The sequence below is a fragment of the Misgurnus anguillicaudatus genome, chromosome 20 (assembly GCF_027580225.2).
Source record: "Misgurnus anguillicaudatus chromosome 20, ASM2758022v2, whole genome shotgun sequence".
NCBI classification, from domain to species: domain Eukaryota; kingdom Metazoa; phylum Chordata; class Actinopteri; order Cypriniformes; family Cobitidae; genus Misgurnus; species Misgurnus anguillicaudatus.
Genome location: NC_073356.2, coordinates 14389292 through 14652930, shown reverse-complemented (window position 1 = coordinate 14652930; position 263639 = coordinate 14389292). Strand labels below are relative to the sequence as shown.

At 37.3% G+C, this 263639-nt stretch overlaps 8 protein-coding genes, 2 long non-coding RNA genes and 1 other non-coding gene across 14 annotated transcripts; 6 read left to right on the top strand and 5 right to left on the bottom strand.

The window, feature by feature from the left end:
- Positions 1–28700: 28700 nt before the first annotated feature.
- Positions 28701–31756, bottom strand: txnipa (thioredoxin interacting protein a). The gene is made up of 6 exons (XM_055219826.2): positions 31293–31756; positions 30971–31046; positions 30737–30884; positions 30267–30626; positions 29873–30187; positions 28701–29783 (listed from the first exon to the last, which is right to left on the bottom strand). The coding sequence occupies exons 1-6, from the start codon at positions 31546–31548 to the stop codon at positions 29733–29735; spliced, it is 1206 nt and encodes a 401-aa protein (XP_055075801.1). The 5' UTR covers positions 31549–31756; the 3' UTR covers positions 28701–29732.
- Positions 31757–33092: 1336 nt separating this feature from the next.
- On the top strand, positions 33093–45630 carry mtx1b (metaxin 1b). Its single transcript, XM_055219825.2, has 8 exons — positions 33093–33247; positions 38164–38233; positions 38635–38714; positions 41823–41915; positions 42867–43049; positions 44768–44844; positions 44929–45086; positions 45277–45630. Exons 1-8 carry the CDS (start codon positions 33143–33145, stop codon positions 45492–45494), a joined length of 984 nt encoding a protein of 327 aa, XP_055075800.2. The 5' UTR covers positions 33093–33142; the 3' UTR covers positions 45495–45630.
- Positions 45631–48031: 2401 nt separating this feature from the next.
- On the top strand, positions 48032–64344 carry thbs3b (thrombospondin 3b). Of its 2 annotated transcripts, none has more exons than XM_055220535.2 (23): positions 48032–48273; positions 51741–51947; positions 52048–52301; positions 52474–52576; positions 53459–53485; positions 53592–53674; positions 53808–53859; positions 53998–54146; positions 56171–56308; positions 56397–56471; positions 56551–56703; positions 56840–56950; positions 58284–58391; positions 58520–58679; positions 58766–58884; positions 59769–59821; positions 60014–60207; positions 60492–60670; positions 60776–60824; positions 62451–62647; positions 63211–63383; positions 63508–63647; positions 64042–64344. In XM_055220535.2, the coding sequence occupies exons 1-23, from the start codon at positions 48198–48200 to the stop codon at positions 64095–64097; spliced, it is 2856 nt and encodes a 951-aa protein (XP_055076510.2). In that variant the 5' UTR covers positions 48032–48197; the 3' UTR covers positions 64098–64344. The 2 variants fall into 2 exon arrangements, with proteins under 2 accessions (XP_055076510.2, XP_055076511.2); XM_055220536.2 differs by lacking the exon at positions 48032–48273 and adding an exon at positions 51145–51224.
- A 1752-nt stretch (positions 64345–66096) lies between these two features.
- On the top strand, positions 66097–70382 carry LOC129455999 (cyclin-dependent kinase 5 activator 1). Its single transcript, XM_055220793.2, has 2 exons — positions 66097–66569; positions 68234–70382. The coding sequence occupies exon 2, from the start codon at positions 68359–68361 to the stop codon at positions 69316–69318; it is 960 nt and encodes a 319-aa protein (XP_055076768.1). The 5' UTR covers positions 66097–66569; positions 68234–68358; the 3' UTR covers positions 69319–70382.
- Positions 70383–86592: 16210 nt separating this feature from the next.
- On the bottom strand, positions 86593–148231 carry myo1g (myosin IG). The gene is made up of 22 exons (XM_055220072.2): positions 148002–148231; positions 144674–144882; positions 144243–144336; positions 143572–143737; positions 141082–141135; positions 140879–140977; positions 140623–140739; positions 140329–140535; positions 139658–139803; positions 139405–139519; positions 139162–139332; positions 138581–138651; positions 133844–133918; positions 132963–133095; positions 128042–128208; positions 123725–123932; positions 122784–123007; positions 122565–122709; positions 116318–116422; positions 112656–112769; positions 103944–104101; positions 86593–87256 (listed from the first exon to the last, which is right to left on the bottom strand). The coding sequence occupies exons 1-22, from the start codon at positions 148094–148096 to the stop codon at positions 87094–87096; spliced, it is 3036 nt and encodes a 1011-aa protein (XP_055076047.2). The 5' UTR covers positions 148097–148231; the 3' UTR covers positions 86593–87093.
- Positions 148232–151662: 3431 nt separating this feature from the next.
- On the bottom strand, positions 151663–163163 carry rbm43 (RNA binding motif protein 43). 2 transcript variants are annotated; one of them, XM_055219756.2, is made up of 4 exons: positions 163033–163163; positions 159565–159748; positions 159397–159485; positions 151663–156909 (listed from the first exon to the last, which is right to left on the bottom strand). In XM_055219756.2, exons 2-4 carry the CDS (start codon positions 159740–159742, stop codon positions 155566–155568), a joined length of 1611 nt encoding a protein of 536 aa, XP_055075731.2. In that variant the 5' UTR covers positions 159743–159748; positions 163033–163163; the 3' UTR covers positions 151663–155565. The 2 variants fall into 2 exon arrangements, with proteins under 2 accessions (XP_055075731.2, XP_055075730.2); XM_055219755.2 differs by lacking the exon at positions 163033–163163 and adding an exon at positions 160530–160733 and having other exon boundaries at positions 151665–156909.
- LOC129455091 (uncharacterized) lies at positions 160897–210394 on the top strand. Its single transcript, XM_073858717.1, is given in 21 exon segments — positions 160897–161084; positions 161309–161416; positions 162001–162070; positions 162407–162620; positions 162784–164539; positions 164767–164940; positions 169196–169369; positions 170785–170958; positions 171114–171287; positions 172215–172388; positions 174523–174601; positions 186215–187923; positions 196633–196683; positions 196685–196801; positions 204284–204457; positions 205446–205619; positions 206261–206434; positions 207381–207554; positions 207870–208043; positions 208362–208526; positions 208688–210394. Coding segments are annotated over 21 exon segments (6087 nt in total). The 5' UTR covers positions 160897–161037; the 3' UTR covers positions 208719–210394.
- Positions 172370–182253, top strand: LOC141351441 (cation channel sperm-associated protein 4-like). Of its 2 annotated transcripts, none has more exons than XM_073858163.1 (10): positions 172370–172388; positions 177763–177885; positions 177991–178092; positions 179149–179237; positions 179322–179451; positions 179552–179688; positions 179764–179911; positions 180292–180443; positions 180545–180680; positions 181349–182253. In XM_073858163.1, the coding sequence occupies exons 2-10, from the start codon at positions 177808–177810 to the stop codon at positions 181391–181393; spliced, it is 1017 nt and encodes a 338-aa protein (XP_073714264.1). In that variant the 5' UTR covers positions 172370–172388; positions 177763–177807; the 3' UTR covers positions 181394–182253. The 2 variants fall into 2 exon arrangements, with proteins under 2 accessions (XP_073714264.1, XP_073714263.1); XM_073858162.1 differs by lacking the exon at positions 172370–172388 and adding an exon at positions 177405–177536.
- Positions 173939–175701, bottom strand: LOC129455096 (uncharacterized). The gene is made up of 3 exons (XR_012359698.1): positions 175465–175701; positions 174708–174921; positions 173939–174312 (listed from the first exon to the last, which is right to left on the bottom strand). It is a non-coding gene; the product is annotated as an uncharacterized lncRNA (long non-coding RNA).
- LOC129412718 (small nucleolar RNA SNORA9) lies at positions 174852–174984 on the bottom strand. Its single transcript, XR_008633821.1, has one exon. It is a non-coding gene; the product is annotated as a small nucleolar RNA SNORA9 (small nucleolar RNA).
- LOC129425909 (uncharacterized) lies at positions 198985–201931 on the top strand. Its single transcript, XR_012359694.1, has 5 exons — positions 198985–199458; positions 200051–200110; positions 200207–200297; positions 200394–200473; positions 200653–201931. It is a non-coding gene; the product is annotated as an uncharacterized lncRNA (long non-coding RNA).
- Positions 210395–263639: the final 53245 nt, after the last annotated feature.

Here is a 263639-nt window from a genome sequence, read left to right as displayed (position 1 = left end):
TAACATATGTGATTTAAACGTACTTATTTCTTAATTGAAAGAAGGATGTTTCTCTTAAAAGTTGTACAACATAATTTGCTGGATGTTAATACATGCCGTTACCTTTTCATTTCTCTTAATGGCCTCATTGTTCATTTCAGTTGACGCCAAAAACGTGCACATATTTTTCTGACTATTCAAAATTTTTCAAAGACTGCATGCCTTAGGCTGCTTTATGTAAACGTCTGCTCATGACATTCAGTTGTCACAATGAGAAACTATTTTTACCTGATCTAACCCCTAAAAGTTTTGCTAGTGTAACTTAATGTTGATCCAAACACGTTCAATATTTTTGAATCAGTTAATCTGGATACAAACAGTTACAATTTATTAAACATAGTATTCTTTATCAAAGGGTCAGGGCTAAAATTCATGGGCCTGGGTGAGTACAAAAAGGTACAAAAGTTGTTACTGAGGCGATACCTTTACAAAAAGTACCTAAAACAGACATATTGGTACCTCAAAGGTACATATCTGTATCAAAATGCTACATATTAGGACCTTTTGGTACATAACCATCCCAGTGACATCACCTTATTTCTGAGAGTGTGAGTCTGTGTTGTTGTTGATAAAAGACAACGCTTCAAGGATGCCCCTTACATATGCTAAAATCACTGTAACACTTTTCTGTTTTGCTTTATTTTTAAAGCACAATAGTGATTAGGAAGTTTTGTGCAATGTTTAGTGCTATACACTCACCTAAAGGATTATTAGGAACACCTGTTCAATTTCTCATTAATGCAATTATCTAATCAACCAATCAAACCAAGTGGAGTAATGATGTGGGGGATGTTTTCTTGGCACACTTTAGGCCCCTTAGTGTCAATTGTGCATTGTTTAAATGCCACAGCCTACCTGAGCATTGTTTCTGACCATGTCCATCCTTTAAAGACCACCATGTACCCATCCTCTGATGGCTAGTACTTACAGCAGTATAATGCACCATGTCACAAAGCTCAAATCATTTCAAATTGGTTTCTTAAACATGACAATGAGTTCACAGTACTAAAATAGCCCCCACAGTCACCAGATCTCAACCCAATAGAGCATCTTTGGGATGTGGTGGGACGGGAGCTTCGTGCCCTGGATGTGCATCCCACAAATCTCCATCAACTGCAAGATGCTATCCTATCAATATGGGCCAACATTTCTAAAGAATGCTTTCAGCACCTTGTTGAATCAATGCCACGTAGAATTAAGGCAGTTCTGAAGGCGAAAGGGGGTCAAACACAGTATTAGTATGGTGTTCCTAATAATCCTTTAGGCGAGTGTAGATAGGTCATGGGTTTGATCCAGGGAACACATATACTGACAAACAATTCACCTTGGTAGGTCTCTTTGGATAAAGCACTGACAAATGTGTAAATGTAAGGGAGTGATTGTTCCCCATATTCATTATCCTAGTTCTGAATTATCCTAAATCATAACATATGGGTATTTTATTTAGTTTAGTTTACTCTGGTAGTTTATTCCCATCTTATCTTTCATCAGTCTCTTTCACTTTCTCTATTGATAAGGCTGGTGAGAAAAGCACATTAGGTGTCTGCCTTGTCACTTTTTGTCATCACACGACATTTTTACCTCAAGATAACCTCTATAGGGGAGTTGAATGCATTACATTCTGGGCTGCAGGCCAAAATCAGGTCGCTAAGAGCAGATTTACCACACCATGCTGTCCTCCTTCGATCCTGTTAACAAAACCGTAAGTGTGAAAGAGGATTTTGCAATAGCAGGACAGCAAAAGGAATGTGACTTCAGCCGTCCCACGCGTAGCAGAGCCGACACAAGGGTCAGGACATATTGTGCAAATATGCATTTTTTACTGAAATCTTTTCCTGTGCTGACTTGATCACATGTCAGTCATGTGCTGTATCATCACATTGTGTCTAATAATAGAGGCTCAATTCAGTTTTCATTTCAATGGCCAGATGCAACATGCAAACCTTGAACACTTGGTTACATCTTATAAACATTAACGAAAAATCTATCAAAAATTTACAGTAACCCATATCTCTATCTCCATTTATCTTATATGATGCATCGCTTATCTACATTGTAAGTGTTGAATCTGTGAAAAGCCTCCTTTCTTGACTCTCTTGCGGGAGCTGACTCGGCATCCGCCCTCTTCCTGTTTCGACAGAGCAGAGGAACATTGACTCCCAGTTTCCTGCTCAGGATGATCTCAGGTCCAGCTGTCTATATTGTGCTTTTAGGAAGATGAAGTATTGCAGGGTGCTTCCTCTGTTTGATTTTTTAACAGCCTCTGTTTCTTCCATGCTTGTGATCTGATATCGATATTATTGACTGAAACAATAATCTTATTGTTTTAAATAATAAACAGTCCAGTTTATTAGCCATGCTAATATTCAGCTCAGTGAATAAACTTACACAGCATGAGCAAAGCTTTGCCAGCATTGCTTGTAAAATCATGGCCATGATTAACCAAAGTTATATAGGCAAAAAATATCAAATACATTGTTTGTTATGCACTGCAAAAAATGACTTTATACTTAGTGTTTTTGTCTAGCTTTCAGTAAAAATATCTAAAAATTCTTAAATTAAGATGTATTTTCTTAATGAGCAAAATGACCTAAGAAAATAAGTCTAGTTTTTAGACATATAATATAAACTTTAAGTAAATTAGTGCTTAAAACAAGCAAAAAATCTGCCAATGGAATAAGAACATCCTTCTTGAAATAAGTTTACTTTTTTCATAAATATTAATTCAAGAAAAAATGTCTTATTTCATTGGCAGATTTTTTGCTTGTTTTAAGCACAAATTCACTTAATTTTTATATTTTTTGTCTAAAAACAAAAGTAAAGTTTAGTTTAGTTTCGCGTGCTCACGTGAAACTATCGCGTGCTCACGTGAAACTATTGTGTGCGCATGTGAAACTACCGCGCTTACTTTCGCGTGCACACTTTCGTCACGTGCGCACGCGATGGTTTCATGCGTAAGCAATGTCACCTTATGACCTAAGAAAATAAGTCTAGTTTTTAGACAAAGAAATACAATTTAAGTGAATTTATACGGAGCCCCTAAGGGGACATGGTGCAGAAATTGAATAAAGTTTAGCTTCGCGCGTGCACGTGAAACTTTTGTGTGCGCACGTGAAACTTTCGCATGCGCGCGCAAAACTTTCATGTGAGCATGCGAAACTAAACTTTATTTTAATTAATTTATTAAAAAAATGGTAGCACTTTATTTTACAGTACGTGTACTTACCTTGTACATATATGGTAAATAAGTTGTACTTTCTGACAAATGTGTGGTATTTAGTTTTAGGTATCTACATGGTAATTAATTGGTATCATTACTGTACTTACCAGTGGTACATACTTGGTAGTTATTATGTAACTCTAGTTAATTACTGGGTAATAACAGATACATACTTACTATCTTAGTATAGTAGGTATACTGTAACTAATGAGAAACATTACTGTACTTACAAGTAAATGTACAATATAAGTATTGAGTATTTACAGGCAAGTTAGGGTTAATGACAGGTATTTATAGTGTACATATATGATAACTAATATATAACAACACCTGTACTTACAAATTGTATATACACAATAAGTGTGTACTAGTAAATGTACCCAGTAGTTAATGCATATGATAGTCAATGGATGGGTTTGCCTCAAAGTGACATGTATATGATGCTATATCTTAGGTGGTAGGTCCTATGTAATAACTGTGTAAAAAGCAACACTTTATTTTACAGTCCAGTTTCCATGCAGTTACCATAAACGTACTAGTGAATATACCCAGTAGATAAGGCATACGGTTATTTAATTCTTGGTTTAAAGGACAAAGATACTGAGTCTGAGTACCAAAATGGCACATCAGTAATGTTTGTTCTTAGTTATCATATACGTATGGTATAAGTATAACTTACACTTGCTTGCAGGTACCACACACTTATCGTGTATATACAATTTGTAAGTACACTAGTGTTTCTCGTTAGTTACAGTATACATACACCATATGTGCCGGTCATTAATTTACACTGGCCTACAGGTACCACACACTTATCATTTATATACAATTTGTAAGTACAGTAGTGTTTCTTGTTAGTTACAGTATACATACACCATATGTGCCAGTCTTTAATTTATGGCCTACAGGTACCACACACTTATCATTTATATACAATTTGTAAGTACAGTAGTGTTTGATATTAGTTATCATATATGTACACTATAAATACCTGTTGTTTACCCTAACTTGCCTGTAAATACTAAATACTTATATTGTACATTTATTTGTAAGTACAGTAATGTTTCTCATTAGTTACAGTATACCTACACTATAATTATGGATCTGTTATTACCCAGTACTTATCTAGAGTTACATAATAACTACCAAGTATATACCACTTGTAAGTACAGTAATGATACCACTTTATTACCATGTAGATACCTAAAAGTAAGTACCACACATTTGTCGGTAAGTACAACTTATTTGCCATATATGTACAAGGTAAGTACACGTACTGTAAAATAAAGTGCTACCAAAAAAATTCTGCACATAAAGGTTTCACATGAGCACATGAAACTAAACTTTAGATTTTTTTACTCCAATGTCACCTTAGGGGCTCGGTAAATTTGTGCTTAAAACAAGCACAAATATAATCTGCCAATGGGGTAAAAAAGTTTTTCTTGAATTAAGTGTTTAAGAAAAAACCCACTGGCATATTGTTTTGCTTGTTTTAAGCATACATTTATTTAAAATGTATGTTTTTTGTCTAAAAAAGTATTTTTTTGTAGTGTGGCTGTTTATTGCAGGACCTTGAGGTGATACGTTTGAAGCACGATCATTTTATCTCAAAATTCTCATGTTCACAAAACACAACAATAACAAATATCAGCCATGGTAGACCACGTGATAGCCGGTTATTGTTTGCTGTGAGCTCTGTGATTAGAGCGCTGAAGAGAAATCGGCAGATTTTAGACTAAACAACAGGCTGGACAGGCGTATTCAAGGATAAAACACAGGATATTATCTCTACTGTTTTCTCTTACGTCTTTGTCCTTCCACAATCTTAATTAAAGCCGCATTGCGAAACTGTTTACATAATGTAAAGCTTGACTTCAGCAGAAAATGACCCACAGTCCATAATAACACACCAATTACCAAAACATCTGATGTGCAGTTGTGCATTTTTCTTCTGCATAGTGATTCGCTGCTTCAGCGTATCTGATTGGTTAGACTGGCGGTGCAGGCTGATCTTACTGGCACTAGAGTCGAGATATATCATGACACTGTCTGTACTCCAGGACTTGTCAGCAACTTATTGAGTTTCACGATGTCAAAACTGAATGAAGTAAAACGTTTTGGCACTTGCTCTTATTGCATCTAATATTACATTGCTCATTCAGAAGTTGAGGTGACTGTAAGAACATGTAGTGTATCAGATGTTGATCTAGAAAAACTGATATGGTTAAGAGTCATGTGTACAAATGTGATAACTTTTTGAAGTTACTTAAAGCAACACTATGTAGTTTTTCAACCTTTAAATAATGTAACTAAAATTATTTTAGTGATAGAACAACTGTTAACTGGATAAAATTCTACTGCTGCTGCAACCTGATCAGCCTCCTAGCTGCTACAAGCACACTCTGAATGTCGAGGTGGAGGGTAGAGCACACAGCCCCACCCCTCCCCCTGCCTGCAGAAGTGTGTCTGATACCAGGCACTGTTGCACTTTTCAACCACATGGGGGAGCCGTAAGTCAATTTTACAAGGAAACTACATAGTGTTGCTTTAAACCCGTGCATATTGGGACACACAAACATAATTTGATTGTTTTAACTAAACCTCCACTGTCCACTGTTTTTCTTAAAACAAAATAAAACGTGGCGATTTTTTGAGCAGATAAAAATGAGAACTATATTGTATGGCAGAAGAGCACTTAGTTTGCAGCACTTCGACCTCGATGCGTAGTAACATCATCACTCCTGACTACTCCACCTCTCGCACAAACTTCTGTCAATATTACTGTGCCCGAGGTCAAAATCTCCATGTTTTATTTTGTGCCACCATACTTACTCATGTAACTATGTAACAGTCTTTAAATAGGGAAAACATGGAAGTGTTTGGTGGCTTGTAAATTCATCCCTGTTTGGATCCTAAGGAATGAATGGGGCTAGGCTAAATGCTAACACATTCACAACGCACTGTACAAAGATTAAGTGCACACATTGAAAAAGATAGGTATGTATTAATTAATCTAAGTTGAAAATTAGATTATATTGAAAATATTGAAAAACGGTGGTATTTTCCTTTAACGTTGTCCAATAGTTCTTAGCAACAAATATTACATCTGATAAATAAATTTTTATATATATTTACTGTAGGACATGTAAAAAACATTTTCATGGAACATGATCTTTACTTAATATCCTAATGAATTATGGCATTTATTTTTTTTGTAATTTTGACCATACAATGTATTTTTGGCTATTGCTATAAATATGCCTGTGACAATTATGACCGGTTTTGTGGTCCAGGGTCACACAGACTTTTTAATCGTGCTAAAACGCTTAAAATTTGTAGTCAACTGTGTGGCTGTTGTTATGCATGTGTTGTGCCAAAGCACAAAATTAAACCAACATCATTTTGAATCCATGTTCCTGTGTAGCTCAGTGGTACGGCATTGCATTTGCAATGGAGAAGGCCATGGATTTAAAACCCTGGGAACACAAATACTGATGAAAATAAACATGTATAGCTTGTAATGCACTGTAAGTCGCTTTGGATAAAAGCATCTGCCAAATGCATGAATAAATATAAATAATCCATGAGTTGCCATCAAGTGTCCAGTGTATATAAGAACTTAAAAAAAAAACATCCCAGAATGCATCTCATGAAGTTGTTTGAGAAGATGACAAGATCGATTTAGGTGTTGCTGGAAGGTTATTTTGTGTCATTGCTCCTAAATCATGAAATTCACTATACACTTCAAAAATAGCTGGGTTATTTTTAGGCCTTGTTGGGTAAATATTGGACACCGTTGGGTTATAATTTGCCAATTTTTAAGACTCAGTTAAAACATATCTGTTTAATATGTACTTCAGCTAGTGCTGGATATGTGTGATTCTGTGTGTGTGTTGTGCATTAATGTTACATTTTACTATGTTAAAGTTTATAAAGCCACCTTGAGCTGTGAAAAGGCACTATATAAATAAAACTTCTTCTTACTAAAAATCTAACATAATTGTAATCTATTAAACATATTTTATGCCTGCAAAACAGCTGTGCATTTAAAAACCTACGTCCTCTCACAAACCGCTGCAGTTCCATTATAAACCACTAGAGGCAGACAAGTCCGCAAGCTGAGTCTTTCTAAATACTTTTGGACAACAAAATTCCTCTAACAAAACAGTCTTCTTAATGACCTTTACTATAATAACCCAATTTGTGCTTTTTTAACAACAACAAAAAATCCTAATATAATTAATTTGTATAAAGTTTGTGACCAGTGCCTCCTAAGCATTGCAATTCAAATATCCTATACGTGTCTGGTCATCATCAAACATTATCTCAGTGTGCAGGTAACATAACAGAGGCCAGGTCAAGGTTAACAGAAAGGATATTTCCCCTTTCTCAAAGTGTTTTTCTCTCAGCTCACTGCAAACAGAACATTCTGATCTTATTCACACGTCAGCGTGGGAGGAGTTTGTGGGTTGCTTTCACTTTACAGACCAATAGAGGCTCTTGTTATCACACGTGAAACCATAAAACATGTTTGTGTACATTTATGCAGGTTTTGCCATGCCTTAGGGTTGTTTTGAACACACATGTGAATACTAAAATGCGAAAACAATGATGCAATACTGCGGCTCAAGTTTGTCTGTTGATGTACTTTTGCAACTAAATGTTATGTTGTCACAGAGTATAATACAAATGTAGCACATAACCTCTATGTTTTTTAATGGAAAGTCAGATGCCAGAATTTCTAGATAGTCTTCTGTCAACAAAGCAATGTTTTGGGAAAAACAACATCAGGCGAAATGTGCTGACAAATCCTGTTTCACATCAGTTTTCTCTTCCTAATTCCCATTTTCTGTGTCTGAATGTGTTAAGTCAGTTTTACTGAATAAATAGCACATGCTAACATCAGTTTTACTTCCTCGTTTAAGAAATGTAACAAAAACAGTTCTAGATTATTTTATTTTTATTTTTTTGATCAAGGTTCTTATGCGATCTCCTGTAGGTTTACAGGTAATGCAAAAGTTTATTTTAAACTCCAAAACATTAAAATGACTTCTTATTTCCATCTTTCTCTTATTGTGTCCTTGCATTGTTCATCACTTTTAAGACTTTTTGTAGTTTAATTCACAACACACATGTCCCTTTATTCAGTTAAACCACTTGGTTACATGTTTGTGGTCTCGAGGTGTTTGGAGTTTACCAAGGTCAGTAACATTCCTTTGTCATCATGTGATAATGGCTGTTTTTATTTAGAAAGGGAACCAAAGAGTTTAGTGCATCAATGCTGGCTTAATAAATCAAATCAGCATCAAGCTGAATGTTTCCAGGTTTAGACTTTATGTTTGATGTTTAGGTCCAATGCAATGTTCATAGTGCTGAAGAATGAACTAAAGAATGAGGAGCATTTGGCATAGCAGTAAGAGTGATGCTAACATGCGTTCACAGCATGATCACAACATGCTCAAACCATCCAGCCAATGGGGTGAGGCGTGATCAAATTCAACCACCAATCAGAATTCAAAGACATGTGTTCTGTTGAGACTTGGTGTACAATGATCTAAAGGAAGTCGTGTTCCCTTTCTCAAACCACATAGCGATGACGTGGGAGGTATAAACTGCTGTTTGGCAGAACAGAGGAAGAATAAGTGAAGAAAAGGAACATTTTGCGGTATCGTGGGTTTAAAAAAACAGGTCACGGGTCAAAGATGTGATCTTTGTTCTCAAAGCTCTACATTTTTGAGATTTGATTACATGTTTTTCTTCTGATATTTTATAGTCAGATGAATTAAATGTTTTAAAATGACGATTTGTAAACCTATCAACCATCTATTGTCATGTTATTATTTCAGAAAATAACAAACATTTAGAATTCCAATTTGAAAACATAACTTGTACTATCAGCTTAAGGACATTAAGATAAAACCAGAAGAAATTAGGAAAAATAGGGAGCATGCATGAGGTGAATGAACACTGCCTGAGCACTGGTCTCAACCAATGAAAACACGCGTGATGCTGAGTCTTAGCCAATCAGAACTATTCAAGGTAGTCGGCCAATGTAGTAATGCCATGCGCGCCTCGTGTTGTGTATTGCGATGAGGGAATTTCTTTCACATGTTATACTGAGGGACTTTTTGGCTTGTGATAAATATCATGAAGTAAATAGAAATGAACAGGTTTTAAAGAGTACACAGAATTCCCACACAGCATTAGTCATCTGGCGACTTAAGTGATGTACCTTAACGGCATTATTGCGAAAGTGAAACTGTGGTTTTGATGGTTTATTTTATCTTTCAGTCCAAAAATAACCCATTAAACTTGGGGGGGTTGGTGTCAGTGTAATATTGCCCTTTTTCCTCAAATCATTCAGAATATCTGAACAGTGTTGCTACTGTATGTGCCTGAAACAATGCCAATGAAGAACAAAGTTCAAGCACACCAAAGCCATTTTCAGTTACATGTAGGTGGTTGGAAAAATTGCCGTATTTGGAGACAAGCTGGCGGGAACAACCGAAACAGACAGATAGACATCAATACTACAATGATACAATGTTAGTTTGTCTACAGGAATGTATTTAAATCATACTAGGTATCAAATTGATTTTATTTTGTAAAAATTCAATCTGTCTAGTGTAAGCTGGTTCATTTGTGTACCTTTATGGGTATATACAACACATTGAAATGTTCTACCTTTTGGGGTACAATATTATACCCTAAGGACCTATTGTTTCCGTTTTTCAATATTTTATTTATTTATAAAATATTTTAAAAAATGTTACTATGTTCTTACCTCAACTTAGACTAATTAATACATACCTATCTTTATTCCAACAGGATCTCACGGAAAGGCGTGTTATATTCACGCAAAATCGTCTCAATTTATTTGTGTCCATGGCACGAAATTCAGCTTTTTTTGTGCCTTGAGCATGAATGTCTTTTTCGTAAAAATAGTTTCTCGTGTCCGTGGCTCGATTTTCTTTTTTGTTTGATTTTATGTATTGTTTTCGCATTTCCCCCCCTATTTTTAAATCCTTGTTGCTTGGGGTTTGGGTAGATTTGGGGTTTGGATGTACTTTTATGTAGGGGAGAGTGGGGTAAAGTGAGACATTTTTTACATTTGCTCCCCTCTAAGCGAACTAAAATTATATATCAGTCAAATTTACACATTTCCCATTAATTCAGGATGTTTCCTAGCTTTGGAAATAACCAGAATGTATTCAGGACGAAGAGCAGTGAAAATATGATTGTTTTAAAAAAAGTGGTCTTGTGTCTCACTTTACCCCAGCTTAGGGGTAAACTGAGACAAACCAGAAAAATCAAGGGGGTAAAGTGAACCAGCTCAGGGTAAACTGATCCACTTACTTTTTCCACTCTGAAACTACCATAACAGCACATATTGTAACAGATAAAATCCTGACGGCTAGCTTGACAACCACACATTCCAGAACTATGGACTAGTAAAAGAATCAAGGGGATTGGTCAATTAAGAACATTATTTTTCTAAACACTTGAAAGTACAGTAACTCTGAACCAATATCAAATACAACGTAATATAATTCAAAAGTTATATTGTTTTGCCAGTTTTTGCCTTTATTTAACAGTGAGTTTTGGAGAGGACAGGAAAGGACAGGGAGGAGAGAAGGGTATTGGATCGGCAAATGACCACGAGCCGGGAATCGAACTCGGGTCCCAGAAAGTGTGAAAGCACCACATGTCAGAGCGCTGCCCACTATACACCATTGGCTCCGACAATTCAAATTATTTTAATTAACATTCAAATGACATATAGAACCAGTTAGATTAGAACGCAGTCTGGGGGTCAGAACAGAGGACCCTTAGAGCCAGCTAGTGTCTGCGGGTCAGCGCAAAAGACAATCAGAACTATCTATCAATATTTCTATCCCTTGCAGCTGCTCTTACTGTGGGTTCACACCAGACGTGAGTTTAACGATTTGTGCAAGTAGATTACATTCAAAGTTAATGCAAAGACACGACCAGACGCATCCCCGCATGGGGCGACGCGAACGACACCACATGAGCGGAGCACCCGCCGCGAAAACACGCACTATTCACCTCAAACATGTCTTCGCCCAAGTTGGAAATATTTATCTCGAGCGAAAAGTTTGCATGACACAATGTTAAATCCCGTGAGTAATCTAGAGTGAGTAATGCTACGTACACACCAAATGCGGGGCATCGCGTTACTTGATCTAGATTACTCGCAGGATTTAACATTGTGTAATGTGAATTTTTAGCTCGAGTTGAATTTTTTTCAAATTGGGCGAAGACGTGTTTGCGGCGAATAGCGCGTGTTTTCATGGCAAACGCGCCACCCATATCATTCGCATTGCCACACGCAAGGACGTGTCTGATCGCATCTTTGCATTGACTTTGTATGTAATCTACTTGCGCAAATTGTTGAACTTGTGTCTGGTGTGAACCCACAGTTCCATGATGCCTTGCGTTTGGTGTGTACGTAGCATTAGAGACTTCTTTCCTTCCTTGACCTAAGCAGCTGCACTCTCCATCTCCTCAAGGGGTGTTTTTCCCCAGGCTGCCTTCCTGGTGTATTGACTAGGCATAATGTTTTTTCTGCAATGTTTATAACATTAAAAATAAAACATATGTAATGTAATATTACATTAAAATATATTTTAGACTAAACTGAACTTGTGCCTCATGTCTCACTTTACCCCACAGCATTTGTCTCACTTTACCCCACCGCCACATTTTGGAAAAAAACTCTCTCTCTTGGAAATTCAGGCTTATCTTCAGCTAGCATCAACACAAGGTTTTATATGTTGGTAGTTCATAAACATGTGTGATATAAGTTTTTCTACCTGAATCAATTTGCTTTGGCACAACAGTTGATTAAGTTGACAGCAAGAAAATTTACTTTTACAAGCAAAAAATATATTTTTGTGAAAAAAAACATGCTAAACACAGCAGCATGAGGCCCTGTCCTTCATGGCCAAGGGGAAATTTGAGGGGCTTAAAAACATAATAGTCATAGGACCACAAATGTGTTCCGTTGCCTAGATACAGGGGGTGTCTCACTTTACCCCATTCTCCCCTATTGGTTTCTACATGTTTTTCTTCCTCTTTTAAAACCATTCCGGCCTGGAGTTGGGGTTAGAGTTGGGGTTTGGGTTAGGACAACCGTGCCCATCCTCACCCCATGTCGTCAATATTTGACGACACTTGACCATTCGTCAATATGTGACGGGGAGGGTATACCTTTCGCGTCATTTTTTTGACGAGCTGGGGACTTCAATGCTGTTGCGTCTGTTGCATTCTGTGTCCTATTTTCTTGCCATTTTCGCGTCGGTTTAGGGTTAGATTTACATAATGACATCCCTACCCAAACCTAACTCTAACCCCAACGCCAGGTGACAACTGTCGTACCTAACTCTAACCCCAACGCCAGGTGACAACTGTTTAATTTCGCGTACACTGTTTAATTTTGCGTAATCTAACCCTAAACCGACGCGAAAATGGTAAGAAAATAGGAAAGAGGATGCAACGGACGTAATAGTATTGAAGTCCCCAGTTCGTCAAAAAATGACGCGAAAGGTATACCCTCCCCGTCACATATTGACGAATGGTCAAGGGGTGAGGATGTGTTGGGAAAAGTGAAGCCAAAACGTCTTGATCGCCCCCCAGTGACTGGTCCCAGTATAGGTCATAAACCCCGCCTCCCCATGTTATTCAATGGGACTTGAGACCAACTAAAAAATGTAATTACACTTCAATTATATCTTTTTTCCGAAGCTGGCTTCTGTCATTTACTGTAGTTTTTATCGCGCGGATGTAAATTCAAGTGTTTGTTTTTAAAATAAGTTTGTGTTTAGTAAGTTATTTAATATTTAACGGTGGTGTGATGTCATGATTGACAGCTGTGATATGCGCATTCTACGAGAGCGATGGCGGGGTCTTGATTTCGCGGCTTTACTTCCTCCTTACTACTGCGCAGGACTGGTCCCAAAATCGCTACTGCGCAGACTCAAGACCCAAGATGTCAGCGCCATATCGGGACACTGGTGGCTTCACTTTTCACCAATAAAAGAGAGCGAACAGGCATCGTCCATCTTTTTTTTACAGTCTATGAGGTTAGGATGTCTAAAAATGTAACAGAAAGTGATTCTAACTCCCAACCCCAAGCAAAAATGGTAAGAAAATAAGAAAAAACTATGAGAAAACAATACATAAAATGACACGAAAAAGAAATGACACAAAAAACTAAAATAAAATTGTAACTATAAAACGACTTTCTGTGAGATCAGTCTGACCTTTATAGGTTCACAATAGATCCGTGTAGTACAGTTATATGTACCCAAAAAGTTACATCATTTTATATGCTTAGTATACCTAAAAAGGTACAAAACTGAATCTTGAGTACCACCCCAGTGACAGATAAGGGACATTTTTGTACCTTTTTTCTGACAGTGAACAGTAACATATTAACTTACAACATCCAACGTTCTTGAATCAATCATTATCTCTAGTTTATTGGATCAGTACATCAGAGAAATGCTCTGTATGTTTTATTCATAAAGAATAATGTAACATTAACAACATTCAATGCACTTAAACGCACTAGAGATATGCATAATGTTTTATTCATTTATTATCAAATCACCTTTAAGCTTTTAAGCAGTTTAATTGTGTCTGGTGAACTCACAACTTAAACAAACGAAATAGTTTCTACCTCAGATCTGACTCATCTCTTCCTGATTTGGGCTGGTGAGCACACATAATAGCATGTTCTTATAGATCATAAAATTACACAACAGTATTAAGTTTAGACTGAAACTCGATAATGCCCTCTCAGGTGATGATACATGAATGACACAACACTACAAACTAAAGCAACACTGACTACAGCAGTCACCGAAAAGTTTGAGAAACACTGGGCTACAGGGTATCGCTATAAATGTACCTTAAGGATAGTTCACCCAAAAATGAAAAAAATGTCATCATTTATTCACCCTCATGTTATTTTAAACCTGTATAAGTTTATAATGTTAAACACAAAATATTTGTGTATTGTGTAAGATGTGTATTAGTTTGTCCTACTAGAAGTCAATAGGTATCAAAATAAAACTGCACCTTTGCACATTCATAGAGAGTTCGTATTAAAGGTGCAGTGTGTAATTTTTAGAAGAATCTCTTGAAATTAATGCAAAATATTATACAAAACGATATGATCAGGGGTGTATAAAGACCTTTCATATAATGCACTGTTATGTTTTTATTACCTTAAAATGAGATGTTTTTATCTACATACACCGAGGGTCCCCTTACATGGAAGTCGCCATTTTGTGCTGCAGAAGCCCTTAACGGACAAACTTTTTTTACTAAGTTGTCTCCGACGATGACATGTTTGTCCGGTAGCAGCTAACGTAGCTCCTCTATGCATTTCAAAAGCGAGGGGTGAGCAGTGGACTACGCCTTGGTTGCAATGCACAACCTCACCACTAGATGCCGCAAAAATTGACACACTGCATCTTTAATACTTCAGATGTATATATTGGTACCAAATGTATTCATATCTGTAAATGGTACATAGTAGGACATTTATAGGTACTGCCCCAGTGACAGCTTGGGACCATTTTTGCCGAAAGTGTAAATAATAGCAGAATCGTCACACTTTCTTGTATCCCAGACATTATAAATAGTCTATATGTAGAATGACTTCCATTTTACATGTTTCCCTTTTAAAAGATTGATTTTCTAAAACAATTCAACAGCTCAACTAATGCTTTGAAATAAGGGCGGGGCTATTCTTGTCTAACCAATAGCCAATGAACCAATAGCCAAGAAGTGATGCAACTGTCATGACTTGTGCTGAAATGTCCTACTTTACTCATTATGTTTTTTTATTAAACATTATGTCCCAATGTTGTTTTGCATTTCATATTTTTGGAGGCCTTGAACCCAGTACAAGTTTCTTCACGCTTTCCTCAAATGCGGTATTCTAAGTATCACATTTTAAATTACTGTCTATGCAGCTCACTATAAGTTTCGCACAAAGATAATACAGTAATTTAGCATACTTTAAAATGATTCAAGGTTAGTATTCATCCACAGATGTTTATGTCAAGACATCATATTGCACAAAAACACGAGGACACCTTTGCATCACATGCTTGTATACAAAAGTTCCACAACAAAATAAAGCCCACAATGAAAGTCCAGACAAACAAGTAGTGGAAAACGACAGCTGATGTTCCTTAATGCAATATGAGAGGAGTTTCCATTACTGCAGGACAATGACGTACACCTCCTGAACTCACTTTTGCACCACATGGCTTTAATCCAAGCCTGCATTATGTGCCAACAAGATGCCAACCCAGCACTGCACTGCAGTCCACCTGTGTGCCAATATTACTTAGAAATAAGTTACCCCATTTAAATCACAAAATTCCTACGCTCTAAAAAATGCTGGGTTATTTATAAACCCAACGTTGGGTCAAAAAGGGATTAACCCAACCCGCTGAGTTGCATTTTAAAGGGGCCATGGCACAAGACTTTTTTATGATGTCAAATAAATCTTTGTTGTCCCCAGAACACACATGTAAAGTTTTAGCTCAAAATACCATAAATAATTTATTGTAGCGTGTTAAAATTGCCACTTTGTAGGTGTGTGCAAAAAAAAAGGTGTGTCCTTTAAAATACAAATGAGCTAATGAAATTCAAACACTGATCACAATGATGGTGGTTTGCTGCAATTAAAACTCATTTGTGCTTTTCTCTGCACTAAATGGCAGTGCTGTGATTGGATAGTGCAGATTAAGGTGTGGTATTATTATAATAAGAGCTCCTTGTGACATCATAAGGAGAGCCAAATTTCAACGACCTATTTTTTCATGTGCTTGTAGAGAATGGTTTACCAAAAGTTACTGGGTTGATCTTTTTCATATTTTCTAGGTTGATAGAAGCACTGGGGACCCAATCATAGCACTTAAATGTGGAAAATGTCAGATATTCATGCCATGGCCCCTTTAAGCTGGGTTGTTTTAAGCCATTGGTTGAGTCAAATCAAACATTTTCTGGGTTAATTTGGCTTTTTTTGAGGTTGAAAATAACCCAGCATTTTTAGAGTGTATATATATACTGTATACCTATAAGTCTTAAACCACTTCTTAGACAGCAGACGACTCTGGGCCAAGTCCAGCTAAGATCCAGCTAGGAGTTGTCTGCTGTCTCGGTTGATAGAGATACAGAGAGAGAGAGAGAGAGAGAGAGAGAGAGCAGCGTTCTCAGACAACAAATTTGGAGACTCATTATGAGGAACAATCATTACAAAGTTTTCGCTTTTGCATCAGCAAGAGCAAGACGTTGCAACAGTTACAGTCCTACTGTGTTGTTTACCGCACAATTTCCTATCGAGATCTCTTTGAAACATTTATGTATTCAAACAACAGGTGCACAGGTGTAAGATGCAACATTAAATATTTGTGCTTCTTTAGAAACACCACCAATTCATTATTAACTCAAAACTAGAGGAAGTTCCTATTACAATGACAGTTAAGTTGTGTCATTGTGATACTTCCTCTAGTTTTAGTTCATGCAACTAATGATACATTGGTTATGTTTCCATAGGGCACGCTGTTTATGGTTAGGTATTAAGCTTCGTTCCATTATTGTGATAAAGTCAGTGACTTGGCATCATCTTGGTTTTTCCGCTCATCTCTTGTGTCTATGAGAGGCAGCTAGAGAATGAGGTGAAAGGTGAACGGATGAGAACCTTTTTTGAGTTTTTCAAATGTGGTTTTCTGGTTTTCACATAGAAGCAGCTGCTCGCCATTTAAAGAGCAAACCCGTGATTTACATGTGATTGACAGAACGGGCTTTGAGAAACATTGAGCAAAATATGATTGTGTTGCTATATGCAATTACATAAGCAAATAAAATGAGCCCACCAAAAGCCATATTTTGTTTTCTGTAAAAATAAATCTGATTATACTTTTATATAATTTTGAGGTTTCATGTTTGTAGTGCAAATGAATCCAACATTTAAACAATCTAAACCAAATCTGGACCGCAAATTAAATCATTGACTGGTATATGTAGGTGCGTATATGTTAGCCCTGGATTTTAAAGAAAGTTTCCATGTTCAGTTTGGCTTAATGACTCCATGAATAGCATTTCCTTGAAGGGAAGTGGATGGGTGCCGCTAATGTGAAAGATAAGAAATGGGAGCGAAACCAAAAGTGTGTGAACTGAACGTTCAGTTTATGATATTCCCCTAAAACCCCTTAATCCCATATCAGTCATAAAGTCAATGATAAGACTACACTAATATAGCCATAAAATATACATAGACAGTGAGTAAATTGTTTTCCTTGTACAGGTCCTTGCATGGTCAAGCACTCATAATTCCTGGAACTCACAGCAACATAACAGAAGCTCTTGGCGTGTGGATGTCTATGTAACTTGAGTTACTACATTCAGTGTTTACCCCTGACCACAGATGGCTTGACTACATATAAGCAAACCAATGAAATGAGAGATAGGTGCACTGCACTAGAAAGAAAGGCTATGCAAGGTCAGCTTTGTTGTCAAGTGATGACTTTTTTGAAAAATCTTTAAGAAAGGTTCTGAAATGTATTTAACAAAAATTATTTAACACAAAATTAACTTTTATAATTATTTTTTAATAATGTATGTGCACTGTAAAAAGTGAAAAGTTGTATCAATTAAAAAATACTTCAATTTGTAACTTTTTTTACTAACATTTTTAATTTAAAGAGCATCTATTATCTGATTCGCATTTTTAAATTTCCTTTGGTGTGTAAAGTACTATTCGGACGGGATTAGTTTTACATATGAATGTGGGGTAAAGCAATTTTTATCAGAGCTTCTCAGTGATTTTAGTCCTGGCCGAATGCTTTATGTCAGTAATCATTATGGACAATGTCAGTAAAGATTACGGCGACTTTTACCTTCTGTAAAAAAGTCCGGAGAAATTACCTCAGGTAATACTAATCCAGTGTGAATAGACCAGCTGTAAATATACATGTAAATTGCATAATTTCCTTTTAATTTGTGTGTTTCTTTTAAATATAAAAGCGCTTAAAGAAGCATTTACTCGTGTTCTAGGCAGAAAAACAAGTCAGCAATGCAAAAATGATTTTCAAGAAAAAAAAATCTTAGTATTTTTGTCTTGTTTTCAGTAAAAATATCTACAAATTCTTAAATTAAGATGCAAGAAAATAAGTCAGGTTCTAGACAAAAAATATCACATTTAAGTGATTTTGTGCATAAAACAAGCAAAAAATCTGCCAATGGAGTAAGCTAATTTTCCTTGAATTTAGTTTTTTAAGAAAAATGTTCAAGATTTCTTTGCTTACCCCACTGGCAGATTTTTTTTGCTTGTTTTATGCACAAAATCACATAAATTTTATATTTTTCGTCTGAACACTAGACTTATTTTCTTGGGTTTGACGTTCTCCCCAAAGTGAAATTAAACACAGTGTTTCACGTTTTCCTCATCTGATGTTTGCACATGTGATATCAGGAAGCAAGGTAATGTGCACGTGAAGACGAGAGAGGTAGTTACCCCTCCCACTTCTGAATGTTTTACTGAGATTTCTAATCCTGTCCGAATTGATCATTAATATTACAGATGTCCTGTGGTAAAATTGCATTACGCCATCTACCCCTGTAAAGCTAATCCCGTCCGAATAGGGCTTAAGTGTGTATTAGTACATGTTAATGATATGCAAAAGGCACAAACCCCAAAGTAAACAATTACGCGAGTTATCGTCTTCAACATAAATCTCTTTTCTTGGACTACAACAAACACACGGATTGTAGGCAACAGTTTACTTCCTGGGATTTATGATGTAGACAAGACCGACATTATCATAAATCCTCCTGCTTCGGACTCACAGCCTGTAAATGAACTCCTGTTAGCATTGCATTGTGAGCGAATCTTTCAAACATGGTAATGAGCTTCACATTTCCAGCTGACGTTAGAGGTATTCAGGCCAATCACAACGTACAGATTAGCTGGCCAATCAGTGCGTTTCAGGAAGAGAGTGAAATCTGGAGGTACAAAAATGTACGCTATATGGAAAATAATGTGTTTTTAACCATAAACCATAAAAAAACATTGTATTATACCAAATATACAAAATATCGTTGTTTTTTAGCAATGAAATATTAAAAGTTTTTTTTCACTTTAACATATAAGTTACCAAGGTGTTACCAATGGAAGTAATTTTTAAGTTGATCCAACTTTTTACTTTGCAGTGTGTTATGACTTTTGCTTTAGTTACACATGACAGTTTTCCAATAGTGATCTTATCTGCGACCCATTAAAGTTATCCATACAATGTAAGCGAGCGAGTCTTAACAATTGCCTTTAAAGGTGGCACTGCTTGTTGTAGGCATCTCTCCAACAGAACCAGTTATTATTATGACTGTTTTAACCGACTAAAATAACCAGAAATGTTAGTTCATTCATTGATTGATGATCAACAGATTGCTGATATGTCGTTGCCAAAGTCTTGTTCTGTTTATCGTCTTCTATTTAAATGGCAGGGAAAGGATTGGTTCACACTCAGAGATAATAAAAACATTTGGTTACAGAGATGTATAGTAACGAAGTAGAACTACTTCACTACTGTACTTAAGTACTAAAAGACAGTATCTGTACTCTACTGAAGTATTATTTTTTTCTCCTACTTCCACTTTTACTTCAGTACATATTTTCGATGAGTTTAATACTTTTACTCCGATACATTTTTTATGTGCTGCATAGTTACTCGTTACACCCAAATGTTACGAATCATTCCAAACCCACATTATTACTGCCGGAGCGGTGATACACATTAAACACACACACACATGGTGGTCTAAACCAATCGGAGATAGTGAAGGGCGACCTCTCCCTCCCTCTCACTCACAAATATGAGCCGGGGTTGTGGACAAATGTGAAGCGAAGAGAGAACCAAAGTGTGCAAGAAAGACCGAGAAAGAGAGAGAATGCGCGAGAAAGGGCGAGTGTGCACGAAAGAAGGAAACCTAAATTCATTGAAACACCTTTACCTTTACCTATTACCATTATATCGACTAATATTTCATTAATTCTGAATTCTCTATCGCCAGATCAGTTAAATTAATCTGAATTATCTGAACAATCATGTCCTTGTACTCCTGCTACAGCCAAAGAAATTGTGAGTGTCCTTTAGCTTAAACATTTGAAATAATATAAACAATATTATATTCAAACTTTTGACTGTTTTCTTTAATAACTACATTACACAATACTTGTACTTTTACTTTCAGTACGTGAGTAGTATATTTTAAAATAAACTACTTGCAATACTTAAGTACAAAACATGTTTAATACTTTAGTACTTCCACTTAAGTGCTGTGCTTAAAGAGCACTTCAACTTCTACTCAAGTCACTTTTTTGATAGAGCACTTGTACTTTTACTCAAGTCTAGGTCCCTAGTACTTTATACATCTCTGTTTGGTTAAAGTCAAAGGTCAAGTCTAAATTCCCATTAGGCTAATAATGTATCACACAAAAAACACTTTACAATATTGTATCAGTTATAAGGTTGTATTTGTTAATATTAGTTAAAGGGATAGTTCGGCCAAAAATGATATTAAACCCATGATTTACTCACAGCGAAGCCGTCCGAGATGCATATGTCCATCATTTTTCAGACAAACACATTTTCAGTTATTTTAGAAAATGTCTTATATCTTTCCGCTGCTAAACAGTAAAGTTAAGGGGTCCACGTCCTTCAAGTAAAAAATGTGCATATATCCTTCCCCAAAGAAATCCAAACAGCTCCAGGATGATAAACAAAGGGGTAATCTGCACGGTGCTGTTGTTGAAATATCCATATTTAAAACTTTACAAACGAAAATAACTACTTTCCGGTAGCGCCGCCATCTTAGACTCCTCTGTATTCAGGAGAGAGTATTAGCGTAGTGTATGCACTTGTCTTAGTGACGTATGACAAATTCGGAGGGCGGGGGCACAGAGCAGCAGCAGAGAAACCTCCGTATGCTGCGTAAAGCTCTGATCTTGAATGCTGACGCTAGTAAGATGGCGGCGTTACCGGAAGCGAGTTATTTTTGTTGATAAAGTTTTAAATGTGGATATTTCTACAACAAAACGGCGCGGATTACCCTCAGAAGGACTTTGTTTATCATCGTGAAGCCGTTTGGATTTATTTTGTGAAGGATAGATGCACACTTTTTGGACTTGAAGGACGTGGACCCCATAACTTCATATTTGATTAACTTAAAGATCTAAAACATTTTCTTAAATAACTGAAAACGTGTTCGTCCGAAAAATGATGGACATGCATCACGGCGAGCTTTGGGGTGAGTAAATCATGGGTTTAATATAATTTTTGGCCGAACCATCCCTTTAATGTATTAGCTAACATAAACTAACAATGAACAACACTTCTACAGCATTTATTAGTTTACCATTTACTAATGCATGTTCAAAATTAAAAGTTGTAACTGTAAAATAAGTTACAATGAACTAGCATGAACAACTGGGTTGGCATTAACTAACATCAACAAACAAGATTAATCAATGCTGAAAAACTAGATTGTTTATTGTACAGTATACGTATGTTAGCGAATACATTCACAGATAGCAATAGACTCTGAGGCGGATACGTGCCGGATCTGTTTTATTAAGTTGACTCACGATGTATGTAAAAATGTCTCAAGGTAATAAAAACAATACAGTAATAAAATAAAAATTGTCTGGCATTTGAAAGGGGAAGACAGTAACACGGTTTCTTGTAACTGTACTGTATCATGTAAGTCTAAATTTAGAGGATAGTGTAAGTCTATACATGTGCACTAGCACTAACAATCTTCAGTGTCAGTAAATCAGCTCTTGAAAGTAAATGTGGGCTGCTGCAGGCCTGTGAGCACGTAACACATGCACCTCTATGTTTCTGTGACTGTTTTAGACTGTAGTTTTGAGATATATCCCAAGCATTTCCCAAAGCATGAAAGAGGGCATCCCGGGTATCACAGACCACAAGAAGAGAGAGAGAGACACCCTGCCTGTATCCTGATACCTACCTACCCGACTCATTTAACAGCTTTTACGTCTGTTTTGAGAGATCCAATACTACAGCTATAAAACTGAGCAGCTGGTTGGATGGCATCCATGCTCATCTTGCAGGCATATTTAAACCCTGGTTTCATCTTGCAAATTAAATCAACTATGACAGAGCCAAATATATGTTTCCAGTGCAATGGATGTGTTTTGCATGCTGCTTGCCAGATACTTTATATAGTGGTTTGAGTGGACCGTCATGGTGCATATTTAGCTACATAAGACCCTAAATAGGATGTCATAACACAGAGAATGCAGTTACAACCCCCATCCACATATCCACGTAGCCTCTTTGCAAACAGCTTCCTTCACGTCCGGAAAAACAGGCTTCAAGCGATTGTTTTTTAAGCATCCATGTAGTTTAACTGGAAGAGTGTGATGTTAGGTCATGGGTTCAGTTGACAATAAAATGCACGTAGTTTGAGTTAGAAAATATACATGCAAACTTTATAATGTTTTACAATACTAATTTACAGGGCCATGATATGAAAACTCACCAAAAAAATCACCAAAAGCTTAAAGTGCATACACATCTCCATTATCATGCAGAAGCAACAAGGAGCGTCACTTCCAAATGAAGCTCAAGAGAGCTGGCTGGCAAGCTTTATCCTCTTCAGTAAATTTGTCATAGAGAGAGTTTTGACACTTCATCATCACTGTCTGGAATAAGAGCTGCACATGAGCTGTCACCCCGTAAACCTCCAAATATATAAGTGGGCCTCACTTTCCTGTCATTAAAGACATTAGGAAGGACTTCACTTCTGTACATCTGGCAGATCGAGGCAACCTTTTACTAATTCCAAACCAAATTCATCTTAATTGATGTTGTATATAATCATTTATAAGTAATATATTATTGTTATTGATGGCTGGAGGAAAAAACACATTATATTCAGGTGTGCAGAATTATTAATCACATTTTCTTAAAACGGAAATGGTTTAACACACACTGAAAAATTTATTATTAAATGTCCATGAGAAAGACGCCATACTATAGAAATTGCCAAATTGAGGTGTGAGCATTAGACAAGAAATCCTGATTGGGGCAGCAGGGTCACAAAAAATACGACAAAAGGAAAAGATACAAAATGAATAGTAGTGATTAAGACTGGTGTGGTTTGGAATTGGTAAATGGTGTTGAAAAAAATTGTGATGAAAATAATAAATGTAATTGCGCTCGTGGCTCTGCCACAAGACTGCGACTATATAACATTTAACTTTAAAGAGTTCATATTAGTACCTCAGAGGTACATACTGTTAATAGTGCATATAAGGTACACTGTAAAAAAATCCTTGACAAGTTTAAGTGATTATAACAACTTTATTTTTATAATTTATATCCACTTCTAACTAGTTAAAAAGTTATAATGACTTATTAAGTTGTTTAAACTTAAACATTGAAGTGCAGCAATGAACTTTTACAGTGTATATATTGATACCAAATGTATATATGAAGAGTTTCGTTGCAAAACAAGATAAATCCATTTTTTTTACATTTTTCTCAAAACATGTTTATTATTACGTTATCATGTTATTATTTTGTTTTATGGTGCTTCTTAGCTGTATTTTTTAAGTTATGAAGGTTTAAATCAAAACAAACCAACTGCAGTTGCATTGAAATGAATTGGAATGCACAACCAAAAAAAGAGATTTCTGAACAATTAAAAAAACGGTGGTTATCTTGTTTTGCAACGTAACTCTTCATATCTAATGGTACATATTAGGAAAATAATTATAAGGGGTACTGCCCTGGCAACTGTTGGGGTACATTTTTGATCACTTTTTCTAACAGTGCATTAGCTTCTAAACAGTACCAGTGATGCCACCCATACCGCAAAAATTTCTCTGGCCAGAAATATATTTTAAATATATGCTGAATACAATTTGGAGAAAGTAAAGCTCAATTAAATATTATTTTTGGAAATATATTTAGTTTTAGCTTTCAGATATCAACATTTCAAAATGTATTTTAAGGGCAAGCAAATACATTTCTAATTTTACATCTCATATGGCAAAAAAATGTATTCTTTGCCAAAATATATTTTAAATATATGCTAATACAAGTTAATTTTATAAAGTATATTTTTGAAGTTGAAAATATATTTAATTTTAACCTTTTTAAAACTGTTATGTATACAGGTTCGTAACATACACAAAGTTTTTTTCCAACGTGATGTGAAAATATTTTGTTGGATTGGAATATATAAAGGGCTATATTTTTAATGCTTTAAAATATATTTCAAAATATACAAAAATGGCCAAAAAATATATCTGTGAAAAATATAATTTTGTAAACATATTGCAAAATATACTTCAGTAAATACATTTTTTGGAATATTTTGAAATATATTTAAAAATATCTTTTTTGTCATATGGGCACTTCCTAGATGTATCAAATACATATAGTAAAAATGATTGGCCGTTGTACCATAAATTATTTATTACATGGCGCAGTGATTGATTCTGATTGGTCAGTGGCAACATTCCGAGATTACATTCTTTATGCCCAGATAACAATTACTTCAAACACTGAAAACACAGCGTCATCTGGGTAATGGAAGTCATTTTTACCTACACATAATACTACACATACTACACATAAATTAAATATAAATAAAGTAAATTATTAACATATATGAGATACATTGGTTATAAAATGGTATAAATCAGAGGTTTATAATCTTATAGGATAAGAAAACAGATTCAAATCCTGAATGATTAACCTTAAGGAGCAGAAGCACATTTGACTGTCTAATTGTGATATTGTGAGACCTTATTTACAACATGAAATATTATAAAATAACAATTATAAACTGCTTGTTGTCAAAGACACAATTAGGAAAATCATACTTCTTTATTAACTGCAAGAAGATAGTTTAACCATGGAAGTGTAATCATTATCAGACCGGAGGTTTCCCTTAGCCTGCACAATACAATACATGTGATCAAACAGATAAATTGGGGGAGGATTTAGATCTGGAATGATAAAGTAATGCTGGCTATGGATTTGGGCTGGTGCTTAAACATCAGCGGATTTCCTGAGACAGGAAAAGAGAGATAAAGAGAGAAGAGTGAAAGAGAGCGACCCACCAAACATGCTCTGCGCAAGATAAACTATTTTGTCCTTATCATTTTCTGCATGACCAGAGTGAGGCACGTCTCAACAAATGCTGGATGAAACTGAACAGCACATAAATGACGCAGATGGTTTGCATGAATCTACCTAAGCCAAGAAAAACATACGCAATGAAGAATAAAACTCATGTGATAAATGAATGCAAAATTCTGGATGTTTCTAAACTGCCTGATCATGTTCATGCAAATAAACATACAAATGTCAAGTGTTTTTCAGCTTTTTGTTATAAGACAACTCACTGTATCAACACAACTGATCAGACAAAATCATTATTATAGGTCACTTGTTTTATTGAAAGAGGCCTGTTTTCTGCTATTATGCTTGCCTTTAGCACTTTTCAAATATGATATTAAGTCTGTTTACTATTAATTGATTCTCAATTTACTTTTCAGCTTCCACATTTGAATCTTTTCAGAAAAAGGTACAAAAGCTGTCACCCTTTTAAAAAGTACACCTTTGTATCTAGAGTGCATATTAGTACATCAAATATTGCTACCAAACGTGTACATACCTTCACTTAAATGGTACATATTAGGACCTTTTCAAGAGATGAAAATTTTGAATCATTAGGATAATTTCAGAAGTAAATCTTTGCATATCTACATATGTTGGAGACACTAACCACGTTTTTGGAAAATGCACCTGATCAAACAGGAATCCAATCAATGTAATGTCAAATAACTACCGACAATGACAGAACTTGTTTGTTAATCCTGGTTTAACTGTCCTGGGTTATCATGTTTAAAGAGCACCAATTATCCGATTCACATTTTTACATTTCCTTTGGTGTGTAAGTGTGTGTTAGTAGGCTACATGTTAACGATATGCAAAAGGTACAAACTCCAAAGTAAACAATGACGCAAGTTATCGTCTCCAACATAAATCTCTTTTCTCTACAACAAACCCACGGATTGTAGGCACCAGTTTACTTCCTGGGATTGATGATGTAGACAAGACCGACATTATCATAATTCCTCTCACTTTGACTCACAGCCTGTAAGTTAACTTCTGTTAGCATTGCATTGTGTGCAAATCTTTCAAACGTGGTAAGGAGCATACAGATTAGCTGGCCAATCAGTTTTGTACAAAATCAATGCTTTTCAAGAAGAGAGGGAAATCTGGAGGCACAAAAATGTACGTTGTGTGGATAATAATGTGTTTTTTGAACCATAAACCACGTGAACACATTGTATTATACTAAATACACACAAAAAACTTTGTTTTAAGCAATGAAATATGAGCACTTTAAGGATTTACACTCACCTAAAGGATTATTAGGAACATCTGTTCAATTTCTCATTAATGCAATTATCTAATCAACCAATCACATGGCAGTTGCTTCAATGCATTTAGGGTCTCCTGAACTCCAAACTGAATGTTAGAATGGGAAAGAAAGGTGATTTAAGCAATTTTGAGCGTGGCATGGTTGTTGGTGCCAGATGGGCCGATCTGAGTATTTCTCAGTTATCTGCTCAGTTACTGGGATTTTCATGCACAACCATTTCTAGGGTTTACAAGGAATGGTGTGAAAAGGGAAAAACATCCAGTACGCGGCAGTCCTGTGGGTGAAAATGCCTTGTTGATGCTAGAGGTCAGAGGAGAATGTGCCGACTGATTCAAGCTGATAGAAGAGCAACTTTGACTGAAATAACCACTCGTTACAACCGAGGTATGCAGCAAAGCATTTATGAAGCCACAACACGCACAACCTTGAGTAGGATGGGCTACAACAGCAGAACACCCCACTGGGTACCACTCATCTCCACTACAAATAGGAAAAAGAGGCTACAATTTGCACAAGATCACCAAAATGGGACAGTTGAAGACTGGGAAAATGTTGCCTGGTCTGATGAGTCTCGATTTCTGTTGAGACATTCAGATGGTAGAGTCAGAATTTTGCGTAAACAGAATGAGAACATGGATCCATCATGCCTTGTTACCACTGTGCAGGCTTGTGGTGGTGTAATGGTGTGGGGGAGATTTTCTTGGCACACTTTAGGCCCCTTAGTGCCAATTGAGCATCGCTTAAATGCCACAGCCTACCTGAGCATTGTTTCTGATCATGTCCATCCCTTTATGACCACCATGTACCCATGATGTCTACTTCCTACAGGATAATGCACCATGTCACAAAGCTTGAATCATTTCAAATTGGTTTCTTGAAAATGACAATGAGTTCACTGTACAAAAATGGCCCCCACAGTCACCAGATCTCAACCCAATAGAGCATCTTTGGGATGTGGTGGAACGGGAGCTTCGAGCACTGGATGTGTATCCCACAAATCTCCATCAACTGCAAGATGCTATCCTATCAATATAGACCAACATTTCTAAAGAATGCTTTCAGCACCTTGTTGAATCAATGCCACGGCAGTTCTGAAGGCGAAAGGGGGTCAAACACAGTATTAGTATGGGGTTCCTAATAATCCTCTAGATGAGTGTATACTGTGCACACACTCCACTTCTGTAAACCTTGTGTTAACGCATACATTTTTATTATTTGTTGAGGCAAGTTCTGTTTAGTGAATGTGTGATCGTTGCTAAATACCTCACTGTATCTAATGCAGCGGTTCTCAAGCTTTTCGGTGTGACCCCACCTTTTGTGTAATGTGCATCCGTTTGCAGCACCCTCAAAGAAAATGAATGCCATAAAACAATCTCAAACTTAAAATTGGAAATAAACAAAACATTACCCCCTGGTTTAATAGACAAGGCTTAAGCCTAGTCCTACTGTCTAAACTGAAAATAACATGAACTGACAGATCTTAAAATAGGCCAGTGCCATTGATTTGTCTCAAGATAGACACCAGTAAGGCATGTTTACTAAAGATGCTTAAACATCTTAATTTAACTAACGCCTAGTCATGGCTTTAGCTAAGCCCTGTCTGTCAAACCTGGGCTGTTGATTAGTAGCTATAGTTTATCTGAGTTTTGATTGCACAAAATCTATGATAAATTAATGTATTTTAAAAGATGTCACAAAACTGGGCCCCCCTTGGCACCATCTCTGAGCCCACCCAAACTTTGCGAACCACCGAGCTAATCTATCTAGTACCATACTGTAATCCTTGGCATGATTCCTTCAAAATTAAAACTATTTTTAAAATTAAAATGATTTTTAGTGTTAAAATAAATGTCATTCTCTCTCTGTTAAGATTTATAGGTAGTACTTAAAATGATCAAAAGGACACAGAAAATCATTTTAAACTTTTATTGGAAACAACCTCATTCAAGAGATCTCATAAAAAAACATTTAACTTAATATACAAAAGGGAAACTTTGAACAAGTGCACTACCACATTGTTTACAATATCTTCTGAAATCAACAAGAAACAAAACAATACACACAAAAAGTTTAGGAAGATCTCCAATGAAATGCTGATCAGAATGTCTACACACAGTGCAGTATCTGGTCTCACAAATAAATGTGATCAGCACTTGAAGCCCATTTGGCACTTGTTGAGTTATATTTTGGCCTAATGTCCAAGTCCACAGTAGACATCAACTGAGCTCTTTCTTGATACGAGGTTTTGCAAAACAAGATGCGATGCCTGATCCCTTGGTGTTGATTCAACATAAGAGCAAGTTTGGAAGACAAGAAAAATAAAACATAGGGCATCTCCCTGGAAGTACTTTTATAGCAACTCGCCCTTAAAAAGTGCATCAAAATAGAAAAAAAAAGTGTCACAACACTGGTCACACCTGTACACAATTTTCCCTCAGAAACCTTGCACATTTCCACATATAATCATTTCTCCTCACAAAAACATGGAATGGTCATGAGAAATGAACACAATCGAGTATCTACATGCTAATGAATGTGTGTTGGGAAGTAATGGAAAGTACATGACCACCATTTGGGAAATTAAAGTTGTGTCTACATGGCTAAAAGGCAGTACAATCATTTTACACCTCAGCAGTATTCTCAGGAAAGAGCAGCTTAATCAGTAACATACAGCATGCCAAACGGCCCACGTCCCCTTAGTCCGGCCTAAAACAGCATCAGTCTGTCAGAAGAACATTTAATTTGGTGATGCATCATAGTATGTTGCTGTCAGGGGTGCAGGTATGATAGGAGCTCAGACTTCTCTTCATCCTCTGAACTTCGACTAAATCATCCTGCGGGGCCAAATTCGTAGCCAGCATCCATCCTACACGTCTCAGGTGCAGTGGAAAAGAAGCCCACTTATATTGAGCAACAGTTCAGTTTAAGGCACTGCTGGGTCGGTTCAGCAGACAGGAAGCATGCGAGCACCACAGTTGTTGTAATCTTCATCCACCTTAAAGACAGAAGAACGAAGAATTAGACGGATGTATAAAATGAATTCAACAAATCGAATGTATGCATTCGATAATGCAAGAAACTCACCTCAGAATAGGTGGGCAGCGGGGGGAACTGGAACTGGCTTGCGTTCATAAAGATAGGACTGTCTCCGCCATCATAATCATCTAGCAGGGGTGTGAGAGGCTGTTCCAGGCTGTTGTCGCGTCTGATATCGCAGTAACTGGGCGGGGCAGACGAGGGCATCCTTAAGGACACCCAGCTAGCCGAAGACGTGCCCACGGAACCATCCTGGCTACTCATGCTATTGGTACGGCTACCAAAACCATTGTAAGGGACGGTGCCAATGACCAGTGGAAGCTCCAGAACCAACTTATCGCTGCCTGGGATGTGCATGTAAATCTGTGAATAAAAGTAAAGAAAATTAAATATTGGTCGGTATACGTATGCAAATTATTAAACTTATTTTAATGTAACTCACCATAAGTGCATATTCCACCCGGATAATGTCGCAGCCCAAAATGGAAGGCTTGATCTTGGGCACCCGGATGCTCTTGGACTGCCAAGCATCACACATGCCAGAGATGATGTGGTTGCCACGCACCGAGGACAGTTTCTGCCTGAAGACTTTGGTGCGCCCGTTGGCCTGGTAGATTTGCTTGGCGATAATGGCCGCTTTGGGTACCACGATGCGAGAGCAGGTGTTCTCAAATTTGGCATCGATGCAGATCTCTTCTCCTTCGCAGAAGCCACGCCTATCGATCTTGGCATTTAGGGACACCTGGCCATCGGGGATGAACATGCAGGTGACTTTCTTCTCCTTCATGCCTCCAGTAGGGGACTGTGAAGAGATGAAGGATAAATGATCAACTTTCATACTTCATGAAAACAATGAATTAGATTTGACACGATATCGTATAAAACTAGTTATAAAAGTGAGTTATAACTCACCAGCAGATCAGGGGTGTTCACATCCAGGGGTTCCTCGACTTCAAAGTGTCTCTTGCACTCTAGGACAGGGTGTGAGGGTCTTTCCATTATAGCCTTCACAAAGTACTGAACATACCCGAACTTGCCTTTGTAGGAAGACACCAGTTGCCTATTGGGAAATAATATGATTAATTTACTTGGAAAAGATGGACAATATATGTTTGAGAAAAGTTGAATGGCAAAGGGGAAACTCACCCTTGTTGAGGGAGCTCAAATCCAAATGAGTATTCGTACTTGTTGCCTGGACGGAGAATGACTGAACCATCTGTATCTGTGAGAAGCAAAGATAACCATATTGAATATGTATAACACATTAAAGCATAAAGAAAACATAACTTGAGAATTGAACCCTGGTCATTTGGATTTAACAGAGATGCTTAAACAGTATTAAGGTGTTCAGTCATAGATATATAGCAAACTTTTGGTCTGGTGTCTTTTTAAGAAATGATTCATATTTACTATATACAAATACAGTCCAACATCAGCATCATCAAGTTCATAAGCAAAGATAACTAACCTGCAGGATGATCATCCAAGTGAACAACATCTTCATACTTCAGATAGTCAATTTCTTCACGGCATCTCTGTTTGCCTTTCGCGTACTCCACTTTTGCGCATCCGACTCCCAGGACCTTCATGGCCGTGACCCTGGTCATCTCCAACACCTCCACCAGGATCTTCCCGGCCACTTTATCTCCACTGCAGTAAAATGTCTTGGTCGGATCGTTGAAGACGATCTCGAAGATCTTCATTCTTTTTGCCATAGCAACCATGATTGATCTGGTATGGATTTCCAATAAAAAAAACACTCGAATACGACCAAAAAGTTTATTCAATCAACCAGATACGCCGTAACGTTAGTCCTTCACAAGTGCATCTAGTCTTCAGCCGTTGAAAATGCTGCGAGGTTGTGTTTCATGCAAATTCACACACATCCAGTTCGCGTGGCTTGTTTAGGTGCTTTGTGCTTACAGCGCTAGGCTAGGGCTTTATACCCCAATGTGACTCACTGGGCTTGTTTACAGCTTCAGCTGTTCATGTGCGAGCAGTATGCACAGCGTGGCTCAGCGCATGCACATAGCTCCCATTGGTCAAAAATCGATGTTTGTGTCGTCACCGACCAATCGGGGTTTAGAAGCGGCGCGTGGACACCTCGTGGCTGAGAGCGCTGAGCGAGTGCACAGCAGCTGCAGAAAAAGAGGAGGCGTTTGGGGAGGTGTGGCTGAGACGTCTGGACAAAGACGCGGGGTGTTGTGGCATGCCCAACAACATTGTGGAGGTCCAATGAGATTTCTCCTAGAAACCGTAATGTGCGCTACGTGCGACGTCTGAATTTTAACACAGTACGATCAGTACGTACCCAAACCAGTACGAAGCGGAAAGGGGAGCTAATTCAATGTCTTGTGGGTTGAAGGAAAATAGTGCCTCTGATGGTTAAACAGGTTAAACACTGATGACTAATAAGAAAGCACTTTGTTTACAAGATTCGATTTAGTTGATGTGTGATTCATTGGACGTTATAAATTTAATACACTTTGTGAAAGTGTGCTCTGAATAATCATTTCCATGAACTGTTTTCCTTAATAAACTTTTAACTAAGTCATGTCTATATATATATTTATATTATTATTTACATTTGTTTGCATAATGATTTATTTAATATTTACTTCCTAGTATTTTTTTCCTTTTTTAATTCAATGCCATAATAACATCACATTAATAACATTAGCTGCCAAATGGAAAATAAAAGCTTTACATATACATTTAGGGGATTTTTAAGCATTGCATGTTTGCAGCGCTTTATTTAAACTTCGTAATATCTAGGTAAATAAACAATATACATAAAGGCTTTCTGGATTTCCAGGAACATTTTCTTTACACGTGGTAGTACCTTTTTTAAAGGCTAAAGTAGTACTAGTATTTAAGGTTCTGACTCCATCTAGTGTTAAACTCTAACATGACAACATCAGCACAACATTCTTGATGCTTGTAAAAATGATCTCATTGAAGCACTCGTTTTTAAGTACTGACAAAATTATAAATTCTGGGATTGAATGAGTCGAGACAAGTCACCGGACAAGACCATCACAAACATTTTATTTCAAGTTGATATGTTAACAGTTAAACATCCTACAGCGAAGTCGATTTTTTTAAAATCTGATTATTATTATTTTTTATTATTATTACCAATAAATCTAGCAATTTATTAAGCACTTGTGTCTTATATCGTATTGTATTTGTTACTATTTTATTAAAACAAAGAAAGGAAACAAGGTACATTAAAAAAATCCCATGGCGTCACACACACACTACTGTTTACAGTTGCCAATAGCAACGACAGAGCTAGGATACGTACTTCCGGGTGAAATGTCACTTAAAAGTCTTTCCAATATGGCTGCCCCCTTGGAGTTGTACTGTTGGAAAGGCGACTATGGATTACCTTCAATAGATGTCGACTGTTTAATTGTGCTGGTAAGATATAAACCAGTCGTTTCGATTACCGATTAGCCTGTTTTATTTTTGATATGTCGTAGTAATTGTGTATGTTTGTGTTGTCAGTTGTCGGTAAAGGTGGGAGGTGACTGGTGTGAATGACACATGTGTGTGCATATTGAAGGACTCTTCCGCTTAACGTGACTGAACTACCTACAGCTCGCGTTATAACGTTATATCGCGTTTCAATGTATAGTTTTCAGTCATGAATGTCAGACTCAGTACTATTATTAATGAAATAACACTAGATGATCAGGAAATGTATTTGTTCTGTTAACGGTACGGTACAGTACAGTACAGTACAGTATTAAAAAAAGGATCAGTCTTGCTACTACCGATTCTATTGTAAAAACACAAATAATTAAGGAAATTACAATTATAAATATGTATTTGTTCTGTTAAAATAGTACAGTATAATACATTATGAAAAACTGTCAGCCTTGCTACAACTGTAAATTAAAAAAAATATGTTTACATTATTATGGTTATTTTTTGTAAATTAATATGGTATCTTCAAACAGCATAATAAGCTTTTAAAACACATTTATTCAAAAGCGTTCTATTGTAAAAACACCATTATAAAATATATTTTTATAAGAATACATAAAATAATTTTGAATACACTTTGTCACAACAAATGTTGTAAATAAAGAGCCACAATAATTTTTTTTAACTTCTAAAGTGTGTCCCTCTTTCTCATGCTTCTCCAAAACCAAAGACGCTTAGTGTCCACGTCTACTATAAAACACCCTCTGTATTTTAGACAACTTAACAAACAATAATATTTTGCAGTGGCCATGTGTGGCAGATTATCTGCCTGTCATGTGCAGCTGTATAAACAGCCAGCAAGGTGTGCATGCAAAAGAGTGTAGGGGGTTTCTTTACAAAGATCCAAACTCCCTAAACACAAAAAACAAACAGTGTCCGAGAGGGTCTCGCATTTCCCGACAATGACAGGAGGACAAATTCAACTTATGGACAAGGATAATACCTAAATTTACACTTACAGCATTGTTGCCCTGTCACTTAATTATTATTCAATCATTCAGTAAGTCTTTTATAGAGGATTTATTTAAACGTGTAAACGTACACTGTAATTTTATTTATTTATTTATTTTTGATCTGCTGAGTTTTATTGGCATCGAATGACAATGAATAACATGCCATTTAATGGTCTCACGCCTGTGGTGAGGAGAAAATTTTTCTTATGTTTTTTTGTTCAATTATGAAAGAGTTTCTCAGAAACATGAAGAATGTTCCAGCTCTGTTGTTGAAATGATGTGGGCAACGGAGGGTTTTACTATGCTGATGGCTTTCCTCTCTCGTCTAGCCTAAACATTCTGGAGTATGAGCGGTTTATGGTTTCGTGTTTGCAGAACATAGCAGTGAGTCTTCAGTTACCATTGCTGTAGTATATAGAGTAACTAAAGATCATGATGCAGGCGCCAGGAAAAGGAGAACCTGCAAATTCACATTTAAAATTGCTTTGCTAGGGAAAATATTTGAACAAGTAAAATGTTTAGGATTTAGACTAAAAGGTGGTGGAGGTGAGCATGGTAATTTTTTCCTAATGTTATCAGGTTAGTTTTGGACACGCATGGTTGCTTAGATAAGAATATGAGTTAAAGATTCTAACTGGAGCCTTTGATTTATGATGCGATTTGTGTGGCCTATTTTAGTGATCTCTGTTAGAAAGTATGGCTGTTTTCTGTGTGGAATTAAAAATTGTGTAGCAACTTTGATTGATTCATGTTTTTCTGACATGTTAGCACATTTCAGACCAGTAGCAGATGGATAGGTGGGACGCCTGCCTGGTTTATGTATCAAAGCGAAAGATGTAAACGTAAACTGCAGCCAGACTCGTTCAGAGCAAACTTCTCAGATTACCAACAACAGTGCATACAGCAACACTACTTATGGTGCATGATATGACATGCATATTTTTGTGTTTATTATATTATAGTACATATTATTATGTACTATAAAAATCTAACTTGATACTTTTATTCTATAAAACCTATTTAGTTTAAATACATTTTTAGTCTTTAGTTTAAAAAAAATAAATACAAAATTTTGTTTAATATCTCAAACCTGTTAAATGGCAGATTAAGGCAAATGTTTTTTTATGTTCAAAACCTTTCCTATAAGCAAATGTCACGAATAACAGTAGTCATTGGGATGTTAGGATAATTGAAAAACTTTTGTCCAACAATTTGGATGTTCTTAAATGTCAAGGTAGTACAACTGTCTTTAATTAAAAAGTTAGCAAGTATAACATAAACGTAAACATGATATCACATCATCCAGTGAACCCCAGGTAATCTTTATTGCTAAATGAAAAGTTTGTAGATTTCTGTCAAATACTGAAATAATAGCTACTTTAATCAGTAATGGGTAGGCTGGTACAACCAATGTAAAACTAGAAAAATTATCATATTTTATTATTATGTCCATTTTATCATAAACAATTTAATTAGTATTTGAAAAGTATACTGATTTCACAGGCAAAAGCGTATACCAGCATCATAGAAATCTGTTAAATGTAAATTCATGGCAAAGGTCAGGTGGTGCAACCAGAGAATCAAAGGGTGCAACTGCTATGATTGCCCCTAGGAAATAAAAAATTAAGCTAAATAAATTTAGTCAGCTAATAATTTTAGTTTTAATAAATGCAAGCTAAGGTTGTCTACAATTGTTATGATACATTTTTAAATTGCTGTTCTTAAATTTATAGTTCTCAAATATTTTATATAGTTAAGTTTACACGTTCAAAATATTTTCACATTTATAGTTTTTAAATGCCACTATCAAATAAACAAAAAATCATTATGACATAGTGAGCGCATTAAAATGGCAAATAGACAATGATTGGTTGTACCACCTGACATTTTCTAAAATGGGAATATAAAAAATTGTGAAGAAGATCTTTTAAAATGTACTGAAATGTTGTTCAATAAACAAAATGAAAAGTTTGAAGATTTCTGTCAAATACTGAAAAAATAGCTACTTTAATCATGTAATGGGTAGGCTGGTACATTTTCTGTGTCAGGTGGTACAACAAATGTAAAACTGTTATTTTATCATACACCATTTAATTAGTATTTGAGAAGTATACTTATGAATTTGATATCACAGGCAAAAGCTTATACCAGCATCATCATAGAAATCTGTTCAATTTAAATTCATTGCAGAGGTCAGGTGGTGCAACCAGAGAATCAAAGAGTGCAACTGCTATGAATGATTGCCCCTAGGAAATAAAAACATTTTTAGTTCTCAAATCTTTTATAGTTAAGTTTACACTTTCAAAATATTTTCAGGTTTATAATTTTAAAATGCCACTATCAAATAAACAAAGAATCAGCATGACATAGTGAGCTCATTAAAATGGCAAATAGACAATAATTGGTTGTACCACCTGACATTTTTTAAAATGGGGATTTAAAAAAATTGTGAAGAAAATCTTTAAAATGTCTTGAAATATTGTTCAATAAACTAAACTTTTTAAACACATTGTTTCTGACTCAAAAATATGCATTATGTCCATGTTTAAAAGTTTTTGTTTTGTCATTGACACTTTTACCAAATATATGGAATATAACAAGATTTTGCACTGTTATTATGATAAATAGGCGACAATGCAATGCTCCCGCTTTCTATTTTTTTCTATTTTTTCTAATTTTTCCTTTCAAGTAGATAGGACTTTAGTCATGCAAGATTGAAATAACTGCCCAGAGGCATTGCAAACATGGTCGCCTAGTGGGGCGACTTCCTTAAAAGGAATTTTCTTATACATAATCTTTCTTATCTATATATCTTATGTTTATAGAGTTCTGTTTATAGTATCACTTGTTCTGTATTGTCTTGTTTCATTTTATATTGTGGAGTACGTGATTTATTTTAGGGCATGCTAATGCTCTTGTAGTTTTCCATAACAAACCTAGCATTAAAAATTGTATTGCTGCTAAATGCCAGCCCAGCACAGCTTAACAGTCAGGAACCCAAAACCACACTGGAATGCTGAGAGGGGAAGCAAAGCGTTTGATGTTCTTTAATAGCGGTTTTATCACTGGTTTGAAAACAAAATGTTAATGCTTTACTGAGACAACATCAGCTCTCATCCGATCTTTCCTTCCTCTCCATCTTTGCTTAGGGATGTAACTTTCATAAATTCCAGTAAAGCCATGAATACATAAACTATGATATGAATAATTTTTTAAATAATGCAGCTAAATGCTTGTTAGATGTTTAATAACAGGACCTCCCAAAACTGAACCAACAACTAACACAAGTCAGCACATTTTTGGATGGCACGATTAGGTCCTCCAGAAATGTTTAAATAGCAATGCTCAGATAATCTAACCCTACTGTTACTCACCTTTATGTAATGTCTTTTGAGGCGGTGACAGACTTTTAATACGTTTTAATCTAGCTTGGCATGAACTAGGAACTATGATTGCTCATAGTCAAACCCCAATCTCAAATTAAATTTCTCACACCTCGACACATAACACAAACTAGATGCAATGTGACAAAGTGGCAAAAGAAATTTTTTCTTTGCTTATATGAGATATTGCTTTAACCAGTCAGGACTAGGTAATAAGTAACTGGACATTTATTGGTTTTTTATTTTGATGATGTCACACGGTAATTCCACCCACTGCAAAATGTAATTGCTCCAAAGTATTTTACATAAGGTGATGTACAACCTCAGCGCATTCTTACAGGCATTTTGCTTGTTGAGTACAGGTGTGCTATTTTAAGGGATCTGACTTGATCAACTGATGGTCAATTGGTCAAAAATATCCTATGGATGTGTATATGAAGCAAGGATCTAAGCCATAGCAAGGGGCTAGTCAATTACTTAAAATTTAATTCCCTTTTGTTTTCTCACATAGGCCTACGCCAAGTTTGCAGGTGCACCGCTTAAAGTCCACAAAATCACCAACCCATGGAGAAGCCCAACAGGTGAGTTTGGAAGGTAAAACCTAAAGTTTGCTATGCCAGAATCACAGGTCAGAAATCTGTTGTTTGCCTGACAGTGCTTTTAGAAAGCTGTTAAAATTAGCTGCCGTAAAAGGGGACCGAATGACAGTTTAATGTGCTGTAAGAGGAATGCAAACCTGTCCTTACACCCTCTTATGTTAAGCAGGTTGTAGATTAGTGGGTCAAGCACCCATTACTTAGCACAACTGCAGTTATTGAATCTACAGATACTGGAAGCTGGTTTAAAGTTCAACTTTTAGCACAATTGTAATTTTGCTATACATGTATTGAATCCATTTATATTGTAAGCTGGTTTAAAGTTTATTAGATTTTATCAAGTAGAGTTTAAACTGGCTTAAACTGTTTTTTTTCCACTCTGAAAGGTACTTTGCCTGCTCTGAAGACCAGGGACGAAGGAAGCCTCTCTCAACCCAGTAAGATCATCATTCATCTCAGGAAACAGGTGAATGATTCCCCTAAAATCCTCAGCAACCTTTGACTGGTTAATGGCCTTAAGGGGCCAAATGAGCTTAGGCACACACAAATGCTTACACTAACAGGTGACGATTAGAAGCTTAAGCTTTCCAGCATCTAAATCAAGATTCGTAAAGCGTGTGAAGGTTCATAAAGCGCGTGAAGATTTGGATAGCACGTGAAGATTTGGTAAAGCACGTGAAGATTTGTAAAAATCTTCGTAAAGCGTGTGAAGATTCGTAAAGATCGTGAAGATTCGTAAAGTTCGTAAAAATCTTTGTAAAGTGCGTGAAGATTCGTAAAGAGCTTGAAGATTTGTAAAGCACGTGAAGATTCGTAAAGCGTGTGAAGATTCGTAAAGTGCGTAAAGATTCATAAAGTGCGTGAAGATTCATAAAGCGCGCAAAGGTTTTCCCTGTGTGTTGTGAGTGGTAGTAGTGTTATTCATTTTTTTTGGTGATTTACTGTTTTCGATAAAATCATCCTACATTATGTAAAAAACATTCTGTAAAAGTAACCTTGATATCTATAATATTTACTGGGATATTTCAAATATTGAAATTAAATTAAAGTCAGTGAGTGAGAATCAAAAAACTTTGATGCTCCTAATCTCAGATTATGAGACCATATCCTGGATTGCACAGTAACACATGTAATTGCATAAATAACGAAAAATAATTTTAACTGGTCTCAATTACTTAGATCAACATGTGTATGGGCTACATTTGTGCAGTAGCTGAAAGTGGCCTAAATCAGATTTTCTGTTCTTATTACAAAGTGTTAAATGCCACGTTTAACACATTTATCATAGATTCAATTTACTTTAGTTTTATTTATAGGTCTTTTCCAATGCACATGTTTCAAAGCAACTTTTTTACATTTCTGGAGGACATCAGCAAACACTCTGTAACAGACAGGCAAGATGATGTCAATGTTAGCATTCCCTTCCATTTATGTTTTAACTGTGTGAGTGAGATAAAAGCACTGCTGGATAAATCTGACTCTTTCCAGTGTCCTTAAATGCACATAAAACCTATTCAATCAGTTTAATGCAGTTAAAGTTAACTTACTATTTTGTTTTGTTTACCTGATTCATAAAAGGGATAGTTCACTCCGAAATGAAAATTCTATTATAAATCACTTGTCGTTCCAAACCCGTGAAACAATGAGAACACTTGTGCGCAAGAAAACAAAAATAATGACTTCATTCAATATTTTGTCGGTGCGTTTTCTGATTGAACCACTGATATCACATCATGAACTTTTTAGCAGTGTCTTTTATTTATTTTTGGGTTTGAATAGCAGTCTACGTGACCGTCACAAGCATCTTGGTTTTCATAAAAAATATCTTAAAAATTTATTTAGAAGACGATCGAAGGACTTACTAGTTTGGAATGACACGGGGGTAAGTGATTTATAATCAAAATTTATTTTGGAATGAACTTGGACTAAGTCAACACATTAGCAGTGAACACGTTTTACTGAGCTTTAACAACCAGAAAGTATCCAAATACACCTTTTCTTTATTTTGAAAATAATGTGTATTTTCTTACAATTTGAAGCCCGGAAGAGTTTTTTGTACTTTTTATCTTTAAAGTAAATGTCCGGGTGATACTCACGAAAACTTGGTTTTAAAAATGTCAAGCATGAAAATGTAAAAATTGCTTAAATTTACTTTTTTTCCCACCAGACATTGAAAAACAAAGTCTGGAGTAAATGGGAACATTAATTTAAAAACTTTTACTTATCATTTAACACTTTTTGTAACATAATTTAAAAAATTAGTCCTAAAAAATCTCATTACCGCAACAGTCAGAAAACATCAACACTGACATATTTTCAGAATGACATGACAAACCTGAAAGAACATAATTTGGAGATTCTGCACATTCATTTAAAATCAAAGTATTATGCTTCTATTAATTAAATTAACATTTAATAAGCATCTGTTGTGGTAATGATAATCAAAATGTCGTGTAAGCATTCTGACAAGACAATATTTCAAATTAACTGTAAAAAAAATGATCTTACCTGGTAGCCTTCTTGAAGTAACTGGTCCATGTGCTTGGTCACTCAAAATCAAACTTTATTAAAATTCTGTATGTGTGCTTAAACTGTTCTCAAAAAGTGTTGCGGAGGATGAGAACATCAGGCATGGACACATCATTTTCCTAATTTTTCTTTATTATTATTATACATGAATATTCAGTAAATATTTTTTCTGTCATCTAAAGTAGTCTAGCAAAACATCCATTTATTTATTTCTCAATATTTTTGTGTTAATTTGATTAAATTACAACATAACGCATGTTCAAACACAGCCGGACACATTGCGGTAATGAGAATTTCAGCAGAAAATGAGATAAAATTTACAATTATAAATTCTTATGTTGAAATCACACATTGTGCAAGGTAGAACACAGTATTGTGTTAATTCTGATGCTTTTTAATGTTACTATATTACACATTTTAAAGCTAAAATCATTAGTGCCGTGGTGTTTCAATGGTTTCGTGAGAATCACCCGCCCATTGGTTTAATATTTTTCCTAACACAATGACTTAGGACACTGTAATCCTAAGATTACAGTAAGGGGCTAAAGCGACAATATTTAAAGAATATTTTAAAAGAAAGGAAACTAACACTTGGTTTATTTTGTGTTGAGGTTGTTTTTTATGGGTATTCTTGGCATACCTTCTCATGTTGTAAGCAGAGTGGTTTCCAAATAATTGCTTCTGGTTTGAGTTTAATAGGCAATGAGTACAACTTTGCTTTTAAAGCTTGTTAGTGGTATGCCAAGAAAATGGAAGAAAACGGAAAATTAGAAATGTCTCCTTATTGAAAAAGTAGAGAGGTTTTTTGGCATTGTTGTAGACATTCAGAGGTGTTTTCAGGAGGGGGGATCTCTGTCGAGTCTAAACACATCATTCGTTTGCTACAGTATATTCTTTGTTGTCATAATGCAGCTGTTTTTTCGTGGTCAAATTACTGATTTTATTGCATATGTCACAATACATAAGTATAGTTATATTTATAAATGTATAAATGTTGGCTTTTCATAATGACAGTTGAATGATTGTCTGTCTCTTGTGTTTTTAGATGTACAATGCAGACTACGACCTATCGGCAAAGGAGGGCGCAGATACGCTTGCTTTTGTGTCTCTACTGGAGGAGAAGTTGCTGCCAGCACTGGTGAGGAGAAAGAAATATTTAAATGATTATAAAACAAAGTTTCGATTCTGAATTCAGATTAAAAAAGACATGAGCAATGTATAAGTCCTGCGTATAATATAAAGATGTTTGGCTTCCTGTATAACAACCTTTTAATCGTTTTTGTCCTAAAATTATGGAAAGCCTACTGGGACAAGGATCTCTCTCTCAGCCTTTGAGTTAGAGGCACCCTGTTGTTGTACTAGTATTTTATGTCTCTAGGGAAAGTTAAATTCAACCAACCGAGTAAATAGACGTCCCATTTCTTAAAGGTCATACCAAAAACGTCCTCCCCCAATGACATCTGTTTCAAAGCAGTTTGAAAAGAAAAGCTGTGAATGTTATCTGTATCAAATGTCAAAAATACAGATCCACTAATTCATCTAAAAACGTGTTAATGCATGCCAGGCCTGTAGATGGCGATGTTACTGCTTAAAGAAACACTAGGCACATATGCATTTTTCTTCAGAGCGATAAATACAAACAATCAAGACGACAAAAGCATCGAGTGACCCTGGACTATAAAGTGGCAAAAAATGCCAGTACCCCAAAACGCGGTCATGCGGTCATGTAAACGGACCCCTAGATTCACAGCGTATGAGTCAAATAAATTATACTTTGCAAGGCTGTGCATTCGACCGTGCGCATATGTTTGCGTACATGTAAAAAACAGACTATACTCCAGGATTAAGCCTTTGAAAGCTGTTGAATGTGTTTGAACAGTGCTTGTAAAGTTTGTGTATATGTTCAAATACTTTCTGCTGATTGATCGTTTATTGTCCCCCTGGGAACATCATTTCATGTTTACACATCCTGTTTCCCCCGTTTAAAACTCCATATTAAAGATGTTAACAGATTTTTTGCAGCTTAATTTAGTAAAATTTACGAGACAAGTAATCCTTCATATGGTTCTTAAACCTTATTTTTGATCAGGTCTACACATTGTGGATAGACTCTAAAAATTATGTGGACGTTACACGGTGCTGGTATGCGGAAAACATCCCCTTTCCTCTCAACTTCCTGCTGCCCAACCGCATGCACAGCCAACAGCTGGAGAGACTGAGACTTGTGAGGGGCGACCCAGTCCTCGAACCTGGTGAACAGCTGGAGAAAGAGGTTAGAAAACCAGCCACCAGTAACAGAATGTGATGTATTATGACATAAAGTTGTTGATATTTAGCTAACTAATACGCATTCCTGGCTTTGTTGTGTATGGTTTATTTGTTAAGTATTTTTTATTTGTCTTTTGAAATAACAACATTTATGCGAACTGATATAGCAAATAAAGCCAATGATCTAATCAGTCATTGTAGGTACTGTTGGGGATAAAGCACCCTTAAAAATGGCATAATAGTATAACATCTCTACTGAAAAGACCAGTTCAAACCAGCTAAAAATGCTTAGGCTGGTTTTAACTGCTCTTTTCAGTAGGGATGACTATAGCCCTGTACACACTGCAGTTAAATTCGTTTGTCACTTCTTCACTTTTAAATACTTGCGCAGTCCAGAAAATCACAGAGGAAAAAGCGTTTGCTCACTAGTGTTGCCAGATCTTGCAGAAAAATCTGCATACATGACACAAGAACAACATAATAAATCAAAATAAATCCAAATGCTTTATCTTAAAAAATGAAATGTTGTTACAGACATTTTTCCACTATAAACAATAATGCCACAATAATGCCAAAAACTTTATGGGCCAAGGCCAGAAGTGGTTAAGCGCTAAAACGATATGGTGGTTTAGCCCAAAAAGATGTGGACATGGCAACACTGCAAGACACAAAGGCCAAGATGGTGGTTTAATAAAATTGTAAAACATAACTATGTAATATTCTTTTGGTCAAAATGGCAAATGCTAAACACGCCAGACAGTAAACATTGCTATGGTTTGCTCTGTATAAATCATCGCATTTTTAGGAGTGAGTCACACATGAAATAATCATTTAAAGGTGCAGTGTGTACATCTAGTGGTGAGGTTGCGAATTGCAACCAACGGCTCAGTCCACTGCTCACCCCTTGCTTTTGAAACGCATGGAGAAGCTACGGTAGCCGCCACCGTAAAAACATGTCATTGTCGGAGACAACTTGGTACAAACGTTTGTCCGTTTAGGGCTTCTGTAAAAACATGGTGTCACAAAATGGCGACTTCCACGTAAGGGGACCCTCTGTTTATGTAGATAAAAACGTCTCATTCTAAGGTAATAAAAACATAACTGTTCATTATAAAAAGGTCTTAATACACCCCTGATAATATAGTTTTGTATATTATTTGCCATTTCTGTCAAGAGATCCTTCTAAAAATTACACACTGCAACTTTAAAAGTAATTTATTTTTTGCATTTTTTCAACTTTAATGAAATGAAACTTACACATTGTAGTAAAAGTATTGAAATAATGAAAGGTTTGAAAGTGGGTGCTGTTTTAGAATAAAGTAGTTCCCTTACAATGCACAGAAAACTTGAATTGTTTTTTGGCTCTAGTTGGTTTGAAAATATGGTTTGCTTATCCAAAATTAATCTTTTAGTGCAAAATGAAGCTTTATATATGTATATACATATACAGTCATCTCTGTGTACGCTGTGTTTTGTCTCTTGGTGGTCTACCTTTGTTTCAAAAAACCCACTGACCCTGCTGTTGAATCTTCATTGTGTTTACACAACATAGCAAGAATTAGGTCAGATGGCTTATTGCCATAGCTACTCCTTTGTGCCATCATTACTTTAATATATTTTGAAGAAAGTTACAGAAAAGATGATTATTTTAGGGTATGATCCATTTTCTAAAGCAGATGTACTTGGATGTTAAGAAAATGTTTCTTTTCTTTCCGCTCTTAGCTTTATCGTGATGCATTTGAATGTATGACTCTCCTATCGCAGAGATTGGCCTCACAAAAATTCTTCTTCGGAGATTCGTAAGCCACATCAGTTGATTATATTTGCACCATTTGTGTATGTGTCTGTTTGTGTATGAAAATTACTTTTTTTTTTCATCCTAGTCCATCATCGCTGGATGCGTATGTGTTTGCACACTTGGCCCCTCTTTTGAAGATTAAACTGCCTAATGGAAAGCTCCAGCAACACCTTAACTCTCTGAGCAACCTACAGCAGTTCTGCACCAACATCCTAACGCTCTACTTCCCTTCTGATATACAAGGTTACTTTATAAGCATACATTTTTCAAATTGGTTCAGTCTAAGAATGATGATTTTGGATTGTGTCTGATTTTGGTGAAATTCCGATCTGACTCCAGTTTAGGGTCAGGGACAGTGTGCATGCAAAGAGAACCATTTTTTCACATTGTGTCTTTTGAAACTCACTAACTTAACTATAACTTTACATTTCAGATACTCCGGGTCGCAAGATGCATGTTCAGCCTGACGGTGGAGATTTTGACAATGAGCCCAACAAGCGTCGTAACCAGATCCTTTCTGTACTGTTTGCTGTGGGAGCCATGCTGGGTTATGCCGTCCTTACTGGCATTGTTACCATTAAACGTGAGCTGCCACAGTTGAGGAACTCTAGCCATGATGATGATGAGGGTGATGAAGAAGATGAGGACTAAACGAAAGTGGCATGAGGAGACGTACAAACTATGACCTCATTTACTTTTAATCTGTGTACCTTCAGGCAAGCCCCATATTGGTGCTTTTTAAATTATAATTATTGTTAATACTAATATTAAAAATATTATCCTCCAGTGTCATGATTTCTAATTTTGTCAGGTTTTGCATGCAGCTGGGATTTTGATTTGCCGATTAATGTTAAGCTCTTCGTCTGTTACTGCAGAAAAAGATAAGCTTTTAGTTATACTTACAAATTTTTTTCCTACTAATGTGATAAATAGATCATCATGGAAATAAACTAAGAGTACTCAAAACGCAGAAACGCAAAACAAGCTTTTTAACTTTAACAGCTGCACTGTTATGCTTCATTGCTCTCACACTTTTGAGCATACTGTAAATATTACATTTTGCTGCATCGACCAGATAAAGTGGCTTGCAGACTAAACACACTGACATGCTATTAACATTTTCCAAAACAGAAAACTTGCCTAAAGTCATCATAGACTGCTTATCTAAAACCATCCATCTGGGAGCTTTCTGAAAGCTACTCAAGACCCAAACCTTTATAAATCAGGCAGATTTTAGAGGTCTCCAGAGGACTTCTAAGAAGAGCTTTATTGTTTCATGTCAAACCTTGAGGTTAAATTGGAGCCTGTGGCTATTATACAGCCGGCCTGCTCCATCGATGTCTCTTACCGGAAACCCAAGGCATGATGGGGTCGTCTGTTTTGCTGCTCTGAGGTCGGACCTCTACTTCACCTCAGTGGGCTTTTCCCCAAAATCCTAAAATGCAAGTTTACTGTAGGTCACCAACACAATCGTATAATTAAGACAGAAATCGTAAATATTTTTGTGTGTGTGTGTGTATTTTGCTGATTAATAATAAATAAAGGTAAGCATGAGTATGTTCAAAGTAGTATTTTTATAATTGTAACAATAAACTGCATAGTTTAAAGGTTGTATGGTGATGATTTACAATGGGGTTACATTTACTAATACATTTTTAAAATGCACAATGAACTAAGATGAACAATTGTATTAACATTAACAAAGAATAATAAATGCTGATAATCAATATTGTTCATTGTTAGATAATGCATTGACTAATGTATCAAATGCAACCTTATTGTAGCATTAGGAGCAATTGTCAGTTTTTCTGGTACAGTATATACTGGTACTTGTGTGTGGTGGGATGTTCACACAGGTTGCATGTGTATTACTAATAAACTTTATATTTATTTTGCATTGCAAACTTCGGATAAAGCCTTAGCATAATTTGTGATCTTTTTCCAATTACAGCATTCAAGTATCAAGTTCAGCATTTAGATTAAAATTGCTGCCATCCACATCCCCTGGGTTTAGTGCTGTCTGTGTTTTCTTTGTAATGTGAGAGTGTTTTTTCAAATATCAGTAGGAAAACTCAACACTGGCTGTATTGGGTCAACCAAGGCCATTCTCAGTTTAATGAAAATGGCTCAATGGCAAAGAGAAGTATAAATTACTATTTCTGTCATTGTTTTGAACTGCTTTATCATGAGGCCTCGATTTCATGGTTCCATCTGCCTTAAGTGCCCCCCAAAAGTATGTGGACACTTGTATGAATGTAACTATATTACATTTACATTGTAAGCAAACAAATGATGCCAGACCTCAGTCATTTATTTTATTGAGTATTATGTTTTCTGTTGGTCAAACATTAGTTAAACACATCTGGTGCTTATGTGATAAACTACACCTGTGGTTATGTGTTAATAGGACACATTTGTGAACTTAAAGGGAATATATCAAAAATCTTGTTGGTCTAATGATTATGAAGTGATTGCAGTCTTTTTTTAAATTAACCATGGTTTTATTATAGTAAAAGTGTAGTAATCATGTTTTGGTGTATTGATTATCATTTGTAAAAATAAAACAATGGTGTCACTGCAGGAAATTGTGTTAACCATTATTAACTATAGTAACCATGATTTTATTTTGTTTTATTTAAATATTTTTTTTCGTAAGTGATCGCTTAAAAGTATTGAAAAAAGTCATAGATTGTGATGCCATGCAATTGATTTTTCCCCATGTAACGTTAGTGACATTTATACGTTTCAATGTGTGCATAGTCCTTCTTTCAAAGAAAGTCTAAAACAAGAATTGGTATTAATAAAAAATAGGCACACAAAAAATGTGAATCTTGCGTAGCTTGGGTGGGTAACCATAGCAACTGTAACGCCCGCTTTTATTTAGCGATCAAAGCTACAGCGACACGAGTATTTTCATTATTTAACATTTTAAAATAGATTTTTGTATGACAAATAATTTATAAAAACACACAAAACCTTTAAAAAATTGCGCTCAAAGTTAGGGACTCTTAAAAGTCGTAGAAATAATTCGCACTTTTTATATCTTACCCTGTTTTCGTATGAACTCGACCATCTATTTTTAGGTCTCAGTAATTTAAAAAAAGGTTTCCAAAATATTTTTATTTGCTTTGTGAAATTCAATAGTCCACGAGGAGCTCGTGCTGTACGCAGCGGGAGAGAGCCATTTGGGATAAACCGTGCTGGAGTGTTGAGTTCTGCAGTCTCAAGGAACAGTGAACCCCGGTCTGATCTCAGGTCAGAATCAATCGGATTTATGTTCAGGAGCTGGATTTATTCCGGTCGGTTTTATGATAATAGGCTAATATCAACTGGAACCGGGATAACTTTTTGAAGATGGAGCTGAGGGCAAATCTGCTTGTCCTGTGTGTTGCGTTTTTTGGCCACTTCGCCGCATCATCTGAATTCAAAGGTGGGTTGATTATTTAATTCTCATAAATCTTAATATATTACTTATTACTTTTACGTCTAAATGTTACTTTCAATGCTACAATTAAATCGTATTTCAATATCAATTTCACAATTTTGGATTGTTGCAAAGCAGCTTTACACTACAGAAACAGTAGACAAAACTCTGTAGAAATGAGGAAAAAGAAATGGTAGAGAAACTGAGAAAATACACATGCTAACAGTAAAAAGAATTGTATGTCATGTTGACAACAGTTGGTGGTGGGTGGTGTGACGTTTATTGAAACTTAGTGTTAAATACTCACTGATGGGGTCAATAGGTTACTTGCACTCTTCACTCCTCACTTTAATTCACCTCCATTGTCTCTCCGATGCCCATAAAACTCAGTGAGATAATGTAGGCTGATGCAAATCAATGAAAGTCGTAAAAATAATGCCTCTACATCTTGTTAATGTTACAGAAGTAATGCAGTAACGTTAGTGATGTTGGCTTATAAAGCAAATCAACTGTTTTCATTCTTTAAGTCAATTGAACAACCACAGAGATGCATAAAATTAGTGACATTGAAAAATTGCAGAACACTTAATTTTTTCTTTATACCATAAATACTTTTCTTGTAACTCCAAACATAAAAAACACATTAAAGTATTGGAAAAGTTGTTGTCTACTCTGTGTTTATTGGCGTGTAAAACATCAGCGTTATGACATAAGCTTGCTTGGGGTCAAATATTAATGACAATATAGTTTAACATTCACTAAAGTGTAAAATCCTTTAAGTTTTCAAAGATGCCTGAGTCCACAAAGGATACTGTAATCTACGGAGAAAATGGAAGACAGTTCCTTTCCCCATTTGGATTTGGAATCAGATATCAGATGAGGAATGACCCTTTGAGGAGTCATACAGAAAGGAACAAGGCAGATTTAAAAAAAATATATAATTACTTTTTAGAATTAAGTTATGAACAAGTATTTCATTTCTTTTTCTTTTTATAAACACATTTAGCTTAAACAGTTGCATGAATTATCTTTGTAGGCACAGCATTAGCCTATATATCTCTTGGGACTTGAACCTATGACCTTAGGGTTGTTGGTACCAATTGGGCTTATTATGAGTATTTTATGCCATTGGATACAAAGTTGGAGCAATGCTCCCTCTGTACAACATGCATTTGCACTTTCACAAGCCCTGAAGGCACCTTTATTCACCTTTCAATTATATATAGCGATAGAGTTACATTGTGCCTTCCCATCACATAATGTGATCATCTAAACTACTACCTATTCTTCACCTCATCATCATTGTTGTGAGAACAATGGTCGGATCCCATGAACGATCGGGATCATATCGAGTCCCAGAAAAAGCAGATTAGACATTAATACATAAAGTAGATATAAAGTAGACTTTGTCTTTCACTGCTGGTACTGGATTCTCCCATAATGACTTGGATCTGGAGCAAATTCCACGCTTATCTTCTATTAACGGGATGTTGTAGAAGGGCACAGGATGATGTGTAAAACTCGTTCATGAGCAATACTGCACGGCAACCAATAAGTTGTCAGTTTTATGATTTGAGTTTTAGTTTAATGTCAAATTTTAGTTTTTGTTGCAGAGAAGAGTGACAAACTTTTCTCCCATTTCATTATAACACGGCTCTTTTGAATGCTTAATTGGCCAACATTTGCAGGTTTGTTATTCCCAGATAACAACCGCTCAAAACTAATAAAACACGGTAACACGAATGCAACAAATCATTTTGCCAGGTAAAGTTTAATATTACACAAAAATTACACTGTAAAAAATACTTTGCTGCCCCAAATTTCCTTGTTGAATAAACTCGGATTTACAAGTAATTTCAACTTACTATTATTTATCTTGACTAGAGATGAGTTGTTATAACTACAGGTGAGTTGTTATAACTTATAAAATTAAGTTGACTTTTCTCAACTTTATTTTATAAGTTGTGACAACTCATCTCTGTTGACATGACTTATAAATCTGAGTTGATTTAACAAAAAAAATTTAAGGCAGTAAATATTTTTACAGTGTAATAAATATGTATTTTAATAACATATATGACATTATTTTTACAAATGATTAACCCAAGTAGTGTTTTTTTTACATTTTAACTTCTTGTCTTCTCCTAAAATCGAAAGTAAACAGGTTTTCCTCGCAAAAGGTCTGCATTCGTTATCGTTAGTAGGTAAATAACTGTGTAATAAGCGGGATAATGTACAGGCAGCAAACAGCCGGTTGTTATCGCAGAAATAAGCCTAAACAGTGTGATCAGGATATATATATGAAGAGTTTCGTTGCAAAACGAGATAAATCCATTTTTTAACATTTTTGTCAAAACATGTTTATTATTATGTTATCATGTTATTCTTTTGTTTTATGGTGCTACTTAGCTGAATTTTTTAATTTATTAAGTTTTAAAAAAAAACAAACCAACTGCATTTGCATTCAAATTAATTGGAATGAACAACCAAAAAACTAGATTTCTGAACAATTAAAAAAACGGTGATTATCTCGTTTTGCAACGAAACTCTTCATATACAGTCTTGTATCACACTGCTTATTTCTGTGAAAACAACTGGCTGCCCATACCAGTGTTTCACAATCCTTGTCTTCGAGGACCCCCTCCCAGAAAGTTTTAGATGTCTCCTTATTCAAAACACCTGAACAACTCATCAGCCTCCTTCCAAAATGTCTCCCTAACAAGCTAATGAGTTAAATCATGTGTGTTAATAAAAGAGACATCTAAAACATTCTGGAAGGGGGTACTCGAAGATCCAAAATTGAGATACACTGGCCTATACATTCTCCCTTACATACATAACAAAGTTTGTATACTCTTGCCTTCTATATGATGCTTGGTTTTTAGAAACTTGGCTGTGTAGACTTGACAGCAGAATCCTTGTTTGCCGCATTTCCATCAGCTGCAGAAAACAGTGAGGTTGCAAACACTTTTATTCTCCTTTTAAATCATTTTTCACTTTTTGACTCAATCCAGCACAGTTTGTATGAGGTTGATTTGCTGTTTAACATTAATTACCTTTTCACAGATAGTTTAGAGAACTTTGCTCAGCATACCAAACTCATCCCTTCATGCTTTTCAAGCACACTGCAAAGACACAAATAAACAGCTGGAATCCTAGGATGGCGTGCTGTGCAGCGGTGCTATGGCAGACAGCTAAACCACTTCACAGACCCTGCTTGCTGTTGCCTCCCCCCAAAAGTCAACATTAGCTATCTAAAGGAAATGTGTGTTGTGTTGGTCTTTGGTTGTCCGCCCAGAACAGAGACAGCCTATCAGACAGCAGGATTCAGGGGGGAGAAAGAGTAACCAGAACTAAAATAAAGATGCCATAAAAGAACCATTTTTGGTTCCCCAAATAACAATTTATACAGAGAGTCTTCAATAAAGCATTTTTTCAAACCTATTATTAAAAAAATTATTTCTCTCTCTTAGTGATAAATTTGTTGGCGTTAAATGACGCTCATCAGACGGCTGCAGCTATAGAGAATTTATCTGGAGCGCTGCAGACAGTGGGAGATCTGTACATCACCTCCACTTTCATGCTGCCACCCAAACTCGGCGGGGTTTTGTTTGGCCTCTACGACAAGGAGGACAACAAGAAGTACCTGGAGATTGCTGCCATAGGCAAGATCAACAAAAGTAGGAGCATGTTTTAGTCACTATATCATTTACGTACATTTTGTGAAATGAATCGTTTATGGCTGTACCAGGGCTAAATGTTTGCTTTCGCCTATTTCAGTACTTGTTCGATACTTGCGGTCTGATGGAAAAGCCCATTCTGTCAATTTACAAAATCCTCTCCTTGCTGAGGGACGCGCACAGTCACTCATTCTCAGAGTGGGTGGCCTGAGAAAAAATCACATAAACCTTGAACTTTACGTGAACTGCCGATTGGTCGACTCTGCTCAGGGTCTTCCTTCATTTGTCGGCCTTCCGTCGAAAGCTGAATCGGTGGATGTTCGCACCGGACAGAAGTCTTACGCCAGGATACAGGTGATTTGTTCAAATAAAGAGTAGATATGACTTCTCCCAGTCTTAAAAACCTGACTGTACCGTATTGTTCTGGTTATCCCATGAGACACTTATTTTGATGAAGCTGTAGATTTGACTGTGGGAAGATGTACAAAATGTTTAAAAAAGTGTAAATTCCTTTTTAATATTTCAGGGCTCAGTGGAGTCTGTTAAACTGGCGCTGGGGGGATCTCTGGCTACAGCTGGTCTTCTTATTGACTGTCCAATCCAAGGAGATTCAGCTATAAACAATGCAGGTATGATTGACTCTTCTGACTGCCGCTCATAGACCTTAAATGTATTAAAATGCATACTGTATATCATAAACATACTGTACATCTGACTGATTTACAATGTAATGTCATCTGTAATGTCACACTGCCCTCTTGTGGTAATGAAAACGCCTTTGTGGAGGGACATATCTTGCTCCATTGAAGATTTTGTTCCCCATTTTCAGAAATAATTAGTATATTGTGCAGTGGCGGCTCGGGACTGCTCATCAGAGGGGCACAAATTCAAAATAAGAGTTCGGAGTGACATGTGTGTTGCTCGTGTTTTCAAAATATGTGTTTGTTGCGTCATGTGAACCATGTGCATCACGTGTTTTGTCAAAATAAGTGCCTGCTGCACACGCGTTAAAACCGTTTATGATAAAAGAGACGCTCACGTTCACAAAATACATGCAAGACACTCACTTAACACTAAACTCTAATTACGCGTGAGATTATGCGAGTGTCTGGCAAACGCGAGTGTCTCTTTTATCATAAACCCTTATTTTGACAAAACATGTGATGCACATAGGATATCTCAATGCGCAGAACACATATTTTGACATAATGAACCACACACATGACGGACTACATACATGTTGTGATGAACTTTGCATCGAGCGCCCTCGAAAAAAGCCGCCACTGATATTGTGTAAGAGTTTCGGCCACCATGCATAGGAAAAAATTTGCCAACCAGAAAACAATGACTTTAATAGCAAGCTACCAACTTCAGTAAAGTACAATTTACTTAAAACAATCATGAACTGTTGAAAATGCAAAAAATAGGTGACTTACTTTAAAATTATTTGATTGAAGTGTATTAAATTCTTTGTGAATACTCATTAAACATAATTATTTGTGACTTTACAGTAACCAGTGATATAAACGCCATCCTTGGTAAATATCAGAAACATTACAAAGATTGTTAAATTCATATGAGAATTAAATTATCTTCATGTCTGTAATGCTGCACTGTTCTAATAAAAACATCTTATTTGGTCAGGTGATCAAACCAAAGCTTTGATTGGACAGTTAGTCATCTTTAATCAGATCATGGGAGAACTTAGAGAAGATATCAGAGAGCAGGTAAGACAGAGACATAGAGGAATTCATGAATGAATAAATAATTTACAAACACAGGAGTGAGTGAATCAAATCAATCATATTCTTTCAAAGTTTATCTTATTATTATCTCTAATTAGTCCATTATGTCTTCCAGACTAAAGAGATGTCTCTCATCAGGAACACAATCCTGGAATGCCAAGCGTGTGGTTAGTAATAAAGAACATTGCTTGAATGAAATGATTTTCATAAGCATCTCTAAAGCTTATTTAATAATAAACTTCAGCATGTTAGATAACATCTTAGCTCATTATGTATCTTTCTCTCTTTCTCTCTCTGTCTGTCAGGGTTTCATGAACCTCAGTCACGCTGTCAGCCGAACCCTTGCTACAGTGGCGTGACCTGCTTAGAGGTCATGATGTATCCAGGGTATCAGTGTGGTCCCTGTCCAGAGGGAATGACTGGCAATGGAACACACTGTCAAGACATTGATGAGGTTAACTAAACTTTATATTTTGTTTTGTGGGTTGAATCAGTGTGCATTATTAAAGGGGACATATCATGAAAATCTGACTTTTTTCATGTTTAAGTGCTATAATTGGGTCCCCAGTGCTTTTATCAACCTAGAAAATGTGAAAAAGATCAACCCAGTAACTTAGTTTTAGTAAACCATTTTCTGCAAGCATGTGAAAAAATAGGTCATTGAAATTTGGCTCCCCCTATGAGGTCAGAAGGGGATAATACCGCCCCTTACTCTCCACTATCCAACCACGGCACTGGCATTTAGTGCAGAGATCAGCTCATTTGCATATTAAAGGACACACCCAAAATGGCACATTTTTGCTCACACCTACAAAGTGGCAATTTTAACATGTTATAATAAATGATCTATATGGTATTTTGAGTTAAAACTTCACATACGTATTCTGGAGACACCAAAGATTTATTTTACATCTTAAAAAAGTCTTGTGAAATGTCCCCTTAAATGAAGTTAACATTAAATTAAAACTCATATTCTAGAAGTGTTGTTGCAAATGCTGTATAAACTTTAACTATAAGCTTATTCAAATATTTATATAATTTTTTATAGGCTAAATGAGATAAAAAATAAGAGACCACTTCAAAATTATTTTCAGATTTTAAGTTTACTATTTATAGGTGCAAGTAAAATTATCATTTTTGTTTCATTTTGTCAACAACATTTTTGAAAAATAATGTTTTTATTTGCATGAACCGGACAAACTAACAAAAAGATGCAATGTTTTCAGATTTTGAATACTGCAAAAAAGTTTATATTAATAAAAAAAACACAATGCTAAATGTTTTAACATGTAGTTTAGGAACTTGATGGAATGACATCTTTCATCTGTCTTAGCATGCGCTCTTGTCTTTTACATTGTCTTTATTGTCACTCCCGATGTTTCCTTTTGGAATTTAACGGGTACTGGACTGAAATTGTCACAATACATGATGATATGATGATAAAGGCAAAACAGTTTTTTCGTGGCTGTATATACGGGTGATTCTCACGAAAACTTGGTTTTAAAAATGTCAAGCATGAAAATGTAAAAATTGCTTAAATTTACTTTTTTTCCCACCAGACATTGAAAAACAAAGTCTGGAGTAAATGGGAACATTCATTTAAAAACTTTTACTTATCATTTAACACTTTTTGTAACATAATTAAAAAAATTAGTCCTAAAAAATCTCATTACCGCAACAGTCAGAAAACATCAACACTGACATATTTTCAAAATGACATGACAAACCTGAAAGAACATAATTTTGAGATTCTGCACATGCATTTAAAATCAAAGTATTATGCTTCTATTAATTAAATTAACATTTAATAAGCATCTGTTGCGGTAATGATAATCAAAATGTTGTGTAAGCATTCTGACAAGACAATATTTCAAATTAACTGTAAAAAATGATCTTACCTGGTTGCCATCTTGAAGTAACTGGTCCATGTGCTTGGTCACTCAAAATCAAACTTTATTAAAATTCTGTATGTGTGATTAAACTGTTCTCAAAAAGTGTTGCGGAGGATGAGAACATCAGGCATGGACACATTATTTTCCTAATTTTTCTTCATTATTATTATACATGAATATTCAGTAAATATTTTTTCTGTCATCTAAAGTAGTCTAGCAAAACATCCATTTATTTTTTTTCTTAATATTTTTGTGTTAATTTGATTAAATTACAACATAACGCATGTTCAAACACAGCCGGACACATTGCGGTAATGAGAATTTCAGCAGAAAATGAGATAAAATTTACAGTTATAAATTCTTATGTTGAAATCACACATTGTGCAAGGTAGAACACAGTATTGTGTTAATTCTGATGCTTTTTAATGTTACTATATTACACATTTTAAAGCTAAAATCATTAGTGCCGTGGTGTTTCAATAGTTTCGTGAGAATCACCCATACACTGTATGTAGGTATCTATGATATATATGTTAAACTACATAACTATGTTCCGTTTTCTCTTTCTACAAACTCTTTCTCACAGTGCATCGCTCAGCCCTGTTTCTCTGCAGATTTGTGTGTGAACACAGCTAAAGGTTTCACCTGTGAGAGATGTCCAAAAGGATTCACTGGTCCAACACTCAAGGGAGTGGGTTTGGAGTTTGCCAAGAGCCACAAGCAGGTAAAAATCCCCAATGTCTTGATATTTCATTAGTGATTTTAGCTGTGGTTTTAACACGGTGGCTTCTTTGTTTAACTGTGACTTTCAGGAGTGTGTTGACATCGATGAGTGCGTTGATCACTCGGGTGATTGTGTGCCCAATTCAGACTGTATCAATACAGTGGTGAGTAAATCAAAGTTTTGAAAAGGCAGAATGATGATTACCAACTTCACCAATCACTACTAATGCACCATTTTTATAGGGATCGTTCATGTGTGGTCAGTGTAAAGCAGGATTTGTGGGTAATCAAACCGCAGGATGTTTTGCGAGAAGGACGTGTGCTACCCTGGGCTTTGACCCCTGTGATGTGAACGCACACTGTGTGATGGGCCGCAACGGTGACATTTCATGTGTGGTGAGATCAATTTATTAATTCAGTATTAATGATGTTTGCTTTTACTACTAAAGATTCGTTAATAGTTTGCTTCTTTTGAAATCTCGCCATTGTGAGTTCACATGCCTGATCTTTCTGTCCTCTTTAAATCTTACAGTGTAATGTTGGATGGGCAGGTAATGGAAATACCTGTGGTCCAGACTCTGACATTGATGGTTACCCTGATGAGCCTCTACCATGTATTGACAATGACAAACACTGCAGAGTGGTAAATATTCAACATAACTTTTGCATGACATTTTGTCTTCTTTTTAATATTTTACAGCTCTGAAAAATTGGATGGTTTGATGTAAAGTAGCTTAAGGACAGGACAGACTATTACACAGTATACAGTACACATAACACAAAAGAAGGAAGTTTTAACAATTTAAAGACTTTATATATATAACAACAGCATATAGTGAACAGGGTCTTGTCAAGCTCCATAAAGAACATGTCAAAGGATCATGTGATGTGTGTAATCACCAAATTTTCACTGGGTTTTAATGGCAGGACAAAAGATTGGTTTACATTTCTTTGGTGATCTAATCCTTAAAGGATTAGTCCATTTTCTTAAAAGAAAAATCCAGATAATTTACTCACCACCATGTCATCCAAAATGTTGATGTCTTTCTTTGTTCAGTTGAGAAGAAATTATGTTTTTTGAGGAAAACATTGCAGGATTTTTCTCATTTTAATGGACTTTAATAGAGCCCAACATTTAATACTTAACTCAACACTTAACAGTTTTTTTCAACGGAGTTTCAAAGGACTATAAACGATCCCAAAACGAGGCATAAGGGTCTTATCTAGCGAAACGATTGTCATTTTTGACAAGAAAAATAAAAAATATGCCCTTTTAAAGCACAACTTTTCGTTTAGGTCCGGTCCAGCGCGACCTAACGTAAATGCGTAGTGACGTAGAGAGGTCACGTGTTACATATATAAAACGCACATTTGCGGACCATTTTAAACAATAAACTGACACAAAGACATTAATTAGTATCAGTTAACACACAACAACGTAGGAACGGTCCTCTTTCAACACACTTGTAAACACTGGGGCGGAGTTTCGCGTTCGTCCTCTATGACCTCTTGACGTGATGACGTATTGCGTCGGGTCACGCTGACGCATCACGACCGGATCTAGAATAGAAGCTGCGGTTCAAAAGTGTATATCTGTTATTTTTCTTGTCATAAATGACAATTGTTTTGCTAGATAAGACCCTTATGCCTCGTCTGGGATTGTTTATAGTCCTTTGAAACTCCGTTGAAAAAAACTGTTAAGTGTTGAGTTAAGTGTTAAATGTTGGGCTCTATTAAAGTCCATTAAAATTAGAAAAATCCTGCATTGTTTTCCTCAAAAAACATAATTTCTTCTCGACTGAACAAAGAAAGACATCAACATTTTGGATGACATGGTGGTGAGTACATTATCTGGATTTTTCTTTTAAGAAAATGGACTAATCCTTTAACAGGAAGACAAAACATATTGTATATAGGTTCAGTTGTGCATTTTGTCTATATAATATGCATATTAAAAATGTAAAATCACTGTGTAGGACAACTGTGTGAATACACCGAACTCTGGGCAGGAGGACACAGATGGAGATGGCATTGGCGATCAGTGTGATGACGATGCAGATGGAGATGGAATTAAGAACGTTGAGGTTTTTGTTGAAAAGAGTTATTAAACAACAAAATATTTGATTGATCATGATTGAGCATATTTACTGTTTATTAGAAACATAAAGTCCATAGGACAGATTCTAATCAATGGCTACTATAATATATTCAGGACAACTGTCGTCTGGTGCCTAATAAAGACCAGCAAAACTCGGACACAGACTCCTATGGTGATGCTTGTGATAACTGTCCCAGTGTTCCCAACGGAGATCAGCTTGATAGTGACGGGAACGGCAAAGGAGACATCTGTGACAATGACATTGATGGAGATGGTGCAGTTACCCCATCTTTACGTCTGTGTGTGCATTACATAGTGTTTTCCATTTCCTTTAGTGTACTGTACTATATTTCTTCATAGGAATTCCTAATGTGTTGGATAACTGTCCAAAGATGCCCAACCCCATGCAGACAGACCGAGATGGAGATGGTGTGGGTGATGCATGTGACAGCTGTCCTGAGGTCAATGACCCATTGCAGGTAAGACGAACAGAACAATCGAACAGCAAATGTAAAATCTATTGGAGACATATTAAAGGGCCCATATTATGCAAAATCCACTTTTACAAGGTGTTTGGACATAAATTTGGGTTAGCAGTGTGTGAACAACCCTACAATTATAAAAATCCACCCACTCCTCCTTTGTTAATCCACATTATACCAGAGCATTCTTATTAGACATGCCGTTTTGATTCTCTTGTTAATGTGACATCACACTGATGAAGCCCCACCCACGGCCACTGACTAACTGGTTAACTTTACTCAAAAGCTTTTCTAAATGTGTTTGTTAGCATGTTGTAGTACTAATGCGGCTTATTGTCCCAGACTGTATTCACAGGAATCCGATCTGTTTTTAACCAAAAGCTGTAGCTCATTTGCATTTAAAGGTACGCCCATGAAAACAGGGGCATTTTTGACATGCTATAACAAATGTGGGGTATTTTGAGCTGAAACTTCACAGACACATTCTAGGCACACCTGAGACTTATATTACATCTTGTAAAAATGGGAATAATATTGGCAAATATATTACTGGCCAGCAAGTTTGAAATTACATTTTATATTAGATTATAGCTTTATAAGGAATTCTAGTGTCAGAGATGTGCAGAGACACCCTTACGTGGTGATTTGGGAGACGTTTGAGGAACCCGCAGAATTGACTGGAATTGACTGGACAGAAACATCTAATAATAAAGACTTCCCTTAACATAAACATCTTATAAATAACCAAAAGGCAAGCATTATTAGGCCTTATTAGCCATTTCAGCCATTGAGTGGGCCATTATATACAGTACTGTGTATACCAATCAAAACACCCGGCATGTTTGAATACAATTTTTTTTGTTATGGCTTGCCGTTTGCAGTCAGATATGGACAATGACTTAGTGGGAGACGTGTGTGATACAAACAAGGATAGGTAAGTAATCATGTCACTTATTTTACTTATTTAAGAAATGACAAACAAGGAAATACGATAATGTGTATTTTATTAATATTTGAATTCAGTTAGTTAGTTGCTAGTGTAAGTTTAATGCAATTTCATGACATATTTCTCTGAAGTGCATTCAGCATGTAAAGTACAGGTGTGATTTATACTGTATGTGTGTAGGGATGGTGATGGATATCAAGACACAAGAGATAACTGCCCTGAAGTGCCCAACAGCTCTCAGCTGGACTCAGATAATGACGGCATCGGGGACGAATGTGACGATGATGATGATAATGATGGAATTCCAGATATCCTCCCCCCTGGCCCGGATAACTGCAGACTTGTTCCCAACCCCAGCCAAAAAGACTCTGATGGTTTCACCTTAATCTCAGGCTATGTTCAGAATAGCAAACCACCATAAAATGCATATAACTGATTGTTAATTTCTAAAATGATAACTAGATTTTATTGAATTAAACATGAAAACAACGTGTTCATGAGAAAGTAACTCTGTAAATCACTGCATACTATATAAAAATCCTATATGCAGTATTAAGAGTGTAATGTGCAGTAATCTCTAAACATAACCTGTCATGCATTTATTCTCTTACTGAACCCAAATGTAATTTAGAAAAGTAACTTCCTCCTCTCCCATCAGCCAATGGAGTTGGTGATGCATGCGAGACCGACTTTGACAACGATAAGGTGAAAGACTTGTTGGATGTGTGTCCTGAAAGTGCAGAGGTCACTATGACAGATTTCAGGGCGTTTCAGACGGTCGTTCTCGACCCGGAAGGAGATGCTCAGATTGACCCCAACTGGGTGGTACTCAACCAGGTAATCATTATTATTTTTCATGTGAAGTATTTTTTAATTCTGTTTTTAGACTTATTTAGACTGTCAAGTAGTGTAAAGAAAAACAGCTCTGTGTTTTTTGTATAGGGAATGGAGATTGTGCAGACCATGAACAGTGACCCCGGTTTGGCTGTTGGTATGTACATAAAGTCCCACAGACTTTAAAAGCATTTTTAGGTTTTTACTCCATAACCAATTCAAGGGCTGCGACCTTCTAAGGACGTATTTTAAGACCGATTGCTTCACAGCAGCGCGACTTGAGGCTGGTAAGGACGTCCCGATTCAAAGGATGCTTAGAATGAAGCCTCAAAATGCGTCCTCATTTCTCCGCGATGTTAAGGATAGAACGAATGGATCCTTAACAGCCGAGGATATCCCAAGATTCATTGCGCGCCTGCAACGGCTGCATATAACGGCTGAATATTCTATAATAAACAATTAAAACCTTCATTAAATAAAAGTGTGTATTTATCAAAAAAAAGTTTGTCACTGTTTTAGTATTATAAGTTATGCGTTGTGTTAATATTATTATTTTTATGATGCATATATTTCTAAGGTTGATTAATTTAATTTAATATACTGTTGAATAGTTTAATCTACATCAACGTGTCATATTTTCTAAACTAAATTAATATTTTTCTGATTTCATATTTATTTTAATAAGTCAAAAACTTTTCCGCTATGTCCTGCTGAGAGGCGCGTGCAGCAGGTGACGCCAATTATGGGTTGTCCGAAGGTTAGACCGTCTCATTTCAGTTCTCTTCGCGAACTTCTGAGGCTGCCACCTTGAAAGACCGAGTGCTCATCTTTAAGGTCCCATGCTTATAAGGTCGCAGCTCTTGAATTGGGACACAGCTCATGTCTATTAGCTGTGAGGCCATTTACAGTATATGCTAGTGTACTTCCTAAATTAATGTTTAGCAGATGTACAAAATTATAGTCTGTTTCAATATACTAAGTAGCAAATCAGGCTTTTGCTAGGCCGAAATAAAATTATTGGCTATATTCAATACATCCAACTTTTTTCAAACGACAACAAAGGAAATTGTTGTTGTCGAACCATTTCATGGAGTTGTAAAGGTACTAATATAATTCATTCAACTTAGTATTGACATCAATTTATTTACTTGACTTACAACGTGTTAAAGGGACACTCCACTTTTTTGAAAATATGCCTATTTTCCAGCTCCCTTAGATTTTTACTGTTTTGGAATCCATTCAGCTGATCTCCGGGTCTGTCGGTACCTCTTTTAGCGTAGTTTAGCATAATCCATTAAATCTGATTAGACCATTAGCATTGCGCTAAAAAATAACCAAGGACTTTGCTGCTGTAACATGGCTGCAGCAGGCGTAGTGATATTATACACTGCCCGAAAATAGCCCCCTTGGTTACTTTCAATAGCAGGGGACTATTTTCAGGTGCTGCGTAATATCATTGCGCCTTCTGCGGTCATGGTACGGTAGCAAAGTCCTTGATTATTACACCATAATGAGAGTATAGTTTCTAGCCAAGTTTTAAATAGGAAAAATATTGAAACTCTTTGGTTATTTTTGAGCGTGATACTAATGGTCTAATCAGATTCAATGGATTGTGCTAAGCAATGCAAAAAGTGCTAGCGCCAGACCCGGACATCTGCTGAATGGATTCCAAAACGGTAAAAATCAAATGTTTAACTCTAGGGGAGCTGGAAAATTAGCATATTTTCAGTGGTGTGTCCCTTCTTAGACATCTGTTTCTGTATTAACCTCATTTTTTATTTAGGCTACACAGCATTTAACGGAGTTGATTTTGAGGGCACGATCCACGTCAACACCGCCACAGATGATGACTATGTGGGCTTCATCTTTGGATATCAGGACTCTTCCAGCTTCTATGTTGTCATGTGGAAACAGACAGAACAGACATACTGGCAGAATTTACCATTCAAAGCCTCGGCACAGCCTGGACTACAGCTTAAGGTGAGGAAAGACATGTGAAATCAATTTTAAAAAATAAAGGCTTACAAAGTTTGCGAGTTTGCCATCTGTGTTGGAGGGTAGGTACAGCAAGTCCAAATGCCCTCCTTAAGAAAACAGTCCACAAATAAATGATGCATCCGGTTCAATGTTTAGGGTCATTTACTCATTCAACTCAATTGGCTGGTGAGGTTTGGGTCAAAAGTAACACAACCAGAATTATTTTTATAAAAGGATATTTACATCTGAATGACAAATTGGATGACAGATGGAAAGGGGTGGTCTGCCGCCTTATAAGGATACTCCATATCTGGTTTGGAGGTGATCTTATTCAAAGATATAACTACCTACGCAGAAACTGGATTGAGGAAATCTGTATTAGCTCGCTGGACTCGGATAGCTCATCCAATGCCCCCTTTAACAATATTGAAAGAGTTGTTGGGCTCTTGCTGCCTGCTTTTCTTCATTATTCAGTCCAGGTCATGCACTAATAACATTAAGTACAATTTTTGTTTGGTAAATGTTGTGTATTCTGTCATAGCTTTCTCTCTATCTCACTCTTTCAGGCAGTTAAGTCCCGTACAGGCCCTGGTGAGTATCTGCGTAATGCGCTGTGGCACACAGGTGACACACCTGGGGAAGTTACTTTGCTTTGGAAAGACCCAAGAAATGTGGGATGGAAGGACAGAACATCTTATCGCTGGCACCTCGCTCACCGTCCACAGGTGGGCTACATTAGGTGAGAGTTGATTATGTCTGATCGTATGTAGAATGAACGAAGGTCTTTAAATGAAAGTTCACATATGTATTATCTATTATAGTGTCGCAGTGTCTGAGGTTCTGTACATTTTTGCATGGTGCAGGTTAAAATTGTTTGAGGGTACGGCGCTGGTGGCAGATTCGGGTGTGGTTATAGACACCACTATGAGAGGCGGGCGGTTAGGTGTCTTCTGCTTCTCTCAGGAGAACGTCATATGGTCTAATCTCGGATATCGATGCAACGGTATGTGTCATGATCTGCAAGGCTTTCTGTATTAGAGCATTCAGATTTGTCATCTGTATTTAAAGATTAAAATGAAACAAAATGAAATTAGTTAGTAGGTTTGTAACACAATTTATGATTCAGAATGAATTAATTATAAACATGTTATCAAACATATGGGGTATTCGATTAGATCCCACCATTCAAATTCACGTTTTTATTTTATTTCATTAACACTAAAACAAGAATACATTATTACCTAGAATGCTCTAAAATCAGTGTATAAATATAAGTGTATATGCAATAAAACTTAATGTCAATGTTTATTTTATAAAGTTAAGAAAATGTTTATTAATGTATATATTTCACAAAGTTTATAAAACATTAAAATTCACAGTTTTTATTTTATTTTTAGATTTGATACCAGATGATTTTGTACTCTACCAGAAGCAGATGAATCTGAGGACATAAGTTGGGCCCCCCATCCCTCTTAGTTTGTGTTTGTATATTTGTGTGTGTGTGATTGTTGAGAGGAGTAAGATTTTTATCCTGTGAACGATTTAAAAGTACATTTTAGTGCCGACAAACAAAAATGTACAATATGCTGGCCAGGTATGCATTGTGTATTAATAATGTGTTATAATATGAATTTTTCAATGTGGCATAAACTTTGCTATATGAGTGAGAATCAACAACAAAAATAAAATAAATATGTTGATGATTTGCTTGATTAATTCCTTTAAATGACTTATGCTTGACACCCAACAGGTCCTGAGCATTTAAAACAATTATAAACCAAATGCAAATACAGTAATTATATACTGTATTTATTAGTTTTTGTTTCACATCCTCTCCACGATGCATATGAACTGCCACCATTATTACGAACTGCCCCAGCAGCTGTGAACCTGGAGCGTTATAAGTATTATTGTTATTTTTTAATATTATAGTATTATTGTTTTGATGTTGGTCATATGTGCTTTAATATGTTGATGTTTGTTTATATTGGTGCTGATTATTGAAGGAGTGCAACGAATACAAAAGTATTTCCTAAAGGACATATAAATAAATTAATATTAATCTTTTATTAAATATGATACATATGTTGCTCACAGTGATAAACTGTGTTATAAATGCTGATATAGTTATGCTACATTTTTATCACTCTTTATCAAATGAATGTAAACATCTCTGGTAAATTTTACACTTTCCTATCACAACATATGGAGTTGTTTTTTTAATCCATTAACTTTTTGAATTTAGTGGCTCCTCAGCTCCCCAGCCTCATGGGATAGAAATATGCATACTTATAAATCTCAGCATAAGCAGCAAATAACCTGAATGCACTGTTTTATTGCATATTGAGGTTTGGGGCATACCACAGATTTTTTGCATTAGGGTTCAAAGGGTTAAGAGTCTTAATGGGTTAAGGTGGCATATAATGAAAAACCTAAACTTTATAAAAAGGCCCTTATGAGAAGTAGGTAACTCCAATTTGTCCCTTTTTTAAATAAATGCAGAAATGATTTAGAAACGCACAACAGCAGCTACATATAGAAAATACCAACAAAAAAACAACGCTTTTTATACCATTGCTTTGGCGCCCCTATGCGCCGCATATAGCACATACACACTTTTTGCGCCACTGTGTCCACTAGAGGGTAGCATATAACTGAGTGTGTAGAATAAAACAATACAGGGAATACTTTAACGCTCTTATTTGCTTTATTTCATTGGACTGTAGGTCAGGACAGCAGGTCTGTAAACAATAATAAAAATACACGTGCCCGTGTTAGACCCCGTCTGTCAGTGTAATAAAAAAAAACGACAACACTCGGTACACCTGTTTGCCAGTTGTGAGACATCTGTCATATAGTTAAGGCTCCTCTTTGTGCCCCATTCTCTTGAAGAGTTTGATAAGTTTTGTAAATAATAATGTGGGATATTTTTAAATTAATATATATTATACATTTTTTGTTACTATCACCTCTATTTTTCTGTTATTAGCAACCACTTTTTTAAGTTGTGCCAGAAATATGGAGATTTCTACATGCAGATAAGCTATAATCAATAAACGATTTTGTACACAGTTATACATATATGTTTTTAAACTGGAGAACTGGCTAATCTATTAAAAGTTAAGGTAAAATCTTAAAAATAAAGATAAAAGCGTCTTAATATAAATATATCAGCTTGTTAAAAGTGATTGCACAAATAAATGTCCGAAATGGTTAGCAAGAAAGCGATTAGCTGTAATATGCCTCTTGGTGACTGTATTCCTGCGCAAACTAATCGAACTATGACATCAAAGTACCGCGAGAGCGATTCAACAGCACAGCTTTCGGCTTGCTCTCGCGGTACTGTGATGATCAATCTGCGCAGCGCCTCATGAAGTCGCACACGCATAGCGATATTAGTGATGGTTTGAGACATGCGCGAAAGGAGGAGTCTCCGCAAACACAGTTTGATCTCCAGTCTGCGTTCACAGCGGAGCACTGAAGGACCACAGCACTCCTCCTCCTCTCAGAACCAGGGCTGGAGGCGTTTATATAAATGACGAAATACCTTTATTCACACTTAAAAGGATTTTGCATAATTGGCCTAAACAGACTTTATAAACTGCTTGTTAAACGAGGATAAAGCGGACAGCATCACCTTGAAACTTTCCTGTGCTCCTCTTTAAGTTGAAGCGCGATCAGATGAGGACCCCTCACGAGCTCCTGTGCTTCTGGATGGTGGACGTGTTTCAAAAGCAACGGCATCAGTGACTCTGAACGACTTGTTAATAAACTCAAGCTTCTCATGGACGAGCCTGGCATGAAGTGATGGATTTTTGATGTGGACATTAACACAATAAACGTGTTGCGCGTTTCGGCGCATGCAGACGATGCACAGGACGCAGTAGAGTTGGACAACTGTGGTCTACGGATGTCCAACGAACAGGTAAACATTACACACCATAATTGTAATTATTTACCATGTTAACTAAAATACGGTAATCATTACAAAATAAACACAAAGCAAAACTCATAAATTCGAATATTTTTTAAAGTGTATTTATAGTATTTATATCACAGATAATCCACAATAGTATTTATATCATAATATAATATATTGAATAATGTATGATTATAGCAACATATATATTGCAACAATAATTGTAGTAATGACAATTAATGTCAAGCACACATGTTGCAAAATCAATTGCAATAACATTAAAATACAGATAATCACAATTGCAAGATGTACAGTACATGCAGTCCGTACATAAAATATTCAGTAGTACACAGCAATTGTAGTATTGCAAAATAAATACTGACCACAGATTACAGGTGTGTAAAGCAATTTACCAATTAAATGTGCTGTTAGAAAGAAAATCATTTGTAAAGATTTAGGTTATAAATGTTTGTGGTTTAAATTACTTTTAAGTCATTGTTAAAGGGATAGTTCACTGCAAAATTCTGTCACCATTTACATGTTTCAAACCTGTATATATTTCTTTGTTCTGCTGAATATAAAATAAAGATATTTTAAAGAATGTTTGCAGATCTGGGGCACCATTGACTTAAAAAGTAAGAAAAATAATACTATGGAAGTGAATGGTGCCCCAGATTTGTTTGGTTATTATAATTTTCCAAAATATCTTTATCTGTGTTCAGCAGAACAAAGAAATTGATACAGGTTATGCAACTTATATCTAGGTCAATATAGCACAATTTAAGTAAAAAATATGATTATGAAAGAATCAACCTAGATTTGTGTAATTAAAAATGGTTATTTTACTTTTCAAATAAATAAAAGTAACACATTTAAGACTAGGGCTGGGCAATTTTTTTTCCGTTTAATCGTTTTTTTTTTTTTTAACGTGGTTGATTCAAAATCAATTCTCAAAGGCCATGAATCGATTTTTTTTATAACCTGATCCTGTTTGATCAAGGAATGCGACTGTTCTGACTTTTTCATTATACATTTTTCATTTAGCATCGAAATTGTATTGTATTTAACATAATTGTATGCATTTGAAAAATAGAGATGGGTTCTGATTTAAAGTACCAAATTGTACCTAAAAAATATTCAGGTTTGTGGCTATTAATTTCTTTTTATTAATTATCCACTTGTAAACTTATGTTCACTGTTCTTTTTTTATAAATATAGTATTTGTATTAAATCTATATTCATTGAGTTAAATCGATAATCAAGTATAAATTGATTGTAGAAATTAAATCAATCTGATAGCTTGTGAATCGAATTGATCTGGAACATCTGAATCGATACCCAGCCCTATTTAAGACTTATTCCCCCAGTTTCACAGACAAAGCTTAAGGCTAACCAGACTAAAACACATGTTTGAGCTGTCTCAGCTGAAAATAACCTGCACTGACAGCTTAAAATATGAACGTGCCATTGATTTGTCTCATAATACACACCAGTACCGTCTTTCTCTAATGCATTTTCATAAAAAATGCTTAAATATCTTAATTAAACTTAGGCTTAACTAAGCCTTGTTTGTGAAACAAGACCATAATATAATTTAAGAATATTTAGTTTTTATAAAGCTTTCGTTTATTCATTATAATGCTAATCTAAACAATCCAAATATTTTTCAGGAATTCATCTGTGCCACTCTCCAGGCCAGTCTCAACCTTTAAGATTTGGAGCAGTGACGCACAAGCAAATCAGCACTTTATTTTTGAGTTCAATAGACCCATCGTTTGAGAACCTAAGTGGACTCATGGGTACCGTACTGTCCCTCTCCCCAGGTCCCAGGAAACCTGGTTATTACGATGATCGTCCCGGTTCCCTAAGCCATTACCCGAGCTTGAGCAGTCGCTCTCTGAACACTCAGAAAGATCGCGGTCTCAAACGCGGCCATTCCATCTTCCTCCCGGCTCTCACTTGGAAGCGACTGGTGGCCTCCACCAAGAAGCGGAGTGAGTCCAAAAAAACCTACCCTGGAGGTCAGGGGCATGTCAGGGCTCCTCTAAACAACAATAGCATCTACCAGAGGGATCCGGTCTTGCACCTCAACCACGAGAATGTGAAGAAGTCCCTGTCCTGTGCCAACCTCACCAGCTATGAGTGTCCAGCAGGTCTGGGCCTAGGCATGGGACTCGGGATTGGCTACGGAAAACCGCAGCAGATTTCATCGGTAAAGAAGATTCCACCCCTGTGCACATCTTCGCCCAAGCGCGTGATCGTCCAGGCGTCGACCAGCGAGCTGCTTCGTTGCCTCGGTGAGTTTCTTTGCGGCCGTTGCTATCGGCTCAAGCACCTTTCCCCCGCTGATCCGGTTTTGTGGCTGCGGGCCGTGGACCGATCTCTCTTGCTGCAGGGCTGGCAGGACCAGGCCTTCGTCACTCCAGCCAACGTGGTTTTTGTATACATGCTGTGCCGTGACGTGGTGGACGGTGACCTGGTCTCTTCAGAGCATGATCTCCAGGCAATCCTGCTCACCTGCCTCTACCTGTCCTACTCCTACATGGGGAACGAAATCTCGTATCCCCTCAAGCCCTTTCTCGTGGAGACGGCTAAAGAGGCATTCTGGGACCGTTGTCTGGCCATTATCGACGTCACCAGCACCAAGATGCTGCGCATCAACGCAGACCCGCATTTCTTCACACAGGTCTTTGCTGATCTTAAGAGCGAGGGAGGTTGCGTACTGCAGGACTACTCTCGAGTTTTGGATCGGTGAAAAGAGGACACGGCGTATTGTCTAGATGCTAACATAACGTGATATCCATCATCATCATCATCATGTTTTATCACATCCTAGTTACTGGATTCTGAAATATTTGAAGAGAAATCAAAATGTGAGTTGAAATGGAAGTTGTTAAATTAAGGAAAAATAGCATTAAAACGGTGTGCGTACATACACACACAATATATATTACATTATATACATGCAGTATAGACACAAAGTATTCCCATTTCGAGCCCTAAAAAAAAACAATTCAAGTGGGAGTTGGTTGTGCTTGAGTATGTGATGGACAGCAAACTGTGAGGATTCACAGCTGTTGGTTATTCAGTTGGCCTTCCTTTATTTCATGTGCTGGACGTTGGGTCACCAGCTGCAATGCCATTAACAAGATTAACAGATTAGTGTCACACACATACACAGTCAGTCCTACGTTCTGTCCCGGGTGTTTTGTAATTTACGATGTAGTTCAGTTTCTATGAAAATCTGGGTGTCAGGTTTTCATTTACATCTGGTAACAGAAGGAATGAAATGGCCTGAAATCATCTTGCTGTGGAGGAAACCTTTTTGGAGGTCAGTTTTTGCGTGATTTCAAAATAGACCCTGTTTACTTCTTTCTTAAAAATGTTCCCAATTTATTCTTGCAGGATTTGTTAGTACAAATTATTTTAAAGAACTGAACACATTTGTCTATTATGTAATCCTTTACCCAACAACCCAATATTCATTCCACCTCTTTCAACTACACATTCATGGTCCAATCAGACTCCACCCTACCTTACTTCCTTATCGAGTTTTACTCGGAAATACATCATATTGTGGATTTATGTAATTTGTTTAATCTCCTAAGATACGTGGACATCACATTTTTTGTTGTTTGCAATATAATACTTAATTTTGTGTAACTGAAACCTGTTGAACACAAACGTGGACAATTACACTGGTTCATGTTAAAGGGGCCATGGCATGAAAATCTGACTTTTTCCATGTTTAAGTGCTATGATTGGGTCCCCAGTGCTTTTATCAACCTAGAAAATGTGAAAAGGATCAACCCAGTAACTTAGTTTCTACAGACTATAGTCTGTTTTTACGTGTACTCGACGTACACACAGTCGAACGCACAGCCTTGCAAAGTATAGCGTATTTGATTGTACATGTACACAGACATTTGACGCATTTGATAGCATTGCCACAAAATGCAATGCATTTCCTGGGCTACATATTACATTCTCCTGTAGATGTAACACGCATGCACTTTTCTGATGACAAAAATTGTGTCATGTACCCAGACCCTCACGTACACATAAAAAGGTACTATAGTTCCGCCTTTACACTACAATGGCATTTTGTGATACTTGATAACGACACCTTGTCCTCTCCGTGACAACTACGTAAACATGAATCTGTGATAATGGTGACGTCATGGACGTGTTAGAGGGTTAGTTCACTCAAAAATGTAAATAATGTCATTAATGACTCGCCCTCATGTCGTTCCAAACTCGTGGGACCTCCGTTCATCTTCAGAGCACAGTTTACGATGTTTTAGATTTAGTCTGGGAGCTTTCTGACCCTTCGTTGCAGTTCTGTGTGCGGTGTACTGTCCATGTCCAGAAAGCCTCATCAAAATAGTCCATCGGTGGGTCAGTTGGAATGTGTTGGGGCATCCAAAGGACATTTTGGTCCAAAGTTAAAAAGGTGCGACTTTGTTCAGCATTGTCTTCTCTTCCGGCTTTGTTGTGAACCGTGTGCATGAGACTGCAGTGACACTGCTGACGTGTTATCTGGTGCCCCCCAGCTTTTTTTGCACTTGAGCTTAGTTTACAGTCTGAGGGAGATGCACGCTGTAAGTTTGAAAAAAAAAATCTTCTCAAACATGTCTGAGGATAACACGTCAGCAGCATCACTGTGCACGCGCATTCGCAGAAGACGCGGGAGGGAGGACAATGCTGAATAGAGTCGTAATTTTTGTTATTTTTGGACCAAAATGTATTTTCGATGCTTCAACACATTCTAACTGACCCACTGATGTCACATGGACTACTTTGATGATGTTTTTATTACCTTTCTGGACATGGACAATGTGCCGTGCATGGATTTTCAATGGGGGGTCAACGAGCTCTCGGACTAGGTATTAGGCATCTTGGATTTTGTTCTGAAGATGAACGGAGGTCTTACGGGTTTGGAACAACATGAGGGTGAGTCATTAATGACATTATTTTCATTTTTGGGTGAACTATCCCTTTAATTCAGTCTATAGGCATGCGCAAGTATAACCAAAATAACAATGGCGGCTTACTGTGTTTGTAAACTTTTATAACAAAATTTACTAAATTTTTACTAAACATTTTGGTTTTCTGCTTAGCAAATTTAGAAAAACGGAGATCAAATTAGTTAAAAAAAATATATTTTTTCATGTTGTGTCAATAACTGTAATAGATATAAAACGTATCCTGGCACAACAAACTCCCTCTTATATATGTATGGGTGTTAAAGTGTTACTGTTCAGTTGGGTCAGACAGAAAAGCAGAGCGCAGCAGCATGTGGCATGGCATACGATTGTTAATCTTATTGTGCCGTTTTTGAAGCAGGGCAAACCCAGACTTCCTCACAGAAGCCGACCTTAAATGCCTTAGCACACACACGCTCTTTTATTTGAGCACACGAGCGTACTTAAACCAAGTACATGCTTTTACATTTTCAATCCAGTAATCACAAACCTACTAATACGCACGTGCATGTGCACACACAATTGTTCCTCACAAAAAAAGCAATAATCCGCTCTTGATCTATCAGTCGGCCACAGTAACAAAATCCCATTTAGATCAGAAAAGTATTTTTATTCTCGATAATCTTCCTGAAACTAGTCGAAATAACACGTGTCTTGGTGCATTTCGACTATGCTGTGCTGGTGTTTTTACACACATGGCCAGGATGAATATATGAATACGTTGAATCACGACCTTGTACAATCTAAGCATGAGTTGTTTTCTTTCATTTGTAGCAGAGTTTTTGACCTCAAGGTTTCTTCCACCGCAGGCAGATGGTCACATTTATTACCCGGCAGCCCTGCTAAAAAGCAAGAGTTCAGCAAAGGCACGGTCACATTGAAGTTGATGAGTTTAGGCTGTAGCCCAAATCCACAGATCTCTATATCTATTTCAGCCACTTGTGTCATCCGCAGCAAATGATGTTATTTACAGACACGTGGCCATTGACACAGATTTTTAACTTGAGTGATGTATTATTACTGTAAGTGCAAATATCCTTCTCTCTTTTCACAAACACATCACTTGTTGTCCACGGCCTGGTTAAAGTGTTTGCCCTTGTCGTTGCATAGCTAGCGAGAACAGCTTTAGCAGTGGGCTTGTTCTGTGTAGCATGGTGTTCAGCGGATTGGGGACAGGGCAGAGATGCACAGCGTTTCCAACTGGTGTTTAGAATCTCGTGTCTGGCTCGCCTCCATGCTTCTCTGCTGGAACTGTTGGCCATTGTTTCTCTCTCGTGTGTACCGAAGCTCAGGAGTATTGCTGCATTCAAGTCCAACCTGAGAAGCTTTTAGTACTAGTAAAACAAATGCTGAAGAGTGTTTCAGTTATTTTTATATTTGATGCTTCCGTGCTGCAAAGGATGATGGGAAATGTAGTTCAGAGATTCGGTTTTGTAGTTTTTTGCCGTTTTGCAGCTATAAGTCAGTGAAGCAAGACAAGACTGCATACCAAAATACTGTCAATTGTACAGTGCATATTCGCAAATACAACACATTATGATCTAAACCAACTGGCTTTTACATTATTTTATCGAAAAACACCACAAGCATTGCAAAATACAATGTTATTGTGCATTTACCCCATAAATGAATTAAAGGTGCAATGTGTAACTTTTAGAAGGATCTCTTGACAGAAATGCAATATTGTATACATAACTATATTATCAGTGGTGTATAAAGACCTTACATGATGAACTGTATTGTTTTTATTACCTTAGAATGAGACGTTTTTATCTTCATACACCGCGGGTCTCCTTACATGGAAGTCGCCGTTATGTTACTACAGTAGCCCTAAACGGACAAACTGTTTTAAAGAGCGCGTTTTGTCCCTACAATGTTTCAGACGATGATGTGTTTGTCCTGTGGTGCCTACTGTATGCGTTTCGGACTGAGCTGTTGGTTGCATCTCACTCCTTGATGCCACTAAAAGTCCCACATTGCACCTTTAAGGCAGCAGAATTCTGTGTAATGTTTATGGCTTTCAGTTAGGTGTCTCATTGCTTGCTTGATGCTTGAACTGCGATGTACAGTATGGTGATAAATGACTCAAATTATGTTTGTGCCTTGATTATAAACTTTCTCAAAACATTCAAACAGATAAATATCACCTTGGGAACCACTTACCAAATCCCATTAGTGACCCATAGTCCTCCTGTGAAACACAACAAACACAAGATAGCGGCGCAAGAGAAGCTGTGATTCAGGAAAGATTATAGAGCCGTTAAATGTACTCAGGCAGTATGAATGATTAAAAATTCATGAGCCATTTTCTGTTTGTTAAATATGTGCGACTTGTTGACAGAAATCTGTTCTCTGTTGTCCGTCAATCACATTAAAATGAAACTGAAGTGGTACATGCAAACATCTGTAATTGGAATGCATTCACCAACATTATTCTTCACTAAACCTCATATAGCCATTCAACCGCTGTACGTGGAGATTTTTCAATGTGATGGAAGAAAAATGCAAAGTCCTATGGATTTCCCAATGAAGAACATTTTGTGGATACGTGTGCAAAAGGGACAAAAGATTTCTCATGTTGAGACTCTACTGAATTGAGATACTGCAACAAATGACTATTTTGGACTCTCAGGATGTGGAAATTGTACATTGCAACTTGCCATTATTTGTTATGGCTGCTAGATTTATCAATGTCTTCAATGCTGCTAAATGTACGTAGAATAAAAAACGCCATGTAGAGTCTCTTATCGCAGAGACAGAAGTGTAACCAGTCTGGTGTAAATGTTTTGCTTGTATCAGTATGAAATGACTGAAAAACTGCATGTATATCTCATACATGAATCGCTGCTGTGGTGGTGTACACGTCAACCTGAGATTCATTGTTTTTTTTCTCAAGTTTAAGGTCAATTTTATTTTTTATTATTGTTATTTTTACTTGTTAAAGATCCTCAGCACAAATTTGGGGAATCTTATGACAGTATTAGAATGTTCATTTCAGACATCTTTGCATTTTTGTGGTTGTTTCAGTAACAGCTTGCTTTGTGCACTTCGAATACTGAAATATCAAAAATTAGGTTTTGATAGGGTTAAGACTTCACACCATGATGGCATAAAAAGTGTAAACTGGAGAAATATTAGGGGTCAGGGTGAGGAGAGTTGGGGAAGGCTAGACGTTATGCTATTGTCATTTTATCAGTGGTGATCATGCTAGTCAAGGTAAGACACACTCGCTAACCTTTAAAGGTGTTGTGTGTGATTTAAACACTAAAAATGTTACCAAATACATAAACAACAGGGGTTGTACACTTGGCCTATTTGGCACTAGCTTAAAGCAACACTATGTAGTTTTTTTACTTTTAAATAATGTCTCTAAAATTATTTCAGTGATAGAACAACTTTTAACTGGACAAATTGTACTGTTGCTGCAACCTGAGCAGCCTCCTAGCTGCTACAAGCACACTCTGAAAGTGGAGGTGGCGGGTAGGAAACACAGCCCCGCCCCTCCCCCTGCCTGCAGAAGAGTGTCTGATACCAGGCACTGTTGCGCTTTTCAACCACATGGGGGAGCTGTAAGTCATTTTATATGAAAACTACATAGTGTTGCTTTAAAAACAGATCATCGGAAACTCACCTCTCTTGACTGTGGTCAGACACATCCCAATCTCTCCTCCTGTGACCATGAGCCGTGTTGAGCTCCTGACCCTCATCCGGAGGGTCCAGAGCCTTTTCTTTGGAAATCAACAGTAGGCATATATTGTAGCTCTCAAAGTGACATAACTGTTGTGTTGAAAACTTGAAAATACGTAAAATGTGACTTCTGATGGTGGAATTCTTTTTATAGTTGAATTATAATTATTTAATAAAGTATTGAATATTGTGTATTGAGTGAGCATTTATTTTAATTAAAAGTACAACAATGAGTGAGTGTTCATGTGTGTGAGAGATTGTGGAGTTTTGGTTATAATGTAAAATGCAAAACAAGTCAAACTTGTAATAAAGGCTCATGTATTGGTCAAATAATGTACATTATGTATTTAGGTGCTCCTGTACATCAACAAAGCATTGTGTTAGCAGTACAAAGGTCATGGATTTGACTTAAAAGGAACACACATAATAATTAAAATGATAACAAAAGCATAAATGTAATATAAACTGGTTGTTATAAGGGGTAAGGGAATGGAAGATAAACTGTAAATAATGAAAAGTTGGATCAAAGTTTTTAAACTTAAAATTTTCACATAAAGTATTTTCACTTCAACATTAAAAAAAAACATAAATAAATATATATATATATATATATTTAAGCAATATCGCTCGAGTAGCCTACGGCCTCGTGCCTCTGGCCTAATCACAGCCGTGATGATATAGAGCTATATCACACTCCTACTCGAGCGATATTGCTTTTACTGTATACAACAGTTCGACGGCACACGTTTGAAAAATGAAAACTAGAAAACAACAACGGAGTTATTTTAAAAGCCTCTTTGTTTGAGAACTACTTCTTCCGCCACGGATTTGAGGGCGGCCAGAATGACAGGTAAAACTTTCGGCTGATTTGAAGCTCATAACAACTCAATGGACGGAAAAGCCGTTACTTTATATTACCGTTTCTTGGTCACAAAGTGTAGTTTTAAGATTAGTTCAGTCGAGAATGTATATTCCGCGTGCATTTTTGTTTATAATAAGACTATAAAGGAGTGTGTAACGTGCTGTTCCAGTATGCTGGTGAATGATCTCCGCTTCAGAGTGGATATTTGACAAGTTCCCTTTAGTCCAGTTTGCAAACATTTCTCATTGTGAATGTTAGTGCATTTAAAAATCCCGGTTTTAAAGAGCTGAACGATATATCTTGTTGCGATGACGCGCGTGCATTTTTGTTCATTATAAGCTCATTTGAGCGTGTGACACGCTATTCTTGTATGTTGCTAAAAGATCTCTGCTTTAGCGACGAGAGTGACGAGCTACCTGATATCTGCTTCAGTCCAGTTTGCAGACATTTCTCGTCGTGAATGTTAATCTGCATATAAAGCCCTCATTTTAAAGAGCTGAACTTTATTGTTGTGATGACATGCGTGTCCTCACTATGACACGCCCCTTACGGCATTGTTTCTGCGTCTCATCCACACTGAGGTCTTTCCGGGTATCTTACGGCAATGTTAGGTGCTCTTTCCGGGAGCGATCCCTGGACATTTACGGGATGTGTTTGTGTTCACACAGATGGTTGTCTGCCAATTTTACGGGTATTTTCTGGGACCAAAGTGCTGTGTGAATGAGGTTTAATGAATATTTGCTAAAGTGAAACCTCTACTAATTTCTTGGTTTAATAGTTTCATCAGCACAGAAAATAAATCTGTGTCAGTCAATCTATTATCAAATGTTGCTAAAAAAGCTAAAACTTACATGTCATTAAATAAAAGTTCATTTATTTGGGGCATTTACATATTCTGCATGGTAAGAATTCCACACACCTGTTGTGTTTGTTTATTGTCTGTTTTTGAAAGCTTTAACTCTTCTCAGCATGTGCAAGACACACACTGGCATTGTGTCCCTGTTACAGATGATATAGAGAGTCCGGCCCAGCAGTCTGTGCATTGTGTATGTACTGCAGTAAATCTAGTTTGGGAATCAAACCCCCTGTCACAGGGCCACAGACGGCCCCAGAACTGCAGATGGTTAAATGTGTGGAGAACAGCTCTGAATCAAAGCACCTCTTGTAACAACTTCTTCTTATGACAGTCACATCTGTGCTGGGACATTTTCATGTGCTCTTCAATGAAACTAAATACAACATTTAAAATATTATAATCTTAGAAAAAAGAGGGTTGTTGAGTGAAAAGTGGTTTCTATAACACTGGCAATATATAACACAATGTGATTTTCCATGCATGAAAGTTAATTTAGTTTATAGTCAGTTTGTATTTTAATTATTTTAAAGGAAAACACCACCATTTTTGAATATTTTACTATGTTCTTACCTCAACTTAGACAAATTAATACATACCTATCTTTTTTCAATGCTTGCACTTACACCTGGTACAGCGCGTCATGAATGTGTTAGCATTTAGCCTAGCCCCATTCATTCCTTAGGATCCAAACATGGATGAATTTAGAAGCCACCAAACACTTCCATGTTTTCCCTATTTAAACACTGTTACATGAGTAGTTACAAAAGTACTACAAAAGTATTGTGAGTCCAAAAGCTTACCCCTCCCTTTCGAAACACAAAGAGAAGCTACGGTAGCCACCACAGGACAAACTTGCCGTTGTCTGAGACAACGTAGGGACAAAACGTGCTCTGTAGAGCTTGGCTACTATAGAAACATGACACGACTTCCATGTAAAGAGGCCCGCAGTGTATGTAAATAAAAAAGGCTCATTCTTAGGTAATACAGTTCATTATGTAAGGTCTTTATACACCACTGATAGTATAGTTATGTATATTATATTACATTTCTCTCAAGAGATTCTTCTAAAAGTTACACAATGCACCTTTAAAGTATAGGATTTTGGCTTTGACCAAGGTCAAATCTTCTGATTCGATTCAAAAGGTGATCCGCTAAGAGGAGGAGGGTGGTGATGTGAAAAGGACTGAAGTGGAACTGAAGAAGGGAATGAGGGTTTGGTACAGATGGCTAATCTTTCCTCTGCGACTCTCTTTCAATTTCTCCACCAAACACAAATCTCTCTGTCGACCTTGTGTGTCAGCTTTTGTGTGACTTGCATTGGCTTTCTTTATCCACCCACAGATAAATCAGTTTTTTTACAGGTTTTTACAATCCCTGAGGACTTTATATTGATGCGTGGCATCTGTTTAACAGGGCAGAACAAACAGTGGTTGTCTTGTTTTTTTATATTGTACAAAAATGTAACCTTTATATATTTTAAAAATTTAAGCTTTTATGTTGGCTAAATTAATGAAAAGGTGAAGACAATGATTTTTCGTACAAATCCTTTAAAGACTTTGTACAAATACACAAACGATTTGTCGATGAGTATTAGTAAAACTATCTGCAGTCTGCTATTTGCCCGACATTACTGAAATGCTGACATTTGTTCTAATGGCTTGTTCAGAGAGTCTCATGCTGCAATAATCTGTTACATGTGACTTGTACAGCACATGTTTAAAATTGTACAATTTTACACTAAGACCATATTAATCATGCCTGTCTATGCAAAAATCAAAAAAGGCCAATTTTGTACCTAAAAGACGCATATTGGTACCTCAAAGGTACACATTGAAGCAGTGCCCTAAAAATAGCATTGTACTAATTAAAGTGAATAAAGTGCAAAAATGTTATAAATATACACTCACATAAAGGATCATTAGGAACACCATACTGTGTTTGACCACCTTTCGCCTTCAGAACTGCCTTAATTCTACGTGGCATTGATTTAACAAGGTGCTTAAAGCATTATTTAGAAATGTTGGCCCATATTGATAGGATAGCATCTTGCAGTTGATGGAGATTTGTGGGATGCACATCCAGGGCTTGAAGCTCCCGTTCCACCACATCCCAAACATACTCTGTTGGGTTGAGATCTGGTGACTGTGGGGGCCATTTTAGTACAGTGAACTCATTGTCATGTTCAAGAAACCAATTTGAAACGATTCAAGCTTTGTGACATGGTGCATTATCCTGCTGGAAGTAACCATCAGAGGATGAGTACATGGTGGTCATAAAGGGATGGACATGGTCAGAAACAATGCTCAGGTAGGCTGTGGCATTTAAATGATGCCTAATTGACACTAAGGGGCCTAAAGTGTGCCAAAACACCTGTTAAACGTCTGTTAAACGCCAAATTCTGACTCTACCATCTGAATGTCTCAACAGAAATCGAGACTCATCAGACCAGGCAACATTTTTCCAGTCTTCAACTGTCCATTTTTGGTGAGCTTGGCAAATTGTAGCCTCTTTTTCCTATTTGTAGTGGAGATGAGTGTTACCCAGTGGGGTCTTGATGTATTAAAACTGATCCATGTTCTCTTGTATATGATAATATATAGGCCCAACAGAATCATATGACAAACATCTCAATATCATGATTTTTGCATCACAATGCTTAACTGTCTTTGCAGTGTCTCTACAGTGGCAGTACCAGGGGGTCCCCTGAGGGTCTGTCGAGGGTGAGAGGTGCACAAACACGCAGGAGACAGTGAGTGAGTGCAGCAAGCAACTGCAAACTTCTGTCACCACAACGGAAAGCCCGCCTCCCCCCTCATTCGATTGGACAATGGAAAAAAGGCAATGACGTCAGGAACAGAGCACTTCTTCAAAAACATGCGGACAAAATGTGAGGCGTTCGGCGTGGATAAACAGTGTGCATAATGCTCAATGCCCATAGAAAACCATTCAAAAAAGGCACCATAAAAGCGTTCTGTGTGATCGGCCCCTTAGGCTGTTTTTGAGATGGCTCCCATACCTCTATTTATTATTCCCTACATTAACTCACTAAAATACTTGAAGTAATGAATAAGCAAACAAATTCAGACACCGAGGGGTGGTTTCCTGGACAGGGTTTAGATTAATCCAGGACTAGCCCTTTTAACAACAAAAAAAAACGTACAAAAAACAATACTGGTGTGCATCTTGAGACAAAACAATGACACTGATATTTGTTAAGATACATCAGTGCAAGATATTTTTAAATGAAGGCAGCTCAAACATGCATTTTAGTCTGTGACTAGGATAAGCCCTGTCCCAGAAACCTCCCATGAGTGCCCAAGGGCTACCATTATCTTTTGAGCCTCCAGGTGCATTATGGTTAATGAGTACATCAGCTACACCAGTTATTGTGTTGCATAATAAGATTAAATGAGTTGATAATGTCCACTGTGATTTCGCTCATCACACTACAAAATGGCTGTGATCTGATCAATTCAAATTCACACTAGCTGTGTCCCAATCTAAAAGCCGCTATCTCCAGAGGTTTTATTCAAAGACCGATTGCTTCACAGCAGCGCGACTGAAGGCTAGTAAGGCCCTGTCCCAATTCCCGCCTTAAATTGTCCATGCTCGCTTAGTCTACGAGTCCGTAGGGTGTCCCATCTGTCATTTTTATGCTCTGAAGTGTGCTCATCAGCACCCCTTTGCACCCGTAATGCAGTTTTCGGCGAAGCCCGCACTGCTGCAGACCCCACGCACTTTACCAACCCAGAAGTCCTTGCGAAAGAGCAATCAGACCAATCAGACGACGGATGGGAGGAGATCACACTGATGGGCAACTTCTCTTCCTATTTCCGGCGTGACGCTCGAGTCCCAAACTACGACTCCGGTGCACCCTCGTGGACTCGCATCAAGGGTCCCTAAAGTCTGCACTACATGATGTCATCAAAGAGGAAGTCCACAAGTCCGGAGTGTGCCATTTGGGACAGGGCCTAAGGCCATCCCAATTCAATTTTTCCTTGAGCCGCAATTAAGATAGAACGAATTGATCCTTCACAGCCTCATTGCTCAGATCCTGAGATTCATTGCACCTGGATATAACCGCTGAATATTTTTTATGAGTTTGCATTAATATGTAATCAATAATGAGATAAAGCATGTAGCGTGCTGTCCAACAGGAGGGGAAAATATATCACAGGACGGAGATGAGGGACGGCTATAAAAAGACTTCTTCGTGATGATTGGCCAGATGCTCCTCCCGAACTTTTTTAAAATCTTTGGTACATAAAAGTGTACTTTGCTGTAAAAATGTCCTTGTCATGTGTGTTTTAGTATTATACATTTTGAAAGAAAAGACACGTCCTTCGAAGCATCCAGCCTTCGAATTGGTACAGCTTACTGTATGTTTGATGATTCTAGGGAACCTAATAGCAACTGTCCGCTACTGTACAAACTGCAGAGATGTTCAGATCCACAGATTGGTGTAAATCTCCATGAACAAGAGCCCTTTTATCAGGTTGAACACAGCCCATCACTCAGCGAGCCGTATGATTGGACGAGTTGTCACAAAGACATATGGCCGATTGGAGCAGGGGTCGATGTGATAAAGGGTGATTGTTGTAAGTTTTAATGAGCAGTGAGTGATTACAACATTGATCTCCACAGCTGTACTGCGATACGACGAGTTACAACTCAACAACTGAGGCTCTGTTCTCTCCCCAGGGTGACTACTATAAGAAAAAGGTCTTTAGTAAGCACATTAAAAGAAGATTAGAGGTCCATCCTGGGAGATTTTGTATATTAAAGTTTTTATTATAAGACTATATGACATTGCTGAATTAAAGCTGATTCAACTCATGCATTTTGCTGAAATTTGGGTTTCAAACAGACCATATTGTATTAAACTTTGTACATAAAATTGATGTTCCTGTAGCTCAGTTGGTAGGGCATTGTGTTAGCAGAGCAAAGGTTGTGGTTTCGATCCTGGGAAAAAATATACATTTAATGCACTACATACGTCTGGCAAATGCTTTTGCAGTAAATTCATTTTGACAAAAAACTTTTTAAACATACTTAAAGGAGCTGTATGTAACCTCTAGCAGCTGAACTTGGTATCGCAGTCTAGTATCATTACTGAAAAAGAATAAATGCCTGCAGCATTGTTTTTCAGAGAAACAGATATTTGAACTTATCATGTTTCCTAAATATTTACAAATAAATTCTAATTTTCTTAATTTAATACAGTCAAAATTCTACATACAGCTCCTTTAAAAAGCAACTTTATTTAACATGTTTAAAAACATTTGGTAATTAAATTTTACTAGTTTGACAGATGTAGAAAGTAGGCTTATAATCTTATTCATGATTTACTGTTCAAATATGTGAATGGGGGGAATGCACAAACTAAATGACAAACTTCAAAATGAATCCCCATGTGCCAGATCCTGTGACACAGTCAGCTGGAAAACTCATTCAAAATTACATTAACTGTCAGAGAAACCCAGTGTTTTGCCATGTGGTGGGGCTGAAAGGAGGCGTTGTTGCCAGAGGAATAGTTATTTTTGCCCATGACTCCATTTGCTCTAGAAACACGATTTATGAGAGGACAAAAACAAACTCGGTCAAAGAAGGGTTTAAATATCCACTTCACTGACCTACTGTAAAATGTGTTTTATTCTGAAGACTTTTTAAGAAAAATGTCCTGATTGATAGTGGGTTTTACTGTAGGTGGGATCATGAAAATGATAAAGATTATTTGCACTCTTAAATATAAGGGTTCTTCAGTTGCTCTTTGCAGCAAAAAGATCCTTGACTTATCAAAAAGTTTGTATGGTCTTCACCGCAAAAAAATGACTTTCTTTCTTAGTATTTTTGTTTTGTTTTCAGTACAAATATGTAAACATTCTTAAATTAAGATGCATTTTCTTGATAAGCAAAATGATCTAGGAAAATAAATCTTTTGAGACAAATTGGCAGATTTATTATTTTATTTGCTTGTAAAATTCACTTTTTTTGTCTAAAAACTAGACTTATTTTTTTTTATTTAATTTTGCTCATCAAGAAAATACATCTTGTTGTAAGAATTTTTAGATACATGTACTAAAAACAAGACAAAAATACTAAGAAAGAAAGTAATTTTTTGCATTGTGCAGGATTTTATGACAATAATTTGAAACAAAGAGTAAAAACAAAACTATTGGTAGTGATAGATGTCATCCTAAGCTATCGAATATGTTACCCTGGACCACTGTGATGGCTAAGGCCACACTATTAAGTTTATTTTTGTTTTTCTTTGATAATTGCACTGAAAAAAATTATTCATTGAATTTAATACATTTTTTTAAGGTAAGTGGTTGCAATCAATTTATTTAAGCTACAATTAAACAAAAGTTTTATATTTTATTTTACGTTACTAATCTTTTTTGTTTAAATGTAGCTTAAATAAATTGATTGCAACCACTTACCTTAAAATTTTTTATTAAATTCAATGAATCATTTTTTTCAGTGTGTTTTATTTTGTAGAGTGTTTTGTGTTGGCACGATTTTGTTTATGAATTTGCTTCATTTAAAAGGAAGCTGTGTATTTATTAAGTTTATTTTGACCCTTAATATATCATCATGATATATTGTTTATATTAATTCTCTTGCTAGAGTGAACGCTATAATTGAAAGAAACAATAAGTTTGAGATTTGGGTCTTATTTTCATGTTTATTTTTTATTTTATTTTTTTGGTTCATGACTGCAGTGTGAGTCGGAGGTCGGTAATTTAAAGGGTTTTCTTTCAAGGTTTGAGATATGTAGTTTTTCAATAATTTGTAAATACATAATTATTTTTCTTTTTTTAATTATTTTCATTTGATGAATATTTGGTGTTGATTTATTTTCTTAGTTTTTGAATTTCGTAATCACCCTATTCAGAATGGTTTGGTAGGCCAATTAGCACAGGCATAAGCTGCAGACCATTATGGAATTGTTTGTGAGATCTTGGGAGAGCAACGCAACCAGGGTCTGAGCGTTGATAGATTTCCCTGCTTTTTCTAATTTGTGGGAATCTTTTTGATCGAAAAAGCAGAAATAAATTGAAGTCCAAACGTGCATTTAATATAAGAGCTCCTGTGTTTAATGGGCGAGAATCCTCACAACCACGAAACCAGCCATAAGTCGCATTGGTATATTTGCTTCAATAGCCAACAACATAATGTATGGGTCAAAATCTTTGTTTATGCCAAAAATTTAAATAAAGATATTTAGCAAATTTTCTACTGTAAATATATAAAAATGTATTTATCATTAGTAATATGTGTTGCTACTTCATTTGGACAATTTTAAAGATGATTTTCTCAATACTTAGATTTTTTTATACTGTGCAAAAGGCCACCACCACCAGACTTGTTGTTTTAGAAGTTTTAATGTCCATTCCTATTTATTTTTCCAATCTATTTTATTAAGATAAAAACAGAAAATACAGGAAATATGTAAAAAAAAACTTAATAATAATACATTTTCAGGACTAAATATATTTTTTAGGCATCGTCTGTGTTTAGTGTGACCCCTCTTGGCACTAAACACATCTTGGGCGTTTTTGTGCAGAATAAAGTAAAAAAATACTTATTTCTTTAAAATTAGAAATTAGGATTTAATTTTATTTAAGTTTAAGAGATCCTGCAGTTTCCTGCTAGTGCTCAAGATGAAGGGGAGTTTACCCTAAAAACTTGACACATCAGTTTACATTTTTATACAGTTTTTAATACTATATACACATATCCTGTATTTTCTGGATTCTGTATTATATTAAAGAAACTGAGAAATAATTATATATGATGACTATAATATTGCAAAAACAACAAATCTAATTCTGCCATATGGCCTACACTGTTAGGCTTAACTGTAATTTCTACAGTTACTAACCACAAAATGCCCAGTAAAATACCATGATTTTCCTTACCAGTTCATTACCGTAATATGCATTGCATTATGGGTATTAACATTAAATTTACAGAGATTTACTGTATGTTTTGCGGTAGACTACTGCATATCAGTATCGGCACATTTTGTATTGTTGCATCCCTCTTCACCCCATGTCGTCAATATTTGACGACACTTGACCATTCGTCAATATGTGACGCGGAGGGTAGGCTATACCTTTCGCGTCATTTTTTGACGAACTGGGGACTTCAATACTATTACGTCCGTTGCATTCTCTTCTCCTATTTTCTTACCATTTTCGCGTCGGTTTAGGGTTAGATTTACATAATGACATCCCTACCCAAACCTAACTCTAACCCCAACGCCAGGTGACAACTGTTTAATTTCGCGTACACTGTTTAATTTCGCGTACACTGTTTAATTTTGCGTAATCTAACCCTAAACCGACGCGAAAATGGTAAGAAAATAGGAGAAGAGAATGCAACGGACGTAATAGTATTGAAATCCCCAGTTCGTCAAAAAATGACGCGAAAGGTATACCCTCCGCGTCACATATTGACGAATGGTCAAGTGTCGTCAAATATTGACGACATGGGGTGAGACTGTGTTATCTTTACATATGAAGATAGTCCCTATAAAGCTGTAAGAGCATTTTGGTTGTATGAACCTTTTTTACACTTATATAATATAGAACCAAACTAATGTATACATAATTACAGAGAAGAAGTACTGAATAGATCTACACTGAAACTACAGCAGTAAAATCTGTTGTTACCAGTTAATAAACACATGACATATACGTCCATAAATTAATTTCCCAGCAACAATCACGACAATTATAATCAGCTTTTAATGACTGCATTAGACACAAAACTTCCTGTTAAATGAACAAATTCAAATAAATAATCTACAAATTGTATCAATTAAGAGAACTAAATATATAAGCAACAGATGTCGAAGATGAAGTGTAGCGTGTTGCGCTGCTATCACCGCTTGACATCTCGTGTCAACTACTCCAACGCAAACTGACAGCCAAAGCGAAAAGTGTGACAAAAATACATGTTCAGATATTCAATGACGTGACTCCTCATGACACATTGAGATGCAGAAACGCTGTTGAATGTCAATAGACAGAAGGGTGCATGCAGAATTAGCATCAAACTACAGACACAAGGAGTGCAAACACAGAGTGGATGAGAGAGGCTCTCAGCAGGGAAGTGAAGACAGAAAACGGCTAATAAAGTGACAAGCACGCACACCTTAAAACATCACACTAGCAAACAACAAAATTCCAGTGAGCATTTACTACCATAAAGCAATTTACATAATATTATTACAGTCATTTAAAGACCATATTTTACACAGATTTTAATTTGCAACAAAGACCCCTGTGCTTACTGCACATATTACTACTGCAGCACAATAAAGGCCATAACTGCTGTGCTGTTACTGTATAATGTTTGATCAATACTTCAGTTTACTCAAAAGAAGTAATAGCACATGACGGTCAAACCTCTTGGTAACATCTCCACACTTAAAATCTTGTGAAAAAATACAATCATAGAGAACATACAGTATACTTTACATTGTTAAAAAGTGCAAAGGCCATTACAATATTCGCATCTGAAATGAGATAAATAATAAAGTCTCTGTAAAAATGCATGACAACACTTTAAGGTTATTATATTTGCAAAAATAACGACAAGAAAGAGCAAAACCAGCACAATCATACATTTTAAATACACGATCAGGTTTTCTTCTGCATGAGACAGTTGACATTAAAATGACAAAGTGCATTGTATAAACAGGATTGTGTTGAACTCGCAACCGTAAAATGCATGAAATCAGTGCTTCTTCCCTTAAAGCAACACTATGTAGTTTTTTTACCTTTAAATAATGTATCTAAAATTATTTCAGTGATAGAACAACTTTTAACTGGGCAAATTGTACTATTGCTGCAACCCGAGCAGCCTCCTAGCTGCTACAAGCACACTCTTAAAGTGGCGGTGGAGGGTAGAGCACACAGCCCCGCCCCTCCCCCTGCCTGCAGAAGAGTGTCTGATACCAGGCACTGTTGCGCTTTTCAACCACATGGGGGAGCTGTAAGTCATTTTTACATGGAAACTACATAGTGTTGCTTTAAGAGTACTGTACAGCCCATGTGCCACATCTTCCATTGTAAAGATAAATACTGCTTCAATGTCTTTCTAAGCACTGGCCAATCAGAGGCTGGTTTACTGATGGGGCAGGAATAAGGTAAATCCTGTTCGACTTTTCTTGAAATCTGCAATGGTCTGGCCTGGCTTGGTCTCCACGGTGATAGTCTTGGGCTTGCCGCTCATTTGTACCTGCATCCCTGAGGAGCACACCTTCACTGGAAGAGCAGTGTTCCTGACTCTGAAATAAACAAGATTTATTTATATACAAAACACGTCACTATTACACATAAAACATACAGCTCCCCGTGGCTCATTTACAGCAGGCAAATCTGCGGAAGCCAAACCTATTTTTACTTTTTTATTAGTGGTTAATGATGACTATTTGCAGATTTGGGTGAACTATTGCTTTAATGTCTCAAAATGACCTGGGTTGGGCTCTTAAGGTTTGGGGCAGTAAGCAACCAACTAGGAGCCACAGAGAAGATCTTAGCAACAATGGCATAGCAACACATTAAAAACCAGAATACCTTTGTGACCCCATAGCAATACAGTGCCAACTATCCACAGTAGTCTGGGATTATGGCTTGGATAATTGTCCCTGTAGCTCACTTGGTAGAGCATTGAATTGTTAGAGCAGTGTGTTAAAGCGATACTCCAGTCAAATATCAAAATTACTTCATGACTCACTCACCCTCAAGCAATCTGAGACAGACACTTCCATCATCCCTCAGACAAACACATTTGAAGTCATTCTAGTAAATGTCCATGCTTTTCCTAGCTTTATAACAAGAAAACAGCATCCATCCTTCACAGAGGCAATCCACATGGCACCAAGGCGTTAAGAAAAGGTCTTCTGTGGGTAATCTATGTGACTTATATCCATATTTCAAACTGTATAATAACTAGCTTCCGTTAACGACGCCATCTTGGACTTCAGCTAGTTATTATAATTTATCAAGTTTAAAATATGTTTCTTTTTTACAAAATTGCTTTTTAAACTTTTATTAACCCCTTGGAGCCATGTGAATTACATTTGTGAAGGATGAATGCAAATTTTTCATATTAAAAATGAAATTTGATGTTCTCTGAATGACTTATTAGTAAATTAAAATGACTCCCATTGGTATCCGCATATAATTAACTTTGGACAGGTTACTGTAAAGTTTAGTGTAAAATGACGAAGATTGACTTTAAGCAGCTGTGAGATGCCGGTGGGCACGGGTGCAGCATTCGCAGTGTTGCCAGATCCCATTGTGAAAAATCCTCTTTAGACATAGTAAATGTTATAGCTAACAATGTAACACTTTGGGTTATTTATAAAGTAAAAATGTGCATGTTAGTGTTAACAATGTCTCTGATTTACAGTGAGGAAAATAAATATATGAACACCCTGCTATTTTGCAAGTTCTCCACTTAGAAATCATGGAGGGGTCTGAAATTGTCATCGTAGGTGCATGTGTGAGACATAATCTAAAAAAAATCCAGAAATCAAAATATATGATTTTTTAACTATTTATTTGTATGATACAGCTGCAAATAAGTATTTGAACACCTGTCAATCATCTAGAATTCTGACCCTCAAAGACCTGTTAGTCTGCCTTTAAAATGTCCACCTCCACTCCATTTATTATCCTGAATTAAATCCACAGTTAAATACACTTAGATGTTCTTAAGAAGTACTAAAGACACATTTTTGGTATATTAACTACAAAATTAGTAGTGTACTTAGTGTATTTTAATGCACTTTTTTCTCATGGGATAGCATTTAACTCTTAACACCCCTGGACCTCACTAATTTTTAAATCCTGGCTACGGCCATGGTTGTTCCCTGATCCCTGTTTTCTACCATTATAAGGATTGAAAGAGCAAGGACATTTACTAAAATAACTCCAAATGTGTTTGTCTGAAAAATGATGGACATACATATCTCAGATTTCTTGAGGGTGAGTAAATCATGGGGTAATTCTGACATTTGGCTGGAGTATCTCTTTAACAATTCAAAGATCACACAAACTGATAAAATGTATAATTTGAATGCACTGCAAGTCGCTTTGGAAAATAGCCTTTATAAACTTTGCACAAGTGTTGTGTTTATCTTCAAAGCTGAGCTTCGGTTTATACTTCAAACACACCAATACAACAAAATGCATCTTTCATAAAATATTTGAATCAAGAGCAAAGATCACTTTGGCTAATTAAAGCTCATATACACCCGGTCTCAAATTCACCAGTGTATTATGTAAGTGGTTCAGATACTGTAAAGTGGGGCTCAAAAGTTGATGCAGTCAAAAATAATGTTCTATGTAGGACAGAAAAGATGTGACGGGACACGTTTGCTGTCTGTCCCTGTTTCACTAAACGTTTCATCCCACAGTATTCATAGATTACTCTCAGAGATAGCATCTAGTACACAGTCATTGATCAATTTTAAAGGGACACTTTTGTGACTTGTTAATAAAGTTTTCTTGCACTGAAATATTTGCTATTTAATATATCACAATACAATTAGTAGTGAATAGCTGACTTTTTGTCTTGATATGTAAATACTATGTGCAGTTTTTTACTCATCTGCCTTGGATTGTGACCTGTGTGTTCTTTGTATTGACTGTTAAAATATGTCTACATAGCAGTCCATTAAACATCTGTTTATCATTACATTTCCAAATTCTAAGTACATTATTCATTTGACGCATACACGCATGCTGACATTCGATGCATGAGATTGCGACAGTTTGCAATACATCACATGGCCTACATACTACATATTCCTGTACATGCATGCGCAACCTATGCGTACAATGTACATGGTAGAGGTCTTCATGTGTCCACTTGGATCCAAAATCCCGAGCTCCGACCCATAACCCGATTGGGTTCGGGTCTAAAAGTTTCACATGTGCCTCGGACACGGGTCTGATCTGACTAAACATGCTGTATTATGAATGCCAGGCTAAAAGTTGGCAATGTACACAATATTGTTACACTATGTAATGTGAGTGGTCATGATGTCACCATTTTCAAAAATTACCAATTTTTGTAATTTTCATGGAGATGATAACAGTGTAGTTTCCAAAACCTTGAACTTTAAAATCCATTTTCAATACATTATGCTTTCAGGCCCTCAAAAAACACTATTCTCAAGCCAAGTTTTCAAATTTTGGTTAAAAACAGCATCCCTTAAGTCATTAAAACATCTAATAAGGCTTCAGCATTAGTATCATATGCTTGGTTATGGTTTAAGATTCGAGCTTGGTTACTAATGATGTAGACAGGATAAATATTGTATGTGCCGCAGTGCTTTTGTAATTCATCCAAGACCTTCAGGTGGTCTACATCTCAATGATGCAGGCTTGCGGTTCATCTGACCTGTTTTTCTAGGTACACAGCTTCCCAACCAATAAGAAGATGCTGCAGTCGGGCTGCATTATTTATCGCCATGGTAACCATACCGACAGAACTGGGACGCAGACTTCTCCGAGCCGTACTTTGATGCCCCGCCTTCTTACCTACATGAGAACTTTTCCTCTTTTTATTATCTTGTGTAAATCGTCATCTACATCTCCATATCCATTGTGCTGTATTATACTCAGTCCTCCGGTTGGCCAAACCTTAAAAAAAACATTTCATTAAACTTGTCCCTTTCAGATCCCCTATTCCTGTAGGCCTATCACTCAAGAGTGGAAACTGACTGAGGAATACACGCGCAGCCACAGCATTTTGCATCCCCGGGGTCCGGCTGTCAGTGCGCATGAATTCTGTTTACTGTCACACTATGACATTTGGGCCCCATGGGCTCTGGTTGCATGAGTTTGTTTGTTTTCTCCTCATAATTACTTGTTGAGTATCAGCAATGTTTCTGTGAAAATATGAGAAATGTGCATCATCACTAAAGTCACTGACAGTTGATATAAACCACAGACTGTGAAAAAAATATGATGGACGTAGTGTCCATGACATCACCCAAAGGTTTCTGAAGATAGTTTTTGAAGCCTAAAGTAGGCGTCGCCTGCCGTCGCCATCTTGGCTGAGCATCACCGCGCATCATTCGCGGATATCCGAAAATGGGTAAAGAGGTGGGACGTGGGATAAGCTGAGGTGGCTGGTTGCTGAAACCACACCCGCCTATCTTGATTCTAGTGACAGCAGTGGCAGTTCACCCCTCACTCAAGTGACCACGTCCTTAATTATGCATTAAGGCTCAATATCATTTAAACGGATGAGTTATGAAAACACAGTTGTCATGAAGGGTAAACTTAGCTATACAGACCAAAAACTATTTTTGTACCAGGCTGTAAACATATTACGTAAATATTTAGTTACAACGTATTGTTACGTTTAAACTAAGTTTAATGGTGCAACGGAAAAACATTTAGTAGTGCATAAGTTGTAACTTAGTGCCCATTTACGTCGAAACTAGGCTACGTTGTCCGCACCACGCTGCCTTTATTTGATTGACTTCAGAGAAGAGCTACAGTAAGCAATCACCAAATCAGCTGTCCTGTCAAGCAAATATTGAAGCGTAAGCGCTCTTTTGCTGTTAACTGTCATATTAGCAGAAACTTTAAAAAGAGGACGCTTGCTCTGACCTTGATCAAGGGTGAGATGTGCACAAATACACAGGAGAGAGTGAGTAAGAGCAGTCTCCGGTTGTTTCAAGCAACTTCTGTCGCTACAATGAAAAGGCCTGTCTCCCCCCTCATTCGATTGGACAATGGAAAAGTGAATGACATCAGAGTTGACTTTTTTCAACTTCAGGGGCTCAGAGCGCTCCTGCAAAAATACGCAGCAGGTGGCTAAATGCTCGGGGTGCATAAACCGCACACAAAAATGTCACTGCCCATAAAAAAACAATTAAAAAAGATGCCTCTCACTGCCAAAAAAGTGTCATGGAAACACGTAGCAATTCAAGTTGTCATGTCAGGTGTGTTTTAAGTCAAGTAGCTTGTTGTAGGTAGGCAGCTTAAATTTACGTGAAATGGAGGCAACATCAGTCTCTGTATTCCTCATCGACTATTTAACGCAAATATAAACACTGTAGTAATTTATTGAAAACCCCCCCTACTTTGGTCTGGCCATCAGAGCACAAATCGCTTGGCTGCGCTGAACCCCGCGGCCTATGAGAAAGCCGCATAAGTGTTCTTCTCATTCCAAGGCCTTTGTAAACCCTTTCTGACTTAGATATTGTAGCTATTTACATCTACTTCTCTTGCTAGTGTTCATATGCTGTCACCAAACTGAGAGAAAGAAAAAGTGACCTGGTTGAATAAATGTGATCCGTCACGGAAACCAGTGACACAAGTCGCCAGCACAAGTTTCGAGATGTTGAGAAACAACGTTTTTTTCCCCAAAATTTGTGATTTTCGTTTTATTGCAGAATCTGTTAGTTGAGATCATGAAGAAGCCTCTTCATGTTTGAGATAGCAGTTTTTGTACATTTAAAAGTGTACATTTTGCGGTTGAAATCGGCTTGAGATTCTAGCGTGCAGCGGGGGGCGTGATTGTCTCTGTGTATTTACATACTGTATAAGCGGCTTGTGTTTTTGCCCCCGCCCCCAAAGGGAACAGCGTGACTACTAAATAAGAATAGTTCGCCCAAAAATGAAAACAATGTAATCAATATGTCGTTCCAAACACAGAAGACCTCCGCCCATCCTCGGAACACAATTTAAGATGTTTTAATGTCAGATTTAATCCGAGAGCTTTTTGTCCCCTCCACTGAAAATCTATGTACTGTTTCCATGTCCAGAAAGGTAATAAAAACATCATCAAAGTAGTCCATGTGACATCAGTGGGTCAGTTAGAATGTGTTGAAGCATCGAAAATACATTTTGGTCCAAAAATAGCAAGAATTACGACTTTATTCAGCATTGTCTTCTCTTCCGGCTCGAGCGTGAAGTCACGTGACTGTAGTGACGCGGCTGCCCTGTTTCTCACACATGTCTGCTAAGCTTGTTTTTTTTCAAACTTATAGCGTGCGTCTCCCCAGACTGCAAACGAAGCCCAGGCCCACAAAACAAAAGAAAAACAAAAGAAGCTGGGGGGCGGAACAGATAACAGTCAGCCGCATCGTACGTCAGCCGCATCACTGAATTTGATGCGATGCCGCAGTCGGATGCGTCAAAGTACGGAGAAAGCTCTTCAAGAAATCTTACGGAGTAGTTTAATTTCGACTCGCTCTCGCTGTACTTTGACGTCATCTCTCTGTCAGTTCTTGCAGCGCAGCATGAGTCCAAACACACATAAGCTACACAGAGATCGTTGAATTCTTTATATAATTGATTACATGTTTTGTCCATCAATATTCTCCATGAAGTCATTAGCCGATGGAGGAACAATCGAGAGACTGGCCACATCCCCAAAGGATGTCACGCCCTCGACGGCGGTGTTTGGATTATCCGTTATACTACCTCCCTATTTTAAAGCAACACTATGCAGTTTCCATGTAAAATGACTTACAGCTCCCCCATGTGGTTGAAAAGCGCAACAGTGCCTGGTATCAGAGACTCTTCTGCAGGCAGGGGGAGGGGCGGGGCTGTGTGCTCTACCCTCCACCGCCACTTTCAGAGTGTGCTTGTAGCAGCTAGGAGGCTGCTCGGGTTGCAGCAACAGTACAATTTGTCCAGTTAAAAGTTGTTCTATCACTGAAATAATTTTAGAGACATTATTTAAAGGTAAAAAAACTACATAGTGTTGCTTTAAATACAAACTTTGAAGGCGGATCATGTGTTTAACGGAATGTAAATTACCGGAGTGTAATCTCATATACCCTTACATGTTAAGATGTAACTAGTCCTCAGATTGTATATTATATTTTATTGCCAGACGTTCATGCGAAATCTGATGTAAACAATAGACTATCTATATTTCACGGATTATACGCATTTGTGGACAAAAATGGTAATTGGATGATTCACACATCTGAAACAGACTGGATTTGACTTGTGATCAACACAAAGGTAAAAAGTTATGTTTATTTTTGCATGTTGTCATCCGGACATCTTTCACAAAATAACGTTACTACATATGATGCTAGAACATCTGTATCTCAAAACGTCTTTACAGGGGGTATGGCTTAGCTAAATGAGATGTAAATGAGCCCTATTGTCTCCCCCAGCTGGAAAGAAGAGTCCCTTTCGTCTCGATTTTCTCATTTGAGTTTTTCTGAGTTCCTATATCCAAATGGCCACAACTTCTCCAAATCTTATCAGATTTCCATGTGTTACACATCGTTGGATAACCAAGGCCAGAAAAAGAGAGGACATGAGAGATGATAGAGAAGAAAAAGACAACCGAGTAGAAAAGAGGAGAGGACAACAGAGGACAAGTTTAACTCCAAGGCGTCTGAGGTCACTAAACTCTCCTCCACCTTTCCATCTGCCACATTCACTCGGTTTCATACAAATCTAAAAAGCTTTGAGAGTCTCTGCTGGTTTTCAAATCATTCTCACCCCAGGCATTCGTCCATAACTCTCACACAACATCTTTCACTCCTCTATAAAAGTGCCAGCCGTTTCCCTGAGGGAAAGACTCTCAGGACAGCGGCTCAGAATGCGCACACAATACAAAACAATACAAAACTGACAAGGAAACGTAGATCGAGAAAGACTATACGAGAGAATTACAGGACAGGAGTGAGAACAGAACAAAACTACAGATGACAACGAATTCAAACATTTTCAATTATAACAATAATGACATCCCACACTGTTACAAAGGTTGAAAAAAGTTTGTAACTTGTAGCCATCACCCAAACCCCCTAAAAACATGTAAAAAACAGACTATACACTCCGGCCTTTACACTTGCAAACATACAACTCTACTTATTGTGCCAAAACTGAGGTTATCTCTGTAGGATTATTATAGTAAACAGAGTCAAAAACAGACTTGTTTTTTTCTGTAACATGGCTGTTTGTATGCAGAAACTAAAAGCCTTCTGGGCCCTATAATCAACCACAGCAGTTGTAAGACTCCAGGAGGGACCATTAAGACTGAAGCCCATATACAGTAAAACACACCAAACTACACACAGAGACGCATAATCACGCACACTTCTCCATCTCCACTACGACCCATCAACTCTCCTGCAATCCTAATTAGCACTTCCTCAGCTGCTTGGCAACTATCGTCGAGGTAACAGCAGCATCTGCGTCCCGCCGAGGTGTGGCGATACATGCTGTGTTCTCAGTGGTAGTGAGGGGCGAGTCAGGGGAAAATCAGGAGGTACAGTGTTGGACAGAACCAAAAACAAAGAATCGGTTTACCCAGAAAACCTGAAAAAGTTCAGCCACCTACATATGTGAAAAGCAGCCTTAAATGTGTGCAGTTTGGCATTGGAAATCTTAATTCGTATCTCTGTCTATTCAAAGATTCTGTTAACAGATACAAACCCGATGACATGACATCCAATCTGACAGCACACTCACATGACAGCAGATCCTGACTCACTAAGTTTAAATATGAATGAGAGCTACAGCTTAGGGAAACATTGTTAGTGAATAAATAAAATTTCAGTCTGTTCCTCTCACAAAGCTATCGAGTCAAATGGGGTACTTGTGCTCCTGTATAGCTCAGTGATAGAGCATTGTGTTAACAGCACAAGGTCATGAAAACACATCGAAGCCAGGAAACACTATAGCTTAAAATGCAATGGAAGTCGTTCTGGATAAAAGCATCTGGCAAATGCATGGATATAAATAAAGAGCTCAGATGCAAAAGTGCATCTGACATGTTTTCTTGTAAATGAGCATACTTTTTATTAGGCTATGTTTGGGTTCAGAATGTCACTTTAATGACAATGAAAAGGTTATTAGTCACTAATTGAAATGACTTGATTTCACAAATATTACTTTGTTTCATTGGTTTAACAAATTTGACTGTCTTTCGCTGCAAAACCCTCTAAATACATAAAAAAAATCTGCACTAAAAAGTCTCCGGTCACTCTTCACTGTGCTTTCTGAATGAGGCTCAAATTCAGTCAGTATCCCAATGTATTCTGTAAACCTCCTTCAACTGAGTAAAAACCTCTTGCACCTTGATGTTTGCGTCCCATCGTTCATCCAATTCTTCCGTGCACTTAGATGACTTTGATGAAAAATGAGTGTGCCCAATTCTGACAACAAAGCGGGATTTGAAGCAAAAGTATTTGATGAACATATAATAAGTGCAGAGAACATTCCGTTAATATAATTATATCCTTTTTGACGGCATTCATTTTTTAGTGGCATCATTTTTGAGCTCTTCAAATGTACTTCAATGATGCACTCCGCCTTTAATGTATGTAAAAAACAATAATTGGTATCGGTTGATAATAGCAATTTTTCGCACTATCAACTATCAGACAATATAAAAAAAAAACAGATGATAGTCATGGCCGATATACCCTGTCAATCAAAAAAGAACAGGGAAATGCAATGAATTTGAGCTCTGTGTATAGAAAATGCAAACAAACATCACTAGTTTAATGTTTAATATTGAAGGGCACCTATTTCATTGCTAAAAACAACGTTATTTTGTGTATTGTGTATAATACAATGTGTTCGCATGTTTTATGGTAAAAAACATATTATTTTCCACATAGCCTACCGTACATTTTAGTAGCTCCAGATATACTGCTTTCCTCAAACGCTCTGATTTTGTACAAAGCTCATCGATCTAAAAATCGCAGTGTCCCTGATTGGCCAGCTAATCTATATGCGGTGATTGGTCTGAATACCTCTGACGTCAGCCGGAAATGTGACGCTCCTTACCATGTTTGAAAGATTCGCTCACAATGCAATGCCAACAGGAGTTAACTTACAGGAGTCCAAAGTGGGAGGAATTATGATAATGTCGGTCTTGTCTACATCACCAATCCCAGTCAGTAAACTGTTGTCTACAATCCATGTGTTTGTTGTAGTCCAAGAAAAGAGATTTGTTACGTTGGAACAGATAACTCAGGTCATTGGGGTATGTACCGTTTGCATATCGTTAACATGTACTAATTTACACACCAAAGGAAATGTAAAATCGTGAATCGGATGATAGTTGCTCTTTAATGATCATTGTATGAATGAATAACATTCAGAAAATGTAATCTCCAGAATATAGTCTATGCAACTTAATATAACAACCAAACTATTGGTATTGGCAGATATTTGAAACACAGGGTGAGAAAAGGGTGCCTGCTTAAATTTTTGGTTAAACGTTTGCTATATTTCACTAAAACTTGCTGGCGCAGTGACTCTTACATCAGCATTATGACGTTATTACATGGCAAAACTGTACAGTAGTATGCTGATAAATGTTTAAATCTGTTGACTAAACAAGATGCTATGAAATTATTCAATAAATCACAGTGCCCAAAAGACTTAATAAGGTTGTGAGACCACGTTTAATGGTTACATAATCATATAGTTCATCACATAGATTCCTTCTGGCCTACTTAAGCTTCATTGACACAAAATGTACATCTTGGGAAGGTAGGGAGAGATAATCTGCTCATCTGATTGGGCCGAAAAGATAGTTCCCTTATTGATATATTACACCAATGGGGAATTACGCAACACGACTCTTCCTTCCTATGGGACAACAACACATACACAAACACACGCTGGGGAATGATGTCATGCATGGCAACAACAGAGCTGATTATTCTTGACATAATATCTGCAGATGACACAACCAAAAACAAACTCAGTTAACCTCCAAAGTGGCACAAAACACAAATATACATGCAGTACTTCTTATGCAGTACTTCAATTTACACCAACCAGCAGAAATAATAAGGTTTAGAGGACAGTTCATCTAGCAGCAAACATCTACTTTAAACAACCGGATAACTGAAGGAATATTTCAACAAAATATGAAAGAAAAAAACTGAATCTCAATCTACTACAATCTATGTTTTCTTAATTCAAATTAGTTTATTCTTTAAAGAGCAAAAAAGATCCAAAATCGAAACTGACCTGTATTGCAGTGTGTCATGTAGCTGTCAATCAATGTAAACAATGTGCAAAGTAGTTGAACCAAAAAGTGCACGATTAATAAAGTTATTGGCTTCTAAAGTAGGGAGTCGACTCTGAATCGCTGAAACGAGTCATTATATGGATTGAATCTCCTGCCTGACTTTTTCACGTCACACGAGATACTAATCTCCACCTACAGCTTTGCCAGCGTGAGAAACGAAAACTATGACCTGCCCCCAGCTAGTTAGTGTGTAAACATCATATCACGCTGTGTTTTCTGTTTGTGTTGTTTTCACTACCAAAGGAGACTTTTTCAAGGAGGAATTTACTAGACGTTTGGCTGTGAAGAATCAGTGGTTAAAATACATTTTTAACAGAGGGATTTAGACGTTTGGCAATGAAAGATGGTTCAGTACCCACTTTATTTGGAACAACATGCGTCTCCTAACTACAACCTGTAAGTATGATTATAGCTACATACTTGCTTGAGTGTAAAATGTCTATGAGTGTTAAATGTCTATCGTCGTTTTTTTTTTGCTTGGATTAATGATGAATGATATCGTTGTTTAAACTCTTATAAACTGTCAGAGAGTCACATTAGCAAGCTCACTTAGGGTTTTGCTATGACCCAGTTAGTTTACATAAATGCTTAAAGGAACAGTATGTAAGAAATTTATATCAATTAATCATAAAATGGCCCTGATATGTCACTAGACATTAAGAAATCATTTTCATTTCAAATACTTATATCACTGACAACAGTGGTCTGGCCAGGATATTGTCATTTAAAAAGTGGAGTTGCAGCCCTCAACTGATGTTTATGTTGTCATTTTGTGTATTGGCCACCAGTTGTGTGATTGCAGTACCAGTTTTAGCCACAAGTTTTGTGATTGCAATACCAGTTTTGGCCACAATCCTACATACTAGGGGTGTAACGGTACGCAAAAATCACGGTTCGGTGCGAACCCCGGTTTTGAAGCCACGGTTCGGTTCATTTTCGGTACAGTAAGGGAGAAATGCAAACATTAAACTGCAGGTTGTTTATTACTTTAAACTTTTTTTTTACAATTTGTTTACACTTTTTTAAACACTTTATTGAAGTATAACAGATAAAATATATATAAAATGAAAAAATAATAAATAAAATACTACTGCAAAGTTATTTTTTACATTATTTTATAACAGAAGGTAACTCACAGTATTGAATTAGCTATGTACCATCTCTGTATAAAAATAATATTACTGCTCTATGTGTAACTGCATAGCAAGCAACATGATGATATACTTATTATACACTCATTTTGAGATTAGTGAGTTGCATACATAGCCATCTTTGATCTTTTGCACGTTTCTCCTAATCTTTGTTTGTGTCATCAATGTAAGCTGTGACTTTACTTACGAACCCCTCCGCAGCTGAGTAACAGCTGAGTAAGCCCGGGTTACAGCTCTTCTCTGTCCCGACCAGCTGATCGCATTGTGACAATGATATGATTGACGTGATATGCAGATGAAAAATCTGATCACGCATTCCTTATTCTTGCTGTCACAGAAAGCGCGTCTCATGAATGCGTAGCAACGAAAGACGTGCATCCTCTCACGCACTTTTGAAAGAACAAAGCAGCGCGTTGACACGCGTTTAACATGCGCTTTTAGATACGACACGTAAACGTTTACATCAATAATCAAACGGATATACAACTAAGTAAATAAAAATCTTTCTGCGGGCCGAATTATGTTATATGTTTGACAGAAGACTTGCGCTGAACGCGGAGACTTACGCCACTTAATATGTTCGTGCGGAAACGCACGTATTATGTTCCGCACAGGCGCACACAAAATGCTTTCGGTGCGCGTGCGCACCGTGCCGAAAGCCCTGAACCGAAACGGTCCGGTTCGAATACACGAACCGTTACACCCCTACTACATACTGTTCCTTTAAATGAGTGTAAAATGTTAGTTTCTGTCGTCATTTTTATTGCTTGGATTAATGATGAATGATGTGTATTGATGTCGATAATGTCTTCTCAGTAAATCATGTTAGCACTAGGTCAATACATGTTGCACTATTGTTGGTCTGTGCCACTGATCTGCGGTCTGTGTGGAGTTGACCAATCAGAGCAGTGTAGGCTACTGAAAGGTGGGGTTTAGGCAGACTGAGTCGTTAGACGGCTTCACACGAATCGTTTGGGAATCTCTGGGAAATGGGGTCATTTTAAATGTATATTTTGAGTAAATTACAGTGTTTTTTGACCTTGCATGCATTTAAACCTGTTGTGTGGACTTATGAACAGTGATAGGATGCTTAAAATTTTCATCTTACTGGCTCTTTAAATAAATTTTTTAAAAATATTTAATTCTCTCTAATTCAATTTCTTATACCTTAAATCTTAAATCTTAACTTTAGTGTTTTTACATTTGGATATACCTTTTTGGATATTCCTTTAACAATGATCAATATTTTCTTCTGTATTGCATAGATGCATCTAACGAAGAGTCACATTGACCTGACTATCCAAAAACAATTCCACCACAATTTGCACTGGATTGCATATAAACCTGGCTGGGATAAGCGTTTAAGCTCTTAGCACTGCCTGTTCAGAGATGTTGTGAAAGCAGGATGAAAATTTGTAGGGCACATTCGGTACTATGTAAATTATTTACACCAACATTCAGAGAAAGACAGAGTTTAAAGAGAGATTTTATATAGTGACAGACTGATGAGGTCAAATAATTAATTATTTGAAAATAAAGCACACACACGCTGTAAAACATGCATTGTTTTCAAATACTTAAATGCCCCGTTGTGAATTCTAATAGCATATAACACTGCACTCCCATAAACTGATTATTATCTCTTTCCCTGCCATTGACGAGATAACTCGTTAATTAAGAGAAAACGCTTCCCTGCCAATGACGAGAATTTCTGGCTTTCCGCAATACCGCTATTATCCACCAGGGTATTATCCACTTCCGCAACTTATACAACCTGGAAGTAATGCCTCACGTGAAAGAGAAAGAACTTGTTTTAAAGATCGCTGTGAATCTGATCTCAATCAAAAGTCCTTCACAAAAATGCAATTATCTCAGCCTTTTGCTTAAATAGGTGTTTTTGAAGAAACCTACCCATATTTGAGAGGTGATAAAAACAGAACTAATAGAGGTAGGAATGTTTTTTTTTTTTTTGAAAGCAGAGGGCCTGTTCTTTCATTTGATATTGTGTGTTTATTAGGGGTGGCACGGTTCATGAAAAAATTCGAACCGTTCGGTTCGCTTGTATCGGTTCGGAGCGTGTGTGCGTCGCACGGTTCGACGGTTCATGGCATGCGCAATGTATGTAGCCTCGTGACCTGTATGTGACCTCAGATAGCATGTTTCCCTTTCGCGAATCGCGCGAAAGAAGAGGTGACTGATGTGGAGAGTTAGTGCTGCAGGTTATGTTACGTGTAGAAATGGCAAGTGGGAAGGAAGACTGCCCGGAGTTGGAGGATGCGCCAGCGTCGTATAAGTTTGGTGTGTAGAAACATTTTTTATTTCATGTTACCTATGATGACAGCGGAAATAAAACAATAGATAGAACTGCAGTCTATGGGTTGAATGTGTTCGAACAGCCATACGCGACAGCCTTCTCTCTGCCCATTTATCTAATCTGAGGTACTGACACAATGTTTCACATCTTTTCTGACATACGCTGAACAGCGATATTTTTAGCCTTTCATTGATAAAACGAAAGCGGCTGATTCCGCGTAGTTTCATTTTGGTAGCGTGTGAAAGTTGCGCGATCTTATTTCATAAATTGCCCCTCAAAGTAATCAGGACAGAAGTGGTCAAAAGTTGACAAAAGAGACGGATTTAAATATTACAGGTGTAAACGTTATGTTTCTCTCTCGTCCACATATACTCTCTGCAGTATTTAAGCAGCCTCTCAGTGATATATCTAAGAGCTACACTGAAGTTGGCAATTTGATAAATGCAAGTTATCTTTGTGTGCTAAAAAGGCACATAAGTTCATGTAGATGGCAATACACAGTCTATTTTTTTGCCAAATAAATGAAAAGCATGTTGAAATAATCAATGTCTTCCCTCTTGCTGTATCAAAATCTCACCTGGCTTTCCTCAGAGATGATCCCAATAATGTGCTTAAAGTGAAATTCAGTTTGTGCATGATTACATGATGTAACTTTTTAATACTGTATCCTAAATTATGGATAATTAATACATTAATAAGATAATACATTTCTGGAGTGTTGAAAAATTAAAAGAAAAAATAACAAGAACTGTACTGAACCGAGAACCGTGACCATAAAACCGTGATATGAACCGAACCGAGGGTTTTGTGAACCGTGCCACCCCTATTGTTTATATATTTAAAGAAGAACATTTTCTGGAAGGCATTAAACTTTTGTAAAAATCATGAAAAATGCTGGCGCTGGCTGGCAACTTTTTTTTTAAAAACGCTGGCGGGGAAAGAGTTAAAGAAATGATATATTGGCATGCATTAAAAAAATATTTTCTACTCAAAACAAACTCTACTATACAATTTGGCTCCCAAAGCTTCAAAAAGCTTACTATATCCAAACCATCCTAAACACACACGCACACACGCACACACACACACACACACACACACACACACACACACACACACACACGCGCACACACACACACACACACACACACACACACACACACACACACATGCACGCACACACCCAGCTGTCTCAGCAGATGGCCAAAAAGAGGTTTAAACACACACATAGAGACACAAACAAACAGACATGACACAGTAATAATGTCTGTGTAAATCAGGTGAGGGTGCATGACCTAATTCAAAGGTCACAGAGTTTGAGGAAAGACGTAAACTGTAAAACAGGGGTGGATGGAAACCCCACAGTCTGAATGGGCATGCTTGGTTGGTGTCCTTTTGGTGCATCAGGGCAACTTTGGACCCAAACACGGCCAGCACGCGGGCAATGTGAGCCGACCTCACAGTCTGTGCTACTTTGTTGGTGTCGGTTTGGTGTGTCCCAAGCTTTAGGGTTCAGTTTAAGACTGGTGTCACAAATCTGTACTTTTGGCTCTATTACTGTTCCATGAAGCTAATTCAAGAATGTCCTACAAGCATATGCCGAACATGGACTGTAAGATTACCCTAATTGTCTATGATTAATGTTATGTTTGCCATTATCAACCCTTAATGAAAAATCAAATAAATATTTAATTTAAAACCGAAACATCAGATTAATGCCTTGTTCACATTACAAGCGACATGCAACGACAAGCGACATTCATTTTAATGGAGAGCTAGCGATGTCAGGCGACATGAGCGGCAGTGACTTTTGGTACTGGTTGGGACAAAAACCTTCAACTTTATGCAAATGATTAGCGACTTTCGGGAGCGACTACCAATGGGAGTGAAGCATAGAGTCATCCATCGTTCGTCAGTTAGTGCATTTTCTCATTTGTTTATAAGTGTTAGTAGGACAACAAGAATTATGCACGCCTCTTAACGACTCATTGAAAAGATGGGCGACACACAGCGACACATGGGGACAGAGTGACGTGTGTACATTCTCCCACACACATGCTCATGCACTGTTGGTCTTCCTCCACACTTCCACAGATCCCACTGACGTCTCCTTTTGACGATGCCGTAAAGAGGCCGCGACCCCATACACTGACTCGCAGATGGCGGCACAATGGCTTTTGGAGCAGTGACTCCAGACGCCCACTGACTTACACACACCTGTCATAAACACATTAACACAAGCTACGCATACACAACCCTGCTGTTGTCTGCGCAAGGCCGTAATGTTTTCTCCCTCGGGGCAGGTAATGTGAGAGAATGCTATCGCATGAATGAGTGCATATGTGTAGCAATCCCATGAGGTAAAACACCAAAACGTGATGATGTAGCAAATAGTTCAAATATACGCTTTAACATAATCTTCTACCAAATCTTAATGTGTAGCTTATACTGCATCTCACCGTGTGAAGTGGTCTGTAAGGATGCCCACCAGTTCCCCTACACGGTCTTGATTTGAGTTCAGTTCACCCCTCTGCAGGTGAACCAGGATATCATCATGAGAAGCAGTGTGTAGCGCCACCATCTGGTCAGTGCTGCTTGTTACACTCACACTTACAACCTGTGGGATTGAAGAGAGGTTGAATCAGAAACCAAACGCAAAAAATCTATCTTTCTGGCGTCCAACAGATCCTTCAGCCAGCTGCTGGCATTTAGTTGGCGTATGCCTTTGTAATCTCAGAGTAAAAAGCTCCTTCACAATGCAATCACTTCCATAACCTTGAGAATGAGTAATGTGCTGGAGGTGATCATGAATGAACCACTTGATTGTTGCAATTACTAGATGTGTGTGACTAATCGACGTTGTGCGTCAATGAAATGTGTGTGTGTGTGGGATGCTAGGTGTGATTTAAAGTAGAAGGATGCTATTTGTGTTTACGTGAGGATGCATAGCCGTGCGTTTATGTCATTTACAGACTCTACGAAACTGCTTGGCCAATGCATTTTTTCTTTAGTAGACTTTGTGGCAATTTGGACAAGGGAACATCAAATGGCTCATTCTTTTTATGTAAATAATTTAACTATAAAAATGTCACCTAGGTGGACCCAACTAGACAAATACAGTCTCAAGACCCACCAAAATATAAAAAAAATCCACATCTGTTCTCTTTTAGTAGAGAATAGACCTTAATGTCCCTTTTTGAATATTATTAATTGTTAAATAGCAATGCTAAAATGTATTATTATTTATTAAATGGTTCTTGATGTCAACAGCCAATGTGTGACCCACAAAGTGTTTCTTGACCCACAGTTACTATACATTTAGATCTTTTACATACATGTTTGCTTTGAATGCCGGGAAATATACACACATTATGGTTCACTGAATATAAAGGCCTGTGTGTTTTTCGGAGAATTCGAATGGTTACAGACAGCAGCAGGTGCGTCACTGCTGTGCCTGTAGTGGAAGGAGAGCGTTCAGGCAGTTTTAAGCCTCTTTACTGCCACTTGGATGGACAAAGACAAATATGCACGTATATACACAAGCGCAGGTTAATCGCTCTGTGCCCTGTGGTAGACGAGACACACCCTGCTGTCTGAGATTTTGAGAAATACGGCTGGACGGGGAAATATTGAGTTGTTCTTTAATCCCACACACGCACATGCTTAAATACACAAATATACAAGGAGCATATTGAGTACTGTGTACCTATAGATTTTTGCATTTTGTGCTTTGATTTTGGAGAAAAATATGTAAAAGTTATTGAAATTGATTTAAATATACTACAAGTTTAAGTACTAGTGTACACTTACAGCTAAAGGGGCGGTCACACTAGACATAAGTCCTATTCGGACGGGATTAGTTTTACAGGGGGACCTCTGAGAAAATCACGCTTCTCAGAGGTGTTTTTAATCCCTTCCGAATCGGCATGTCTGTGTTTCTCTCTGACGACCTCTGTAAGAATTCCAAAGCAAGGTCCTCTGAGAAATTTTATCCCGTCCGGATGCAAATGTCTGTGTTTAGCGTTTCTGCGAATATGGGCGAGAAGCGTTTCTTACATCTTTCTCCAGTAGAGAGAAAGGTCACGCAGTTACGTATACCGGTTTTCTACTCGAATTCACAAGTCAAAGGCTGTTTCTCAATGTCAAGGAAGGAACCTCGGAAGCCAGAATTTCGAGGATGCTACGTCATTGACATCCGTCAAAGGAATGTTCCAATGTCGAGGATCCTTGGAATTGCAACCAAGAACTGAGTCAACAAATATCCCATATACAGGAAACGATGCATATGTGTATCCTTCGCGCTCTCAAATCACCCACAATCCTATGCGCCCAGCGCTGAAAGCACACGTTTTTACTGACGTAATGACGTGCACTTGTTAGCCTGTTCCATTTACTTGTTCTCCAAATTCTAAAGAGGAGCCTCACCTAGCCTCTGAAGGAAGTGACTTCTGAAGACCAGTATCCTTGACATTGAGAAACAGCCAGGGTTTACCAGACTTGAACTTGCAAAATATCACACGAAAATTCCAATTTTCAATTAATCAGCAGAATGTTGTGCCGAATGCTACATTATAATTCCATTTGATTAGTGTTTCTGTAGCTTAGTTGCAGGATTGTGTTTAATTCCTAAAGAATACATGTTTAGTATAAATGTAAAATGTACAGCTCAAATGCACTGTAAATCACTGGAAAAGTGTTTGCCAAATGAATAAATGTGAATGCATGAAAGGAAGTACAAATGAATGCAACATATGACTGCATTTAAGGAGCTCAGATGTAAAAGCCGCTTAACGTCAAAAATGAGATATGATACAGTATCAACTGAATGCTTTGGGCACATATTGTATGTTTATCAAAAACCTTTAATTCAAATCAGCTTAACCGTTCAGAAATACCACTTTGTTGGCAGAATCCTCTTAATGCCACTTCGATTTTTCAGCAGTCCTCCAAGTGCACAGAAAATGAATTGGATGAACGATGGGACACCAAACGACTATGGATCACATTCAGACTTGTGACCCTTGTAAGTACAGTACTACGACCTGAATACAACATGAATGTGGCAGTTTAGTTTCATCATTTTTACATTCTGACTTTCATCATTTGCAATGTTTTTGGTTCAATCTTTAGTGATTTTGCCAAAAAAGCTTGCATGCACTTAGTGGGTTTTGCAGTGAAAGCATGTTAAAGACACACTATGCAGTTAATTTACCTTAATATAACAGCTTCAAAGTCATTTCGATGGTAAACGAAGTCATAGTATGGCGAATCATCCTTCTGTTGAAGCTCGGGGAGGACGCCGCTAGCAAAACCACCAATGCAAGCTTGAGAGAACCCTGACAAATCTCGCGAGAATCACGACTTGCTTTACGGCAACGACGTCACACACGTTAGGCTTGTTCGACTTTGTGCAGCGCTGCAAGAACCGGCAGTCGGATGACGTAAAAGTACCGCGAGAATGATCCGAGACGGCACTTTGACGTCATCCGGCTGTCGGTTCCTGCAGCGCTGCATGAAGTCAAACAAGCCTAAAACAACAACTGCACGCGCGCATTTGAGACGTGATGCTCGATGAGGGAAACAGCTAAGAAAACCCGGTCGGAAGAGAGTAGAAAGCGAAAAAGAGAATCTGACCGAGATAGGAACTGGACAAGAGTCCCACTCGGTCAGGTTTTTACTCGTTGGCGTGAGCTAATAGACAGCACTTGATGCAAAAGGGATGCTGATCTGGCGATCTTGTTGATGGACAAGTAAGTAAATCTCTTATTTGTAAATTTGTTTGCGGTCTATGTTGTATGTGGTTGCGCTTGCTTGTAGTGTGTATTTTTTTACTAAGCTGTTCATTCATCCAGTGTTGATAATTAGACCAGTAAAATAACTTCAACAAGGGTTTAGCTAGCTTACGATCATAAGAGCATTTAGCAGACTTGCTAACAAACACTCGTTTCTCTTACATGTTTTTTTTGCCATCTAAACTCAAGTGTTGTGTTGTGATGTGTACGTAGTCATTTGTCTCATTTCGATTTCTTATGGCCAACGAATAACGGCCAATGTTATGAAATAATGCAACGTATACATTACAATTAACTTTATCAATGCATTTTGTAATGTTTACAATTAAATAACAAATGAAATTATACAGTAGACATAACCTTAGACTATAGACTGTTTACTTGTGAAGCTGCAATCTTGTAAAAACATAATAAGCCAGCAAACGCGGTAGGCTACTTTATTATTATATGCCTACTCTACACTTGGCATAAACTTCTTATTATCCTATTACCATCATCTGTAGTTTAGTAGACATGCAGTAGCCTAATATTTGTGTGAAATTGTGAAACATTCCCTGGTCATTATCTTCGGAGTCCATCTCTGCATATTCACGCCCAACACTATCCTTACAGGTACGTACAGAGTGGGGGTGCGAAATTACGACAGTTGCAAGTTTTCCCCAGTGACTCTAGGGGTCGCTGTTTGACAAAAACGTCAAACTGCATGGAATGCCTTTAAATGTTAAAATAAGGCATTTCACTGACTGGCTTATAACCTTTTTATTTTCATTAAACAGTCCCTCAGAAAAAACAGATTGTGCAATCGCATAATTCAATGCATAATCTGCCAAAGTCCGCATATGAGAGGGCCGCATTTTTTCAAATACACTGCACTTTCGCCACATAAATTACAGATTTACGCGCGCAAAATATGCAGGGCTTGCATGATGTCATAATCCCTGGCTGCATTTACGTAGCATAAAGTCACATATATCTCAGCAGAAAGTTGAAAAATTTTGCATTTACTTCACACAAGCGCAGCCATGTCCCCTGTTGCCATGGGAACGTTATGAAGCGACGTGATTATGTGACGTGAACATCATAGAAAAGCTGCAAAAGCTGCAAACAGTTTTATTTATACATAAAATGTACGTATTTATGCATAAAATTGCATAAATATCCCGCATATTCCATCACATTTTTTAAGAAAACATGCCTGCAAAAATCACAAAAAAACTCCTGGAAGGACTGATTAAAGTAAAATGAATAACATAAACATAAGAGCCTGATAAAAAAATGCTTATTTACAAGAAAATATGTCTGAGGCACTTAGAGGATTTTGCATCTGAACTCCTCATGATGATATACAGTAATACAAGTAAATAATAAATTATATATTTTATTCTGTGCTTATATGAGTGGAATTGCATGAAAAACATCCAAACACAAGACACAGTAATAAAAGTACAGCATCACGTGTCGGACAGCTGACACAACCAGACTGTGTGTTAATCATAGCAGTGCGTCAGTCTATGCTGAAATGAGATTAAAACCACAATGCACTGGGTTGTCACAAAACAAAATACTCGTCTGGGACAGCTTGACCTGGGAGGGTCAGAAAAGTTCAGATTATGAATTTGGATGGTGACCAGATAGACTGCCGGAAATGCTGGATGACTGTGAAAGGGTAAATCTCAAAAGACCTGCAGAGAGTATATGGGTCATATTTTAACCCAAAATCTGATTTCAGTTTTGGGGGTGAAACGTGACCTAGATATGTTGTGTTTGACAGTCAATTTGATTACAATTAGAAATTTAAGGCAGCAACTATTTTCTTAAAGTGTAAAACATGTTTTCTAAACTTTTTTAACGTAGTTAGAGATGCAGGTAATATTGCTACTATATCGTACATGTCATCAATAGTTGTCAGAAACCTTTAACACGTGAGTAATTGAAATGATTTGGTACTATAATGCAGTTTGTTCTGCAAATCTTGCTGATCTGGGGTGCGTTTCCCAAAAGCATTGTTAGCCAACTACTGTCGTAAGTTACGTCGTTACTGACAAAGGTCAAGGATTTGGTGTTTCCCGAAACCATTGTTCAAATGAACATTTGCATGATGCATTGCAAACTTGTGTAGTTTAAACGACGTCGTTAGAAGCATAGTTCCTTGTTATTATCATATGTAGACTTACGTTGATCATGCTTTTCAACAAAATAAGCAACAAAACATGTAGTACATCCTATATCCATCATTCTAAATATATACAAATTTTATTTTACGTCTTTAAAGGCACACCGCGGAACTTTTTGGCCACTAGGGGGCGCTAGACATGTATTTTTCACGCCTAGCGCCCCTAGAGGCCACAAGCGCAGCAGCACTGTCACAAAGGAAAAGAACTGGCCAACCTTAAAACTAAACTAAAAACTAAACATTTAAAATGCTAAACGATCAACATTTTGAGGCATCAGGAAGAAACGCAGTCATGTTACAACTTTCTGATGAGGAACTCGTGGCAGAAGCCATTAATCAGTCTGAAGGTTGCAGCCTCCAGATGTCGTATTTCTAAGCTGCATACGTCATCAAGACTGTCTTATTTCAAAATATTAACAATTATAAAGTTGACTATTATACTTAGTTAATCGTAAATTGTTGCAGTATGCTTATGACTTGCGAATGTAATGCTCAGTTTACCTTAATAAACCAGGCTTGATGACGTATGCAGCCTGCATATTTGACCTCCGGAGGCTGCAGCCTTCCAATTGAGAAACGACCAGAAGTATTTTCTTGCCTTTTTCGAAACAAATATTGTTGCATCGTCCCTCTCTCCCTCGCCATCAGGATTTTCCGCAATGGCGCTTGTTTTTCCTCTCTTTTGTGTGAAAATTGTCACTCCAAATCCAAGTAAACCGATGTGTTTAGGTCTGCCGCTTTGTAATACGTCACGCAAGTGACAGCGGAACGCAGCAAATGAGGAAGAGAGAAGAGAGAAGGGAGAAACGCTCGGATTTGATTTGTGAATGAATAGGGATTGGTGAATGAATAGGGTTTGGTTTTACACTGTGTGAGTTCGAGCAAGTTTGACTGCTATAGCATCCTGGATTGTAATGTAAATACCATAGACAGCAAAAGAAAGGTAAATACGTGAACACGTGAATGCAGCATCTGAATACAGGGAACTATATGCAAGATAATCGCCGTCATTTATAAAGAAGATCGCTTTTATGTATGAATCAAGATCGTGAGTTTATATAAAAAATTGCCTTATAGGGGAAGCGACACCGAGCGACACGCACTCGCTTGATGGGCGTTCCTTGGCTAGTATCTAAAAGCGGTATCAAAAGTCACTTTAGAGGTATTATTAAGTTACAAGAACTGTGTTTTTGGATTTTAAAATATTTATTTCTCAATAAAAGTAACAAAATATATGAGATAAAATGCCAAACTTATAAGATGTATACAGATAAACGCATTTTCCGCCATATTGAATCATTTTCTCAGACTCGGCCACAGACCTACGTCACGCTGCTCCTTCACTCTGATTGGCAGTCGCTTTGTCGCATCGCTCAGCATTTGCATAAAATAGCCTGCTTGTCTATTTTGAAAATTAGTGGTAGCCTGTCGCTCTGTCTCTGTCTCTTGTAGCTAATGTGACTGGGAGGTAACACGGTGCCACAGAGTCACATAATGGAAGTTGCTCTCTACACTCCTTAAGTAGCCTCCAGCAAAATTCACGTTAAAAAAAATTGTGTTGAGGAAGTGACGTATGCCGTAAAGCAGTCGAATTTTGTAGTTTTTTTGGCTCTGGTTACTACGCGAAACCCTAAGTTTTAAAGTACGAGTAAAAGCGATACAGACCCCGTCAGGCTATGGTAGACATGTCATTCAACCTATTTAAAGTCGATGTACTGTCACAAGGGTCTTGAAAATTTATTATGAAGGTTGAAAAATTACATGGTGTCGCTTTAAGTTTGTAAACAGAATTAAAGGGCTGCATTTGAAAATTGTGCATGTGTGCAGTCCTACGAGCTTTAAGACCCTGAGGAATCCCTGGGAGGAGTGACGTAAGAGGGAACTTTCACATGAATTAAATATCTTGAAAATAAACAACAGATTACTAAATCACAATAACAAATGATACAAAATATGTTATTTACAGCAGTAATCTGACATGAAATCGATTGGCACAGATTAATTAGTACTTCACCTCCCAAGTGACATCATCAACTATGTTGCTAAACCAATATGGTTCAAACGACAAATGTGCAACAAAGTTACTATGCTTTCGGGAAACAGTCGTGACAAGGTAGTTAGTTTTTCCAACTATGCATCGTACTATGGTGGTTCAGCAGCGAGTAACATCGTTGTTCGGAAAATTCACCCCTGACTTAGGCCTAGTCCACATGGACACGGGTATTTTTTATAACCGTGAGTTTTTTCACGCGGTTCGGCCGTTCGTCCACACGAAACCACAGTATCAGGGCACTGAAACTGAGCATATTTGAAAACCCCGGCCAGGGTGAGCTTTTTAAGAAACCCCGGTTACAGTGGTGTCGTGTAGAGAGTAAAACCGGGGGTTTTGTCTTGCGACGTCAGAGTGTGCGCCGTTATCTACTGTGTTTGACGTCAAGAATGTGCGCCGCGACTGCTTTGTTGATGATTCTGTGCAATGGCGGACGTATCTTGCTAATAATAACTGTGCCAACAGGGCTTCTAACATGTATACAGATAGATGCTCAGTTATCTCACTATATTGCGGAACACAATTTGGGTTATATCCCCGCCTGCTGGTGTGGCATGCTCTTAACAGCGCTTGATAGCGTGCTTTTGCTTTATCGTGTGGATGGATATTTAATTTAAACCGAGCATTTGTGGACGGGATTTTTTTTAGGGAAAACTCAGGTTATAAATATACCCGTGTCCGTGTGGACTAGGCCTAATAGCGCTACTCTCTCTCTCTCCCTTCCCCTGGGAGTCTGATCGTTCTCCGCTAAATCCGTATAGAACATGTGTACAACTGTAAATTGAATGTGTGTGTATGCGATTATAGGAGGGGCATTCAGTTTGCAGTGCTGCAATGTGTGACCAAATGCCTCTTTCATCTTGCAGTAAGAACCTAGACAGGATGTAGGTCAGACACACACACACACGCACACACACAGTCCTGGTCACTGAGACAGAGACAGAAGTTTATGAATGACCCTGTTAAAAGAAAGTTAAGGTGACTGCGGCAGACAGATGATGCGCTGACCCACATTGCTTAAAACACAAGTTGCATAATACAAAAACAAACCCAAACAATGACAGCACATAGAAACCAAAACCTGTGTCTGTTTTCCTTTCATGTCTGAAAATTTGGTCTGCCAGCTAAGTGTGTTTCGGCAATATAAAATACTTACAGAATCGAGCGTTATCCGTTTCTGCACTTTAAAGTGTTTTTTGGGTTCCAGTCTGTAAATGTGCTTGTCGGTGATGAGCAGAGCTCTGTCCTTCGTGTTATTGAACCAGTTGAGCTGGAGAAACAAGAGATCAGGAAAAAGTGAGAAAAACAAATAAACAAGAGAGACCACTGCACTGACTACAATAATAAGTGACAATAAAATACATGTAACTATTGCATAATATAAAACACGTTACACTACACTACACTAGCAGCACATGTTTCTGCTTTTAACAACAGCCTGTGGAATTGGGATGGTGGTGTGAAGGGAAGATGAGCGGGAGTTTAAGTTTATTGTTTAAGATGATGAAAAGGAAACTCGTGTACTATCGTTTAAATCTGTGTATAAATATTTACTATATTAACATGTACAAACTTATGTAAAGCTTCTTTTAACAATGTACACTGTAAAAAGTGTTACAGGTATACAGACAAATACAATGAATGGAAATACACACAATAATAGCATACTATTGTTTCTTTATATCACTTGAAGGATAGTTCACCCAAAAATGAAAAATTGCTGTTTACAAATAAAAATTTGCTGCTTAAAAAAATGAAAATTGAATATGTGCAGGGTTCCCACACCTTAGTTAACTTCAAATTCAAGGACCTTTCAAGGACTTTTCAGGTCTACTACCCTCAAATTCATGGACTAAATGTGGGGATACCGTGTTACCTTTTAAGATACATTGTTACAGTTTTCTTTCGAGGGAACTCGCGCTGCGTCACTGCGGTGACACTTTGGGGACGCCTCCAGGGGTAAGTGCGTCTGAATGTGTATATCAAATTCAACCAATGGTAGGCTTAACAGCAAAGACAAGGAAGTATATCGCTATCTGAAATATTGCCAAAGACGATGTTACAGGGACGCAGGAAGTATGGCAAGGGAGACGCAGCGTCTCATTCCCTTCTCAGGGAACAACAGTTACATACGTAACTCGAGACGTTTTCATTTGTCAAACACAACTATGCAAAAAAGCATTTTGGTATGAATTAACATTCACATACAGAATATATAAGCATTTAAGGTGAACAGTTTAGCACGTGTGCTTAAAAGGCTAGAAATGTTATGATATTATCCTACACTACACAGGGAATAATATGGATTTTTTCCCAGAAAACTTCTTGCATGAAATAGATTCAAGCACTTTCAATGAACTGTATCTATGTACTGTATGTATGTATGTATATTTTCAAAAACTTCCCAGGGCCTTGAATAATTTCCCGCAGATTCACAAACTTTCAAGGATTTCAAAGACCCGTGGAAACCTTGTATTTATCACCCTAAGGCCATCCGAGTAGGTGACTATTTTCTTCAGTAGACAGTAAAGCAGATTTTATCTGAATCCATGATCTTTTATGATTCATAAAATGTCCACATGTACCATTATCTTCACAATGTATTGAGGTCTTATAAAGCAAAATGATCTGTTTGTGCAAGAAAATAATGATAATATTGGAGTGCAGGCTTTTTGTCGCATAATGAAGTCATTTGTGTGACAGGAAGCTTGCTGAAACAGGGATGTGCTAAAAAACCGATTGCCTGAGGCTATGGATTATAGTGGTTATGATGTTGTAAATAATGTTTAGTGTTTCACACAGACAAATAGCATTGCTTTATAAGAACTTTATATTGTCATGAGGCAATGTGGTGCCTGTATCTGCTTTTTTGCATCCAAGTAATGGCACCTATTCGCTTGTTAAGTAATGACAAAAGGTCAAAGCCTCCACTCGTTTCAATAAAGGATATTATTTAAACAAAGTTTATGAGCACTGTTTATACATATTACACATTTAAGCGAATATTTTATAAATTCACAATGTACACAGCAGTTTCCAGGCGTACGGAATTATAGAGATTATGATAATTACAGGCATTATGATAATAATTCATTAAAAAGTCCAAGTCCATGTCTGGTCATCTAGGATTTCATTATGGAGATAAAAATTAGGATCTGGGGTTTTGGTAGTTTTGCATTTTGTATGAGTGTATATTAGCAAAACAATCGTCATGTTTACCAATTAAAAAAAAAAAGTACTTTTTAATGTGAACAAGCAAGACGACTAGCAAGACAAGAAGTTAGAGCTGGGCAAACAAAAAAATCGCCTGCGATTCTTTGATTCTTATGCATGTCTCATCAGTAAAGCCGGTTCGGTGATTACTAGTAAATCGCCATCACCTGCTTTCAGATGGAGCGCCATTTACTACACAAAGCCGAATTTTACACAGGAGATTGCAAAATCGCGTTTATAATCGGGGGGATATTGCCTCTGATAATGTATACAATTTTGCAATCTTCTCGGTGAAATAGAGCTCTGTGTAGTAAATGGCGCTACACCTGAAAGCAGGTGATGACGATTTACTACTAATCACCAAACCGGCTTCTCTGATGACATATGCATGAAAATCGCAGGCGATTTTTTGCCCAGCTCAACCAAAAGTTGTAGTTTACAAGTACATATTTATATTTTTTGTTCAAAAACGGCAATTGTTTTATGAAATAAGACCCTTATGCCTCGGTTGGGGTCATTTAGAGCCCTTTGAAACTGCAATTTTAAACTGCATTGAAATTGCTGAGGTCCAATAAAGTCCACTATATGGAGAAAAAACTGGAATGAGGGGTTTTTTTAATTATTGGAATTTATTGTATGAAAGTGGAGTAATCCTTTAACAAGCGGATGGACTTTTTATGAATCACCAAGGACAATGGTTTGAGATAGAAATCTTCTTTACTGTACTTCTGAAGTAAAATGTGACCTACATCTTGAATGGCCTGCAAATTGTTTATATTTTGGGTGAAATATCTCTATAACCTCCCCAATTTTCATTGTACGCAGCTAAATATACTTTGGGAAAACAAATATCGTTTTTGTCAATCAGGGTTCCCACACCTTAGTTAACTTCAAATTCAAGGACCTTTCAAAGACTTTCCAGGTCCAATACCCTCAAATTCAAGGACTAAATGTGGGTACACATTTCAAGTGAGAGCGTGGTTACATCATGTTACCTTTTAAGATACATTGTTACAGTTCCCTTTCGAGGGAACTCCTGCTGCGTCACTTTGGGGACGCCTCCAGGGGTAAGTGCGTCTGAATGTGTATATCAAATTCAACCAATGGTGAGGCTTAACGACAAAGTGAGGGTGACGCGGGAGCCAGGAAGTATATCGCTATCTGAAATATTGCCAAAGATGGCCTTACAGGGACGCAGGAAGTATGGCAAGGGAGACGCAGCGACTCGTTCCCTTCTCAGGAAACAACAGTTACATACGTAACCCGAGACGTTTTCATTTGTCAAACACAACTATGCAAAAAGCATTTTGGTATGAATTAACATTCGCATACAGAAGATATAAGCATTTAAAGCGAACAGTAATTTTTATGATATTAGCCTACACTACACAGGGAATAATATGGATTTTTTCCAGAAAACTTCTTGCATAAAATAGATTCAAGCACTGTCAATGACCTGTACCTATGTATGTATATTTTTAAAAACTTCCCAGGGCCTTGAATTTCCCCCAGATTCACAAACTTTCAAGGATTTCAAGGACCTGTAGAAACCCTGGTCAATGCAAAAAAGAACATTAAAGTAAAAAAGAAATCACTGACACCTACCATCCTGACAAAGCATGAGAAGAGGACCTGGCCATACTGGTCTTTGTTCTTCAGCTCTTTAGTAATACGCACAAAGTTGGAGCTTGTCAGCGGCGAGTCCTTGGCCTGCGAGAGACACATTTCTTCATTCAAGACATTCAAATCTTAACGTCACAAACACTCACACACTTGTGTATTTATCATTCCCATAATAACAATTCAGATGAGACTGTGATGGATTCAACAACGTTGTCATGATCATCAGCAGCCCACTCCGGCGATGCTTCAAGCAGGCGCGACAACTTATCTGCGACAGCAGATTGTCAACTGCGCTTGTGAATAATCTTTTGACTCATGTAGATGATCTGACAGCTTCAAAGGGCTTTGAAATCTCATATGTCACAGCTGATATAAATTGTGACGACTGTTCGACGTGCATCTTGTGGGCTTAAAAAATGTGTTATGAAGTACCAAAGTAAGAAATTATGTCAAGAATGACGTTCTTATTTAACAAGCTGAAAGAGTCTCTTGTCAACAAAAGAAAGCATTTCACATCACTGGATCCACAGGGATCCAACTGTCATTAACGTTGAGTTTGCATTGGTGTATTTATATAAATACATTGTTTTGTATTTCTGAAATTAAATTTGTATGTGTATACCCATATTCCAATGGGTGCATTGATAAGAGTGGGTGTTTGCTGAATTATTGGTTACTTGCCCATGTAAAAATGCCCTACCAAGTAACTAGTAAGATGCACTTTTGGATACTTTCTTATTTATCTGCTTGTGACTGTTAACATTATCTGCTAGATTTACTAGTACTTAAGAGTTGGGATTTCTTCAAATGTATTGATTACTTACAGTTGCATTTCTAAAGCCTGGTTTCACAGATTAGGCTTAGCTAAAGCCAGGACTAGGCCTTAGTTAAATTAAGATGTTTAAGCATCTTTATAATCATGCCTTTGAAAAGACGTTACTAATGTGTATCTTGAGACAAATCAATGGCACTGGCATATGTTAAGATCTGTCATTACAAGTTATTTTCAGTTGAGACAGCTTAAACATGTGTTTCAGTCAAGGGCTAGCCTTAAGCCTTGTCTGTGAAACCGGGGGAATATTTTTCTAATGGGGGCAAACATATGAAGAGCTTGGTTCCAAAACGCGATAAACGCCATTTTTGAAAAAAATGAGCTACTGCCAAAATCAGTATTATATCAGTTCAGTATTAAAAAGTAAATTCCTAATTTTACGCAAAATCCAATATCCACAGCGTTATTCTGTCATCTTTTCTCTCATTTTTCCCAAAACGCGATAAACGCCACTTCTCCTTATTTACAGAACGCAATAAATCCGCTCCAGAAATTACAGCGCACCATTCACGCAATGTAAACAAACAATGGCGGCGCGCTGAGCAGTGTTGGGCAAGTTACTTCCAAAGTGTAATACATTATATATTACAAATTACTGTCATTTGAAAGTAATTAGTTGCATTACAATATTACTGTCTCTGAACTGTAATGAGTTACACTACTTTTGCGTTACTTTTGAGTTACTTTCATCAAAACAACAGAAGTATGACTAGGCATTATAAAATGTTAAAATGTAGTTTTTTGATAAATCTAGAGGTTATGTGTTGGCCCTCGAGCTTTGAATAGGCACAGTGAAGACTTATGGCAAAATACAGTAACAATCACTGTCAGAATCATAAACATAGACAAATGATATGGTAAAAGTCTGGTAAATTATGGTACACATACCAAACACAATAGAGCCCACTATAATGCAACATATAGCCTAATAACACGCAACCTCTTTTCATTTCTATTCTTTAATTCACTTTTAATTCAGACTCACAGCACAAACCTGGCATGCACTGGGTTGACACAACTTTCAAAAAGTGCTATTGGAGGATCAGGCCTCAAGGAATACAGCTCATTTCAGTGCAATATAAGGATTACATGTAGACTAACATATAAAACACAGACAAACAGAGGAACACTGCTTTTTGGCAAACAATGAATATACAAAGGCTGGTAAAAACTTTAAACAGTGATGTTTAAATGTACTATTTAGATAACCATGTTTAAGTCTTCACTAATGTTATGTTGTAGTTTTGGTTGCCGTTTGTAATAAAACTGTAGATAGCATAGGAATAGCCTAGCAATCTATTATGTATATGGACTGTAACCATAGCAACGGTAGCTTACCTTGTCATTGCTGGTGTGATATGGATTTTACTGGCAAGATTTCTCTTTATTTCTGAGGTTCAAGCAGCATGGGAGACCGATAGAAACTTTCTGTTGCTTTTACTAAGTGCTCTCACTCGCAGAATTATGCGTGTGCGGCGCTACCGGACCTGATTGCGACCACTTTAGTGCTTATACAGCCGCGGACTTCCTAGATTCGGCTCTTTAAGAAACGCGTCTATATTTATCGGGCACCGCATCCAAATCGCATTTCAAATACAAAATTGAAGTAAAAATGAACATGCTGCATACAGCACATGGAAACAGACGTACGCTGCGTCCCAGACAGCCTACTTCCGTTCTGTATGGTAGGCAAAGAGTACGAGAAGTAGTGCTTTTCGCCTGCTATGTGGAGTGGAGGTATGCGGTTTGGGACGCAGCCTATTTTACTCGCAGCTTTTTCCTGTGTGCATGCTGGTCGCGCGCATTGGTCAAAAATAAAAATAACACGGTCTATTTTTGAAATGCATTGTTGTAACGCGCACGTTACTAAGACTGTAACGAGTAAAATATTACCAATTTTTTATCAGTAATGCGTTATATTACTGCGTTACAGCAAAAACTAATATATTACTGTAATATATTATATTTTGTAATGCGTTACTCCCAACACTGGCGCTGAGTACACAGAGTCCTAGTTTTCCTCATCTACTTTGTACTTCGTGATCAACAAACAAAACAAAATAATACTTTAATTGCATTGATAAACCTGTGATGGTTTTCTGTGACGGGAAAGAAACGTAAGCCATCAACATCTAATAATTTACTCGGAAGACGTTCGCTTGTTCTTTTGACAGCATCAAGCTTCTCATGCTAACACATTGACCCCAGAGGATCTTATGAAAAACTTTCCATTATTTTACTCAAAGTCAACGAAAATCGAGCAAGACCAAAACATTTTACAGCTGATCGCTGTGAAAAACGTTAAGCAACGACGTCAAGTATAACCGCAGCAATGACAGTGTTATTAATATGACAAAGTAAGTGTTTTTATTAATGCCATTAATGTTTATTTTTTTAATCAGTGTGTACAACTGTTCAACTAAATGAATATAACATGGCAAAGATGAATGCACATTTGATTGAATAGATTTATAGCATTTTGAAAAAAAACTGTCATGGATTTATTGCATTTTGTGGAAAAAAGAATTCGCTTTTATAATAAATCTTTGAAAATCAAGTTGTTATGGATTTGAATTTTTTTATGTTTTTATAAGCTAAAGATGCTATGTGAAAGTTTGTAACAGAAAATAGAGGCTTTCATCTTGTCACTTTCTTGGTATAGAACACACGTTTTTACCGAAATTTGTCAAAATGGATTTATTGCGTTTTTGAACCAAACTCTTCATATTTTCTTCATAATAAAAATGTAACTATGAAAATAATGAGGAACAGTCATCATTTTATGCTGATAAAGGCCTAAGAGATTCAACGATAATTGGCCATAGTGCATTAACATGGCAAAGTATTCCTGGATTGATGAACCACTGGGCTTTAGGCTTATTACAGTTTAAACTTTAATAAGTTTAATTAATGTTAAAATCCTGCATAATATATGCAAAGGTAATGAAGCACCTATACATTTCTCTCAAGCAAATATCATTATTTATATATAGTTCTGGGCGGTATGGCAGTATATTTCGTTACCATGAAATAAAAAATCAGATGTAACAGATTTTTCTATTCTGTGTATTCGGCATAATAAGTGGACGTGACCAACTCTGCACTTCCGCATGTTAGACTGAGTGTGATAGAGAACAGGAAATAATCCAAATGAGTAATTTTTTTCATAATAAGCGCCAGTGAGTCCACTGCGGGACGGGTCTCTCTCTCTCTCGCTCGCATGCAAAGGTCTCTTGAAAGGTGGCAAGGATCTGTGCTGCCAAATAAAGAAAGCACTTTCCGCACCTAAAGTTTCCTAAACTTTAATTATATTCTGTCTATCAAGACTTATCTTTAGTTATCTTTAATACATTTTCACTTTAACACGAACTTAAACTTATTATATTTTTAGAACTGTGGCGAGCATTTAGTTAGAAGCTAATTAGTGAGTGGCAAATTTCTGCAAATTTGTATATTCAAAAACAATATAAACATAAAGATGAAAACATATATACCGTGAAATAAAATGACTCATTCCGTAAAATTGATTTTTAACCTAATTATATACATGAATATACAGTACTGTGCAAAAGTCTTATGCTACATACACACCAAACGCGTAGCATCGCATTGCTCGCTCTAGATTACTCGTGGGATTTAACTTTGTGTCATGTGCATTTTTCGCTCGAGTTAAATATTTTCAACTTGCGCAATTTTTCAATCATTCGCATCGCCCCGCGCAAGGAGGCGTCTGATGCGATTTTGCATTGACTTTGTATGTAATCTACTCACGCAAATCGTTGAACTCGTGTTTGGTGTGTATGCCCCATTAGGCCACCACCAGACTTGTTGTGTTAGAAGTTTTAATGTCCATCCATATTTATTTTTCAATCTATTTTATTAAGATACAAACAGAAAATACAGGAAATATGTACAAAAAACAAAACATGTAATTTTCAAGACTAAATGTCTTTTTTAGGCATCGTCTGTGTTTAGTGTGACCTCTCTTGGCAGTAAACACATCTTAAGCGTTTTTGAGCAGAATGAAGTAAAAAGACTAATTTCTTTACAATTAAAAAATTAGGATTTAATTTTATTTAGGTTTAACAGATTCTGCAGTTTCCTGCTACTGCTCAGGTGGAAGGGGAGTTTACCCTAAATACTTGACACATCAATTCACATTTTTATACAGTTTTTAATACTATATACACATTTCCTGTATTTTCTGGATATATTCTATTAAAGGAGCATTTCACCCTTAGAAACATTAAAGGAATAGTCTACTCATTTTCAATATTAAAATATGTTATTACCTTAACTAAGAATTGTTGATACATCCCTCTATCATCTGTGTGCGTGCACGTAAGCGCTGGAGCGCGCTGCGACGCTTCGATAGCACTTAGCTTAGCCCCATTCATTCAATTTTACCATTTAGAGATAAAGTTAGAAGTGACCAAACACATCAACGTTTTTCCTATTTAAGACGAGTAGTTATACGAGCAAGTTTGGTGGTACAAAATAAAACGTAGCGCTTTTCAAAGCGGATTTAAAAGAGGAACTATATTTTATGGCGTAATAGCACTTTTGGGAGTACTTCGACTCGCCTGAAAAGTCTGCTCCCCTTCTCCCTCTCATAATGGGAGAGGGAGGGTGTTACTGCGCTGAGTTGAAGTACTCCCAAAAGCGCCACCACGCCATAAAATATAGTTCCTCTTTTAAATCCGCTTAGAAAAGCGCTACGTCTTATTTTGTACCACCAAACTTGCTCGTATAACTACTCGTCTTAAATAGGAAAAACGTTGATGTGTTTGGTCACTTCTAACTTTATCTCTAAATGGTACCATTGAATGAATGTGGCTAAGCTAAATGCTATCGAAGCGTCGCAGCGCGGTCCAGCGCATACGTGCACGCACACAGATGATAGAGGGATGTATCAACAATTCTTAGTTAAGGTAATAACATATTTTAATATTGAAAATGAGTAGACTATTCCTTTAATCTTTATTGAAAGTGTGTCATATTTGTAGTCGAAATGTAACATACATTTTGAATTTGCTGCCTATTTGACTGAGAAAACCCCCTCAACAAAGATATTGGACTTCCTTCTTTCAATGATGCAAAATGATGATTTTTACATTATTGAAAGAAGGGAGTGCAACACCGAAATCCATATTTCTCCTGTCTCAGCGGCAACTGAGGAAATGATGCATGACCATTCAAAAACATGACTGGGGTTCTAACGATAAAAAGCTTAATGCAAATGGGTGAAGTGTCCCTTTAAAGAGACTGAGAAACAATTATATATGATCACTATAACATTGCAAAAACAACAAATCTAATTCTGGTATGGTGGCCTAAGACTTTTGCACAGTACTGTATAACTACAAACATACACAAATTTACGTATTAAAAACTTACATTGGCCAGATAGTCTCTCTCCCAGGCCCGACTGTAACCCCAGTCCACTCTTTCACCGCACAGAGCGGCCAGAGCAGCTACCTTCGCTCTCACCTCTGCCATATCTGACGGGGGGATATTTTTGATGAGCTGTCGTGCCCACCATCTTAGAGAGAAAGATACTAAGTTAATTAAATAACACATAAAAGCACCCGATAAACAGTAGGCATGATGACATACCGGCGGTAGAGGTGTTGCGTGATCTTGTGAAACTGCATCAGGGCTGCAGGGGGCACCGGCCACTCCACGCTCTTCCCATAATCGGCCATGTTTCGAACGTTGGTGAATCGTCTCTCCACCTCCCAGAAGTGAGCCTTCACCTTATAGCATTTATAATGGGCCATTATAGTATAGATGGCTCTGATCTTCCTACAGCGCATCCGTGCTAATGCTCCTCTCCATACCTGCAGAAATACAGAAGAAATACAGAGAGTGGGCAAAATGAAATAAGATTAAGTATTCCTGTAGCTTGCAACATCAATCAGTGGGTTCAATCCTAATCAATAAGTATTTTGATGTACTTTCTTCATGAAACGTTTGGCATTCAAGTGCACTTTTGTATTTTTGGTCACACTCATTTTATACTAATTCACATCAAGACAGCAGTGAACTGGAAACACCAAATAATGTGTCTATACTGTAAAAACATTGGATTATGTTTGTATTGCAACAAATGAGTCACTTTGGACCAAAATCTGAACTCAAAAGCAATGATATTTAACACATTAAAAAACATATTCAATGCTATAGTTTAGTTGTGGGTTTATATCATGCATGATTTAAAACTGAGTTTGTATGAGGTCATAAATGCAGACTGAAGCGGGACCTGATCTCTAGGTGTTAGAATCCAATCTTTTAATCTGAACACATATTAAAATGTAAGAAGTCAAGAATGATTCAGTGAGACAGCTGGAGAAAAAGCAAAAAACATGGAAATGAAAAGATGAAAGATGATCGAGACATAGAGGGAGAGAGGCAGCAGAGGTAGAGTGTCTGACTCATGGGAAACAATAAAGATGGGTGATAGACAGAGACCTAAACCGCCCCAGGAAACAGATAGGCAGAGAGAGACAGAGAAAGAGAGAGAAAACGAAAGAGCAGACAGATAGAGCGTTCATCACCTTCTGTAAGAAGAGCACAAGTATAGGGATGAGTGCGGCTCTCTCCTGCTCCAGGGTGAAGAGTGTGCGAGGGGTTCGCACAAAGAGCTTGGTGTGGCCGTATGCTACATCATCCTCAAATCCGTGTTGGTTCACAATGGCCTCCACAGCCTCCTGGTCTGTACTCATCAGATGATTGGGCCACGTGTACTCACAGGTCATCTTATATCTGAACACAGAGAAGACGTCTTTATGGAAATACTCACGTTATACCTTATTCAAAAACCAACCGGAATCAAAATCTGTATTATAGTCACGGAAAATTTTAGCTTTTCAGCTTTTCCGTGATGGGAGCACAGATGTCTTTTCCGTGTCACTCCCACGGATTTGTTGTGTCATTTTACGTATTGTTTTCTCATAGTTTCTATTTGCTTACCATTGTCGCTTGGGGTTGGGGTTAGAATCCCATTCTGTTACATTTTTAGATATTCTAACCCAAACCCTAACTCCAGACGAGAATAGTTTTAAAAGCAGATAAAAACCATGTAGAAACCAATAAATCCTAACATAAGAGTACATCCTAACCCAAACCCCAAATCTAACCCCAAGCGACAATGATTTTAAAATAGGAAAAAACAATACATAAAATGACACGAGAAATCCGTGGGAGTGACATGAAAAAGACATCCATGCTCCCATCACGGAAAAAGCTGAATTTTCCGTGACTATAACATGGATTTCCATGAGATCATGTTGCAAAAATCACAGACAGCTTTGACATTACTAACTTGCTTTCTCTAGTCTAACATGATTACATTTTAATGGCTCTTTTTATTGGCTACTATACATGTTTTACAATTTTTGATTGACAACCTATAACCTCATTCCAGAATCTGGAAAACCACATACAGTTGTGGAATCTATACTACGTATCGCATTTAAACGAAGGAGTTTTGAGACATTTGTGGAAACTAACTTGTAACCGTAACTTGGAAAATACAGTCTGAGATACTACTGTTTGTAACTAAGTGCCCTAAAGTCACAATTTAACGGAAGTAGCGATTGTCTTATTTTTCCCGTTTTGACGTATATCCAAGGAAAACGACTTCTGAAATGAGAAAAAAGGCAGGGCTGGACATGAATTTGTCCATTGAGAATTGATTGGATCGTTGGAAGTTGGGACATGTTAGTAATCCCTGCAATCTTTTTCCAGGCCCCGCCCTCTCACCCTTCCTTGTGACCGGAAGTAAAGAGAGATCGTTTCGAAGAGGGGAGAAGATTAGCTTTTTGATTAAAATTGTGAGGGCACATTAATTTTGAAAAAATAATGAAGCTCACAGACCTGTGGTATATGTTTTTATTAATGTAAAGCTGCTTTGAAACAATTAAACAATTGTAAAAAGCGCTATATAAATAAAAAAGAATAATTTTTAATTAATAATAAGTTTTAATAATAAATAATTTAATTAAATAAATAAAAATCTCAAATAAAAAAGCTCATTCTAAGGTAATAAAAATATTTCTGTTTATTATGTAAGGTCTTTATACACCACTGATAATAAAGTAATGTGTATTATATTAAATTTCTGTCAATAGATTTTACACATTGGGCGTGTCCGATTCCACTTTTGCTAATTTAACAACGGGAAAATTGGTTTATGCGCCAAGCGCACGGCCTTAAAGGGTTGTTCCTATTCTCGTAATGAGTAATGGGTGTGTTTTGGGCGTAACATGCAATAAACCAATGAGAGTCTCAGCTCTCCTCCCCTTTAAAAACCAGTAGGGCCTGGCACCATGCTGAATCTCTATTTAAAAAGCGGAATTTGTAAACTGAAAACTAAGCGGAGGAAGAAGACCACCAGTTTAAGAATAATGTTAAAAAACTGTATTGTTTTCATTTTTATTAAAATTTTTATATTTTGGGATTAAAACCTTTAAAAGCCGTTTTCTTTCAGTCATAGAATTAAAAATAGCAGGGTTTTAAAGGTACAATTTGTAAGATATTTGCAGTAAAATCTCCAAAAACCACTAGGCCAGTGTTATATATTTTGTCCAGCTGATTACTATCAATATCTGTAATGTTTTCAACTACTTGTGAATCGTGAGAAAATTTCCATTCAAAACATTGACACGGGGCAGTGCAGTCTCCTGTCAATGACGTTAATATCCATGTGACCCTTTGTCACCGCCTTTACTGACGTAACCCACATGAGAACACTGGTCGAGCTCGAAAAAATAAAATGGCGGCCAAGGAAGCGGCTGGAGCACAAATTTAGTGAAAATAAACGTATATTTTCACTTTTTAAGCATTTTAATTTCATTTCTAGCGAGAAATTAGTATTGTAGTTTTCAAATATGTGATTAGTTATCACAAAGGCGCTCTCTGTTTTTATTTCAAACACGCTGCCTTTGAAGTGCGTCGGAAAGCCTTTCTCTGAGCGGCCTTCAGGCCTCCGAGTCCGAAGTCATGTCCTCATGAGGCAGCGAGGCCACAAGTCCTCACAGTCCTCACTGCCTTGAGTTTTCGGACGCAGCCAGGGTTGTGGACAAATGCGGAACTATGCGCTTGCTTATGGACTTATGGATATCTCTGTACCGTCTGCCGCTGGTTGTGTCAGCTCCTGTAAGCGTACGGGCCAACCAAACGACCCAAGAAGAGTTTGGAACAAAACGAGGGAGGATCAATTTGGTGTTGCATTATCTGGATAGAGAGAGCTTCAAGACAACATTTAACTAGACCGAGATTCTGATCCTGCTTGTGTTTTACGCGATGGGTGAGTTGTTTTGATTCGTAACCCTTCAAAAAACGTATGCTATTAGATTGATGACAACATTACTGTAATCAGCGCGTCTACCCGCGGACGATATGCACATCAAAGGGATTGTGAGATACTGATCATGCTTGTGTTTTACGCGATGGGAGAGTTGTTTTGATTCGTAACCCTTCAAAAAACGTATGCTATTATATTGATCACAACATTAGTGTGTAGACTGTAATCAGCGCGTCTTCCCGCGGACGATATGCACATCAAAAGGTATTGTAGAGCAATATAAATGGTCATTTTAAGACACTTCACAATAAGATTTGTACTGTCAATACATTATGTGAAAAATCATTGTAAGTTGAAAACCTAATTCTGAGCTGTGTTTACCATCGAATTTGGACTAATACTGTAATATCAATGTGACTAACAATTTCGTTTTGAACATCACATATAAACTTACATAATGAAATAAACGATGTCATCAAACGCAACATTTATAAGACTTGATTACCTTATCCATCAACGTGATTTCTCGTTCTCGTCTGATTGATGGCTAAAGTTAAAGACTACAAATCCCATAATTCCACGCTGCTTCAGAGCGTCAGTAAACAACATCATTGTTTTTGTTTGATCTGGCGCCATCTTTCGGCACATAAATACAAATTGTATCTTTAACTGCTGTAAATGTATCGATATCCTACATAATCATTGTAATCTCATAAAATAAATTGCAAATAAGCAAGAAAAGGTTTGTACTCTAAAAATACTTTATTTGTAACAAACAAGAGATAAAGAATTTACAAACATGTGGAGAGCGGTTTCAGCACTTGGACATCGGCATGTTTTTTTAAAAAAAAGCATTACTTAAAAATGTTTCTCATTTCACCATATCCACAGGTACAGAGTCATCATATACAATCAATCCATTGGGGTAGCATTTAAAAAACATTTAAAAATAGATGCATTTGTTTAAAGCAAAGCATTTATATAATTACCAGGCTACAGGTGAAGCAGCTCTTTACATCTTCTAACGTCTCATAATCAGTCCTAATTTATGTCCAAGAGACTCAATAATAATCTTTTACATTTTAATCCTTTGATTTTTCATATTTAAAAGCGTTTTTGTGCTGCTGCGCATCCATGTGTGCAATAAGCAAACCTGCGTTGTCGTCCCGTTTATAGGCGCATAATTACTAACTCGATCTTTAAATAAAAAAAAAAAAATATTGCTCCATTGAATTTAGACCAGGTTTTTGTTTGTCAATGGCGAAGTCTATTTTAGTTGCCTCAAAATAGCAACGCCCTAACAATGCACCTGAATACACCTTGTTTCGGACCAGAATGTCCATTGCCGCAAAATTGAGCGCAAATGCATTTGCTATTTAAACAACGTGGCGCTAAACGTAAAAATGATCATTGCGCCGGGTTGAAACTAGTAAAAGACACTTGTGTGAATGATAGAGCCCTGAATGTTTTATCGCTCAGATCGAACTTGTTAATTTAAATTAGCTTCTGCCATTTTTGTTCTTAAACGACCTGTGGAGTCTGAAAGTAAGTATAATTGACCTCTTACCTCTGCAGAAAGCGTGCATACAGCTGTCTGTAGGCAAATCCAGCCCGACGTACACGGACGTTCTCCAGCAGGCCCAGGTACGCTACTTGGTGTTGGCAGCGTGCATCATCGAACATCAACGGGGACTTCACCTCATTTGGCTTTATACAGCGCACATAGTAGGGCTCCTGTGAAAGCAATTTCAAATCATTTCATTTGGAGGAATTGCTCAATTCAATCATGGTAAACACATCTAGATCCAAAATGGTAGCAGAAGAACCAATTATTGTCTTACAGATGTGTGCTATTTTTTATGTAGATGTGCTTACATTTAAACGTGGCATGTCAATCACTATAATACACTCAAATGTATTGTAACACATATATTTACCCACAAGAGTCATATGGATGGGCTAATTTTCAATCTGGGGTGAACCATTCCTTTAATAATATACTTGTCTAGCAATTGGGGATATGGTGCCTTGATCAAGGGCACTTCAGTCGCTACCTGCCAGCCATTCGATTCGAACCTGTGGCCGTCGGGTTACAAATCTGACTCTGTTACAATTAGGCTATTTTGCACATACCGTCATGTGCAATCAATTAAAATGATCAGTTAATTAATTAGCTATGCAATTAAAAGCAATTCATTTTATTACAATCAAAATATATTTACTAAGTGAATAAATCTGACTACATTAAGTTACACCAATTAATAGATTCACATGTGCACCTATTTCTAAGAGAGAGAGAGAAAAAGAGCATGTGATTTTCAGGGTGGACGAGGTGAACGGTCAGATCCGCTACTGTATAGGTGCTCCCACAGGAGCAGAGGGAGAGCAGGCAGTCCTTTATTGTGACCATAAAAAACACTGTCCTTGATACTGCCCCACAAACACATGCACTCGTGCAGACTGGTAGAAAGAAAAACTTTCATGCATGGAGCAGCCAGGTCGTCCAAAAATAACAGCACCAAATGCCCCTTGCATTTCTTTTTGGTAGGAAAGGACACCAGATGAGAGGAAAGAGACATCTGCTATGTGCTGCTCCCGTACTAAAGTCAGATTTAGCAGGTGTAGCTTTGCTGTTAACAGCTTTATCAAATACAGAAAGTCTCCATTAGGGAAATTGCATTTTTCAACATGTCTACATAAGAGATTACCTGGGCTATTCTGAGAGACCCCTACTTATCTTTTTATAGAAAAGAGTATTAATGGGGTGATTCTTCAGAGTGAGCCATGATTAAATTAATAGGTAATTCATATGATAGCTTTGCCTAGACTTGAAGCACTACAGAGGTCACCATCTACAAACCATTTAATTAGATTTTAAAACTACAAATGTTTACAGTTGGTGTAGAAATATAATTTTAATCAAAATCTGAGTTCATCATTTAGTGGTGAGATTGCGAATTGCAACCAACCTTAATTTCGAAACGCAAAAAGAAGCTATGGTAGCTGCCACAGGACAAACATGTCTTGGGGACGTAGGGACAAAATGCACTCTGTAGAGTAGTTATACAAGTTTTTCAGTTTATATTGTCTTTTGAATATCAAAATTTGCAGACATTTGCCACTCACTATAGCTTTTAACTAAATGCTGACCACAGTTTTAAATTATGGGCAAGTTAAGGTTAGTGTTAAAGTGAAAATGCACAAAAAATAACAACAGAATCTTAATAGACAGAATCTTGTTTTTAAATAAGTTATTAATTGTATAGACTATTGAAGCTATAGTATGCATTCGTTGTATTTTGTATTTATGCATATGGAACATTAAAAACAGGCAATATGTTAAATAAACAAGTATGAATATATGCACAAACCTACAGTTAGGATAAATACCTGCATATGAGAGATGGAGCTCTAGATATAAGCCATGTTTCCATCCACATGTTTTTATCCGAATTAAGTGATATCGAATGAAAAATGCGTTATGGAAACAGTAAAATTCGATTGAATTTCATGAATATCGACTCAAAAGAAATACGTTGGATCTCATCGGATTTTATCTTGATCGATATATGGCTTATCCGATAAACGCTGATGGAAACGTTATTTGCCGAATAAATAATGATTTGCGATTAAGGTTTAGGTCCTTTTATGGTTGCAAAGAAGAAAAAGTTTTAGGTCATTTCCGCTCTGGTAGCACACATGGCGTGTGTCAACAAAGTCAGATGTAAGTAGACAAACGACGAGACGAGATTAATTTTACATTTAATTTACCAGAGAAAATAACGGCTATTTTAGAGCTGAAGATCTTTGCCCGAACCCGACGGGTTCGGTCGGATTCGGGCTTCATTTCTAACATTTTACACGGGCCGTGCTCCGCCTTTGCACGGTAGGCTAAATGAGCGGTCAAGTTCAATGCTGCTGCTGAATGCCTAAGCGCAGGACCACGCTGAAGCCATTTACAGTGGATTTAATAATTTCCTCAACAAAACATGTAGCCTAATCTTGGTGAGTAAAGGTTTTTTAATGTATAACTAAATATTACTTAGTCAGTCTTAAATACATAATTTAGACAGAGGATATAGACTAATGTTGGCATTAATGTAAAGAAAGTGCCGAAGCAAATACCACGGAACCTTTATCTTAATTTCGTTATTCCCAAATAACCATCTTATTCAGAATGTATTATCTTAATTTAATTCGTTAAGAAATAATTGTTTTTATTGGCATGTTGGCCTATAATGTTGCATATGCCTATTTAGAACGAGATGTTACGATGTTACAGATGACTTTTTATTCTTTGTTTCAACTTCCAAGTGACGTGTAGCCCAGTTAGTCATTAATAAATAATGTTAAAACCTGTGTAAATTACTCATTCTTGATAAAAGCTGTTTGTGTGCGCAAATTTAAATAATGTATGGCTGTAAACGGGTTCGGGCTTTTAAAAAGCTTTCAATCTAAATGTACTTTCGGGTTCGTGCTACATTCTGTCGGGCTCCGGTCATTTCAGGCCCGATTACAGCTCTATTTTAGATAACAAAAGTCTCAGAAATGCGAGAATTGATCAGGCACTGGCGAAGGACATGTCAAGACGTGGGACGTCCTCCGGAGTAAATGAGGCGCTCAAACAGCGATACGTGTTTCAAAAAAGAGTTATCTCGCAACGGTGCCGGAGGGAAAATAAAAGCAAATTTGACCTTGATGAGATGGATCCGCGGTCAAACAACCCTCGTAGCTTCATTGGCTTCCAATAATAACCACTCTACACATATTTTTTCGTTCTCATTTACGTTAAGAATTGATCCGGACTATCATTTCACGTTAATGCCTCCGTTGTCGTTGGGCATTTACATGCATCTGCATCATCATAGCAATTAACGTCATTTTCTTATTATTATAGCTTGATATGTCGCTATCAGCTCAGCTGGCACATAAGCACTTATAACTTGTGAAATGCCGTAAATTTGTCTAGCAAAACTTTGTTCGCAAATGTTTGCTTGAATATTGTGCGATTCAGTGCGAAAATGATTGGAAACACCTTCAAATGTCTCAAGTCAATTCGATATACCAATTTGATCGCAAACCAGCATGTGACGTCATTACGCACAGGTTTTTATTCGCTTTAAAGCCGTTGGATGGAAACACACTTTCACCAGGTTATTCGCATAAGTTTTTTAACCGAACTTCAGATAATTCGATTGACAAGTGGATGGAAACTTAGCTATAGATATTATAAATGTGACAGGTGCTATGAGGCGATTACCGTGAAGTCTTAAAGGCGGAGTCCATGATGTTTGAAAGCCAATGTTGATATTTGAAATCACCTAAACAAACACGCCCCTACCCCAATAGAATCTGGACCTTCTGTTGATAGACCCACCTCACACATACGCAACCCGGCATTTGATTTGATTGGCTATAAATGTGTTTTGGTAGTCGGCCCGTCTCCTTTTCCAAACCGTTTTTCAAACATCGTGGACTCCGCCTTTAAGGTCTTGACACCCTTTTACTTTCTATTAGATTAGTCCTTAACCGCGTCTCTTTCTCGTCTTTCTGATCAAAGATGTTTGTACTATAAGCAAATGGTGCATCAAACTACATCGCTCCAGCAGCGCACATGTCACTGATATAAACGCAAGTTTTGCCTTAGCTTGCTTAAAGTTCAGAAAACTTTACAACTATTAGCATTATGGTGTGAGAAGAGCTTTCTTTATTTGGCAACACAGCCCCTTGCGTGCGCCTCGAGAGACCTCATGCGAGAGACCTGCTGCTGCATGAGCACAGAGAGAGAGAGAGAGCGAGAGACATGCAGTGGATTCACTGGTGCTTATTATAAAATTAAATAACTTGTTTATTTGTTATGAGTGCGCTCAGCGCCGGTTTTCAGCACGGAAGAAAACCGCTAGCTGCTGGCTTATTTGAAGAGGCAGAGCTTCCATTGGAAACAATTGAAAGCATGCGCCGGCCGCGGGCGTAAAAGCTTTGGTGTGCATGCCCCCTACCATACGGAAGTGCAGAGATAGCCACGCCCACTTATTTACATTATAATAAAAAGTCTGTTACGTCTGACATTTTATTTCACGGTAATGGAATATACCGCCAGACCGCCCAGCCCTATTACAGGTTATTATGTAAGGTCTTTCTTTATAAGGTTCCTCATTGCACCTTTAAGTCAAATCAATGAATAAATAGAACACAGTCACAATTTTTGTTAAGGACAGAAAGGCTTGGATATAAGGTTTGGGTGAGAAGTTCATTTTGTATTAAAATGATTGTTGTTACAGGACAATTAATAGACGCTGACCCAGGATTCCAGAAATATGCCCAAATGACTTTGGGTTTGGTTAATTGGCTTAAAAAATGGCTTTAAAAGTTTATTTTAAAAAAGGATCCATCATTTGGTGTTCTGTTATTTAATGCAATACCATTTATTATTGTTTTGTCTTAGTTAAGTGCCCATAAGTTGCCTGAGTCTGTCTGTTGTTTCTTACCTTACAGGCCAGTTTGTCCACTAGGGCGATAATAGAGTTTTTAAAGAGTGTAGCTGCAGTTAAAGGCCGTTTGGTGACTTCGGTAATACTCATTTTCCCATCAGGCCACATTTCCTTGAGAACTGGGTCCGAACTGCAAGACAGGTGTAGATGACAAAGATATGTGAGAAGATATTTCACATAATATAAGAAAAACATTTTTAATTGTCTAAGATGAAATAGTTCATTTTTAGAGATACAAAAATGTGCAGCCACTCTTACCAGAGTTTATTCAGAAGAATTGTTATTAGCACCATATAAACTAATTATACAAATCAGATCAATCACAAAAGCTGAATGTAGTTTGTGGTCTGTTTTGAGTGCCAGGTTGTAAAAGACATCACAATCTGACATACTCAGACTTCACTACTGAAATTTACATAATCCCTTTACACACACAGATTACAGAAAATGTAATCTTGTCTTTACGTCATTGTTCCTGTTCTTTGTTCAAACAGGACACGTTCCAAAATTTTACAGCAATGTTACTAGGTCCCCTTTACAGGAGCAATCCCAGAATCAGGATTGTATTTATGTTTACACAGAAGGCATGCTGGCTATCTTGTCTGGTTCAGAAAGTGTGTTAGTCTACAACGCTCATCTGTATATATAATCAGTTACAACACCTCCTTTAAATAAAATCCTGTTAAGCACCTGCTTTTCGAAAGTGTCAGACAAAAGGGGCTACGTTTGTGAGTAAAGCTTGATCTATATTAAAACGGTGTAAAATTGTATGATATGACCCCTGGGAAAAAAGTGGTGTATAAAACTCCTGCTTTAGTGAATAAACAAACAGCTTCTTTGTATGATTAAGAGAAAAGCTAAAGCCTTCAAGCCACTACCTGTTATACATCAGTCGCTTGAAATCCTGGAAAAGCGGGTCCTTGTTCTTATCAAGAAAACCTTCAACTGAGTATCTGAGAGAAAGGAAGTGAAAAGAGAGAAATCAGTAACTCTTCATACAAAGAAGGAAATTAAAAAGTCCTTCATTCATGACTCACAGGCATAAACGGCTATAGATGATTCAGATAATTTGGTGAACCTACGCAACACCTGGACCATTACAGTATCTTGGGGGGGGGGGGGGGTGTTAGGGCTAACATGTTTAATACTGATGACAGCAAAGCCACTGGTGTGTTTCAGTGACATGCCGGACCTCTGATAAGATTTTAGCTTTGAAGCAGAGGTTGACCCCCCCAAAAAAGCCTTGCATTAAATTATGCAAATCTGAGTCTGCCACCCTATATGCATTTGTTGCACATGCCATCATGCACAATTAATCAAACGTTCAGAAAGGGAAGTTATAAGAATCATACAACCTCTTTGACTAATTCTAGAGATAAGGTACCCCCCCAAAAAACTCAATTTACAAGAAAAGGTACAGCATATCAGCAACACGTATTATAAATTAGCCACATAGATTCCATATGCTGATCTTAGGTCAAAGTAAATACAATCACTATGGTTAGGTTGTAATTGATTTGTTGCTAGTAGTAACATATTATTTTATTATACTATATATGCAATAAGTTATATCCAGTGTTATCCGGTTAGCATATTGTAATGATATAAGTGACATATACTTTACACGTTTCTTGTCTTGTATCCTGTTTTCCTGACCTGGACTCCTGATGACCTTTATTCTTCTCTTTCTCGATCTCTAATCTCTCTAATATCTAATGTCTATGCAATTTGTGCTTTCTGGGTTTTGACTCTGAGTGAGATGTGATAAGCTGTGTTCGACTTCACGCGAGGCTGCGTAGACATCCATAGATTAATTTACAAAAACTTTTGACGCCTCGTGCCAAAAGCGGATAAAACCTGGTCGCGCATTCGTGCAACAGATGAAGAATAAAAATCCACATCAAAAAGTCGGCCCAACAGATCACATTCATTGTACAGAGGCCACAAATATATATAAAAGTGCAAAATGTGAATAGTTGGGCTGACTTCTTTATTCTTCATCTGTTAATTATGCATTTGTGTATTGTTCCTATAGCTCAGTGGTAGAGGATTGCATTAGCAGTGCAAAAGGCCATAGGTTTGATCCCAGAGTGCATACATTGTATACATAAATGATAAATAAATAAATAAATGATAAAATGTATACCTTGTAATGCACTGCAAGTTGATTTGGATAAATGCATCTGCCAAATGCAAATGTATTCACCCCAATGATATTTAAAGGGACACTTCACCTATTTGCATTAAGCTTTGTATAGTTAGAACCCCATTCATGTTTTTTAATGGTTGTGCATCATTTCCTCAGTTGCCGCTGAGACAGGAGAAATACAGATTTCAGTGTTGCACTTCCTTTTTTCAATGATGTAAAAAATCATCAATTTGCATCATTGAAAGCAGGATGTCCAATATCTTTGTTGAGGGGGTGAGACTACAAACACCCCTTTTCTCGGTCAAATAGGCACCAAATTCTAAATGTATGTTACATTTCCACTACAAATATGACGCACTTTCAATAAAGATTAATGTTTGTACGGTTGAAATGCTCCTTTAAAACTTGTTTATGAATATGTTTTGAAAAATGACAAAAAAAGTGTTTTGTAAATGTAAATATCTTTGTGATTTGAAGAAAGTCATGCAGGTTTGTAATAACATGGGGGTGATGATGAAGAATTTTCATTTTGGGTAAACTATCCCCCCCCCAAAAAAACTGAAGACTTAGCATTATTCGGTGTGATTTGTAGATCATGCAGACTGTACAATGCTTTATAGAAACAATTGTGTGTTTTTTGCCTATTCAGCCCTGTAGATAGGATTAACAAGCGCAGATGTGCTTAACTAACAGTCAGACCCACACACAGACACGTGTTTATTCCCTCAAGTACAAACAACAATGCATAATGCATGCGAGTGCTCTTTTCTTCACTCACGTATTCAAAAACATGCCTGCCTACATGGCTGTAAAAGAGTATTATCTATGGGGTACAAACAGTTTATGGACAGATAAACCCTGTGACAAGGGCAGCCAGGGCAGATTTAAGAAAACAGGGTGAGACTTGGAGTTTAAATAGTGTGAAATCTCACAGTGCATCACAGTGTTAACATAAAAGTTACAGTAGTTTGTTTGCGGTTAATAAAGGTATAGAAATGTTTCCTCGCTGTTAGCACATACCGTATTGCTGCTTATTATGGTGACAAATATGAGTAAGTGAAATAAAAAAGAGAACAATATTGAAAAAATATTAAAATACTACTACTGAATTATTCATGGATTTAGTATACTACTAACATGATTGCAAATGAAACGCTATGAAACAATATATTTCTAATGATGTTATCATATGATCTCACTAGCATCAGCAACATGTCGATAGTTGATGCGATAAGATCATGTGATAACAATGTTGCACACATTATCATTGCACAATGACTAATACTCAGCTAAGGCACACTTTTAAACGTAAAAGAGTACATTGGTTCATTCTGTTCAAAGGTACTGCAAAAATGCTAGGAGGCTGCTCGGGTTGCAACGGCAGGAGAATTTATCCAGTTAAAAGTTGTTCTACCACTAAAATAATTTTAGAGACATAATTTTAAGGTCGAAAAACTACATAATGTTGCTTTAAGTGACATAAGTGTGCAAAAGTGTCCAAATACTTTCTGGGGCACGCTGCTTTAGAAATAGTAAAAGAAGAAGTGTGATATCCTTTTTCGAATGTAGCCTTAGCTATAGAAATGAGAGAGGAAATTAGGTCATGGCTTGGTGGGGTCTGATGAAGGTTGGTCAGCGTGTATATTTAGCAAAACCTCTCTCCATCACTGACACAGCAGAGCCTGAGGGATGTCACAGATTTTATTTTGTGAGTGTTAGTGAGGCTTGACATCCCAGTTCTGACACTCTTCATTCCTTAGGGACCTTTCTGTAATGTGTTTCTGTGTGTGTGTGTGCGTGTGTGCGTGCGTGTGTGTCTGTGTGTGTGTGTGTGTGACCCAGACATTAATCTAGATATCTGCATTTTCAGACAAATCCAAAGTAATTGTCACAGAATGTGAGTCTTTGTGTGTATATGTGTGTGTGCGTGCATGTGTCACTGCAGGGCTGTTATAATAGCGTCATTCAGTGCTAAGGACTAAGTCTCTGTATTCTTAACCTAGTTATCAAGCATGTGGTTTGTGTTTGCCAACACAGGTCATCCTCTGATCAGACTGCAATAAAACTCTTGAGTTTAAATATTACCATTCTCTCCTCTGATCGCAATTGCTTATTGCTTTATTCAGAAAGAGTCACAAGAAACCAATCTAAAACAGTTACACACGAAAATTAATTGCAGAATTACACGGTGAAGCTATTTTAAAACAATTTCGCTTAAATCGGTGACTGGTGCAGCTACACTTGGGCAGATACTTATTAGGAGCGAAAATATGTCATCTATTTTCAGTGTCCTCCTATAGCTTCTCTCTGTTCTTCTTTCTTCAATGAGAAAAGGTCTCGCTATTTTCTAAATGAGGACACAGCCTTTGCTGAGTTCTCACGAACTGCAAACGTCTGCAACAGTAGCAAGTTTGTTTATTTAAAATTTAATTCTTCAACTTTTATAAAAACTTTCCCTTCGGGCAGCTATTAAAAACTGCATAAAATGAAAACTGACCCTGTTTTGGTTCATAGGTAGGAAAAGAATATCGGCCAATGAAATCACAGCCCACTTTGTCTTGAACCAATTAAATACTGATTGATAAAATGAATTATTGTCCAAAACGATTTCATGTTGAACATTGAAATTCATACTTTGTTACATTTGTTATGATAAAGCAATGAAATTGAAACAGATGTAATACTGCATAAATTTGTATGTTATTCTTAAAATAGACGTTTGTTTTTATATACCAATTTTTTGCGTTATATTACGTTTTATTTTACGTTATATGGCTCTAAAACAACATCATAGTAACTTTTATATGTAACCCATTTTTATGTGACAAAGTTACCAAAGTTATTCACAGCTGAAGAGAAAAAGCATTGCCTGCTTTAAACATAATTTTAGTCCGGCCCTAAAACTAACTTTTTGCCACACCTGCCAAGTTTCTTGCTTAAATATAATAATAATAATTTATTGTTTTATTTTTAGTTGCCTCAGTCGCTCTCTTTTTGCTGCTTCACCTCACGTGTCTCAAGTCATGTCTCTCTGTAATCCATCGTCTTCGTCGAGTGGTGAGTTTGTAATATTTGCGCATCATGTTAACGTTTTGGTGGCATAATACAAGTACAGACAGGTATGTGTTATAAAGAACAGAAAAGTGAAAGTTTATCTACCGAAGGAAATAAATACCTGCTCAGTTAAGAGTTCGACTTCCCGCGGTGTTGCGCAGAACGACAAAATTATGACGTCAAAGAAACCGCGAGAGGGATAATACTGTTCTCGTTCACGCGATAGCTTGATGTCATACACCGATCGGTCTGCGCAGTGCGGCATGAACTCGAACACATCCTATTAAAACCGTCCCGAGAATTCATAAAAACGTCAACGATTGACATCGCTTTATATACTCGCCAGTGTCGAGTTTTACCACTCAATCTTTTCAGGTACTGAAAACACTGAAAAACACTTTCAAAGACTCACGTTACATCTCCCGCGTAGTGTCGGATACGGAAGTCTCGGTTGAACTCCAGGGTCTTGTCCGTGGGAAGGAGCTGAAACATAAAACAAAACCTTATTTTAAGGGGTCACTCAATGACTTTATTAACAGGTGTTACAGTCGGTTATGGAAATATCTATGTAAAGTTAGAGAATGTCACCCCCTTCTGACCATGCAGTCAAAGTGCAGCAGTCTGGTAAAAGACCAGTTCACCCCAAAATGAAATAACTTTGACGATGCTCGACCATTCAATGCAATAATATTCAATAATATTTACATTTATGCATGTGACAGATGCTTTAATCCAAAGCGAATTACAGTGCATTAAAAGGTATGGGTTCAAACCCATGACCTTTTACGCTGCTATTGCAATGCTCTACCACTGAACTATACAGGAGCAATATAACTATGTTATGTGTTCACCTGAATAAATGAAGGATAGTTGGGTAAACAACCTCTTCAAATGAAGGTGCAGGTTTATTGTATAATTTATGACGGGGTAAATTGTGTTATTTAATATCGAGTAATGGTGATGTAGGAAAGATGCGGATGGCTGTGCTTATACCTTCCGGGAGGTGTAGTGAGGGTGCTGACCCAGCTTTTTGTTCATGCTGTCCAGGCAGACGGTGTCCGTGACTTTGCCTGCAGTGAGACAGGCCTCATCCAGAATGGAGATGATGCCTTTATGAGGCTGCTCTACCAAATCTACTATGATTTGATTGTTGAAGTATTCAATCTAAGGAAAAACAGTGTTGGGATTTTAAAGATCTAAGAGTTAATGTATTTAATGTGTGTGTGTTATGCTCACATGTTGCCATGTAATGCCCTCTCTTTGGTACTCATCCTGCTCCTGACGTAGGATGAGTTCAATAAAAAGCTGCTGTAGCTTCTCGTTGCAGTAGTTAATGCAAAACTGCTCGAAGCTACCATCATGAAGTATTAGAAAGAAACAGATAAGAAAAAAATAACAAATTAAACCACTCACAAATAAGTGTGATACATTTGCAGCATATAAATGCAATAAATATTAATGCCTACACAATGCAATGAATGAGACTGACCTGTTGTTGTCAAAGATCTCAAAGCCGTAGATGTCCAGCACACCTATAACGGTGTTTTTGCCGTGCAGGGCAGGGTTGTAGTCCTTCACTTCAATCATTGCATTGATATGGCCAACTATCCAACCAAATAATCTTTCGTACAAAGCCTGACAACCAAAGGCAACCAAAATTACAACTAAACATTTATTATTTATAGACATCAAACATAATTTTGTGGTGGTTCTGAAAGTTCGAGTATGTTACCATTACCCATTGATCTGGTATACTTTAAAGGTGCAGTGTTTAATTTTTAGAAGGATCTCTTTAAAGAAATGCAAAATAATACACAAAACTATATTATCAGTGGTGTATAAAGACCTTTTAAAATGAACCGTTATGTTTTTATAACCTAAGAATGAAATGTTTTTTTCTACATACAGAGAGGGTCCCCTTACATGGAAGTCGCCATTTTGTGCCACCATGTTTCTACAGAAGCAAACCTTTTTACTAAGTTGTCTCCGATGATGAAATGTTTGTCCGGTGGTGGCTATCGTAGCTTCTTTATGCATTTCAAAAGTGAGGGTTGGGCAGTGGACTGATCCGTTGGTTGCAATTCGCAACCTCACCACTAGATGCCACTAAAATTTACACACTGCACCTTTAAGAATTTTCATTAGTCCAAAACATAATACCTTGGCAAAAGCCTCTTTTCCATAGCTGGCTTCCTGCTCATTGTGTCCCTTCTCGATGACCTCACCACCTCCAGTTGCCACCGTGCGATAGAGCAGTGCTTTTCTGACATTCTCCACTTCTGTGGACGTCAGCTCAGAAATTTGTTTCACTGTGTCTTCTCCGACAAGCGTGACATGTTCGCCGTCACTAGTGAACTGAAGGTTACCCTGAAACAGAATGTTTAACGTTTATCAAATTAGAAACTACAAATCGACAGAAACACGCTTGAAAACTGATTCCAGAATGAGACCCACCAGGTGTAAGATAGTCCCAAGTATCTTGTAGATGGAGTTGATATCATCTGCACTGAAGCCAATCACTTTCAGTGCTGCCATCACGGCTTTGTGACATAAGGAGTCATTATTGGATGCCTATGATGACAGTAGGAAAGGTTTTTGTATTATAATGGCCCATTTTGCTCTACTTCAGTCAGTCTCGATGGTTACGAGTTGGTCTGTGAAAAAGATGTTTGTGGGTAAAGCCTATAAATCATATAAGGTAAGTGCATACAACTGTGACAGAGGCTCCTTGACTTGTGTAGGTATATACAGCAGGATCTCTTTGCAGATACAAGGACTTCAGCAAATCATCAGACCCTCCCCGTAACAACTGATAAAAAGCACGACACATAAAACATTGTCTGTTAAACATTTTACAACAGTTTTCGCAGGCAATATAATAATCCTACAAAAGCTTTTATCCGAAGATCTCACCTGATAAAATGAATGGAAGTTCCTTTCTCCCTCATGCTGTTGAACAACTCTTGACTGAAAAGACAGAAGGCAAATAATTTTGTTATCCAGAGGTTTTAAAGAGTCAACGTTTCAAAACCACTCAATACTGTTTCCAAGGTAAGAGCTGTGTTTACAAAAAATAATTAAGTCATGTAATTATACATATATTACACTTATTTTTTACCAGGCATACATGTTGTATGTTGCTTAAAAATAAAATGTATTGTGTCCATTTGAAAAGTTGTTGTTTGTATAGACGGTTTCAGCAGTAACAACATAAACAAGTGGCTGTCGTGGTCAACACGTAACTTCCGGTATACTCTGCTAAGAATAAATAACAACAAAGTTCTTTAAACGTAGTTTATTTAAATAACAAGCGAAAACAACACCTAGATTGCCTAGGAAATCAAAACATTTGTTATTTTCGACAAGGCATTTGTTCAAGAGATCAGTTTAGCAACTAGTCAGACCATTAAAAAAAACGAAACCAGAAGTAAAGTTCGGATCCAGACGTGTATTGCGTCAGCGCATGTGCGTCCGATGAACCCGTCTATATGCAGACATTTGAAAATAACACATTTTAGTGATGCAATGGCAATACCGCAACACTGTGACACCATGGTATTTTTGCTCAAGGTTATCATACCGCCAAAATCTTAAACCGACCCATGCCTACCTGAATCCCACCTGTTGAACTCTATTGCTTCCCATTTTTGATTTATGATTGTCTTCAGTATGATAATATACACACACAATTACAAACGTTATTTCTAAATGCTCAAAATATTTGAATAGTGTGCGTTTAGTTACTTTTATTAATCAGGACACAGTCTAGCCCTAATGAAAGTGCAAACAGTGTTTGAAATGTTAAGTAGAAACAATATGTAATGTAACAATGCGAATGTGCTATCTTCTAGTATTGTAAGATTTTAATGTCTTTATCTCTTAGCAGTTGGTTTCTACTTGATGTTTATCGCCTCTCATAAGTTAAGCATGTGGATGCGTGTGAGAGTAACGTGCTTTTTCTTTATGTGCCCACAAAAAGTTTCAAAAAGAGTGATCGCACAAAGATTGTTTCTATATTTCATTTAAAGGTTTATGTTTATTATTTTTAACTTCTTTAATACTACTGCTTCTACTACTACTACTACTTCTACGACTGCTGCTGCTCCTGCTAATACAGTTTATTAAAGGTGCCAAAAAATGCATTGATACAATATGTTACATTGTTCTCTGATACAGGTATGTTCCTTTATTAAGGGCAAAATGATTTTTACTTAGAATGAAATGGGCTGTTATTACCTTATTTGGAAGGGTCATGAATAATAATGTTGAGCTCTGCTCATGTTAGTGACTCACATTAATTAACAGAACTTATATGTTTGAGCAGACATAGATACATTTTGAGGAACAACCAATTGTTTGGAGATTGGAAATGGATGTTTCTGAGTGGTAAGTTTGTGTTGTTTTTAGTATGGACCTGCAAAACTTAACTGTAAAATCAATAGAGAGTATGCACCTTTGGCGAAAGTGACTGTGGTTACGCCCACTGAGTGGCAAAAAGTCTGAGCGACAGCATTAGCATAGCGTTAAAAACTTGTCTCAAATGGGAAAAGTAGTTGTGAGATCGACTGTGCTAACAGATTCAACAAAAATTTGGAGCAGTTTTTTTCCAGACTGCAAAAAACACTCAAAGAAGAAAGGAAATCAGTAGCAGTAGCCATATGTCATGTACAATTTTGGAATAAAAATCCTATAAAAATACACCAATGAATACTTTTTTTACTGTGTAAAAAAAGTTTGTTAGCCTTCATTAAAAAACATCCATTATGATGAGCCTTGTGTTCTACAAAGGTCAGATGGTTTAATATAGGCAAGACAAACATATATGTCAGGAAAAGCAATGTCTGGCCATATGCCAATGTCCACAGACTACTTGTTGTTTGGCAAGTTTTTAGGGTCCAACTAAATTCAATCTAAGCTGATAATAGCAGCCGCTATGAAAACCAGCCATTTTGTTGAATGTTTTCCACTCAACAGGGCGAGCTCTGGCGTGGTCACGTGGAAAAGTGATGTCGTTGCATACCCTCTAGTAGACCTTCAGGCTAAACGCTAGCATGTAGCATTAACTAGCATGTAGCGCTAACTCAGCAGTCACAGCTTTTAGTTTTAGCATTGTAACAACATTGTAATTAATTTAAGGCGTACATCTCGGCTGTAACGTCACAGTCGGTGTTATGTTGAGATTGGCCTGTTTTCCAGCTGTCTTTTACATGCACAAGAAGGAGAAAACAATCGCATTTGAGGCTCACAATATGTCATTATCATGTACAGAACCTCTTTTTAATCATCTAGGCCTAGGTAAATACAGTTTTACATTCTAAAGCGCCTTTAACAATTTTTATTTTTGTGCAAATTAAAGTGCTTAAAGTGCTTTACTTTGAATGAATGTGTTGCTGAAGCCCTCACCTTCTCCAGCAGGTAGTTGTTGATGTGTCCTCCTGTGGGATCACCGTTAAAGTTAAAGTTGATGTCCATGTATTTCCCGAAGCGGCTGGAGTTATCATTGCGGTTGGTCTTTGCGTTTCCAAAGGCCTCTAACACACAGTTGGACTTGAGGAGCACATTCTTTACACTGTTAGTGAATACAAAATCATTTATGCATTAAGATAAATGTGATTGCATTTCAGTCAATAAATTAATAATTGCTCACACCTACAAAGTGGCAATTTTAACAAGCTTTAATAAATGATCTATATGGTATTTTAAGCTAGAACTTCACATATGTGCTCTGGGGACACCAAAGATTTATTTGACATAAAAAAGTCTTGTGAAACGTCCCATTTCATCAAAAAAGCAAATCTCCTCCCCTCCTCGAAATGATTTCTCTTTATTTCCACTCACAAGGAACGGCAGGTGGGCGGGGCCCGGGAAAAGATTGCAGCGAGTAGCAAATAACAACATGACCCAACTTCCAACAATCCAATCAATTCTCAGTAGACAGCCCTACATTTTTTTAAATCTGCCATACTAATAAAGATTAATCTCTGAATTTACTATTTAATATGATATTAAAACACAATATTAGGCATTTGTATGCAATAAAATAAAATATATCCGGAGCTGGCCAGGAAACTGACCTCTCAACCTCAGCCCTCTGACTGGGATTTGTGATGGCTGCAATGTATTGCATTATGTACTTGCTGGCCTCAGTCTTTCCAGCTCCGCTCTCACCTGAAACACATGACAATTAGTATAAACCAATGAATTATCATCATTTACACTAAATTGCATAATACACTACTACAATATTGGCCTTAGTTCAGCAGTTTAAGGAATAGTTAATCAAAATAATGAAAAATACCCCATCATTTACTTAACTTCATGACATCCAGGGTGCTGTTTACCAGGGGAAACAGGTGGGAATTTAACCCCCCCCCACACACACACACACACACATACACTGGTCTCTTTATCCCTCTTTATTGCTACATAACTATATAAGACCATTCTCTCTCCCAAATATAGATTCGCTTTTAAAGACAAGTGTGCACATAGTAGCTGCTCTCACCTGAAATGACGATACATGTGTCTTTGGCTCGTCTCTTCATGGCTTTGTAGGCAGCATCTGCGACCGCGTAAAGGTGTGGTGGGTTCTCATACAGCTCTCTGCCTCTGTAATCCTCAATAACCTCCTTCCCATAGATATCCATCTTTTTGTATGGATTTACTGATACCACCACTTCTCCAATGAAGGTGTAGATACGGCCCTTCTCAAACCTGAATACAACCAATAATAAACTGATTGTGAAACAGCAACTCATTGTAAATGGACTACATTTATAGCGCTTTTAACAGATCTATGGCCATCCAAAGCACTTTACAAGTTGGCTCACATTCACTCACTCATGCATACACTGAAGGCGGTGTCAGCCATGAAAGGTACCATCCAGCTCGTTGGGAGCAGCTGGGGTCAGGTGTCTTGCTCAAGGACACCTCGATACTCAGGTGGAGCCAGGGATTGAACCACCAACCCTCCGGTTTGTAGACAACCTAATTGAACCACTGAGCCACTGCCACCCGATAGTATTCAACATATGCACCATTATCTTAAAACAAGTGCTGTTATATCTATACACTTTAAAAACGAACGGTGCTAAATAGCACTGAAAGTGGTTCTTGGCTCGTAATCATAAAGGAACCATTTTTAGTGCTATATGGCACCTTTGAAGCATGAAGAACCATACAGGGGTCAGGGGTAAATGCTTTGATTGATTGATTAATGGAACGATCCTTGCTGTTGTTTATCACTTGTGATTATATATATATATATATATGAAACTTTGGACATTTTATAACCTTGTAACTTACTATTTATTGGACTATGTTTTATGTTATATGTTACATGTTGTTATGTCTGTAGCCTTGTTAATTTGTGCTGCTGCCTGTCTTGGCCAGGACGCTCTTGGAAAAGAGAATTTTAATCTCAATGAGTTTTCTTTCTGGTTAAATAAAGGTAATAATAATAATAAAGGACTCATATAGCACCCCTATAGCACCACATATGGTTCTACATAGCACAATATGGTTCTACACAGGTACTTCATCGGTGCTATATGGCACTTAAAACGATTCCTCTATGATTACGAGCCAAGAACCACTTTTAGTGCTGTCTAGCACCGTTTGTTTTTACAGTGTAGGCAGAAATCCCCCCATCTGAGGGTTGCCCCCCTAAAAATATAATTAAAAACCATGTGTATTATAAATAATATAAAGATATATTTAAATAATATAAAATGCAAATTGAGCAAAAACATGCGTTTAAGTTTAGAAACACTTTGAGTCCACCCTCCATTGCTTCACAGTAGTTTGGTCCACTGCCTACTTCACCCCTAAACCTCACTTACACACACAAGTCCTTTAAGAGAAAACAAAGTTGTTCAGTTATTAAAACTGCAGGAAGTCAGCTGTCAAAAGTATTTCATTCACTTTAAACTTCAGATAAAGTGATTATATCTCTTTAAAACAGATGATACTGAGTCATTAATAAATTAATCATGACAAAAAATGATGATAACTGATGCATATTTTTCACAATGGTAGCGATTATAACATTACCTAGCTAATAGTCCTTTTAAAATAAAGTTTCATTTGTTGAAATAAATGATTTTAAATAAGAAAATTAAGTTGTCCTCTGTGGACAATTTTGTCTGTATTATTTGTATCTGTTAAAAAAATTGCTTTTGAGAAATGTTATGTTTATTGTCCCAGTACTGGGACAGATACTAGGATACTGCCAAGTGTACAGTTAGTTCCAGTCAGTACCAGTTCAGGTTTTACTGTATACAACAAATATAGTAAATGGAGTAGTGTGTGACAACCACTTACCAATCGCAATGTATACCACCAATGTGCACAGGTCGAAATATATATGGTTGAAAATTGTCACTACCTGTTGCAAAGTCTCCAGTTATTTCCCAATATGCTTTGCAAATAACAATTATTTATCCTAAAACCAGTCATTAACAATGAACCTGGTAATGATCTACCAATTTCTTTTTGCAGCAGTATACTGTAATTAAAGTGTATTTCATGAGAATATACGTGTGAATAAACAGAAATATTTTACTGTAAAAAAGGCAGCATGAAATTTAAACAACTTTAAGTCAATTAAACTGAAATTGTTTTACTTAATTTGTTAAGTTAAAGTAACATAAACAATATATGTTGATATGATATCATTTTTGACAGGTAGAGCTTCAGTGTCTATTAGCACAACTTTGCAAAGGTATTACAAACCACATCCGGTTTTACAGACTTCACTACTCTTTATTATTATTATTATTATCAGACATTAAAATAATAAGTCAAGAGGAAACATTGGACAGGTGTAATAACTTGACATTATGATATGTACCACAGTATGGATGTCAGTGTCACACACGCCCATATTTAACAGGAAGTGATATGAGGCTGGGAAGTGAGAACAGGAAGTGCAATGAGCAAGATGACTCACTTTCTGAACATAAATTAAAGTTAAATTTGGTTAACCAAACACATAGGCTAAAAACGCTATCTTTTTTTTAGCGTACAGTATTACAGTAAAATGCATTGGGTCTGCATGACCCGACTTCTTTATATCCTTATGCATACAGTATGTATAAATTAAAGTCTACATATTATCCAAATAATAAATGAAAAATGTAAACAAGTAATGAGCATAAACTTAAAATAATTTAAAACAAGCTTATTTTGAAAGGAATTTAAAAACTTAAATTGGATGCATGGATCACATGAGGACTTGTCACACCTCAGCTGACAAAAGCATGATATTATCACAATGAGTGTTTTTCTTGATATTTCCCATGCGTAGGAATATGAAACGGACAATAAAATCTACAATGCTTCCAGTTCCCTGCAAATGCTTTTTTTAAACAAAACTAAAACGTGACAAGGTCATCTGTTCGGTTAGGCCAATGACATAAGAGAAGGTGGATTTGAGGGCAAATGCTGCATGTTAAAGGAAAGAAGAACTGGAAACTTTTGATTTCATCATCAGAGGTGTCACAGGTCTGCTGGCAGGACATGATCAGCTCTTAAAGAGACAAAAGATGTGTTTTTGGGCTGTTGTTACCAAATGTAATAAATATAAGCGGGAAAGTCAAAAGTGATGTGACTCAATTTCCTCTCCCTTCTTTTTCCATCTGTCATTTCAAATCATAGTTTCTTACATGGAGGGAGTGGACAAAGTCAAAAATACACTAAAAGACAAAATGAGAAGACATTCCAACTTCCCACCTCCCAAAAATGATTCGTTTTGAAACAGCACATGCCATGTTAGGTTATTTGTAATACATAATGACAAACACCGCAGTTCAGTGTACACAAATAACTCTTACCTTAACTTTAGATTCTCCATAAACTGCTCCATATTCACTTCATCTAGAAGTACGAAGTCAGACTTCCCAAACTCCAAGCCCTCCAGTTCCGCCATCCCTACAGGCGTCTATCCGAAGGACGAACGGATGGAAATTACAGAGGAAAATGACAGTACAGAGGAAGAGAGCTGTAGCTGCTGCCCTCTCAAAGCCGGTAGAGAAGACAAGTGTGGTGTGGGTGTGGTCTAAGTCTTGTTCTTGCCTTATCTGAGTATGTGCGAAATGAAGTCAGCGACGACTGTGGTCTACAGGCTTCAGCATGTCATCCTGTTCAAGAATACATCAGAATATGCATGTGTGTATTTCGGTACACATGTGGGTGTATTGTGGGAAAGAAATTATTAAGACTTTTTAATAAGTTAAGACTTTTTACATTTTTCAGAGCATTTTATTATTGTAAAAATGTAGCAACCACATTTTTAAGCAGATTGGTTGCCATTTAATTGGTCTGCAATTTTTGGCACCAACTGAACCATTGGCTCTCCAAGGAACCGTTAAGCCAAGAGTTCATAAAAGAAATGCTTTACTTTCTTACCTTCACTTGACAATCCAGAATCTTTCAGTTTACAAAATCTTCTTTATCTTAGCTGATAAAGGGTCTACAGACTATGAAAAGAAAATGGTTTAAGAGTGTACCGTTGTGAGACGATGGTAAGTTTTGGGGTTTGATGGTAAACAGTGGCAGTTCCTTCTTAAAATTTGTGGTCAGTATGGCTTTACTGCGTATACAATACTAGTTGTTGAAGTAAAACCATGGTTATTCTTCATAAAGGTCTGTCAAAAATGGTCCCAAGCTGTTATTGGGGCAGTATTCTATAAATACGTCCTAATATGTACCATTAAGGTACAGATATGTACACATTTAAGCTACACTGTAAAACCTAAAAGTTAGCTCAAACCATTTAAGTAAACCGGTTGCATTAGTTCTAGGGCTGTCAGAAGATTAATCGCGATTGGTCGCATCCCAAGTGGAGGTTTGTGTTTGCATAACATATGTGTGTGTAGTGTGTCTAATTGTTGTTTATATATAAAAACACACACAGTCATGTATATATTTAAGAAAAATTGGTTATATTTATATATAAAATATTTATGTTTCTATACATCATAAATTATATACATTTATATATAGTATATAAATGCAAATATTTCTTAAATATATACATGAATGTGTGTGTATTTATATATACATAATATTTACACACAGTAAACACACATATGTTATGTAAACACAGACTTTTATTTTGGATGCGATTAATCGCGATTAATCTTTTGACAGCCCTAGAAACACATACATTTGAGTACTGTGAACTTAAACAAATTAAATCATATTATGCAGTTATGCACTTATATTTAAGTTCACACTACTTAAATATAAGTGCATAATTGCACATGACTCAAGTTCACAGTACTTAAATGTATGTGTTTTAAAACCTAAATGGTCTAATGCAACCGGTTTACTTAAATGGTTTGAGTTAAGTTAACTGTTAGGTTTTACAGTACTAATTGGTACCAATATGTATCTCCAAGGTACTTATATGAGCCTTTTAGGTATACTTTGTAAAAGGGTACTGCTCCAGTAGGGCAACCCTGTATCACGAAATTATGTACTGTAAATGTGTCTTTTCCGTGACACTGACACTGTTTTCCGCCTTCTTGCGCGGACATGTCACGTATTTCTGTTTGCGTGTCATTGTCACAACTGTTTTGTCCTATTTTCAAACCATTGATGCTTCGGTTTAGGGTTAGATTTGGTGTTTGCGTTAGGATGTCATTTTAAAGGGATAGTTCACTTTAAAATGAAAATTGTGTCATGATTTACTCATCCTCATGTTGTTCCAAACCTGTATGAATTTCTTTTTTCTGATGAACACAAAAGAAGATATTTTGAGAAATGATGGTTAACACACAGCAGTAAGTGACCATAGACTTCTATAGTAGGAATAAAAAATATGATGGAATTTAATGGGTACCGTCAACTGTGTGCTTACCATCATTTATCAAAATATTTTTTTAGTCATTTATCACAATGCTTCCAATTTTTTTTCCTACTATAAGAAAATAGGTTGAGTTACAAATATCTGACAAGGACACGTAACAGAAATATGTGACATGTTCACGCAAAAGGCGAGAAAAACATGTCAGTGTCACGGAAAAGACTCACAAATTTACGTGACTGTATGGACTTAATTTGTGATACTGGGTTGGCTAGGGACCATTCATTGACAATTTCTTTCTGACAGTGCAAATAACATTGTTAATGTACATAATGTTAATAATATATGAAGAGTTTGGTTCCAAAACGCAATAAATCCATTTTGACAAATTTTGGTAAAAACGTGTTTTCTATACCAAGAAAGTGACCAGATGACCAAACTTTCACATAGCATATTTAGGTTATAAAAACATAAAAAAATTCAAATCCATAACTTGATTTTCAAAGATTTATTATAAAAACGGATTATTTTTTCCACAAAATGCAATAAATCCATGACAGTTTTTATTCAAAATGCTATAAATCTATTGAATCAATAGCCTATATAAATGTACATTCATCTTTGCCATGATATATTCATTTAGTTGACTAGTTGTACACACTAATTAAAAATATAAACATTAATGTCATTAATCAAAACACTTTGTCATATTAAGAACACTGTCATTGCTGTGGTTATACTTGATGTCGTCGCTTAACATTTTTCACAGCGATCAGATGTAAAATGTTTTGGTCCTGCTCGATTTTCGTTGACTTTGAGTAAAATAATGGAAAGTTTTTCATAAGATCCCCTGGGGTCAATGTGTTCTCATGACAGAAACTTGATGCTGTCGGCCCGGGCAAACAAGCACCCGTCTCCCGAGTGCCTCTTGCGTAAATTATTAGATGTTGATGGCTTACGTTTCTTTTCCGTCACAGAAAACCATCACAGGTTTATTAATGCTATTAAAGTATTATTTTGTTTTTGTTTGTTTGTTGATCACGAAGTACAAAGTAGATAAGAAAACTAGAATTCCGTGTACTCAACGCGGCGCCATTGTTTGTTTACATTACGAGGAATGGTGCGCTGCAATCTGTGGAGCGGATTTATTGCATTCTGTAGAAAAGGGGGAGTGGCGTTTATTGCGTTTTGGGAAAAAAGGGAGAAAAGATGACAGAATAACACAGCGTATATTGGATTTTGCGTAAAGTAAGAATTTACATTTTAATACTGACCTGATATAATAATGATTCTGGCAGTAACTCACCTTTTTCAAAAATTGCGTTTATTGCGTTTTGGAACTAAACTCTTCATATGTTAATAATGTAAGTAACAAAATGAAAAGCACATAACCTAACAATTTTGTTAAGCGCAACTGAAAATGTGTATGTGAATCATTATACACAGATCATTATATTATTAATACATGATGTTTCTGTAACCCACTCCCTTCCTTTAGTACTGCACATCTGCATAGTCTACTGTCATACTATAGTACTAGACAGTTCACATTGTCTGGTTTGTACTGCCCACACATCCTAATCTAGGATCAGTTTGATTCTCGCAAAACCTACTCGCAACCATAAACACCAGGAGTTAAGAAGATGGCAAATGGAAAAAGACAGACGGCATGCCATTTTTGGAGAAATGAGGAGGTGAGAGCGGTTGTGACCGTCAGTGATACTATCAGTTAAACAGTATAAAATTATCCAGATACTGAGAATTTGTTGTTCCTGTGCTATTAAATATTGCATTGTGTATTTAAAGCCAAGACACAAAATGAATCAAACATAGTGCTGGTGCATATTTGTCAAGTATGAATCTAAATCCTTTTAAAAACGTATATGAAGTAAATATTATGTAAATACAACTGAATACAAAATCTTAAACTCACGTCCTGAGAATTAAAAAATGATGCATTTTTACACATATACAGTACTGTACATCATGTGGTTTATTGGTTTTGAGCAATATGTTATCACTACAGTTTAAAAACACTGGAAATGAGAAAATGTACTGAGATATGCTCATAAATGCAAACCTTTTTTACTATCAGCCACCAAAAGGGTGTATGCCGTAAAACAAGTCCTCACGACTCTTCTTGGCCTATATTCCAAGTTCACATTGTGTGAAAAACATTGTGAAATTTTAATCTTCATTGACGTCACATTGTGATTGACTGGCCACTTTTTTTGGGGTTGAATCTGTCTGAGATGCTGGGAGGGGCTCCAGCACTTGTAGGCTAACATCAATGCATTTTTCACATTTCAACATTACAAGCCTGAGTTCGTACTTTATTCTTTCAGACAAGGAGGTGCTTACCTCAAAGTTAACCACACGTATACCCTGCCTTACTTCCTGTAGACTGCAGAAAAAACACACTTCCTCATTGAGTCCTGTCTCTATGGTAATAAAGGGGAGTCAACAATGAAGAAGAGACTGAACATACAGTTATAATCTGGTTATATATATTAAACAAGTATCATTTCAAAAACAAGTATCGATTTTTCATCACATAAACAGTATCATGAAGTAAATACACACAAATACTGTTGCAAAGTGCCCAGGAACATGTATAGATTAAGATACACTGTATGTATAGATTATATATGATTATTACACGGCTCGTTGCAATGCTTGATTAAAAATTAAATATATAAAAGTATGGTAACACTGTACTTGAAGGGGTGTTCATAAGACTGACATGACACATTCATAATCACGACACGACACATGTCACGAACATGAAGGAGATTTTATGCACATCCATGACAATTGTCATTAAGTGTCATTCGTTCAACTATGTCATTTTTAATGCAAAAATTTCATGGGATGAATTGTCTTTGTTAAGACAACTTGACATAAACCAATACATCATAACTTGTCATAAATCTAGACATGACATAGCAGAATAATTATCAAACTTAAGAAACTACCTAGCTTTATTTAGCTTCATTTAAATGTCATTAAGTGTTAATACTGTCAAATAATTGTAAATAGCTTAACAAAATGCAACAGACACATCAAAAGATTATACTGAACTTTATGTATGTGCACAATACATAAAAACTGACAACTAACAGAACTTGTTCTTCCTCACACAGAGGGTTCTAAAATATTCTGACATAGACGAAGAAAAAAAGTGTAATCAATTTAATTTAATGTAATTAACTTTGCAGCTGCATGGCTTAACCCATTATTGTACTGTTTTCATTACATTTTAGGTGAATCGGTCCGCAATAAAATATAATTTTATCCATTTTAATTATTATTATTATTATTAAATGATTGATTTTATTTGTTAAACACATGAGGGAAACTTAAAAAAAACATTATGAACTGAAGAATATTCATGACGCTGTTAAAAAACTATTTGACAGAGTATTAACACTTAATGATATTTTAATGACAAATTATATTTGTACCACTGTAGTTGAGGTCAAGAAAAATACTCATGACACTGTTATAAAACTATTTGACAGAGTATTAACACTTAATGACATTTAAATGACAAATTATATTTGTAACACTGTAGTTGAGGTCAAGAAAAATATTCATGATGCTGTTATAAAACTATTTCAAAGAGTATTAACACTTAATGACATTTTAATGACAAATTATATTTGTATCACTGTAGTTGAGGTCAAGAAAAATATTCATGACGATGTTATAAAACTATTTGACAGAGCTTCTATAGACCCAAAGCTGGTCGACCAATCAAATTGTCAGGGCGGGCTTTATACGATGATGGACAGATGATCAACACTAATGTAATCAACCACGTCACCAAAGAGCGCGTGTGTTGAATCTGTTTACAACGAAATGGCTGCCGCTGTAGAATTCAGATGTGTGGACTGGATTCTGACATTGAGTCTGTTCTAAAAGATATCGACAGAGCATTGATTTTAAAAGAGGAACAGAGAAACGCGAGCAAGGCATTTGTTGATCGGAAAGATGTTTTTGCCGTCCTTTCAACGGGATTCGGCAAAAGTTGGTCGCACTTATGGAGGACAAAGTTAAAGAAGTAACTGAAATGGGTATCACGGCAATGCAACTCGGCGTGCACGATGAAATGAATATAATTAGCTGTCATTGCAGCTTCTTTTCGGAACCCCGGAATCGTGGCTGCTGAATAAGTGGAGGGACATGCTAGGCTCCGATATTTTTCAAGCAAACGTAATGGGTATCATCCTGGATGAAGTTCAACTAATGTACAAATGGTAAGAGATAGTCTTACTGTATGACTTAATGTTGTGATATAAATGAAATGTTGTAAACATAGTAGGTGTTGATGTACGTTTGCTAACTCAGACTTAGTGTCATTGTAGCAAAATAACTAGCAGTTCGGTCAGGCTGCAAAAGACATTATTTCAACATACGTCACACACTCCCTTGCTCTGATTGGTCATAGGTCTATCCAATTGAGTGCAGAGGCATTTTTCGGTTAAGACACGCCTCATAATCATAGCCCAATGGAGCGGTATCAGACTCAAATTCTGACTAGAATTGAGTATGACAACGTCAGGCTCCTTTTTACCCGCTCCCTTACCTGTTATTATTTTCACCTGTTCCCCTCTCTCTGTTTCAAGTCCTTGTGCTCTTTGTTCTGTCTACTTCGTTTTAATTTGTTCCTGTCGTGTTCCGGTTAAGAGATGTCCAGTTAAGTCTAGTTCTTTGTTAAGTGTTAGTCTAGTCTGTTCAAGTTTACTGTTTTTACCTGTTCTATGTTAGTTTTGCCCCATCGTGGGTTTTTGTTTTCTGTTTGTATAAATAAAGTTTATACAGACTTGTGTCTGCACTTGGGTTCATCCAACATAATTCCATCTTTGCATTAAAAATGACATAATTAAACAGTTGTCATAAAAGTGCATAAAATCTCCCCCATGTCTACAGCACATGTCATGTCATGACCATGAATGTGTCATGTCAGTCCCATGAACACCACTGGTAACAGTAAAGTGTTACCAAAAGTATTTTAATAACATAAATAAAATTATATTTAAATGATTAAACCATATAGTGTATTAATGACATTTGAACATCCTGTATTGTTTTACAACCGAAACTAAAAACAGGTTTTTCTCGTGGAAGGTCTGCATTCATTAAAAATAAGCAAATAAAATATTTCGAAACAATATTTAATGATCCTTATATTACTTATGAGGTACATAACAGTGTAATAAGCGGGTTGATGTACAGGCAGCAGGTTGTTATCTTGAAATAAGCCCTTGAATTGTGATACAGTACAAGACTCTCTGCTTCACATCGGGTCCTGATCAAACTGTCGAGTCTCATGTCACTTCGTATTTGTCGTTTTTGTACAATTTGCTTTCGCCCCATGACTTTGGGTTCAGGAGAAGAGTTAGGAGTAGGGTATCATTTTTGTTTTCCCATAATTGCATGTTTTTTATACCGTTCACAATTTGCTAACTTGCAAAATATGTACAAGTTTACGTTGTATTAAATGTCATAAACCAATAACATCATTGCATCCTTTTAGATTAGTATTATGACAAATAAAAATGATTGATTTACAAGACTTAGCCACTTCAGACATTAGAAGCTTGTTTGTGAAATCTTGATGTTATATTGCGAGGGGAAAGGACAGACAAGATTTTAGGAGGGTTTGTTTTTTTAGGAGGTGCACTAGAAGGTAACACATCTTGTTTATCTAAAGATAGCGGTGCTTTTTCTTCTGTCTTATGAGTTTTACGTCTAGACTCAGATGCGCACTGCCCCCTGCTCCGTTGAACAGTGGATTTAGAGCGCTGACGGCCTCTATCCTTGGATAAGGCTTGCTGAGATGTAGAGTCGGTTTGGTAACGTGAGGGAGAGTAGCTACTAACAGCAGCAGCTTGAACAACAACGTCAGGACTTCGTCTTAGCTCTTGGTCCTCTGTTTTGAACCGTGTTTGTCTCGGTAAAGAGTGGCTGCGTCGCAATGATGAATTCTTCTGCAAGTGGCTGGTCACAGGGATCTCACTTTCACGCCCAAGAATATTTTGCTTTGCATCATAGCTGTCAGTCGATGACCCCACAACTTTAAGGATGTCACCTTCCTGCGTAATCAAAACTTTCCAGAGCATTTGGAATTTGTCAGCGTTCTGGGAAATATTCTTCTGCTGACTTGCATTAAGTTTCTTAAGATCTATTTCCTGTGTGCGTAGAGATTCGCTGATCTCCTGCATGAAGCGAGAGAGTTCTTGAGCTGCTTCCTCACAGGTTCCTCCTGAGAGTTTTACAGTAAAAACTTCTGTATTATTTTCATGCTTTATTCGTGTGTTGTGATCTGATTCGATTTTTTCTATTACGTTTTTCCTAAAACACATTACGTATCTAAAAACATCTGGATCAACAGGGAAGGAACTCTCTCCAGTATGCCTGGGAGATGGGAGGTAAGACTGCTTAGGTATTGCTCCTGAATACTCATAGGTCTGGGTTAAACTGCTAAGGGAATTTTGTGTGCTATAGCCTCCATCCAGTGAAGAGCCAGTCCTTGACAATGGGAGATTTTTTGCGAGCTCTGGGGATCTTGAGGTTGCTCCTGTAGATGGGCTCCATGCATCAGCATACATTGATCTGCCATTCACGTTACCGTGGCTTGGTGTGGTGTTACGTATGGATTCGTATGGGTCGTAGGAAGCAGATGTGGAGACAGAGCCATTGGAGTAGCCGTTAGTGTAAGGTGATGATGTTCTTCTTTGGGTTTCTTGAGCCAGAATTTGCATGAGTTTGCGTCGGACGGCTTTTAGTTTAAGAAAGGAGCCCTGCAAATGCAGCTGACCTGAGCTGGTCTCTGACATCCTGAAGCCATGTTCCTTAAGAAGAATTTTGATTTCTCGGTGGCTGGAAAACATATTTAGATCGAGCGATGCTTCGACAGGCATATCCAGCTGAAAGGAGATACGAACATATGCACCAACATGATATGGTGTGATATCTTTGCCATGCCTTTCTATTGGGCCATGTTTTTATTATTTGAGTAAATAATTATATTAATCCCAAATCGAAACAAGACAAAGTTGAGACAAAATGCAATAATTTGCAAATCTCATAAACCCATATTTTATTTACAATGGAACATATCAAATATTTCTAATGAGGAAATAAAATAAAGTATTTTTGATTAAATATGTTGGGACAGGTCCATGTTTAGACTCAGTTGGGGAGAAATTGTTGTCCCATTCATGTCTGCTAAAGGATTTCCCCAGGTTTTCTTTGTGGGTTTTTTCAGTTGGGGAAAGGTCTGGACTGCAGGCAGGACATTTCAGCACCCAGACTCTTCTACTATAAAGCCATGCTGCTGTACTGTAATAGGTGCAGTGTGCAGTTTACCATATGTCTTGCTAACATATGCAAGGATGGATAGAAACATCCTTTGTCTTTGTAGGGCAGAATATGTCCATGGTTTCAATTTTTTAATATGTTTGACCACAGAACAGTTTTCTACTTTGCCTCATTCCATTTAAAAAGAGATTTAGCCCAGAGAAGACAGTAGCATTTCTAGATCCTCACCTTATTTCTCTCATACATTTCCTCAGTTTAGACATTTGATATATCCAATGTAAATAAAATATGGGTTTATGAGATTTGTAAGTTATTGCATTTAGATTTTTTATTTACATTTTTCATAGTGTCTCAACTTTGTTTGTAATTGGGGTTTGTAAACACAAACACATACTGAATTGGGACAATAACAATGCTGTAATATCTACAGCATTTATCAGTGTGCGTTTTCCAGACTGTTCTTTAGAGAAGAAATGATTAAATGACTCATTTAAGCTATGAAACACATCCCAAATTAAATTGAATATTGACAACCAACATTATTTAAAAGCTCAAGATTCAATATTTGAACAATACTGTATTTAAAGGACATTCCACTTTTTTTGAAAATATGCTCATTTTCCAGCTTTCGTTAACTCTTTCCTCGCCAGCGTTTTTTTTTTAAACATTTGCCAGCCAGCGCCAGCATTTTTCATGATTTTCACAAAAGTTTAATGCCTTCCAGAAAATGTTCTTCTTTAAATATATAAACAAATATATCAGATGAAAGAACAGACCCTCTGCTTTCAAAAAAAAAAAAAACGTTTCATCCTACCTTCATTAGTTCTCTTGTAATCACCTGTCAAACATGGGTAGGTTTCTTCAAAAACACCCAATTTTGAGCAAAAAGCTGAGATAATTCCATTTTTGCGAAGGACTTTTGATAGAGATCAGATGCAGAGCGATCTTTAAAACATACACAGAGTTCTTTCTCTTTCACGTGAGGCGCTACTTCCGGGTTGTATAAGTTGTATAATTTGTTATTATCCACCTGGTGGATAATAGCGGTATTGCGGAAAGACGGAAAATCTCGTCATTGGCGGGGAAGCGTTTTCTCTTAATTGACGAGATATCTCGTCAATGGCGGCGAAAGAGTTAAATAATGTCTCTAAAATTATTTCAGTGATAAAACAACTTTTAATTGGACAAACTGTACTGTTGCTGCAACCTGAGCAGCCTCCTAGCTGCTACATGCACACTCTGAAAGTGGCAGTGGAGGGTAGAGCACACAGCCCTGCCCCTCCCCCTGCCTGCAGAAGAGTGTCTGATACCAGGCACTGTTGCGCTTTTCAACCACATGGGGGAGCTGTAAGTCACTTTTAAATGGAAACTACATAGTGTTGCTTTAAAACAGACAGAAAATTAAAAGTTGCGATTTTCTAGGCAGATATGGTTAGGACTATACTCTCATTCTGGCATAATAATCAAGGACTTTGATGATGTAACATGGCTGCAGCAGGCGTAGTGTTATTACGGACTGCCCGAAAATAGTCCCCTGCCATTGAAAGTATCCTTGATTACTACCCCAGAATGAGAGTATAATTCCTAGCCATATTGATGCATATCATGTCGTCTTAGTACACTACAGAAGAGTCAAGTTTTAAATAGGAAAAATATCGAGACTCTTTGGTTATTATTAGCGCGATGCTAATGGTCTAATCAGATTCAATGGATTGTGCTAAAGCTATGCTAAAAGTGCTAGTGCTAGACCTGGAGATCAGCTGAATGGATTTCAAAATGGTAAAAATCAAATGTTTAACCCTAGGGGAGCTGGAAAATGAGCATAAAAGTGGAATGTCCCTTTAACAATAGCAAAGTTACAGTAATGTTTTTCCGATTTATGCTGAATGTGATTTCTCCCTGCATTGTTTTGCTTGAAAGCCCCCAGTTGATTACAATTTTAATGCATTATTACTGTGTGTTGCATGCTGGCAACAAGCTTTCTTTGAGTCTGCCTCATTTTTTCAAGTAAATGTTATACTGTACTATGCCAAATTTTAGGGTGCCACTACTAAAGGTTTCAAAGCTGTGTAGTTCTTCAATGATGTACCTACCTGAGAATGATATCCCCTTTTAATATCCAGTGGGTAAAACAGACCATCCACTTCCAAAACATGAGTATGCTCGAAGACTTCAGATAAGACTAAGGTAGCGAAATAGAAAATATTACATTTCTGATCTATAAACAAAAAGTAAACAAAAATTGGGACAGACAATCATACCTTCAGACATGACTACATACGCCTGGCCTTTGATGGAGGTGGGATAAATCACTGTTAAGACATCTCCTCCTTTGTTACTGCGCCTCAGAAAGTGCATGGTAAGTTTATCAATCATACTACCATGTGGGTAGCTGTCTGGAAGTCCGTTGACTTCAATAACCGTCCCATTTATGTCCATAGTACACTGAAAAAATAACAGGGTCAAAAATCACACTATATTCATTATACAAAACACTACATTTCTCTTTGGCGGTGGCTTTAAATGGGATAAATGCAGATTCTGTAACTTGTAACGCTGGGGTGTCCAAACAGTGGCCTTTTAGAAACCAAATCGGAATTCTGTCCACTGGGTGTTTATTAGCCAAATGTCAGAGATTACCTCCAAAAGTACACTGTGTAAGGTATAGGCCACAGGTAGACTTAGACCTAGCACAAGTTTGATGTTTTTGTTTTACAAAACACTTTTTATTTCTGTATTATTCTGTTTAATGTTTATAAAATCGTTTTATTTTTATTTACTGCATCTAGCTTTTGAATAATGAAAAGTATTTACATACTTCCCACCTATAGAAGGGGAGACGCACGCACGCACAAAGAACAGTGAACTGCATGCGCTTAATTGCTGTTTACGCGCGCGTCAACCAAATAAAAGCGCGTGCAATCTGTCTATGTAACCCAAGTAACTACATATTTTTTTTATCTGCACCGTTTGGCCAGTGAAGGGACATTTGTTGTTATTGTAGCATACATTAAGACATCACATACCCCTAGCATGTCCTGTTAGCAAACACAAGCATATTTTTGGTATTAGGCAATGTTAACTCAAGTACAGATCCACATATAGCCTACTGTGTAGCCTCCTTAACGTAACACAAAATCAACAACGAAATTTTAAAGGATAAGAACACGAATATAAAAATAAATACGAAGATATCGTGGTTTTTAGCTACATTTAGAAACCGTACCTGTTGCTGACGATGTCCATACAGAAATGTTTTGTTCACAACTGCTATACAAAAGTTAAGCTTAACTGTCTTCGTTGTGTCCTGCATGTAAACTGAAAGTGAAACCGCGCAGTGTTCAGACGTTTCCACTGACAACAAGGGGGCGTGCCCGCGCGCGTACTCATGGTGATTCAGTTAATAATTGCAAAAATAGAAAATAGCATCAGTAATTACAAACAATAAGTGTAATTTGAAGGGATTTTTTATATTCTAGCAAACGAGGAAGTGAACGCTAACAATTCTGGCAGTTCAGTAATGTAGGACAGAGATCAGATGCCATTCCCAAAACCAGCCTGACAACAGTCTTTAGGCAACATACAGCAGCGAAGCGTAATATGTTTTGATGAAGAGAGACAGCACAGATACATTGACTAGAATCAGAGATGCGTGAAAATTATACTAAGCCATACATGTATTTTTTTATTTGAATAACGTGGGTACATTTACACGAATAACATTTGACGATACAATGGACATAAAGAGCTCTGAAGAAAGCGACACAAAGACTATGAAAAGGTGAGATAAGTTAACTATGTATTTTATTTAACAAGCAGACAGTATTTATTTGGTTATATTGACTAACCAAACAAAATAATGTTAAATTTCTACTCATTTCTGTCTGCTAAACTGAAAGTGAGAGATTGTTTATTAGAAATAAGTGATTCAGAGGTGACGTCAGGTAAATTAGTTTGTGAGAGAACTGTAATTTGTGTAATAGTGGTTGATTGCTATTGTTTTAGTCTGTATCATGGACAATATCCTGAAACCAGCTGTGTGTCAATGAAGAGTGACTGGTCAATAGAAAATCCACCTGTGTTTAGTAAAACAATCTCTCCTGATGATGTGAAGTAAGTATAGTCTTGTGGTTTCGACGGGATGAGTAAGTCAGTGAACTTCATGGGGCGGTTTCCCGGACAGGGACTAGTCCTAGACTAAAACATTTTTAAGAGCTGTCCAAACTGACAACAACTTGCACTGACATATCTTAAAATACATCAGGGCCCTTTGTTTTGCCTCAAAATGCACACAGGTAATGTTTTTAGTGAGATATGTTTGTTAAAGCTAGTTATATTTCCTAATTAAACTAAGGCCTAGTCCTGGATTAAGCTAATCACTGTCCGGGAAACCGCCCCTATGTGTCTGCGCTGTGCAAAAAACACAGGGATTTGAAGACCTTTAAATACTTACAAAAATATTGGGTTGTTTAACCCATTGTTGGGTAATCAACTGTTGGGTAACATATGCTGGGTTATTCATGAGTTGAAACAACCCAGCATAGGTTTATTTATAAGCCAAACGTTGGTTCTGTCTAATACTTACCCAACCGTGGATTAAACCAACCCAATATTTTTTACACTAGAGTGCCAAGTTTACAAATTTGCATTAAATGCTTCATAAGGTGTTTAACAAATTTTCATGTTACGTTCAACAGCGACGAACAATGTGACCCAAAGCCTGAATCCAAATTCAATAGACAGAAGCTGCTAGACACCATTTTTCAGGTGGGAGTGTTTTTAAGTGTGTGCATCTTTAAATGATCATGTCTGCACTCTTCATATATTCAAGACAGTTTAATGCATAGACACTCATACAAATATATACAGTGCAAGGTATATAATAAACATTTTGATATTTTTCCCAAAGTCAACAATGTTATTCAACATGGATTGTGGAAAGGCTGTTTACAGATCTAGGTTTAATCATATTTTCATGCTTTTCATACACTCAAAAAGATGGACAGGACCATAAAAGATTATTTAAATACTTTTAAATTAAAAATTAAATTAAAGCATTGTTTTTTTTATGTATGTGAGCACTAAAATGAAATCTTATTTCAGGAACTTGAGCACAAAATGATTTCATTGATGAAAAAAGAGCTAAAGAGATTCAAGGCCATACTAAACCCAGATTCCCCAGCATGCTCTGAAATAGAAGATGATGATTATGATGAAGGTCAGACTCAGAACAGACTTAGACACAAAATGCTTGAGATCACGCTGCATGTGCTGAGGAAGATGAACCAGACAGACCTTGTTAAAACACTACAGACCAGTAAGAACTTTGATTCATGTGACTTTTAATTTTTACTTGGCCGCAAAAATATTTTTTAGAAAACATCACTCTGCATGTTGTTATCATGTACAAATTATGGTATCAATTGCCTTTTTACTGCGAGTTGCATAAAATAATTGAGTCCCAATCCTCTACTTTTTAGAACTTGCTCCACCGTATCTGAAAAAACACAAATACAGACTAAAGAAGAAATTTCAGATTATTAATGAAGGAATCTCGAATCAAGGAAGTTCAACATTTCTGCATGAGATCTACACAGAGCTTTACATCACAGAGGGAGGGAGCGGAGAGGTCAATAATGAACATGAGGTGAGACAGATTGAGACATCATCCAGAAGACCAGAGATACAAGAAACACCAATCAAGTGCAGTGACATCTTTAAACCCTTACCTGAACAAAACAAACCCATCAGAAGTGTGCTGACTAAAGGAGTCGCTGGAATTGGAAAAACAGTCTCTGTGCAGAAGTTCATTCTGGATTGGACTGAAGGAAAGGCGAATCAGGATGTTGACTTCATATTTCCACTTCCTTTCAGAGAACTGAACTTGATCAAAGACAAGAATCTCAGTCTGATGGATCTTCTTCATCAATTCTTCACAAATACCAAAGAGCTGAGATCCACAGACCTCAATGACTACAAAGTCATGTTCATCTTTGATGGTCTGGATGAGTGTCGGCTTCCTCTGGACTTCCCAAACAATCAAAGTTTGTTTGATGTTACAAAATCAGCATCTCTGGATGTGCTGCTGACAAACCTCATCAAGGGGAATCTGCTTCCTTCTGCCCTTATCTGGATAACATCACGACCAGCCGCAGCCAATCAGATTCCTCCTGAGTGTATTGACCAGGTCACTGATGTACGAGGGTTCAATGATGCTCAGAAGGATGAGTATTTCAGGAAGAAAATTAATGATCAGCGTCTGGCCAATAAAATCATCATGCATATCAAATCATCAAGAAGTTTGTACATCATGTGTCACATTCCAGTCTTCTGCTGGATTTCAGCCACTGTTCTAGAGAGAATGCTGAGTGAAGCAGAGACTGCAGAGATCCCAAAGACTCTTACTCAAATGTTCGCACACTTCCTGATCTTTCAAATGAAACAAAAATCTCAGAAGTATGATGGGAAATGTGAACTAGATCTCAAGGAGCTCAGAAATACCATCCAGTCACTGGGAAAGTTGGCTTTTGAACAACTGGAGAAAGGAAACCTGATCTTCTATGAGGAGGACTTGATAGAGTGTGGCATTGATGTCAGAGAAGCATCTGTGTATTCAGGAGTTTGCACCCAGATCTTCAAAGAAGAGTTTAGACTGCACCTGGGGAAGGTGTTCAGCTTTGTACATCTGAGCATCCAGGAGTTTCTGGCTGCTTTATACATGCTTATCTGCTTTTCTCAACAAACAACAAAGCTGATTCACAAATCAACTCAGACTGATTTACTGAAAAGTGAAGTGGACAAGGCCTTACAGAGTGAGAATGGACACCTGGATCTTTTTCTCAGATTTCTCATGGGTCTCTCGGTGAAGACCAATCAGACGATCTTGCAAGGTGTACTAAAGACAAGCAGCAGCTCCCACAACAATCAGAAAATAATCAATTATATTAAGCAGAAGATCTGGGAGAATCCCTCTCCGGAGAAATCCATCAATCTGTTTCACTGTCTGAATGAACTGAATGATCAATCTCTAGTGCAAGAAGTACAAACGTACCTCAGCAAAAGAGCTGACAGACTTCTCTCTGGAGTCAAATTGTCTCCTTCTCATTGGTCGGCTCTGGTATTTGTGTTGCTGAACTCAGGGGAAGAGCTGAATGAGTTTACACTGAGTAAATATGATCGATCTGAAGAAGTTCTTCTGAGGCTGCTGCCTGTGGTCAAAGCATCAACAAAAGCTAAGTGAGTAATTTACAATGTAAAAGTTTCTACACATTTCCAAAAACTTATTACATACAACAAATACATCAATAATGATAAAGTTTAATAAGTTGAATTAAGATGAGAAAGATGTGATTGTCAGGGCAATAAGTAACACAGTTGTTTTACATTCAGTACACTAAAAATGTTTACCGTTTCATTGCTTAAATGTATTTAAGATTAATATACAAATATTTCATTATTTACAGTCTGAGTGGCTGTAATCTCACCGAGAAAAGCTGTTCAGCTCTGACCTCCGTTCTCAGCTCAAACTCCTCAAATCTTAGAGATCTGAACCTGGGTGACAACAATCTGGGTGATTCAGGAGTGAAGCTGCTTTCTATTGGACTGAAGGACCCTCTATGTAAAATTGAGATATTACAGTAAGAATTCTCATTTATAATTAAAAAATTACAATTTTTTTTTAAGTTTGACCTGCTTGTTAGTCTAAATCGGTAATATATGAAAGGAAGAATTGACGACAGGGCATTTAATTATTAAGAAATAATACACACCCAAGGTGGCATTTGGGGCGGTTCACATTTCGCATCTAAAACCGCACAGAAAACGCGACCGTCCGTTGGTTCTTGTCACATGACCTGAGGTCAGTTTGCGGCATTCTGAAAAGTTGAAATGTTTTTAACTTGATGTGGTGCGGACGCGCATGGAAAAAAACTATTTTTGTCATTTTGCTTCCGTGTTGAGCATGCATACCGCGCCTACATTTGAAATAACGAACTTGAGCATGCAAAAGACGCGAAATGTGAATCGCCCCTAAAACAGCCCCGTGGTATAAGTTGCAGCAACTCAATGTATGAATGTTGCAGACATAACCAGTTGAAGAAGTTGTGAGTTGAGGAAATCAAACAAAATCAGAGTTATTTTCGTAAACTAAAACATCAAACGATTTTACAAAATTCTATTCTATTAAACCATGTATCTTCTTATTGAAATACTATTCTGGATACTTTGCAGTTAAACTCGTCGCACACCGGGCCAGAAGTGTAGCGCAGCATTGCGACACATTTAAAAATTACTGTCCACACTGTTGCCAACTGTCCACAACGTTGTGACTACATTGTGCGATTACCCTAGATGGGATGTGGTGCTGTGGCCCTCTGAGTTGAACATTAGCGAGCCGTGACTTTTGAACTTAGGTCATCTACAACAACAACCCGACCAATGCAGACCAGGGGCCCGTTTCAGAAAGGTGGTTAAGTGAAAACTCTGAGTTTGTTAACCCTGAAATAAGGGAAACTCTGAGTTTTCCATTTCAAAAAGGGAGGTAGGTTAAACCTGAGACAGCGGGGTAAGTCAAGCCTGTTTCAGAAGGAGAGGTAACTTATACTCAGAGTCTGTTTCCGGAGTAACATACTCTCTGAACCTAACCTGGTCGGGAGCAGGTTTTATCCTGTAAACTCTGAGTTTCTTGTGGTCTCCTCCCCATTTTTAAAGGAGTAGCAATGTTTAATCTTGTTAGTTGCTTTAGTACAGGGGCGTTGCACAAGATCTTGGGCCCTATACATAGGCAGTCCTGAGGGGCCCCCATGTCCCAACCCCATAATATATTCCAGACTTTTCAAGGGCCCTCTCTTCCTTTGGGGCCCTGGTAATCAGTACTGGTTTTACCCCCAGTCCAACGCCCCTGCTTTAGTACATTCATTCATTGTGCACATTTTTATCATGTACACTGTAAAAAATTTTTTAGCTGTCTTTAAGTTATAATTAAATTGCCAGTGCAAACCATTTTAACTTACGACTTTATATTTTTATATATTACACTAAACTTTCACCTAAAAAAATTAAAACAGTCAATTGAAATGACTTGTAAAGCTAATATGATATACTTAGGTGCATAGATCGTCTTAGTGACTAAAATGTCATGTACTTTTATAGAGAATCTTGTAGATGATGATGTTGCATTCATTTGTAGAAAGTTAAATTTATGTCCCGAGAGGATTTTGAGACCCCGAGTGTTTTTTGTCATATCCGCTTACATTTATGTGAGCGCAATTATTATTTTTTGCAGTCATTTTAGATATACAAATATCATTATATGACTAATATCAGACTTTGTGGTGCTCTTACATTTATACAGTTGCCTTGACATTTCTTACGAATCCACTCGTCATTACCGCTGGTCTAGTGGATAGTGCTGTGTGGTGGTTGGGCCAGACGTACCATCGGCCGATCGGAGTTTGAATCCCGGCTGGGCGAATTTTTGTTTTATTCATGACAAACATTTGTAAAGTTCGTAGCCTTATATGACAAAGTATTATGCTTAATTTTATTTTAGCTGAACTGCTGTCATCTTTTTGTCCATGGGATTGCATGTGCATGTAAATGAATATAATAATGTACAGTCCTCAGTTTATTTACTTCTGATATTTTAACTGTGATGAAAAATTAAATGTACGCATTTACTAGAGTAGCAATTTACAAAAACAACTCTTTACTTTAAAATATATGCTCGTAGTTGCTGTTCACTTGCAGTAACACTTTCAGTTTTAGTAGTAAAAATGATTAAGACCTCTTTGTCACGTGCTATTGCCATGGTAAATCGTAATATCTGAGCTCCATTGATGATGGCTTTTAATTGTCGCTGTGCACGCGCTTAACTCAGAGTCAACCTACTCAGAGTCGATTGAACTAACTCAGATCAGCTTTTCTGTAACCAAAAACTCAGTTTACCATCTCAGAGTAAATCAACTCAGAGTTCAAGTTTAAACTCAGAGTTGGTTGTACCTCCCTATTGAAACGGGCCCCAGGTGCCAAAACATAAATGAATAAAGCCGAATAAAATCATTTGACCTATTCGATTTTAAACAACTTACCTTTGATCATCAAATTGCTTGAAAACAAAGTGCATCTTCCTGTACTTTTGGATGATGCTAATTAATATTAGTTGGTTTTTATCTAATAAATAAGAATCCAAGGCACTATTTCCAAACTATTAAAAAGCCTTAATTCAAATGGCTTACTTTAGAAACATAAAAACGCACTAAAACGATAGGTGTGTTCGACATCGGCTGTGGCTGGATGTAACCGATCGGCGAGATTAGCCGCGTGCAGGCGGGGAGGAGCTGAAAACGGAGACGTGAAGTCGGACGCACTGTGGTTCCCGTAGTTTGCTGCATTTACGTCAGGCATGGCTGATCACGTGCTGTTTGCTTGCTTTATCGCAACAAACATGACCTGTAAGATGTAAACCACACAAAAAGTGAACCACACTGTTCCGAATGTCCGTGTATGAGCATGAGTGGAACCGAAGAGGCCCACATCATCTGTTTTCACAAGAATAAAGTTCAACACAAGCATATGTTATTCAAATACCAATGTAGTGGGGTCTACGTTTTTTATCCATTTTATTTTGATGAAGATGACACAACACAACATCGCGACCACATGAAAAGAGCTTTAACTGTTATAAAAATACAGATTTGTGAGCATTTGTGGAACTGAGGGCGTGAAAATACACACGAAACACACGTGATTGTTGTCATGTGTTGAATCCGACCAATCTTGAAACAGCTGTGTCGTCATTACAGCCCGTGCAGCTCCTCTTCGGGAACTGCGCTGGCTAACTCAGGCGGCTGATCTCGAATCGCTCTCGCGGTACTTAAAAACCATATGACGCAGTCACGTGCCTGCAGCGCCAGCTTAAGTCGGACAGAAATACTAACCGGAATGCACTGCTTCAAGTCAGCCACCGATCGGTCTGCGCAGCGCCGCATGAAGTCGAACACACCTAATGATGCATTTCTGCCATCCAGCCTTCCTCAGAGTATGTCAGGAACAAAATTAGTCACAGGTGTAGGTGTAATCAATTGCTCAGTAGAAATGGGAGAGACCAAAACCACCATTACAGGGGGACCAAAAATAGAGTTTAGTTCCCACCCCAATTAAACACACCTGAAAAATCCAATCCAAATTCAAGTCTTCAGTATTACTTGGAAATTAAATTCAGATGTGTTTGATTAGGGTTGGAACTAAACTCTGCAGGACAGTGGCTCTCCAGGTCCCAGGGTGTGCCACTCCTGTCATAAACTATTACAAAATATATGGGTGACCGGGGGTCACAACTGAGGGTAATGTAAACTGAAAGGCTGATGGCATTATTTTTAATTAAACTTTTATTTTTTATCTGTTGTTACAATTATGGATAAAAAATATGCTTTGAAAGTGACTTGAAAATTATCTCACGACCCCCCCTCACTGTCTCTCGACCACAATGGGGGTCCCAACCCCTACTTTTGGAACCACTGTGCTACTGGAGTTGACTATTGGGTGGTTCCAACACAGAGAGGCACAAAATCCCTCTCAATTACATTTTTGCTCACCGTTCCTTGCTGCTGGAATGATGTTCCCAATTCCATCCGGACTGCCAAATCTGTATCTTGTAAATAAAAAACATCCTTTGTCTATGTCTCACTCTCCAGAATCTGTCTGTGTATATTATCTGAATGTTGAGACTGAAATTTTGTATTACTGGCACACTTACCATGTTTATTGCTGTCTTAAGATGAATCATTTGTGTATTCCTTAACTATAGTGCTTTGGATAAAAGCGTATGATAAATGAATAAATGTATGTTTTTTTTAATGTACTTAAAATAAGTTTTTCTCATTTTCTCCCCAGACTGCAAAACTGCAAATTAACAGAGGAAGGTTTTGCTGCTCTGGTTTCAGGACTGAGATCAAACGCCTCACACCTGAGAGAACTGAATCTGGGCAATAATGAAATAGGAGACTTGGAAATTAAGCTGCTTTCTAATTTTCTGGAGGATCCGCACTGCAAACTAAAGAAACTACAGTGAGTATTTAGTCGTACAATCTTGCCTATTCTACTTTTGTATCATTGCACAGTGCAGTGAATCTTTGGATCCTTTCATTTTCTTTTGGTAATATATTATTTTGCGAGAGAAAATTATCTGTAGTCTGTACTAAATACAGTTATTTTTCGTAAAAATACTGTTTTGGTCCGGTCAGGATCATGACAGTCTTGTACTGATTCTCTATTCTTTTGTCCCTTGTTTTGGTGTGGGTGAGGCACATGGCCTTTGACCCCTCTTTTTGCCAGAGCATATAGTAATTGGATTCTGATATGTAAAAGGCTGTAGTATTCGTTCTTATTCCTGGTGTTTGGATCCAAACTTATGTTTTATGTCTCATGAGATCAGATATATTGTGTTTTCTGTTCAAACTCATGGCTCTTGTGTTCTGTGATGGAAGCACATGGCCTTTGTTTTATGTGCACCATGTGCTCTCCTGCCTGTCTTGAGTCTGGGTGGCTCCTCGATCGTTTCCTCAGTTATCCAAAAAGCACAAAAATTCAAAGTAATTCAAGTGTTTCCGGGGGTTAATAGGTTGTGCTCCTAAATAAACTAATGCAGACTTGGAGTGTGCTCAAAATAAACTCTTCATACATAATTCTCAAACATAATTTCCATGTCGCTAGTTAAACAAAGATAATATTACCCAAGATGCCTCACTGCTATTGCTAATAGGGGAGATCACAGGGGTCAATATGGCCGCTCTAGTCCCGCTTACAGTAAAAAGAGCCAATTTTCAACCATTAAAGAATGACATCCTCTGGGGGAGTGGTTCTGTACAGACTTGTTACTATAGAGTGCTGCAGGGATGATGCATTTTTTTAAGCCAACCCAGAAAATAGTATGACACTAAACAAAAGTTTTATGACACACGTTTTGTCCAACATGATAATCTTCACAGATGAATACCACTTTTATGATTTTTAAAGTCTAAATGTGAAACTAGTTGTAGAAATGTACTAGAAATGAAAAGCTAACCTTAAGTGAATTACACCATGGTTGCTTGACTCCAACGTCATCACCACCGAGCTTCCGACAGCTCTATCAAACTTTATTAAACACGTTTACAAACATGTTCCCTGATAAGGAAATTCTCTGTGGATGAATGTTTGTTGATAATTGTGCTTATGTTGCATTGCTTTTAAGATCTTCATGCAACGCCAACGTCTGTAGTCCCATGTAGCAACTTGTTAGCAACCACCTTGTTAGCAAGACACATTGAACCTTTAAAAATCATGATTATTGGTTTGTTTTATGTCATAGAATGAAACGTGAACATATCTTAATGTGTTATCATAATTTTTTTAAGCAGATCAAACTTTTTATATGGTAGAGTTCATCATGCAAGAAACATTGGTTGAGTAATTGTAAGCATTATTTCTCATTCTCTCTGTAGACTGTTTAACTGCAGTATTGGAGCTGAAGGTTGTGCTGCTCTTGCTTCAGCTCTGAGATCAAACACGTCACACCTGAGGGATCTTAATATGAGTTGTAATAAACTAGAAGATTCAGGAGTGAAGGTGCTTTTTTACCTATTGGTGGATCCACACTGTAAACTGGAGAAACTGCTGTGAGTGTTAAATACACAAGATGGTGCTCAAAAGGTTTTTCACAATGGTGCCATAGGAACCATTTTTGGTTCCTCAAAGAACCATTCAAATTTAAAACATTGAGTCTGTGTGTTGTTTACCTGTAAGTCTGAGAACCTTTGCTCGTTTTTTACAGATTGTCTGAATGCAGTATTACAGATGAAGGTTGTGCTGCTTTAGTTTCAGGCCTGAGATCAAACCCCTCACATCTGAGAGAACTGAATCTGAACTATAATAACCTGGGAGACTCAGGAGTGAAACTGCTCTCTGATGTACTGAAGGATCCACACTGTAAACTGGAGAAACTACTGTGAGTTCATTTATAATCTTATTTTGGTTAATACTTTTATTTTTACATTTCACTCTTTCCATCGTGTTAATCTGAGAGCATTTAAATGTGTATTGTGTAACTTTTAGAACAATCTCTTGACAGAAATTCAATATAACATACATAAATATATTATCAGTGGTGTATAAAGACCTTACAAAATGAACTGTATTGTTTTATTAGCTTAGAATGAGCCGTTTTTATTTACATACTCTGTGGGTTACTCTTACGTGGAAGTCGCCACATTCCTGCAGTAGCCCTAAATGGACAAACTGCTCTATAGAGATCATTTCGTTCCTACAGTTTCTCAGACGACAACATGTTTGTTACAGCTACCATAGCTGCTCATAAAAGTGCATTTCACATATGTAAGCATGACCTTCCAAAGTGATTACGTAATACGTAAGGTCATCGCACGGCTAGTGCAAGAGGAGAAGTTGTGGTTTAAAAGGACTTTTTTGTGAAAATGCCGATCGTTTCACTACATAAGACCCTTGTGCCTCGGTTTGGGATCGTTTAAAGTCCTTTGAAGCTGCATTGAAACTGCAATTTTAAACTGCAAATTGTTGAGGTAAAAAACAATTGCTCCCCGGGGACTGCAGTTATAGCTGTCCACTACTCTCTCTGTGTGTGTGTGTGTGTGTTTTTGATACTTACTGGGATTGGTTACATAGGTTAAATTTCAAATATTTCAAAAAAAATTACCCATCTGCAGATGGTCGCCCTTTTGTGAGAGTCTCCTTTAGAAATAAATGACTTCTGGTCTGTTTGCGACTTTAGAGAAGAACCTAAGAGAGGAAAGTATGTTCAGTTTGCCATGCTGTGTGCAAACAGCATGTCAACCCATCACTCACTGCTAAATGTATATCTGTATTGAACTGTAGGAACACTTTATTGTTTTCTCTACAGGCTGTATAACTGCAGCATTGGAGCTGAAGGTTGTGCTGATCTGGCTTCAGCTTTAAGATCAAACCCCTCACATCTGACAGAACTGAATCTGGGCTGTAATAAACTAGAAGGGCCAGGATTGAAGCTGCTCTCTGATTTAAAGACAGATCTAGACTGTAAACTGCAGACACTAAAGTAAGTTGATTCTTTTTTTATTATATCTGTTTCAAATTCACCAAAGTAAATCAAATAATTGTCAGATAAAGGATTTGTTTCTAATAACCGAGTATTTATTACTGTCTGATATTTCATCTTTTTTTCCAATTAACAAACCACAAAACAGCATAATGTAATAAACATCAAGAGCTACTTTAATGCTTTCTACTGGACAAACACCAGCAGAACAACAGAGATTTGTGGACTTGCACGGACATGGGCATTGGGCAGATGACTTGACTGTCAAGTGTATATTGTACTTTAACAATACATATAAGAGTAAGAAATGCCACATGACCAATTAAATGTTTTGCTTGTGTTTGTGTTTATATACACTATACAGTATGTGATCTTTGACATGGTCTTACTCAGTCAATATTAAAGATATCAAGGTTATATTTTTACACAATGTTCTTTACATAATGTAGGATGATTTTTTGTAGAAAACAATCACAAAAAATGACCTTAGCAGTGATGGTCACATATTGCCGCTTTATGATTTCACGCAGGAGGGAGGTTGTATGTTACCCAGTCCATAACACTCCCATTTAATTTAAAGCAACACTATGTAGTTTCCATGTAAAAATGACTTACAGCTCCCCCATGTGGTTGAAAAGCGCAACAGTGCCTGGTATCAGACACTCTTCTGCAGGCAGGGGGAGGGGCGGGGCTGTGTGCTCTACCCTCCACTGCCACTTTCAGTGTGCTTGTAGCAGCTAGGAGGCTGCTCAGGTTGCAGCAACAGTATAATTTGTCCAGTTAAAAGTTGTTCTATCACTGAAATAATTTTAGAGACATTATTTAAAGGTAAAAAAACTACATAGTGTTGCTTTAACACAATGTCTATCATTTTAGAAGGACCATAAACATTTTCTGAAACAAATACTCTAGGTGTCAAACACTCTTTTATGTTGTCTTCTACCCTAGCTTCACTACTATTGCAACTTATACACAAAGCTATGTTTACATGGCTTTATGTTGTTAAGACTAAGTGTTAAATGCTCTTTTGGATTATAGTGAAAAATTAATAAATGTAAAGAAAGACGCTTTCATTGAGTTTCATGGTGCCCTTATAGTACCAGAGCCTTGTTTTACAATCCCTGTATAGGCCATGTGTAATAAAGGTTAGATGTCTGGCCCGCACTGCTGGCCAATGGAGGTTGATTTCCGCACCTGGCGGTCATCTTACCTCAGACAGCTCACTCACTCGTAGCATTTTGTTTTAATAGTGCATGTACTTTTAAATAACCACAACTTGCTCAATTTTCTACCGATTTTCAAACGGTTTGGTACAAGTGAGCAAGCTGACTGAAGTAAGATGGCCACCAGGTGATGACGTTGGAGACTCCGCCGTAAGACATCTAGCCTTTATTATACATATCTATAGGCTAGGAGCTAAAATATATATAAAAAAAAGTAATATGCTCATGTATAAACACCTAGTTATGACCTCTTTGTAATGAAGACTTTAAGCTTAAGCTTTAAGTTTATAGCATGCCTAAACTATGCAGAGGTTTCCCTACAAACAATCATAATGCATAACCATCATAGACTGAGTTGTAATATGCATTTTTTTTTGTCAAAATGTACCAGAAATGTCCTTTTAATAATCATGTATTTACTACACCCTGTTAGAGATGATGACCGAGCCACATACATAAAGGGGTTGAGAATAAGGCATATAAACATAGTCAGTGACAAAACTAAAGGATGAATCACAGTTTTTTTTAAGAACTATTTATTTTTATTCAAAAACATTTTCACTCATTCTCACCATTTGAACAAACTCAACATGCAACAAAGACAATATAATATGATTAAAATAAATAATATTTACTATTGTTTTAACTGTAGATGTCACCTTACTCAACACTTAAGAGATCCAACACCGCATGGGTTCCTTCTGTAAAAGACAAAAAAATTTAAGACTTCGCTCTCCAAAGCTTCACACAAATTTATCTTTTAATAAACTCAAATAAAAAGTGCAACAACAGCACGTATTCGGTCCATCACCCACTTTATTTTATGGTTTTATCAACTAAAGTTGCTTTGAAACAATGCAGCAACACTGTAAAACCACCATATTAATACATATGTATTCAAATGTTTGAAGATTATATAACCATGCCATGACAAGTAACACAGCAGGCCTCAAACCACCTCAAGTCTCTCTAGCAGACATCACAGGAAAGGCAAGAGTCACAATGACTAAACCTCGCTGAACAGCCTGCAGTACTGGCCATTTAGTTCAACACATAATGGCTTTGCATTGACTAAATCTTCATATGCTGAACTTACTTTCTTGCAGCAGGTCTTTATACTTTATCCAGCCAGCTCAAAAAAGTTAATGCTCTATCATCCTGAAAGAGAGATATATTTGAGTACATTACAGAAAGTGGTAGCATACACAAAACGTTTGCGTACATTTGTCACTGAGCATGGTTTTGTCCGGGGTTTCTATAACCGGGCTGTATGAGGTAGACAGCATGGCCTCAAACCACCCCAAATCCATCTAGCAGACATAAAAGGAAAGGACAGAGTCACATCAGACTCAACCTCGCTGATCAGCCTGCATTACAAACAACACACTTCACGTTCACAAACACGTTACAGTTTAAAATATTAGCAGCTTATTTTTAAAACACACAAAAAAATTATAAGCATTATCAGCAGTTAACCACGTAAACTAAAAAGTGTTTGTTTGGTAATAATAAGAAAATGTTAATTAATTAAATGGCTAACTTTATAAAGATGTAACTGTAATTCTAATAAATGAAACCGTAAAAAAAAAACATTTGAACTGGCAGACAGTGCACGTGGCCCAACGCGACCACGTGCATTGGCAAATCTTGTTTAAAATCATATAATGAAGACAAGTAAAAACACGTATGTATTTAACTCAAAACCTGTTGATTTCTTAACTGTTATATAGTTAATATTTTTTTGCAATACTTTTTTATTGCAATGAATGTAGTGTCATATTCTTACAAAAATAAATGACATTCAGACAAAAACACAATGCTCCACAAAACATATAACGTAATGTGTATCTCACCTTGAAACAAACATCGAGACCCTTATATGTGAAGCATTTTATACAGAAATAACGACACCAGACGACCTCCCTCCAGCACCTTCGACCACGAGCATCAAGAAGAGCCGGAAGTTGGGTTATCTTCCGTTTTGTGTTCTTCTTCTTCTACCCTTTTTGGCAGATCGCACAAATTTCGCGCATTACCGCCACCTATTGTGGACTCGATTCAGAGACCCAGCGTGTTCAGATCACCTGGTTAATAAAATAAAATAAAATAAAATAAAATAAAATAAAATAAAATAAAATAAAATAAAATAAAATAAAATAAAATAAAATAAAATACTGCAGTAAAGTGTGAAGATCATTGTTTTATTAAAGGGAGAGTTCACCCAAAAATGAAACTTCTATTATCATATACTCACTCTCATGTTTTTACAAACCTGCATATCTTTCTTTGTTCTGATGAACACGAAGAAAGATGTTTTTGGGAATGTTTGTAACCAAACAGATCAGAGGCCCCGCATTGACTTCTATAGTAGGATAAAAATAATATCATTGCATGATTGGTTTATGAATGTGATCGTAATCATATTTAGATAACATATAAATATGAGGTATTCTTTATATGGAGCTTTTTAATTGATTGGAAGGTTTAATTGGTAGCCCAATATAAATACTTTATTATTATAACGATTATAATCAACTAATCAAGAGCAAAATGGCAACAACAACAAAAAGATAAATTTCTGTAAATATAACATGACAGAAATCTTGTATTTAAGACTAATTGTAGATTTATACGATTTGGTAAAAATTGTTTGGGAAGTTTTATAACATTTTTGTTCCTGATATTCCCCCTTCTGCTGCAGAATAATCCTTTTTTTATCAAATGAATCCCAATCTTACTAAAAAGTTTTAAACAACACAAAAACTGACGAGTTGATTCAGATCCAGATTATTGATCTATTCCAAATTCAGAATCTCCTGGGTTATAAAAGTATAAAATATAGTTTGGTTAAACCTAACCCTGAAATTGAGTTTGTGGTTAACAGGTTAATGTTATAATTTTGCTCAATTATTATTCACATGAATGTAGATTTAAAAAAACCCACCAAGTTGCTTTGCATTCTAAAATGGGTTGCTATGGTTTATTAAACCGTTAAAATATATGTGTGACAAAAATCCTTCTTTAAAGTCGTCTTTGCAGGATAACACTTTTTATGTCTTCTTCTTCCTTTCATTTCATCTTTCAAATAGCAGATATGTATCCAGCTGATAACACTCCATTTTAATACTATCATCCATCTCCTATTCAATGTGATTTACCAACCATAATGTTTATACATTTACAAATGTAATGTTTAAAAGAACAAATAAACACACAATCCCCTATTATCCCTCCATTATCCTATCCCCTTAATGCTTCACAGATAGCCTACCTACTTTATAAGGCTAGCAGCTCCAGTGTTGTTGCACCAGTTGCTCCAGGCTGAAAATCCTCAAATCTCTGAGTTGCAGAGTCCACTGAAACCCTATACAGTACAGTATACAATTATATTTAAAGATATCTTTAAAGCTTTAAAAAATTTGCCTGTAAAGTTGTCACACTTTCATTTTTACTGTATAAACACTGTTTAACATCACCGTGCGTACTAATTTTTACAGCAGCCGCAAAAAGTAAAACAGCGCCCTCTGGTGACCGATTTAAAACTCCAGCAATAAAACAAGGAGATGTGATCGATGTAAAATCTACTGAAACATATGGAAAACTGACTTGGCATTTAAAAATTATGTCCGATAAATGCTGTAGGTTAAGGTAAACATTTGGGGTTATTTATTTAAATAAACGTTTATAAAAAGTTAACACAAAATAATTATTTTCAGTTCAAATATTAAAATATTTGCTTGTTTATTCCAAAAATATGTTGATGTTTATTTTTTAATTTGTTTAAAAATATTTAAACTGTATTTCCGTTACATTTCGTTATTTTCGACTACAGCTTCATTACTTGTTCGACTTCAACAATTCAGTACATCGACGGTGAAAAGATTTCAAACGAAAGGTCAACATGAACCCCCCTACAAATAACCCAGTAAGACGTTTCTTAAAAACATTAAATGTTAGATTATATAAGCTATATATGAATGATGATGATGTTGTTTTTGCGTGTGGTGCAATGAGTGCAAAATGTTGGTTGCACGCGCATGAAAAAACTATATCACCAGACGAAAGATAAAATATGATTAATGATTTATCTAATGAAAAACACCAAGATAAAGCTGAAAATGTTATGGAGTTGTTTTTGTTTTTATATTTAGGATGATATCAAAAGACCTTCCTCCAGTGGATCTTTGGCTAGCATCATGTGGCTTCTTGCAAGCATCTGTGCTGTCAGCGACTACATAGTTGCTGTAGTACAAACATATGTACCAATGTCACAGGTATGAATGTCAAATCATATCCAACAACCTCCGACTTAATATTAAATTACAAATGCCTATTCCTTTGAACTTGCTATTAAAACATATTTTTGTTATTCCTTTTAGGATACCCAAACTGCATTGTTAATTTGTGAACAATTTCTTTCAGTCGTCTTTTTATTTGAAACTTTGGTGAAGTGGAAAGATGACTTCAAGATTTTTTGGAGGGTAGCCTACTTTTTTTTAATTTTTACCACACATAGAAATGTATAACAGATTCCCAGCAAACACAGAACGTTCCTTTAACGTGGTTATTTTTTGGGAACCAAATAATTCTGGGAACGTTATTTTTAGGTTCTATGTTTTGCAACCATAAAATAACGTTCCCATAACGTTGCAGGGTGGTTATTTTAAAGTGACCTAAAAGATAACTTAAACAGAAAGTTCTCTAGGCCTAATGGTTATTTTTTGGTTATTTTTGTAACCATAAAATAACGTTCCCCTAACGTTAGTTTTTGGTTATTTTGGGAACCAAAGGTATTTATTTTTAAAATAACCTAAAAATAACTAATATAGAACGTTCCCATAACGATGCAGGGTATTTATTTTTAAAATAACCTAAAAATAACTTGTACAGAACGTTCTCTAATGGTTATTTTTTGGTTATTTTTGTAACCATAAAATAACGTTCCCATAACGATGCAGGGTGGCTATTTTTAAAATAACCTAAAAATAACTTATACAGAATGTTCTCTAATGGATATTGTTTGGTTATTTTTGTAACCATAAAATAACATTCCCATAAAGTTGCAGGGTGGTTATTTTTAAAATAACCTAAAAATAACGTTCTATTTCCGTAAAGAAAACTTTCCTGGCTAACCAAAAACAAACCTTAAAAAATAACGTTATGGGAACCGAAAACTAACGTTAGGGGGACGTTTTTAGATCCAAAAACTAATGTTATGAAAACGCTTTGGGAACCAAAAATTGTTAGCTGGGTTGCTTATGGGTAGTTGATAAATAAACCATAAATGTGTCATATGATGTGACATCTCATGTTATTTGTAACTCTAACATGAAGATAAATCTCTCTCAAGCTATTTGTATAGAGGGTTTTTCCTAAATGTTTGCTATTACACACCGTATGACACATTTATGGTTTATTTGTCAACTACCCATAAGCAATTTGTTGTGACATTTAGGAATCTGTTGTGACATTTCAAGTACACTTACGCTGATCCCAAACCCTGACATGATAATGTATTATATATATAATGTCTCCAGAGCTGGTTGAACGTTGCATATTTCGGGATGGTTCTTGCCCTCCTTGTGGGACGCAGGGTAACCGATCGCTATGCGTTGACTTTTGTCATGTGAGGAATAACTTTACTATGTACATAAAGAGTTGCATATAAAAAACAAAACAAGCTTGGGGTAACTTTATTTTTTTCTTTTAGTGTTCTGCGCACGACTCACATTTACAGGTTCTTGCCATTTCGTGATGATTTAGTGAAGGAAGCTCGGGCGATGATAAAAACCTTGGCGGATCATCGCATGATGTACATGTCATTTATTGTCTTTACATTGGTAGGCCTACGCGTGCACATTTACTCATGAATTATTATGTAGTGCGTTGTTTGTTGAATGGTTTGTTTGACATCGGTGTGTCTGATTTGATTTTTCTTAGGTTTATTCTGTCTGCGGAGTGCACTTGCTGAACACTTCACTTCCATCTGCGTTTGGAAGCATCCCTGCAGCGTTGTACACTTTGTCGGCCTGCATGACGCAAGATGGATGGGGAGATATTTATCAGATGTTTACTGAGTATGCAATAGCATCAACTATAGTTCAAAAAGCTTTCATCTTCAGCATTAAATCAACTAACCTCATGTTTTTCAGGGACATGGATGCAGATACATTTCTGGTGTTTTTGTACTTTGCCATCTATGTATTCTTGTGCATTTTTATGCTTCAATTCATCGAGTATATGCTGCACCAGAATTTGAAAAAAATCATGAATCCTCTCGCAGATGATGATGAGTCAAAGGTATTTCTAAAACAGTGATGTGTGGAAGCGAGAGATCAAAGCTAAAATCCACTTATTCTGCTTTTAGGTTATATTACACAAAACAGGCGGGGATTAAACGGGAATCAGCAGGGATCTGATAATATTTGGGTGTTGATCATTTACACTGCAAAATATTTAAATATGATTAACTTATACACAACTGCTTCTCTTTCATTTGCATTAAACATTTTGGGGGTGTGCTCTGTTTACATGGGCCAGTAAGCAACTACTGTACCATCCAGACAACTACACTGAAAGGCTTTAAACAACATCATTACATAGTACATGTTCTCACATGAACAAGCCAGACTCAAATATCAAGAAACATTCGAGAACATCATCCATGTTTTTTATCCAAGGTGGTAAAAGATACCAACATCACCAGGGGACATTTGAAGGACGGCTACCCAAAAGACCTGACCCGCAAAAGTTACGAGGAATTAATCTTGATCGTTGCGGAAATGAAAAAGAAGGCAGAAGAAAGTCTTCAGATTAAGGAAGAGCTAGAAAAGTAAGTTTCAATGTAAATCAATAATGAATGGTTTTCAACTACATTACAGTGGTAACTAAAGATTTTCATGGATATATGGCTATAAAATCAATGTCTTGTAGGATCTTGGAAGAGATTTCTACCTATGCAGAGACATCAGAACCATCAGGGCCTGAAGCGTCTGATACCTTTCTGCAGAGTTTCACTGAGCGTTTGGCCACTGAAGACATACTCACTGCTCTCCTTGACCTGGACAGGGTGAAGTATATCTAGATAGACATTTTCTTATATATATTTATTTAAAGACTTTTTTAAGATGTCAAATAAATCTTTGGTGTCTCCAGAGCACATATGTGAAGTTTTAGTTTGAAATACCATATAGATAATTTATTATAGCATGTTAAAATTGCCACTTTGTAGGTGTATGCAAAAATGGGTTTTGGGTGTGTCCTTTAAAATGCAAATGAGCCGATAAGGTGCGAACACTGATCACAATGATGGTGGTTTGTTAACATTGAAACTCAATTGTGCCGTGAATTATTTTCTCTCTCTCTCTTTCTCTCTGCACTAAATGGCAGTGCTGTGGTTGGATAGTGCAGATTAAGGGGTGGTATTATTATAATAAGAGCTCCTTATGACATCATAAGGAGAGCCAAATTTCAACAACCTATTTTTTCATGCGCTTGTAGAGAATGGTCAACCAAAACTAAGTTACTGGGTTGATCTTTTTCACATTTTCTAGGTTAATAGAAGCACTGGGGACCCAATCATAGCACTGAAACATGGAAAAAGTCTGATTTTCATGCCATGGCCCCTTTAAAATGTTTTTATTCTTAGGGCAAATATATGTAAAATAGTCAGACAATAACATCAGCCAGTTTCAGAAATGTAAAAAAAATAATGTATTGTGTTAAAATCTGTTTCAGGCACACGCTTCAGGCACTGGTGAAGAGTTGGAGCTCAAAATATAACTTTATTTGTTTTATTCTCGCGTTCTAATTTCTTACTTGTAAATGTAGACTTAAGTTATAGTTATATAATGATTAGTAATAATTAATTAAAGGATTTAAAAGAATAGATTAATTTTTAGTGCTGCTGGGCATATTTAATTGGGATTAATCGCATACAAAATAAAAGTGATTTTTTTGCATAATATATGTGTGTGTATTGTGTGTAATTATTATGTATATTTAACCACACACACACACACATATATATTAATTTCAGAACATTTTTATTTATATATTCATTTTTATTGTTAATTTATAATATAGAATATATAAAATATAAATAAACAAATATACACATATAAATGTTTCTTAAATACATACATGAATGTGTGTGTATTTATATATACATAATAATTACAAACAGCACACACTCATATATTATGCAAAAAAAATCACTTTTATTTTGTATGCGATTAAGCGTGATTAATCTATGCCCAGCACTATTAATTTTACAGATTTTATTTATTATAAGTTATTATAAGTTTATAATAAAAGTTAATATAAACGTGTACATAAAAATAATAAATATTTTCATATAATTGAAGCTATAATTGAAGCTCTGAAATAATTTCACAAACTCACAAAAATAGAAATTTATTTGAAAGAGGGCATAACATTTTCTCCATTTCCATGTGTGAATGTTATATTTTCAGAAAACTCCATTGTCACTGATAACCACGTGTCCAGCTTTCCCTATTGCCAGATATATGAGACAAACACAACGTAAATCAAATAATGTATTTAACACAAGTTACATAATAATATATGAGCATATTTTTGACATAACTTTAACACTCCCATTCATTAAACTGGTAAGTTTAGTTTCTGTCTTTATTTCACTCGAAGATGCTAGTATTGCATCCCAGAGTTGATGTTTGAATATGAATTATTGTGCGGTCCACTTCACAGATCTTTCATGTAATGATGCTCCATAGACTCTTAAAGGGATAGTTCACTTCACTTTAAAAAGAAAATTCTGTCATCATTTACTTCTTGTCATCATATCGTTCTAAACCTGTATTAATTTTTTTTCTGATGAACACAAAAGAAGATATTTTGAGAAATGATGTAAACAAGCAGCAGATAGTGACCATAGACTTCCATAGTAGGAAAAAATATTTGGAAGTATTGTGATAAATGACTAAGAAAATGTTTTGATAAATGATGGTAAGCACACAGTTGACGGTACCCATTAAATTCCATCATTTTTTTATTCCTACTATGGAAGTCTATGGTCACTGTGTGTTTACCATCATTTTTCAAAATATCTTCTTTTGTGTTCATCAGAAAAAACAAATTCATACAGATTTAGAACAACATAAGGACGAGTAAATGATGACAGAATTTTCATTTTAAAGTGAACTATCCCTTTAGGATTGAGGTCAGAGGATGATGGTGGACATACCTTAAGTTGTTTCTTATTTTATGCCCATATGAATTAAAATAGTGGTGCTTTTGCAGCATGTGATGGTGTATTATCCTGCACGAAAGTAAATTTATTTCAGAAGACATGATTCCTTTCATATCCCATATTGAAAAATATATATCTTCCAGATGTAATTTTGACCCCCTTAAGGGACCATAAAGGGACCAACCATTTTACTTCCCAATGTTCCAGTCCAAATTATTACTCTGCCATCTCTCCTTAATGTTACATCCTTGTTTGAATATAGTGGCTTTATTCACAAACAATCCAATACTATTCAGTGTATTATGGCATGTCAATGAATAAAACTGTTTGAAAACTTCATGTAGCTCACAGCAAATATTGTATTTTCGGAAGCTTTAGTTTGGGGTGGGGTTGAAATCCAGATTTATGTACTGAATGATCCCATATTGAGGGCTTCTTATTCCAGAGACAGCATGTTCGCTTCTTAGTAGGGGCATTTTCTTTGTTACATTTTCCTATATTTATATTTCCTAATATATTTATATGGTCAAATCCTGTACATAAATCTTATAATAGTTGAATGGTTTCTGTTTAGTTCCACCTAATAGTAATTGTTATAGGAAATAAATAGCTTTTTTAAAACCACAGTTTTTCAATATTTTACTATGTTCTTACCTGAACTTAGACGAATTAATACATACCTATCTTTTTTCAGTGTATGTGCACTTTTAATCTTTGTACAGCACCTTGTGAATGTGTTAGCATTTAGCCTAGCCCTATTAATTTATTTCAAGTAGGCTTCCCTTTAACTAAAATCAAACTAATGAAGAAACCTGTCTGAGATTGATACAGTTAGCTAAGAAGGAAATAAAACAAAGCTTATTCTTTAAAACCTGAATGTTTTTTTTAGACTGAAATCTTATTGATACACTATGTGACATGCAAAATAATTTGGAACACACTGTAGATAAGAGTAGATAGATGATAAAAGATTAAATAGACAGATACAATAAACATCAATAAAATAAGCATCAATAAGCAACAATCACAGCAAGCACATCTACAATGCATACATTTTTCCATCCTATAAGATCATTACCTCATCATACTGTGCAATATGGATCATTTAAACTTGGATACGACAAGAATGTAGAGTAGACTGTAAAATAATGACACCTATTGAATCGTAGGATGTGACGGCTGCGACACACGTCATCAGCATGCGCTACAGGTAAACAAATACCCGTAAACAGGTCATAGCAGCAATCACACTGTGCGTTGATCATGCTGGATGTCTGTAGTGAGCAACAGGGTGGACCTAAGAGAGAAACAGAAGACAGAAGACGAGAGAGAGAGAGAGAGAGAGAGAGAGAGAGAGAGAAACACAAAACACCCACAGGGGCGTAAAACTAGTAAATAAGGAAGTCAATGCCAGCAACTGGTCAATATAAGAAGTTTCAAAAGACACAGTGATCAGGTTACTTTCACAAAACTGGCTCGGCAACATTCGTTAGTGTATGGACTACATACATAGCTAGACTTCTTATAGGAGTTCGTAAGTAAGCCTCATGCATAATCTAATATGTTTGGATAAGCAGAGACAGAACATCACAGATACACTGACTAGAATTACAGCAGCATGAACATATACTGTACCTAAGCCTTATAGGGTTTCTTTATTTGAATAACCATTTGGAAAAATAATATTTGATGATACGATCACCTCAAAAAGCTTATCTGGATAAAGGAAGACAATTGAAAGGTGAGATTGTATTCTATTGATTTCTTGGATTACCTTGACGTGAAATCTGCTTTGAGGCACACTGTATTTTTTTACTTTGATTTTCAAGCTGTTGAAAACAGTTTTTATTACTTGAACATTCTTATTTCAGGAGCTTTAAGACGAAATTTGTTTTTGATGTGAAACAAGCCTAAAAAATTCAAGACATTATCAAGCCAAGATTAACACGAATACTTACTTATTCATTTACTTACTTATTCATTTAGCTGACGCTTTTATCCGAAGCGACTTACAATTGCTAGAGGTCGCACGCCTCTGGAGCAACTAGGGGTTAAGTGTCTTGCTCAGGTAGGCCTACTCATTTGTTTATGACAAGCAGATTTAGAAACGCCTCATTGAAAGAGACGGGTGACACACAGCAATAACATCGCTGTCTGTCTGAATGGGGCGTAAAGCTGTATTCAGACTAGATGTCTTCACAGGTCCGCGCTTAGATCCGAAAACCCAAGGTCTGACCCAAGACCCGATCGGGTTCGGGTCTAAAAGTTTCACATGCACCTCGGACACGGGTCGGGTACAATAATAGCGGCATCGGGTCTCGGGTAATTTAAAATGAATGTGTTTTTGATGAACGGACCCGAGAAGACCCAAACTCTCTTGCGTGTGTGCGTCAATGTCCTTTTCAAACCTCTCATCTGTTTGCCAAGAGCGCTTGCGACATTGTGTGGCTGGCGGTAGGTTAATTTTCGTTGAGACAGACATGTCAGTCAATTTTAAATGTTCATTTTAGCGGTTACCTTGGTGTCATTGTCATATAACAAAGTAAAACATATGGAGCACCTTGCCAAATTGGTTGCGAGGCCACCGCAGTTTCTTTCTGTCTGACAGCTGCGTGCGTGTCTGCAGACTGTACACACATCAGTACCGTTTACATTCGGGTCAAGTCGGGTTAAAAAATTGCCACTAGTTCGGGTCGGACTCGGGTCTAATTTTCTCGGGTTTGTCTCGGGTCGGGTCTTTATGCATGTCAGATTCGGGGATAAAGTGAATTGGGTTGCTTGGCGACTTCCGGTGATACGAGCGACAGTGATCATTGGCGACTGAATGGGCGTGTCCATTTGCACGACAAAGTTGAGAAATGTTTAACTTTATGCATATTATGAGCAACTTTCGGGAGCGACTACAAATAATAACGAAGCAGACAATATATGTCGGGCTTGTGCAGAATTCAGAATTGAATTGAGAATGACTCATAAATTCCAATTCAATTCTTGAATTTGAATTGAATTTGAATTTATGTCAAAATAAATTTCGTTCAATGAACTCGTTCAGACACAACACTGGGTAGGGCCGTGTTTGGTTAGGTGATTTCAAATATCAACACTGGCTTTCAAACATTGTGCACTCCGCCTTTAAGAGAAAAGATAAGATTTATAGGACGGATTGCTTGAGATCACGCTTGTCTTGAGGAAGATGAACCAGAAAACTCCAGTATAAAACAAAGTCATGTAACTTTTATATAATCATTGTCTGCATTTCCTATACCTGTGTATTTTTTCCAAAACATTGCTTGATGTGACATTACCTTACAATTATTCTTCTAATACACTGAATGATTTTTTCATGTTTATAGGTTCAATATTGATTATAGATAACAACTTAATTAAAAATGGCATTTCAAGTCAAGGATCCTCAGGGAAACTCAACACTTCTGCATGAGGTCTACCCAGAGCTTTACATCACAGAGGGAGGGAGTGAAAAGGTCAATGTACATGAGGTGAGACAGATTGACATATCATCCAGAAGACCAGAGACACAAGAAACATCAATCAAGTGCAAAGAAATCTTTAAATCCTTACCTGAACAAAACAAACCCATCAGAAGTGTGCTGACTAAAGGAGTCGCTGGAATTGGAAAAACATCATCTGTGCAGAAATTCATTCGGGATTGGGCTGAAGGACAGGCGAATCAGGATGTTCACTTCATATTTCCACTTCCTTTTAGAGAACTGAACTTGATCAAAGACAAGAATCTCAGTCTGATGGATCTTCTTCATCAATTCTTCACAAATACCAAAGAGCTGAGATCCACAGACCTCAATGACTACAAAGTCCTCTTCATCTTTGATGGTCTGGATGAGTGTCGGTTTGCTTTGGATTTCCCAAACAATCAAAGTTTGTTTAGTGTTACACAATCAGCATCTGTGGATGTGCTGCTGACAAACCTCATCAAGGGGAATCTGCTTCCTTCTGCTCTGATCTGGATAACCTCTCGACCAGCAGCAGCCAATCAGATTCCTTCTGAGTGTATTGACCAGGTCACTGATGTACGAGGGTTCAATGATGATCAGAAGGATGAGTATTTCAGGAAGAAAATTAATGATCAGATTCTGGCCAATGAAGTCATCACACACATCAAATCATCAAGAAGTCTGTACATCATGTCTCACATTCCAGTCTTCTGCTGGATTTCAGCCACTGTTCTAGAGAGAATGCTGAGGAAGGCAGAGAGCGCAGAGATCCCAAAGACTCTTACTCAAATGTTCACACACTTCCTAATCTTTCAAATGAAACAAAAATCTCAGAAGTATTATGGGAAATGTGAACTAGATCTTAAGGAGCTCAGAAATACCATCCAGTCACTGGGAAAGTTGGCTTTTGAACAACTGGAGAAAGGGAATCTGATCTTCTATGAGGAGGACTTGATAGAGTGTGGCATTGATGTCAGAGAAGCATCAGTGTATTCAGGAGTTTGCACCCAGATCTTCAAAGAAGAGTTTGGACTGCACCTCGGGAAGGTGTTCAGCTTTGTACATCTGAGCATTCAGGAGTTTCTTGCAGCTCTATATGTGTTTCTGCTTTTTGTACACAAAGCCACAAATCTCTTTAGTTTCTACAAGTCAACAATTAATGACTTTCTAAAGAGAGCCGTTGACAAGGCCTTACAGAGTGAAAATGGACACCTGGACCTCTTCCTCCGCTTTCTTATGGGTCTTTCATTGGAGTCCAATCAGAAAATGATACAAGACCTCTTCACACTGACAGAGAGCAGTCAGGAAATAAATGAGTACATGAAGCAAAAGATTAGAGATAATCCCAATACAGAGAAATCTATTAATCTGTTTCACTGTCTGAATGAACTGAATGATCAATCGCTAGTGCGGGAAGTACAAGAAATACGTTGGAAAAAGATTTTCAGACACAGTCGACTTAAATTGTCTCCTCCTCAGTGGTCAGCTCTGGCATTTGATTTGCTGAATTCAGGAGACAAGCTCATTGAATTTAAACTCTGGAGATATAGCAGATCTGAAAACGGTCTTCTGAATCTGCTGTGTGTGGTCAAAACATCTACAAAAGCCGAGTGAGTATTTTTTAGTGTGAAATGTTATACCCTACTGCAAAAAGTAAAAGTTACCTGGTTAACAAGATCAGTGTTGTGGGTAACGCATTACAAGTAACGTGCATTACGTAATAATATTACTTTTCTAAAGTAACGAGTAAAGTAACGCATTGTTTTTTAAATGTACACATTAATATTTGAGTTACTTTTCTAAAAAAGTAATGTAAGTTACTTTTTTAGTTTAATTAATTTGATTAAAAAATTATGTACTGAATTAAACTAAAGGTAGTCACATTATGCACTCTATACGTACACGCCAGTGTGGGAACAGCTTGAGTCAGAAACTGAGATGGCAGGCCAGAGCTCAACATTTTTGTGATTAAATATGCAATTTCTGAAAGCAGAACTTTTGGTCATAAAACACCTGCAAGGCCTGAAAGAGTTCAAGCCTCAGCCAAGAAAAAGTTACGCAAAAGTAACTAAAAAGTAACGCATTATTTTCCATGAAAAGTAACTAAGTAGTGCAATTAGTTACTTTTATGGGAGTAACTTAATATTCCAATGCATTACTATTAAAAGTAACTTTCCCCAACACTGGACAAGATAGCTTACATCAGTGGTTCTCAAACTGGGGTCCGGGGCGCCCAGGGGGGCTGCGAGATGGTGCCAGGGGGGCCCCAGTTTTATGACATTTTATAAAATACATAAATTTATCATGAATTCTGTGAAATTAAACCTAAAAAAAAATAAGGTATCACTACTTTGTATAATTTAATGTTTTGTTTAATTAAAATTTTTACAAAGTTTTAGAACTGTTTTTTTGTCATAAATTTTCTTTGGGGGGGCCGCGAAGGAATGCACCGTACACAAAGGGGACCGCACGCTGAAAAAGTTTGAGAACCACTGGCTTACATTACTCGAAACAGTAGACATGGTGTTCGCCCCAGATCTGCCTTAACTGTTAAAGGTGGTGTAAGATGGTGTCAAACCCTGACAAATGGTGCCTGGATCCACAGGGACATTTATGGAATGCTACAGTCTACATGCACAAAGTGTCTGAAACTGGTCTCGTTTGGTGTCAGATTAAGTGTTTCAATGCATGTGGTCTAATAGGTTTATTAATATTACAACAGAAATCAATGTTAAAGTTTAAAAATAAAAGTAATCAAACTTCACTCAATGCGGGGAGACACCCCCCAGCTTAAACCTGTCCACCAATCACCCTCTGTATGCATATTAGGCAACACCCTGAGTTTACAACAAGCTTTGTTCTCTTTGGATATTTAAGGAAAGTTTGTAAATGGGTCGGGTGGGATTTTCTACATTCAGAAAGGAACCCCCATGATGCTGTCTTGACACAGCATCATGTATTTTAAATTTATTTTGAGGAATCTGTAATCATCATCCTTACTAGGTATGCAGTGGTTTTTCGTTTGATTGTTTTGTATTTGAATTAAAATGTAAATTGGCATCTGAATTATGTTCATTTTCAGTCGGTCACTACGACGTCACGTTGTGACCGACGAATTGGGAACTCGCTTAGAGAGACCAATCTGCTTCGATAACTACTATTTGCATAATGCTGGCGCTGCCCCGCCAGGTGCGTATATAATGCTGCATTTACACAAACCGCGGTAGAGGCGTGAAGCACGAGAGATTTCAATGTTAAGTCAATGTGAAGGCGCGTTGACGCGCGTCAGGAGGTCCCGTGGCGCGGAAGAGGCGTTCGGTGCGCGAAATGCGCGATTTGAGCGTTGTGCGCGGTACGCGCGAATGTGCTTTTTGTGCATTTTGCAGTTCACGCGAATTTGCGGCTGACGCCCGAGTTGAAAAATTTGAACTTTGGCGGAATTTCGCGCCGCGTTAACCAATCAGGAACCTGCTTGCTGCTGTGGTGGCAGCCCTGCCCGGAGTCACTCATTCAACCAACGCTTCGCTTGATATTGTCCTAAGCAGTCACCCGGAGCTATACGACACAAGTTCTTAATTCTATAGGAGACAGGAATAAAAAGGACCTCGCTTACAAGAGTGTCAGTAAGGACATCGGGCAACCTGGTAAGTTGTAATACACATTTCACTTTTGAGTCACATGACGTTTATCGACCCGGCTGTTTATTTTAACCTATGGTAAGGTTACCACATACAAACCGGTCACTCTCTCGATAAATGCACAATCAACATCAGTCATCTTGAAAACAGACAACCGCATAGCACTTGCCCCTCCCACAAGAAGCGGAGTTTGCCTCTGACGCGCGTCAAATGCTTGCTTTTTCAAAGTGTTCATGCGGCAAACTAGGCGCGGTAGATGCGATTTTGACGCCCAAAACGCGATTGGTGTAAACTCAGCATAAGCCGCAGCTGCAGAATATGAAAAAAGCTTTTTAGGTTCGAAAGCCGGCATTATCTGCTACTGAGAAGCTACTTGCTCTTCTGGGAACGGTTGCTGAAGTTGGTTGACAAGCAGTACTAACACAGCAGACGCTCGCAGTTTTCCACTGCTCTGCATAATTTTTTTTTGAGTTTAGTGTGTGCGTTGCCTTTCCCTGTGCGCATCATCAGCTGAGCACCTATAGAGTGATTTCCCTAAAGGAGTAATACTGAGAGCTTTGTGTCTTGTAAAAGACAGCCACTCTCTCGTATATTCGGAGATCAGCGTCCTTTTCAGGATAGCTTTTCGTCCGTGCGATCTTGGATGCGAGAAGTATAGGGGCTCCAGAGACGGTCATGAGCACTGTCTTCGTGCTTGGGCATCGAGCACTCCGAGGCTGCGTTCGTGGAGGGTTTTTGTTCTCTCTGTGAGAGCATAACCCTCTTCGATTGCGGTGGAGACTGAAGAGTCGTGTTCTACGATTTCTGCCGAATCCATTGGACCTCCTTCTGGTCCAGTCACTTCAGCAGCATCAGAGAGAAGCCCCCTTTCCCTCCGAGGCGGAATTCGACCCGGAGATTGCGGCCGTGCCCGCTCGTGCAGCGAAAGCGGTAGGGTTGGAGGGGTTAACCCCCCTCCTCCTGAACCAGCCCGTCTGCATGATTGGTACTTCGGAGCTGCTCTGGCTTCTCGGTCCTCACCTCCTGCGCCTTTCTTTCCCGACAGCACAAAGAGCTGACTCAAACATGGATTCGCGGCCATCTACCGCCATTCAGCCTTCACCCCTCACCTCCCCCGCTGCCATGGCTCCGTTGCAGGTCTTTAGAGATCTGCACGAGGGAGGCCGCAACCCTCGGTCGTGCGATGTCCACCACAGTGGTCCACGAAATGCCACCTTTGGCTGTGTCTGGCTGACACGACGAACGCAGACAAGAACAACTTCCTGAATGCTCCTGTCTCACAGACCGGCCTCTTTGGCGAGTCCGGGGAGTCATTCAGCTCCGCGGCGCAACTGAGGCGATCTCCTAGGTCGTGCCCCGGCGGAAGAGAGCTGCCCTGGTCCACCAATGCCAGCTCCTCAGTCTGCCTCTCACTGAGGGCGTTCTGCGGCAGCAACCTTGGTTCCCCCTCCTTGGACCTAATTTCTGCAGCGCAGGGGAACCCCGCCCGCTCAGCCGTTTCTTGTGACAATCGGGAGTTTAAGTGGCCCCGAGACGGGCGACCCGGAGTTGGAGAGAATCACTCTTCAGGAGACGGTGATTCACTCCTTTACATTGTTGTTCCACCGGCTGTCTAGCCGGTACCCACATAACCACACATAAGAGTGCATTCCTCTTCGCTCTCCAGGTCTCCTGAGGATCGAGAGAGTCGTGAGCGGGCACACACCAGCTCACCCTCCTCCTCCTCTATCGCCAGCGGGTGTTTTTCGGAGTCTGCGCTCTCCGTGCAGGAGACCAGACGACCATCACCCTCACCGGAGTCTGCGCTCTCCGCTCAGGAGACCAGATGACCGTCACCCTCAGCGGGCTCAGGTCAGTGTCACACACACACACACACACACACACACACACTGTAGATGTTTGTGCTCACAAGGCAAACGCACTGGCAGTCACACCTGCCCCGCTCAGCTGCCCCACCGCGGGTACTTCGGTAGTGCCGTTAATTCTCCTCGTACGGTCCCTGGGTGCTTTGCTTCAGTCCCCAGCCCATCTCGTTGGGTTTTACACACGATCCGCCTTGGTTATGAAATACAATTTACAGGCACACCCCAAAATTCTCGGGCATTCGTTTCACTACAGTGAAAGCGTCCGATGCACATGTACTGCGTGCAGAAGTCGATGTCCTGCTGGCGAAGGACGTATCGAGCCGGTCCCTCATACCGAGATGATGATAGGGTTTTTCCAGCCTTATCTCATAGTACCCAAAATACGCGGTGGATTACGACCGATCTTGATTTACGCGCCCGGCTCTCCAAATGAGATCCTTCAGGATGATAACGCCGAAGCACGTATTTCAATATTCAGATCGGTTTGCAGCCTTAGACCTGTAAGACGTGTACTTCATGTGTCCATCCCCTCTTGCCACAGGCTGTTTCTTGCTCTGCGTTCTTGGGGAGGGCATATCAATACTAAGTACCACCATTCGAGCTGTCTCTCTCTCCCCGTGTCTCCATGAAAGTTTGGGAGACGGCGTTAAAACCCCTGAGAGAGAGCGGCGTTTGCATTCTGCTTATATTTACGTCGGCTTATAATAGCACATTCTCGGCAGACGCTGCGCGAACACAGAGACTTAAAGGTATAGCGGAAGATTTTCGTTTTCCGGGTGGATCACCTCTGTTATTGGTCATCCCAGATGTCAATCATTCTGATTATATGTTGACGTATAACCGTCGTACGTGCTCGCCTCTCGGTTCGCTTTCTGCACATGCGCACTTTCACGTGTATGTGTGTTGTGCTACGGTTTCAACCATTCATTGAAGCTCGCGTTCTCGCTGTGTTTTTTTTTCAAAATGTCTGAGGGTCGCAAGAGAAAAAGTGTCTACGAATTGTATGACAAGAAGAGAAAGGACTATAAAGAAAGAAACAAGACCAGACTGTTTATGGGAGACTATTTCACACGCTGGCTGCTGGTGTGAGCTAAAAGGACAGGTTGGGCTTCCGACGCGAAGTTTCTACAGGAAAGGTACATTTTGTCATGCTATTTGGAGAAATCCATTTAAAATCACTGCTAGTAAAGTTGATGTAAGTTATGATTAGCAATGCTAGCCCTGGCACGAGTCACAAACCGCACAGACACGGTAAACATGCTGACAGCAACTTGTAAACAGAGCGAAAAGAAGAACTAGGCTCCTGCATGCTCTCTCTCTCTCTCTCTCTCTCTCTCTCTCTCTCTCTCTCTCTCTCTCTGTATCTCTCTGTCTCGTGCACGCGTTTAACAGGCGTTCCCTCTCGGGAGGAGGTAGAGAGTTTCGTGTGCATTTTTTAAAAAATACGGAGGGGCGGTTCTTTTAAGTAATTCGGGAAAATCTTCCGCTATACCTTTAATGCTTTGGCATCTTGCTCGTTTAAGTCTTCAGGTCAACTGGGAATAGAGCAAACTTTGCCCTGTGCAGAGGATCTTTTTTCTTGGTGGGTAACTAGACTCGATCGATTTATCGGCGTGTTAACAGAAGCTGCGCATCCAGCCAATTCTGACTGCTCCATATGAGAGCGCTTCAGCGTCGGCTTTACGATCGAGTCCCGAGGAGAGCGTGGCGCACTGGCATACACCGTGTAACCATTACACCTGCGTGTCGTTTCAATTTCACCCCGTGGTCAGACCCAGCATTTCTGAGGGCAAGATATGCCCCTAAGACAGCTCTCCTGGCATTCTGTAGCACAAATGATGCCCCCAGCACAGGGTGAGCAGCCACGTATGACGGGCTTGCAGTCTCAGGGGTGTGCATAGCACCCCAACTGCCGCGAGCGGTGGGCTGTATATCTGGGACTCGTACGCTCCGCTATGGAGCTGCGAGGGACGGATGTATTAGTCGGCACTGACAACATTGCAACTGTTGCGTTTATCAACCGTCAAGGTGGTTTTGCGCTCTAGTCACCTGTCGCATCTCGCTTGTCATCTCCTCCTTTGTAGTCAAAAGCATCTGAGGTCCCTTCGTGCCATTTACATTCCGGGTTCGCTCAACACAACGGCAGACACGCTTTCCCGAGCTGCGCGCCCTGGCGAATGGCGCCTCCACCCCCAGATGGTTCAGCTAATTTGGAATAAGTTCAGTCGTGCGCAGATAGATCTGTTTGCGTCGCCGGACAATACCCATTGTCGTCTGTTTTATTCACTAACCGAGGGCAGCCTCGGCGTGGATGCGCTGGCACACAGCTGGCCGCTGGGGATGCGCAAATATGCGTTCCCTCCAGTGAGCTTAATTGCACAGTCAGGACGAGGAGAGCCTTCTACTGGTCGCGCCTTACTGGACGACCAGGAATCGGTTCCAGAACTGATGCCCCTCTCGACAGCCCCTCCCTGAGTTTTTGTTTATGAAAACTCTGACCCTGCTAGCTTTGGCCTCCGTGATAAGAGTAGGGGACCTACACGCATTCTACATCGACGATTCGTGCCTTCAGTTTGGTCCTGCTGTCTTGAGCGTAACACTTAGACCCAGGCCAGGCTACGTGCCCAAAGTTCCCACCACTCCCTTCAGAGATCAGGTGGTGAGCTTGCCGCTGCCCCCAGAGGAGGCAGACCCAACCATGGCTTTGTTGTGCCTCGTACGTGCACTGAGACTCTACGTGGTTCGCACGCAAAGCCTCAGGACCTCAGACCAGCTCTTTGTCTGTTATGGTGGTCAGCAGAGAGGGAAAGCTGTCACTAAGCAGAGGATGTCTCTTTGGATAGTTGATACTATCGCCATTGCTTATAATCTGCAGGGCATTCCTTGTCCATTTAATTTGAGAGCGCACTCCACTAGGAGTGTTGCCTCATCTTGGGCTCTCGCTCGTGGTTCCTCGCTAACAGACATCTGCAGAGCTGCTGGTTGGGCGACACCTAATACGTTCATTAGATTTTACAGTGTTCGTATCGAGCCTGTCTCCTCTCGTGTTCTTTCCTCATCAAGGGGAGCACGGAGAACACACTTGCACGTCGGCTTGCAGCCTCCGACTGGTGCTTCACAATAAGTGTCAGTATGGAAGGCCATTAGGACAAAAATGCGTAATGGTTTGAATTGTCCTTCTCTCGCTGCCTTGGCAGCTGATGATGCGGAGTATTGGCTGTCAGCCTCTCACTAGCTGTATCCTCGCGAACATATGTGTTGGGCTCGGGCATCCACATTGCGTCCCCTGAGAGGGGTTCCTTTGTGAGTATTCTCCGTGGGGTTAATCCTACCAGCCCACGTTTCCCTCAGCAAAGCACTGCTTTGCTTACACAGCCATGGCTGTCCATTCTCAACTACGGTTGTCTTTCGCCCAAAATTAGCCCTTAAAGGGGCGGTGGCTTCCACAGCGTTCCTATCCTATCAGATAGGGCGCTTCCCAGTCGCTGGCACTACTGTGGGGTTAAAGGAACATCTAGTGCCCGGCCTTCTGCCTTAATCCTATTTCTCCATCTCTTTAAGTGGAATCGGAGGGCTTTTTGCAGACACTGGAAGAGGTCAGCTCCAGTGGCATTTTGGAAGGGATTCCCAATTCGTCGGTCACGACTTGACATCGTAATCATCGCGAAAAGAAGCTAATTTTGTATTCTGCAGCTGCGGCTTATATACGCACCTGGCGGGGCGTCGCCAGCATTATGCAAATACCTCAATGCCAAGTTCATTGGCGTTTTAGTAGTTATTGAAGCAGGTTGGTCTCTCTAAGCGAGTTCCCAATTCATCGGTCATGACGTGACGTCTCCGTTCCCTTCCTTTAGGGAACGAGGGTTACATCTGTAACCGAGACGCTTTTCCTACTTGGTTAATAAATTGTTACATTTGCATTCAGTCTAATTTGCTCTGTATTATTAACTTTTTAAAGTTACTATACAGTATTATCAGAGGTGTAAAGTACTTGAGTAAATGTACTTCGTTACTGTACTTAAGTATTTTTTGGGCTACTTTGTACTTGTACTGAGTATCAAAAATATAGGCAACTTTTACTCTCTACTCAATTACATTTTTGATTGGGTATTTGTACTCTTTACTCCACTACATTTGAAATGACACTTAACGTTACTCGCTACATTGTTTATTCGTCAAATAAAAACGAGACGAAAGTGTCAGAGGGTGATGATGGATAGAATCTGTGGTCGCGAGGTTACACGCACACACACAACTGAGGGACTTCATTTGGCGCTGCGCAGAGCAATCGTATGAAATCAAAGTTCTGCGAGAGAGAATCAAATGCATATGGAGAAGTCTGGTCTCGCGGTACTTTGATGTCAAACGCTGAATGGCTTGCGTTGAGCCACCGTAGCGGGACATCTGCGTGCTGCGTATGTCGTAAACTGTAGAGAAAAGTTCGCGTCTGGTCTGAGAGAAGAGATAAAGAGCAAACACATGGATGCATATCACATTTGCTTCAGTCAAGGGACCCTTTGTTAAACATGTGATGCTACAATCAAAACAAAAGTGATGTGCGATTGCAGGAGGGTCATCCCGCAACTCAAAGGCAAGCACAAATGTTTATATAGTCTGATGCTACTTTATCAGCTAACCTGAGCTGGTACATAACTTGATATAACTTACTATATAAGCCAAAATAAACCAGCGAGGTCCTGTAATGATTGCCCGAGTAACTTAAGTACATTATAAGATTGATAATAAGGATATCCTTTGTCACCATAAATCTTTGATCAGGATTAATACATGCCTAATAAAATGTTTTAATTTTCAGTCTTAGTGGCTGTAATCTCGGAGTGAAAGGCTGTTCAGCTCTGACCTCGGTTCTCAAACTCCTCAAATCTTAGAGATCTGAACCTGAGTGACAACAATCTGTGGGATTCAGGAGTGAAGCTGCTTTCTGCTGGATTGAAAAACCCTCAGTGTAAAATTGAAATATTACAGTAAGAAATTATTAAATCATTATTCAAAGAGAATGATTTTTTGTGTCCCTTTTATTAGGGGTCCTCACCACAGGCTTCTGAGGTGCTGCGATAAATCACTCTGCCCAAGTAGCAGTGCTTCCCCTTCTGAAAAATTCGGTTAAAAGATGGCTGTGTCTCATATGACTTTGTTATTTGTAAACGCTGTGACTATACAGATTATAACATATAAATAGGAAAATGTTGGCGTTATTTTGACACTTATTGGGAGCCATTTACTTCCAGTATGTGCTAAGCTAGGAAAATATAATACAATGTATAATACAAAAATATGTATGGACTTATTTAACTCTGATGCTGCGTTCCCACCAGCTGCGGTAGAGGCATCAAGCACGAGGGATTTCAATGTTAGGTCAATGTGAAGACGTGTTGACGCGCATACGGAGGTCTCGCGGCGCGAATGAGGCGTGTAGCACGGCAGACGCAAACGCGCAAGTTGAAAAATTTGAACTTTGGCAGAAAAACGTGCTGCGTTAACCAATCAAGAGCTTGCTCTAGTAGTGACGTGATAACAGGAAGCGAGCGGAGTTGCAGAAGCCCCTCCAATGACACGAATTTCGGCGTGAAAGTGTCTTGATGACTAGAATTTCACGCACAAATGAAGCGAGTAAACTCGAACTGTTCAAGCGGCAAACTAGGTGCGGTACACGCGAATTTGACGCCTCAAATGCGGCTGGTGTGAACCCATGGTAAGGGATACAGTGAATAAGCTAAATTCCCCAAAAGTTGCCATGTTCCTTTAAACAGTGTTAATAAGTCAGAATGCATGAAACAGTTTTAAACCCCCCCCCCCCCTTAATATAAACAGCGAGCATAATTGGATGTACATTAAACTATTTATATCTTTTGAGCGTCTGCACTAGTGTTGGGCGATATGCCCCCATAGTAAGATCGTCCTATCGTCAGCCTGTGAGATCGCCGCTAAACAGTAGTATCCGGAGGTGGGGCAATAGTTTTTTACTTATTTGTAAATTTTTTACTCATTTATGAGTAAGCCACTTGATTGGTGGACAAAAAAGAAGTTGATTTACGCTAAGGGTATGCCATTAATTCGAGCACATCATTAACCCTCATAAGACCCTATTTTCCTGTATACATTATAGTCCCTTGGGGGTAAAAATGACCCCAGAGATTAAAAGAGTGATTACAAAAAATATATACGTTTTTAATTCTACAAATAATATATAATTTTTTTCATTGTTAATCCTAGCCTGGGTGCCAGCCCATCTTAGCCCCGCCCACAAGATTTTGTAAACGGGAAGATGGGTCTGGGGTTTCTCCGTTGAGGAGCTACTATTTTAGAACAAATGCTGGTCGAACCAATCAAATTGTCAGGGCGGGCTTTATACGATGAAGAACAGATAATCAACAGTAACGTAATGAACCACGTCACCAAAGAGCGCGTGTGTTGAATGGCTGCCGCTGTAGAGTTCAGATGTGTGGATTCTGACATTGAGTCTGTTCTAAAATATATCGACAGAGCATTGATTTTAAAAGAGGAACAGAGAAACGCGAGCAGGGCATTTGTTGATGTCCTATTCGGCAAAAGTTGGTCGCAACTGAAATGGCTAACGTTATCACGGCGATGCAACTCAGCGTGCACGACGAGATGGATATAATTAGCGGTCGTTGCCAGCTTCTTTTCGGAAGCCCGGAATCGTGGTTGCTGTAAGTGGAGGGACATGTTAGGCTCCAATATTTTTAAGCAAACGTAATGGGTATCGTCGTGGATGAAGTTCACCTAACGTACAAATGGTAAGAGATAGTCTTACTCTATGACTTAGTAAATACTTCATGTTGTGATATAAACGAAATGTTGTAAACATAATAGGTGTTGATGTACATTCGCTAACTCAGTATAATCACAATGTTGTGTCATAGCGAAATAACTAGCAGTTCGGTCAGGCTGCAAAGACGTAATTTCAACATACGTTACACACTCGGTTGCTCTGATTGGTCGTAGGTCTATCCAATTGAGTGCAGAGGCATTTTTCGGTTGAGACACGCCTCATAATTATAGCTCAATGGAGCGGTATCAGACTCAAATTCTGACTAGAATTGAGTATGGCAACGTCAGGCTAAGTTAATCCACTAAACCCAGAGATAATTCCTGAGGCATGTTTAAAGAGTTTTGTATTTCCTCAAGTAAGTGCTGATTCACAAAGATTTTATATTTAAGAAAATCTGATCATCATTCAAAATAACTGTTAACATGTTTGTCAACTAAACATGTTTTGTCAACGTTATAAACTTTATAGAAATATTTTTTATTTTTTATTAATGACCAAGTATAAAGAACAATGCATAGTGTGAAAACGCGGATTATATAAAAGTATATAATAAAGTGCGAGCAGGGGATCAATCAAACTTGGGCTGGAATGATTGTAGTGCATCCAATGGATCTTGGAACTCGTAGTTTACATCTACAGCAGCATATGCTACAGCAGTGACAACGCCAAAGAAAAGGACTACATTTCCCAGAATGCACCTGCACCCACTCATCTCCCCTCATCCTTCAGGTGCGACCGCTCGACCTATGGGCTTGACGGGGAAATTCAAAATCGCGAACCGTTACAGCCTGGACGGTGTCTTTGTTTGTTTGCATATCAACAGTTAAGGTAAGTTTGATTTAATTAGTTTGTCTGCATCGCGCTGATCGGATGCCTTTTTGTTCATATTATGTTATTTACTATGATTCGTTTTTGTCTTTATACTAGAACTGTTTGAATTTAAAGCACAAACAGTAAAACATTAAGGGTATACATGGTACACAGCAGTAAACATGAGGTTAAAAATACGCGAAGTAACATTCAAACCGGGCTGTTAAAAGAATAAATTTGATGTTTAAGTTTTTAAAAACAAAACTTTAAAGAAGCCAAGATGAGACGTGCTTTGCTTAAAACAAACAAAACAACAGTAACTTGTGTGTTGGAAATGTTAGCAGCAAGTGCAAGTGTCTCTCTGCTATTTTAAATGATACAGACGATCTTTTGTTGTTTAAAAGCTCATTGCTTTAGTTCTGGTAGATGCTGCTTATTTTTCGAGACGGTTTTAATAGCTTTATATTGATTTGTAACAAAGCCAGCTTCACTTTGAGAGAACCTAGATGCTAATTGTAAAGAAGCTTGGATTCATAATATATTTTAATGTAATATGTTTGCTGTTCTTCATCTTTTTAAATATGAAGTCTATCCATGTTTGTGTTTACAGAGGTCATGTACACTGTGGTCAACTTTGTGGACGCTGAAGAGGTTTCTGGGTAAAGATGATGTAAGTTTATTCATTCAATTTTTAAAAAACAGGTTAAATAGTAAACAGATGTGTTATGATGTATGTGATTTTGATTTTTAATTCTGTGTTTGACAGAGAAATATAATGAAGTAACAGTGGAAGCTAAAACATCAGACTGATCCAGACACTGAAGAAATTGATGTCACTGCAATCTGGCCAAAATGATGTAAGTTTAATAATAAAATTATTAAATCAAAGAGGCTAAATAGTAAATAGATGTGTTATGATGTATGTGATTCTATTTTTATTCTGTGTTTGATAGACAACTATATTGAAGTAGCCTACTGTAATGAAGCTGCAGAACTTCACAGAGACTCTGAGGACATCAACACAGAAAATCTAGTAAGATGGACATTATGAAGTTCTTTGATCATATATTGTTGTATCTTTTTAGAAAGTTTACATTAAACTGTACAATGTACAACTTTGTCATTTGATTTGTTGTGTGTGTGTGTATCTGTATATGTATATGTGTATTAGTATTATGCCAAATACTTATATGTACTTTCATATTTCCAAAGGGCTCCAAAGAGATGTCTGTCCAGATGAGGGTGCATCAACGTTACCTTTGCTGACAAGTATATGCTTTTAGCAGTTAACTTAACTCAAACCATTTAAGGAAATCGGTTGCCTTGGACCATTAAGTTTTGGAGAACATACATTTGAGTACTGTGAACCTAAGTCTTGTGCAATTATGCACTTATATTTAGGTAGTGCTTAACTGCATGTGACTCATTTGTTTAAGTTCACAGTACTCAAATCTATGTGTTTTGAAACTTGAAGGGTTTGATGCAACCGGTTTTCTTAAATGTGAGAAATTACAGTGAGAAATGTTTGAATAATTCCAAGACAGAGCTCTGTGATTGATTCTACACTGCAAAAAATCACTTTCTAACACTTTTTATCTTGTTTTCAGTAGAAAAACTAAAAATTCTTAAATCATGATGTATTTTCTTGATGAGCGAAATTACCTTAGAAAATATGTCTAGTTTTTAGACAAAAATATACAATTTAAGATAATCTGTGCCTAAAAAAGAAAAAATATCTAACAATGGGGTGAGAAAATTGTGTTTTAATTAAGTTTTTAAGATAAAAGAAAACTTAAGATTTTTTTCTCACACTATTGGCAGATATTTTTGCTTGGTTTAAGCACAAATTCACTTAATGTGTGTGTATTTTATTTATTTATTTTAATTTAAATAATATTTCTACTGAAAACAAGACAAAAATACTATGTAAGAAGGTCATTTTTTGCAGTGTAGGACTGATTTCTTAAGAGCAAGATCAATATAGTTGTTGTTCATTTTATTTAGATATTAACTACATTACAGTGGCAGATGGTGACTACTTTTTTTGTGAGCTCTCGATGCGAAGTTTGTCACAACATGTAAATAGCCCGTCATTTGTGTGGTTCCCAATTTCAAAATATGTGTATGTGCATCACGTGTTTTGACTAAACACGTGATGCACGTGGTTTACATGAAGCAACAAACACATATTTTAAAAACACAAGCAACACACATGACACTCCGAACACTTATTTTGAATTTGCAACCCTCGGATGAGCAGTCACGAGCTGCCACTGCTACATTGCATTGTACTGCTTTGAATGCAGTTTTCATTGTTGCTTTTATTTTGTTTTATTTTACTCTAATATTGCTTTCTCTGTCTGTATATTTATGAGTTTAAATTGTGTTGTTTATGTATGCAACTTTTAATATTTGTGTATTATATTATTTTGTGATTGTGACAATTGTGGATTGTTCAGTTTTTTTTTTTAAATAAACGTTTCAAACTCAATTCAAGTTTTTATTTTTTTTTAAGGGTTTTGGGGATGTATAGTAGTATAAAGTGGGGGGGGGGTTTTAGTCTATCTGAATAGCAGGCAAATAACCAATCAAGTCACTAAGCTATGAGGGCTTGGGTTGGGCTTAAAACAAAGTGTAACCAATCAAATCATCTCAACTGGAAAGTTCAAAGTTGTGTCCCAATAGTTGTCAGAGTTTTGGGAGGGGGTTTTAAAAGCAACCAATCAGTGTTGAGATTAAACACCAATGGGGACACTAGAATTGTGCAAAGGTGTGAAATTCCAGTACCTCTGTAGGTGTGAAAGTGGCCCCTGCCAAAATCTTCAATGGGATTACTTGCCATGGCAACAAATGGCTGCATATTCCACGGGGATATCCCCTCAGCAAGATACATCCGAATTGGTATCATTACGGGAGTTTCCTAACTTGGTGGAATTAGTAGTTTACCCTCAGTGGAACTAGTAGATGCTTCCGAAAATCAGTGGTGTTTACAGGAGTTTCCTAGTACGGATACACATCTTTTCATGCAGTGATTTACTTCCCATCTATACATTAATGCTGTGTTTTGGGAGGTATGAAGTACTTTTGTACCCGTTTACCACTCAATTCCTCAATTGCCTGAAAAATATCTAATTTAAAAATAAATATTATTTCAAATAGTAGAATTTTTAGTAGTTTATTAGTAGTTTTTGATGCCTTTTGAAATGTTTGTTTTTACAAAATGCCACAGAAATTTGACTAAATGTAAGTGTCCGTGTGTGTGTGTGTTTGCCTGTGTGTGTGCGCGCGTGTGTGTGTGTGTGTGTGTGTGTGTGTGATCGAGCATGTATGCAACATTTGTGCTCTAGTACCAGGCCTACCTTTCTGTGTAAAAAATTTCAGATTTATTCTGGATTCATTGATTTTTTTTGACAAATAAAAAGATTTTTTTTGCATTTCCCATTCATTTCAATTGGGGTCATTTTTACCCCCAAAGGGACTAATTAAGTTAATTTTTTATGCCTCTTAAGAACGACCGAATCAAGCTCAGTTTTTTTTATATGAATCTTGAAAGATAATCTGGAAAATTGACAAAATCTTATTCCACTGAGATAAAGGGAACCATGTTTTTAAACTAAAGAAAAGTGGCTTGGGGTAAAATTGACCCCAAGGGTCTTATTAGGGTTAAAGCCAAGAAGTTTCCTGGAACAACACACTCGCTGGTTTTAAACATCTGCACACCTAACAACCTCTCTAACACGAGAAAATGTCAGAGCTGCACGTATTACAAGCTCATGTGCGATGAGTTCATGCATGACGTTACAAGCTCTCTCGCGCAAAGTGAAGCCCACAAACCCTCTCTTGGGAGAAAAAGCACACAATGGGCATGTTAATGTGAAACCATTATGATAATAATAATAATAATAATAATTTAAAAACTATAATGAGCAAACATGCCAATTATCATCACGCTATTGGCCATATGTCTGACTATCTTTGATAGACGATATCGTTTATTGACCCTAATCTGCACAGAAAAAAATCACTAGAGATCATGAGATCATGGTGCCGGTTAAAGTGTGTCTGACTGTAGGCTGCTTTGCCCTGATTTCATGCTTACAAAAATGTGACCCTGTGCTCCGATGTGACAAGTTGGGCTTGAGAATGTAGCAGCAACTCATTGTATGAGTGCATACAGAACTAAGGCCTATTGCACAAGCCAGTTAAACAAGTTTTGGGTTGAGGAAAAGGTCAAGGACTTATTAACATAAAAGCTCACATGCCACTTTTTTTTAAAAATATGCTTATTTTCCAGCTCCCCTAGAGTTAAACATTTGATTCTTACCGTTTTGGAATCCATTCAGCCGATCTCCGGGTCTAGCACTAGCACTTTTAGCATAGCTTAGCACAATCCATTGAATCTGATTAGACCATTAGCATTGCGCAAAAAAATAACCAAAGAGTTTTGATATTTTCCTATTTAAAACTTGACTCTTCTTGTAGTTACATTGTGTACTAAGACCGACAAAAAATTAAAAGTTGGGATTTTCTAGACAGATATGGCTATGAACTATACTCTCATTCTGGCGTAATAATCAATTACTTTGCTGATGTAACATGGATGCAGCAGGCGTAGTGATATTACGCACTGCCCGAAAATAGTCCCCTTGGTTACTTTCAATAGTCAGTAATCGGATTCAATGGATTGTGCTAAGCTTTGCTAAAAGTGCTAGCGTCAGACCCGGAGATCAGCTGAACGCATTCCAAAACAGTAAGATTCAAATGTTTAATTCTAGGGGAGCTGGAAAATGAGCATATTTTCAAAAAAAGTGGAATATTGATCAATGTTTTGTTTTCTGTCTAGACTGCAACAATGCTGGTTTAGACAGAAAGGCTGTTTTGCCCTTGTTTCAGCTCTGAGATCAAACCCCTCACATCTGAGAGAACTGAATCTGAACTGTAATAAACTAGGAGACTTAGCAGGGAAGCTGCTTTCTGAGTTTCTCGAGGAGCCACGATGTAAACTAGAGAAACTACGGTAAGTGTTACTATTTCAGCTTGCTTAAGTTGTTGTGCGCCCTAGAAAATATTATATTTATAAAGTGTGTTTTTTCTGCTGGCCATACCTTTTTCCTTGAATGACTTTATCATAAAAGGCTTTGAGAATCTACATCCATTGGACCACTGGTCCACCTGGTGTTCTCCAATTCTGGTTTGCTTTGACAGTTGCAATAAAGTAAATGAGATCATTAAGCAGCATCTTGCTCATTGGATTACAGACGCTATTACCCTTGATTGTGAGTTGTGTGCCATGGCTCACCTTTGGGGATCAGAGTCTACTCTATTAGGAGAGGCGTTTTTTAAAAGCTCTGTCTAGGGGTGCATGTCTGTGCTGTGGCAGCTTGGTCCTCACCACAAACACATTTATACATAGGTTTTATAGCTTAGATATGAACTCGACTCATGGATCGCATGTCGCTGAAGTGTCTTTGGTACTATCTGTTTCCACAGCCTTAGACAAACTCTCCCTCAGTGGTACTTGTTTCCTATAGCGTCAACAGACATGTTGGGAATGACAAAGTTAAGGTTATGTATGTTCCCTGAAACTCTGTGTCTCGTCGTCCCACCTCAGTCAGGCCTGCACATTTTCTATCAGACAATCTTGTGACACTGAATGGTGCCTGTTATTGTCCTGACCTTGACCCAGCCTATTAATAGGTTTGTTTTTACACGTGCACTGTTGTCAGTGCATGCACTGTCTGGAAATATTCCCCATAACATTATAAAACATGCAGTATCTTGTTTTATGTCTCTAGGAACCAGAGCTGTTTGCCAAAACTAAACTCTGACTATTCAGCAGACTGCACCAACCATTAAATGACTTTCAATAATGTGGACTGAATAAATCTATCTTAGGGGATTTGCCCTTTTCTATAGTTGCTAGAATAGTTCGGAATTATTAATAATAATAAACCTTATCCAGTTACAAGTAAACAATAGTTTTCCTTATTTTTTTCTCTCTCCAGATTGTTTTCCTGCAGTATTAAGGAGGAAGGTTGTTTTGCCCTGGCTTCAGCTTTAAGATTAAACCCATCACACCTAAGGGAACTGGATCTGGGTCATAATAAACTAGGGGACTCTGGAGGGAAGCTGCTCTCTGATTTTCTAAAGGATCCACATTGTAAATTAGAGAAACTACTGTGAGTTTTACTTCATCAACTTAAATAGATTATTATGAAATTTATATTCATTTAGTTTTATTTCAGTCACTTATTTTAGAAAAGAAAATCTGTTAAAGGGCACCTATTTCCTTGCTAAAAACAACGTTATTTTGTGTATTTGGTATAGTACAACGTGTTTGCGTGGTTTATGGTTAAAAAACACATTAATTACCACATTTTTGTAGCACCAGATATCCATGTCCTTCTGAAACGCATGGATTTTGTACAAAACTCAATGATCTAAAAAGTGATGTCCCTGATTGGCCAGCTAATCTTGTCCACGTCAACCGGCCCAGGAAGTAAACTGTTGCCTAATCCTTGTGTTTGTTGTAGTAAAAAAGAGATTTACGTTGGATACGATAACTTTGCGTCAGTGTTTACTTTGGGATTTGTACCTTTTGCATATTGTTAACATGTACTAATACACAACAAAGGAAATCGTGAATCAGACAGTAGGTGCTCTTTAAATCCTATCAATATCCTATTTGATTAAAATGTAATTATAACTCTAAAAGCAATGCGAATAATTGTGTATTAAACTGTATTATTACGCAGTTTGCAATTTATTTCTATCAGTGACTTTTACCCAGAGTTGAACACGTAAGAACCTCTCTCTATAGGTTGTCTTCTTGCAGTATTAGAAGTGAAGGTTGTGTTGCTCTGGCTTTAGCTCTGAGATCAAACCCATCTCACCTGAGAGAACTGAATCTGGGAGGTAATAAACTAGGAGACTTGGAAGGGAAGCTGCTCGCTGATTTTCTGGAGGAACCACATTGTAAACTAATGAAATTGAGGTGGGTGTTATTGTTTTTGAGGTTCACAAAACCAAAAACCTGGGTTAAGTTGAGTTTATGTGGATTCTGATGAGGGCGCACTCACATTATTCAAACCAAATCCATGCCCCAGCACAATTGCCCCCCCTCCCTACTCCCCCAGATGCACGCACTTTTATCGATCTATACTTTTACTATAATTTTATCAATATGAGCCCAGGTGCGCTTTCGTCATTAAGTTGCGATTGTTTTGAAAAAAGCAGGAAGTTAAGCTCTCTCCGGAACCCATCGTAATGTTAACGGTAAACGGTACAGAGCGATTATACTAGTCAAACGAACCAAGCTTTGGGGGATCAAACGCTTGGATAGTGCGAGTACACCCCGAAAGCGCCCTATAAATTTCTCAATAAAAGCTTGATTCCAAGTTCATGCACATGCACTTGAAAGTTTGATGTTTAAGGTGAACAACACTTGGAAAACAGGAGAGCCAGCATGATTTTTTAAAAGAAAAGTCAGTATAATTTATTTGTACTGTAGCTGAAATGAATGTAAAATTTACTAAGGGAAAAGAAACACAGCTGATTCAGCAAAAGCTTGAGATGACTGCATATATTAATATAAAATATAAACTGCTGTTAAATTATTAAATTAAAGCTCACATAACACACTGTTTCTGGTTGTCTTATGTTAATCTTGAGTTCCTATAGAAAGGCATTATATCCTTTATATCTCTGAAGAGTATTTAGTTTTATCAGATTTATAAAAGACAAGACTTATAAAACCCGAGCTCCTGTAGGCGTACAGCGGGTAGAGCGAGTCACAAACAAACCCCCCCACAAAACACTATCTCTGGAAAAACTTATATGATTCACTACATGTACATGCCGTTTACATTATATGCATAATGCACATAGCCATTATATCCGAATAGGACTTAACAGTGAGTTTTTACTCATTTTCTCTCCAGAGTGTCTTACTGCAGTATTAAGGAGGAAGGTTGTGTTGCTTTGGCTTCAGCTTTAAGATTAAACCCATCACACCTGAGGGAACTGAATCTGGGTGGTAATACACTAGGAGACTCGGGAGTGGGGATACTCTCAAATTTTTTGAAGGATCCACACTGTAAAGTAGCGACACTACAGTGAGTTTTACTTTATCAGCTTTAATAGATGTGAAAACTCATCAGATTCGTTTAATGTATTTTACACTCATGCTCTTTTGTATTCATATTTTGTGGCATTGCACAATGCAGCGAAATCTTGTTCTTTATACAATATAATTTATGATAGAAAATGAAAAGTTATTTTGCATTTCTTGTTTAAAATGTGCTTATGTGTAATTGTGTATTGAAATGTATTACAATGAAACAGCAAATAAATCATTTTTGCATTTGCAAGTGAATTTTCCTATGAGTTTATATGAGTTGAACTATAAACGTAAGGACTTCTCTGTACAGGTTGTCTTATTGCAGTATTAGAAAGGAAGGTTGTGCTGCTCTGGCTTCAGCTCTGAGATCAAACCCATCACACCTGAGAGAACTGAATCTGGATGGAAATAAACTAGGAGATTTGGGAGTGAAGCTGCTCTCTGATGTACTTCAAGATTCACAGTGTAAACTCGAAACACTACAGTAAGTGCAAAACACACAATCTCAAATGTTAATGGAAAACACCACTGTTTTTCAATATTTTACTATGTTCTTACCTCAACTTAGACAAATACATATTTTTTCAATGCGTACACTTTTAATCTTTGTACAGCGCGTTGTGAATGTGTTTGCATTAAGCCTAACCCCATTCATTCCTCAGTATCTAAACAGGGATGAATTTAGAAACCACCAAACACTTCCATGTTTTCCATATTTAAAGACTGTTACATGAGGAGTTACACGAGTAAGTATGGTGGCACAAAATAAAACGGTAATAATATTTTTTTGTTATCTCGGCAGAATGTCTTTCTGCAGTATTGGAAGCGAAGGTTGTGTTGCTCTTGCTTCAGCTCTGAGCTCAAACCCATCACACATAAGAGAACTGAATCTGGTCGGTAATACACCAGGACACTCAGCAGTGAGCAAGCTCAATAAACTAGTGACTGATCGATACTTTAAATTGATGTGAGTTAATTATTTTTATTCATTTTTAATTCATGTTTTTATCTTCACCTAATTTAGTGTCTGGTTAAAGACTCCACAATTTGTGTTGTTGTTGTTTTGACATAATCATTACTTATAATAAGTTATATTAATGCCTAATTTTTCTTTATTATCTTTTACAGTTTATACGAAGAATCACAATCAATGGCATAGGTTACCATTGCCTGACCAGATTTTTTCTGCGGCACCTCAAAAATATCCACCCAATCACTTCTTAATTTATGCACACATAAAACCTAGACACATAATGAACTCCATAGCCTCAAAATCGTCTTAAAAATCCTAAAACATTTGTACTTGGAAATAACAAACATTTAAGAAGAAAGCAGATTCAATATTACCCGTATAATATAAAGCACATATGGGATTTCTTTATCCTCAGTCATTTCTCTTGACATCTATTGACATTAAATGGAGAGAATATGGAAACTCCTTACCAATTTGTCTTCATTAGTTTTAGAAGACACCTTGGAAGTGTCACAAACTGAGCCTGAATTGTCCAGAATGAAGTTTCTGCATGCATATTTTTTTCTTCAGTTTAAACACTGTTCAACTGTTAATATCAGGGCAGGACTTACCGGGATGGGGGCCCCTGGGCTTGAATAAATTTTGGGCCCTACACTCTCAGAATAAAAGGTACAAAAGCTGTCACCGGGACATTACCCTTTGAATGGGTCCTAAAATTTACCATTTAGGTACAGATATGGATACATTTGTACCCATTATATGCACTCTTTAGTTACAAAGGTGTACTATTTGAAAGGGTACAGTACCACCCCAGTGACAGCTTGTGTAAATTGTGCACATACCAACCTAAAATAAAAAAGATATCATAGAGCTATATTAAAGCAACTTATACTAAAGCAACAAATTATTTCAGTGATAGAACAACTTTTAACTGGACAACTTGTACTGTTGCTGCAACCTGAGCAACCTCCTAGCTGCTACAAGCACACTCTGAAAGTGGCGGTGGAGGGTAGGAAACACAGCCCCGCCCCTCCCCCTGCCTGCAGAAGAGTGTCTAATACCAGACACTGTTGCGCTTTTCAACCACATGGGGGAGCTGTAAGTCATTTTTACATGGAAACTACATAGTGTTGCTTTAAATGGCAGTTTCCGACATGGTTTAGATTAATCCAGCACTAGGCCAATTACTAGGTTATATTAGGACATTTAAGTAGTTTTTTTTACAAACAAACCTTACAAAAAACCTTACTGGTGTGCTTCTTGAGACAAAACAATGGCACTGATAAGATATATCAGTGCAAGATGTGTTTAAATTAAGACAGATCAAACATGCATTTTAGTCTAGGATAAGACCTGTCTAGGAAACTGCCCCTATATCTCTAAAGCAGAACATAAGCCCAGTCTAAAATTAAATCATGTATTTTTAGGGCTGTCACACATTTAAATTAATCATGCACATTAAAAAATACCCCATAGCATTATGTTAGACTTATGTCTTGATAAACATTCACCTTATTACACACAATATAATGTAATGTGTTAACACAATCAACAAGTGTATTTTTTGCATATAGCCTAATACAAGTGGTGCAGTGTTTAAGAATGAAAAAGAAAAGATTTTAGGATGTTATTTAATAATTATGACCATCATGTAATATTAGACACCAAAAACCACAGTGGAGAAGATGATCATTAATTATTTTTTGCGTCTGATATGAACGTAATACATATAAACCTTGAAGTAGATATAAAATGAACACTTTTCATAAGTTTAAACTGTGATCCTCACCTACAGAGGAAGTAATAAACTGGACTGATGATTTAAATGTTGACATAGTCATATGTGCGTTGTTAACTCTCCGGATTTTGTTATGTTTCGTAGCTCTGCTCCACTCGTTCACTTGTTCAGGGACTGTTTGGTTAGTGTCGTGTGAGCTGCAGACTGCGAGCAGATTGGATTTCATTTTGCGCTACGCAGACCGCTTGGTGATGTCAAAGTACAGCGAGAGCGATTAGAAAGCAGACTTCTACATGTGATTTCTCGAATTTGTCTGTCGGATGTTGCACCACATGAATACATCAGTCTGCTTTCCAGTCACTTTTGCGCCGCGAATCCACGATAATGATCGGATCGCGCAGTGCTGCATGAAGCCACATACCAAATAGCCGACTGTATATGAGGTTCAACCCGCCAAAGTAACAAGTGGAGCATGCGAATGGTGAGTGATTCAGATGTCAATTTATGAATGAAAGTGTCAAAAGTTTGTCACACGCAGGTATTACGTATCCTCGCACTTTTTTTAAGTGGGTATACGGAAATCCTTGACCTTTCCTAGTGGGTATACTGCGTATATCTGCATATCACGTTAGACTGAAGAAACAAACAAAGAAGAAAAACAGAGTTACAAGACCATACTTACTCTAGTAATCTTTTTCATTTCACCGAGCGCTTCCTTTTCGCGTTGCTCTTTCTCGTTATCTTTAAAGCTCATTCATGACTCTCATTTTGCGTATTCGCTATTATACTAGCATCTATGGGTTTCAAAAGCAGTAAACGCAGCGCGTCATATTCAGCACCAAGATGACTGACATATATATATATTAACGAATTAAATGCAGCAACAAACAATTCACGACTGAACAAATCAAACGAACGCAAGCAAGCACGGGGGCCCCCTACTGGCCGAGGCCCCTGGGCTCAAGCCCAATCAAGCCCAATGGTATGTCCGGCCATGGTTAATATACAGCCCATACATTAAGACATGTAACTTTTGTAGTCATTTTAATAATGCATTTTTCTGGAATGATTTAAAGGTTATTTTGCAGAAATACACATTTATTTGTTTTTTTCCTTTCTATTTAAGACAAGAGCACAAGAAAGCTAACGAAATGATGAAAATGTTTATTGATAAATGCTTTTTGATTTAGTGCATGATGGAAGACCATTAGGTGATTTTTTAAGAAAACATTTCAGGATTTTTCTCCATATAGTGAACTTCAGCCCTTTGATGCAATTTGGACCTTCAAAGCGTTGAGGTCCACTGAGGTTTACTATATGAAGAAAAATCCTGAAATTTTTCTCCCTCGAAAAACTTAATTTCTTTTCAACTGAAGAAAAAAGAAATTTTGGATGACAAAATGATTTTTTAAAATTTAATTGGAGTAATCCTTTGCTTCAATGTTTATTGTAATAGGATATGATAAAACAGGCTTTAAAATATTGTCGACTGTGAGTGATACTTTCACCATCCATAGTGTAATCCCGCTTGCAATGCAGTTTGCAGTTACTGTACTTCACTAAGTAGTTGACCAGACAAATAATATAATTGATTTAATGTAATTGTTTAAATTTAGCTGTAAATGTATTTTGGCGTAGATGTATTTTAGCCTAGATGTTTTAGTAGCTCCTAAACTGTGAAACAGCCTGGCCTTTGAAGTAGGTGATCTTTAATTTGGTTATGGGAGTCTTTCACAATTGTTTCAATTGCATGTAAGTTCTGTGTGTATATTAGATGTTTTCTATTTTTTATTGTGCAGCACTTTGGGCAACAAAGTTGTGGGTAGAAATAAATTTAAGTTGAAGTTACTTCATGTTGTAAGAGACCAGAGTTATAAAATGAATTTACTGTAAACCACAGTTTATTGCTTTTATAAAACCATATAAAATCCTGGTCAAAAGTATTAGCACCTATTGCCAAAGAATGAGGTAAAAGATCTGAATTGTTTATCCTTTTGATCATTCATCAACAAAAATCTAACCTTTATTTAAAGTAAATGGGGAAATCTCATAAAAAATGTTGTTTCAATTATTGGCATTCCATTATTTAATCCTTTCCAGCCTTCATTTTGTCACAATAACAGTTCATAATCTTCTTGTAAAATGCCTGACCAACCACATATTTTTCATCAACGCTTACACAAATACTAACACTTACAGACACATATTCTAGTAACACACAGAAAAAATATAATAATAATAATGCTACTGTACATAATATTTACTACTTGGGACTTGCTTATTAAATCATGCATAAGTCATTTGGATAAAAATGTCCAATACGTGATTTAAAAAAATTGAATTAAGTCAATATTAACTTCATGTCATGTCAAAATCATGTGACTTTATTTTAATCATTGGTCACTTTATAAACGCTACTGTAGTGCTTGTCTGTGTATTCTGAACAAATATAATTAGTTTGTCTTCCACTAGAGGGAAGCATCATCATGCAAATTTACTAAAATGCCAACATGCAAATTTGAATGGGATGCTTTTTAAACAGATCGGAGTTCCCATTTATTCTGATCTCACTAACAGGTCTGCATGTTTGAGCTACCTTAATTTAAAATACCTTACAATAAAAAACAATACTAGTGTGCATCCTGAGACAAAATAATGGCACCGATTTACAACCCCAAATCAGAAAAAGAGGGAACACTGTAGAAATTGTGAGCAAAAAAACGAATGGAATAATTTACAAATCTCATAAACTTATATTTTTGTTCACAATAGAATATAGATCACATATCAAATGTTGAAAGTGAGACATTTTGAAATGTCATGCCAAATATTGGCTCAATTTGGATTTCATGAGAGCTACACAGGTAACAATAAGAGGCCAGGTAGGGGACAGGTAACAATAAGAGGACAGAAAAGTTAAATGTACATATAAGGAACAGTTGATGGACCAATTTGCAACTTATTAAGTCAATTGGCAACATGATCTTTCAGAGTGGCAGTGTCTCTCAGAAGTCAAGATGGGCAGAGAATCACCAATTCCCACAATGCTCCATGCAGTGAAAAATAGTTTTCTGATTTTCTCAAAAAAAATTGCAAAGAGTTTGAAGTTATCATCATCTACAGTGCATAATATCATGCAAAGATTTAGAGAATCTGGAACAATCTCTGTGCGTAAGGGTCAAGGCTGGAAAACCATACTGGATGCCCGTGATCTTCGGGCCCTTAGACGGCACTGCATCACATACAGGAATGCTACTGTAATGGAAATCACAACATGGGCTCTGGAATACTTCCAGAAAACATTGTCAGTGAACACAATCCACCGTGTCATTTGCTGTTGCCGGCTAAAACTCTATAGGTCAAACAAAAAGCCATATCTAAACATGATCCAGAAGCACAGGTGTGTTCTCTGGGCCAACGCTCATTTAAAATGGACTGTTGCAAAGTGGAAAACTGTTCTGTGTTCAGACAAATCAAGATTTGAAATTCTTTTTGGAAAACTGGGATGACATTTCATCCGGACTAAAGAGGACAAGGACAACCTAAGTTGTTATTAGCGCTCATTTCAGAAACCTGCATCTCTGATGGTTGGGGTTGCATGAGTGCGTGTGGCATGGCCAGCTTACACATCTGGGAAGGCACCATCAATGCTGAAAGGTTTCTCCAAGTTCTAAAACAACATATGCTCCCATTCAGACGTTGTCTCTTTCAGGGAAGACCTTGCATTTTCCAACATGATAATGCCAGACCACATACTGCATCAATTACAACATCATGGTTGCGTAAAAGAAGGATCTGAGTACTGAAATGGCCAGCCTGCAGTCCAGATCATCCACCCATAGAAAAGATGCGACAAAGAAGAGCTAAGAGTTGAGGAACTGTGTTAGACAAGAATGGGACAACATTAGACTATGGGAATTTATAAATAATCAATATCTAAATTATGGTCAACAGATAATTGGAATAATGCATTAAAATCTTACTTTATTAAATTGGAGTCAGATTATAATTTAAATACAGAGGTCAAAAGAATTTAAATTAATCCTGATATGGAATTATTCTTCTAGAAGCGCTAAGGACGGCAAGAACATGTGATCCCTTCACCACGCCATTGGATACCTTTCTTGGGCTAGTGGGTGGCTCCTTACAGTAAATAAATGCTTTGCTTTAAACAAATGCATTTGTTTTTAAATGTTTTTAAATGTATTTACGGATTTATTGTATATGATGACTCTGTACCTGTGGATATGGTGAGATGAGAATCATTTTTAAGTAATGCTTAAAAAAACTGACGCTGTCCAAGTGCTGAACCTTGCGGAGAGCCGTTTGTAAATTCTTTATCTCATGTTTCTTACAAATAAAGTATTTTTTACAGTACAAACATTTTCTTACATACTTGTAAATTATTTTTTGATAATATTGGATAGCCATACATTTAAAGCAATTAAAAGCCTGCTTTTTTACTTACATGACTAAAAGAAAACAGGTTTTAAAGGTTTTAATGAAAAAATAACAATTTCAATACAAGTGAAAACAACAAAATTGTTTAACATTAATCTTAATTGGTGGTCTTCTTCCTCAGCTTAGTTTTTCAGTTTACAAACTCCGTTATCTAAATAGGGATTAGACATAGCGCCAGCGCAACAGGCTTTTAAAGTGGATGAGAGCTGAGACTCTCATTGGTTTATTACACGTTACGCCCAAAATACTCCCATTAATCATAAAAAAAATAGGACCAACCCTTTTCGACCATGCGCTCTGCGTTCAAACCATTTTTCCGTCGTTAAATAAGCAAAAGTGGATTCGGACACGCCCATTTAGACGTTGCGCTGTGCGCTTTAGACAATGCGCTTAGACCGATAAAATAGGGGCCTTGGTGTGCACAACCCCTTAGTCATCAATTTCAGCATTTAAAAAAAATAGTTTTTAATGAATGAACGAATGTGTTTGATTTACCAATTATATTTTTGTCTGCAAACCTATTTGTCAGGCATTTAAGCAGATACCTTCAAATCAAAAGGTTTGTAAGGTCCCAAGAAACCTTCTTGCTGTTAGGCTACAGTGCTACACACTGAGCCACTGTGGCACCCACCTGACCCTAACGGCGCATTCACACGGGGCGTAAGCGTTAACGCTTCCCATTCACTTTTAATGGGTGACGTCATGCGTTGCCGAACTGAATTGTGGATCCATCGGCGCCGCATCAGTGCCCTTGCTCGCGGCAGAAGTTAAACATTTCTCAACTTTTCAATTGCCTTATGCAAATAACCTAGGCAGAGCCAGCAATTACGTTTATGGAAGACCGGAGCATAGGTTGCGGCCCCTGTGATTGGCTGTTGGCCAAGCTTCAGACAAGCCTTCCGTTAAGCGGTAACGCTTACGCCCCGCGTGAATGTACCGCAAATCTTTGAACAGGACCCTACTGGAGGAGTTTGACAGGTTTGGCTTTGGTTTTCTAACTAGTTCTAGTGGGCCAATGCAAATCAATCTAATAAACCAGTTATGGACAAAAAGATAAACACTAAAATAGTATTTAAAAAAAAACCTGTCAGCTGTCTTTGCCAGCCATTAGGAATTATAATCCCTTTAAAAGAATTCTGGGTAAAGTGCACTGAGTTTAACAAAGCCATTACGCAATGACGCACATCACAAACCATAGGGCTTATGCTGATGGCAAAACCAACACTGACCTTTATGACAGGTGTTACTTTCCAAGAATCAAAAGGATGCTAGTTTAATTCTCTAAAGGTTATATGATGCTCCACTTGTTTACATTCACGCTTTGGCAAATAATTTTATCCATAGTGACTTACAGTCCACTACAGGCCTGCATGGCGATCAAACTCGTGACATTTTGGGCTGCTCACGCAACTCTCTACCAATTGTACGATAGAATGAAAGTAATTCATAACCACAAAGAATGTTGTGTTTTGCCTAGAGAACAAATGCAGCTGATTTGTCATTGAATTACATAAGCAGATCTGGTCAGAGCAATGAATGATGTTTTTGTGTGAGTGTGCCGGACTTTCATCAGCTGAGTATGGAGGAGGCGGAATCAAGGACACAATTTGACGAATGAGTTGGCATTCTTGTTAATGTGATGCCATAAAATGTTATTTACATAGCTTTTGAAGTACACTACAGACCAGAGAAGTTGCAAAACAGCATTTACAAAAAATAATGCAGCAAAATATGAGGTATCAGAAAGAAGGTTAGCCTAAGAGTAATAGCATTAAATGCACAATAGTACATTTACAGTATAACAATGATTCATCTGCACTTCATTTCAAGGGCAAAAAACTGACAGAGCATGACAAACAGATAAAGTAGCTTCCTGTATAACGCCTTGATCCGGTTCACAGTTTTATTTGAATAAGATGATGCAGCGTTTAAATACAACACCTGGGACCTCAATGTAAACTTTCCACTGAATACCCTGAGAGACCATGGACCGCAGCACAAACCCAGTGAGAGATGAAGAACTGATAGTCGTGCACACAGCTGCGTATGTAACAGGAGAACATTGAGAAGATTTTAAAATACCCAGATGGATGGTTAAGGTCTTATTGCTATATAACCTGAAAATGACCCAGGGTTCATAATATTCCAGTCAGCTGTTGGAATATTGTAAGGAAAACACACAGGTCATGCTCTCATAGCGGTCCACACACACACACACAAGAAACCGGAGTCATGCTGGCTTACAATTTCATTTCTCACACTTTTTGCAAATCTACAGTAAAGCTGAAAGCAGAGCTATATTTTAAGGACCAGTACACGACAAGCATTTAAGAGTGGACTCCTCTGACTTTACCTCATAAAACAATATTTGAATTAATATTTTACCCAACTAGCATATGCAACCCTGTATCACAAAATTATGTACCTATAGTCACGTAAATTTTTTATTATTTTTTCGTGACACCGTCAGGTTTTTCCGCGTTTTTACCTGATCGTATCATGCTTTTAAGTGTCATTGTCATGTATTAGTTACTCAACTGCTTTTTCCTATTTTCAAACCATTGCCGCTTCGGTTTAGGGTTAGATTTGGTGTTTGCGTACGGATGTCACTTTAAGTATTGGTTTATACTATTTTTTCTGATTTATTTCTGATTTTTAAACCATTGTCGCCTAGCGTTAGGGTTAGAGTTGGGTTTGGGTATGGATGTCATTTTATGTAAATCTAACCCTAAATCAAAGCGACAATGGTAAGAAAATAGGACAAAACAGTTGAGTAACCAATCTGTGACAATGACACGAAAACAGAAAAACGTGACAGCACGGAAAAGAATAAAAAATCTATGTGACTATAGGTACGTAATTTCGTTATACTTGGTTGCATGACAATGACATATAAAAAAAATGCGTGATATGCCACGTAAAAACGTGACAGTGTCACGGAAAAGAATCAAAAATTTACGTGACTATAGGTACAAGTTGGTTTATTTTTAAAAACGCCAAACAGGCGTGTCGTGGCTTATCATGTCAAAATATGTCCCTGCTGCACAAGCGTCAAAACAGTTTATGATTAAAGAGACGCTCACCTTCACAAAATACTCACAAGACTCTAACATAACACTAAACTTTGATTACACATGAGATTAAGCGAGTATCTGGCAAACATAAGTGTTTCTTTTATCATAAACCCTTTTGAAGCGTCTGCAGCAGGCACATATTTTGACATGACGGGTGATGCACATGACGGTTTAAATGCATGTTTTGATGAGCTTACATCGCACGCCCTCGAAAAAGAAGTCACCGGCTAAATTGTTGCATAAAGTATGGTCCACTTTTTGCGAGAGTCCGCATACAGTGTGCATGACGCAATTTTTGTCATCAGAAAAGTACCCGCGTACTGTACGTGCACTGTCAAATTTTTGAAACCTTGCACACATTAGTCCCTTTCACACATACAGTCTTTACTGGTAATTTACTGGTAAATTGCAGTTAACATGTCATGTGTGAACAGAACCTTTCCGGTAAATCAGTGCTCCCAATTTACCAGTAAGACAGGTTGTAAGATTACCAGTAATTTACCGGTAAGCGCTATGTGTGAACGAAAAAAATAAAATTACCGGCATTTAGAACGGACGGCGTAAGACCGCGCTGACAGATCGGGCCAATCAGAACGTTTTTATACAGGTGACGCGTTTACCCCCGCACTGTTTACGTTAATTTCCACACACATGCTGCTTAAAAGTCGAGCACACCTGAAGTTAACATCCACATTTCTTCAAAGTTGCTTAAAACAGCTTACCATCTATTTGCCAAATTGCCGACGTCCTTAGCACACCTTCTGTGAGGCCTAATGTGCAAACGTGGGTTCCGTTTGACGCCGCCTCACGCAATTTGTTTGGTCACAAGCAACTTTGCGACCGTTTGCCACAGATGTGAAAACAACAAAATACGGACCGACGGTGTTAAGTCACAACCCGCCATTGTTTACAAATACGACACAGAGCTCGCCGGCCGCGCGCCACAGGTAACTTCCACTTTCTCTCCGAGTTTACCGATATTTTGATACTAATGTGTGAATGATGTCCTACTGGTAAAAAGACGTAACGTCACTGCGTGTGTGTGAACAGCACATTTTTTGTATTTACTGGTAAATTCATTCTGGTAAATTCATGGTAATTTACCAGAATTACTGTGTGAAAGAGGCTATTGCATGCATAGGCGGCGCATAGGATGTAGTAACCCAGGAGATGCATTGCATTTTGTCCCAATGTGCGTGTGTCGAACATCTGCGTACATGTACGTGTCAAATAAATACTTTGCGCAGACTGATCTCACGGAAAGTCGTGTCATAGTCATGCAAAATCTGATACATTTATTTCTCTATGGCACGAAATTCAGCATTTTTTCGTGCCTTGAGCACAAATGACTTTTTCGTGACACTCGCACAAATTTCTATAAATCGTTTTTAGAATCACTTTCTGTTACATTTTTAGACATCCTAACCCAAACCCCAACTCTAACCCCAACTCCAGGCGAGAACAGTTTTAAAAGCGGAAGAAAAACATGTAGAAACCAATACATAAAATTACATCCTAATCCAAACCCCAAATCTAACCCAAACCCCAAGTGACAATGATTTAAAAATAGGAAGGAAAAAAACGAGAAAACAATACATAAAATGACACGAAAAGAAAGTCGTGCCACGGACATGAGAAACTATTTATAGAAATTTGTGTGAGTGTCACAAAAAAGACATTCGTGCTCAAGGCATGAAAAAAATCTGAATTTTGTGCCATGGACACAAATAAATTGATCGAAATTTTGCGTCACTATAACACGACTTTCCATAAGATCATGTTGACTTTGCAAGGCTGTGCGTTCGACCGTGTGCGTACACTCGCTTATACATAAAAACAGACTTTACTCCAGGCTTAAAGGACCATAAACTTTTTACTGAAATTCAAGTAAGTCTCCATTGTTTCTTTATGACAGAGCAACCAATGAGCAAGAACGCTCTTCTCTCGGTCTTCTCTAAGTCTTTCAGTTAATCCATGAACAAATTTCTTGGCCTGTGTGAACATTAAACACCAAAGGTTGCTGTGTGGAATATCTGGCATCATGGAGGAGTATTTGCAGTGTCATCTCACTGTCCTATTAGTCACACAGTTCTCCTTCCAATGCCCCAATGACTCATGTCTTATGGACTACTGGATGTTCTGCGGCTTTACAATGTGAAGTGTGACCATGTGACCGTCCTAATCCTTCCTTACATCTATTTCAAGTCAGCATGTTTTCCGCTTCATTCATCCGTCTGCATCATTCCATTTGACTTCCTTCCCTATCTATAGGTCAGCTGACTGGATGAAGCCAGGTTATTTATGGAGGTCCAATCTCCTTATAATAGAATTATCACATGACACACTGTACAGTGAGCATGTCTGCACAGGTGACCTGAGTGACTGTCTGAAGGAGTTCACAGACAAACATGGAGGTTAACTCATAGGTAAGAAAAACTTATCCTTAATAAATCAATCTGTAAATAATAAAACCCCCCAATTGGGTCAACTATGGACCAACCCAACATTTGGGTTAATTTCAACTCAAATGCTGGGTAGTTTTAAACCCACTCTTGATTAATAACAACTCAGAATATGGTTGTTTATTACCCAACAGTTAGGTTTGCCCACATTTGACCCAAATATTGGTTGATACAACCGAGCATTATATAGAGTGTACATTACATTTCAGCTGTTCTCCCGAAAAACAAGTCTTTAAAGTGTATTTAGTTTCAGAAGAGATCTCAAGACACCAAGGTCTGAATTAAAAACCTGTTGGGTTTAATGAACCCAGAAAATATTTATATTTAACCCAACAATGGATTTAAACATCCCAGCATTTTGGGTTGAAACAACACAGACTGTGCTCATCCCTTTTTGACCCAATGTTGAAATAAATCCAGCATTTTTTGGAGTGCACTCACTAATAGTGTATACCTTAAATGGGACATTTCACAAAACTCTTTTAAGATGTAAAATCTTTGGTGTCCCCAGAGTATGTATGTGAAGTTCTAGCTCAAAATACCATAACTTATTATAGCATGTTAAAATTGTCACTTTGTAGGTGTGAGCAACAATGTGGCATTTTTGGGTGTGTCCTTTAACATGCAAATGAGCTGATCTCTGCACTAAATGGCAGTGTCGTGGTTGGATAGTGCAGATTAAGGGGCGGTAGGGGAGAGCGGGGTAAGTTGTCACACGGGTAAGTTGTCACACTGTTCATAACTGCAACACTAGAGGCTCTATGTCAAAAATCAAATAGCCACTTTATGTGACTTCTTCTTCTATAGTCAACTTCCTGTTCACATGTGGTCAAGATCACTGTAATCTGAGGTTAGCACAATTTTCTTATTTTTCTGCTTAAAAAGTAAAAAAAAATCACTTTACATTTTATGCAATACAACTTTGTTAGGTGTGAATGTTTAAAATGATTATTTTGCACAAAATAGAGGAGACCGTAAAGTGTCTTTTGATACTTTAGCTAAAGTGATATGATGAGCTAAACTTGAGATTTAGACAACATTAGCACACAAGTAAGTATGGGGCAAGTTGTCTCAATGACTTTGGGGCAAGTCGTCACATCTGACAACTTGCCCCTGTACAAACAAACACATCGAACATGCTCAGAAAACATGATATAGAAAAGAATAAGCCTCAATCTAGCAAAAAGCTGTTTCAAAAGAAAGGGAAGCAGAAATCTGGACCTATGAAAAACAAGGCAGCTAAAAGAAGAAAAATCATGCAAGAGTCATCATCAGATGATGAAGAGTGCTTCTGCCTCGTCTGTGTAGAGCCATTTTCAAAGAGTCGTCCAAAGGAGACCTGGGTAAAATGTGTAAAATGCAACAATTGGGCCCATGATGCTTGCACCTCAGGCCAGGCAATTTATGTGTGTCAGAATTGTGATTCTGGAGATGAGTCCTATTAGTCATACAGGGCATCTGTTTTGTTCAGAGGTTAAACATGTTAAGTTAAGCAAGTTATCTGCAGCGTTCCATTCAGTTATCTGGTTTTATGTGAAAGCCATAGAACATTTGAACCAAAGTTCAAAGTAAAGTGGTCTTGCCACTTAATTGAAATGTGCATTATTTGGATTGAAATAATTGTTTTTCCAGATTCTCCAGGCACGGATGTTTATATTTCCAGTTTGGTTTGAGTTTAAAAATTAAAATCAATATTCACAATTAAGTAGTTGTGTTCTTATTTTTAGATAATCTAGTGTGACAACTTACCCGCCCTAGTGTGACAACTTACCCTCCGATGGGGCAAATTGTCACAAGTGCACAGTCACTATTCAACAGTCTACAACTCTGTAATGAGATAAGATATAAAGATGTTATGAATACAACATATGTGCCCAAGACTTCCTTCTTTCATTTGGTATGAGATTTATACCATTTTGATGTATGGTGCTCAGTAAATGTTAGACAGTGTGAAAAGTGTGACAACATACCCCGCTCTCCCCTATTATCCCCTTCTTACATCACAAGGGAAGCCAAATTTCAATTACTTATTTTTCACATGCTTACAGAGAATGGTTTACCAAAACTAAGGCACTGGGTTGATCTTTTTCACATTTTCTAGGTTGATAGAAGCACTGTGGACCCAATTATAGCATCTAAACATGAAAAAAGTCTGATTTTCATGATATGTCCCCTTTAAATGCACTGTAAGTAAATAATGCATCTGCCAAATACATGCATGTAACCAACATGGCAACCACTCAAAACACCACTGCAATGTTATAACTTTCACACGAAGCATTGTTCATATTTTATGTGAGGAAAATTTACTTTTACCCCACAATGGAAAATTCTTGTACCATTCCTCTACTGTATCTAGTTCCACGTTTGCAGAAACAAGTATATTTGATTATCATGTTGAGAAATGTAAAATAACCTTAAACAAGCATAAAGTATACAGAGTGTCTATTTACACTGAGTGTTAATTGTTGGCAAACACAATTTACATGAGCTCCGCCCACCAACGGAGCACTAAAGTTTAAAAAAGATGCTCTAATATTGTATGGCTTATGGACTTTTGACGCGATGACGCTGGTTCGAATCTATCTTTTGCCGGCCTCGCTCTTCACCATTTTCCTATCACAAATCACATCGAAAAGGCATTATGTTAAAAAAAATTTAAATGTTTGAAAAGTAGAAATAAATAAAACTATTTATTAGGTACACTATAAAAAAAAGTAAAACAAAACGCTACAATTCTGGCAGCTGGGGTGCCAAGATAGATAGCATTGCAATTAATGCAAATTTGATAATTTTATTTATTTAATAAAACTTATTTCACCTACTGTCAGTAGTATTTACTTGGTGTAAACAAAAAATATTCACTGTAAAAAAAATAATATCATTATTAAATAACATGACAGAATACATTTTTTTGATGTTTCAATATTTTAGGTGTTACCAATTTAAGTATTTTTTAACCTTAACTCTGTCACTCAGTGTGAAGTGAGTTTATAAAACTTACTTAAAAGTGTTTAAGTTTTTCAAGTAGCACCTTTCACTTTTTACATTGTACTTTTACTTATAGCCTCTGCTTAAGCAATATCGCTCGAGTAGGAGTGTGATATAGCTCTATATCATCACGGCTGTGATTAGGCCAGAGGCAATCACAGCCGTGATGATATAGAGCTATATCACACGACTCCGAGAGCGATATTGCTTTTATACAACAGTTCGACGGCACACGTTTGAAAAACGAAAACTAGAAAACAACAACAGAGTTATTTTAAAAGCCTCTTTGTTTGAGAACTACTTCTTCCGCCACGGATTTAAGGGGGGCCAGAATGACAGGAAACACTTTCGGCTGCTTTGAATCTCATAACAACTCAATGGACGGAAAAGCCGTTTCTTTATATTACCGTTTCTTGGTCACAAAGTGTAGTTTTAAGAGTAGTTCAGTCTAGAATGTATATGTATTATATTTAAATCTGCAGTCGATTAGTAAAGATAGCGCCTGTTTGAACGTTTGCTTAGTGAGATTCGGTACGAATGAGAACCAAAGCATGAGCGGACGTCAGTGTTCACTCGCCCCGCTGACCACCGCCCTCTCTGGGCTAAATCTCTGATGGGATTCCCTGGCTCTCATGTTGGCCTTGTTTGTTTATGATCGTCAAAATGAGATCAAATCAGCAGTATTTGGTGTCATGATCAAACTATTACTTGTTTTTTAATTCATATTTAGTGTCTTTTGTGTTGTTATTGTTTTGACGCGAGGTAAAAGTTAATAAAACTATACTTGTGTAACGTTACTATTGCTTTCTCATTTATTCTTAACGCGATACGAGCACTCGATTATTATTATTAAACTTTGTTCTTGTCAGTACTATATAAAACGTTTTTTTATAAGTGTCAGAGAGATGTTTTTGCATGCTGCTTATAAATATATCAGTGGCGATATCTCATAACATGTTTGAATAGTCACGTCACGATAAAATAAATGATCAATGTCCACATTTAAAAGCTGCGGTGCTTACCTGCAGTTCCACGGTGTTTTCGCGTTCTGATAAGAGATATAGCTCCAGAAAAAAACGAGTGTTTATATTCCTCTTTCCAAGTGTCCACACGACGTGACAAGACATTAATCCCATTAAGTTTAACGTAACATCCAAGAGCGCTGTTCTTTGACGGAATAATAACTTCCGATTGGGATGCACAGACTGATTTACGAGCTAGTGAACTAATGAGACACACGGAGCGTGATTCAAAACAGCGCGTTTGTGTGTGTGTCCAGGTCCGTGTGTGGGTGCAGTTTCTCCATTCAGAGATGAGCCTGTTTAGAGGACCTCCATTCACTAGGTGGTGGAATAATACGAAAGGTGAAGCGGTTACAGTGCCGTTATCAGCACAATATCGCATAGCTCTTAGCCAATCAGATTCGAGAACCAGAAAGAACTGTTGTATAATTAAGTATAACACTCTCTTTGCTTAAGTTATTTCTCTGAGTTTGAAAACAAGCAATAAGTCCTGGCCCCCTGCCTCGATTTACAAATAAAGCAACCTCACATGATGTTGTATGCAGAAAGTAATTGTAGTAAAAATGTGTTTCAATTATTTCTCAAACTGTCTGCAGTTCAGTAATTGTGATGCAGATGTGTGTAGACAGACCATCAGAGGATTTCATAAAGGCTTGATACAGTTTGTGCTGAATAAATACAATCAACAGAATCATTGGAATTCGTACCAAATTGTTGTATTAAATCCATGGCTAAACAAAGGGCTCTGAATAGATATAAAACACTTATGGAATGGATCCATATATACACTAAATAAGCAAATTACGTATCAAATAACTTCCAAAGGTCAGACGTTGAAAAGTGTGCCATTAGTTTGAAATGGAATCAGATTTTTAAAAAAATCTTTATATATAAAATTCTTGTCTATAGAAAAGTTATAATAACTGGTGTTCTGGGTGATTGCCAGGTCATTGTTATTACAGTAGGCTTTGGTTATATGAATAGCTCTGTGTTCATGTAATCTTATTATTCTTATTTTAGCACTGGTAATTCAGTGCTTTTTCAGAAAAAAAGTTTCTGGTCTGACTTTCCACTGACTCATTCCCTGTTTGGCTGTTATATAACTGTCACAGATCATTAGCTTGCTCCAATTTTCTTTCATAAATGCCACCTTAAAGACCCCAATTAAATCAAAATGAGAGTTGCCGCTTTCAGAGTTTTGGTTCCAAAGTGCAATAAACGCCATTTAAAAAAATTTTTTACCACCAAAATCAGTATTGTATTTGGTCAGTATTAAAAAGTAAATTTTTATCCGCCATGTTATTCTGTAATCTTTTCTCCACTTTTTCCCAAAACATAATAATCACCAGTCCTCTTCTGCAGAATGCAATAAATCCACTCAACAAATCACAGTGCATCATTCCACGCATTGTAAACAACAATGGCGGCATGTTGAATACACACAGAATCCTAGTTTTCCTCCTCTACTTTATACTTCATGATCAACAAACAAACAAAATAATACTTTTGATGGCATTGATAAACCTGTGGTGGTTTTCTGTGGCAGGGAAGAAACGTAAGCCACTCGGGCGACGGAAAAATGCCGGCTGTTGCTTGATCTCACACGAAGGCATCAAGTTTCTGTCATGCTAACACATTGACCTCAGGGGATCTTATGAAAAACTTTCCATTATTTTACACAAAGTCAGCGAAAATCGAGCAGGACCAAACATTTTACCCCTGATCGCTGTCAAAAAAGGTCAGCGACGATGTCCCAAGGATGACAGCAGCAATGATGTGTTGTGATTAATGCAATTAATGTTTTTATTTTTAAATCAGTAAATACCACTAATCAACTAAATGAATATAACATGGCAAAGATGAATGCACATTAATTAATAAAATAGATTTATAGCATTGTGAAAAAAACTTGTCATGGATTTATTGCATTTGCGGAAAAAATAATCAGTTTTTATAATAAATCTTTGAAAATCAAATTATAGATTTGATATAACCTAAAGATGTTATGTGAAAGTTTGTAACAGAAAATGGTGGTTTTCATTTTGTCACCTTCTTGGTAGAGAAAACGCATTTTTACCAAAAGTTGTCAAAATGGATTTATTGCATTTTTGGAACCAAACTCTTCCTATATATATATTAAACATTCAATTATACAATGTAGTGCCGTAGCTTTATTTTTCTGAGGTTTAATTACACAGAATTTATGATAAATTAATGTATTTTAAATTGTGCCCCCCTGGCACCATCATGCGGCCCTCAGTTTGAGAACCATTGCTTTAGAGAAGGTGTTCTGCCCAAAATCTCCTGCTATAGCAGCTATATTAGTTAATAAAACAAAAGTGATTTCATGGGTCTATGATAGCTCTGATTTCTAATTGTAGGTTCAACACACTTGAATTTTGACCCCTCTATGCAAGAGCACAGCGGAGAGTCAGGTTAAGTAGGGATCAAGTAACAGATGATAAATCTATTTGGTAAAACCTTTCTCACTGGACAGGAGTTGAACTTGTGGTATCCATGATAACTTTGGGTCTTTCTAAGTGCAAGCCTGGTATAGTAAAAAGTTACGGTGTCTCTTTCAGGATTAATAAACAAACAAGATCTAAATGAGTCAAAAGATCATCTCCGAACATCTGTGAACCTTCATTATCTCCGTCCCACGGCATTGTATCCTTCACATCACCAGAGGCCTCATTTCAGTTTCCAACAAGACTGAACTGGGACTGTGTGACTGTCAGGTTCCCACATCAACAGCTTTGAAGCAACAAGGGAAAAGATTGACCTGTTGTGTCAAGAATGAACCTTGGATGAAACACATGCCATTGAAAACAAGCAGCGAGGAGGATTCACAACACCAGCTGTCTAAAGACCCTCCACGGGCGATGAAGCTATTATTAGTATTAAAGCTGATGAGAATGAAAATTGATCAACAGGCCATTTGTTATAATGCACGTCAAAGAGCCCCCATTGAGACATCTATTTTTGCTTAACTGACTTTATGATTAGCTTGAAAGTGTTTTTTTCTGTTTTTTAAATAAATTGAAAGCTTTTTGATATCTCACTATAGAACAACTTTTTTATGTTTTGTTAATCATCTTTATATTGCAGTTTAACAGTGACATTTATGACTTCATATTCCTTCCCATTATATTGTAACTGTTAGCGTGTATGCATACAAAACTTGGATGTCAAAACAACACAGTCTCGCCCCATGGCGTCAATATTTGACGACACTTGACCATGCGTCAATATGTTGACGCGGAGGGTATACCTTTCGCCATAGATATGCCTTTCGCGTCATTTTTTGACGAGCTGGGGACTTCAATACTATTGGGTACGCGAAATTAAACAGTTGTCACCTGGCGTTGGGGTTAGGGTTATTAGGTTTGGGTAGGGATGTCATTATGTAAATCTAACCCTAAACCGACGCGAAAATGGTAAGAAAATAGGAAAGAGAATGCAACGGACTTAATAGTATTGAAGTCCCCAGTTCGTCAAAAAATGACGCGAAAGGTATACCCTCCGCGTCAACATATTGACGCATGGTCAAGTGTCGTTGGTCAAAAAAGTTTTTTTATTGCTATGACAAATACAAAGAATAGCCATTGGCAAAACACATTGCATTGATGGGCTTATATTTTAATGTTTATACCCTTGAAAACCTAACAAATATATATAAATTATTAATATAAATAAAATAAAATATATAAAATATACATTTTACAATGATTGGAACCTATTACTTTATCAATCAACTATAATACCTTGTATAAGTATCAGAGATTTGATATGTCGCCATATCTTGTCCAGATGTTTGGGGGGGTCTGATCATCTATTCGGGTCTTCACAAACCCCCTCACCTGCAGCAGTCTGTTCCTTATTCACCAATAGATTTGCTTGGTGATCTTTCATTAATTCATACTCATCTATCCCTTCATTCATTTATTTATAGGAGCTTGTGAACATATGAAAGCGTATTCACGCTGTATTTATGTTAAACTCACACTGAATTGTTTTAATTCAGCTTTTCTGTTTGCAATTTAATTTTGTACTTTTAGATAATAATTTAGTTTTTTTTCTGAATGAAGGTTTTATGTCAAGATTAAACAGATGTGTCCTGAAAGAAGAGGGATATACGCTTATGTAATCCCATTGAGGATTTCCAATTCACCCATCTGTTTAAATATCCAGATGAATGATTTAAATGAATTAGAGCTCTTCAATGAAATGTATTTATGTATGTCTGAGTTTAATATGTGTTGGTATTAACTGTACTTATCGATCCTATACACTGCTTTAAAATAAATGGTACACTTTATTTTACAGAGTCCTTGTTACAGTGTAATTATATGTAATTATACAGGTACTGAGTATTAATGATTAACAACATGTATTTACTATAGGGTTGGGTTTAGGGTTAGGGTTTGGTTTAGTGTTAGTTGCATGCAATTATGAAAAAATGTACTGATATTATTATAGTAATTACATGTAACATATAAAAAGGCACTTTAAAATAAAAGCGTTACCTCGATCACTAATGCATAAAGACAATGTAACGTCACACAGCCTAAACTGCACCCTTTTAGCAGGCAATTGTAGAGCTCTTAAGCTAACAATAATTTTAAACCAGAATGTTTACAAATATTACTATTAAATACATAACTGGGCTGATACGCAATAAAAGGCGTTATTGGATGTACATGCAGTATATTAAAGTGCGCAGTGAACTCTGTCACCATGAAACTCCTGCTGGTGCCATTTATTTCATATTCGCTCTCGGCTGTCCTTGCCTGGGTCCCGTGACGTCCGGACCTCTATGAGCTTTGTACACTGATTATACGGTTGACTCCTCTGCTTCAAACATTTCTCTGACACATGACTCAAAAACTCAAATCCCCTTCACTCACAGATTTTTTTGTGATTCTGTTATGTAATCTCTTTCTTGAGAATATTAGTGTAAGAGGTCTCATGTGACTCTTGTCTGTAAAGTTAATATCACATGGAATGTGCTGAGGGGACTCTCACATGATCATCTGTACAGGAAAAGTAATGCCCATATTATATCTCATAAGGTATATGTGTGGGATGTGGTGATTGGTGTTTGATTTTTTATGCAAAATATAATAGCTTCAAAATAACTTTATTGTTATTAAGTGGACACACGGACCTGTATATGGAGATGTCCTACAGATGTACACTGTCAGAAAGGAAATGGTCCCTACAGGGGCTGTGCACCTTTGCACCTAATGCAGCGTTTACACCTACTCCGTTTGAGGCATCAAAATTGCGTCTACAGTGCATAGTTTGCCGCTTGAACAGTTTGAATGCTTTTGTGCGTCTAGAGCGAAGTAAACGCGCAGAAAAGCAAGCATTTGATGCGCGTCAGAGGCAAAATTCGCTTCTTGTGGGAGGGGCAAGTGCTATGCGTTTGTCTGTTTGCAAGATGACTGATGTTGATTGTGCATTTATCAAGAGATTTACCGGTTTGTATTTGGTCACCTGTCTATAGGGGTAAAATAAACGCAGCGGGTCGATAAACGTCACGTTACTCAAAAGTGAAATGTGTATACTTACCAGGTTGCCCAATGTCCTCACTGACACTTCCAAGTGAGGTCCTTTTTATTCCTGTGTCTATAGAAATAAAAACTTGTGTCATATAGCTCCGGGTGACTGCTCACGGACAATATCAAGCGTTCCTTAATGTTGAATTAGTGACTCCGGGCGGGGCTGCCGCCAAAGCAGCAAGCAGACTCCTGATTGGTTACCGCGGCGCAAAAATCCACCAAAGTTCAAATTTTTCAACTTGGACGTCAGCCGCAAATTCGCATCAAACGCAAAATGCACAAAAAACACCATTTGCGCGTACCGCGCCAGACGCTCAATTTGTGCCATTCGCATGAAGTAAACGCGCGAATGAGGCGGAAATGCATCTACCACGCCAAACGTCTCATCCACGCCGCGAGACCTCCAGACGCGCATCAACACGACTTAACATTGAAATCATCGCGGCTGATGTAAACGCAGTATAAGAAATTCATATTAGTATCTCAAAGGTATATATTGGTACATCATTGATATATACATATCTAAATGATATGATGTCCTTTTTAAGGGTACTGCCCCAGTGACAGCTTGGGACCATTTTGTCCATTTTGTCTGTTAGTGTATTACTCATTAAATGATCATGTCACTTGCCATTATTTTAAAGGGGCCATGGCATGAAAATCAGACTTTGTCCATGTTTAAGTGCTATGATTGGGTCCCCAGTGCTTCTATCAACCTAGAAAATGTGAAAAAGATCAACCCAGTAATTTCGTTTTTGTAAATCAGTCTCTGCAAGCATGTGAAAAATTAGGTCATTGAAATTTGGCTCTTTTTATGATGTCATGATGCAATTTTTACATGTTATAATAAATTATCTATATGGCATTTTGAGCTATATCTTCACATACGTACTCTGGGGACACCAAAGATTTATTTGACATCTTAAAAAATTATTGTGACATTTTCCCTTTAACAGTAAAGGGTGATATTGAGTGATTTAGAAAGAGGAATCCACAGATGTAAGTCAGGATTTCATGTGTCTATATAAGTGTGACAGCTGTGTTTTAGGAGGGGAGCAATCGGCAAACCCAAATTCAAGTTTGGTTTCATTATGGTATTATGGAACGCCCATGAACACAGCACGTAGCACATGCCATTTATTGTTCACTTAAAATTCAAAGATGGCAGAGGTGCAGGTGCTTATTAACATCTTCACTTTATCAAAGGGGCTTTGCTCCAAAACTTTCAGAGGACAAACTTTTATGTAGCTAAGTCAATGACAAAATAATGTCACTTTTAGTTTTTTTTAAGCATTGATTTAAACATAAATATAATCTCTGTTGCTCTCATCTCATTCGCCATATTATATTTACTTTTTCACTAAGCTCATTGCAATGCATTCTGCGAAAGATACATGTAATGCTGCCATGCAGCCTTGCTAGGTTTTGGAGTCTCTTGACTTAAATATAACAGAATTTGAACCCGTTCCTAAAATGTTCATCTTATTTATTTTTTTAGCCTGCATGTGTCTGAAAAAGATCTATGCAAGCCAAATCAATCATGTCTTATCTAAACAGCATGTTGCATTACAAATATGTTGTTTAGTGTTTGTAAACCTGCTCAAACCTCTTTCCCTTCAGTCATGTGTGGCTGTTAAAAACAGCAGGTCACTCTTTTGGTTACTTGATTTAACTCAGCTTGAAGAGCAGATTAGGTTTCACCAACATCTAAGGCTTTTATTGTGTGTTGCACGGCAGAAATCCACTTATTGTTGTAGGCCTGGGAAAAAGCTAACCAATGTGACATTTCATCTTGCAGGACAGCCACCCAAAACAATCTACATTCTTTCTTTATTTATAATCATTTATTTGTGTTAACAATGCAGCCATTGCGTAACATGAAGCTTTCAAGTTTTACTTCATCTATAGCCCGAAGCATCTAAACAAACACTCCCTTTACAAATTTCCTCTGTTATTATCTAATTCTCAGGCATTAACACCAGCTGGGGCGAGAGAGTCGGATGCGTCAGCGGAGCGTCAGCCGGATATTTTAAAAGCCGGTTTGAATGATCTTCAATGTGATTTTGCTGAGTGGAATGCGAGCTGCAAAAATAAGCGGTATTTTAAACATCCATCTGGTATTTTTATCTCCACGCTGGGTGTGAATATAGTGTACGCCTTAAATGTTCAAGCGTTAAAAAAACATTACCTGTGCCTTTTATACACCCAGACGTACACAATACCCGCGAGGAGAGAAGATTGACGCATCAATTTTTTCTGTGGCTCAGTTGATAGAACGTGGCATCAACAAGACAAGGTCACAGGCAAGCTAATGAAAATAAAGACCTTAAATGAAAAAAAAAAAACTCTTTGCCAATTGCATAAATGTGAATACCCTGAGAAAATGATAAAATTACAGAAATAAAATGAATTTTTGTATTACGGAAAATGTCTGTAATTTATTGTGCTTGTTATTTTACAGTATTTTTCCGGCACCACAGCTGCAGAAATTTTACCTTTTTTTACGGAATTTTCTTTTACCGTGTACCCAGCAAGCAATTTTGAGTTTAAAAGATGTCTAATAGCCATCCAAACAGCACAGAATTCGAGGCTTAAACAGTTTGGGCTGTCAGTGAAAATGTAATACCATAGGCCCAAAATAAATAAAATAAAATAAACAAATGATGCCAAACACTTTCTTTGAATCCAATTTGAAATGATTCGAGCTTTGTGTCATGGTGCATTATCCTGCTGGAAGTAGCCATTAGAGGATGGGTACATGGTGGTCATAAAGGGATGGACATGGTCAGAAACAATGCTCAGGTAGGCTATGGCATTTAAACGATACCCAATTGGCACTAAGGGGCCTAAAGTGTGCCAAGAAAACATCCCCCACACCATTACACCACCACCACCAGCCTGCACAGTTGTAACAAGGCATGATGGATCCATGTTCTCATTCTGTTTACGCCAAATTCTGACTCTACCATCTGAATGTCTCAACAGAAATCGAGACTCATCAGACCAGGCAACATTTTTCCAGTCTTCAACAGTCCAATTTTGGTGCGCTCGTGCAAATTGTAGCCTCTTTTTCCTATTTGTAGTGGAGGTGAGTGGTACCCGGTGGGGTCTTCTCCTTCTTGTGCGTGTTGTGACTTCACAAATGCTTTGCTGCATACCTCGGTTGTAACGAGTGGTTATTTCAGCCAAAGTTGCTCTTCTATCAGCTTGAATCAGTCGACCCATTCTCCTCTGACCTCTAGCATCAACAAGACATTTTTGCACACAGGCCTGCCGCATACTGGATGTTTTTCCCTTTTCACACCATTCTTTGTAAACCCTAGAAATGGTTGTGCAGATTGTGAAATACTCAGATCGGCCAGTCTGGCACCAACAACCATGCCACGCTCAAAATTGCTTAAATCACCTTTCTTTCCCATTCTGACATTCAGTTTGGAGTTCAGGAGATTGTCTTGACCAGGACCACACCCCTAAATGCATTTAAGCAACTGCCATGTGATTGGTTGATTAGATAATTGCATTAATGAAAAACTGAACAGGTGTTCCTAATAATTCTTTAGGTGAGTGTATATCTATTAACATTAAAGTATAAAAAAGAGGATTTGGACAGATGGACAGCTCAAATAACACATTTTCATGCAGGTAGATCAATTTAAATGCTAATTACAATTTTAAACCCTCTTAAATGACTTGCCTTATAGACCTCCATTGGAAGCCAGTTACCATGTACATGATTGCTGTTTGTTTAAAAGGTAAGTTTATTTCATAATTATTTCATTTAATTTTTTTATTCTTTTTCGTGATACTATCACGAATTTCCAACTTTTTCGTGATCATATCAAGAATTTCTGTTTATGTGTCATTGTCACGTATTGGTTATTCAACTACTTTTTCCTATTTTCAAACTATTGTTGATTCAGTTTAGGGCTAGATTTGGTGTTTGCGTTAGGATGTCACTTTAAGTATTGGTTTATACAATGGTATATGGAAACAATGGTAAGAAAATAGGACAAAACAGTTGAGTAACCAATACATGACAATGACACATAAACAGAAATTTGTGATACGATCACGAAAAAATGTGGAAATTCAAGACAGTATCACGAAATAGAATCAAAAAATTACGTGACTATAGGTACGTAATTTCGTGTGACTGGGCTGCATTTGTACAGTCTGACTCTAATTATTTGCAATGTTTCTAGTTGCATCTTTACTGATTTTGAAACTGTTTATGTCTTGTCTGAATAAGTGGATTTTTTTGCACTTGCATGCACTTAGAGAGTTTTTAAATTTGTACAAAATAAGAGAATATCCATTGTAAGACAATTATCGTGTACAACATTACTGTTTGTTTAAAATAAGTTGAAATCCCTCTTGATACATTGTATTAATAGTTATGATGTTATGAGTCTTTGGATGAAATAACATATAATAATAAGGTATTTCTGACGCTTATCTTTTTCTCATAGGGGACAAACCATGAAAATCTGACCTTTTTCATGTTAAAAAGGTAACGTAAGGAATAAAGTAGTAACCTTTTTATTTCAATAAAAGTGAAATTACTGAACCTAAAGATTACAGTAAGAGCATCTCAGTTTTCCTGTGAGGAAAATACCTCATACCCTCACGTGAACAAGGTCAGAACATGTCGGACAAACTCCGTATTGTTCCTTTATCTGAGCAATCTTTGGGCTGTGGCATAGGAGTAGGAGTCCAAACGGGAAAAAAATCTGTTTTGAATAACAACATGGACATTCTTTAATGAAGAGGCAGGAAGCACAAGTGGGATTAGATGATGGTAAACAAATAGAGGTGACAGAACAAATACAAGAAGAATAGAAACATAGATGCTTCAGCAATACACCCAAAACAAAAACATTAATACCACACCTTTCAACAACTTAAATCAAAAAATGTAAAGGTAAACAAGAACTTTATATAATTTACAGTATTTTACGATTGCTTACACACTATAATTAAACTTTTCCCACAATTAGCAAAACCTTACACTCAAGGAGCAAAACACAAGGCTAGGTTTGCACAACTGTAAGCTAAGAACATTATCAGCTTCACACTATTTGCAAAACATTACACACAGTGATTTGCAAAACACTAAACACACTTGTCAGACACAAAAGTATATCAGGATGTCACTTCCTTGCAATTCCAAAGCACTGATTGTCCAATGACCACACTTATGATCTGTTAAACACAGACATCAAGTGCACAAACACACTATTGCTAAATTGTAGACACACCAATCAGGTTTAAGCACTATAAAAATGCAGCAGGTCTTGCATGAATTCATATATATTGATGAGACAGGGTTCAAAATCACAAAAGCAAGAAGGAGAGGCAGAAATATCATTGGCACAGGGCTATAATCAATGTCCCAGGGCAACGTGGGGGTAACATCGCCATTCGCGCTGCCATTTCACAGCATGGGGTTCTCCTCCATCATGCCAATATGGGCCCTTAGAACACACATCACATTCTCGCATTTTTGGACAGATTGCACCACATTGTCACAGCAGGTATGAAATGCACCAGATCCATTACACTGTCATCTGGGACATTGTCTCATTCCACCGCTCTGCTTTGGTCCAGAACTATACCTTCTATATACTATACCATCAACCATACTCTCCGTTTCTAAACCCTATTGAAGAGTTTTTCTCTGCATGGCGGTGGAAGGTTTACAATCTCCAGGCTCAGGTACCCCTCATTCAGGCCATGAAGGACACCTGTGACCAAGTTGACACCATAGCTGTGCCAGGATGGATTCAACATTCAAGACTGTTCTTCCTGCGTTGTCTTGCTAATGAAGATATTGCTTGTGATGTTGATGAATTCCCTGGCCAGATCTAGCTAGGCAAAGAGATAATGTATAGTATCCCTGCTGAACCAACAGCATAGACCAGCATCATTCCCATGCTGGTTTGGTGCTGGTTTAGCTGGTGGTCACCAGCACAACAACACCAAAACACAACATATGCTGGTCTTGCTGGTATGACCAGCATGGGATGCTGGTGCTGGTATGCTTATGACCACCAGCTAAACCAGCACCAAATCCGCATGGGAATGCGGGTGGTCACAGCACACCAGCACCAAAACATAACATATGCTGGTCTTGCTGGTATGACCAGCAAGGGATGCTGGTGCTGGTATGCTTATGACCACCAGCTAAACCAGCACCAAATCCGCATGGGAATGCGGGTGGTCACAGCACACCAGCACCAAAACACAGCCTATGCTGGTCTTGCTAGTATGACCAGCATGGGATGCTGGTGCTGGTATGCTGATGACCACCAGCTAAACCAGCACCAAATCCGCATGGGAATGCGGGTGGTCACCAGCACACCAGCACCAAAACACAACATATGCTGGTCTTGCTGGTATGACCAGCATGGGATGCTGGTGCTGGTATGCTGATGACCACCAGCTAAACCAGCACCAAATCCGCATGGGAATGCGGGTGGTCACAGCACACCAGCACCAAAACATAACATATGCTGGTCTTGCTGGTATGACCAGCAAGGGATGCTGGTGCTGGTATGCTGATGACCACCAGCTAAACCAGCACCAAACCCGCATGGGTGGTCACCAGCACCAAAACACAACATATACTGGTATTGCTGGTATGCTGGTTTTTCCAGCAGGGATGACCGTAGTATTTTCTTTACAATATCATCTTTTTTCTGATTATTTTTATGCTTGTTGTTGTTATTTTATGTTTGTCTGTTGTTTGCTGAGCTAACAGTGTTATGTACAATGTCGTGTTTTGTTGTGATTCTCCATGTTGACTGATTTGGGTATATGGAGAGAAATGAATGATATTTTCCAGCATTGGTCTTGTGTAGTGTTTGGTAAACTATTGTATAGTTGCACTTTCTCTTTGTACTTCATTTGCAGTACTTTGAGAATTAGACTTGCTAAAAGTGTTTTAGATTACCAACAGCAGTGTGTAACGGGTTCAAAAAGATTGAAGTCTTATGAAATGAGTGTGTTTCATGATATGGTAACAAAATATTGTTTTTATAAAGTTATGTATAGTTTTGACAAAAGTGTTCAGTTTTGCAAATAATCTGAAGTGTTGTGCTACTTTGGTGTAGGGTTGTGTTAATTGTGTAGTGTTTTGACAAACCGAGCCCTGTTTTCAAAATTGTGCTTAAGCAATTAAAAAAACCTGTATTTGTTTGTTTTGCTAAAAATTATTTGTTGGTTTAACTTTAAATAAGAAAGTACATGATTTAAAACGTGAAGATGAAGTAAAGCATTTTGTGTCAAATAGCATTTTTAACTACAAATTTTATGCAACCAGGTAACTTACTTTTTTAAGTCGAACCAACCTTTTTTTTTACAGTGAGGCATAAACTTATTTAAGACAAAAGGCAGGATGTTGAGAATCAAAACAATACTAAAACAAACAAACTACACTAAAGAATATCGAAAACATTTACATAATCACAAACGCATTCACAAGAATTACCTCTGTACTGAATAACCAGAAGTTCAAGTTGCCTAGAAAAATAATCCCTACCCTATTAAGAGGATTTAGACAATTGACAGCTCGGATAACACATTTTCATACAGTTGGATCAATATTAAAAGAATGAGCAGCACAATTTTAAACCCTCTTTAATGCCTTGGTCTAAAAACATCTATTGTAAGTCAATTATCGTGTACACTATTACTGTTTGTTTAAAGTAAGTTGAAATCCCTCTTGATACATTGTATTAATAGTTTTAAGGTTATGAGTCTTTGAAAGAAATAACAGGTATTTCTGACGCTCATCTTTTTCTTAAAGGGGACATACTATGAGAATCTACCCTTTTTCATGTTTAAGTCCTATAATTGGTGCAGTGCTTCTGTCAACCTCGAAAACATGAAAAAAGATCAACCCAGTAACTTCGTTTTGTAAACCATTCGCTGCAAGCATGTGAAAAAAATAGGTCATTGAAATTTGGCTCCCCTTGTGATGTCCGAAGGGGATATACCATTTGCATGTTAAATGACACAACCAAAAACTGCATTTTTGCACTCACCTACAAAGTGACAGTTGTAACATGTGTATAATAAATTATCTTTATGCTATTTTGAGCTAAAACTTCACATATGTACTCTGGGGACACCAAAGATTTATTTGACGTCTAAAAAAAGTATTTTGTCCCCTTTAAAATAATATAAATTTGACGTAGGTTTAGTAACTGATTACAATATTACTTTTGTACAGACTTAGTATTACTAATGTACATTTTACTGCTTTCTGTGAGGGATTGAAGGACAGATGAACCCAAATGCAGACGGTGTCGGGGAAAAACAGAAAACACTTTATTTTTACAAACACAAAAACCCACGAGGGGGTACACAACATGAAACATAAAACTGACAGATAACACTAAGACTAAGACTATAACTATGACTAGATAGCTTGACTAGAATGTACACGAAACACGAGCACACAACAAAATGATCCTGCACAGAACTAAAGATACACTGACATTAAATAGAATGAACCAAACAAGATAACGAGCGGGGAACAGGTGAGGGGAATAAACTAATGATTACCAATAAGCAGGAGAACGAGGGGGCGGGACAAGAGACAAGACACCGGAGGGACATGCCAAACACAAAAACAAGGCATGAACCTCCACACAAAGCCAGGGACTGCCAGAACTCTGCCACCATGACAAAATGCAAATATAACAAGATTCAAGGCAGAGTCCTGACAGCTTTCTATATTCCATAATTCTGTTATAATGTGTATTTACTGTAAACCTGCTTTGCAACAATGCAAATTTGTGAAAAGCGCTGTGGAAATCAATTTGAAATGAACTGAAATTAACAGCTATGGCTGCAGATCTTAACTTGTGTCCTTACAGTACTGCATTAGTTTAATAAAAGAAATATGGCCACAATCAACAAGCTTTAGCCTCAATTGTGTCATTAGATTGTAGCACAGTCATGTTTATGTCTGATATCCGGGGCAGGAAGCATCTGTTAGTGGACTTCATATGATTTTTTGTATACTAATATGGACCTCAAGTGTTATATAACACAAACACGTGACGTTTCTTCCTCTGCCTGCTGTTATTAGAAATGCTGGCCTAGTTGAAATGTGTCTGATGGCTGTAGCTACTTATAAACTGTGATTCTGGCACAAACTTGATGCTGCATGCAGAGTCAGTTGATACCTGAAGATAATTTAGAGACTCTGCAACATTTAAATGTCTATCACCCTCCTGCTGTCGTAGCTCTATGTTTGCATACATTCAATTATGGCTTTTTATTGTAGCTGTAGTTTTTTATAAAGAGGAAGCGTATGAGGAAAAGGGTGGTGGATGAGGAAGATAATTAGGAAGACCAGGACTCTACAGGAAATAGAAATGGCCTGTGGTGTGATACAGGTGTGGTGTGTTGTCAATAGGGCTTATTCTCTATTTACTGGCAACAGACAAAGTTGCCTGTGATGTGGATGGAGGCTTGTGGTCGGACCAGCATGAAAATAAAAATTTTCTTTGACATTTGGGATTGTTACAGGACAAGTGATGCATATACAGACATTTGCAGTTTTTCTGAGTTGCTAAAACTCTTTTAACAAAACTCTAAACACAAACTTCTCACTAAAACACACATTTTATAATGCAATGCACTTGTGTTATAAATGCTGAAGTTAAAGACAACTACAACACAGTTGTCATCATCAAGAAAACACAACAACTCAAAATTGCACACACTTTTTTCTAATGGTATTTTTTACCAATTGTGTGGATTGGAAACAGTCTGAGAGTCAGATGAAGAGTATGAGGAAGAGCAGGACACCAGAGATGATGCCATTGGCAAAATTTGCAGTTGGATTGCTGACATTTTACAAAATACAAGTGCTGCTTACAGTAATATTGGACAATTACCATGACTTGCAGTACTTACAGTAAAGTATTTGCTATATTCACTGAACTAAACTTCACTGAAAAAAATTATTCATTGCATTTAATACATTTTTTTAAGGTAAGTGGTTGCAATCAATTTATTTAAAGGAACAGTATGTAGGATTGTGGTCAAAACTTGCAATAACAAAACTTGTGGCTAAAACTGGTACTGCAATCACACAACTGGTGGCCAATACACAACGTGACAACATAAGCATCAGTTGAGGGCTGCAACTCCACTTTTTAAATGACAATATCCTGGCCAGACCACTGTTGTCAGTGATATAAGTATTTGAAATGAAAATGATTTCTTAATGTCTTTTGTCATTGCAATACCAGTCTTGGCCACAATCCTACATACTGTTCCTTTAAATGTTACTAAATTTCATTTATGTTACCAAAATTTTTTCACAGTGCAGATCCCAGTTTAATGAGAGGACTTATGAGAGAGAGAGATGAAGAGAAATTTGTGATGAAGGGCTATGACAGATGATTCAATGAGAAGTGTGATGAACAGATGAGAGGTGGATGAGTGGATGGACAGACAGAGAAGAGGCTGAGGCGGTGTTGTGGAGGTGGAACAGTTGTGCTCAATGTCAGCCTCCTTCACAAAATTACAACCAGCCTACACTTTGATGAAAAAATCCTGCACCGTACCATCAGCAGTCAAATTTCACATGTTTTAATCAGTCTACCAGAAAATAAACTGTGTTTGAAAGAGGGTTTGTGTAATAAACCCTATGGGGTGGTTTCCCAGTCAGGGTTTAGTTTAATCTGGGACTAGGCTTTAGTTGTATTTGGACATTTAGTCAATACTGGTGTGAATCTTGAGACAAAATATGATATATTTTAGGACCTTTGTACACCTGGTCACTTCATGTATTTTCTCTGATCTGATAGCTATCTGATTTATTAAAACTGTTCCATTTACATTTGGCCACATAAATGCGTCTTGGCAAAACGTATATGAACCCAGCAAACAATTTTTGGTTCCCAAAACGTTTTCCTAACGTTAGTTTTTTGTTCTAAAAACGTTCCCCTAACGTTCATTTTTGGTTCCCATAATGCTATTTTTTTAAAGCGTAACTAAACCCCTGTTCAGAGTCTGACTCCGCCCACTGTTAATATTTGAAAAATGCAAGAAAAGTGGGCAGATCCCAACGGATATAGGGGGGACGAACTAAGCTCGTACCAAGTGTGTGGTGAGATCGTAGCAAGGGCGTGGTGAGCTTGAACCTGCTTACGTCACGAGTTACTTTTTGGACCCAACATCCAATAGGAAAATTCAACTGCAGTAGCCATCGTTCAACCTGAAGAGGGCAGCACTCAGACGTTTTTACACCATATATTGCAGTATTGAAACACTTTATATCCAAATGTCAAAAAACGTACTAAAATCAATGAACAGCACTAATAAAGCATCATTCTTACAGATCATTAACTAAAAAAAGTTGGTTTAGGGTTTAGTTACTCTTTAAGGTTTGTTTTTGGTTAGCCAGGAAAGGTTTCTTTACAAAAATACAATGTTATTTTTAGGTTAGTTCAACATTTATTTAACGTTATTTTAACGTTACTGTAATGTTAGAATAATGTTCGGGGAATGTAATTGAGTTTAACCTTATGGGAATGTTATTTTATGATTGCATAAAAACCTAAAAAGAACGTTCCCAAAACGTTATTATTTGGTGCCCAAAAATAACAAAAAATTAACATTAGGGTAACGTTCTGTTTTTAACGGGAATCCGATCTTCTACTCCCGCGCAAAATGCAAATACACTATTGATTACTCCGCCTTAAAAAACTTATGCAATAAAAGGCAGCACTAACTGTATGTTGTACTGTATGTTGGGCGCACGTCTCCTTGCTCGGCATCAGCTGGAGCGCGCAGTACTTCGCAGCAGGAAAATGACGGCGCGATGATTTAACATACAGCTCCATGGCGGGGAAAAGCGTTCACAAAACCCTCTCTCAAAGTTTTATTTCTTTGTTTAATATCATCCGAGTTTGTCACTGGACTTTTTTATTGGTTCTAGAAAGCTTTTTTAACCCACTGCCGTCGCTCCATTAAGCAATAAGCTTAATTTTTTGTCTTTGTTTGTTTGCCTCTTTGCCGGGTGACGTGTTTGCATTTGGGATGAGTTATGCGCTGACATGGTTTCATCAACCAGATGCATTTACACTTGTCCAGTTTCATTTGAAATGCGTCCCAGACCACCTCCTGAAGGGGTTTGAGCGATTGAATTTAAATCCATCTCAAAAAGGTATTTTTACGATCAGATAGCTATCCAATCAGAGAAAACGCATGAAGTGACCAGGTTCAAAAAGCCCCTTAGTCTGGGACTAGGATAAGGTTTGTTTCGACAAACTATAAATGAACTAATTTGCATTTGCCAAAGTTTGCTAGTTTGATGGCTTCAAAGAATCACAACTTAATACTTTTCAGCAAAATTGCATTCACAGAGAATTAAACAATATAATTTTTACACAAGGTTATTATTGTGTTGAAAAAAGTGGATATTAAACCACAGTCATAACTATGCAGTGATTCAATCAAGCAACTAAGAGTGATGTAATGTTTTTTAATCATTCAGCATTTAGAACATCAACAGACCATAGCACGTAACACCAGCAGCATTTTGGCACATCACATGTGGGACATTTAGGAACTAAAGCACACCTGTAAACACGGCTGTGGGCTGAGCCTTATGGGAAAAGATCATGTCCGAGTAAACATCTCAGAACGTTCAACGTCTGCACATCTACCCCTGTCCTTGCACAGAGGAGATTTCACACATTCCTGTAATGTTCTCAGCGGCTGGAGACCAAAGTCCACTTCTTGTCTGAAACGTGTTTGTGTTACTAAAAGCAGGGGTGTGTGGGTGATCAACCATCATAATGCCCCTCTTTCTGTTGCTCAGCAGTCACTGCACCCTCCTCCATGAGGGATTAAGTGTATCTCCTCTTCAATCTTATTTTGACTCGGTGTCTGACGCATAAACACATGGGTTATTTGCAGGTTAGTTCCAAAATTGTGCCATCATATACGCACCCTCGTGTTGTTTCAAACCCGAATTTCTTACAGTACTAGCCCAAAAGGAGACGTCTTTCTCAAATGGCATAAAAGCACCATACATGTTCGTAATGGTAATTGCTATGATTTATATTCCAACTCCTCTAGGAATAGTTCAAAATAGCTCTATGTGTGATTTTAAGGTGCATTGTGTAACCTTTAAAAGGATTTCTTGACAAAAATGCGATATAATCTACATACTGTAACTATATTATCAGTGGTGTATAAAGACCTTACATAATGAACTGTATTGTTTTTATAACCTTGGAATGAGACGTTTTTACTTACATACTGCGAGTCTTCTTACATGAAAGTCGCCATTATGTTTCTACAGTATAGCCCTAAATGGACAAACCGTTTTACAGAGCACATTTTGTCCCTACGATGTATCAGACGACAACATGTTTGCCCTGTGGCAGCTACCGTAGCTTCTCCTTGCGTTTCGAAATGGAGGTTGATTGCAGTTTGTAATTTCACTGCTAGATGCCACTAAAAACTCTGACTGTATGGCTTTATATCTCATTTACACTTATATGGGTGATTCTCACAAAATTAGACTTATGAGGTGTCATGAAACATTTTGATAAAAAAGGTAAATGCAAAGTAAGAGTATCAAAATAAGAGGCATATAGTTACAAACTCCTCTTCATGTACTATTTTGGACATGAATTTAAATGACATCATACAAACCAATTTTGTTGTTTTTCCACATTTAAGGGGAAAATTTTCATTACCGCAACGTGTCCATGACTGGATTTGGGTTCTTTGACATGGAAATATTTATAATTTTAAAAAATCTAAAAAAAAAAAAAAAAAGCTTCAGTGCATGTTATAGTTTAACATTTACAGTAAAGAAACATGTGGTATTTGGTGATCATTGGTCAATAATAAGGAATATAAATGTGTCCAAGACCAATTTTCTCATCCTCCGCAACAATTTTCAATCATCGTTTAAGCCCTCAAGGAACTAACATTTTCAAAAAAAAAATAGTTTGAAGGGACATAATTGACTGGGACACTCAAGATGGCTACCAGGTAAGCAGTTCTTATTTTTTCTCTCCAGATAAAAGTTGAAATTGTGTTTGTCATAGTACCTAGTTCTCATTACTGAAACATGAGTTTGTATCATAGACCGTAAAAAAATATGGACGAAGTGTCCGTGACGTCACCCATTGGCTTGTGAAGATCGTTTTCTGAAGCTTAAAGTAGGCGTTGCCTGCCATCGCCATCTTGGCCGCGAATCACTCGCGGAAAACTGAAAATGGGTAAAGAAGCGGGACATGGGGGAAGCTGAGGTGAAACCCCGCCCGCCTAGCACGATTCTAGTGACAGCAGTGGCTGTTCAACCGTCACTCAAGCGGCCACGCCCTTAATTATGCAGAAGTTTAAGGCTTAATATAATTTAAACGGATGAGTTAAATCCCCCCCCCCCCCTCATAGTTGTCATGAAGGGCAAAATTAGCTATATAGACCAAAAGCACTTTTTGTACCAGGCCTTAAACATATTATTTTCTACTGTAAAGTTGGGCATTTTTAACATGGGAGTCTATGGGAATTGACTCCCTTTTGGAGCCTGCCTCTAGCGGCCAGTCAATGAATTGCAGTTTAAGTCACTTCCGTATTGGCTTCATTAGAGCGATCGGAAGGTTGCCCCTCGGTTTGTATGCATATATTTACTGTAATATCATGTTGCGGTAATGATCATTTTTGATAATGATAATCTAAAAAATGTAAATAATTCTTAAGAAAATATTTTTTTAAATCCTCTAAAAATAATGGTTATAGTAAGTTCAGACCTTAATCTTATATGTGCAAACAAACTGGCTTCAATGGCTTTTTAAATCTGATGCTGGACACCTTCTAAATCTGGATTTCATGAGAATCTCCCATATATGATTTGACCAGAACAACAACTACTGACATCAATCCTTCCTGGCACAATGTGTTTTCACAAAGGTATGAGTAAGGTTTCAATCTCGTCCTTGTTTTAAAAAAAATTATGGGACATTTTGGACTTATTCCCTGGAGTAAGTATGTAAACACAGCTAACAGATAATTATTTTTTGTAAATAAAAACAAAACATTCTTCAAAAAATCCAGATGTGTTCAAAAGAGATTTTTCTTTACAGTGATCACATTTCTATGTAGTGTATTAAATGAATCTATGCTCGCTGAATAACTTACTGCACGAGTCATGATAGGATGTTTGACAGGTCATCTTATAAATCAGCCCGATGTTGTAATGTGAAACCGTATTTGTGCCAAGAGTCTGCGGTCTGTGGGGAATCCACTGGCACACAACTCACAAATGAACTGGCCAGAGATTGGACAAACTGTTCTCATAGCGTCTGTCGCTCCTATGATAAACTACTGTATGAGGACTTTTTGAGATCACTTCCATAAAAGCATATTATTATGATCCATGATAAATACTTGAGAGCAGACATTGTTTTATCCACTGTTTGATTTTTTAAAACTTAAAATACATTAAAGGTAGCACTGCAGAATCCGAATCAATGTGCTTTATGACGTTGTTTGGAAATGTGAAACATAAGTACCAGTGAAATTTGATGTTATGGCCATCACAGTTGACGTGTGCTGTGATTGATTGTGGGTTTTGTATAATTTTTTTGCTTTACCATTTGCTGATCCTTTTCTTATGGGTTTGGGTAACGCTTTAGATTACGACCTGCAATGTACCTCGTAATTAAACAGAATTGTCAGCTTGCCTATTTGTAACAACAGAGTACCTCTACAACACATGCTTGTAGGTATAAGGGAACAATATGTTACAGTTTTTTACGATTGCTCAGCTTCAAACTATTTGCAAAACATTACACACAGTGATTTGCAAAACACTAAACACACTTGTACATCAGACAAAGAGCAATATCAGGATGTCATTTCCTTGCAATTCCAAAGCACTGACTGTCAAATGACCACACTTATGAGCCAATCTGTTAAACACAGCCATCAGGTGCACAAACACACTATTTCTAAATTGTAAATACACCAATCATGTTTAAGCACTATAAAAATGCAGCAGGTAGGTTCACCTGATTTTAACCAAAATGGAAAGAGTCAGAAGATAAGTGACGGCGTACACAGAGGAGGAGGAGGAGGTAGAGGAAGAGGTAGAGGCTGAGGAAGACCTGAAGCAGAAGGGGAACGTGCACAAAGAAGAAGAGGACCAAACTTATTAAATGAGATTCATGCAACACTAGTGGACTATGTTGTGAATTGTGTAGCTGATTTAATTGTGTAGCAAAAGTGTAGCTTATTTAATTTGGTTATCTCTGTTTTAAGGCAATTACAATAAAAACTTTATGATCTCCTCTTTGATCTTTATGTATGTAGAGTAACTTTGCAGGCTGTGAATTAAAGTAGTGCTTTGTTACCACGTTGTTCTGTGTATTTAATACCAGGTAACTCTTACATTTGCCGGCTGTAAATTTAAGTGGTGTTTGTTCACTTGTTATAAATTTAGTAATACGGGAAATACTATAAACATACACAATATTGTGATCTTTTTTCAAAACATCTTTACGACACTATACTTAAGTCAACACTTATCAACTTTTATTCCAGCAGTCTTTTGCATGCACAAGGGTTACATAAGAATGAGGAAACAAACGTGTTTAAGGCTCACCATCAGTGCTCAAATTGAATCAAGTCTTATGGGGAGTCCGCATCATGACATAGCAGCAAACCCAAAATGGCAACACATTACTACCTTTGAATGTAAATATATGATTTATGTAACATCGATACAAGGAAAAGCAATCCTAAATTCACGACTTAAACTAGATCAGAATTTACCTTCATAACAAAAAAACCTGGTTTGTCAGCATTATCTTTAATAAAATAAAAATATCTGAGGGGACCCCCAAAGTATAATTTTGACTTCTTATAGGGGGTCTCTCCAGCCCCCCTCCTCCTCAATTCGAGCACTGCTCACAATATGTCATTACCATGCCTAGATAAATACAGTTTTTATTCTATGGCACCTTTAATGTATTTGCTCTTTCAAACTTATACAGGGATCAGAGAACAACTTCTGACTTTAAATCACAAAAAAGTGCATCCATCCTTCACAGAGGTAATCCACACAGCTCCAAGGGGTTAATAAAGGTCTTCTGCGGGTATTCAATGTGATTTTGTAAGAAAAACATCCATATTTTAAACTTTATAAACTATAAAATATAACTTCTACGACGCCAAGTTATTCACTGCTCAACGTATCTCACTGTAAAAAATACTTTCCTGCCTTAAAATTTTTTGTTAAATCTCAGATTTACAAGTCATGTCAACAGAGATGAGTTGTCACAACTTATAAAATAAAGTTGAGGAAAGTCAACTTAATTTTATAAGTTATAACAACTCACCTGTAGATACAGTATAACAACTAATCTCTAGTCAAGATAATAATAGTAAGTTGAAATGACTTGTAAATCCGAGTTGATTCAACAAAAATTTTAAGGCAGCAAGTATTTTTTTACAGCGTGGCAATAACTAAAACTCATGGGAGTTTTCAAAATTGAAGAATTGAGCTAAATTGTATCCAGAGGGAAATGACATGAAAATTATTATTATTATTATTATCATAATTGATTTAAACAAAACAAAATATGTACCATTTTTTTGTCAAATCAACACATATCTTTGTTACTTTCAAAATTTTGTTTAACAATTTCAGCTTGAATTTAGTAACACAGTCTCACCCCATGTCGTCAATATTTGACGACACTTGACCATTCGTCAATATGTGACGCGGAGGGTATACCTTTCGCGTCATTTTTTGACGAACTGGGGACTTCAATACTATTACGTCCGTTGCATTCTCTTCTCCTATTTTCTTACCATTTTCGCGTCGGTTTAGGGTTAGATTTACATAATGACATCCCTACCCAAACCTAACTCTAACCCCAACGCCAGGTGACAACTGTTTCTAACCCCAACGCCAGGTGACAACTGTTTAATTTCGCGTACACTATTTAATTTCACGTACACTGTTTAATTTTGCGTAATCTAACCCTAAACCGACGCGAAAATGGTAAGAAAATAGGAGAAGAGAATGCAACGGACGTAATAGTATTGAAGTCCCCAGTTCGTCAAAAAATGACGCAAAAGGTATACCCTCCGCGTCACATATTGACGAATGGTCAAGTGTCGTCAAATATTGACGACATGGGGTGAGACTTATAAGTTATGCCAACTTTTTTAAGCCAAAACATAAAATAGTAGGTTGAATTGACTTGCAAAACCAAGTTGTTTTAACTTCATGCTCCATTTTTTTAACAGTGTGGAAACCACCCAGAACTCTTTATCATGTCATTGAGTTTAGCTCCACCAAGCATCATCATTAAAAATAAAAAAAGTGGGAATAATATTCCACATGCACCGAAAGCTGGGACACAGCATGAAAACAGATCCATCTATTTTTGTTATTATTGAATCATCACTTTTCACTATGCTCTAATAAAATAAAACCGAGCGTTGTGCAGAAACACAGCCTGCATTGGCATCATTTATATAACTCAGCACCAGCTGGTCAACAGCTGTGCCTTTAATCATTTTGGGTTACTCTAGTTTACATTGATTTAGGCCATATCTGTGCTGTCTGTCCTAGTATCTCTCTCTCTCTCTCTCTCTCTCTCTCTCTCTCTCTCTCTCTCTCTCTCTCTCTCTCTCTCTCTCTCTCTCTCTCTCTCTCTCTGGGATTATGGGTATTCCAGGTGATTTTCCATGATCATGTGGTTCTCTTTCATTGCAGTGAGATCAGATGGTTCATATCTTCATCACCCTCATGAGAATCCTCCCATGTGCCATGGAGCACTGTGATGCTGTCTCCGTTGACACAGCATCGTCCCCACCCGGATGCCTATAAATAAAAGCTCTGTTCAGAGTGAGTGTGTATGTGTTTGTGAGGGCACAATGGCACATTATTCCCCATTGATTACAGCTGTACACGAACATTGAAGTCGAGTGAGAAGCCCGAGTGACTAACAGCCATCAATACACAACAGCTAATTTGCCATGACGAAATCACCAGAGGTTCACATCAGCAATCCTGTTCATGACAGCAGAAACGCCACTGTTCCACTCCTATACAGAGAGATGATATTTAGTAAGCCAAACTCATTCATAAAATCCAACTTCCATTCCCAACAATTTGTTTTTTACAGTGAACAATCATAACCTTTCCTTTCTTCTTACTTAAGGCATGTGATGTTTTCTACTCAAGCTTGACAAACTCATTGTGTTACACAACCATAATGAGATCTGTCAGATTAGGTACATTTCCAATGATTTAATCATTTAAAGTTCAAAATAGGTTAAGTAGTTTTAAATCCCTCTCCTTTACAGGTCAAATTCAACTGGAAAATAGATTTGACTAGCAAAAGCAAAATTTGCATATTACCAAAAAGAGACATTGATAAACTGCCATTGTAAGTCACTGGAAAAAAAGGGGTAAGTTTCCACAAGCCCTCCCACGCAGTTTCTCATTTAATATAATCAGTTCAAAACTACAGTATGACTGATAATGTCACTCATAAAATCCCCTGATTTGCATTAGAGGTTTTATTGCACTGTCAGAACAAATTGGTCAAAAATGGCCCCAAGCTGTAAGGTCCATATATCTACCATTTAGGTACATTTATACATTTGGTTTTAATATGCTTTGAAGTACAAATATGTACCTTTAAAAAACTAATATGCACCCTTTGGTATTTTCCCCATATGTACAGTACTTATTTGAACTCTGTACTATAGGTGCAAAAGTGTACCTTTTAGGGTATCGTCCCAGTGACCGTTATATGCACCATTTTTTGGACAGTGAGGACTGAATTATCATTTTTTTTGTCATGAGTTCATAATACATTGTACAATAATGAATAATAAACTATATTTCTAATCTACAATGCTACATGTTTTGCTAGTAAAAGTACCCATGTGGTTACTGGCAAGTCTATTGACCTTTTGCGTGTTTGCAAACAGAGATGACATTTTTTTGTGGGCGGAGCCCAACTGGTGGCAGAAAGTGAATGCTTCTCAATAGCTGTGTGAAGTGTTTTAGCATTAAACTGTGATTTTTATGGATCCTGTGTTCTGTAGAAGTCTGTTTCTCCTATATTTCTCTTAAGTGTAATGTTTCTTATAACGTTTTCACCAAGTTACGTTTATTTTTTAAATAAATTAAAAGTTTTAATGGCTTGGCTACTAATTGTGTGCATGTATGTAATGTATATGTATTGTTCTTTATTGGTAAATCAATTATTTTTACAGTGAATCGCTGAAGTTCTTATAAGAGCAATACTATCATGTATTCTGTATAATATCATTTATGAAATATTTCATCAATTCCTGTTCAATTTCTTCCTTATATTTTTAGCCTACGTGTTTGATCTAAAACTATTATGTTTACATACAAATGAATGTGTATAGGCCTGTTTATATATTATTAACACTTTACATCGTCTATGTTTATATATTTATTAGTAAACATCATAATTTAGAACAAACAGGAAGAAGACATAGGCTAAGATATAAGGTAAAAAGAATTAATAGAAAACGAAAAAAATATGAAAACTTGAATAAATGGTAATATTATTGATATTATGAACTTATTAGAATCTTTAATCTGTCTAAATAAATTATAAACGTAACGTGATGAAAACGCTATAAGAGACACATAGAGGGAACACTTCAACAGAATACCGGATATCTTCTCTAATTATTTTCTATTCTAATTATTAAAAGATTTTCAGATGATTTTATCACTCCAGTCTGTCCGGTTGAGGGCTTATTGCAACTATAAACACCTACGTTTATCTTCAAATGGTGTCTTCGACGACAGTATACTATAAAAATGAAGGTCATCTATTTTGTCATTCCTATTCTGACACTCAACAGGACAACAAAACATGTTCTAGTGAGTTATATTGTTCGTTTCACTCGTGTCTCATTCATTTCCACTGTTTTTCTGCCACCACATGCGCGCATGACGTAACTGTAACGTCGACTCGCAAAAGGTCTATACAGTTCACATCAAATCTGCATGATTGCCTTATAAAAACGTTAGTGTAAATAAATATATAGGATTAAGTTTTATCATCCATTAAACAAACATTGTTAGTCAGTTTACTCAAATAATAGCTTTCATAATTATAGCTTTTTTACAGGTAGAGCAAGAGCAGATACAAGAATGTGAAATCGCAGGAAACAAGCTCTAGCAAATGAGGGTGAGAGTTTTTTCTGCCATGTTTTAATCATGAGATTTCAGCATAAATGTTTCTAACTCAAAAAAGTTGAATAAATGTGTTTACTAATATTTTTAAGTATTTTTTTAATAACTAAAAATTTTAAGGCAACCAATAATTTTAAAAACGTAGGTTTTTAAGTTGAATCAACTTAAAGAGCTCTATCTTACACCCAGCGCAATGCACGAAGCAAGTGTCTTTTGCTAGTTTCCACACTGCGCAATTATCATTTGCACGTTTAGCGCCACCTTGTTTAAGTAGCAAATGCATTTGCACCCAGTTTTGTTCCCATGGGTGCTCTGGTCTGAAAACGAGGTGTTTTCAGGAGCATTGTTGGCGCGTCGCTATTCTGAGGCAACTAAAATAGACTACGCCATTGACCAACAAAAACCTGATCTAAAGTCTAAAGTCAATGGTGCGATATTGATTTTGTTATTTAATGAGCACATTAGTAATATGCGCCTATAAACGGGATGACAACGCGGGTTTGCTCATCACATACATGAATGCGCAGCAGCACAAAAACGCTTTTAAATATGAAAGATTAAAGGATTGAATGTAAAAGATTATTATTGAGTCTCTTGGACATAAATGAGGACTGATTATGAGACGTTAGAAGGCGCAAAGAGCTGCTTCACCTGTAGCCTGGTAAGTAAATAAATGCTTTACTTTAAACAAATGCATCTGTTTTTAAATGTTTTTAAATGCTACCTCACAGATTTATTGTATATGATGACTCTGTACCTGCGTATATGGTGAGATGAGAAACATTTTTAAGTAATGCTTAAAATAAACTCGTGACGCTGTCCAAGTGCTGAAACGTGTGGAGAGCCATGTAAATTCTTTATCTCCTGTTTGTTACAAATAAAGTATTTTTAGAGTACTGTACAAACCTTTTCTTACATACTTGTAAATTATTTTTTGATAATATTGGATAGCCATACATTTAAAGCAATTAAAAGCCAGCTGTTTTTACTTCCATGACTAAAAGAAAACGGGTTTTAAAGGTTTTAATAAAATAAACAATTTCAATACAAGTGAAAAACAACACAATTATTTAACATTAATCTTAAACTGGTGGTCTTCTTCCTCCTCGTAGTTTTTCAGTTTACAAAGTCCGTCATCTAAATAGGGATTAGACATAGTGCCAGCGCAACTGGCTTTAAAAGGGGATGATAGCTGAGACTCTCATTGGTTTATTGCACGTTACGCCCAAAATATTCCCATTACTCATTAAAAAATAGGACCAACCCTTTTCGACCATGCGCTCAACGCACAATCCATTTTTCCTGTCATTAAATTAGCAAAAGTGGATTCGGACACGCCCATTTAGACGTTGCGCTGTGCGCTTTAGACAATGCGCTTAGATCGTTAAAATAGGGCCCAAAGGGTTAAAGGTTTAGAAAAAAATATGCATCATTGATATAAGCAATAATAAAAGTGTTGCTTGCCTTGCTTTAGAAAAGACTTTACAATAGAACAAAAAAATAATTATTCCACATAAATATGCTGGGGTTTGTGGTTTTCTGTGGCCAGATAATTGTAAAGGTTTAAACAGACATTATTGTTCAGCTGGACGTGACGCTCTCGTGTTTAAATCATAAACCCAAAAGACCCAGAGCGAACTAAATTGTTTGCATATCCTGCTTACGCAACTACTTCACTCAAGTCAACTTAACCTCAGGCCACAGAGATGGAGAGGATAACCAGAGACATAGGAGTACAAAATATTAGAACGTCACAGGCTCGAGTGGGTCGGACCCTGAGGCCACAGAGCTCAGTACATTTTGGTGAAAAGTACCAAAATTGCAGCAGCTAAAATGCTTGGCTTTTGTCCCGGGCCCTGCGTTTACATAAGAGCAAAAAGTGACGTCAAACTGTTTTATAGAAACGTATGAAAGACTTTAAGCCGTGATAAAGCCATGAACGAATGTCAACAATTTAAGATTTAATTGTACAATAAAGTAATTTTGACTGCACATCATTTATGTGACTATTATCTTGATCATTATCAATATCATTTCAATATACTGGATATTTTTTTTTTGGACGTATGCTTTTTAAGGACATTTTGTATTAATGCAGAAAATGGCCTTAATCCCACACAGACACTATGACATCATTCCATAACATACCAAATACATTTGGGAACGTCCTGGCAAACACACCATGATGGACAATCTGTTCAAATGAAAACCGAGAGCTTTGGAAGGGATAATCAGGCCTAAGACTTTACATAAGCGAGTACATTTACAGTATGCTGCTGTAGAAGAAGCACATTTCTTTCTAGCCTTAAACCAAGTTGTACATGCTTTTTTAAAGCTATTTAATTTATTCTGCATCATCTGTTTTATTTTATTTGTTGTAAAGAATTTAGGTTAGGGTCAGCAAATGTTCATTTAAATTGTGCTTAATAGTTATATAAACTAAAAATAAATTGACATATTGGTTGGTTGATTGGTTGATTGATTGGTTGATTGATTGATTGATTGATTGATTGATTGATTGATTGATTGATTGATTGATTGATTGATTGATTGATTGATTGATTGATTAATTGATTGATCTTTTAAAATAAAAGTAAATGTAAGAAAATGAAAGCATTTGGAAAAGCATGTTTGATATTTTGCAACCACACCCACTGTGAAAGACAAAACAAACTTCCAGAGAAGAGAAATAGTTTAGGTAGCAATTAGTTTATTAGGGCAACCACCCTAACAAAACATCTTACCAACCGCCTAACTACACCCTGAGAATGGTCAAAAAATGGTTCCAAGCTGTCACTGGGACAGCACCCTTTAAAAAGGTCCTAAAGTACCATTTAGGTACATATGTGTATACATTTGGTAGCAATATGCACCTCTGAGGTACTAATATGCACACGTTAGGCACAAAGGTGTACATTTTGGACCTTTTTTTTTTACTTTTTTTAAGATAATGTACCCCAATCATCTTTTATTAGCAAGATCAGAGGTTATCAAACTAGGGGGCCCTGAGATGGTGCCAGGGGGCCCCAGTTTAAAGACATTTTATAAATTACAGTAATTAAATCATAAATTCTGTGTAAAAAAACTCAGATAAATAAGGCTACTTACCAAAAGCACTACATTGTATAATTTAATATGTTTTGTTTAATTCAAATTTTAATTTCCTTTGGGGGGGACATGAAGGGGTGCATCATAACAAGGTGGGCCGCACGCCAAAAAAGTATAAGAACCACTGAGCTAGATCATCTGGTTTTCAGATCATCTGGTATTATTCTGGCAAAGGTTGGGAATCATTGTTTATAAATTATCAGGACAACAGAAAATGATGTTAATATTTGTGCGTCTTGCCATACTGAGCAGATTTTTCAGACCTTGTTTATGTAAGATACCAGCAGTGATACACACATGCAGACGGAAAGGTCTTTAAAATCATCACACTATTCAACATCATTGGTATTATTTCTTGTGGGAGTGAGAGATGCGACCGATTCTGCGCCAGGTCTACAATCTTTAGTAGGATGCAGAAACACCCACTAAAATACAAGAAACGACTGCTGGCTCACTTAACGCAGAAAATATTGCATTTGATTTTTTTCCCATAAAAATCGATTTCCATGACACTGTTGTTTAATTTTTGATCACATTTGAGAGCTTGGGACAGGATGTTAAGTCCCAAAGGAGGTATTTACATCCGGTGGAGTCTCCATTCAATAAGCACTTCAGTAAGTCTTCAGATTGCAAGCATGTGAATGTGTTTCACCCGACTGCACTTCAAACTTTGTGACGTCAAATTCTGACTTCAACGCAAGTTGTCTTCCTACAAACAACAAAAGAATTTTTGTTGTATGGCATGTGATTATCCGCCTGCACAAGTGTGTTTGGTTTTAAACACTCAGTGTTGTAGTCATGTGATATTTATGTGTGTGTGTGTTTGTATATATATGTGTGTGTGATGTCAGTGTGACGCCTGCATTCTTTCTGCACTGACACATATCATTTGTCACACGAGCAGGTAAACACTGACCTGAATTATTTGTGACGAGTAGCAGCTCAGGGAAGGACTGAAAGGGTGATATCCCCGAAGATATCCACATACAGCCTCGGGTGTCAACATGAAGTGTTCCCTTTTAAAATAATAAAGAGGTGCTTACAATTCTCTGACAGAAAGTTCTAGAAACCCCTCTCACTTTGTGGCTATGCATCTTTTCCTTATCCTCCTTTTTATGTATTGTCAATACAATTTGTTGATGCAACATTGGTTTGTACTTTTTATATTACTTCCTTCCTGAGATGAAACGTTTTATTGTTTTCTTCGCTGTTGTAGGTTGCTTAAATGCCTAAATTTAAATGAAAGTGCTGTTTTTGGTCATCATCATGGAAATTTAAATGAACAGTTCAGCTGAAAAAGTCTATATGTAATCACTCCATTTGTTTACAAATCTGTATAATTTTTTTGAGTGCAGGGTTCAACCTCATCACAACTTTTACCTTTCTTTAGGTGGACTTTGACGGGAACGTACGTAAGATAGAAGTGAAAAACTCACGAGATCAGAGATCAAAACTCACTGGGATCAGTGCATTCTCGACATGATTTACCGACATGCTATCTATGCTGCCAGCAGTACACTGACTGTAACTGGGATCATTAAGTGTCACCTCCTGCTCCAGCACAATGGAGCATTTGTGCCATTGCCAAAAAAGCAAGGAAACCAGAAAGGTAATGCCAATGTCAAATTAAGATCAAGTCGATTTGCAACATTTTTCTGAAATATTAGGCCCATGTGACCATTGCAGAATCCAATCTTGTGCAATCCTGTTTTATGCATTTTATATTTGTATTACACAAAATGTGACATGATTGCAAAATCAGTTCATTTAAAATTAGTATGAGAGTTAAAATTACTAATAAATTTCTCTAAAATAAAGTATTACACTTAAAGCCCTGTTTTCAGATTGTTTATGATGGAATAGAACGGTTTTGACTGAAATTTCGACATATGCGGCTGCCCCAAGAATTTTAGGGTGTTTGTTGTTTCACCTCCCACCTCTATAATGGATGTTAAGGTGCACAGGAACAATCCTTCCTAAAATGCATTAAACTTTCGTTTACAAAGACGTGAAACTCACCGAGTGGTCAGGGGTGTTCACTGATATGCTCACACAAAAATCACTGCAAAGTATGTTTTCCAACAGCTGTTTTAGCATTCGTTGTACACTTGTGGACGTATTTTTCCAAACGCCTCACACACACTGTAAGCCCATACAGGTTGATTGAACCTAAAAAATTTATGGAAACTCGTTGCCCTAAAAAAGTTGATTTTGCCTGGTTGAAATAACAATTAATTTTAAGTTTAATGTACTTAATGTTTTAATTTCTTTCAATGCACTCTTAACCCAGATTAGATGACATTACTAGAAATGTGTGAGGAAACCTGTTGCATATAACTTTAGTTTTTATCACTTTATATTACTTTTGATGTTATAAATGGTATTATAACAAAAATGAATGACTGACTTTAAGTCAATCATTGAATAAACATGATTCTCCACAGAAACACACATAAAATGCGTTTTGACATACATTGTAAGTGCAGTGGAGAGAAATACAATATAATGTTTTGAACAGGGTTCATGTACAGAAACACTGATCACCTGAACGGTGACTTCACAAAATTATAATTTACAACAAAACAACATCAATAATATAAGAGCTTGAACCTATATGACACTTTATTAACAAATATTTGAATAGAGAAAGTTCTTATCAGTTTTTAATTTGTGAAAAAGCAAAAAATTATCTAAATAGTCAGGCGCAAAGGATTATGGGTATTCCTCACAACATGAACTAATAATTTTAAGTTCATTTTACTTGAATGTTTTAGTTTAATAGATTTTGTAAGGTTAACAGTTAAATCAACTAAACTTTTTAAGCTTTGGCTTCAAAACAGAAAATATTAATGATTTTTCCTTGATTGTTTGAGTAAAGACAATTTCTGGGTTAACAGTGCCCGTATATTCTTCCACTGAGAGCTTGAATAATAGACACTCCAGCCCAGTTGGTGGCGATAATCCACCTTTGCCAATTGCCAGAATACAAACAACGTAGCACATCTAATACAAAAACTACGATAAAATCGGTTGGAAAGCATCTTTTGCAGCGATTTTTGTGTGAGCATATACAGCCATTATAGAGGTGGGAGGTGATACAACAAACACCCAAAAATTCTCAGGCCAGCATCATATGTCCAAATTCCATTAAAAACTGTTCTATTTCAACATAAACAATCTGAAAACAGGGCTTTAAGTGTAAAATACCGAACTTGTCCTTTAAACCTAATTAAAGGAAGATTTACCAACTATGACGTGGACGATAAATTATTAAACAACTGCAATATTAGCACAATTAAATAAAAAGAAAGCTGGCAGCTATCCACTCAGTTAAAATGACTTTTAATGTTGTGAAAGTGAGCACAGAAAACTATTCCTAAATCATCTCTGTTATAAAAGTAACAAAATACAGACAACCTTCAAATGACACGCTCAATACCTTACTGTAATATGATTCATATGTCTAATGTCCAAACTAAATTCCTTGCAGTAAATTATATTATTACCAAAACTTGCAAATGCATTCATATTTGCACTGAACATACCATTGAAATGAAACTGGTTCTTCTGTGACATTACTTGAAGTCAATGACCTGTTTGAAGTCTAACCTCACATACATTTGTCTAACACACCTTTAGAGATATGCAAATATTATGAAGGCGGTTTAGTCGCAGCGAGGCACACACCCCCATCAGTCACTCGATTCAGTATTGAACAACTCTCTTTTACTAACCCTCTGTAAACCCATAATCCCATTCATTACACAGGCACTATTGTATAACTTCACTGACCCATAACCCATCAGAGCGCATGGACTTTACTTTAGAAACCCTTATCTTCACCAGCACCGATGCAGGAATTGCATGAATGTGATCCCTGTAGTGGCCATATTTTACTAATGTTATTATTAATAAGATATCTAGGCAGATATCTAGAGACAGACAGTGTTCAGTTTCTTTCATGTCATTGAGAGTAAGTCTCTTACATGGATTTACAATAATCCCTGGAATGATAATCTGGAATGAATGGCGAGTCATTCTTACAATTGAACAGTATTTAGAGCTGAAAGATGCATTACTTTAGTACAAAATTCAGACTGCAGATATTATATTCAATTTCAGTCCATAATGCAATGCATTTTGTCATTATTTACTCGCTCTTTTGTCATTTGAATCTCCAATGTCTCACAATGCAGATTTTTTAATAGCTGTCACCATCCACTCTCATAGTTACCAGAAAACCTTCAAGAAGACCCAAAGTTTTAAATAACCAACTTCACTCAACTTATGTCATATATTTGAAGTGCCGTATGCACGCATATGCATAGCTGGAGCACCATATGTGCGTATGAGTAATGATTCAGGAGTCTTTCTATAAGACAGTAATCAGTCTGAACTCTGAAAGGCTATTTAAAGTCTGTTCCTGACACTGTACAGTCATCCCTGTTTCTTAAGCTAATCCTTTCTCTATCTCTTTCGCTCTGTTTTCTTCCCACACATAAGCATGAATAAGCATGAGTGAGCAATCTGCATACATGTCCTATGGCACTGAATTATTATAAATGAATATGAAATTAAGTAATTCGGTTGTTTTTTCAAAGTAGGTGCAATGCTGGTGGTGTTGTGATTTTTAGACATTTATGCAGTTGGTAGTTTAGCCAAAGCAACTTACAGAGCATCCAGGCTGTACATCTTATCAGTAAAGTATGTGCACTGTAAAACGACATGAAGATAAAATAAATTGGTTTTGCATGTCAATTAAACCTACTATTTGAAGTTTTGACCTGCGTGATAAGTTGTCATAACTTATAAAAACATGTTGAAGTTGTTTAACTTAATTAAAAAAGCATAAAAGCATATGTTGATTTGACAAAAATGCTTAATTTTTTTACAATGTGTGTTCCCTGAGGATGAAAACCCGTGACCTCTGTGCTGCTAAGGAGTTGAGCTACAGGAACTTCACGATGAAACAAAGAAAATGTGAGTGATGCATGTCTGCGCAAACCTCTGGTGTTGTGGTTAGCTGTTATGCGTGTTTGGGATGTTTTGAGTGCTTTTAGTATGTTGCTACGCTGTAAAAAAAATGTAGCATAAAGTTAAAACAACTTGGTTTTGCAAGTCAGTTCAACTTGTTAAAATTGTTTAAAGGTCACATTCTTTCTGATCTCAATTTTTAAACCCTAGTTCCCCTAGTTCCTAGTTCCATTCAATCTTAAATGAACAAATGGTAAAACGACAATGGCTTGCTGTCCGAGGAGGGAACTTGAGTTGCGTAGAGGGAGATATATAATTAATAAGGAGGAGAAGGGGAGGAGGAGAGTTGCCGAAAAGAAATTTGTCAAGGGAATAACACGCAGTTTGCGGCTTATATAGTACGTAGGTCTACGTAATGATGATTGACGGGACTGAATGTTTATGCTCCTCCCGAAACTACGTTTACAACTTCAATTAGTGTGTAATGTTGCTATAATAGCATAAATAATACCTGTAACTTGATCAAGCTCAAAGCTCAATGCCAGGGGATATATTTTCTTTAACAGAATTCACCTTTTAAAGCCTACAGAGAACGGCAAGTTTGGACAAAAACCCTCTACTTTCTGTTTTAATTATGTCACAAGAACAGTTTTTTGACTAAACTCCACCCACAGGAATACGTCAGTCACCAGCTAAGCTAACGGCAAGCTAAGCTGCTATCGATTCACAACACACTAGGGTGGCCATTCGTGCCAGTTCCGCCGGACACGTCCCGAACATGTTTTTGGGTTCGTTCTCCGGAAGACGCGTTGGTCGACCGCATTCGTCATCGAGGTTCTCACATTTCAGTTAAAATACATTAGAAAATTAAGATTTAATTCTTTTAAGACATATAATCATTGTTGTTTCATTGTTACCTTGAAATGTAACGGTTTCTTTTCTGAAATTAAACCCGGAATATTAAACCTTGATGACGTATGCGGTCGACCAACGCGACTTCCGGAGAATGAAAACATGTTCGGGACGTGTCTGGCAGAACTGGCACGAATGGCCACCCTACAACACACTAAACAAACTACACAATCAAAACTTGATACGCATTTCGGGACTTCGGGAAAACTACGCTATACAGATAAGTAAATTGTGTGAATAAAAACACGTTTTTTTACACTTGAAACATGAACACATGTTATATTTTTATAGTGTAGGGTGCTACTGGTAGGTTGCTAGGGTATTTTGGGATTAATGTAGCTCCTCTCTATGTCTTAGGTCTCTCTTCAATATACAGTAAGTCTATATCCACCATATAGTTGTAGGTCAGAACAAAAAGTAATAGCATACTTCTTCAACAAGATGCAAGAGTTATCAATCATGTCTGTTTGCACAAATGGTACATTACTCTAATTCCATTAAAAATGAAAATTATGTCATTATTTTTTCACCCTCAAGTTGTAATAAACCTGTACAAATGTGTTTGTTTTGCTAAACACAAAGGAAGATATTTGAAATCAAGCAGGAAGCAGAAGCACCACTGACTTCTATAGTATGGAAAGTCAATGGTGTTTGAATACAAACATTTCCAAAATATCTTTCTTAATTGTGTTTAGAAGAACAAAGAAATGTATTAAGTTTGAAACAACTTGAGGGTGAATAAATGATGACAAAATTTCCATTTTTGAGCGAACTAACCCTTTAAGCACTAAAGGATAGTACCCTGCATTAGGGGTTTGTTATATCTTAATTTTTGTGTTTTTATTTACTGTTTTTCTAATAAATCATCCTGCATAATGTAAAAAACATTCTGTAAAAATAACCCTGATATTTTTAATATTGACTGTCACGTCAAGGATTGAAATCAATGAATGAACTCAAACATTGTTGCTCCTGATCTCAAAATAATATTATGAGACTTTAATATGACTTTTTATAGACAGGGTCACAAATATGAATTATAATAATAGTGATGATTTAGCAAACACAACTTATTACTACTCAGATTAGCTACAACTACTAGCACAGTTTAGCTACAACTACTAAAGTACTTATTTTAATTTTTTTTCCCTTCGTTTATCTTTTATCTTACATTATGCTACAGTCGGAACTGAAAGTATTTGCTCTTGTTTGCACTGATAAGAAAAGTGACATTCTTGGGCTTACATGAAACTCCAGATGGCTTATCATCACCCACAATCACATGTGTTCTCGTGAGTGTTTAGCATTCCAAAGAACACAACATTCCCTCTGACTCTTCTCCAGTGAATCAGCCCCCTTCACGTGATGATGTCAAAACCTTAACCAAAAATACAAATGCAATTGCGATCCAACAGTGGTGTGCATTTAAATGTTTTTGCCAAATGCTTTTTGTCCTTCGTAAAACCAAAATGATATGACTGTGAGTGTAATTTTACAATATGTGAAATCCCGGCTTAAGTCTTATGGGGCATTTTCCCAGAGAGGGCTTATCCTAGTCTCAGACTAAAATGCATGTTTGAGTTGCCTTACATTAAAAACGCCTTGCATTGACATATCTTAACATATATCAGTGCCATTAATTTGTCTCAAGATGCACACCGGTATTGGTTTTGTGAGGTATGTTTGTAAAAACTACTGAAATGTCCTAGTATAACTAAGGCCTAGTTCTGGATTAATCTAAACACTGTCTTGGAAATGATATATTTTTTAATGATATTATGCAGCACCCGAAAATAGTCCCCACTCAGCTAGGTAAGATTGAAAGGACTATTTTCAGGCACTGCGTAATATCATTGTGCCTGCTGCACCCATGATACGGCAGCAAAGTCCTTGATTATTATGCCATAATGAGAGTATAGTTCATAGCCATATCGGCCTAGAAAATCACAACTTTTAATTTTAACATCGGTCTTAGTAAATGATGCAACTACAGAAGAGTCAAGTTTTAAATAGGAAAAATATTGAAACTATTTGGTTATTTTTGAGCACGATGCAGTTGGTCTAATCAGATTCAATGGATTATGCTAAGCTATGCTAAAAGTGGTAGCGCCAGACCCGGAGATCAGCTGAATGGATTCCAAAACGGTAAAAAACAAATGTTTAACTCTAGGGGAGCTGGAAAATGAGCATATTTTTTTTTTAAAAAGTGTTCCTTTAAATTCACAAAGAAACAGAAGTAATGTCTTATTTACCCCGTCGTCGTGACATCCGAGTGAAACAGCTTTTGAAATGAGAAAAAGGTATAGGGCCGGATTTGAATTCATCCATCGAGAATTAATTGGGTCATTGGAAGTTGAGTCAAGTTGTTATTTGCTAATCACTGCGATTTTCCCGAGCCCCACCTTCCTACTATTCCGGAACTAAAGAGAGATTGTTTCAAGGAAGCATTTAAATAATGATTATGAGGGCCCATGAATTTTTTTTAAATAATAAAACTTAAAGATAAGTTAATTATAAAAAAACACAATATTCCTTAAAAATAAGTTTTGAATTTCAAAACTTTAATGTCGAATGGTTATTTGCAAATTAAAAAAGCATTAGATGCTCTATCACTATCAAGCATCACTGCTGCTATCACTCCCTGGAAAGAACCCAAAATTCTTCAGCATCATAAAATGTCAAGATCTAGCTATACTTTTTGCTTTTAAATGTAATTTAAGGTTTACTTGATCAACATTGGTCATGGGATAATACTATAAAGTTTATACAGATGATTGACTTGGAAAGTGACCACAAAAAAATTCCAATCATGCAGATATGAATTCCAATCATAGAGGTAAATTTACTGAAAACAGGAAGTTTATACTGTTGTAGTCATCATTGCTTGACAAAAAGTACCGTTTCAGTTCCTCTGCTAAAATACCAATACATTATGTGATGTGGAGACATGAGACTGTCAATAAAGGTGAAAAAAACACTCTGCTTCACAACAAATATTAAACGTCTTCCCCTTAAATTTAAATGAAGAGCACTTGACTTTCATAGTGATTATAAAAAAGTCAGTAAATAAAGTGCTTCCGAAATAAATACAGTGTGCACCCTTATTGCTCCCAATCTCTGCCTTGGAAAACTAAATTAAATGAAAAAAAATTCTGATTTATGGCACTATCGCTCTGGTTTGATAAGAAAGTACTGCAGTGCTGAAATGACTTTCGTGTCCTTGCATTGATCCCAGGCCAGCTGAATTGGTCGGCAGCACACAGAGGGACATAAATATTAAGGTGTCCTATAGAAAAAAGCAGGCAATAATAAGAATATAATAGGTTCATTAAACTTCCTGTGTGTCATTACGTAGACATTTAAAGACACACATTTAAAGACTGAACAGCCTTGCTGATGCCATTTCCAGACCCTACTGAATGACGGTGGTCCCCTTTACCCATAAGGCCATTACCATAAAACTTTCCACATGTGGAGATGAAATGGGCGCTGGGCGGGAGACAAAGTCATAAAAAATTTGATTGTCCCTCTAAAAATTATTTCTTGGATAGCTT

Coding starts and splice junctions, on each gene's coding strand:
- txnipa (XM_055219826.2), bottom strand. CDS start 31,548: ATGGTTGCTATGGCAAAAAGAATGAAGATCTTCGAGATCGTCTTCAAC. Junction 31,047..31,292: donor CTTGGATGATCATCCTGCAG/GTTAGTTATCTT, acceptor TGCTTCTCACAG/ATACAGATGGTTCAGTCATT. Junction 30,627..30,736: donor TGAACACCCCTGATCTGCTG/GTGAGTTATAAC, acceptor ATCTCTTCACAG/TCCCCTACTGGAGGCATGAA.
- mtx1b (XM_055219825.2), top strand. CDS start 33,143: ATGTCACTTAAAAGTCTTTCCAATATGGCTGCCCCCTTGGAGTTGTAC. Junction 33,248..38,163: donor TCGACTGTTTAATTGTGCTG/GTAAGATATAAA, acceptor TTTCTCACATAG/GCCTACGCCAAGTTTGCAGG. Junction 45,087..45,276: donor CTTCCCTTCTGATATACAAG/GTTACTTTATAA, acceptor TTTACATTTCAG/ATACTCCGGGTCGCAAGATG.
- thbs3b (XM_055220535.2), top strand. CDS start 48,198: ATGGAGCTGAGGGCAAATCTGCTTGTCCTGTGTGTTGCGTTTTTTGGC. Junction 48,274..51,740: donor CGCATCATCTGAATTCAAAG/GTGGGTTGATTA, acceptor TCTCTCTCTTAG/TGATAAATTTGTTGGCGTTA. Junction 51,948..52,047: donor CATAGGCAAGATCAACAAAA/GTAGGAGCATGT, acceptor CGCCTATTTCAG/TACTTGTTCGATACTTGCGG.
- LOC129455999 (XM_055220793.2), top strand. CDS start 68,359: ATGGGTACCGTACTGTCCCTCTCCCCAGGTCCCAGGAAACCTGGTTAT.
- myo1g (XM_055220072.2), bottom strand. CDS start 148,096: ATGGCGGAACTGGAGGGCTTGGAGTTTGGGAAGTCTGACTTCGTACTT. Junction 141,136..143,571: donor ACAACTACCTGCTGGAGAAG/GTGAGGGCTTCA, acceptor CTGTCTTTTCAG/TCAAGAGTTGTTCAACAGCA. Junction 140,740..140,878: donor AAGGAGCCTCTGTCACAGTT/GTATGCACTTAC, acceptor CTGTCATCATAG/GCATCCAATAATGACTCCTT.
- rbm43 (XM_055219755.2), bottom strand. CDS start 160,616: ATGCAGGACACAACGAAGACAGTTAAGCTTAACTTTTGTATAGCAGTT. Junction 159,749..160,529: donor ATGGACATCGTCAGCAACAG/GTACGGTTTCTA, acceptor TTATTTTTTCAG/TGTACTATGGACATAAATGG. Junction 156,910..159,396: donor AAAGGGGATATCATTCTCAG/GTAGGTACATCA, acceptor ATCTCCTTTCAG/CTGGATATGCCTGTCGAAGC.
- LOC141351441 (XM_073858162.1), top strand. CDS start 177,513: ATGAACCCCCCTACAAATAACCCA. Junction 178,093..179,148: donor ACTTCAAGATTTTTTGGAGG/GTAGCCTACTTT, acceptor TAATGTCTCCAG/AGCTGGTTGAACGTTGCATA. Junction 179,912..180,291: donor CAGATGATGATGAGTCAAAG/GTATTTCTAAAA, acceptor TTTTTATCCAAG/GTGGTAAAAGATACCAACAT.